At 39.9% G+C, this 288,358-nt stretch overlaps 3 protein-coding genes, 1 long non-coding RNA gene and 2 pseudogenes across 6 annotated transcripts; 3 read left to right on the forward strand and 3 right to left on the reverse strand.

The window, feature by feature from the left end:
* Positions 1 to 2,191: 2,191 nt before the first annotated feature.
* CAP2 (cyclase associated actin cytoskeleton regulatory protein 2) lies at positions 2,192 to 190,004 on the reverse strand. Of its 2 annotated transcripts, XM_053602229.1 has the most exons (13): positions 189,603 to 190,004; positions 163,668 to 163,789; positions 160,044 to 160,144; positions 131,575 to 131,652; positions 77,734 to 77,877; positions 77,318 to 77,403; positions 71,362 to 71,467; positions 18,742 to 18,931; positions 16,996 to 17,171; positions 15,797 to 15,920; positions 15,611 to 15,693; positions 6,484 to 6,624; positions 2,192 to 3,616 (listed from the first exon to the last, which is right to left on the reverse strand). In XM_053602229.1, the coding sequence occupies exons 2-13, from the start codon at positions 163,786 to 163,788 to the stop codon at positions 3,533 to 3,535; spliced, it is 1,434 nt and encodes a 477-aa protein (XP_053458204.1). In that variant the 5' UTR covers position 163,789; positions 189,603 to 190,004; the 3' UTR covers positions 2,192 to 3,532. The 2 variants fall into 2 exon arrangements, with proteins under 2 accessions (XP_053458204.1, XP_053458205.1); XM_053602230.1 differs by lacking the exon at positions 163,668 to 163,789 and having other exon boundaries at positions 189,603 to 189,779.
* LOC128593879 (uncharacterized) lies at positions 3,626 to 10,084 on the forward strand. The gene is made up of 3 exons (XR_008382420.1): positions 3,626 to 6,398; positions 7,519 to 7,587; positions 9,932 to 10,084. It is a non-coding gene; the product is annotated as an uncharacterized LOC128593879 (long non-coding RNA).
* On the reverse strand, positions 30,811 to 31,973 carry LOC128593876 (actin-related protein 2-like; annotated as a pseudogene). Its single transcript, XR_008382419.1, has one exon. The product of XR_008382419.1 is annotated as an actin-related protein 2-like (transcript).
* LOC128593877 (p53 apoptosis effector related to PMP-22-like) lies at positions 54,847 to 55,428 on the forward strand. Its single transcript, XM_053602231.1, has one exon. It carries the CDS (start codon positions 54,847 to 54,849, stop codon positions 55,426 to 55,428), a length of 582 nt encoding a protein of 193 aa, XP_053458206.1.
* On the forward strand, positions 117,575 to 117,769 carry LOC128593878 (NADH dehydrogenase [ubiquinone] 1 beta subcomplex subunit 1-like; annotated as a pseudogene).
* An 83,986-nt stretch (positions 190,005 to 273,990) lies between the features above and the next one.
* On the reverse strand, positions 273,991 to 285,931 carry RBM24 (RNA binding motif protein 24). Its single transcript, XM_053603324.1, has 4 exons — positions 285,733 to 285,931; positions 284,599 to 284,722; positions 283,149 to 283,203; positions 273,991 to 276,129 (listed from the first exon to the last, which is right to left on the reverse strand). Exons 1-4 carry the CDS (start codon positions 285,898 to 285,900, stop codon positions 275,766 to 275,768), a joined length of 711 nt encoding a protein of 236 aa, XP_053459299.1. The 5' UTR covers positions 285,901 to 285,931; the 3' UTR covers positions 273,991 to 275,765.
* Positions 285,932 to 288,358: the final 2,427 nt, after the last annotated feature.

Consider the following 288,358-nt stretch of genomic DNA (forward strand, 5'->3'; position numbering starts at 1 on the left):
AAACTGGAAAGGTGGATGAGGAAAATATGGATGTCTGAGAGATATGCATTAATTTTAGCCATGTTGAGTGAAAAGGGGGACAGGCAGGCAGAAATATGCTGTGAATACTTGGAGTTAAGATTCTAGGGAGATAGATCTGGGTTGGGATGTGGATTTGGGAGTCATCTACAGAGAGGTGATGCAATTAAGGAGGACAAAGAGCATTTGAGAGGGAAATCAGAAAAAGAGAGAAGGGAAAGGAACGGGAGAACTATACTGTGTATCACAAAATCAAAGGGAGTTCAGCAAGAAAAGAGCAGTGCCGGCTCGGTGCCTATAGCTCAGAGGCTAGGGCGCCAGCCACATACACCGGAGCTGGCGGGTCGGAACCCAGCCGGGGCCCGCCAAACAACTACAAAGAAAAATAGCCGGGCGTTGTGGCAGGTGCCTGTATTCGGGAGGCTGAGGCAAGAGAATCGCTTAAGCCCAAGAGTATGAGGTTGCTGTGAGCTGTGATCCCACGGCACTCTACCAAGGGTGACATAATGAGACTCTGTCTCAAAAGAAAAAAAACAGGCTAAGAATCTCAATAGATAAGGAGCAACACAAAGCCACTGGATCTGACAACCTTGAAGAGTTTCAGAAATATGTTGAGGCAGAAGCCAAGTTAGTGATAAAATGTGTGTATGTGTGTGTTGGTCCTGATTGCTAATGCCTGGAGTTCCCAGCTTTCTCATCTTTGAAATGAGAGGATGCCCTAGGTCAGGCGTCCTCAAACTTTTTAAACAGGGGGCCAATTCACTGTCCCTCAGACCGTTGGAGGGCCGGACTATAGTTTAAAAAAAAAACAACTATGAACAAATTCCTATGCACACTGCACATATCTTATTTTGAAGTAAAAACCAAAATGGGAACAAATACAATTCACACCGCTTCATGTCGCCCGCGGGCCACAGTTTGAGGATGCCTGCCCTAGGTAAACTCTCACCTGTAAGATTCTAAGAAGTTGAAGTAGACATTTTCAGTGAATGAAAGAATAAATTAATAAAACTATATATATTTCCCATCAGTTCCATAGATAAGGGTAAGTGGTTAGAATTGACTCCTTACTTTAAGATGTCCTTTTGGAAAAGGAATATGATCAGTACAGATTATCACAGGGGACAGTAACAAGAAAAGGACTTTCAAGATAACAAAGACATATCTCTTTTGAGTTATCATTTTTTTATCTTGTAATACTACAAAATAAAAAGATATAGGAGACTCTTGGCACTTAATTTTCTGATACTGATTTTCGTTTTGACTTTTTTGTGGATATATATAATATGTAATTCTGCTAAGTATGGATTGCTTTTTAAAATTTTTTTAAACTTCTTTCTTCTTTGACTTTTTTTAACTGTTAATCTCTTTAGTATGAGGTATAGATTTCTTAACCTTTGACAACATTATTTAGATCACAGCATTGGTAACCCTGGAATTCAAAAGGTGTAAGGAATAGCAAATTGGACATGCGGGCAGCATTGTTTTTGGCAATTGTTCATACATTGCGAGAGTTTTTTCAACAAATTCAACCTATTCTTAAGACATGTCAGTAGGTGACTTGAGGCATACAGGGCTGTGAAATAATTGTTTGAATCTCAAGTTCAGATTTTCAATATCTATCGTGAAGCATTTTGAAAGGTTGATGTCAATCAAGTCCAAGGCAAGCTGACAGATTCTAAGTACTTTGAATGGATTTATTTCTCAATATAAAATTACTGCTATACAATGGGCATGTAATATGTCCTTTTCAAAGTCTTTTCTTCCCAGTTAGTATTTTTTCTTTAGAAGTTTATTTATAAATTTATTATAAGTTATTTGTATTTCTGTCATGGCTTTATAATATATAGTGTATGTAATATATTATAAAATTAATTGTTTTCTGTGATGCTTACATTAACAAAAATCCATGAGATAGATTTTCTCAGTGAAGAGGGCTTGATTTATAAAACTGGATTCTAGAATTTACTGACAGTCATTCGGGCAAAAAAGGTTTCATGTGATAGGTATCTCAAAGAAGAAGCCATTCATCAGGAAAGCTAAGGGCATGCTGGATAAATTCTCTCATTCCACCAGAAGGATTCAAACTGTCTTTCTTAAATCTGACATATGAACCAGAAGCAAATCAAAATTGGGAAAAAAATAATTTTGACACACAGAATTCATCAGAGTATTTAAACAATTAAAATTTTACTTTACTTCAGAATAAGTTTACAGTTGAAAAATGATATTTACTAAAGCCACAACATCATTCATACCAGACAAAACTTTTATAGCAAAACCTTGGTACATGAGCATTAATTTGAATACTATATATGGATATAGAAGATATTTAAAAAACGGAAATGACGTATTCCAAAGGCTGTAATAGGCACAATATATATGCTTGTATTGGGTCCGCAAGCATTAGACTATCATTCATTAAGTGTGATCCAAGAAGTTGCAGATTTTTCAGCACTATGTACTGAAAAGATATAAAGGGATATCATCGTTATTCTGATGTTGAAAAAGCATGTACTATCAAGACTACAAAATAGGAGCAGCAAGCCAAACCAACAGACAATTCCTTAGATTTTAGAAGGAGTTACACGCCTATGGCTTTTTCATGTTCATTTTTGAGACTGGTTAGCAAGTCTGGTAGGTGGAAAAGAAGAAATTAATCTATAATAAAGCATTAAAGACATAATCTACAAGGCATCTGATATTTAACAGGTTTAAAGTTGGAAAAAAATTGAGTTTGATCTTAGAAGAAAATTGCAAGGTACCCATGTATTATATACCAAAAACCCCCTGCTTCTGCCCATCAACCTTTTGGTGCAAGAATCTCTTATGCAGAAAAGTAAGAGTTTTCAAATGACAAGATGGGAAAATATTTCAGATGAACAATTAGAATTCGTTTTTAGCAACTATAAAGAATATAGGTTTTCCAAGGACCAAGAAACTGAATTTGGTCCTGAATATGGAATTTTCTTATGTTTTTATAAAAGTGTGAGTTGAAATATGTATTCATGCTGACAGTGTATCCACACCAATGAAGGTGAACATGTGGTAAAAATAAGAAAAAATATTGTACATATTTCAGAGCACACTACTACTATATCATATTGAAATTATTCTAGAAGATAAAAATGTACATCTTAGATTCTCAAAGGTTTTATTTTTCAACTAGCAATTAAACATAAGTGTCGAAGCGAATCATGCAGTATTTTTAGCTATCAGTTACTGTGTTCATGATATGAGGGTAACAGGATTCTTTTTTTTCCCCTTTAAATCTGTAATACTCAAAAGCCATCATGTGGAACTAAAATCACACACAAAGGCAAATCAGGAAGACTCGTTAAATGCTTCAAATGCCCACGAAAGCATGCCAAAAACGAGGGCGTTCCTCTGGCACAGAATTGTTGGAGGCCAAAACTAAAGCAGTAGGTGCTACTGCGACTTTTAGCTCTTAAATGCTGCTTTTTTGTTTGTTTGATTGAAGGGATTCAGGTGAGGTGGTACGATCTCTCGGGAGTTAGCCCATAATTTCTGCAGGCTCAGTGACCAACTTGGATCCATCCCATGCTGTCTTGAACTGTTCAGGAACGGGAAATTCTCTCTGGAAAAAGGCAAGAACAAAGTTATTTAAACTAAGGCTTTCCTTTTGCTATCAGGTGGGAAGCTGATTTGTGCCACAGAGTGGGCAAAGAAATTCAGTTGAACTCAAAGTTGCATCAGGGAGAGGTCTTTGACACATGAACACTCAAATCTGTCATGTGTCAGCTCTATGACTGCGTTTCAGGGTCATCCATAAAGCTAGCATTCACTAAGAACCAGGCATTCTTCTAGTACAGGAGATAGATGAACTCAGCCAATCTCTCACAACAACCCGATGAGCTTGGTGTCGCCAACTATGGGAAACAGAGGCCTGACAGGTTAGGCAGCTGGCCCACTAGTAAACAGGGCAAGCCAGAATTCAAACCTTGGCAGTCCCTCTTACTCACTACTCTCCACCAAACGTTAACACGCACATGAATCACCCAGGGATCTTCCTACAATGCAGATTGGGTAGGTCTGAGGAAAGGAATGAGAATCTGCACTTCCTACATGCCCCCAGGTGATGCCAACTCCACCGGTCTCTGCAACTAGAAAGGCTTTACCCTAGAGTTACCTCTCTATTCTCTGACAAGTTATAAAAACATGCGCAGGGTGGAATGTACATTTGTTAACCCTTCACCATGTCACCATACTCTTCCCATGGGAAAATATACACATGCATGAAGAAAAACAGAATAAGTAACCAAAATAAAAGTGGTCCTAAATCTCTCCTTTCCCAGAGATTGGTTCTCCAGTTATTTCAGAAGAGGATCACAGGGGAGCCTTGGGCCGGGCTTCCGGAGCCTCCGTGGACGTGCTGGCCATGTGGTGCTTGCTGAGCCCCATGCCCAGACGACTGAGGATGTCTTTGCACAGGAGATGTCATATTTCAGTGCAACACACACACAGGAAGTATCTTCCTAGATGCAGGCTTCAACTGTTTATTTGGAAAGAAGCAATTTCTTCATTTTAAAGGGAAGGCTCTTGCTATAATGAGTGGCAAATTCTCTTTGAGTGAAATCTACAATGGAAAAATCTTCCAAGGAAGTAAGAAAGCCACAATTTCAGTAACCTGACGTGCATGTGTCCATGTAGCCAGTATCCCTTCTAGGGCTCTTCTTGATGAGTAAGTGAGGATTAGTGTTTGTTCTTAAGCAACAGGCCAAGTAGAGAGTGCTCCAGAGCTCAGGCACCTCTGCGACAGTAACTGCACAACGGCTGACCCAAATCTGCTCCTGGCAGAGAGGTCTGGCAGCAATGTGATGATGAGTCTTCTCTGGGAGGCTGATCTCTTTCAGTATGAAGCATCCCCACCATCCATTCCCACATTACAATGCCCATGGCCTCTGGGCTGTTCTCTGCCTCCTTCAACTGAAAACACAAGAAGAGGGCCGAGGACTGATACCTATAAAGGCGAGCCCTTACTTTTTCAGCATAAAAGCTCAGGTTTTGATCTATATTTTAGGCCAGTGGATCTCAATGTTGGCTGCACACTGGAATCACCCTGGGAGCTTTAGCCACTACAGATGCCTGGGTCCCTTGCCCAGGGTTCTAGCTTCATCAGTCCAGAGCACCCATCCAAGCCCTGTGCGCTCCTTAGTAGACCCAGTGCCACGCAGGGGAGCCTTCTGCTTCAACAGCTGCCACGGCCAGGCTCACTCCAGTTTCTGGCTCTCTCACTCTGAAGCTGTTCTGTTGGGCTGTAGCTCTTCAGTAGTTTTTTGTTTTTTTTTTCTCCGTGGAGAGCTCAAGAAAGGACTCTACTAAGCACAGGCATTCTTTTCCACTCAGGCCATCCAGACACCTAGTAGCGAAGCACAGCCTGAGGCTTGCGGAGTTTTGTTTTTTTAAACTGAAATGATGAATTCTAGGCTGCAATAGATGATATGTAAGCTGGGCAGAGCTGAGGAACTTACTGATGAGAAAGGGAGAACACGGCAGCAGTCCTGCTGTCTGCCTAAGGAGATCAACCTGCGTGTTCACCGCTGCGCAGCGCAGACGCCGATGATTGGCCCAGCTCACAGGTGAGCTGCCCTCTGTCAAATGTGTGCCTGCTAAGTTAACGTTTTCTCCAGTCCTTCGCTGGTTTACCGGCTCCCTGCACAGTAAGAATCCAAGGGAATTATTTAATTATTTTCCTCCTTCTCAGTAGCAACAATGAGAGGATCCGCCACGCTTTGTGATTCAGAAAATGTATTTATACCCCCTTTTTAATGTGTGAGTACGATATGTGCATGCTCCTTTTAGAAGCTGTTTTGTTGAGAGGAAATGAAGAAAATAAACAGCAGCAAAATCACTTAGGCTAGTGTTTCTCAGAGCGCTGTAGGATGGGCCGATGGCATCAGAATCATCTATGGTGCATGTTAAAAATCCACACTTTGGGGTCTCACACCAAGCCTCCCGAACCCAACCTGCAGGTGCAGGGTTTGGGAGCTGCCATTTTCATGAAGCTTCCCAGCCCATTCTTACACTGAGCCCGACAACCTCTGACTTACGTACACCTGCACAAATAAGTCTGTTTATTATCCTCTCTCCTCCCTCCCATTTTTTCCCTACAGCATTTCTCTCTCTGTCCTGTTTACCTCCACCAGAGCAAAGGAAAATATTTAGTCCTACACAGTAGGAACTCAGATGCATGCTATTTGCTAAAAGCTAGCCCACTAAGGCAATTATTCGTAGATTGCCTTGAGAATCTCAAATCCGAGAGTGAGCAGTCAAGAAGCTAAAAGGAGGCAAGAGACGTGGAAGGCAGCTCCCTGAATTCCTCTCCTGCCTGTGAATTACTCTACAAATAAAGCTCACAGGTTGGTAGTTGATTAATCAATCTCTAAGGATGTTAATAACGAAGGCTCAAGAAAAGTTGTTGACAGCCTTTTGAAAGGTACTTACATAATCACCATCCTGAGGGATAAGTATATTCATTTCAGATGACTTGGCACTCACAATTGCACAGTCTAATGCATCTTCACTGAGGTATATGTGGCATCCTTCTGTCTTATTAATGGAAATTGTTGGCACTCTCCCCATTACCTAAAATAGAAAAAAAAATCTGGGACCAAAGCTAAGGAAGAGAAATCACGATGCCCCCAAATGAGCACGATCTAGATTCCTTTTGGCATTAGCTCAGGCTTAACCAAGCCTTAGGATTCATTGGGTCAGAGCTGGGGAGGCTGGTTCATGGCAAAAGTCTCCAGGCTGAATAGGGGAGGCGTCATCTGGGGACAGAGTGAAAGGACCACACAGGGGATTCTCAAACCTCAGGGTCTCTTTCCTGAGAAAAAATGAAAGGATTAATTTGGAAACAGCTAGATGTTCAGAAAAAGCCTCACGACCCTGTCAGTGGATTTGAAACATATATTTGATTTCATGATAAAAGAAACAAGATGTATTTGCTTTCATTTGCTTAAAATTTTAGTTCTGACAAATCTCTACAAAACGTGGATTAAAACAAATACTAATATTGGCATGTATGAGTAAAATGATTCTTGAGTAAAAAATGAATAGATTTTTCCTGAACTTAACTAAGAAGTAAGAAACACTACTATTCTTTTTCTCAAAAGTTCTTTGCTGGATAAAAATCTCACTGGTTGAATTTGAGACTTAAATGAGATGCCTGGCCAGGTATTTTGAAATATATTCATTTCAGGAGCCAAAACTGGGGGCTTGGCTCAGGACATTCATTGTATAAAGAGGACCACGTACATGAGGAGGCAGTTCCTATGTATTGTTCATAAATATCTAAGTGCTAGAAAAATTCTGATCAGTTTTAAATTTCTCTTCTAGTCATTAGTTCTCAGACATCCTCCTTCCCCCAAGATCTCTATGAGGGCAGATCGTTCCCCCAAAGACCACATTAGAATTCTATAATTTCCCTTCTTGTAATGGTAATAAAGTGATAAGGACATCTCTTTTTTCACCCTGAAGAAAAGGCTGGATTGCAAACCAAAGAACAACTCCTGTTGATGGTGCAAATGATGTAAAGAATTCCTTGGGGTGAGTCTAGCCAGGTCCCCATGCTTCTCTGTTTTCTCCCCTCTCTCCATAGAAACTGGACACTGAGCTGGAATTGAGCTTCAATTTAAAAAAAAAAAAGGCAGAGGTAGTTCAAGGTCAGGTAAGCACAGAGCTCTGTCATAAATATAATAACACTGTACATATAGCTATATTTCAGAATGTGTCAGCAGTAACCTTTTAGTAATTTCTTTTTTTTTTTTTTCTAGAGATAGAGTCTCACTTTATCGCTCTTGGTAGAGTGCCGTGGTGTCACACAGCTTACTGCAATCTCCAACTCCTGGGCTTAGGTGATTCTTTTGCTTCAGCCTCCTGAGTAGCTGGGACTACAGGTGCCCACCACAACGCCTGGCTGTTTTTTTGTTGCAGTTTGGCAGGGGCTGGGTTTGAACCTGTCACCCTCGGTATATGGGGCTGGCATCCTACCCACTGAGCCACAAGTGCCGCCCTCTTTTTTTTTTTTTATTTAAAGGCTGGATAAGGGGATGTTTTGATAATGTCTATATTTGTTTTTTTATAATGATGAGGAGCATTTATATGCTGACAGAACCGCAGAAAGCCAACCTAGTGAAGGAGAGGGGTAAATTGTTAGTGAGTCTTAAGGAATTTGTCTAGGAGACAGAGTGGGAACATACGAGGCAAGCACGTTATGCTAGTATGTTTTGTTCATATTTATATATTGTTACATTAGGTTAAAAATGCTGAAATACCCTCTGTGTGTGAAAAGTCAACACAGGTTGAATATCTCTTAGCTGAAATGTTTGGGACCAGAAGTGTTTTAGGATTTAGGACTGTTTTTGGATTTTGGCATATTTACACATACATGATGAGGTATCTTGGGGATGGTATCCAAGTCTAAACATGACATTCATTTATGTGTGGTACATACTTCATGCACACAGCCTGAAGATAATTTTACATGACATTTTAAACAATTTTGTGCATGAAACAAAGTTTGTGTACATGAAGTCAGATGTGGAATTTTTCACTTGGGGTGTCATACTGATGCTCAAAAATTTTTAGATTTGGGAGCATTTTGGGTTTTTGGATTAGGGATGCTCTGTGAGTGCAGCAGGATTTTAAGAATAACTCTTGCGGGTTAAGCATTTTGGTCAGTACTGCATTAAAGTACGTAATAAACATGTCTTTCTTGGTAGTCTATGAACACCTTGAGAACAGAAATTGTTTCTTATCAGGAGAGCTGGGAATAGCTCCCCTGATGAATGACAGGTGATATGTGACCGTGCTCAGGCCAATACTCTTGCATTTTAGACATCTTTCTGTATTAATATTGTTTTTCTTGAATTTATTTCTCCATAAAATTAAAAAAATTTCCATTGTCTATATTACTCTTCTCTCCCCCATAATTTATACTATTTTCCTAGGATAGTTTTCCAAAAATAGGATTCTTAGGCCAAATCAGTAGGCCCCCTTTTTCCCCTTTCAATCTTTTAATAGCATTAGTGAGGTAAAATCTGCAAACATAAAAGTTACCCATTTTAAGTGGACAATCCAATGATATTGGATAAATTTACAGAATTGTGCAATCATTACTGCAACCCAGTTTTAGAACATTTCCATCAGCTCAAAAATATCCTTAATGCCCATTTATAGTCAGTCCCCGCTCCCCACCCCCAGGCATCCACTAATCTACTTTCTGTTCTTTTGTGTCCAGGCTGGCTGGCTTGCTTCCTTATTTATTTATTTATGAGATGAAGTCTTCCCGTTGTTGATCCTCATTGCAGTGGCAGCCTTTAATTCCTGTGTTCAAGCCATCCCACTGTTTTAGCCTCTCAAATAGCTAGGACTAACAGGCATGTGCCGCAATGCTCAACTAACTTTAAAATTTTTTGTAGAAACGGGGTCTCACTATATTGCCTAGGCTGGTCTCAAGCTCCTGGGCTCAAGCAATTCTCCTCGCTTGGCCTTCCAAAGTGCCAGTATTATAGGCTTATTAGCCACTGAACCCAGCCAGGTCCTTTTAAAACAAGACCTTTTAAAACAGGATCATTGCCTATGTAAAACACTTAATAAAGTGTTTGAACATTCACTTGGTTTGAACATCCAAAAGTTTGAAAAGCATTCAATAAAGTATCTCTTGTTTCTAAACAATACTGCCAAGTTTCTATCCTTCCTATCCAGGTAACCATGGTTTGTCCTAACAGAGAACATTTTTATAATGCATGTCTATATCCTTAAACATTTATATATTTTAAATATAGAAACATACACAAAATAATATAACAAAAACATAAATACGTCTATGTCCACCACCAGCTTTAAGAGAGTATTGCATTTTGGCTTATTTGCATTTTTTTTTTTTTAGGACTAAAATCTGACAGTATAGTGAAACTCCATCAATATCATCTACCAGCTTGTTCACTCAGTCACCTCCTGGCTTCACTGCCTGAATATAACTACTCCTCTGAATTTCGTGTTTATCATTCACTGGGACTGCCCATCACATGAGGTACCTAGGATGGCCACCTTGAACTCTCATGAGCATATTTAATATGTTTGTATTATTCTGCATATTTTTTAATCTTTACATTATACAGTTCTTGCCATTCTATAACTTGTCTTTATTGCTTAATGTTATTCTTAAGATTAAACTATTTTTATACATGTAACTGTAGTTCATTCATTTTAGCTACTGTACAGTATTCTGTTGGTTTATTTATTCATGTACCAATTGGTGGACATTATTGGTTTATTTATTCATGTACCAATTGGTGGACATTATTGGTTTATTTATTCATGTACCAATTGTTCTAATTGCCATTACTAATATTTCAATAAACAATTTTACATGTCTCCTTGGCATGTATTTGCACTTCTTCAGCATATATACCGAAGAGTAGAATTACTCAGTCACAGGCTATGGATGTGACTTTATTAGATGGTGCCAACATCCTCTGCAGTGACTGTAATCGGTTTACTCTCCCAACACTGATGTATCAGAGTTCTTTTTTTTTTTTTTCTTTTTTTTTTTAGAGACAGAGTCTCACTTTATGGCCCTCGGTAGAGTGCTGTGGCATCACACAGCTCACAGCAACCTCCAACTCCTGGGCTTAAGCGATTCTCTTGCCTCAGCCTCCCAAGTAGCTGGGACTACAGGCGCCCGCCACAACGCCCGGCTATTTTTTAGTTGCAGTTCAGCCGGGGCCGGGTTTGAACCCACCACCCTTGGTATGTGGGGCCAGAGCCTTACCGACTGGGCCACAGGCGCCGCCCTATCAGAGTTCTTACTGTTACACTTCCTCAATAATTCTGCAGCATCAGACTTTAACGTCCAGGCAGTCTTCAAACTGCAGTTCCCATATGCATAAAATTCAGTTAACATAGCTCCTTGCAAAGTAAAGACAGTCTGAATGCAAAGTGGATGAGTGTGAAAAGATACATCTAACTGTGGAAAAAAAAAAGAGATACATCTAACTGTGGTATTAACATATCTACTTCTACCAGTTAGGTAGGTTATGCATATTTTCATATATACTTTTCAGCCACTTCAGTTTTTCTTCTCAAAATTGCCTTAATATTCTTTACCCATTTTTTTATTAGATTGTTAATCTTTTTCTTATTAATTTGTGTTAAATTCTTCATATATTCTGGACACAAATCCTTTTTGCTTATCTGCATTGCAAGTGTCTTTCTTCAATCCATGGCTTATCTTTTAATTTTGTATCATGTTTTCTTTTAAAGACATGATTTTAATTTTAATGGGTTAGATTGACCAGTTCTTTTCTTTATAGTTTGTGTGTGTGTGTTATGTGTTTTTTTTTTTTAGAGACAGAGTCTTACTTTATCGCCCTTGGTAGAGTGCTGTGGTGTCACAGCTCACAGCAACCTCCAACTCTTGGGCTTAGGTGATTCTCTTGCCTCAGCCTTCTGAGAAGCTGGGACTACAGGCACCTGCCACAATGCCCAGCTATTTTTTTGTTGCAGTTTGGCTGGGGCCAGGTTTGAACCCGCCACCCTCAGTATATGGGGCCAGTGCCCTACTCACTGAGCCACAGGCACTGCCCTATAATTTGTGCTTTTGATTCTAATTTCTTTCCTACTGAGGCCATAAAGTTTTTCTTCTATATGTTATTCTCAAAGTTGAAAAGTATTTCTTTTTATAATTGTGACTTAACTTTTAGGCATAATGTGAAGTTGGAATTTAGCATATTTTTTTTTCCCTTGGGGATAATCAAGGAACTGTCCTAAGATCCATTTCCATGTATGCATCCATCTATTTCAGGGCTTGCTAGTCTGTTTCATTAGTCTATTTTTGTATACTTCCAACTGTATAACATTTTACAGTGACTCAGTATAAGGTATTTATGTCTCTTCATCTGGTTCATCTTTTCAAATTGTTTTAGCAAGCCATTAGCCATTTCTTCATCAGAAATCCTTTTGAGATTTTGAGCTGAATTTCATGTAACATTTAATTTCTTGTTAAATAAATGGAACAATTGATAGTGATGTCTTTCTGTCCATTTATTTACATCTCTTTTGAGTTCTTCATTAATATCTCCCACTTCTGTTGTTTAATTTTTTTCCTAGGTACATTACAGTTTTGTTGCTATTTTAATCTTATTTTCTATTACATTTTCTCAAGCTTATTTGTGGTGTAAAGAAATGTAATTCAAACATCTTGCTGAATGTTTCTTTAGCCTTATAGTTTGTCAAATCTCTTGGATTTTATATAAAGGCAATCATTTTGTTGGCAAATAAAGACATTTTTGTCTCTTCCTTTTTCAACTTAGTAGCTCTCAATTATTTCTCAATTATTTTTCCTATCTTATTGCACAAGTTAAAACCTTTAATGCATTATTGAACAGAAGCAATGACAGAAGGAATTCTCGTTTCTAATGTTAATGGTAACTCTTCTAAAGTTTCAAATAAAGTATGACTTTTGCTGTAGGATTTTGATAGATACCCTTAACTTAGTTATAGAAAGTAGTAATTTTCTCTAATTATTTTCTAAGATTATCAGATATAGATATATCTATGATCTACATGTATTTGTGTGTGCATTTAGAAAATGAATGTAATACTGTAGTATAAAACTGTTCTTTCCCTTTTTTTTTTAAAAGACAGTGGCGGTGGGGGTGTCACACTATGTTCCCTACACTAGTCTCAAACTCCCGGGCTCAAGTGATATTACTTCACTGTTATTTCTAGTCTTGTTTTTAATTTAAAAAAAATTAATGTGAAGTGGGAGAAAGCCTGGACCTTTTACATAGGAACTCCCACCATCCAAAATAGCCCTTGAGAAAGTATGGACTCATTAGTAGGTTTCCACACTCATCCTTGAAGAACTAGGCTTTTTCTGATGATGAGCGATTTCCTTACCATGTCCATGCATAATACTTTGGGACAGTAAACTGATGCATGTGATGATCAGAAATACTGCCTTGTGCAATAACGTTGTCAGGATATCAGCTTCATGTGGGCAAGGATTTTTGTCTCATTTGCTTACTGCTATTTTTAGTATGAAGAACACTGTCTGGCATGTCAGATATGTTCAACAAATGTATGAACCACCAGGCACAGTGGCTCACGCCTGGAATCCTAGCACTTTGGGAGGCCAAGGCAGGTGGACTGCCTGAGCTCATGAGTTCGAGACCAGCCTGAGCCAGAGTGAGACCCCCATCTCAAAAAACAGTTGGGCGTCCTGGTGGGTGCCTGCAGTCCCAGCTATTTGGGAGGCTGAGGCAAGAGAATCACTTAAGCCCAAAAGTTTGAGGTTGCTGTGAGCTGTGACACCACGACACTCTACCAAGGGTGACAAAGTGAGACTCTGTCTCAAAAGTAAAAACAAAATAACTCCCAAATGTATGAACAAATGAACGAATAAATAAGCATATGCTACATGCTTAGTGGGCTTAGGCAAAAACTCACATATTAGAATCTAAGGTGTGCCCTGATGATGGTCAAGTTTCCCCATTTACAGAATGAATAATAAAGTATATGTCTGTGGGAATTACTTGGTTGCTTTCTCTTAAATGGTCTTCTATCAAGGAGTGGAATTCATGAAAAGGTGGAGGCAGAAAGGGGATTTATACTAAGCACTGAAGAGAATACAGAGGGCGCCAAAAAATGCATAAACATTTTAAGAAAGGAATAAACTGCATTAAAATTTTTTTTTTGTTGAGACAGTCTCACTCTGTACCTTGAATAGAATATGATGGTGTCACAGCTCACAGCCTCCTCAAACTCGTGGGCTCAAGTGATCCTCTTGCCTCAGCCTCCCAAGTAGCTGGGACTATAGGCACCCACCATAGCGCCTGGCTAGTTTTTCTATTGTTAATACTCAAGTCACGTTTGACTTGCGCAATTATAAGAGATAAAAGATACAATATAGAAGATAACAAATGTTGTCAAAGTATATCAAGTATTACAATTTTAATAGTTTATTTCTTTTTTTTTTTTTTGTACAGACAGAGTTTCACTTTATGGCCCTCAGTAGAGTGCCATGGCTTCACACAGCTCACAGCAACCTCCAACTACTGGGCCTAGGCGATTCTCCTGCCTCAGCCTCCCGAGTAGCTGGGACTACAGGCGCCTGCCACAACACCCGGCTATTTTTTTGTTGCAGTTTGGCCGGGGCTGGGTTTGAACCCGCCACCCTCGGTATATGGGGCTGGCGCCCTACTCACTGAGCCACAGGCGCCGTATGCCTTCTTTTTGTACCCTCTGTATATGAAACTAAATTGAATATTCATGTGTAAGAAATAAATGTATCCATAGAGATTCTGTGGCAAGAGTGCTTAGAATATGGACTGGAGAGGACCTTAAAACCATCCAGCTAACCTGTGCTTAATGAATTGCCCAAGTGCACACAAAGGTGAAGGCTGGGGCTGATTCCAGTGTCCAGGCCTCATGAGGCCCAGTGAGGACTATTTCCATTGAACAGACCAAATAAACCAACTTCTTAAATGACAGCAAAATGTAAAGTGTATAATCAAATGTACTCTTGATTAAAAGTGTCAGTCATGTCTTGCCCCCATAAAGTGTGACATGCTTGCAAGAGGGACTTTACCTAACAAATGCAATCAGTGTAACCTGGCTTATTGTACCCTCAATGAATCCCCAACAATAAAAAAAAAAAATTGTCAGTCATGAAAAGCCCAGTAAAGCAAAAGAGAAAAAGCTATAAAACCAGACTCCAATTTTAACATGCATTATTTTAAAATATTAGGTAGTAAAGGCTAGCTAATAATATGAAAAAAAAGTAATCAAAGATAGAAGCAATAGTTGCCAAAGGTACAAAATCCTTTAGCTCTTAGTGTATTGTAAAATCCCATCTGGCTAAATCGAAATTACTTACGGAATACAGACTTTCTTATGTTTTGCAAATTCAATTCCAATCCTACTTCCCAGTTTTTTGTTTTTCCCGTCATTCTTTTACTGATGATTTTTCTTGCTTTCTTTTTTTTTTTTGCCGGGGCCAGGTTTGAACCCACCACCTCTGGTATATGGGGCCGGCATCCTACTCCTTGAGCCACAGGCGCCACCCTCACTGATGATTTTTTAGACAAACTTTTCTTCTTCTTTATCCAGGACCAGTTTTTTCTGGGGGGGGGGAGGTCCCCTTTGGGATGGTGCTATTATGCTAGGAGACTCTTTTAGTAGTTTCACTTATGCATTAATTGATTCATCCCAATCACGCACTCATCAAACACTTATTGGACACCAAGTATGTGCTGGTACTATGCAAGTTTCTGGGACTGTAAGATTAATTAGCCGTCCTTGCAATAGAGATGGTAATCCTGTAAGTAATCCAGGCACAAATGGGGTGTATTACAAGAGACTGAAAAAGAGGAAGTAACACTGTCTAAGAAATAAGATAGGGCTTCGCAGAGGAGGTGATAACACAGTTGTATCTGAGGGAATGAGAATAGGAACATTGTAGGGTGTTTTTTAGGTGAACATAGAGGGCCCCTCTTTGCAAGCAGAATGGGTGGTCTGTGAGAAGCCATGGCCAGGTCAGAGTATGGCTGAAAGTGCCACCTACCTGGATTTGAATGTCCCTGGAGTTGATCACTTCTACAATGCCTACCACATTGTCGAACACCAGGCCAAACTTCTTACAGTTATCTAAAATCAAACAAACCAAAAAACCAAACTCCACTAAATACACATATCATGTTTATACAAAACAATTCATCGTATCAATTGCAGAGCCATAGTTCTGCCCTACCAATGGTAATGGAGTTTACTTTCCCTTTTATCTGGAGAGTTGATTTGTCGCATTTGAAAATGTAAGCCACTTGTTTCAGCTCAGTTTCTGAAATCACGAGGTCATTCCTGTCCTCTTGGTACTCCTAAAATTAAATTGGATACAAATTTTAAATATAAGGATAAATAAACTGAATCTACTGCACACTGAAATGCTGTGGAGTACAGCATGAATTATATATTTGCAATATGTTTTTTCTTTCAGAACCATCTCCTTACACATGAAAACACAGGTTTCATCTGGTCGTTTTGTAATGATGGGAACAGATGGGCGGCTGTTTGGAAGTGAGTTCGTATCCCTTTGTAGACATCAGGTATCAGCCACCCTGGCTAGCAAGTGGGGCTGGAGCAAGGGTGTGAGAGCTTTTTGGTGAGACATTGATGCTAAGTCTTGGCTTGATGTTGTAGCAAAATCTGCTGTCAAATAGGAGTCGGGCAAACAGGATGGTTAAGGGTCACAACAATGGTGTAAGTCCCAATGTGCTTGCAGGCCATGACAGCCTTTCCAGGGACTTTGGTCCTTAATCCTTAGGGAAGCCCTCTGGTTTGGCGGGGACCCCAGTTTTCACTCTCATTCTTAGTGTCTATGTCCTGCTTACACATTTAGCCCTGGTGGTGGCAGGTGGCAGCAGCAAGGTGCAGTTACATCAGTGATGCCATCTGTGGGTCTGGACAAAACATCCCACAGTAGGTGAAGATGGGGCATAGACCCCCCATTCACATGAGAATGGTTTCTCTCAGTGCCTGGTTTAAAGCTTATGGAAAGAGTTGTCAAGTAAATAAGAGAAGGTAGATTGGCAATTTCTGGAGGCTAGAGGGGAAAGGAATATTGTTTAATGGTATGGGGTTTTGGTTCTACAAGATGAAAGGAGTTCTGTGGATGGGTGGTGGTAATGGCTGCAGAACAACGTGGAATGGACCTACTGCCACTGGACTGTGCACTGAAACGTGGTTAATTGTTTTTAACGTTGAAGAAAAGAATGAGAACTAGTGAAAACAAAGTTTATGGAAGGATTCAGAAAATGCCCTGGATTGCATTCCAGCAAGTTGTTTTTGCCTGTCACTTAAGACCTTGAATCTTCAAGACTTTGGTAAATGCTTTAGCTGTTGGCCTGTTGGATCAAGTGTGTAGGGAAATAAAGCTTAAAGGGCTTCACTCACCACTCTCCATTTCTTTCCTTCCAGCTCGAACACAGGAGCATGTTTCTGAGGAAGATGAGATTTGGGAGACGTGGGACTTGGAGTGTGGCTTTTGGTTGGAGATGGCGTTTGCCCTCCTTGAGCCCGCAGGTTGGGATTCTTGTGTGTCTTCTGGTCATCTGTCACATGCCGGAGCCCTAGGAGGGCAACACACATGGGCATAATTTTATATATATGCAGAATGAAGTGTCCTTAACTTCTACCTCAACATGATATACAGAGAAAAAACAACAACAACAAACTTTTGGTAATGCTATTTTCAAAAGAACCTAGAGTTTTCTTAAACATGATGTGCTGAGTCCTGTGTAAACTTAGAGTTGATTAAAGTGTTATAAGTTTTCTTTTCTTTTTCTTATTTATTTATTTTTTTGTGACAGAGTCTAACTTTGTTGCCCTTGGTGAAGTGCTAGGGCATCATAGCTCACAGCAACCTCAAACTCTTGGGCTCAAGTGACTCTCTTGCCTCAGCCTCCCGAGTAGCTGGGACTACAGGCACCTGCCACAACGCCTGGCTATTTTTTTAGAGATAAGGTCTCACTCTGGCTCAGGCTGATCTCAAACCGGTGAGCTCAGGCAATCCACCTGTCTCAGCCTCCCAAGTGCTAGGACTACAGGTGTGCCATCGCACCCGGCTGTCATAGTATTTTTTTAATCTGAGGAACTTCTCCCTTCAGGAGAGAAGATGATAGATAAAAATTATACAAAGAGCATATCATCTCACCAAAAATTCTTTTCTTATGGCTAAATCATTGGACAGACATAGCCTAAAAGTATAGGGCCTTCCAGTGGGTATATATCAGAATATGGAATCAACTTTAGGGTCAGAAGTCCATTTCTTAACTTTGCAAATTAATTTCAGAGGCGATAGTGAAGCCAATTGGAGCCAGAGAAAAATTTAGAATTTTGGGTTCTTAGCTCCTAGCCCAGTAGGGAGGAACATTCATACCCTAATTCCTTATTATCTGTGCAACGCAAAAATACATGTGCACAAAGATTTGTCAACTAGACTACATTCTTTAGAATGCATATGATCCTGATCCTCATGTATTTTTTTAAATTTTATTTTATGATAGAGTCTCACTATGTCACCCTCGATAGAGTGCTGTGACATCATAGCTCACAGCAATCTCAAACTCCTGGGCTCAGGCAATTCTCCTGCCTCAGCCTCCTGAGTAGCTGGGACTACAGGCACCTGGCCACAATGCCTGGCTATTTTTAGAGATGGGGGTCTTGCTCTGGTTTAGGCTGGTCTCAAACCCATGAGCTCAGGCAATGCACCTGTTTCAGCCTCCCTGATGTATTTTAAATGTGTGTGTGTTTTTTTAAATTAACCATTCACCATTGAACATTAGTTCAATGATAGAATTCTTGGACAAGCCTATGCATTGCTTCAGGACAGAGGTGATGCTGTTTGTTGTTTTTATTTCACTGGCTCTTGCCCCCTTGGTTGTAGAGAGGATGCTGCAGCCAGAGCTTCAGAGGGAGAAGCGATGATGCAGCACAGTGGTGGATTTAGAACCCAGAGTCTCTGGCCTGTGCAGTGGCCTCCCGAGCCCGTCTGCCTGGACATGAAGAACACTGCAGGCTCCTGCCTTCCTGGCAGCAGCCTCCTCCCCCTCCATGCGGGGACAGATGAAATGGGTGTCCCTCACTGGGGGCCTGGAGCCAGAGGGAAACAGAGGCACCTTCAAGGTCTTGTTTTCTTACCTTTTGTAATCGCTTCTCCCTGGTTAAGCTGGGCAAATAAAGCTGAGCGTGAAGGAGAGGACTCCTCTTTTCTGCTTTCATTCTCAAAAGGGGGAGGTGGCCCTGGAGGAGGCGGAGGAGGAGGGGGTGGAGAAAGGCCAGGCCCGGAGGAGAGGACTGGGAATGCTGATGCTGCGGATGCCACCGGACCCTGCGAAGATAGAAGACTGGGAGTGTTGTAGGGAGACCGCAGCCCTCGCTGCGATGACACCTGAGAGATTCAGAACCTACTGCCAGGGAAGGAGCAGGGTTCAAACCTCACCAAAAGCTCCCCCAGGGCGTGCCTGTGCGTCCCAGATCTGTGTGGGAGGACCTGAGCCAAGGTGATCCACCTTAGCACAGGGAGATGAGTTAGCTGTACCACCTTCTAACCCAGAGGCAAACAAAGCCATATTCACAAGTTCTAAGGATCAGATGAATGAAACTGGGCCTTGGCCAATTTAGAATCGTAAGAAAAAAGTGGTCCAATTAATAGAAGGATTAGCTCTTTCGAGACACTGGAATCTACAAACACCAATGAGAGAGAGAGAGAAAAAACAAAGAGAGGTGAAAATAGTCAATGGTTTTTAGAAGTTTTTGACCTTTTTTGAACAGCTTAAGAGAAAGATACAGAGGCTCTCTGGAACCCATTTTCCAAATATGCCTCAACCCGACCCTCCAACAAGGCCCATATGTGACCTGGATGTTTGTCACACCCGCAGGTAATGAGGGCCCAGGACCCGTCTGACAGTTCATCAAATGCTGGTTGTTAGTGGACCAACTGGAAATCAAATTCCTCCTGAACAAGATCCATGTTTATTCTTATTTTCTCTGCTATGTGAAGTACAACCTTTGTCTTCAATATGAAGGTCTAACAAATTCAAATGGCAGCAAAGGCAACGGACAAGAGAGGGATTAGTTATGGTGTTTTGAAAGGACCACATAGACCTTAACATTGGTAGGACAGAAACACACACGTAAGACAGACTTGGAATATTATACTATCTTACTTTTATTTATTTATTTTTTTATACCATTTTACTTTTAAACCTTCAAGTAGAACTGCATCCCTGTGAGGAATTACAAGCTAGTTCAGTAGTCAGGAAACTTACAAAATTGAGAGTGATGAAATTCTGGCTTAGGCACATAAGTTTTCAAAACCAAATTCAAAACATAAAGCATAACTTGAATAATAAATGTTAACAAGTACATCATATCCTTATTGTCATAAACAGCTCAGTGTTATGAAGTATCAAAATCAGAAAGCTTTAATCTATAGTTTTCATTTGACAAAAAAAAAGAAGCTATTTTCACAGTATTTCTATAATTCCTACTGAGGGTAGAATCACACTGAAAATAAAAGATGATTCTCTTATTCAGAAGGCACATTTATAGAAATTTAGCAGGCTGGAGAGCTCACCTCCTAAAGATATAATACGCAGTGGTTTTTGTTTCTAAGGAAGACTAGCCTGACTCCATCAAGATTCTCGGGTCAAGTAGAAAATGATTTCACAGTTCCTGAGACTAACCAATTTTTTCTCCAGTATCTTAAATGTTTTCTATTATGTTACTTGGGTGAAATCTGAGAATTTGCTGTGAATCATAAAGACCATATAATATAAGCTTTGTGCATCAAACAATATTCTAGTCTTCAGTTACAGACACTGAGAACCACGAAGTATTGTTTTTACTTATAAGTGCGCCAACTCACATAGTTGGTGAAAGGACAGACCCCTCTCTCCCAATGTCTCAAACACTGCCTTCTACAGTCCTATTTTGTGGAAATAGGAGACGATGCTCATTTCTAAATCTTAGAACAATTTAGATGGCTCTCAGAATTCAGAGCCTCTCTCCAAGAGCCATTAAAGGATGCTGAAACGAACAAGCCACTTTTTGGAACTTTGACCCATTCAGATGGCTGACCCACGAACACCAGACAAAGGAGTTACTGCTACAAATGTTGAAAATAAAAGCCAAAAAATAAGGAAAATCAGGACCAGTTGAAACTCTGCCTTGGACTGATCCTTTGTACGTCCTGGCTCATTCCTGGGTCAGCCCCAGTGAGAGCACAATTTGAGACTCCTGTTTCCAAGGTTACTTTTCAATTAGCATTCAGGGGCTCTACTGTACAGTGGATTCGAAAGCAAACCGATCTGACATTCCCTTAACTGGATCTCCATGGCTGCCCTGTGCCTTTCTCTCCTCTTGTCTCTCTGTTGGGTAGCACAGCATGTGGACCCAGGGCTTACTGCACTCCCCTGTGTGCCTGGCCGCGGGTGGCAGCCACATGGACGGGGACCTGATGCTCAGTCTTCAGGCATTCCACTAAAAAGCAGAGAGGAGATGAACGGGGGTGGCGGGTGCGGGAGGAAGTCAGGAACTACGGGAAGTCTACTATGTGCCAGGCTCTGATCATCTTCATTCACTCAACAGTCAACAGATATATTTAAACATTTTGCGTATTTGTTTGTTTGAGACAGGAGCTTGCTCTCTCACCCAGGCTGGAGCGCAGTGTCCTGATCATAGGTCACTGCAACCTCAAACTCCTGATCTCCAGCAAGCTCACCTCAGCCTCCTGAGAAGCTGGGACTACAGGCACGTGCCACCATGCCTGACTAATCAACAGATATTCAACGCTTAGTACAGGACAGGCTCTATGCCAGGAGTTCCCAAGCTTGTCTGAACATTAGAAGCATCTGGGTATCTGTTAAAAATCCCAAAGTCCAGGCCACTTAATAGAAATACTCTTTGGTGGGGAGTGGAGGGGGCGTACACAGGCATCTGTATTTTTTGAAGCTCTCTAGGTGATTCCAAACTGCTGACAAGTTCGGGAGCAGCCACCCTTTCCTATGTGCTGAGATTAATCTTAATCATTCACAACAATACTGCTAGGACTGTAGTAAACACCCTCTTTAACAGAAAGCAAGGTGGGAAGTCAGAAAGGCTGTTTAAATTCTCTATTCAATGGCCAGTCGGTTGCGAAGACAGGATCCAATCACATATCTGCCTGACTCTAAAGCCTTCTTCAGAGAAATCCTGAATATCTGGACTATTTTAAAAAAATAATCATTATTCAAGTTACAGAACCAGAGGTATGGGCTACTTTGACACATATTTAGTGTCGCTCTTGGGCCTGTGGCTAGAAGAGACACGACTAAAGTACTAGGAGATGGTGTGATACTTCGGCTCATTTTTAAAAATTTCCAAATATTAACGGGTAGAAGTATTTTGTTGCAAGAAGTGCTTTTATAATGCTTCAGTCAGGGATATTAGTGTGCTCAACAGTGTTCATTATTCATGTTAGGTTGGTTTGGTCCCTCCCCTCTTCTTTTTTTTTTTTTTTTTATTGTTGGGGATTCATTGAGGGTACAATAAGCCAGGTTACACTGATTGCAATTGTTAGGTAAAGTCCCTCTTGCAATCATGCCTTGCCCCCATAAAGTGTGACACACACCAAGGCCCCGCCCACCTCCCTCCTTCCCTCTTTCTGTTTCCCCCCCATAACCATAATTGTCATTAATTGTCCTCATATCAAAATTGAGTACATAGGATTCATGCTTCTCCATTCTTGTGATGCTTTACTAAGAATAATGTCTTCCACGTCCATCCAGTTAATACGAAGGATGTAAAGTCTCCATTTTTTTTAATGGCTGAATAGTATTCCATGGTATACATATACCACAGCTTGTTAATCCATTCCTGGGTTGGTGGGCATTTAGGCTGTTTCCACATTTTGGCGATTGTAAATTGAGCTGCAATAAACAGTCTAGTACAAGTGTCCTTATGATAAAAGGATTTTTTTCCTTCTGGGTAGATGCCCAGTAATGGGATTGCAGGATCAAATGGGAGGTCTAGCTTGAGTGCTTTGAGGTTTCTCCATACTTCCTTCCAGAAAGGTTGTACTAGTTTGCAGTCCACCAGCAGTGTAAAAGTGTTCCCTTCTCTCCACGTGCACGCCAGCACCTGCAGTTTTGAGATTTTGTGATGTGGGCCATTCTCACTGGGGTTAGATGATATCTCAGGGTTGTTTTGATTTGCATTTCTCTAATATATAGAGATGATGAACACTTTTTCATGTGTTTGTTAGCCATTCGTCTGTCATCTTTAGAGAAAGTTCTATTCATGTCTCTTGCCCATTGATATAAGGGATTGTTGGCTTTTTTCATGTGGATTAATTTGAGTTCTCTATAGATCCTAGTTATCAAGCTTTTGTCTGATTGAAAATATGCAAATATCCTTTCCCATTGTGTAGGTTGTCTCTTTGCTTTGGTTATTGTCTCCTTAGCTGTACAGAAGCTTTTCAGTTTAATGAAGTCCCATTTGTTTATTTTTGTTGTTGTTGCAATTGCCATGGCAGTCTTCTTCATGAAGTCTTTCCCCAGGCCAATATCTTCCAGTGTTTTTCCTATGCTTTCTTGGAGGATTTTTATTGTTTCATGCCTTAAGTTTAAGTCCTTTATCCATCTTGAATCAATTTTTGTGAGTGGGGAAAGGTGTGGGTCCAGTTTCAGTCTTTCACATGTAGACATCCAGTTCTCCCAACACCATTTATTGAATAGGGAGTCTTTCCCCCAAGGTTATGTTCTTGTTTGGTTTATCAAAGATTAGGTGGTTGTAAAATGTTAGTTTCATTTCTTGGTTTTCAATTCGATTCCAAGTGTCTATGTCTCTGTTTTTGTGCCAGTACCATGCTGTCTTGAGCACTATGGCTTTGTAGTACAGACTAAAATCTGGTATGCTGATGCCCCCAGCTTTATTTTTGTTACAGAGAACTGCCTTAGCTATACGGGGTTTTTTCCGGTTCCATACAAAACGCAGAATCATTTTTTCCAAATCTTGAAAGTACGATGTTGGTATTTTGATAGGAATGGCATTGAATAGGTAGATTGCTTTGGGAAGTATAGACATTTTAACAATGTTGATTCTTCCCATCCATGAGCATGGTATGTTCTTCCATTTGTTAATATCCTCTGCTATTTCCTTTCTGAGGATTTCATAGTTTTTTTATAGAAGTCCTTCACCTCCTTCGTTAGATATATTCCTAGGTATTTCATTTTTTTGAGACTATGGTGAAGGGAGTTGTGTCCTTAATTAGCTTCTCATCTTGACTGTTATTGGTGTACACAAAGGCTACTGACTTGTGGACATTGATTTTATATCCTGAAACATTACTGTATTTTTTGATGACTTCTAGGAGTCTTGGGGTTGAGTCTTTGGGGTTCTCTAAGTATAAGATCATGTCGTCAGCAAAGAGGGAGAGTTTGACCTCCTCTGCTCCCATTTGGATTCCCTTTATTTCCTTGTCTTGCCTAATTGTATTGGCTAGAACTTCCAGCACTACGTTGAATAGTAAAGGTGACAGAGGACAACCTTGTCTGGTTCCAGTTCTAAGAGGAAAAGCTTTGAGTTTTACTCAATTCAGTAAAATATTGGCTGTGAGTTTGTCATAGATAGCTTCAATCAGTTTTAGAAATGTGCCACCTATGCCTATACTCTTCAGTGTTCTAATTAGAAAAGGATGCTGGATTTTATCAAATGCTTTTTCTGCATCTATTGAGAGGATCATGTGATCTTTATTTTTGCCTCTGTTAATATGGTGGATAACATTTATAGACTTGAGTATGTTAAACCAGCCTTGCATCCCTGGGATGAAGCCTACTTGATCATGATGAATGACTTTTTTGATGATAAGCTGTAATCTATTGGCTAGGATTTTGTTGAGAATTTTTGCATCTATGTTCATGAGTGAGATTGGTCTGAAATTCTCCTTTTTGTTTGGGTCTTTTCCTGGTTTTGGTATCAGGGTGATGTTTGCTTCATAGAATGTGTTGTGGAAGATTCCTTCCTCCTCAATTTTTTGGAATAATTTCTGCAGTACAGGAATAAGCTCTTCCTTGAAGGTTTGATAGAATTCTGGAGTGAAGCCATCTGGACCAGGGCATTTTTTGGTTGGAAGATTTTTTTATTGTTTCTTTGATCTCAGTGCTTGAAATTGGTCTGTTCAGGAGCTCTATGTCTTCCTGGCAGAGTCTAGGGAGAGGGTGTGATTCCAAATATTGATCCATTTCCTTCACATTGTCAAATTTTTGGGCATAGAGTTTCTGGTAGTATTCAGAGATGATCTCTTGTATCTCTGTGGGATCAGTTGTTATTTCTCCTTTATCATTTCTGATTGAGGTTACTAGAGATTTTACTTTTCTATTCCTCGTTAGTCTGGCCAATGGTTTATCTATTTTATTTATTTTTTCAAAAAACCAACTCCTTGTTTCATTAATTTTCTGAATGATTCTTTTGTTTTCAATTTCATTGATCTCTGATTTGATTTTGGAAATTTCTTTTCTTCTACTGAGTTTAGGCTTAGATTGTTCTTCTTTTTCCAATTCCATAAGATCGCTTGTGAGACTGTTGATGTGCTCTCTTTCTGTTTTTTGAATGTAGGCATCTAAAGCGATGAATTTTCCTCTCAAAACTGCTTTTGCAGTATCCCACAGGTTTTGGTAGCTTGTGTCTTCATTGTTGTTGTGCTCAAGGAAGTTAATGATTTCCTGTTTTATTTCTTCCTTCACCCATCTGTTATTCAACAGAAGATTGTTTAGTTTCCATGCCTTTGGGTGGGGTCGAGCATTTTTGTTAGAGTTGAGTTCCACCTTTAGTGCCTTATGGTCTGAGAAGATACAAGGTAAAATTTCAATTCTTTTGATTCTGTTGATATTTGTTTTGTGTCCCAGGATATGATCAATTTTGGAGAATGTTCCATGGGGTGATGAGAAGAATGTACATTCTTTATCTTTGGGATGGAGTGTTCTATATGTGTCTATGAAGCACAGTTGTTCTAGGGTCTCATTGAAATCTCTTATATCTTTGTTTAATTTCTGTTTAGAGGATCTGTCCAGCTCTGTAAGAGGAGTGTTAAAGTCCCCTGTTATGATGGTATTATCAGATATCATATTGCTCAGACTGAGTAAGGTCTGTTTCAAGAATCTGGGAGCATTTAAATTGGGTGCATAAATATTTAGAATTGAAATGTCTTCTTGTTGTATTTTTCCCTTGACCAATATAAAGTGACCATCTTTGTCTTTTTTGACTTTAGTTGCTTTAAATCCACATGTATCTGAAAATAAGATTGCAACTCCTCTTTTCTTCTGAATTCCATTTGCCTGAAAAATTGTCTTCCAACCCTTGACTCGGAGCTTTAATTTGTCTTTTGAAGCCAGGTGTGTTTCTTGCAGACAGCAAATGGATGGCTTGTGTTTTTTAATCCAGTCAACCAATCTATGTCTCTTCAGTGGGGAATTCAAGCCATTAACATTTATTGAGATAATTGATAAGTGTGTTAGTATTCTATTTGTCTTATTTGGTGAGAGTCCATTGCTTAGTTTTCTCTTTTGCATCAGTGTGGAGGTTAGGTTCTGTCCTTTAATTTCTGAGTTCTTACTTTGCTGCTGATCCATTGTGGTGGTCAGTGTGCAGAACAGGTTGAAGTATTTCCTGTAGAGCTGGTCTTGTGGCGAATTTCCTCAATGTTTGTATATCCGTAAATGATTTGATTTCTCCGTCAATTTTGAAGCTTAGCTTGGCAGGGTACAGAATTTTGGGCTGGAAATTGTTCTGTTTAAGTAGATTAAAGGTAGATGACCATTGTCTTCTTGCTTGAAAAGTTTCATTAGAGAAGTCTGCGGTCAATCTGATGGATTTGCCCCTGTAGGTCAACTGGCGCTTACTCCTGGCAGCTTGCAGAATCTTCTCTTTTGTCTTGACTTTGGACAGGTTCATCACAATGTGTCTTGGAGAAGCTCGGTTAGAGTTGAGGCGACCTGGGGTCTGATAGCCCTCTGAAAGCAGTGTGTAAGAATCTTTGGTGATATTTAGGAAATTTTCTTTTATAATATTCTCTAGTATGGCTTCCATTCCTCTGGGGCATTCTTCTTTCCCTTCTCGAATTCCTATAACTCGTATGTTGGAACGCTTCATAAAGTCCCATAATTCTGACAGTGAACGTTCTGCTTTCTCTCTCTTCTTTTCTGCCTCTTTTACTATCTGAGTTATCTCAAGAACTTTGTCTTCTACCTCTGAAATTCTTTCTTCTGCATGGTCTAACCTGTTGCTGATACTTTCCATTGCATCTTTAAGTTCCCTGATTGACTGTTTCGTTTCCTTCATCTCTGCTATATCCTTTTTATATTCTTCATATCGTTCATCTCTTATTTGATTCTGTTTTTGGATTTCCTTTTGGTTATTTTCCACTTTATTAGCAGTTTCCTTCATTGTTTCCATCATTTCTTTCATTGTTTTCAACATGTGTATTCTAAATTCCCTTTCTGTCATTCCTAACATTTCTGTATAGGTGGAATCCTCTGCAGTAGCTACCTCATGGTCCCTTGGCAGGGTTGTTCTGGACTGGTTCTTCATATTGCCTGGAGTTTTCTGCTGATTCTTCCTCATGGGTGATTTCTTTTATCTGTTTCCTTGCCCTAATTTTCCTTTCACTTCCTCTTGCTCTTTAAGTTCTCGTGCCTTTGGACTAAGGGTTACAGGACCAGAAGGGTGAGAAGGTTTAAGAGCAAAAAAGGGATGAAAGAAAGGAGGACCTAGTGATAAGGAAAAAAAAAGAAAAATAGAGAAAGGAGAGGGGGTGGGTAAAAGGAATATTGACAAAAAGAAGATAGGCACAGAAAGAGGGAGACAGAGCAATATAGGTGTACAGTAGGGTACTTTGATACAACCTTAAAAAAAAACCCACCTTCTGGGGGTGCCCAGTTGGGTGGTTCCCTTGAGGTCAGCAGCTCTTTGCTAACCTGATCAGACACAGTACCCCACCTCCACCAAGTAGAGAGGAAAGACAAAAATGCTATAAATCAAACCAAAACAAGCAAACAGAAAACTTTACAGGATAAAATTGGCTGGAAAAACCAAATAATAGCGGTAGAAACACTAACGAAAATGAAGTTCTAATTATTGAAATAGGCAGCAATGGGAAATTATAATTAAACTAGAAAAATTGAGAAAGAAAAAGGATCTGTATGGAAAAGGTTGAACTTAAAAAACAAAACAACAATCCACAACATCAATATAAACAAAAAAAAACAACCAAACCAAAAGAAAAAAAAAAAAACCACAACCAAAAACAAAGCAGTATGTATATGTTATTGAATATTGTCTGGGCAACACATGGTCTTCTGGGGTATGAGATGTTAATCACAGTTCTGATACGACTGGATGCTGCTAGTTTCTCAAACCCCAGCAGGTAGACACCCTAAATCTGTCTTCAGCCCACTTAAAAGGCACTTTGAACTTGTTCACTTACTGAGCAGAAGCTTTCTCAGGGAAGTGCTTGTCGCTGGAATCACTGCTGAAGTGGCTATCCACTTACCCTGTGTGCCAAAACCGGTCTCACTCTGCCCCTGAGAGTTAGGGCTGCAAGGCGGCTCAGACCCCGCCCTTAGGCTACTTGGTCGCTGGGTTACCAGCTCCCATCCAATTCCAGCTCTGCGACCCTGAGGGCGGAGCTTGCTGGGGTTTGCAGTCTTGCTGCTACTGAACTTACAGTTGCGGGCGGGTTTAGACGGATTGAACACACACGACCACTTGCCGGTTTTCCACTGTTTTAGGTCCTCCTCTTGGGGTCCAGAAGTCTCTCGCTGACTCCCTGTATCCTCTCAGGGGTGATGATAGGCAGATCCCACCAGCCAGAGATGCCTGGAGTCCTATATCTCCAGACTCACGGTGCCCAGATGCAAGGAAGCTGTTACTCGGCTGCCATCTTGCTCCGCCCCCTCCCTCCCCTCTTCTTGATTTCCAATGACTTTTACTTTTCTCTGTGCCCATATGTGTCCATTGATTAGTTCCAAATTATTAGTGAGCACATGTGTTGTTTGTTTTTCCATTCTTGAGATATTTCACTTAAGATAATGGTCTCTAGTTCCATCCAAATTGCTGCAAAAGACAGTCATTCATTCCTTTTTTTTTTGAGATGGATTATCATTGTTGTCCTGGCCAGAGTGCAGTGGTGTCAACTTTGCTCACAGCACCCTCAAAACTCCTCAGCTGCAGCGATCCTCCTATCTCAGTCTCACAAGTGGCTGGGACAACAGGTGTCCACCACCCTGACTGGCTGAAGCACAGTGGAGTGATCATGGCTCACTGCAGCCTCGTGCTCCTGGGCTCAATCCATCCTCCTGCCTCAGTCTCTTGAGTGGTTAGCACTACAATCAAGTGTCACTGTGCCTGGCAAATTCTTAAATTTTTGGTAGAGATGGAGTCTCACTATGTTTCCCAGGATGGTCTCAAACTTCAGGCTTCAAGGGATGCTCCCACTTGGTCTTCCAAAGCGCTGGGATTACAGGCACGAGCCACCATGCCCAGACTCCAAATACTATCTTTCTACCTACTTGACATGACTTGCACCTGTCTATTCCTTTCCATCCCCATTACCATGCTGTAGTTTAAATGCTCATCATCTTAACCCTGAGATCTTGCAACAATCTCCCCTGGGTTCTTCTGCTGTCCTTATGTTGCTGTCACCTGTATTAGTCATAGGGTGGATGTCAAATAACAGACAGCCTATCACTGGCCTTGGTGCTGGTTTTGGTGTGACTCTGTGGCCTGTCTCTAGATACTGGCCTTTTGCCTTGTTGACTTTTCTTGGGTACCCATTGGTTCTAGTAAAGAGTTACTTATTCCTAGATCCTGACTGTCTATGTAGTTTTGGGATGGAGTCCTGTCCCCTCTCTTGGAGACAAGAGACTAATGCACACTGCTCTTCTATGATTTCCTTTCAAAGGACCTTGTATCCTGGTGGAGATAAAGCACTGGGTTGTCCAGACTGGATGAGAAGGAGTGGATGAGATGGGGGCCTGCAGTCTCAGTTTTCCAGAAAGCAATCCACTCCTTCTCATTCCCAGTGAGCAACTGTGGGACAGGAGGGCTCAGAACAGGGGGGCACAGGCAGAGGGCAGATTTTGCACCCCTCACAGTTTGAGTCAGGTCAGTCTAGAGATATAGAAGCACAATCCCCAGAGGGGCTAACCTGTCTGGGAGGTGCCTAGGAAGAGGGCTGGGAGGAGCCTCTGAACCAGCTAACCCCACAATTAGAATAACATACTACAGTAATTATTTATAAGTACCTGCTTGTTTTATTAAATAAACACTGTTCAGCTATATAAAAGAATAATCTATAAGAATGGTACTTGGCCCCCATTACCTTAATGATTCTGGAATAAACGGAAGCATTTAAAAAACACCAGTCTTAAGCACTTTTAAAATTGTAATTTGAGTTACCAAAAACATTTTTAAATGTTACTTTTCCATTGAGATTTTAGGGAATCTAGTCCCAGCCAATATATTTGATTTTTAAAATCCCAATGCCACACTGTAATGGAATACTACACTTGCCTTTTACACCATATGGAAACACTTCCAGGCAGACCAAAAGTAGAAGAAAACCTGCCAAATCAAAGTATTGTAAATAAAGTTTATCTTGGGTACCCAGAAGAGAAAATCTCAAAAATCAAAATCAAAAGACTACCCATTTCCCCTCCCCATGCAAAAACCCACCCTGAACACCTTAGTTCTGAACCTAACGTTTCCCTACGATGTTAACAGGAGAAGCTTTAAGGTACTTAAAGCTGCAGCAGTAACTGCTGAAAGCGCCCAAACTACAGAGGAAATGCCCTAAAGAGTCAGAGGCTGCCCACCCATCCCTAACCACCCCCACCCCAGAAATATGTAAAAGCTCCTGTTAAAGTTTTTTATGCTAATAAAGGCATACCATCTAGTGTGCTAAAGACTAAAACTAGCAGCATTAGAGCAGTCAAGTGAAAAGAGGAAGCCTACAGGAATGATCTAAATGATTACTTAGAAGAAACAAAGCAGAGGAGGGGCCCTTTGCCCTCTTGTTTTTATAGGAAAATGGTTGAATTAAACAGTCAGATTTACCCACATTAACAAAAATTTAACAAAGCTTCCCCAAGACACCAGAATAAAACTTGACCTTTCCAGGTAAAGGGCACAGAGAGGATGCTTCCATGTCCTGGGGTTGAATGAGTTCAAAGATTGGCAATAAAGGAAAAAAGAAAGTGTTAGGGGCAGGATGCGGACAAGCTTTGCAGTCTATCGAACAGTCACACCAAGCTTCTCCGGCACACGGACACCCTTCTCTTGGCACTCCTGCCGGGTCATCCAGAAGTTGTCTTTGTCCTTCATGATATCTGCCAGAACTGCACCACCCAGAAATACCATGTGCTTTCTGCGGGGTGGGTCTTCAATGCGGATCTTAAATTAAGAAAGTTTTTCCACATCTCCCTTTAAAACTCGTTCTAAGTAGAGCTGTTGTAGTTCTCGTTCCAACCTCAATGGCAGGCCAGGGTACATAGTAGACCCTCCAGAAAGCACAATGTGTTTATAAGAATTCAGATCTGGTATCAATGTCAGCTGCTTGGATTGTGTTAAAAAGCAATTCAGCAACACCAACTCCCTCAACATTGATCAAATGAGGCTGAAATAAAGCTTCTGGTGGGGGGGGCTTCAAATCGCTCTCCCCCAACTTTGATAATGCGTCCATCTGGGAGGGTGTAAGATTCAACTAATACTGTGGTTTCTAAGGCCAGTTTCTGCTCTTGCTCAATATTATATCCCACATAACACAATTTTTCTTTAATCATTCGAACTGTTTCAAAATCAGCAGAATGGTTGAAGGCATATCCTGTCAACAGAAGCAGCTTGATAAGATATCTGGTAATATCCCTCCCAGCAATATCCAGTCTCCTGGTAAGGTGAGGGAGAGAAAAGCAATCAGAGTCTACCACTACACCAGTCAATAAACCTTGAGTATACAAAGTCAGAACTGCCTGAAAGGCTACATACACACCTGAAAACTGATAAGTTTCAAACATGACCTCTACAATCTTCTCTCTGTTTTTGGTTGGGTTCATAGGGGGTTCTGTGAGTAAGATTTCATGTCATCCCAATTTCGTACTATGCCATTTTCCATAGGGTAGTTAACTTCTAACATTGAGCGTAATTCACTCACCTCATCACCAACCATAAGATCCTTGATTTCAATGTTTCCCACTTTGGTGGTTGATCTGATAATAGGTCTTCCAACCAAAGCCGGGAAGATGTGTTCTGGAGAGTTAAAGCCTGCATATCCACAATTTACAAACCCGGTGCTGTTGTCGCACACCACCACCTTCCTGCCCTGGCTGTCCATTGTCTGCACGGGGCCGACCGCCACCGCCAGGCCCTGTTCTCTTCCTCCTCCTCCCTCTGCACAGCCCCTCCTACCGCCCAAATTTCTTCCCCTAACCGGACAATTACTTTCATTTTATTTCTACAGTGTAGAATCATCCATCTAAAAGCTTAGGACATGTAATACCTCCTGATTTGTTTTTATTTCTGAGTAATGTATTGGCTATTTGAGGATTTTTCTGATTCCACATACATTGAAGTACTATTTTTTTCAAGCTCTTTAAAGTATGACAATGGTGCTTTAATAGAGATTGCATTAAATCCATAGATTGCTTTGGGAAGTATGGACATTTTAACAATGTTGATTCTTCCCAATCATGAGCATGGTATGTTTTTCCATTTGTTAGCATCTTCAGCTATTTTTTTTTTATTGTTAAATCATAGCTGTGTACATTAGTGCAATCAAAAGACAGGGCTGCACCATGCAAGCAGAGTGAGCTTCTTTTTTTTTTGCAGTTTTGGCCTGGGTTGGGTTTGAACCCACCACCTCCGGCATATGGGGCCAGCGTCCTACTCCTTTGAGCCACAGGTGCCCTTCAGCTATTTCTTTTCTCAGAGTTTCATAATTCCCTTTATAGAGATCTTTCATGTCCTTTGTTAGGTAAATTCCCAGATATTTCATCTTCTTTGGCACTACTGTAAAAGGAATAGAGTCCTTGGCCATATTTTCAGGTTGACATATATAAAAGATACTGATTTGTAAGTATTGATTTTGTATCCTGAGACACTGCTGTGATCCATGAATGGATTAATAAATTGTGGTGTAGTATACCATGGAATACTATGCAGCCATAAAAAGTTAGAGACTTCACATCTTTTATGTTTACCTGGATGGAGCTGGAACATATTTTTCTTAGTAAAGTATCTCAAGAATGGAAAAAAAGTGTGATGAAAATGTGTCAAACGGTCTATGAACCAAGTGTATGGTGCCCCATGATCATACTAATGTACACAGCTATGATTTAATAAAAAAAAAAAAAAAGAATGGAAAAAAGTATCCAATGTACTCAATACTACTATGAAACCAATATACAATCACCTACACATTCATACAAATGGTAAAACATAACTATAGTCCAGAAAGAAGGAGGGAACAGGGATTAGAAGGGGGGGAGGGAGAAGGTCCGGAGGAGGGAAGGTATTTGGTGGGACCTGACCTAATGTGCATAATGCAACGGTACATTTCAAAACTATTAAGAATAGAGTATAAATGTCTTACCACAGCAATTAAATAAGCAAGGAAGATGGTTATGTTAACCAGTTTGATGCAAGCATTCCACATCGTATATCAAATCAGCACATTGTACCTCATAAATGCATTAATGTACACAGTTATGATTTAATAAAGGAAAAAAACAAAAAAAACCCCAAATATTTAAAAGCTTAGTACATAAAAGATTATGATGTTATGTGACTTACACGAGGTCATAAAGACAGAAAAGTGAAATTGGGAACTGACTGGAACTTGAAAGGAGAAAGATTTGATATCAGTTAGGCAGCAGTGACCACAAAATAAATGCTTTTTTGTTCTTCGCACATACAGAGCATTCAAACAAACACACACCCACTTTGTTATGTTGATGAAATGAATCTCTTAAGTATCTAGAGCTCTAGACTAAAAACAATCGAAAAATATAGTTTATTAAAGTCCTACTGACAATGGCTTACAGTTTAAATAAAAGGTAAGAAACACATTTATGAGTTTAAATAACAATATGCAGGGTGCAAAAGTTCATTCATGTGGCAAGAATACAGCCCAAGTCCTAAAAAAGCTACTTTTAAGGTCTATTAAGATTAATTTTGAGAGCAGATGCTTGAATTACATACATTTTTTTTTTCCCTTGGCACAACGAGTTTTAAAAAGTTACTGTACTTCAAATCCTTTTTCTAAGTTAATTTGGATTGCCTTAGGAATAGATGCCTCTTCTGTTTTTAAGCATATGAACTGCAGCTATAAAATAATAAAACCATTGTATGCACCTTGTGAAAACACTGTAATTTTTTGGTTGCATATACTAGATATAATATATAACTATACTATATATAATACAGTTGTATACTAATGTGCATCAACATTTGCTTTCTTTCTTTCTCTCTCTCTTTTTTTTTTTTTTTTTGTAGAAATGGGTCTTGCTATGTTGTTCAGGCTGGTCTTAAACTCCTAGCCTCAAGTGAAACTCCCTCCCCGGCCTCCCAAAGTGCTAGGATTACAGATGTGAACCACTACCTTCTTGAAATAATTACTAGTCATTTTATAACTTTAGAATTTAGATTTTATTATGAACAAGAAATTCCTCCTAGTTCTTAAATGAAATCTCACATTGGTGGCAATTAACCGCCCACTTTTATCTCCTTCGCCCTACCACAAACACCATTGCCTTAATTAGCCAGATAATTCAGGCACAGTCTAAATTTAGACCTAAAGAATCTATAAGCTTTGCTCTATTATTTCTGAGTTTATAGAAAGTAGGACTAATTGGGGTACTTTCAGATAGAGGTTTTATGTCTTTGTGACAAAATTAAGCAAAAAGTGAAACATATCCACTTAAGTTTAAAAAATAAGCTATGATGAAAAGTTTAGTATTTAAAATTTTCTGTAATCCTCTCCTGGATAATTGAATTTTGGGGAAAATTTTCAACTTCTACATTTTAAATTCTAAGTGTTTCCTAACCCAACAATAAATGTGGCAGATGATTTGGTCTAAATAGGATCTTCTTCTTCTTATTATTATTATTTTGAGATAGAGACTCACTTGGTCACCCTGGATAGATTGCCATGGCATCATCATAGCTCACAACAACCTCAAACTCTTGGGCTTAAGAGCTCCTCTTGCCTCAGTCTCTGAAGTAGCTGGGGCTACTGGCACCTGACACTTTTTAGTTTTTCTATTTTTAGTAGAATGGGAGTTTTGCTTTTGCTCAGGCTGGTCTCAAATCCCTGAGCTTAAGCAATCCATCTGCCTCAGCCTCCCAGAGTGCTATGCTTACAGATGTGAGCCACCATGCCCAGCCTATAATGAAATTTAAGTGTGTCAAAAAACATAGGAAATATGTTGGGAAAAAGAGCAAAGACAAGCATGTATTATGAACTTATTAAGTGCCCGATAATTGTGCATGATTTCATTTGATGCTTACATTACTACTAGAAAGATAGGCAGTATCCATCATGCCCACTTCTTGGAGAAGCTAAACAACTTGCTCAAGCTCATAAACTAGTGAGGGACAAAACTAGAATTCAAACCCAGACACAACTCAAATTCCCATCTATTCTTCATTTCTGCACTGAGATCACTAAAATCATGCCAGAGTATAAACATACTATTTAAATTTTTTTTTTTTTTGAGACAGAGACTCACCCTGTCACCCTGGATAGAGTGCTGTGGCATCATAGCTCACAGCAACCTCAAACTCTTGGGCTTGAGCAATCCTCTTGCCTCAGCCTCCCAAGAAGCTGGGACTACAGGCGCCTGCCACAAGGCTCAGCTATTTTTAGAGATGGGGGTCTCGCTCTTGCTCAGGCTGCTCTGAAATTCCTGAGCTCAAGCAATCTACCTACCTTGGCCTCCCAGAGTGCTAGGATTATGAGCATGAGCTACTGCACCTGGCCTACAGTGTAATTCTTAATAGATGAATTGAAAATGAACTGAATGATGAGGACTCATCTGTCAGTCCATGCAATAATCATTTACTGAATGTTACCTTGCTGGGAATGGGGATCAGGATGAGGAAACACATGTTAAGTCTTGTTTTGTAAGGAGCTCATAATCTCATGGGGTGGGAAATGCACTAATAAGTAACTGCAGATGCGGTTTGGCAAGTGTCATATATCACAGCAATATGGGATGCTGGGGGCCCGAAGGAGGAGTGGGGTCTGTGGCTGGAGAAGGGGCTGCTGCAGCTCAGGCCTGGGTGATCTGTAGATGTATTAATCCTAAAAGGAAACGATAAATGGGTATAAACATGGGAGAAATGTATGGATATAGCATTGATCTCCAATGTTAAGGATGTACCAGGCAACCTATTAGTGGTTTTTTTTTTAAATGTCAAATTTATTTATTTATTTATTTTATTGTTAAATCATAGCTGTGTACATTAGTGCGATCAAGGGGTACAATGTGCTGGTTTAATATACAATCTGAAATATTCTCATCAAACTGTTCAACGTAGCCTTCAACCTATTAGTGTTTTTATCAATTTTTAAAAAGCAGAAACTAAGAAAACTAAAATATCACATGACAGTCTTTTGAAGCAGGTGGATTATGTTGCTCACAGCACAGCTTTTGGAAGATGTTTCCTCTATAAAACTAGCTTAGTGATAATAATAATATATATACATCTATATATCTATCTATCTATCTATTTGCAGTTTTTGGCCGGGGCTAGGTTTGAACCTGCCACCTCCAGCATATGAGGCTAGTGCCCTACTCGTTTGAGCCACAGGTGCTGCCCAGTGATAATAATATTTTGAGCCACCTAGCTTTACGTTTTGTGGAGGGCATAGAGAAAGTCATGAAACAAAGCAGCTGACACGCAATGGGGCCTGCTGGCAGGTTTTTACCTCTCTCTTGCCCTTCTTTGACTGATGCCTCCCCAAAACTGCCCTTCCTGGACATGCAAATATAGCTCCTTTCTGTTTCTTGGTCACTTCTCTTTAGCTGTCCATCTCTGAACCATCCTGACCCATTAATCACCTGCTTTACTGGTAATGACCCTAGGGAGCAGTGATAACTTACATGTGCCCAACTATACACTTTAAAAGCAATTTAAGTATCACAAATCCATTTAGATCATAAATACACTTACATCTTTGTGCTATAGTCCCAGAGACTAGCATTGCTTTGCAACCGAACATTTCATAAAATGCTATTTATCAATTTTTTCCAAAGACAAAGAATCCCAGATGGCCTTGTACAACATGACACACAAAATAGGAGAATGATAAACCTCTCATGTACCATAATAGGAGGGAGTGATGAAAAGAATAAATCGCCAGTTTCAGAATTAGACTAACCTTTTATATACATAAATCAGATGGCCTTCCTAGCAGCAATAAAACCTCACAAATTCATGATTTAGGGTTTGCTCATACTTTTGATGTTAAAGCTAATTTCTACTTTCTGCAAGATGTTATTTGATCAATAGCAGTGAAATTGATACATTTCCAAATCTGTCAATTTCTGTAAGACCCTGCAAATTTTACATTCATATTTATGAATCACACTTTCATTAGAAGGCAACTATAGGGGGTGGAGCAAGATGGCGGCTGAGTAACAGCTTCCCTGCAACTGGGCATGTGAGTCTGGGGAGATAAGACTCCAGGCATCTCTGGCTGGTGGGATATACCTATAATCAACCCTTCGAAGATACAGGGAGTCAGCAAGGGACTTCTGGATCCCAAGAGGAGGACAAAAAGAGGGGAAAACTGGCAAGTGGTTGCGTGTGTTTGATCGACCTAATCCTGCCGGCAACCGTAGGATTGAGATTGCAAACCGGAAAGGACTTACCTGTGAACTGTTTTGGTGTTTTTGGACTTGGCACTCAGTTGAACTGTCTTGGAGAGAGCTTGAGCAGGAGTGCAGAGAACTTTGGGCATTGTCTAGGGCCCCAGACTGAGCCGCTGAGCTGGGCCACAGAGAGCCATTGTGAGAGAACTGCCCCGGCAAGCTCTGCCCTCAGGGTCCCAGAGCAAGGATCGGGCGGGAGCTAGTAACCTAGTGACTGAGCAGCCTAAAGGTGGGTACTGAGCTGCCTGACAGCCTTAACCCTTAGGGGCACAGTGAGATTGGTTTTGGCACACTAGAACCTTGGGCTGTTGCCCTGGGTAGAGTGCCGTGGCATCACAACTCATAGCAACCTCAAACTCCTGGGCTTGGCGCCGCCTGGACCACCATAAGAGCTGCACCACAACCCCCGACCCGTGACCCACACCCACCGGGCCTCCACATGCCCTGACCAGGAACTGCGGGAGCCAAGCAACCCCACATCCTCCCTCCTGTATCCTCCCTGCCTCCACACTGGCCCGCTCATCTGGCCAGGGATACTGGTAGCCACATGCCCTCTGGAGCCCTCCCTCCCTCTGTGCAGAGCCCTTCTCCTGGCCAGAGACTGCTGGAGCCTTGGGCACTCTGTGCCAAAGTCACTGAGCGCCAGGCACTTCCAGAACCGTGTGCACCACCTCCCGCCCTGTTGCTGGATACAGGTGTCTCACACTCTGAAGTTGCTTCCACAACCAGAACTCCCTAGCTGGGTCCGCCCCAGACGAACTACACAGGGTCACTCCCTACAAAGATTCAGCAACAATAGAGTGATTCCGCTGGGGTCCAATCTTGGAAAGACACCTCTCCAACTCTGAGGATGGCCAGAGGCAACGGTGAAAAACAATCATGAGGTGAAATCAACAGAAAAACTCTGGCAATATGAATAATCAGAGTAGATCAACTCCCCCAAGGATCAATGGGGCAGACACAGCACAAGATCCCATGCACAAACAAATAGCCGAGATGTCAGAAATCAAATTCAGAATCTGGATCGCAAATAAGATTGAATTAGAATTCCAAGCAGTAAACCAAAAGATATCTCAAGAATTCAACGAATTCAAAGACCACATGACCAAAGATTTTGACACATGAGACAAGAAGTTGCAGCCCTCAAAGATCTGAGAAACACAGTAGAATCCCTCAATAACAGAATGAAGCAAGCAGAAGAAAGAATTTCTGACATTGAAGACAAAGCTTTCAAATGCTCCCAAACTCTCAAAGAGGAAGAGAAATGGAGGGCAAAAACAGAACACTCTCTCAGAGCTCTGGGATAATTCGAACAAAACCAATACTCGTCTTATAGGGATCACCGAAAGCGACGAAGTGGCTTCACAAGGCACAGAGTCTCTTCTCCATGAGATTATGAAGGAGAACTTTCCAGACATGCCAAGAGATTCTGAAATTCAGATAGCAGACCGTTTCAGAACTCCAGCACGACTCAACCCAAGTAAGACATCCCTCAGACACATCATAATCAATTTCACTAAAGTTAATATGAAGGAGAAAATTCTGAAAGCCGCCAAACGAAAGAAAACCATTACCTACAAGGGGAAGAATAGTAGAATAACTGCAGATGTCTCTGCTGAAACCTTTCAAGCTAGAAGAGGATGGTCATTAACTTTTAATCTCCTAAAACAAAATAACTTTCAACCCAGGATCCTGTACCCAGCTAAACTGAGTTTCATTTACGATGGAGAAATTAAATACTTCAATGACATTCACATGTTGAAGAAATTTGCCATAACTAAACCAGCTCTCCAGGATATTCTCAGACCTATCCTTTGATAAAGACCAGCATAATCCTCCACCCCAAAAGTAAACCCACCCAGAAAGTTTTGATCAAATTCCAACTTCCACAGTCGCAAAAGAATTAAAAATGTCCACTGGACTCTCGAAAGGCTTATCAATATTCTCAATTAATGTGAATGGTTTAAACTGTCCTCTAAAGAGGCACAGGTTGGCTGACTGGATACAAAAACTCAAGCCAGATATCTGCTGCATCCAAGAATCGTATCTTACATTAAAAGACAAATATAGATTCAAGGTGAAGGGATGGTCATCTATATTCCAGGCAAATGGAAAGCAGAGAAAAGCAGGCATTGCAATCCTGTTTGCAGACGCAATAGGCTTTAAACCAACCAAAATAAGGGAGGATAAGAATGGACACTTCATATTTGTTAAAGGTAATACTCAATATCATGAGATCTCAATTATTAATAATTATGCACCCAACCAGAACGCACCTCAATTTATAAGAGAAACTCTAACAGACATGAGCAACTTGATTTCCTCCAGTTCCATAGTAGTTGGAGATTTTAGCACCCCTTTATCAGTGGTGAATAGATCCTCCAAAAAGAAGTTAAGCAAAGAAATTTTAGATTTAAACTTAACGATTCAACATCTGGACATAACAGATATCTACAGAACATTTCATCCCAACAAAACTGAATACACATTCTTCTCATCAGCCCACGGAACATACTTCAAAATCGACCACATCCTAGGCCACAAATCTAACCTCAGAAAATTTAAAAAAATAGAAATTATTCCTTGCATCTTCTCAGACCATCATGGAATGAAAGTTGAACTCAATAACAACAGGAACCTGCATAGCCATACAAAAACATCGAAGCTAAACAACCTTATGCTGAAGGATAGATGGGTTATAGATGAGATTAAGAAGGAAATCACCAAATTTTGGGAACAAAACAACAATCAAGACATGAATTACCACAACCTCTGGGATACTGCAAAGGCAGTCCTATGAGGGAAATTTATAGCACTGCAAGCCTTCCTCAAGAAAATGGAAAGAGAGGAAGTTAATAACTTAATGGGACATCTCAAGCAACTGGAGGAGGAAGAACACTCCAACCGGAAACCCAGCAGAGAAAAGAAATAACCAAAATCAGAACAGAACTAAATGAAATTGAAAACAAAAGAATTATACAACTTATCAATAAATCCAAAAGTTGGTTTTTTGAAAAGATCACTAAAATAGATAAACCTTTGGCCAACCTAACCAGGAAAAAAAGAGTAAAATCTCTAATTTCATCAGTCAGAAATGGTAAATATGAAATAACAACAGACCCCTCAGAAATTCAAAAAATCCTTAATGAATACTACAAGAAACTCTACTCTAAGAAATATGAAAATCTGAAAGAAATTGACCAATACCTGGAAGTACGCCACCTACCAAGACTTAGCCAGAATGAAGTGGAAATGTTGAACAGGCCTATATCAAGTTCTGAGAGAGCTTCAACTTACAAAATCTCCCTAAAAAAGAAAAGCCCAGCACCAGATGACTTTATGTCAGAATTCTACCAAACCTTTAAAGAAGAACTAGTACCTATACTACTAAACCTCTTCCAAAATACAGAAAAAGAAGGAATATTACCCAACACATTCTATGAAGCAAACATCACCTTGATCCCCAAACCAGGGAAAGACCCAACAAGAAAAGAAAATTATAAACCAATATCACTAATGAATATTGATGCTAAAATACTCAATAAGATCCTAACAAACAGAATCCAACAACACATCAAAAAAAATTATACACCATACCAAGTAGGGTTTATCCCAGGGTCTCAGGGCTGGTTCAATATACATAAATCTATAAATGTAATTCAGCACACAAACTAAAAAATAAGGACCATATGATTCTTTCAATTGATGCAGAAAAAGCTTTTGATAATATCCAGCATCCCTTCATGATTAGAAGTGTTCAGAAAATTGGTATAGAAAACATTTCTTAAACTAATACAGGCCATCTACAGCAAACCCGCAGCCAATATTGTATGAATGGAGTTAAACTGAAATCATTTCCACTTAGATCAAGAATCAGGCAAGGTTGCCCATTGTCTCCATTGCCCTTTAACATTGTAATGGAAGTTTCAGCCATTGCAATTAGGGAAGAAAAGGCGATCAAGGGTACTGATCATACGGTCAGGAGAGATCAAACTTTCACTCTTCACAGATGATATGATCATATATCTGGAAAACACTAGGGATTCTACTACAAAACTTTTAGAAGTGATCAAGGAATACAGCAATGTCTCAGGGTACAAAATCAACACCCATAAATCTGTAGCCTTTAGATATTCCAACAATAACCAAGCTGAAAAAAACAGTCAAGGACTCTATTCCTTTCATAGTAGTGCCAAAGAAGATGAAATATTTGGGAGCATACCTAACAAAGGACGTGAAAGATCTCTACAAAGAGAACTATGAAACTTTAAGAAAAGAAATAGCTGAAGATGTAACAAATGGAAAAACATACCATGCTCATGGCTGGGAAGAATCAACATTGTTAAAATGTCCATACTACCCAAAGCAATATATAATTTTAATGCGATTCTCTTTAAAGCTCCATTGTCATATTTTAAAGATCTTGAAAAAATAATACTTTGTTTTATATGGAATCAGAAAAAACCTCCATTAGCCAAAACATTACTCAGTAATAAAAGCAAAGCTGGAGGAATCATGCTACCATACCTGATACTGTACTATAAATCGATAGTGATCAAAACACCATGCTACTGGCACAAAAACAGAGAAGTAGATGTCTGGAACAGAATAGAGAACCAAGAGATGAACCCAGCTACTTACCATTATCTGATCTTTGACAAGCCAATTAAAAACATTCAGTAGGGAATCCCTATTTAACAAATGGTGCTGGGTGAACTGGCTGGCAACCTGTAGAAGATTGAAACTGGAACCACACCTTTCACCAGTAACGAAGATAGACTCTCACTGGATAAAAGATTTAAACATAAGACATGAAACTATAAAAATACTTGAAGAAAGTGCATGGAAACCCTTTAAAGAATCGGCCTGGGGGGGTATTTTATGAGGAGGACTCCCCAGGCAATTGAAGCAGTATCAAAAATATACTACTGGGACCTGATCAAACTGAAAAGCTTCTGCACCGCCAAGAACATAATAAGTAAAGCAAGCAGACACCCCTCATAATGGGAGAAAGTATTTGCGGGTTATACCTCCAATAAAGATCTAATAACCAGAATCCATAGAGAAGTCAAACATATTAGCAAGAAAAAAACACGTGACCCTATCTCAGGGTGGGCAAGGGACTTGAAGAGAAACTTCTCTAAAGAAGACAGATGCATGATCTACAAACACATGAAAAAAAGCTCATCATCCTTATTCATCAGAGAAATGCAAATCAAAACTACTTTGAGATATCACCTAACCCCAGTAAGAGTAGCCCACATAACAAAATCCCCAAACCAGAGATGTTGGCATGGATGTGGAGAAAAGGGCACACTTCTACACTGCTGGTGGGGATGCACACTAACACATTCCTTCTGGAAGGATGTTTGGAGAATACTTAGAGACCTAAAAATAGACCTGCCATTTGATCCTATAATTCGTTTACTAGGTTTATACCCAGAAGACCAAAAATCACAATATGACAAAGACATCTGTACCAGAATGTTTATTGCAGCCCAATTCATATTTGCTAAGTCATGGAAGAAGCCCAAGAGCCCATCGACCCATGAATGGACTAGCAAATTGTGGTACATTGGAATATTATGCAGCCTTAAAGAAAGATGGAGACTTTACCTCTTTCATGTTTACACGGATGGAGCTGGAACATATTGTTCTTAGCAAAGTATCTCAGGAATGGAAGAAAACATATCCAATGTACTCAGCTCTACTATGAAGCTAAATTATAGCTTTCACATGAAGACTATAACCCAAGTATAGCACAAGCCTATGGGGAAAGGGTCAAGGAAGGGGAAGGGAGGGGGGAGGTTAGGGTGGTGTGAGGGTACTGGGTGGGGCCACACCTACCGTGCATCTTAGAATGGGTACAGGCGAAACTTACTAAATGCAGAATACAAATGTCTACATACAGTAACTAAGAAAATGCCATGAAGGCTACGTTGAACATTTTGATGAGAATATTTCAGATTGTATATGAAACCCGCACATTGTACCCCTTGATTGCACTAATGTACACAGCTATGATTTAACAATAAAAATAAATAAATTAATAAAAAAGGCAACTATGATCAAGAGAAAGGATGCAAGAAACGTCACAAAGTCATGATTTAGGGTTTGCTCATAGTTTTGATGTCAAAGCTAATTTCTATTTTCTGCAAAATGTTATTTGATCAATAACATTGAAATTGATACATTTCCAAATCTGTCAATTTCTGTAAGGTCTTGTGAATTTTACATTCATTTTTATAAATCAGACTTTCATTAGAAGACAACTATAATCAAGAGAAAGAATGCACATAAACTAACTGATGAACATCGCGTACAACGTGAAATGCAAGCCAAAATGAATTTATTACTTTTATCTCCATTCCTTCATTTTTATCACTTCTTAGAACTTTGAGATTTCTTATTCCAGTGAAAACAAAGTTTCTGGGGGCTTTTCCAAGAAAACAGAATTGTTAATAATACCACTATGAAGTGTGTGTAATGTTTTAAGCATGAGTTTATTAGTAAATTTAAAAAAAATCCACTTGGGGAACAGTTCCTATTTCATCCATGGAAATAGAACCATACTGGAATTTCACATTTTCATAAAAGTACTTTCCATAAAAGTACCAGTAGTTATATGCAGCCAAAATAAACAGATAGTCTCACAAGTAGGAAGGCAAATATGGAGCCCATTTTGATCAGTTTTCTTCAGAGGCACCCTATCCCAGAGATAGGAATACTTGGGAAAGGCCATTAAAACCCCAGAGCTCATGGTTTTGTCAATGACTTCTGATGTTTTCACTTTTTCTCATTCCTCTCACCCTCCTGTGGACTCTGTATGTTATTCCTTTGATGATCTGGAAAGATCTGAGCTTTGGGAGCAGATGAACAAAACAGAACAAAGTTGCTTTGGAGATATAATGCATAATAGCTTTAAACTGGCAAACAGCCTGGAAATAATCATAGTCTTTATTAATATGTGTAAACCAGTAACTTAGTGTTTTTATGTTTGTTATCCTCTTAATTCATACAGATGTTCCTCAATTTATGATGGGATTATGTCCTGATAAACCCATCATACTTTGAAAACATAGTTAAGTCAAAACATGCATTTGGTACACCTAACTTACTGAACATCACAGCTTAGCCTTGTCAACCTTAAATGCATCAGAAGACTTACATTAGCTGACATTTGTACAAAATCATTTAACACAAAGCCTATTTTATAATAAAGTGTTGAGTATTTCATGTACTTTATTGAATACTCTATTGAAAGTGATAAACAGAATGGTTGTGTGGGTACTTGAACCATCCATGTACATCAGAAACTGTTTGTATATCTAGATGTGGCCCCTCAAAAAAATGTAGGTGATGATTTCTGTTCTACATGCCCAAGGGAGAATTTTTTGAGAAAAGAACACCAAGCAGTCAGAGTTCAGAAGAATATACTGAACACAGTCTAATTTGTTCAAGTAATCCAGATAATTCTGCATAAATTGTCTTGATATGTAGGCTTTAATTATTAGTTTGGTCTTGCCTTGCTGCTGATATGTGGACCAGATCTGGAACTTCCAGATTGTCTTTTCTTCTGATCTGCCAGCACTGGCAGCTTGAAAATATAATTTCTCATAAAAAAAAAAAAAAAAGACAGAGGGAGAGTGAGAGAGAAAGAAAGATAAAATTAAATTTTCCATGGGAAAACTTTCCGGAGTTAAAGATAGCAGAGTATACCTATCAAAGACACAAACTCTAGAGAGCTGACAGTTACATAAAGACCAAGGGCCATGTGGCTTGAATTAGCTGAACAACTACTTCATTTGGTCAGAAGAGCCTAAGTCTGAATTACCAATGAATTCAAGTTATTCCTTCTCTTTCAGATTTTTAGGGTCATAAAGAAATCACCATACTTTCTCAAATTATCCATACCTAGTAAATAGTGGAGGTGAGGATTAAGGAAAAATAACAGCTGTTAGAAAGATTATTTATATTCGGCTCTGTATTATATGTGTATTTGGGAAAATTACTTGGGAAAAATATTTTTGATTTTCAAAAAGAAGCATTGTTTGAGGTCAGGAGTTCAAGACCAACCTGGGCAGCATACAAATACTTTGTCTCTACAAAGAATGAAAACATTAGCTGGTTGTGGTGGCACCTGCCTCTAGTCTCAGCTACTCAGGAGGCTGAAGCAGGAGGGTTGCTTGAGCCCAGAGTTCGAGGCTGATAGCTGATAGAGTGAAACTCCATCTCTAAAGACGACAACAACAACTAAAAACAAACCCCAGAAGCAGCAACATCTCCTGAGCTTTCTAGCCGAGGCACACATAGACAAAGTAACTATTGTCTCAATTTCGGTCCGCAAATCCACAGGAATTGTTACCTGGTATTTAGACTAAAGGAAGAGGCTGAGATCAGCTCAGATTGGTCAGGGCTCACCTGTGTATTCTATTTTAGGAAGACTTCATTTTACCTTTATATGATAATCTACTCCTTCCTCCCTTCTCCTTTAAGAAAACCGTTTCCCTAGTACAAGGACCCGTCGGGGCACTCGATGTGCAGTTCATGCTATATTGTAATCATCTGTTCGTGACTTTGGATTTGGTCATCTCCTGAGCCCAAGCTCTGAGGAGCCACTCATTGTTATTCATCTTAATGTCACCAGGAATGTGGCACAGCGCCTGAAACATGGCAGGTGCTTCATAAATATGAAGTGCTACAGTAAATAACTAATAAGGTAGAAAAGTGCTAAGTATCATAAAAATAGCAGAGATTTTAAGAAGCACTATGGAGCTTCTGAGAGAGACAAGGCTACCGTCCAGCGTGGGGTAGGCATGGTGACAAACTGAGATCAGGGAAGCGTCCTGACCAAAGACTGTTTCTATAGAACTCGGAGTATGGACAGGACTTGACACATGGAAACCAGAGGAAGAGGCTTCTAGGAGCTGGGGAGGTGAGTGTTGCTGTTAAAATACATAAATGAAATAGAATTGCTGACAGTCACATGGGAACCTGCAGATCCATATTAGTATGGTCTTTCAAGGCATAGACCTTCTGACCCTAGACATTTGTTTAGGAAACTACCACTGCTCAGAAAAACGTCTTTTAAGATTGCCTTCAGATCCATTTACAAAAACACACACCACATAATCACTCATGCCTTTGTACTCTGTTCCTTTCCAACTGAAAAGAGTGTTAGTTAAATCAATTTCTCTCCAAAGAAGGTCTCAATGGATTCTGGCCATTTGAAAAGATAAAATTGATATTTATTAGAGACACAGCCTATCACCCCGGGTACAGTGCCCTGGTGTAATAGCTCACAGCAACCTCAAACCCTTGGGCTTGGGCAATCCTCTTGCCTCAGCCTCCTGAGTAGATGGGTCTACAGGTGCCCACCACTACACCTGGCTTCTTTTTCTATTTTTAATAGTGATAAGGACTCAAACTCCTGAGCTCAAGCAATCCACCTGCCTCAGCCTCCCAGAATGCTAGGCAGGAACCACTGTGCCTGGCCATAAAATTGCCTTTTAAAGAAGGATGATTTGTCTCAGCACCTGTAGCACAGTGGTTACAGTGCCAGCCATACACACTGAGGGTTCAAACCTGGCCGAGGCCAGCTAGACAACAGTGACAGCTGCAAGAAAAAATAGCCGGGCATTGTGGTAGGCGCCTTAGTCCCAGCTACTTGGGAGGCTGAGGCAAGAGAATCGCTTAAGCCCAGGAATTTGAGGTTGCTGTGAGCTGTGACGTCACGACGCTCTATTGAGGGTGACAAAATAAAACTCTGTCTCAAAAAAACATAGAAATAAAGAAGGATGATTTGCTACTCCTTACTGTCCTCAAAAGGATGGGCCAGTGAGATGGGCAATTCACTCAGCTGTGGCAATGACCACTGAGAGGCTCTGTTTCAGGAAGCTGGAGGGACCAGCAATGAAGGCTGGAAGGCTGAACCCAGAGGTGTGGCACCTCAGTGACGAACGAGAACCCAGGGGTGTCACCTCCAGCCCAGGCACCCCAGTTCTGCTCTGGGAAGTTCTTCCTCCTGCTGCTTCCCGATGTTGCTGAGAGGGGCTGGTAGAGAAGAGGGGCAGCAGACATCTTCAGCTGCCCCATGGCCTTTGACACCAGATACATCAAGGAAACTTTTTTTTTTTTTTTTTGAGATGGAGTCTCACTATTTTGCCTTTGGTAGAGTGCCATGACATCACAGCTCACGGCAACCTCAAACTCTTGGGCTTAAGTGATTCTCTTGCCTCAGCCTCCCAAGTAGCTGGGACTACAGGCACCCGCCACAACCCCCAGCTATTTCTTTATTGCAGTTGTCATTGTTGTTTTAGGTGGACTGGTCTGGATTTGAACCTGCCAGCCTCGGTATATGTGGCTGGCACCATAACCACTGTGCTCTGGGTACTGAGCCTACATCAAGGAAGTTTTAAATGAACACATCTTCCCAGGGTGATGGTTTTAAAAAATCAGGAACGTGTATTAACTTGCTACTCTCAGGTTAAGAGAGCTTGAGTTCTTGGTGTATGTAAAAGTTCAAGTAAATAAAATAATCTTGACCATTAAAGTAGACGCTTTTAAAAGCTACTACTGTTTTGATTTACCGAGAGAGAGATTTATTGATAAGCTTATTTATACATGCTTATCAACTGATACTAAGACTCAAAGGTATTTATGAGATAACAGAAACAGTTCTAAATATAAAACACTTACTTACAGCTTCACAGTACACTAACTTTTAACGAATGTGTATGAAATTATAGGTATTTGATAGTTTTCAACCTAAACTTGCTCTACTGGGATATACCACAAATTAAAATAAAATCCACAAACAATCCCAAAACTTCAAAAGGCAGACATTGAAGCCAAAAATAATAATTCATCAAATTACACAACTGGTCCATAAATAATCAGGACATTGGAACAAGAAAACTTACTCCTTAATGCTATAAAATTGAATCTACCTCAGAGCCTCTGCTCTCTGAAGGTCACCAATCCCACAGCGACAGTGGCTGATTTCTCCAATTCTTTTTCTGTGTGTGTGTGTGTGTTTTTTTTTGGCCGGGGCTGGGTTTGAACCCGCCACCTCTGGCATATGGGACTGGCGCCCTACCCGCTGAGCCACAGGCGCCGCCCGATTTCTCCAATTTTTGTTCTCCTCCGGCTACCCCCACGGGTATCAGTGGCCAGTCTCTGAGCTCTGTTCTTCTAGTTTTCTTTCTCTCTGTTCCTTCTTTATCACCTTTTTAGATTTGCGCCAGTTTCTGAATAATGGAGTCCCCAAGGTTTTATCCTTGCTGTTACTCTCTTTTCACTGCCATCCCATCTATTTAACTGTCATCTCTAGGCACGTGACTCCCAACGGGTCCGCCTGGGTCTACCCCTTCAGTGAGCTCCAGCCCTGCACCCCTCCTTCCAACTCACTGCCCCATCTAGATGGACATCTCTCTTGCATCTCAAATATAGTACAGCCAAACCATTGTTATTTATTCATGTATCATAATTAAACCTGCTGCCTGACGGCTGAAACTGTTGCTTAAATATCATGCCTGGTGTGTGCTTGGTAACATGGCAGATACCCAACAAGTGGTTATTAAGTAAGCAAAATTCTAAATAAATAAACCAGTAAAAATGATTGATCTCCCTGTAACGACTCCTTTGGCCCACTTCAATACATTAGAGCAGTGCTTTTCAAACTTTAATGTATATATAAATCACCTGGGTAATCCTATTAAAATGCAGATTCTTATTCAGGACAGCTGTGGTGGGGCCTGAGCATCTGCATTTCTAAGCAAGTGCCCAGGTAGCTGTTGGCCCAAGAAGCCACTGCCCTACTGTCAGGGTCCCACTCTGAGAGCAGCGTCTGCTGAGACCTGTGGAAACTGGCAGTGATCAACTGAAGAAATATAGAGTTATAAGCAGCAGTAAAGAAAGACAAGAGGCACTGAGTAGAATAAAATGTGGGTGCCAGGGGTCCATTGCCCGTCGTGGGATTCCAGCAATGGCCCAGAGTGTTTGCTCCACTCTGATTTTATTGAAGTCTATTTTCCCAGAGGGTAAGATGAGGGAGGGATCAAAGATGTCAGCAGTTTCTTGGATTGATCATATCAGCTTCTATTGTTATTATAATTCACCTTAAGGGTAGCCTTCAGTCATCTGAGATCTGAGCCTTGCATTGGGATAGCCTCCTACTTGAGGTCACACACACAGATTTCTAGGGAGGTGTAAAGCTCCACTAGTTCTCTGTGGAGTAAAACTCCATCAGCATTAATCTCCTCTGAGGAATCGGTGGAAGGGAGGCATTTTCCTCCCATCACCACCATAAAGGACTTTCCTCTGCTGAAAGGGATATAAGCTCTTTTGCCTTTATCTCAGAGCTTGATGCAAATCTCCACAATGGGTATCTACTTTGCCTGTTTAATGGCAGGAAATGCCCAGAAGATTTATATTTTTCTAGGACTTATCATAGACTTTTCTATGGTTATTATTCTCCTCAGAGTGCTCACAGACCCAGCAGGGTGTTTGTAAGGCTAGAATTTCAGAAAAGGCAAGATGCTTGCTAGCAATTGCTAGGTTAAACGTAAACTAGCTAACTTTTCTTTGTTCTGATTCACTCAGCTTACTTTTCAGTTTTCCTCTTTTTCTGGGGCTGCTTTTCCTTTCCTCATGAATGGGGTCTTCAGTCCCCATTCTCCCAGCACCCTACACTTGGGCCATCCCTTCTATGTTCTTCTGGCCTATGTAAGTGTCCCGCTGTGTGCCGTTTTCTAGCACGCCACTCCCCTGTTCTATCGTGGCACACTGTTTATGCATTCTTCAGTTAGAACGTGAGTTTCCTTCCGTGGACACGAATTGTGACCACCATGTCCTATATCCATCTTTTCAGCACTTTGCCCAGAACTTGGTGCCGAGTAGGAGCTTAAGCAACATCAGTTTAATTATGTGGTCTCACCAAGGCTGCATGATCTCACAGCCATTTCTGATCCAACTTTATTATATGTGTGTTTGGGGCTCCTTTATTAGTTGACAGCAGTTCTAATCTGCACTGAGCAACGTAGATCTCTTCCATAAAAGAATGAACGTCCATGGCTATCAAAAGCCCCAAAAGGCAGCTAGAGATATACTGTAATCAGGTGAACAGTGAAGCTGAGGTCCTGCATACTGGCGAGCGCTGCTCTAGGGGAAGGTCTGTGGAGGAGATCAGGGAGCATCTGAGGCTCTGCCCGTTCTCTCTGACAGCCTTAATTAACCCAAGTTGTGCATTTGGTACAAGTTCTAACTGAAAATTGGAACAGTCTTCTCTTGTAAATAGCAAGAGGAAGCCAGACAGGCCAGGGAACTGAAAACTTACAAGGTATATGCCTGGACAAAGTCTCCATCAGTTATAAGAAAAGTCAGGATACCCTCTTGCTGAATTTTAATTTGATCTAAAGTAAACTGTTAAACTTTCACTTTGTTAATGGACGTTTGGCCTTTACATAGAGAAAAAGGAGGAAGAGAAATATGTGTATGTACGTGGAGGAAAAGAAATCATCCTAAAGTGTCTTGCTTTGAAGAATGAAACTCTACCTTGCGTATAATTTTAACCACCCTAAACTACTTGCATTTTCTTGGAGGTCCAGGGAAAGTTCAAATGAATAACAATTAGTGTTTAGGATGTACTTTTAAAACATTATTAACATTGGCTGCCCTATGACCAGCGATCAGCGCGTGCCGGACTTCCGGAAGAGCTGTGCCATGACCTGCGATTGACGCCAGCCGGACCTCCATAAGAGCTGTGCCGCGACACATGAATGGCACCCACTGGACCTCCGTAAGAGCTGCGCTGTAATCCAACACTGCTGTGACCCATGACCCACGATGGTCACCCACCGGACCCCGGTAAGAGCTGTGCTGCGACCCGTGCCCTCCGGGTCTCCGCATGTCCTGACCAGGAACTCTAAGAGCTGCACAACACAGCATCCTCTCCTCCCTCCTGTACCCTTCTTGCCTCCACACCAGCCTGCTTGTCAGCCAGGGACTCTGGTAGCCGTGTGCCCTCCAGAGCCCTCCCTGTCTCTGCATGGAGCCCTTCTCCTGGCCAGAGACTGCTGTGCCAAAGTCACTGGGCGCCAGGCACCAGTGTGCACCCAGAACCATGTGCACCACCCCCCGCCCTGTTGCTGGATCCGGGTGTGTCACACTCTGGAGCTGCTCCCACGACCAGAACTCCCTGGCTGGGGCAGCTCCAGAGGAGCTACATAGGGTCACTCCCTACAAAGATCCAGCAACAATAGAGTGATCCCGCTGGGGTCTAATCTTGGAGAGACACCTCCCCAACTCTGAGGACGGCCAGAGGCAACGGTGAAAAACAATCATGAGGCAAAATCAATGGAAATACTCTGGCAATATGAATAATCACAGTAGATCAACTCCTCCAAGGAACAATGGGGCAGACACAGCACAAGATCCCATGCACAAACAAATAGCTGAGATGTCAGAAATCGAATTCAGAATCTGGATAGCAAATAAGATCAAATTAGAATTCCAAGCACTAACTCAAAAGATGTCTCAAGAATTCAAAGACCAAATGACCAAAATATTTGGCAGATTGAGACAAGAAGTTGCATCCCTCAAAGATCTGAGAAACACAGTAGAATCTCTCAGTAACAGAATGGAGCAAGCAGAAGAACGGATTTCTGACATGGAAGACAAAGCTTTCGAACGCTCCCAAACTCTCAAAGAGGAAGAGAAATGGAGGGCAAAAGCAGATCACTCTCTCAGAGAGCTCTGGGATAATCTGCAGAAAACCTATATTCATCTTATAGGGATCCTCGAAAGTGACAAAGTGGCTTCACAAGGCACAGAGTCTCTTCTCCATGAGATTATGAAAGATAATTTTCCAGACATGCCAAGAGATTCTGAAATATAGATAGCAGACAGTTTCAGAACTCCAGCATGACTCAACCCAAATAAGACATCCCCCAGACACGTTATAATCAATTTCACTAAAGTTAATATGAAGGAGAACATTCTGAAAGCAGCCAGAAGAAAGAAAAACATTACCTACAAGGGGAAGAATATTAGAATAACTGCAGATCTCTCTGCTGAAAGCTTTCAAGCTAGAAGAGGGTGGTCATTGACTTTTAATCTCCTAAAAAAAAATATCTTTCAACCCAGGATCCTGTACCCAGCTAAACTGAGTTTCATTTATGATGGAGAAATTAAATACTTCAATGACATTCACATGTTGAAGAAATTTGCCATAACAAACCAGCTCTCCAGAAATTCTCAGACCTATCCTCCATAAAGACCAGCATAATCCTCCACCACAAAAGTAAACCCACCCAGAAAATTTTGATCAAATTCCAACTTCCACAATCGCAAAAGGATTAAAAATGTCCACCGGACTCTGGAGAGGCTTATCAATATTCTCAATTAATGTGAATGGTTTAAACTATCCTCTAAAGAGGAACACAGGTTGGATGACTGGATACAAAAACTCAAGCCAGATATCTGCTGCATACAAGAATCGCATCTTACATTAAAAGACAAATATAGACTCAAGGGGAAGGGATGGTCATCTATATTCTAGGCAAATGGAAAGCAGAAAAAAGCTGGCATTGCAATCTTGTTCGCAGACACAATAGTCTTTAAACCAACCAAAATCAGGAAGGATAAGGATGGACACTTCATATTTGTTAAAGGTAATACTTCATATGATGAGATCTCAATTATTAATATTTAGGAACCCAACCAGAACGCACCTCAATTTATAAGAGAAACTCTAACAGACGTGAGCAACTCAATTTCCTCCACTTTCATAGTAGTTGAAGATTTTAACACCCCTTTAGCAGTGCTGGATAGATCCTCCAAAAAGAAGCTAAGCAAAGAAATTTTAGATTTAAACTCAACCGTTCATCATCTGGACATAACAGACATCTACAGAACATTTCATCCCAACAAGACTGAATACACATTCCTCTCATCAGCCCACGGAACACACTCCAAAATCGACCACATCCTAGGCCATTCAAAAAATAGAAATTATTCCTTGCATCTTCTCAGACCATCATGGAATAAAAGTTGAACTCAACAACAGGAACCTGCATACTCATACAAAAACATTGAAGCTAAACAACCTTATGCTGAAGGATAGATGGGTTATAGACGAGATTAAGAAGGAAATCACCAAATTTGGGAACAAAACAACAATCAAGACACGAATTACCAGAACCTCTGGGATACTGCAAAGGCAGTCCTAAGAGGGAAATTTATAGCCTTGCAAGCCTTCTTCAAGAAAACGGAAAGAGAGGAAGTTAATAACTTAATGGGACATCTCAAGCAACTGGAGAAGGAAGAACACTCCAACCCCAAACCTAGCAGAAGAAAAGAAATAACCAAAATCAGAGCAGAACTAAGCAAAATTGAAAACAAAAGAATTATACAACAGATCGATAAATCCAAAAGTTAGTTTTTTGAAAAGATCAATAAAATAGATAAACCTTTGGCCAACCTAACCAGGAAAAAAAGAGTAAAATCTCTAATTTCATCAATCAGAAATGGTAAATATGAAATAACAACAGACCGCTCAGAAGTTCAAAAAATCCTTAATGAATATTACAAGAAACTTTACTCTCAGAAATAGGAAAATCTGAAAGAAATAGACCAATACCTGGAAGTACACCACCTACCAAGACTTAGCCAGAATGAAGTGGAAATGTTGAACAGGCCTATATCAAGTCCTGAAATAGCATCAACTATACAAAATCTCCCTAAAAAGAAAAACCCAGGACCAGATGCCTTTACGTCAGAATTCTACCAAACCTTTAAAGAAGAACTAGTACCTATATTACTAAACCTCTTCCAAAATATAGAAAAAGAAGGAATACTATCCAACACATTCTACGAAGCAAACATCACCTTGGTCCCTAAACCAGGGAAAGACCCAACAAGAAAAGAAAATTATAGACCAATATCACTAATGAATATTGATGCTAAAATACTCAATAAGATCCTAACAAACAGAATCCAACAACACATCAAAAAAATTATACGCCATGACCAAGTGGGATTTGTCCCAGGGTCTCAAGGGACAAATATACGTAAATATTTGGTTCAATATACGTAAATCTATAAATGTAATCAGCACACAAATAAACTAAAAAATAAAGACCATATAATTCTCTCAATTGATGCAGAAAAAGCTTTTGACAATATCCAGCATCCCTTCATGATCAGAACACTTAAGAAAATTGGTATAGAAGGGACCTTTCTTAAACTAATAGAGGCCATCTACAGCAAACCCACAGTCAAGACTCTCTGTTCCGCCTGTGCCCAGTGCGCTCTTGGGTTCCATGCTGCCACCCTTGACATGCTGCGCTGTGGCCTGGCCTGCGAGTGCTGCAGGTGGATCCTGCTGCTGCTCCTGCTCAGCGGGATCGCCTTACACATCATTGCGCTGTCCAGCCGGGGCTGGCTGCAATCCAGCGACCACATCCAGATATTCTCACTGTGGTGGAAATGCTTCCACGAGGGTAGCTACAGTGGGTCCTACGAAGATGGCTGCCAGAGCGTGATGGACTACACCTGGGGAAGAGCAGCCGCCACCATGCTCTTCTGTGTCTTTATCATCCTGGTGATCTTCTTCATCCTGTCCTTCTTTGCCCTCTGTGGACCCCAGATGCTTGTCTTCCTGAGAGTTATTGGAGGCCTCATGGCCCTGGCTGCTGTGTTCCAGACCATCTCACTGATAATTTACCCTGTGAAGTACACGCAGACCTTCAACCTTCATGCCAACCCCACGGTCACCTACATCTATAACTGGGCCTACGGCTTTGGGTGGGCAGCCACCATTATCCTGATCGGTTGCTCCTTCTTCTTTTGCTGCCTACGCAACTACCAAGACGACCTTCTGGGCAATGCAAAGCCCAGGTACTTCCACCCACCCGCCTAACATGGGAGCCAGAGTGGAAGAAAATCATTGCTGTCAAATGATTTCCAGGGAACCAAACTGTTTCCTCCAGCCTACTTTGTATCTATGTTTTGGCAGTGTTCATAATATTAAATAGTCAAAAATGCTAAAATAATTTAGGAGAAAATGTTAATTAGTGTTACAGTTTCATATTCACCTTTTATGTATGTGTACTCATGCCATGCTGATATTTCTTTATATCTCTCCATAACATTTATATTGCACTTGTAAGAGAATATGAACACGAAACTTATCATTTGATAAGGTGAAAATGGGAAGTGTTCCAAGATTTAATAATCTGATCAAGTTTTTGTTCATTTCCACACAGAATGGACTGGGTGTAGTAGGGTAAGAAGAAAACTGATATAATTGGTAAAAAGTGTCAGTGACCAAACATTCTAAAAGAACTGCAAAAAAAGTGCGTGTGTGTTTTTTTTAAGCCTTTCGCTATTTAAAGAAGCAAAATAGTTTCCTAAATGCATATCAATTGGTGATAATTATAGTTAATATTCTGAATAATTATGTTTTTGCTAAGCTTCATGTTGTGCTGAATATGTCATCTAGGAAAGTATTGTTTCATAGTCAAAGCCTGTTGCAATAGTAAGGCCTTTGTAATGGTGAAATGTTAAAATGAAATTCTCTCTTTTAAATTTCTTTATGGGGTTAAGGTGTGGGAAAATGCTGTTATTAATACATCTGTATCGTTTTGTGTCTATATGTTCAGAACCAGCATTGACTTGATTGAAAGATGGACGGGGTCTAATACATCATGACTGATAGCTCTGATTATATTGTATAGTAAAGCATTAGGACAGCCATTCCTATCACTGAAGTTCCATTAAAACCATCTGAAGAAGTGGCTTGATTTGTTTAAATATCAGGTTTAACTGGGCTCTCATCATGTAGACACAGCTTCTGATAGAAGGCAGCTATAAACAGAAACTACATGTAATTAAAAACCCGGTCTTCCAGTCCCAGCTACTTGGGAGACTGAAGCAAGAGAATTGCTTAAGCCCAAGAGTTAGAGGTTGCTGTGAGCTGTGATGCCATGGCCCTCTACTGAGGGTGACATGGTGAAACTCTGTCTCCAAAACAAACAAACCTCCCCACCCCCCAAAATAATGCCTGGTCTTCCTGGGTAAACACATATAAAATGTCTGATGTAAAACATCAATAGGAGAATTCAGGGATGTGAGTTTCTCTGAATGACATATGATTTGTGTAATTTTTTTAACATTTATACTTACATAATGAAAACCAACTCAGTTATCTATCAAATTACTATTTTGTAAGTTGCGGAATAAACAATTGAAGTTTTCCTTATGCATTTTTCCCAATAAACCAGGTATACCAAAACAAACAAACAAACAAACACACAGCCAATATCATATTGAATGGAGTTAAATTGAAATCATTTCCACTCAGATTGGGAACCTGGCAAGTTTGCCTATTGTCTCTATTGCTCTTTAACATTGTAATGGAAGTTCTAGCCATTGCAATTAGGGAAGAAAAGGTGATCAAGGGTATCCACATAGGGTCAGAAGAGATCAAACTTTCACTCTTCGCAGATGACATGATCGTATATCTGGAAAACACTACGGATTCTACTACAAAACTTTTAGAAGTGATCAAGGAATACAGCAATGTCTCAGGCTACAAAATCAACACCCATAAATCTGTAGCCTTTATATATACCAAGAAGAAGCCAAGAATAGCCAAGCTGAAAAAACAGTCAAGGACTCTATTCCTTTCACAGTAGTGCCAAAGAAGATGAAATATTTGGGAGTATACCTAAAAGGACGTGAAAGATCTCTACAAAGAGTACTATGAAACTTTAAGAAAAGAAATAGCTGAAGATGTTAACAAATGGAAAAACATACCATGCTCATGACTGGGAAGAATCAACATTGTTAAAATGTCTATACTACCCAAAGCAATATATAATTTTAATGCAATTCCTATTAAAGCTCCATTGTCGTATTTTGAAGATCTTGAAAAAATAATACTTCATTTTATATGGAATAAAAAAAAAACTTGAATAGCCAAAACATTACTCAGAAATAAAAACAAAGCAGGAGGAATCACGCTACCAGACTGAGACTGTACAATAAATCGATAGTGATTGAAACAGCATGGTACTGGCACACAAAAACAGAGAAGCAGATGTCTGGAACAGAATAGAGAACCAAGAGATGAATCCAGCTACTTACCGTTATTTGATCTTTGACAAGCCAATTAAAAACATTCAGTGGGGAAAAGATTCCTTATTTAACAAATGGTGCTGGGTGAACTGGCTGGCAACCTGTAGAAGACTGAAACTGGACCCACACTTTTCACCATTAACTAAGATAGACTCTCACTGGATAAAAGATTTAAACTTAAGACATGAAACTATAAAAATACTTGAAGAAAGTGCATGGTAAACTCTTGAAGGAATTGGCCTGGGTTAATATTTTATCAGCCCAGGCAATTGAAGCAGTATCAAAAATACATTACTGGGACGTGATCAAGCTAGCTTCTGTACAGCCAAGAACATAGTAAGTAAAGCAAGCAGACAGCCCTCAGAATGGGAGAAAATATTTGCAGGTTATACCTCCGATAAAGGTCTAATAACCAGAATCAACAGAGAAGTCAAACGTATTAGCAAGAAAAGAACACGTGACCCCATCTCAGGGTGGGCAAAGGACTTGAAGAGAAACTTCTCTGAAGAAGACAGATGCACGATCTATAAACACATGAAAAAAGTTTATCATCCTTAATCATCAGAGAAATGCAAATCAAAACTACTTTGAGATATCACCTAATTCCAGTAAGAGTAGCCCACATAACAAAATCCCCAAACCAGAGATGTTGGCATGGATGTGGAGAAAAGGGCACACTTCTACACTGCTGGTGGGGATGCACACTAACACATTCCTTCTGGAAGGATGTTTGGAGAATACTTAGAGACCTAAAAATAGACCTGCCATTTGATCCTATAATTCGTTTACTAGGTTTATACCCAGAAGACCAAAAATCACAATATGACAAAGACATCTGTACCAGAATGTTTATTGCAGCCCAATTCATAATTGCTAAGTCATGGAGAAGCCCAAGTGCCCATCGACCCAAAAATGGACTAGCAAATTGTGGTACATGTATACCATGGAATATTATGCAGCCTTAAAGAAAGATGGAGACTTTACCTCTTTCATGTTTACATGGATGGGGTTGGAACATATTCTTCTTAGCAATGTATCTCAAGAATGGAAGAAAAAGTATCCAATGTACTCAGCCCTACTATGAAGCTAATGTATAGCTTTCATATGAAGGCTATAACCCAACTATGGCACAAGAATATGGGCAAAGGGCCAAGGGAGGGGAGCGGAGGGAGGAGGTTAAGATGGAGGGAGGATAGTGGATGGGGCCACACCTACGGTGCATCTTAGAATGTGCACAAGCGAAACCTACTAAATGCAGAGTACAAATGTCTATATACAATAACTAAGAAAATGCCATGAAGACTACATTGAACAGTTTGATGAGAATATTTCAGATTGTATATGAAACCATCACATTGTACCCCTTGATTGCACTAATGTACACAGCTATGATTTCACAATTAAAAAAAACATTATTAATATCAACAACTCTATCACCATTACATAGGATGTTATGTACATTCATCATGGGTAGTTTTATTCTACTGTACAAATGCTTATACCCTATTTGTTCTCTAAAGTAATTCAGAAATACATGAAAGAACAGAACTCCATCAACAAATTTAACACCATGACGTTAATGAAATAATCATATTTATTCTATTCATGGAATCCCTTTCACAACCTTTTCCTGACCAGATCCACACAAAACAGAGTATTAGTAGTTTGCATGTTGATCTGGACAATTCTTAGAAAAAATAATCAATTATTTCAGTAATTATGAGTGTAGAGTCTACATCATAGTCTTAACTGATTTGAAGGAACTGCCAATGAAAATTACGGATCTGACCAACTGCAAGGGATGATAACTAATAGTGTCACTACAGGGTTTGTGCCCAAAAGTCAATTTATTCAACACTTACCACTGAGGGAAAGGCATAAATTAATGTGAAAATGAGTTCTCAGGAATGAAACTAATTAAAAACTCCAAGTAATTTCTGGTGTAGAGTCCTTCTAGTTCTCAGCTGCCTCCATGTCGAAGAAAAGCTCATAGAAATGACAAGATTGCATTTGCCAAGTAAATGTAACAAGAAATTCCAGAAAGATTACTGCACAGCTGCTTCGCTCCCCAAAGCACCCCACCCCAGCCAGCACAGTTGTATACACGCATGCGCACACACACACATACACACACTTTCCTAGACTCTCTTCCAATCACCATCCTGAAAAGTCATTGGCATCAAAAGTTTTACATTTCGCAGGGACAACTGGATGGGGCAGCAGTTGTCTGATACAGCTGTAATCTGGAGGCCAAGGGTAGGAGGTGGGAGCAGAGAAGTTCAGCTCCAACTGTTAACTCAGGAGAACGATGGTTTCTTAGAGCTACCAATGGAAACTGAGCATGCTATTGGTCAGTAAAAACCCCACAGAGTGCAAATCTTAAAATCTGATTTGAAAATAGAAGAGAACAACAATTACTCAAAATACTGGAGATGTTACGTTGTCATAAGCTTTTAGTGGTGCAGGCAGGAGTATTATTATACACTGTGTCCATTTAGATGGAATTCTTTTCCTTTGGAACCCTCTGAATACTATGGTATCTGCCAACAGCAACATCAGACCTTCCTGCATTCTATCCTGACCCTTAGCATTTTATAAATTCATAGTTTTCACATAGTTGTGATCAGTGGACAAATAAATGGGATAATATTGTCTATTTTTTCTTCCCAAAGGCCCATTTGATCAGATAATTCTAATAGCCCTTTTCTTTTTCTTTGCAAGAATGCCATGATTCTGGCTGTAATTGTTCTATGTTACGTTTTGCTAGTATGTGTGTATTTTGATGGACCACAGTCAGGAGAAATTAGTCTGAGTGACGCTATGGATTATGCTTTGGAATCTTTAGATAGTTTTTAATAACTTAAAAGAGAAATTTAATTTTTAAATTAAAGAATATGATTTTTATAATACACTTTTTAATAGTTGTCCCCCAACCCTTAGAAGGAGGGAACAAAAATGTCAGGAAATATATTTCTATGGGTATGTCTTAAGCTTGTCCAAAGATTTTGTACATATAATGCTATTTCTGTGTCAATATTTTCTTTTTTTTTGGCCGGAGCTAGGTTTGAACCTACCACCTCTGGCATATGGGACTGGCGCCCTACTCCTTGAGCCACAGGTGCCGCCCAATATTTTCTTATTATCATTTCTCACTTTTAATATCCGATCAAAATTTTATCATTTCACTCTTAGATTAAAGAAATGCAGGAGGTGCTCTCCTTTTGCCATTCTGAATAGAACTTTCCCATGGAGTATTAGGTGCTCCATAAGTAATAGCTGTCATTATCATGGCAACGTGGATCATTTATGTTTTGTTTCATGTAACACTTTTTTTTTTAATTTCTTTTTTTTTGTGGTTTTTTTTTTTTTTTTTTGGCTGGGGCTGGGTTTGAACCCGCCACCTCCGGCATATGGGACCAGCGCCCTACCAGCTGAGCCACAGGCACCGCCTTGCTCTGTCTCCCAGACCGGAGTGCAGTGTCACTGCAGCCTTGAACTCTTGGGCTCAAGTGATCCTCCTATCTCAGGCTTCTAGAGTGCTGGGATTACAGGCGTGAGTTACCATGCCTGGCCAGAACTTAAGTTTTATAGCATATTTTTCTAAATGTGAGATGTGATCCATTAGTGGGGTCATAAAATCAACTTAGTGAATCCCAGCCAATATTTTATATAAGATGATGTAAAATAAAAAAAAAAATCATAATGCATTGAACAGAGTAAGAAAAAAGTATTATTTTATGAAACTTGTTTTAGTATTACAAGTAGGGGGTGTGCATGAGTGTATGTAAAATGTATTTCTTTCTATTTTGTCTCTAAAAGCTTAACAGTCACTGTTACAAAACATGTATTTCTAATGAGCACAATGATGTAAGTATTCACTTCGGAACAAAGGAAAACAACTACTTATTTTTTTCTATAATTAATAATGAATTCCCTTTTATATTCATAAACACAATTACTCAAAAGTGTTCAAACCACTTAAAAGTAATTTTATATTCAATTTTCCATGGGTGCCATTAGAGAATTAATATGCTAGCATTTATTGACATTATTTTCCACAAGTGGATCCTCATTCTTCTTTCATTTATATACTGTGATGTAATAACAGATCCAAGGACTTTAATTTTCATTTTACTATTCTCTAATGATGAACTATCTCCATGGCAAAAGTGTGACATGACCCTTTATGGCACATTGATCTACAACACAACAGTATCTCACTGGAAATGGATGAAAAAGAATTACAGTGAGTCTACACTAATACCCACCCATATCCATACACACTCTTCATTTTTTTTTTTTTTGAGACAGAGTCTCACTTTGTTACCCTTGGTAGAGTGCAATGATTGCATAGCTAAAACTCCTGATTCTCAAACTCAAACTCCTGATTCTCTTGCCTCAGCCTCCCAAGTAGCTGGGACTATAAGCACCTGCCACAATACCTGGCTATTTTTAGAGACAAGGTCTCACTCTGGCTCAGGCTGGTTTCAAACCTGTGAGCTCAGGCAATCCACTCGCTTTGGCCTCCCAAGTGCTGGGATTACAGGCGTGAGCTACCATGCCCCGCCCTCACACTCTTCATCATTGAAACCCTTCACATGTTTATGAACAGTCTTCTCAAAAGTCATAGTGTGTAAAAAAAAAAATATTAAAAAAAAAAGTCATAGTGTGTGCAGATGAAAAAGATCAACTCAGTTGCATCTTAACATTGTGCATTTTAGTGCTATGAAAAAAACAGAAAAAGTGAAAAATAAAAAGAAACATTGGTCTTGAAAGGTCCATGTTAAGTGTTTGTACAGTGTTGGGGAATGGATAGAGATGTCTCACAACCCCTAGAAAACTCAAAAACTCTGCCTTATCATTAAAAACTGACATCAACATCTAGAAGAGAGGTTGGCTGAGGTGCTGGCTGGGTTATGGATATCAGGACAGCAAGAATTCTCCCTTTGAATGGCATTTATAAATACACTGCTTCATTAAAGGTAACATTAATTTCTGATGGAAAAGAGTTTTCATGGGAAGCAAATGCAGAAACCCAAAAGGGCAAAGGGGACTCTGAGAGTCCCCTCCCTCAGGATTTGGTTCAAACCATTTACTGACTATGCTAGGGGGCTGGAAACAGAGACCAGTCTCCAGTCAAGTGGGAGAGTCCAAAAAACACACACACAGAAATCACAATTCCATTCGCTAAGGGTTATAACTGAGGTGTACTCAAGATACAAGGGAGGCACAGAGGAGAAGCCCCCCAACCCAGATGGGAGCTGACAAAGATCAATGAAGTTTCTTAAAGAGGGGATGATGTTTGAGCAGAATTGTGGAGAAGAGGCAGGGATGCTCCCCCTGGGGAATTCTGATTGTACAGCATGATATATGTTTAAGACATTGCAATAAAGGTTAAACTATGTGAGTTCAGCAAATTTTAAACCAACATCAATTTCATTTGGTTCAATGTAAGCACTGCATGTGTTCAGACACCACAAGTAGCTAGGGACTGTGGGGACGCAGTGAGACATGGGAAAAGGATAGAAAGCTAAAGCAGCCATGCCCAGATCAACCCTTCATGTGGGAATTAAAGTGGAAAGAGACCCAGGTTGGGATTTTATCCTGCTAGTAAGATACCAATCAAAGTACTGCATTGCCTTGGTCTTCAAAAATACTATCCATAAACTTTGGACCATCAAAAGAGAAACTAAGAACATTTTAAACATGGATGGAGCTGGAACATATTCTTCTTAGTAAAGTATCTCAAGAATGGAAGAAAAAGGGAGTGAGAGCAAGATGGCGGCTGAGTAACAGCTTCCCTGCAACTGGGCACCAAGAGTCTGGGGAGATAAGACTCCAGGCATCCCTGGCTGGTGGGATCTGCTTATAATCATCCCTTTGAGCATACAGGGAGTCAGTGAGATACTTCTGGACCCCAAGAGGAGGACAAAAACAGTAAAAAACTGGCAAGTGGTTGCGTGTGTTCAATCGGTCTAATCCCGCAGGCAGCTGTCAGTACAGCAGCAGTGAGACTGCAAACCGGAAAGGCCTTACCTGTGAACTGTTTTGGCATTTTTGGACTTGGCACTCAGTTGAACTGCCTTGGGGAGAGCTTGACCAGGAATGCGGAGAACTTTGGGCGTTGTCTAGGGCCCCAGACTGAGCCTCTGAGCCGGATGGAGCTAATAGTTTTTAGCTGTGGACCGCAGGGAGCCATTGGGAGACAACTGCCAAAGCAAGCTCCACCCTCAGGGTCGCAGAGCAAGGATAGGGCGGGAGCTAGTAATCTAGTGACTGAGCAGCCTAAAGGCAGGGCCTGAGCTGCCTTACAGCCTTAACCCTCAGGGGCAGAGTGAGACTGGTTTTGGAACACTGGATAAGTGGATAGCCACTCCAGCAGTGATCCCAGCAACAAGCACTTTCCTGAAAGCTTCTGCTTAGCCAAGTTTAGAACTTTAAAGTGCCTTTTAAGAGGGTTGAAGAGAGATTTAGGGTCTCCACCCTGTGGGGTTGAGAAATCATCAGAGGCCTCCAGTCCTATCAGCATTGTGATTAACATCTCATACCCCAGAAGATGACCTGTTGCCCAGACAATATTCAACAAGATATATATGCTGCTTTGTTTTTGGTTTGTTTGTTGGTTGGTTTATTGTTTATTTTGTTGTTGTTGTTTTGTTTTTTAATTTCTTTTTTTTTTTTTGAGACAGAGCCTCAAGCTGTCTCCCTGGGTAGAGGGCCATGGCATTACACTTCACAGCAACCTCCAACTCCTGGGCTTAAGTGATTCCCTTGCCTCACTCTCCCTAGTAGCTGGGACTACAGGCATCCGCCACAATGCCCGGCTATTTTTTGGTTGCAGCCATCATTGTTTTTTGGCAGGGCCAGGCTGGATTCAAACGCGCCAGCTCAGGTGTAGGTGGATGGCACCTTAGCCGCTTGAGCCACAGGCACCAAGCCTCTTTTTTAATTTCAACCTTTTCCATACAGATTTTTTTCTTTTCTTTTTCTTCTTTCTTTTCTTTCTCCATTTTTCTAGTTTAAATACAATTTCCCATTGCTGCCTTTTTCAATAATTAGAACTTCAATTTTGCTAGTGTTTCTACCCCTATTATTTGGTTTTTCACCCAATTTTATCCCATGAATTTTTCTGTTTCCTTGTTTTGGTTTGATTTATAGCATTTTTGTCTTCCCTCTCTACTTGGTGGAGGTGGGGTACTGTGTCCAATCAGGTTAGCAAAGAACTGCTGACATCAAGGGAACCACCCAACTGGGCACCCCTAGAGGTTGAAGTTTTTTAAGGTTGTGTCAAAGTACCCTACTGTACACCTATACTGCTCTGTCTCCCTCTTTCTGTGCCTCTCTTCTTTTTGTCAATATTCTCTTTTACCCACCCTCTCTCCTTTATCTATTTTCTTTTCTTTCTTCTTCTTTTATTCCTCCTTGCTCTTCAACCTTCTCATCCATCTGGTCCTGAACCAAAAGGACTCATCGAAACCTTCATCCACAGGCACAGGAACTTAAAGAGCAAGAGGAAGTGAAAGGAAAATTAGGGCAAGGAAATAGATAAAATAAATCACTCATGAGGAAGAATCAGCAGAAAACTCCTGGCAACGTGAAGAACCAGTCCTCAGTAACACCTCCAAGGGACTGTGAGGTAGCTACTACTGCAGAAGATTCCACCTATAAAGAAATGTTACGAATGACAGAAAGGGAATTTAGAATACACATGATGAAAACAATGAAGGAAATGATAAAAACAATGAAGGAAACTGCTAATAAAGTGGAAAATAACCAAAAGGAAATCCAGAAACAGAATCAAATAAGAGATGAATGATATGAAGAATATAGAAAGGATATAGCGGAGCTGAAGGAACTGAAGCAGTCAATTAGGGAACTTAAAGATGCAATGGAAAGTATCAGCAACAGGTTAGACCATGCAGAAGAAAGAATTTCGGAGGTAGAGGACAAAGTTCTTGAGATAACTCAGATAGTTAAAGAGGAAGAAAAGAAGAGAGAGAAAACAGAACGTTCACTGTCAGAATTATGGGACTTTATGAAGCATTCCAACATACGAGTTATGGAATCCCAGAAGGGGAAGAAGAATGCCCCAGAGGAATGAAGCCATACTAGAGAGTATTCTAAATGAAAATTTCCCAAATATCACCAAACATTCTGACACACTGCTTTCAGAGGGATATCAGACACCAGGTCACCTCAACTCTAACCGAGCTTCTCCAAGACACATTGTGATGAACCTGTCCAAAGTCAAGACAAAAGAAAAGATTCTGCAAGCTGCCAGAAGTAAGCACCAGTTGACCTACAGGGGCAAATCCATCAGAGTGACCGCAGACTTCTCTAATGAAACTTTCCAAGCAAGAAGACAATGGTCATCTACCTTTAATCTACTTACACAGAACTATTTTGAGCCCAGAATTCTATACCCTGCTAAGCTAAGCTTAAAAATTGACGGAGAAATCAAATCATTTATGGATATACAAACATTGAGGAAATTCACCACAACAAGACCCACTCTACAGGCAATATTTCAACCTTTTATACACACTGACCATCAGAATGAATCAGCAGCAAAGTAAGAACTCAGAAATTAAAGGACAGAACCTAACTTCCGCATTGATGCAAAAGATAAAACTAAGCAATGGACTCTCACAAAATAAGATGAATAGAACACTACCACACTTATCAATTATCTCAATAAATGTTAATGGCTTGAATTCATCACTGAAGAGACATAGATTGGCTGACTGGATTAAAAAACACAAGCCATCCATTTGCTGTCTGCAAGAAACACACCTGGCTTCAAAAGACAAATTAAAACTCCAAGTCAAGGGTTGGAAGACAATTTTTCAGGCAAATGGAATTCAGAAGAAAAGAGGAGTTGCAATCTTATTTTCAGATCATGTGGATTTAAAGCAACTAAAGTCAAAAAAGACAAAGATGGTCACTTTATATTGGTCAAGGGAAAAATACACAAGAAGACGTTTCAATCCTTAATATTTATGCACCCAATTTAAATGCTCCCAGATTCTTGAAACAGACCTTACTCAGTCTGAGCAATATGATATCCTATAATACCATAATAACAGGGACTTTAACACTCCTCTTACAGAGCTGGACAGATCCTCTAAACAGAAATTAAACAAAGATATAAGAGATTTAAACGAGACCCTAGAACAACTGTGTTTGATAGACGCATATAGAACACTCCATCCCAAAGGTAAAGAATACACATTCTTCTCATCACCCCGTTGAACATTCTCCAAAATTGATCACATCTGGGACACAAAACGAATATCAACAGAATAAAAAGAATTGAAATTTTACCTTGTATCTTCTCAGACCATAAGGCACTAAAGGTGGAACTAAACTCTAAAAAAAAGTTCGACCCCACACAAAGGCATGGAAATTAAACAACCTTCTGTTGAATAACAGGTGGGTGCAGGAAGAAATAAAACAGGAAATCATTAACTTCCTTGAGCATAACAACAATGAAGACACAAGCTACCAAAACCTGTGGGATACTGCAAAAGCAGTTTTGAGAGGAAAATTTATCACTTTAGATGCCTACATTCGAAAAACAGAAAGAGAGCACATCAACACATCAAGAGAGCACATCAGCACATCAAGAGAGCACATCAACAAACTCACAAACCATCTTATGGTATTGGAAAAAGAAGAACAATCTAAGCCTAAACCCAGTAGAAGAAAAGAAATCTCCAAAATCAAATCAGAGATCAATGAAATTGAAAACAAAAGAATCATTCAGAAAATTAATGAAACAAGGAGTTGGTTTTTTGAAAAAATTAATAAAATAGATAAATGATTGGCCAGACTAATGAGAAATAGGAAAGTAAAATCTCTAGTAACCTCAATCAGAAATGATAAAGGGGAAATAACAACTGATCCCACAGAGATACAAGAGATCATCTCTGAATACTACCAGAAACTCTATGCCCAGAAATTTGACAATGTGAAGGAAATGGATCAATATTTGGAATCACACCCTCTCCCTAGACTTAGCCAGGAAGAAATAGAGGTCCTGAACAGACCAATTTCAAGCACTGAGATTAAAGAAATAATAAAAAGCTTCTAATAAAAAAATGCCCTGGTCCAGAAGGCTTCACACCAGAATTCTATCAAACCTTCAAGAAAGAGCTTATTCCTGTACTGCAGAAATTATTCCAAAAAATTGAGGAGGAAGGAATCTTCCCCAACACATTCTATGATTTAAACATCACCCTGATACCAAAACCAGGAAAAGACCCAACCAAAAAGGAGAATTTCAGACCGATTTCACTCATGAATATAAATGCAAAAATTCTCAACAAAATCCTAGCCAATAGATTACAGCTTATCATCAAAAAAGTCATACATCATGATCAAGTAGGTTTCATCCCAGGGATACAAGGCTGATTTAATATATGCAAGTCCATAAACGTTATCCACCGTATTAAGAGAGGCAAATATAAAGATTACTTGATCCTTTCAATAGATGCAGAAAAAGCATTCGATAAAATCCAGCATCCTTTTCTAATTAGAACACTGAAAAGTACAGGCATAGGTGGCACATTTCTAAAACTGATTGAAGCTGTCAATGACAAACCCACAGCTAATATTTTACTGAATGGAGTAAAACTGAAAGCTTTTCCTCTTAGAACTGTAACGAGACAAGGTTGTCCTCTGTCACTTTTACTATTCAACATAATGCTGGAAGTTCTAGCCAGTACAATTAGGCAAGACAAGGAAATAAAGGGAATCCAAATGGGAGCAGAGGAGGTCAAACTCTCCCTCTTTGCTGACGACATGATCTTATACTTAGAGAATCCCAAAGACTCAACCACAAGACTCCTAGAAGTCATCAAAAAATACAGTAATGTTTCAGGATATAAAATCAATGTCCACAAGTCAGTAGCCTTTGTATACGCCAGTAACAGTCAAGATGAGAAGCTAATTAAGGACACAACTCTCTTCACCCTTGTTTCAAAGAAAATGAAATACCTAGGAATATACCTAACGAAGGAGGTGAAGGACCTCTATAAAGAAAATTATGAAATCCTCAGAAAGGAAATAGCAGAGGATATTAACAAATGGAAGAACATACCATGCTCATGGATGGGAAGAATCAACATTGTTAAAATGTCTATACTTCCCAAAGCAATCTACCTATTCAATGCCATTCCTATCAAAATACCAACATCGTACTTTCAAGATTTGGATAAAATGATTCTGCGTTTTGTATGGAACCAGAAAAAAACCTGTATAGCTAAGGCAGTACTTAGTAATAAAAATAAAGCTGGGGGCATCAGCATACCAGATTTTAGGCTGTACTACAAAGCCATAATGGTCAAGACGGCATGGTACTGGCATAAAAATAGAGATATAGACACTTGAAATCCAATAGAAAACCAGGAAATGAAACTAACATCTTACAACCACCTAATCTTTGATAAACCAAACAAGAACATACCTTGGGGGAAAGACTCCCTATTCAATAAATGGTGTTGGGAGAACTGGATATCCACATGTAAAAGACTGAAAATGGACTCACACATTTCCCCACTTACAAAAAGTGATTCAAGACGGATCAGGACTTTAATTTAAGGCACGAAACAATAAAAATCCTCAAAGAAAGCATAGGAAAAACACTGGAAGATACTGGCCTGGGGAAAGACTTCATGAAGAGGACTGCCATGGCAATTGCAACAACAACAAAAATAAACAAATGGGACTTTATTAAACTGAAAAGCTTCTGTACAGCTAAGGAGACACAAGCAAAGCAAATAGACAACCTACATAATGGGAAAGGATATTTGCATATTTTGAAGTAGACAAAAGCTTGATAACTAGGATGTATAGAGAACTCAAATTAATCCATATGAAAAAAGCCAACAATACCATATATCAATGGGCAAGAGACATGAATAGAACCTTCTCTAAAGAAGACAGACGAATGGCTAACAAACGTGAATAAATGTTCATCATCCCTATCTATTAGAGAAATGCAAATCAAAACAACCCTGAGATATCATCTAACCCCAGTGAGAATGGCCCACATCACAAAATCTCAAAACTGCAGATGCTGGCGTGGATGTGGGGAGAAGGGAACACTTTTACACTGCTGGTGGGACTGCAAACTCGTACAGCCTTTTTGGAAGGAAGTATGGAGAAACCTCAAAGCACTCAAGCTAGACCTCCCATTTGATCCTGCAATCCCATTACTGGGCATCTACCCAGAAGGAAAAAAACCTTTTATCATAAGGACACTTGTACTAGACTGTTTATTGCAGCTCAATTTACAATCGCCAAAATGTGGAAACAGCCTAAATGTCCACCAACCCAGGAATGGATTAACAAGCTGTGGTATATGTACACCATGGAATACTATTCAGCCATTAAAAAAAATGGAGACTTTACATCCTTCGTATTAACCTGGATGGACGTGGAAGACATTATTCTTAGTAAAGCATCACAAGAATGGAGAAGCATGAATCCTATGTACTCAATTTTGATATGAGGACAATTAATCACAATTAAGGTCACGGTGGGGGTGGAGGAAGGGGAGAGTAGAGAGAGAAAGAAGGAGGGAGGGTGGGGAAAGGAAGAGCAGAAAGAGGGATGGAGGGAGTGGGGTGGGGCCTTGGTGTGTGCCACACCTTTTGGGGGCAAGACAGGATTGCAAGAGGGACTTTACCTAACAATTGCAATCAGTGAAACCTGGCTTATTATACCCTCAATGAATCCCCAACAATAAAAAAAAAAAAAGAATGGAAGAAAAAGTATCCAATGTACTCAGTACTATTACGAAACCAATATACAATCACCTACACTTTCATATGAAAGATAAAACACAACAATAGCTCAGGATGAAGGAGGGAAGAGAATGAGGGGAGGAGAGGGGGGAAGCTGGGTGGAGGGAGGGTAATCGGTGGGATCTCACCTATGGTGCATATTGTAAGGGTACATGTCAAATCTATTAAGAGTAGAATATAAATGTCTTACCACAATAATTAAGTAAGTGAGGTGAAGGCTATATTAATCAGTTTGATATAAGCATTCCAAATTGTATATAAAATCAGCACATTGTACCCCATAAGTGCATTAATGTACCCAGTTATTATTTAATAAAAAAATTGTTGAGAGGAAAAAAAAAACAATTGCCAAAACGTGGAAACAGCCTAAATACCCACCAACCCAGGAATGGATTAACACCCTTTGGTATATGATGGAGACTTTACACCTTTTGTATTAACCTGGATTGAGGTGGAAAGCATTCTTCTTAGTAAAGTTATCACAAGAATGGGGGGAAAAAATTAAAAGCCATTTTATTTATAATTCTGCCTCCTTAAAATTACACCTATTCTCAAGCCTTCCTGTTCCCTGTATTCCTAACACACCATTTCTTAACATATACACATATACACCATCTTGGTACTCATAAACTTTGGAGTCGAGCATCACTTGACATTATTTGGTCAACTGTTCTAACGGCTGTGGATTGAATTCACTGCATACTTACTATAGACACGCACTCTCTTTCTGTATGCCACATGGGCATTTTCCTATGACAAGCGACATTTCCATAAACAATTTCTACATGTACATTTTCCCTTTTGCTTTCCTTGAGGTAACTTCTAAGGCTTGAGATTACTAGGCCACATGGTATAAGTATTTTCATAGCCTTTTGTGACCCAGGTAGACAGGGCCTGGTACTTACTGTTTGGCTCCAAGTAAGGCCTGTGGTATGGTGTTCCTTGATGTATGCCTGAAGCTCACTCCAAATGTTCAAATAGGACTTCACCCAGTCCACGTGGCGTAAGTCACTTTGTTATAAAACAGAGTGGAAGAGAGAACAGTTAGGATCTAAAATGAAATTTAAAAGCGATTGGGGTAGGGGCCCGTGGTTAACTAATGACTAGGCCTCCAGATCAGCCTGGAGCAATTTTCTTTCTAGCCCAGTCGCTGTAAACAGATTCAGAATAGAACCCTGAAAGGAAGGTGGCCCAGCACTCTCCTGAGGGAGGTGGGCAGGTGGTGGAGTGCCCTGAGCTCTGGGTGTGGACAGAGAGACACCAATGGAACTGAGCTGACTCGGGCTTTGCGTGGTCTCTGCCATCCCTCCCAGGAGGCGACCGTACTGCTCTGACACAAAACGAGAAGCAATATGCTCTCAGGAATGATAATGGTAATAAAGAGGGGGGAAAAGTCATTTGGTTCATACTAAAATAATTTGTTTGAATTATTTGGTTAAAAGGGTAACCGAAGAGGAGAATTTTAGTCATTATGATTGATAACCAAGTTGGTCTTGTAAAAAAAGTTGATTTCTTACAAATGGGTAATGCCCCTTACTTCAAATGGGACATTCATTGAAATTCCCTTAATTTGATACTTGTAATGACAATGCAAGCTAGGCAAGGCATGGCCATTAATTTAATCTCCATTTTATTGAACCAAAAGCTAGTAAAATGCTTACCTTTTTTATAACAGAATTAGCACACAAGATTGAGAGAATCATTAGAAACATTAAACTCACAGATAAGCAAAAATTGTTGCATTTCCTTTTGATAAATTTTATCTACAATATTTTCCCCCACTTTGAATGAAGTAGTGGTAAGTGAGAAAATGATGACATTTGAGTTACCAAAAATTTAATTATGTTCCTGGGCCATTAACCTGAAGGTAATCACTGAAGGAAATCTCTATTATTAAAGCTCTTGCCAATAATGACTTATCTCTAGACTGGTTTTGTTTTGTTTTCCTTGGAAAGCTCCAAGTATCACCAGCATGCTAGAGTGCCATTGTACTAAGGCACGCCTTTTAGAAGAAGTGAAATGGGGAACTAAAGTCATAATTATTCACTCCTCCAACAGGAAAAACATGAATGTGATTTTGTTCTGTATTTTTAGGTTTACTGATTATATAAATCAAATCCATGAAAAATCTCATTGTCACTTGTCTCACGTTCACAGCCAAAACCCAAAAGATTAAGTGTTGCTCCATAGGTCTATCTTGTTAGTTACCTTGGCTTACAAGGGTCTTGGGAGGGTCTTAGCACAGTGCTTTGCACATAGGAAGCAATATATACCACAGCTATTATTATAATACAAAAATTACTTCAATAAAAATGTACATACGTATTTATACATACGGTCATTTAATACACACATATATATGGGGGTATACACGCAACACACATATGTCTGTAGATATTGTGGAAATGGTATGTTGCACACTCAAATATATATTCTATTAAAACATTTACTTCATGAAGGCTACGTTGAACAGTTTGATGAGAATATTTCAGATTGTATATGAAACCTGCACAATGCACCCCTTGATTGCACTAATGTACACAGCTATAATTTAAACAATAAAAATAAATAAATTAAAAAAAACATTTACCAATGGAATAAGTCCAACTCTTTAATAGGCAAATTCATTTTTTTTTTTTTAACCATTACAGTATTCTTTGGACTTGAAGAACATTCCAGCAGAATTTTTAGTAAAGAAAATAACCATATGCAGCCTTTTCACCTGCAGTGAGTCTTTAAGAGGTAACAAAGTGAGCAGAACCCAAATGGACATTTAGGGTCTGCAAGCCCATCCTTGGTTTTCCTTGACCCTGGGACAAGCTATAGTAGGGTAATGCGGATATTAATTATATTGACTCAGAGAGGCCACACCTCTGTAAAGGCAAAATAACCGATTTGTTCTATTCATATATTGAAGAAGAGTCAGCAAGCATTTGAGCCAGTGGTAAGGGTTGTGGAGACATGAGTGCACTGCTCCCAGTCCTTCTGTTTAAATCACAGGGAAGCCCGCCTTTCCACTCCTGCTCCACAGGCCTATCTGCAAAGCAGGCAGCAGTGAGTTGCAAATTACTACAACAGAGAAGGCCTGCAGGTTTGGGTCCACCCACACATGGGTGTGGTGTGTTCTGCTTTTGTCAGGTTACCTGCTTTAGCAGCTCAATGGTGACTGGGGACCAGTTTGACTACTCCTAGCCGCACATGAATGAATCTGCACCACCGGCTGCATTTCCCAGCTTCTCATATAGTCCTCTGGGGATCCACTGAACTTAACTGAGTTGTCTTTGGTGCTGCCAAAAGTACATTTTCTACTTAATAGCTGACATCAAGGGGCAAATTCTGGACTGTCTTTGCATGTGTACAAAAAGGTGGAAAAGCCCAACTCTCTTGGCTGCACTACCACCCAGGGAAAACCACTCACAACCATGGACCAAGTAGGGTCTGGGAGGACAGGTGCTGATGAACTAAGATACAAAGAAAAATGAGCTCCAAGGGTGATATGCAAAAAGGCAAAAACCTAGATGGTCCCTGAGCTGTTCCAAATTGGCACATACACGTATAGGGATATGTGTGTGTCTTCCCATGCAGAGAAAAATAAGTCACTACAGGTGTAGGCTCATGCCAACATAATATATCTGGGTTTTGTAAATTAAGCTTGCTCTTTCTGAAATATCACTGACATGAGAAGGGCAGATCATTCTGCATTTCTGATGCATTTTTCATGCATACGGCACAGTCCTACGGGCTCTACTACAAGGGGTGGCAACATGCTAAGTCTTATCATTGGGCACAATTTCCTCAATACAGTGTTCTGAGTGCAAAGAATATAACTGAACACAACTATTTTAACCAAAGTTCCCTGGGCATGGGAAGAGACCCTAGAAGGGAAAGAGACTCACTGAAGATCGTGGAATTCATAGGCCTGAAAAACCTGCTCTTCCTAACAGCAACAAGATCTGTTTTGCTAACATGGAACCACTAAACTCTGAGGCTGTTTGCTTTTGCTTTTTATTATTTATTTATTTAATTAGTGTTTTGAGACAGATTCTCACTTTGTTGCTCTGGGTAGAGTGCTATGCTGTCATAGCTCACAGCAACCTCAAACTCCTGGGCTCAAGTGATCCTCTCAGCTCAGCCTCCCCAGTAGCTGGGATTACAGGCAACAGCACCTGGCTAGTTTTTCTATTTTTAGTGGAGATGCAGTCTCATTCTTGCTCAGCTGGGCTTGAACTCCTGACTTCAGGTGATCCACCTGTTTCGGCCTCCCAGAGTGCTAGGATTACAGGTATGAGCCCCTGCACCCAGCCTTTTTTGCTTTTTAAATATAACACCTTTATTAAGATATAATTCACATTTCATAAATTCACTCGTTTAAAGTGTATGATTCAATAGTTTAGCTCAATGGAGTGGAGTAATCATCACCACAATTAATTTTAGAACACTTTCATTGTCCCCCAAAGAAGCCTCGCATCCGTTAGTGGTTACTCCCCATTTCCCCCAAGTTTTGTAGGCAGCTGCTAATCTACTTATTTGCCTTTTGTGGAATTCCACGTAGGTGGAATCACACAATACATGGTCTTTTGTGTCTTTCATTCAGTACAATGTTCCTAAGGTGCATCCATATTGCTGCCTGTATCAACACTGCACCCTTTTTATGGCCAAATGATATTTCACTGTGTCGATATAACATATTTTATTTATTTACTCATCAGTTGATCGGCATTTGGGTTGCTTCCATCTTTTGACTGTTATGAATAATGCTGCTGCTATGAGTATCGTGTACAAGCTTTCAGGTGAACATACGTTTTCATTTCTTTTGGTAATATAACCAGAAGTGGAATTGCTGGGGGTGTGGCTACATTTTATAGTAAGAATTGTTATATATTTCTTAATCTGAGTGGTGGACCTATGAGTATTCTTTGTATTATAATTCTTTATTTATTTTATTTATTTATTTTTTTGTAGAGACAGATTGTCACTTTATGGCCCTGGGTAGAGTGCCGTGGCCTCACACAGCTCACAGCAACCTCCAACTCCTGGGCTTAAGTGATTCTCTTGCCTCAGCCTCCCGAGTAGCTGGGACTACAGGCGCCCGCCACAACGCCCGGCTATTTTTTGGTTGCAGTTTGGCTGGGGCTGGGTTTGAACCCTCCACCCTTGGTATATGGGGCTGGCGCCTTACTGACTGAGCCACAGGCGCCACCCTGCATTATAATTCTTTACACCTTACATATATTTTGTAAATATTCTTTTGTATCCACTCAATATTTGTTAAAACCCAAAATTACCTAAAAAAAGTGATGCAAAGTTTGAATATCTAGTATTGGTCAATGACCTGGAACTACAGTAGATATTTATTGATATATTCCATGCAATTTTTTCCATATTCCATATAAAATTTCTTTTATATTGTTATAGATCCTTTTCTTCTGGTTCTTAGTTTAGGTCCCCATTAGTAAAACAATGAGATGAATCAAGGCAATAATCCATGTGATTTGCATCCTTAATTTTCCTTCTGTCTGAGCAGTCTTGGTCAATGGAATGAAACATCCCCAGGAGCCCCTACATTTGCTGACCCATTGTCCCTTCTTCTGTTGCTGTCACCTAAGTGCTCAAAGGGGCATCCACTCTTGATTCCAAGCCAAAAGGCGGTTGAATCTTGCTCCTATAGCAGGCACCTATCACATCACATCTAGCTAGCTGTAACAGGGCAAGGCATGACCTTACCAAAGGAGCAGGAATCTCAGAACACCCCTTACTTAGTTTAGAAGACATTTTTCTGGATATTTCCTCAGCTCCAGGATATTTCATTTGGCCTCTTTTTCCAATCTAACCTCAGTTTAAGTCTCTCTCGGATATTGACCTGCGTTGTAGAATGTAAGGTCCTTTCATGTCCATTCTCCAGGCAAAGTCTCTTAGTCTGGACTCTTCTGTACTTTCAACAGCCCCCTGAATGGCTCCTATTTTGTTTTGTTGTTGTTTGATTTTTGCAGACAGGGTCTCACTCTGTTGTCCTGTCTAGAGTGCAGTGGCATCATCACAGCTCACTGCTACCTCAAAACCCCAGGCTCAAGTGATGCTTCCACCTTGGCTTCCTAAGTAGCTAGGACGATAACAGTTTATTTATTTATTCTTTTCCTTTTTGTAGGGAAGGGGTCTTGCTGTGTTGGCCAGGCTGGTCTGAAATTCCTGGCCTCAAGCCATCTGTCCACCTCAGCTTCACAAAGTGCTAAGACTGCAGGTGAGAGCCACTGTGCTGGCCTTGGTGCTATTCTTTTTTTTTTTCAGTTTTTGGCTGGGGCTGGGTTTGAACCCACCACCTCCGGCATATGGGTCCGGCACCCTACCCGTTTGAGCCACAGGTGCTGCCCCTGGGTGCTATTCTTATCGGTGTCTCACTGCCCCATTGTATTTTATCTTCACTTACTCTCTGGTTTTCCCATCCGTGGCCTGGTTTATTTCTGCTTTGATTTATACTTCATTTCCCGATTCCCTCTTTCTTCCATCTGCTCACCCAACTCTATTTTGATCAATGTAAAAGTTCTGCAGCCATCGAGGGCTGGTCCATCACAAAGCTCTCCTATTACTGTGGAAATATATAATGGAATGGCACATGTTCTAATGGGGACAATTTATTCATTACATGAAAACTAGGGCAGATTTTCAAAAAAATTTATATTATCTGGATAATTCATTCCACTTTCTACTTGACTTTACCTGTAAAGATGGGATTTTACTTTAAGGTTTGCAGTTCATTAGTGAAGATCCTTGGAAAGGAATCAGTAATTAACTATATTCCGTTTTAAGGACAAACATCTGACAAGTGATCAATAGAGAACTTGTTCAGTAAAAGAGGGTACATACCTGTGTTTGTAGTCCTTTAAGACCCTGTTAGTGTAAAAGGTGGCAGCATCATTCATCTCCTTGACATAAGGACCGGGTTTAGGGGACTGAGAAAACAGGACCGTCACCCAAGCATAGAAGGGAAAAAAAAAAAACAGGATAAGAAAGAAAATGCCTTGAAGAAGAAGAAAAGCAATGGAATGTAGACTTGAAAGTTGGAGGCAAATTTTGCTCTGTAAAGGTTAGTAAAAACTTTCCAGAAATCAGAATAGACAGCATTGAACTTTCAATATGAAAAAGCTGACACATTCAGCCTAGAAGGAGCCTTCCTTCTGTGCATTGGACTGTGGGTGAAGGAGCGTGAAGGTAGCTTTGAGGTCTCCAAAATCCTACAAGAATGTGACAAGGTGACGAGGCAACATTCTATCTGGACTCACCACAGCTATCCAGCCGAGGGCAGGGATGCTTTCGCTCACGGCCGAAAGATGATTAAACATGTTACTCCCCCGGTTTCTCTCTCTGAAAGTTTGGATTTCCTGAATCTTTTCTGATATGGGTTTCAGAAGTGTGGCCACTTCATTCTGTAAGCAAACATTGAGGGCTGTTACCACTGGCAGAACAGAAACATAGCACCTTTATCTCCTAATTAGGAATCTTTAGAGAACCTACCATTTGTCAAGGTGTCTAAAAGAAACAAAACAATCATTTTTCAGGATAAAATGTTTGTTTCCTTTGTTATGGTAATGTTATACTTTTTATTTGTGGAAGTATGAAAACTGCAGATATTTAACGTTACTTTCTTAATTTAACATTATTAATGCCTTTTGAGACATGCAAAAACCCAGTAGTAGGCTACAGCCCCAATTTTGGAGACTCTTGCATGGATCAGAGTGAAATTGAGTGTGGATTAGTTATATCTACAAATGGAATACACAGATTACACACTGCAAAAACACAGGTGCAAAGTCACGTGTGTGTGCGAGGTTAGTAAAACGATGTCTTCCTATTCCTGTGGGAACACGATGTACAAGAGGGTCCTGGGTTTTACCAGTTTCCATAATCCATGTGAAAAAGTGGAAATCTTTCATCAAGGCTTTTTTTTTTTTTTTTTCATCAAGGCTTTGTTGTTTTTTTGAGACAGAGTCTCACTCTGTCACCCTTGGTAGAGTGCTGTGGTGTCACAGCTCACAGTAACCTCAAACTCCTGGGCTCAAGCCATCCTCTGTCTCAGCCTCTCAAGTAACTGACTGGGACTACAGGCACCTGCCGCGTGCCTGGTTGTCTTTCTTTCTCTCTCTCTCTTTCTTTTCTTTCTTTTTTTTTTTTTTCCTCTCTCTCTCTCTTTCTTTTCTTTCTTTTTCTTTCTTTCTCTCTCTCTCTCTCTTTCTTTCTTTCTTTTGTAGTAGAGATGGGGTCTGATTTTGCTCAGGCTGGTCTCCAACTGCCGAGCTCTGGTGATCCACCCACCTCGGCCTCCCAGAGTGCTGGGATTACATGCATGAGACGCCGCACCTGGCCATCAAGGCTCTTTTTACAAAAATGTGCTGATTATAACATTTATGGTGACCTCAGTCTGGTTTGGTGTTCTGTGTTGTCTCCTGTCCACTTGGCCTGTGACTACTGGTCACATCTGACTAATTCATCAACTCTGAATTGTAAGACTTCTCTAGTCAGATTAAAAAAAAATGACTATCAAAATTATGGGAGCCGAGTCATGAAGTATCACAGAGACAGGGACACTAGAATAGCACAGCTGCTTTAAACATCTCTTTAGCATTCTCTGATTTCTTTAGGTAAAGAGCAGATACAAAGTTGTTTATTTAATTTTTCTTTTGTGCTCCCAAGAAATAGCAAAGTCCTATACTTTGGCTTTGTGAAAGCTGTTGAGGAGCTTTAAGTAGTATTTTAATAAATACTTTCCCCAAAAGCATACATTGGGGAAAAGAATCCATGTTTTATAAATGGTGCTGGGAGAACTGTTTACTCACGTCCAAAAGACTGAAACTGGATGTCTCTCACACTTACAAAAATTAACTCACAATGGATAACAGACTTAAATCTAATACATGAAACTATAAAAACTCCAGAAGAAAGTGTGGGGAAAAACTCTGAATTTCCTGGGTAGGAAAAGAATTTATAAAGAGGGAGAGAGAAGGGGGAAGGGAATAGGGGTACTCCTGCTTAATAGGCACAATGTTAGGGTGTCTGGCACACCTCTTGGGGGTGGGCATAATTATAAGAGGGACTCTACCTAACAAATGCAAACATTGTAACCTATTTCTTTGTACCCTCAAATTAACCTGAAATAAAAATTAAAAATAAAAAAATAATAAAAAATAAATACTCCAGTAAAATAAAAAGAGAATTTATGAAGAAAATCCCATTGGTAACTGCCATCAACAACAAAATTAAATCAACGGGACCTATGAAGTTAAAAAGCTTCAGCACAGGTAAGGACACAATCAACAAAGCAAACGGGTAACCTTCAGAGTGGGAGAAGATATTTGCATGCTGTGAATCTGACAGAGGGCTAATCACCAGTCTACAAAGAACTCAAGCAAATCAACAAGAAAAGAACAAACCACCCCATTAATAACTGGGCAAGAGATATGAATAGAATCTTTTCTCATGAGGACATTCAAATGGCCAACAAACACATGAAAAAATGCTCATTGTACCTAATCATCAGAGAAATGCAAATCAAATCCACTTTGAGATATTACCTAACCCTAGTGGGAATGGCCCACATCACAAGGTCCCAAAGCAATAGATGCTGGCATGGGTGTGGAGAGAAGGGCACACTCATGCATTGTTGGTGGGATCACAAACTAGTAGAGCCTTTATGGAAAGAAGTGTGGAGTGGAGAATCCTCGAAGAACTAAAAGAGGACCTTCCATTTGATCCTGTAATCCCATTACTAGGTATCCACCCCAAAGAAAAAGTCATTTTACCATAAGGATATTGGCACTCAAATGTTTATAGCAGCTAAAGCAAAGATGTGGAAACAACCCAAGTGTTTGTCAACCCATGAATGGACTGATGAACTGTGGTATATGTATACCATACACCAAGTATTCATCGACACATGAATAGACTGATAAACTGTGGTATATGTATACCATGGAATACTTACTATTCAGCCATAAAAAGATGGAGACTTTGTATCTTTCATAACAACCTGGAAATATCTGGAGAACATTCTCCTCAGTAAAGTATCACAAGAATGCAAAATCAAGCATCCCATGCACTCAATACTAAGCTGAAAATAGAAGATTCACAATTACAGGCCCACATGAGAGAAAAACTCAATTAAATTCAAGAAGGAAGGAGGGGAGGAGGGGAGGACGTGAGAAGGGTCCCGCAGGTCAATGTATAGGCGTATGGAACACTTCTTGGATGAGGGACACAACTACAATGTGGACTTTACCTTACAAATGCACACAATACAACCTAATATATGTACCCCTGTATTAACCCAAAATAAAAAAATTGTTATATCACTAAAAGAAATCTTGTTTGCAGGAGGTAAAACAGAAAAGCTCCTTAGAGCTCCTTAATTTCTTCAACTGAGACTTCAGAGCAATGATTCCGGGCTTGGCTACATGTCAGGATTCTACCCCCATACCTCTAAAGATCTGATTTAACTGGTCTGGAGGTGACCAGGGTGGGAGTAGGGGATTAGAAAAACTCTCCTGGTGATTTTAATTACTACTACAGTGGTGGCTTCATACCTCAAAGGAGAGTTTTTTTTTCCAGGGACAAAAAACCATTAGAGAAGCAACCTCAAACTCCTGGGTTCATGCAACCCTCTTGCCTCCGCCTCCCAAGTAGCTGAGACTACAGGTCCCCACCATAACTTCCAGCTAGTTTTTCTATTTTTTTAGTAGAGACAGGGTCTTGTTCATGCTCAGGCTGGTCTCAAACTCCTGACCTGAAGTAATCCACTAACCTTGGCCTCCCAGAGTGCTAGGATCACAGGTGTAAGCCACCGTGCCAAAGAGCTCAGGTTTTGGAATGACATTTCTTGGGTTCAAGTTTTGCTCTACAGTGTACTACATAAGTTCTGAGACTGTACACAAATTACCAAACTTGTCCAAGATTCTATTATCTCCTCTGCAAAACAGGGCTGACAACAGAACCCACTCAACAGGAAAGTTTTGAGGAATTATGAGAGAGCATGTCTGTGCTTGGGAAAGGGTCAGGTTCACTGTGACTGCTCAAAAGATAGCTGGTGATCTCCAAGGGATCTGCCATTTAAAAAGTCTCTGACTAAATTTGTTGACCAGCTCTTTGCTACCACTTACATGTGACCACAAGGAGAGCAATTTCCTAACAGAGATATGCAGACCAACAAAGGCTAATTTTTGTTTGGGGGAAATGAAAAGAAATATAGGGGAAAAAAGCAAAATTTTCTCAAAGTTCTCAGTGGACATTTAAATAATTCCACATTGAAGGAGGAGAACAAAAGTTTGCTGCAGAAGCTAGCCAGGTCTTGTGGAAAACTCATGAATATTCTTCTGCCTTCTCTCTTTCCTTTCTGATCATTACAAAGCAAAGGCCTGGGGGGCAGAGACAAGATGGCTGACTGAAGCCAGCTTTCCACAGAGGCTCTCATCCAGAAGGAGAGTTAAAGGACAGAAATTTAGCAAGTATCCTGGTGGATTAGAGCTGCACCAAGAGAGAAGGTTGAAGAATGCACATTAACCCCACTGAGGTGAGCTGCAACCCCAAGGATATAAACAAAAGGTACAAAATCCATCACCAAGCGGACGGGAGTCCCCTCCCCCATTAGCATGGCTTGGAGTGCCCCACAAACAAACGAGCAGAGTTCAAAGGTCCTCCCACTACACTCCACGGGAGAGACCCTCTACAAACTGGACGTACTTCCCCTAGTAGGGTGCCATGGCATTCTCCTGCCAGGCATAAAACTGTATAAAACTATATATATTCTCTACCTGCAAATCTGAGCTCCCAGCACTCCCTTCCACTCTCACTCTGAGGTCTGGAGGCCTGTCCCTCAGGAGTCCAGATTCTTGGGTGATTTCTCGAGGGGTGTGGACAGGGCCTAAACTGCAGCTGGTCAGTGCTGTCTCTGGGGCATGGTAGTGAGGAGAGGATGGTTGGCCGAGAGGGAACCACGCTGGAGTGGCGGTACCCCGAAGCGCAGAGCAGCAGTCATCTTTTAGCAACAATAGGGCTCACTACCTGGTATTCTGAAGCCACACCGCCTGTCTCCCTGGGCAACCACAGAAGGCCAGGCATCTACTCAGGTGGCAACCACCACGGAACAGATCTGGAACGGAAATACAGGCCATGTGAGTAAAGGGTTTGCCTGAGGCGGTACCGGCCTGGATAGAGCACAGAAGTTCCCAGGGCGGGGATGACCCAGAGGACTGCTTTACTGAGCCTAAGCACCCGGCCCTCAGGGGATCGTCAGCCTATAGATAAAGAAAGACAGAAGGCTAGAACTGACAGGTAACAGAATACAAACCTGCAGGAGCAAAGACAGGGACTGAGGTGCAGGCTCTGGGAACTCAAAACAGCTTCTCTTCTGCAGGGGAATTTAGCAGGGACAGAAACAAATTCCTGCAAAGTTGTTCTGTTCTGTTCTGTCAGTAACATCAATCAGGGGCGGGGCTGGAACTGAGTGAACACACCCCAGCCTTGATCAAGCGCCTGAGGTTGTGAGGCCTCACCTCCCCCTGCTAGATAGAGGCAGAGCACAGCAGCCTGGCTAAGAAGAAACAGATTTCTTTGTGATTCAGGCAGGTGCAAACCCCTGGAGTATGTGTCCACTACAGGTAAGTGGGTCAAAGCCCTGCAGGACTACCAGTGACTGGGTGTGACAGAGGTGCAAGGCGGGGAAGGAGGCATCAACCTTCCCAGACTGATGTATTTGCTGGGTGGGTCCTCCTGATTCCATGGAGTGCTGGAGCAAGCCATATCAGAGTAGTCACCAGACCCCTGCGATCCAGTTGCCGGAGACCTTTTAAACTCTTCCACCCGAGACAGGTGCTCACTGAGACAACTGATTTGGACCTTTTGAATTGAGCCAATCGCCTGAGGACTATTCAGGTGGTGCCCTGGGTGTGTGGTTGTAGGAAGGCTTGATTTTCCTTTTCCAATTGTTGCCTCTGTGTGTGGGGGGGTGACTTAATTGCTGGTATTTCTCCACAGATGAGACTTCAACCCAGAGTAACTGTTTCACTAGGGTCGAACAGAGACCAGCTGAAAACAAGACAGAACCACTTAGCCCCACCACACCAAACAGGTCCCCAGTTTTTCAGGCCATAGCACTGTACGGGTCCTCAACAAAGCTCCAGGGGAAAAATCAAATGGTGTAAAACAATTATGGGGCGGAATCAGTGGAAAAACTCTGGTAACATGAATAACCAGAATAGATCAACACTCCCAAGGAAAGATATGCCAGATGTAACTGAAGATCCCATTCATAAACAGCTGGCCAAGATGTCAGAAATCGAATTCAGAATTTGGATTGCAAACAAGATTAATAAAATGGAGGAAAATTTGGAATTAAAAATTTGAGCAGCAACTCAAAAGTCAGAAGTAGATTTTTGAGGAGAAATTCAAAAGTTGTCTCAAGAATTTAACGAATTTAAAGACAAAACCACCAAAGATTTTGACGCACTGAAGCAAGAATTTGCAGCCCTCAAAGATCTCAAAAATACAGTAGAAGCCCTCAGTAACAGAATGGAGCAAGCAGAAGAAAGTATTTCTGACATTGAAGACAAAGCCTTTGAACGCTCCAAAACTCTCAAAGAGGAAGAGAAATGGAGAGCACAAACGGATCATTCTCTCAGAGAGCTCTGGGATAATTCAAAGAAGGCTAATATGCCTCATTGGAATCCCTGAAAGTGATGAAGTGGCCTCGCAAGGCACAGAGGCCCTTCTCCATAAAATTATGAAAGAGAATTTTCCAGACATGCCAAGAGATTCTGAAATTCAGATAGCAGACAGTTTCAGAACCCCAGCATGACTCAATCCCAATAAGACACCCCCCCAGGCATATCATAATTAACTTCACTAAAGTTGATATGAAGGAGAAAATTCTGAAAGCAGCCAGACGTAAGAAATCCATAACCTACAAAGGGAAGAATATTAGAATGACTGCAGATCTCTCTGCTGAAACTTTTCATGCCAGAAGAGGGTGGTCATCGACTTTTAATCTCCTAAAGCAAAATAACTTTCAACCCCAGATCCTGTATCCAACTAAACTGAGTTTCATTTATGATGGAGAAATTAAATACTTTAATGACATTCATATGTTGAAGAAATTTGCCATAACCAAACCAGTTCTTCAGGATATTCTCAGACCTATCCTCCATAATGATCAGCGAAATCCTCTACCACAAAAGTAAACTCACTCAGAAACTTTTGATCAAACTCCAACTTCCACAGTGGCGAAAGGATTAAAAATGTCCACTGAACTTTCGAAAAACTCTATACCCAAAATTTTATCAGACTTATCAATATTCTCCATTAATGTGAATGGCTTAAACTGTCCTCTAAAGAGGCACAGGTTGGCTGACCAGATACAAAAACTCAGGCCAGATATTTGTTGCATACAAGAGTCACATCTTACCTTAAAAGATAAATATAGACTCACGGTGAAAGGATGGTCATCCATATTTCAGGCAAATGGTAACCAGAAAAAAGCAGGTGTTGCAATTCCATTTGCAGCTACAATAGGCTTTAAACCAACAAAAATAAGGAAAGATAAGAATGGTCACTTCATATTTGTTAAGGGTAACACTCAATATGATGAGATTTCAATTATTAATATCTACGCACCCAACCAGAATGCATGTAAGAGAAACTCTAACAGACATGAGCAACTTGATTTCCTCCAGCTCCGTAATAGTTGGAGATTTCAACACTCCTTGATCAGTGTTGGATCAATCCTCCAATAAGAAGATGAGCAAAGGAATTTTAGATTTAAACCTAACCATCCAAAATTTGGATTTAGCAGACATCTACAGAACATTTCATCCCCCCAAAACTGAATACACATACTTCTCATCAGCCCATGGAACATACTCCAAAACCAATCACATCTTAGGTCACAAGTCTAACCTCAATAAATTTAAAGGAATAGAAATTATTCCTTCCATCTTCTCGGACCACCGTGGAATAAAAATTGAACTCAGTAACAACAGGAATCTGCATACTCATACAAAACCATGGAAGTTAAATAACCTTATGCTGAATGATAGCTGGGTTAGAGATGAGATTAAGAAGGAAATTGCCAAATTTTTGGAACAAAACGACAATGAAGACAATGAAGAATTATCAGAACCTCAGGGATACTGCAAAGGCAGTCCTAACAGGGAAATTTATAGCACGGCAAGCCTTCCTCAAAGAGAGGAAGTTAACAACTTAATGGAACATCTCACGCAACTGGAAAAGAAAGAATATTCCAACCCCAAACCCAGTAGAAGAAAAGAAATAACCAAAATTAGAGCAGAATTAAATGAAATTGAAAACAAAAGAAGTATACAACAGATCAATAAATCAAAATGTTGGTTTTTTGAAAAGGTCAATAAAATAGATAAACTTTTTGGTAACCTAACCAGGAAAAAAAGAGTAAAATCTCTAATCTCATCAATCAGAAACGACAAAGACGAAATAACAACAGACTCCTCAAAAATTCAAAAAATCCTTAATGACTATTACAAGAAACTTTATTCTCAGAAATAGGAAAATCTGAAGGAAATTGACCAATACTTGAAAGCACGGCACCTTCCAAGACTTAGCCAGAATCAAGTGGAAATGTTGAACAGGCCAATATCAAGTTCTGAAATAGCATCAACTATACAAAATCTCCCTAAAAAGAAAAGCCCAGGACCAGATGGCTTTATGTCAGAATTCTACCAAACCTTTAAAGAAGAACTAGTACCTATATTACTAAACCTCTTCCAAAATATAGAAAAAGAAGGAAGACTACCCAACAAGTTCTATGAAGCAAACATCATCCTGATCCCCAAACCAGGAAAAGACCCAACAAGAAAAGAAAATTATAGACCAATATCACTAATGAATATAGATGCAAAAATATTCAACAAGATCCTAATGAACAGAATCCAGCAACACGTCAAACAAATTATACATCATGACCAAGTCGGTTTTATCACAGGGTCTCAAGGCTGGTTCAATATACGTAAATCTGTAAGTATAATTCAGCACATAAACAAATTAAAAAACAAAGACCATATGATTCTCTCAATTGATACAGAAAAAGCTTTTGATAATATCCAGCATCCCTTCATGATCAGAACACTTAAGAAAATTGGCATAGAAGGGACATTTCTTAAACTGATAGAGGCCATCTACAGCAAACCCACAGCCAATATTGTATTGAATGGAGTTAAACTGAAATCATTTCCAGTCAGATCAGGAACCAGACAAGGCTGCCCACTGTCTCCACTGCTCTTTAACATTGTCATGGAAGTTTTAGCCACCGCAATTAGGGAAGAAAAGGCGATCAAGATTATCCATGTAGGGTCAGAAGAGATCAAACTTTTGCTCTTTGCAGATGATATGATTGTGTATCTGGAAAACACCAAGGATTCTACTACAAAACTCTTAGAAGTGATCAAGGAATACAGCAGTGTCTCAGGTTACAAAATCAACATTCATAAATCAGTAACCTTTATACATACCAACAATAGTCAAGCTGAAAAAATAGTTAAGGACTCTATTACACTCACAGTAGTGCCAAAGAAGATGACATATTTGGGAGTTTATCTAACAAAGGACCTGAAAGATCTCTACAAAGAGAACTATGAAACTCTAAGAAAAGAAATAGCTGAAGATGTTAACAAATGGAAAAACATAACATGCTCATGGCTGGGAAGAATCAACATTGTTAAAATGTCCATAATACCCAAAGCAATATACAATTTTAATGCAATCCCTATTAAAGTTCCACTGTCATACTTTAACGATCTTGAAAATAATACTTAGTTTTATATGGAATCAGAAAAAACCTCAAATAGCCAAGACATTATTCAGAAATAAAAACAAAGCAGGAGACCTGCTACCAGACCTCAGACTATACTATAAATCGATAGTGATCAAAACAGCATGGTACTGGCACAAAGACAGAGAAGTACATGTCTGGAACAGGATAGAGAACCAAGAGATGAATCCAGCTACTTACCGTTATTTGATCTTTGACAAGCCAATTAAAAACATTCAGTGGGGAAAAGATTCCCTATTTAACAAATGGTGCTGGGTGAACTGGCTGACAACCCGTAGAAGACTGAAACTGGACCCACACCTTTCACCATTAACTAAGATAGACTCTCACTAAAGATTTAAACTTAAGACATGAAACTATAAAAATACTAGAAGAGAGTGCAGGGAAAACCCTTGAAGAAATTGGTCTGGGTGAGTATTTTATGAGGAGGACCCCCTGGGCAATTGGAGCAGCTTCAAAAATACACTACTGGGACCTGATCAAACTGAAAAGCTTCTGCACAGCCAAGAACACAGTAAGTAAAGCAAGCAAAGAGCCCTCAGAATGGGAGAAGATATTTGAAGGTTATGTCTCCGACAAAGGTTTAATAACCAGAATCCACAGAGAACTCAAACGTATAAGCAAGTAAAGAACAAGTGATCCCATCGCAGGCTGGGCAAGGGACTTGAAGAGAAACTTCTCTGAAGAAGACAGGTGCACGGCCTACAGAAGTATGAAAAAATGCTCATCATCTTTAATCGTCAGAGAAATGCAAAGCAAAACTACTTTGAGATATCATCTAACTCCAGTAAGATTAGCCCATATCACAAACTCTCAAGACCAGAGATGTTGGCGTGGATGTGGAGAAAAGGGAACACTTCTACACTGCTGGTGGGAATGCAAATTAATACATTCCTTTTGGAAAGATGTTTGGAGAACACTTAGAGATCTAAAAATAGATCTGCCATTCGATCCTATAATTCCTTTACTAGGCATATACCCAGAAGACCAAAAATCACATCATAACAAAGATATTTGTACCAGAATGTTTATTGCAGACCAATTCATAATTGCTACATGTTGGAAAAAGCCCAAGTGCCTATCGATCCGTGAATGGATTAATAAATTGTGATATATGTACATCACGGAATATTATACAGTCTTAAAGAAAGATGGAGACTTTACATCTCATGTTTACATGGATGGAGCTAGAACATATTCTTCTTAGTTAAGTATCTCAAGAATGGAAAAAAAAGTATCCAATGTACTCAGCCCTAGTATGAAACTTATTTATGGCTTTCACATGAAAGCTATAACCCAGTTATAACTTAGGAATGGGGGGAGGGGGAAAGGCAGAGGAGGGAGGGGGGAGGGGGGCAGAAGGGGAGTAATAGGTGAGATTACACCTGAGGTGCATCTTACAAGGGTACATGTGAAACTTAGTAAATGTAGAATGTAAATGTCTTAACACAATAACTAAGAAAATGCCAGGAAGGTTATGTTAACCAGTGTGATGAAAATGTGTCAAACGCTTTATGGGGGCAAGACATGATTGCAAGAGGGACTTTACCTAACAATTGCAATCAGTGTAACCTGGCTTATTGTACCCTCAATGAATCCCCAACAATAAAAGAAAAAAAAGAAAATGTGTCAAACAGTCTATAAAACCAGTGTATGGTGCCCCATGATCACATTAATGTACACAGCTATGATTTAATAAACAAACAAACAAACAAAAAACAACAACAAAGCAAAGGCCTTACAGATTTGGTACGAAGAACCTGAGTCAGGGTTCTTACAGTCTATTTCTCCGCAAAAATTCATGTTGAAGGACTACCTCAAACTACAAGCATATTTGGAGATAGGATCTTTAAAGAGGTAATTAAATTAAAGTGATGTCACTTGGGTTGGCTTTCATCCAACGTGACTGGTCTCTTTAAACAAGAGCACATCTGGACACAGATATGCACAGAGGAAAGATGATATGAGGACACAGGGAGAAGATGGCCATTGACAAGCCAAGGAAAGAGGCCTCAGAAGAAACTAACCCTGCCAACACCTTGTTCTTAGACCTACGGCCTCCAGAAATGTGGGAAAATAAACTGCTGTTGTATAAGCCACCTAGTCGGTGGTGCTTTGTTATGGCAGCTCTATATAGGTCCTACACTAATTCAGGGAAAGCAAATGTCCTCATCTTCTTTGCCCACAAACCTTCAACAATAAAACAAACAAAAAATCCTTCTAAATACTCCTGGCTCTAGATACACTATTTCATGTTGGATCATTAATGGCTACCAACACGCAGTTTTCAATACCGTCCCTGAAATTTCACTGTTTACAAAGCAGACGTTTTCCTCTCCAAATGATGCTTTTCCGTCTAAACTCAATATCCAGTCAAAGGTGCGGTATTGGTTTCCTCAGAAGGCGGCTATCTTTTCATCACAGCAGACCTATTAAACAGCATCCTCATTTTTTTTTTTTTTTTCTCTCTTTTTTTTTTTATTGTTGGGGATTCATTGAGGGTACAATAAGCCAGTTACACTGATTGCAATTATCAGGTAAAGTCCCTCTTGCAATCATGTCTTGCCCCCATAAAGTGTGACACACACTAAGGCCCCACCCCCCTCCTTCCATCCCTCTTTCTGCTTCCCCCCCCATAACCTTAATTGTCATTAATTGTCCTCATATCAAGATTGAGTACATAGGATTCATGCTTCTCCATTCTTGTGATGCTTTACTAAGAATAATGTCTTCCACTTCCATCCAGGTTAATACGAAGGATGTAAAGTCTCCATTTTTTTAATGGCTGAATAGTATTCCATGGTATACATATACCACAGCTTGTTAATCCATTCCTGGGTTGGTGGGCATTTAGGCTGTTTCCACATTTTGGCGATTGTAAATTGAGCTGCAATAAACAGTCTAGTACAAGTGTCCTTATGATAAAAGGATTTTTTTCCTTCTGGGTAGATGCCCAGTAATGGGATTGCAGGATCGAATGGGAGGTCTAGGTTGAGTGCTTTGAGGTTTCTCCATACTTCCTTCCAGAAAGGTTGTACTAGTTTGCAGTCCCACCAGCAGTGTAAAAGTGTTCCCTTCTCTCCACATCCACGCCAGCATCTGCAGTTTTGAGATTTTGTGAGGTGGGCCATTCTCACTGGGGTTAGATGATATCTCAGGGATGTTTTGATTCGCATTTCTCTAATATATAGAGATGATGAACATTTTTTCATGTGTTTGTTAGCTATTCGTCTGTCGTCTTTAGAGAAAGTTCTATTCATGTCTCTTGCCCATTGATATATAGGATTGTTGGCTTTTTTCATGTGGATTAATTTGAGTTCTCTATAGATCCTGGTTATCAAGCTTTTGTCTGATTGAAAATATGCAAATATCCTTTCCCATTGTGTGGGTTGTCTCTTTGCTTTGGTTATTGTCTCCTTAGCTGTACAGAAGCTTTACAGTTTAATGAAGTCCCATTTGTTTATTTTTGTTGTTCTTGCAATTGCCATGGCAGTCTTCTTCATGAAGTCTTCCCCCAGGCCAATATCTTGCAGTGTTTTTCCTATGCTTTCTTTGAGGATTTTTATTGTTTCATGCCTTAAATTTAAGTCCTTTATCCATCTTGAATCAATTTTTGTGAGTGGAGAAAGGTGTGGGTCCAGTTTCAGTCGTTTACATGTAGACATCCAGTTCTCCCAACACCATTTATTGAATAGGGAGTCTTTCCCCCAAGGTAAGTTCTTGTTTGGTTTATCGAAGATTACGTGGTTGTAAAATGTTAGTTTCATTTCTTGGTGTTCAATTCGATTCCAAGTGTCTATGTCTCTGTTTTTGTGCCAGTACCATGCTGTCTTGAGCACTATGGCTTTGTAGTACAGACTAGAATCTGGTATGCTGATGCCCCCAGCTTTATTTTTGTTACTAAGAACTGCCTTAGCTATACGGGGTTTTTTTCCGGTTCCATACAAAACGCAGAATCATTTTTTCCAAATCTTGAAAGTACGATGTAGGTACTTTGATAGGAATGGCATTGAATAGGTAGATTGCTTTGGGAAGTATAGACATTTTAACAATGTTGATTCTTCCAATCCATGAGCATGGTATGTTCTTCCATTTGTTAATATCCTCTGCTATTTCCTTTCTGAGGAGTTCATAGTTTTCTTTATAGAGGTCCTTCACCTCCTTCGTTAGGAATATTCCTAGGTATTTCATTTTCTTTGAAACTATGGTGAAGGGAGTTGTGTCCTTAATTAGCTTCTCAAATTGACTGTTATTGGTGTATACAAAGGCTACTGACTTGTGGACATTGATTTTATATCCTGAAACATTACTGTATTTTTTGATGACTTCTAGGAGTCTTGTGGTTGAGTCTTTGGGGTTCTCTAAGTAAAAGATCATGTCGTCAGCAAAGAGGGAGAGTTTGACCTCCTCTGCTCCCATTTGGATTCCCTTTATTTCCTTGTCTTGCCTAATTGTATTGGCTAGAACTTCCAGCACTACGTTGAATAGTAAAGGTGACAGAGGACAACCTTGTCTGGTTCCAGTTCTAAGAGGAAAAGCTTTCAGTTTTACTCCATTCAGTAAAATATTGGCTGTGGGTTTGTCATAGATAGCTTCAATCAGTTTTAGAAATGTGCCACCTATGCCTATACTCTTCAGTGTTCTAATTAGAAAAGGATGCTGGATTTTATCAAATGCTTTTTCTGCATCTATTGAGAGGATCATGTGATCTTTATTTTTGCCTCTGTTAATATGGTGGATAACGTTTATGGACTTGAATATGTTAAACCAGCCTTGCATCCCTGGGATGAAGCCTACTTGATCATGATGAATGACTTTTTTGATGATAAGCTGTAATCTATTGGCTAGGATTTTGTTGAGAATTTTTCCGTCTATATTCATGAGTGAGATTGGTCTGAAATTCTCCTTTTTGTTTGGGTCTTTTCCTGGTTTTGGTATCAGGGTGATGTTTGCTTCATAGAATGTGTTGGGGAAGATTCCTTCTTCCTCAGTTTTTTGGAATAATTTCTGCAGTACAGGAATAAGCTCTTCCTTGATGGTTTGATAGAATTCTGGAGTGAAGCCATCTGGACTAGGGCATTTTTTAGTTGGAAGCTTTTTTATTGTTTCTTTGATCTCAGTGCTTGAAATTGGTCTGTTCAGGAGCTCTATTTCTTCCTGGCTAAGTCTGGGGAGAGGGTGTGATTCCAAATATTGATCCATTTCCTTCACATTGTCAAATTTCTGGGCATAGAGTTTCTGGTAGTATTCAGAGATGAACTCTTGTATCTCTGTGGGATCAGTTGTTATTTCCCCTTTATCGTTTCTGATTGAGGTTACTAGAGATTTTACTTTTCTATTTCTAGTTAGTCTGGCCAATGGTTTATCTATTTTATTTATTTTTTCAAAAAACCAACTCCTTGTTTCATTAATTTTCTGAATGATTCTTTTGTTTCCAATTTCATTGATCTCTGATTTGATTTTGGATATTTCTTTTCTTCTACTGAGTTTAGGCTTAGATTGTTCTTCTTTTTCCAATTCCATAAGATCGCTTGTGAGACTGTTGATGTGCTCTCTTTCTGTTTTTTGAATGTAGGCATCTAAAGCGATGAATTTTCCTCTCAAAACTGCTTTTGCAGTATCCCACAGGTTTTGGTAGCTTGTGTCTTCATTGTTGTTATGCTCAAGGAAGTTAATGATTTCCTGTTTTATTTCTTCCTGCACCCATCTGTTATTCAACAGAAGATTGTTTAATTTCCATGCCTTTGGGTGGGGTCGAGCATTTTTGTTAGAGTTGAGTTCCACCTTTAGTGCCTTATGGTCTGAGAAGATACAAGGTAAAATTTCATATCTTTTGATTCTGTTGATATTTGTTTTGTGTCCCAGGATATGATCAATTTTGGAGAATGTTCCATGGGGTGATGAGAAGAATGTATATTCTTTGTCTTTGGGATGGAGTGTTCTATATGCGTCTATCAAGCATAGTTGGTCTAAGGTCTCATTTAAATCTCTTATATCTTTGTTTAATTTCTGTTTAGAGGATCTGTCCAGCTCTGTAAGAGGTGTGTTAAAGTCCCCTGTTATGATGGTATTATCAGATATCATATTGCTCAGACTGAGTAAGGTCTGTTTCAAGAATCTGGGAGCATTTAAATTGGGTGCATAAATATTTAGAATTGAAATGTCTTCTTGTTGTAGTTTTCCCTTGACCAATATAAAGTGACCATCTTTGTCTTTTTTGACTTTAGTTGCTTTAAATCCACATGTATCTGAAAATAAGATTGCAACTCCTCTTTTCTTCTGAATTCCATTTGCCTGAAAAATTGTCTTCCAACCCTTGACTCGGAGTTTTAATTTGTCTTTTGAAGCCAGGTGTGTTTCTTGCAGACAGCAAACGGATGGCTTGTGTTTTTTAATCCAGTCAACCAATCTATGTCTCTTCAGTGGGGAATTCAAGCCATTAACATTTATTGAGATAATTGATAAGTGTGGTAGTATTCTATTCGTCTTATTTGGTGAGAGTCCATTGCTTAGTTTTATCTTTTGCATCAGTGTGGAGGTTAGGTTCTGTCCTTTGATTTCTGAGTTCTTACTTTGCTGCTGATCCATTGTGGTGGTCAGTGTGCAGGACAGGTTGAAGTATTTCCTGTAGAGCTGGTCTTGTTGTGGCGAATTTCCTCAATGTTTGTATATCCGTAAATGATTTGATTTCTCCGTCAATTTTGAAGCTTAGCTTAGCAGGGTACAGAATTCTGGGCTGAAAATTGTTCTGTTTAAGTAGATTAAAGGTAGATGACCATTGTCTTCTTGCTTGGAAAGTTTCATTAGAGAAGTCTGCAGTCACTCTGATGGATTTGCCCCTGTAGGTCAACTGGCGCTTACTCCTGGCAGCTTGCAGAATCTTTTCTTTTGTCTTGACTTTGGACAGGTTCATCACAATGTGTCTTGGAGAAGCTCGGTTAGAGTTGAGGCGACCTGGGGTCCGATATCCCTCTGAAAGCAGTGTGTCAGAATCTTTGGTGATGTTTGGGAAATTTTCATTTATAATATTCTCTAGTATGGCTTCCATTCCTCTGGGGCATTCTTCTTCCCCTTCTGGGATTCCTATAACTCGTATGTTGGAACGCTTCATAAAGTCCCATAATTCTGACAGGAACGTTCTGCTTTCTATCTCTTCTTTTCTGCCTCTTTTACTATCTGAGTTATCTCAAAAACTTTGTCTTCTACCTCTGAAATTCTTTCTTCTGCATGGTCTAACCTGTTGCTGATACTTTCCATTGCATCTTTAAGTACCCTGATTGACTGTTTCATTTCCTTCAGCTCTGCTATATCCTTTTTATATTCTTCATATCGTTCATCTCTGATTTGATTCTGTTTTTGGATTTCCTTTTGGTTATTTTCCACTTTATTAGCAATTTCCTTCATTGTTTCCATCATTTCTTTCATTGTTTTCAACATGTGTATTCTAAATTCCCTTTCTGTCATTCCTAACATTTCTGTATAGGTCGAATCCTCTGCAGTAGCTACCTCATGGTCCCTTGGCGGGGTTGTTCTGGACTGGTTCTTCATGTTGCCTGGAGTTTTCTGCTGATTCTTCCTCATGAGTGATTTCTTTTATCTGTTTCCTTGCCCTAATTTTCCTTTCACTTCCTCTTGCTCTTTAAGTTCTTGTGCCTGTGGAAGTTGTGGGCGGGTTTAGACAGATTGAACACACGCAACCACTTGCCGGTTTTCCACTGTTTTAGTCCTCCTCTTGGGGTCCAGAAGTCTCTCGCTGACCCCCTGTATCCTCATAGGAGTGATGATAGGCAGTTCCCACCAGCCAGAGATGCCTGGAATCCTATCTCCCCAGACTCATGGTGCCCAGATGCAAGGAAGCTGTTACTCGGCTGCCATCTTGCTCCGCCTCCAGCATCCTCATTTTCTTCAACTACATGCTCCACCAGAATATTCTTGATGCTATAGTATTTTTGAGAAAGGCCAGAATGTCTTAATTGCTGGCGATGCCTGGCCCATTGCCCCAAGGGGAAAAAGAACCAGAAACGGTGTAATTACAATGTTAGAGAGATTTATTGAGGCCATCTTTGTTTATCTCTAACTCGCCAAGAACAAACTCTGAAGTCTGAGGAGACAGCGTATCCTAGAAGATATTTTATGTTGGTTATCTGATGGAAGCATCGTAAAAATTGAGAAAGTTTTCTTTTGCTTTGGTTTGGCCATTGTATGAAGAGATGTCATCATTAAAAAAAAACAAAAAGTAGCAATGTTGAGAGAACCAAGCACAACGGCTATTTGCACAACTCTAATAAACAGTGCAGCTTTTATTCTGTGCCAACAGAGTTCTCCTGTACTTTAAAGTAATCTTATCATTGCCAGTTCATCCTGAACTTTCACAGCTGGAATAAAAAATAGAAGAGAACATTACAGTGACGGTGTGATTTCCATCAAGGCTTATTGTGTGGGATGTCAGACGAAAAGCCAGTGGGGGTGCTATTAGTTAGAGGTGCTTCCACCTGTTTAAGTATTAAGCACACATTAGGCATCATCAATACAGGCTGATGTGCACTGATGCAGTTACCATTACAAAAGGGCTTGCCACTAAAAGAGGAGAGGCACCCTGTTTTTTGTTTGTATTTTTTTTTCAATGGAGTGCTTTAGTGGTAGCGCTCCCCAAATGGGCTACTTTTAGGTAGGTGTCAATCGGAATTGTTTTTTTGAATATTTCACTCAGGTTTCTTTTATTCTGAAAAGTTTCTTTGATAGAAAATAATTTCTCAAGGTAGATGTGAAGATGAGTTGACACCTTCCCTGCCCTTTCCCAAATGTCTGTGGCTTTTATAGAAGGTGGAAATGGCCGGTGTGGAGGTGATGCCTGAGCCAACAGCAAGTGTTCAGCAAATACTTCTGAGGGCTCTCTCAGCTGGATGGGGCTGCACTTTGGAGAGTAGTTTAGGACTCCATGTCTTTATGACCCCAGTTTCTGCTTTAAAGTTGAAGAATTGAGTCCCATTATCAGCTTCATCTCAGTTGAGCTCCAGAAATAATTGAATTGTTTTGCAGAAAGTAAAATGAACGAGTTTTATCAGCAAGCTTTGTAGAAACTTTACCCAAAAAGGAAAACTAAATTCCTACTCATGCTGTTTTGTAAGAGACGGAACAAACTCTGGGAGTTTGGCCTCAAAGATGTGTTATTGAGTAAAACAAAATAGACCTGATATTTCTGGAATCCTCAGTTCTCATGTCATTTTGCATCAGGTAGAAAATGGTTCGATCACTGTTACTTCTTTTTAAATAATTGCTTTTTCTGATAATAAATTTAATATGTGCTCTTTGTGAAACACTGGAAAATACAAATGGGAAAAGGAAAGTAAACAATAAGCATTCTTAATTCCACCTCATGGAGAAAAGCACTGCTAAAAGTTGGTGTTCATTTTTTTTTCCTGGAGACATAATTATTGAAGATCTTTTCAAAAATAACAAGAATTACTTTTAAAATAATAGCTATTCAAGCCGTAAAGAATGATTCTAAGAGTTGAACTCAAGCAATTCAGTTAAAAGAAGCGAGCACACCAATAAAATTCCAATAAGAGACTCCTGGTAAGTCCTGTGAGAACTCTCACTTTAGAAAGAATGTTTTAAAAGTAAATATTACAAATGCATTACCATTACAATGCAAATGAAATTAACAACACCGAAATAGTATTTTTGATCTTTGGATCTCACCTATATTTAAAATTCTAAGAAAGCTCATCTCAAGCCATAATTCTTGGCAAACCGACTATCAATCATTACTTTGATTTATGTGTTTTGTGCAAAGTTTTACCAGCTGCTTTCATTTGGAGGCACACGTGTATGTACGGAAAGATATATATCAAAGTGTCAACATGTAATGTATATTTAATTTTATATTTGGCTTATCTATATATTTAAAATTTTCTACTATGTACATACGTTTCCTTTATAATTAAGGGAAAAGTTTTAGAACATATTAACCAGTTTTTTACCTTCAGAGGTAGGAAAAATTTCAGATAGGTGCCATGAAGTTTGCATGTATCAAAAAATATGAAGCCTCCTTCTTGCAATCAGGGATGTGGCTTCAGGGAAACACATTCAGAAACTGCCAGAATAAATTATTCAGATGAAGAAGAACAAAGTTTTCTCAAGCAAAGGTTATCCAAATCAGGGACAGTGTTTCCTTCTAAAAATGTATTATTTGGGCATATTCTAATAATTGAACTAATTGTTTTCAACATTTCAAGACAGAAGCAAATATTTTTAACAGAAATGTTACACTGACTTACCTTTTGCTTTGGTGTAGTTATAGGTATTTCCCTAGGCTAGTTCCCCTTTGTGTCCATACTCTAAAATTTTGAAGAGTATGCCTCATGGAAATACTTTTAAAAACCTGTACATTTAAGACAATTTAAAATTCCTGCAAAACCTTCAGAGAAGTCAAAGCAAATAACCAAATATACCTCATACCACAATAGCTGGCATTATATTGTGTGATAAATCCCTTGGAAAATATTTTTGTATCTTCATAAGACTTTATTGCTTACATATATACCTTATTTTAGGGTTGCTAGACTATCTTAAAATATATACTCAAGAATCTTTTCTACTTATGTTCCTTATATATTTGCTTATATTCCTTAAAAATCATTCTTTAGGAGTAAAACCTGGTGACTTGATTTTCCACAAGGAGAACGAACTGCTTTGGATAGTTGCATTGTCCTGATACCTCACAGAGGCACCTTTAACATGCAAAAACTCCTTATATTTTTAGTAGACATCTTTTGAAACCTCATCTGTATGGTTTTATTTTTTTTTAGTAATCGATTTTTTTTTCTTTAAACAAACTATTTCAAACATACAGAAAAGCATAGAAAATAATAATGTCAGGCTCCCATTATTACAAAACATAATTTAACATTGGATGGGGGCCCAGGATCATTACCATAATGCTGCTTGACTGACATTTGCAGAGAACAGCTGGAAATGCAAAGGTCTGGAGCACGGGACACAGAACTATTTGGATAAGACCTCCCGGGTGGCACTGAAGTTGGACATCACATTGTTTTATTTTTCACATAAAGGTGGAACAGTGCACTTGCAGTTGCAAATTGGGCATTCAGGCTACTCTGAAGTCATTTTCATACTCTTCAGATAGCAACCTACACTGTTGTTATCAATATATTTCAACTTAGGAGAATCATTCAAAGCTTAACCTAGAATTCTGGGGCCATTGATACAACGAACAGTGGACATTTCCTTGTCAGTTCCCACTGCATATTCTTTGTCTTTGCCACTGCTCACAGGTGTGAGCCCCGTCTCTCATCTCTTCTAGATCTCATGCTGCCATATTTGGGGACGTGCTCCCTCTACAGCAGTGGTTCTCAACCTTCCTAATGCCGCGACCCTTTAATACAGTTCCTCAGGTTGTGGTGACCCCTAACCATAAAATTATTTTCGTTGCTACTTCATAGCTGTAATTTTGCTACTGTTATGAATCGTAATGTAAATATCTGATATTCAGGAGCCCCCCAAAGGGGTTGCGACCCACAGGTTGAGAATCGCTGCTCTAAAGCCTACATCTTCATCAGAACAAGAACACAGCTCTGTCGCATGACACGTGGGTCCCAGTGTTGGCCACTGTTCAGAAGGGTAGGTACGTGATGTAAAATGTCAAGTTCAGTGGAAATCTAGACATTAAAGACAGTGGCCCATAATAGTTTGTGTCCTTGTCTCTACAATACCTCATATCCCGAGTCTAGTTGCAATAATGGGGGATTGGAAGATGATAAAAACAAAACAACAACATGAAAACCCCTTAATATTAACTGCTCCCTCAGGTTGAGATTTATAGTTTTCATTACAATTGTTCCGATATGTTCACTGGTAGTGCAAAAAGGCAACAGTCCAATCAGAGAAAACATATCTTGGCCATTCACACCCTATCGTGCAGGCTGGCAGATAAATATGGGATACACATGAAGCTCCAGTGTGTCTCTCCTGTATAATGGGACTTGGCAGAATGGGTTTCTGGAAAATGCTGGGTTCGTGGCAAGGGCATGGGATTGGTTGGATTACTTGCAATCCAGGAAGAAGTAGTGGATCAATAATGAGCACTGACAAACAAAGACATACAAAATCACTGCAGAGAGAGACCAGAAATATGGTGGGAAAATTAAGGTGAAAATCAAAGCTTAACCTAGTTATCTGCAATAAGAACAAGATATTAGATGAGGCTAAGAAGAATCTCATTTTGCTTTTCATTATTGTTTCAGCTTATTTTATTGGTTTAGCAGAGAAGATACCAGTTCTTACCTTATCTGGGAGGGACCACTTGTCTTCTGACAGTGGTGAATTTTATGATCACCTATAATTCTATTTTATGGAGATTCTGCACATTAAAGCTGAAGAGCAGATCTCACTGTGCTTTACTCAAACCAGAGGGACTTCGCTAACAATCCCTCGGGATGGGAACTGGAGAACTCCCCCCACCCCCACCAAAAAAAAAAAATCCATTCAAATTCTCTAGCTTTACAACATCTAAGACAACGTACAGTGATCAGAAATTAGTTCTTTGGAATAGCAAAAGAAAAACTTCTTCGGAACTGTCATTCATATTTTATTCAACAAACATTTGATGAACATTGATTATTTGCCAAAGACTATGCTGATTGTTTTTTACCTGTTGTGCCTCACTTCTAATGATAAATATCAAACTATCAAAGCCACCCTTTGAAAGATCCCAGGCTAGTCACTATCTGGGTCATTTACCGGGTTGCTGCCTTTCCCTTAAATAAGTGGCCCATAGCATGGATGGCCAGGTCTTTTCTCTGAGATTCATTTATGCCTTACATGGCTGAGGTGATGTAAATCTATAGTTTCAGTTTCAAACTCAGGAGATGTAAAGAATTTCAATAATTACTATGTTAAGTCTTAAGACTTTCCATAAAGCAGATGAACCATGGTTGTACCAAGCCACTGATAGCTAGCTCCAGTCATCCTTAATCAGAAGCTGCTTTCTTTCTTTTCTTTTTCATTTTCTTTTTCTTTTTTTTTTTTTTTTTATTGTTGGGGATTCATTGAGGGTACAATAAGCCAGTTACACTGATTACAATTGTTAGGTAAAGTCCCTCTTGCAATCATGTCTTGCCCCCATAAAGTGTGACACACACTAAGGCCCCACACTTTTTTTTTTTTTTTTTTTTGAGACAGAGTTTCACTTTGTCACCCTTGGTAGAGTGCCGTGGCGTCACAGCTCACAGCAACCTCAAACTCTTGGGCTCAAGTGATCCTCTTGCCTCAGCCTCCCCAGTAGCTGGGACTACAGGCACCCACCATAAGGCCTGGCTGCTTTTACAGACAGGGTCTCGCTCTTGCTAAGGCTGGTCTTGAACTCCTGAGCTCAGGCAATCCGCCCGCCTCGGCCTCCCAGAGTGCTGGGATTACAGGCATGAGCCACCACACCCGGCAGAACCTGCTTCCTTTTTTGAAGATTAGCATAATCTTTATGCTCCTATGATTGCACTGTTTGTTCTCCCCAAGAGCGGTGCACCCAGCCGGGCAGTGGCCACACTATTTAAGCACAGCTCAGCACACCAGCGCTTCCTGGGCAATAGCCTTTAGGGGGAGTTTTGCATATGGCACCCCTCAGGTACTCATAGTTCACCTCAGAATACTAAATGAGGTACTAAAGAAACCCATTTATTTACCTTTCCTTAACTACATGCCTCTCAAGCTTTTTGCCCAGGGAACTTTTAATTCCTCAGCAGTTTTCTGTGGCACAGACCCAGGGAAATGCTGTTAGCAGAGGCTCCAGGGGGGTTCCAGGGTTTCAGTGAGGCTGCCCGGCAGGGGCTTGTTTGTCCTCCTCCTCTCCACTTCCTCTCACTTATTACCATGGAGATGCTTTCAAGGGCATTTAATGGAGGCAAAACAGTCTCTCCTCTCTCATCTCCGACACACACACACCCACGCAGTGCGGCTGCTTTCAGGAGCTATGATGATCTCTGGATCATGGTGGCAGTGGCGGTGGCGGTGGCATTGACAGCCCACACTGGGATTCCCACCTGTGCTGTGGGCTTTTCTGCTGCCATCTCTTGGCCAGCTCTGCCCCCATTTCCAACCATTCCCACCAGTGGAGTCACAATCTCTTTCCTCTCCTTTCTCCGTATTTTCTTGGTTTTGAACTGGGATGCTTATTTTTATTTTTATTTGTTTTGAGACAGAGTCTTACTATGTTGCCCTCTGTAGAGAGCGATGGTGTCACAGCTCACAGCAACCTCTAACTCTTGGGCTTAAGTGATTCTCTTGCCTCAGCCTCCCAAGTAGCTGGGACTACAGGCGCCTGCCACAAGGCCTGGCTATGTTGTTGTTGCTATTGTTGTTGTTGTTGTTGCAGTTGCCATTGTTGTTTAGCTGGCCCAGGCCAGGTTTGAACCCGCCAGCCTCGGTGCATGTGGCTGGTGCTGTAACTTCTATGCTATGGGCTCTGAGCCTGGGATGCTTATTCATGGGGGATTTTTGGTTACTTCCAAGTCAACAGCAGCCCCATAGCCTTCCCTGACTTAAGGCTTCTTTCTGTATGCCGTCGAGCCTGTGGCCTCCAAGTCCTGTTAGTGCTTGTTCCCTGCTCAGCCTGGCTTTTGACATTGACTGCAAAGGGACAGTGTGGCTAAAAGCACATGTGATTCGAGTATAAAACATGGCGTACACCGAGAGCTACTGCCCACGAGGCGTGTGCAGGAAGACTATTCTTGATCGACTCAGTTATTAGACATTTATCCTGAATGAAATGGAGCTCACCTGGAGTTCTAGCAGAGGAATGACATGATGTGAGTTTGCTTCCTGAGACTTGCTCAGGCTGCTTGCAGTTTTGAGAATAGGTTGTTGGGAGTGGGGAGGGTGGGGTGGTAAGTGCAGAACGTCGGAGACCTTATCTGAAACTACTGCAATAATTTGGATGAGATATGGAGGTAGCTGGGGCTAGAGTGAATGCTGTGGAGATTATAAGAAGTAGATTCTAGACTGGATGCAGGGTATCAGAGCCAATGGGAAGTCAGGAATGACCCCTTGGTTTCTGATGTGAGCAACCCAGAAGGACAGAGTTACCATCAGCCGAGAAGGGGACACGGCAGAAGGAACAGGTTTCAGCAGAAAGCCCAGGAGCGCTGATTTGAACATGCTTAACCAGGCTTTCCCAGGGGCCACGATTCACAAGTATCTCCTGCCGTGCAGCTGTTGATCCTTGTTTTGTCTCCCCGTCAGCTCAGTCCCTGGTTGGTCTCAACTCTTTAGTTTGCCTTTGCTTGAAAGAATCTTCAACCCCGTGCACACAATGCATGGACACACTGTGTGCTCCTGCACTCGCTGCAACTCAGTTTCAGTCGGTACAGCACCACATGGAAGTGCTCGGCTCCGCACCTGCAGGGATGGTCATTCCGGCCCCCATCAGCCAGGGGTGAGACCTGTGTTGTTTCTCTTCTGGGATGGCTTGTGCTGAGTCATCCACTCGAGCCAGCAGCAAGAGTTTGTGAGACAGCCAGCCTGAATTATGGGTACAGTCTGTGGTTGGCAGTAAAATTATTTTTGTTAATTTCCCAGGTCCATTACTTTTTATATCCTGAAACTAGCTGGCCCATAGAGAAGGAAATTAAACCTTTAGACTTGGCTTCATTTGTACCATGTTTTATCTAATCAAGGTAATGGATAGAGGTGCAGTGTTTAAGACAGTTGATTTGGGTTAAACCCAATCACCTTATGTGAGAGGATGCTGGTGGTTTAGCTTGCATTTTTATCCTAAACAGTTTATCCCACAGTGCTTGTCATGTAGCAGGTGAATGAACAAATGAATAAATGAACACACAAACGAATGTTGACGTGATCAATGAAAACAAAGCTTCTGAGAACTCAGATGCAATCTGGTTAGCAGAAACAAAATCTACCTATCTAAAGACAGCGATAGTTTGTTTATCTTGTTTTGACAAGTGTACATTTTACAAAATGGTCTTGTATTTTATTTCTCCTCTTTCTTCCTTTGTAAATATTTTTTCCTGCCTGAGATCCACTAACCCTAACTCATTATCTTTCCTTGCTCCATTTATCTGTTCAAATATTTATTGAGTGCCTGCTATATGCCAGGCCTAGGCCTAGGACCTTGGAATACGTGCGTGAGAAAGAAAGGCCTCCCCTATGGGATTTACAAGCAGTAAACAGTGAACAAGAGCTGTATTAAATATGTCACACTATGAAAACAAGGAGTGGAGCAGGACAAAGGGGGGTCAAAGGTGCTGGGGAGATTTGTTTGTTAATGCAAAAGGACTCAGGTGAGAATATTTGGCCGACGAAAACAGCTGAACATTTGGTCGATACTATTTCATCCAGCCAGCCTGTCACAGGCCAGCAGCTGGTTAGAATGGAAAATGCAACATCAATGAGGAGAAATTGGGAAGTGGAAGGGGAAGCTTTTGTAAGCTGCGTTTCCCCCCAAATGGCTGCCCTGAATTCAGCACAGACAGCCAACCTGCGCACAGGCTGCAGTTCACTTTCTTTGTTTTTCTTTCGCATTTGACAATAGGTTTGTCTTTTATTTATTTATTTTTTATTACTAAATCATAGCTGTGTGCATTAATGGGATCATGGGGCACCATACACTGGTTTTATAGACCGTTTGACACATTTTCATTACACTGATTAACATAGCCTTCCTGGCATTTTCTTAGTTATTGTGGTAAGATATTTATATTCTACATTTACTAACTTTCACATGTACCCTTGTAAGATGCACTGCAGGTGTAATCCCACCAATCACCCTCCCTCCACCCATCCTCCCCCCTCCCTCCCCTCCCTTTCCCCCTTCCCCCTATTCTTAGGTTGTAACTGGGTTATAGCTTTCATGTGAAAACCCTAAATTAGTTTCATAGTAGGGCTGAGTACATTGGATACTTTTTCCTCCATTCTTGAGATACTTAACTAAGAAGAATATGTTCCAGCTCCATCCATGTAAACATGAAAGAGGTAAAGTCTCCATCTTTCTTTAAGGCTGCATAATATTCCATGGTGTACATATACCACAATTTATTAATCCATTCGTGGATTGACGGGCATTTGGGCTTTTTCCATGACTTAGCAATTATGAATTGGGCTGCGATAAACATTCTGGTACAAATATCTTTGTTATGATGTGATTTTTGGTCTTCTGGGTATACACCTAGTAGAGGAATTATAGGATTGAATGGCAGATCTATTTTTAGATCTCTAAGTGTTCTCCAAACATCTTTCCAAAAGGTATGTATTAATTTGCATTCCCACCAGCAGTGTAGAAGTGTTCCCTTTTCTCCACATCCATGCCAACATCTCTCGTCTTGGGATTTTGTGATATGCGCTAATCTTACTGGAGTTAGATGATATCTCAAAGTAGTTTTGATTTGCATTTCTCCGACGATTAAAGATGATGAGCATTTTTACATATGTCTGTAGGCCGTGCACCTGTCTTCTCCAGAGAAGCTTCTCTTCAAGTCCCTTGCCCAGCCTGCGATGGGATTACTTGTTCTTTTCTTGCTTATACGTTTGAGTTCTCTGTGGATTCTGGTTATTAAACCTTTGTCAGAGACATACCTGCAAATATCTTCTCCCATTCTGAGGGCTGTCTGCTTGCTTTACTTACTGTGTCCTTGGCTGTGCAGAAGCTTTTGAGTTCGACCAGGTCCCAGTAGTGTATTTATGAAGATGCTTCAATTGCTCAGGGGGTTCTTCTCATAAAATACTCACCCAGACCGATTTCTTCAAGGGTTTTCCCTGCACTCTCTTCTAGTATTTTTATAGTTTCATGTCTTAAGTTTAAATCTTTAATCCAGTGAAAGTCTATCTTATTTAATGGTGAAAGGTGTGGGTCCAGTTTCAGTCTTCTATAGGTTGCCAGCCAATTCACCCATCACCATTTGTTAAATAGGGAATCTTTTCCCCACTGAATGTTTTTAATTGACTTGTCAAAGATCAAATAACGGTAAGTAGCTAGATTCATCTCTGGGTTCTCTGTTCTGTTCCAGACATCTACTTCTCTGTTTTTGTGCCAGTACCATGCTGTTTTGATCACTATCAATTTATAGTATAGTCTAAGGTCCGGTAGTGTGATTCCTCCTGCTTTGTTTTTATTTCTGAGTAATGTCTTGTCTATTTGAGGTTTTTTGTGATTCCATATAAAGCGAAGTATTATATTTTCAAGATCTTTAAAGTATGACAGTGGAGCTTTAATAGGGATTGCATTAAAATTGTATATTGCTTTGGGTAGTATGGACATTTTAACAATGTTTATTATTTCCAGCCACGAGCATGGTATGTTTTTCCATTTGTTAACATCTTCAGCTATTTCTTTTCTTAGAGTTTCATAGTTCTCTTTATAGAGATCTTTCAGGTCCTTTGTTAGATAAACTCCCAAATACGTCATCTTCTTTGGCACTACTGTGAATGGAATAGAGTCCTTAACTGTTTTCTCAGCTTGACTTTTGTTGGTATATATAAAGGCTACTGATTTATGAATGTTGATTTTGTAACCTGAGACGCTGCTGTATTCCTTGATCACTTCTAAGAGTTTTGTAGTAGAATCTCTGGTGTTTTCCAGATATACAATCATATCATCTGTGAAGAGCAAAAGTTTGATCTCTTCTGACCCTATATGGATACCCTTGATTGTCTTTTCTTCCCTAATTGCGATGGCTTAAACTTCCATTACAATGTTAAAGAGCAGTGGAGACAATGGGCAGCCTTGTCTGGTTCCTGATCTGAGAGGAAATGATTGACCAATACTTTGAAGCACATCACCTTCCAAGACTTAGCCAGAATCAAGTGGAAATGTTGAACAGGCCAATATCAAGTTCTGAAACAGCATCAACCATACAAAATCTCCCTAAAAAGAAAAGTCCGGGACCAGATGGCTTCACGTCAGAATTCTACCAAACTTTTAAGGAGGAACTAGTACCTATATTACTCAACCTGTTCCAAAATGTAGAAAAAGAAGGAAGACTACCCAATACTTTCTATGAAGTAAATATCACCCTGATCCCCAAACCAGGAAAAGACCCAACAAGAAAAGAAAATTATAGAGCAATATCACTAATGAATATAGATGCAAAAATATTCAACAAGATCCTAACAAACAGAATCCAGCAACACATCCAACAAATTATACATCATGACCAAGTCGGTTTTATCCCTGGGTCTCAAGGCTGGTTCAATATACGTAAATCTATAAGTATAATTCAGCACATAAACAAATTAAAAAACTAAAAACAAATTTAAAAAAAATGATTCTCTCAATTGATGCAGAAAAAGCTTTTGATAATATCCAGCATCCCTTCATGATCAGAACACTTAAGAAAATTGGTATAGAAGGGACATTTCTTAAATTGATAGAGGCCACCTACAGCAAATCCATAGCCAATATCATATTGAATGCAGTTCACTTTCGATTCCAAACACCCTTGACTTCGGCTCACAGTCCAGGACAACATGCTTGCTGCTGAGTAGCAGCACAGAACACAATCTGCTGGCTGCTTGACCCTGCTGGTGTCCTACCAGTCTCGTTTTTCTTTTAGTTACCTTTCCTCAGCTCTGAGTCCCACTGACTTCCAGTCTGTGGAATTACTTTATTGACTATATTAAGTATCTTTGTCCTTTTTTTGGTGGCCCCAAAACACAAAATTAAAATGCCAATACATGTATGCTCCAACTGGTGAACATCACAAGAAGTTGGTAAATGTGTAGGGAGGAAAAGTATCCAGCCATTCCCCATCACTGTCTTTAGAAGACATTTCTGATGAATAAATGCACTTTTCCATCACATGACATATCAGTGTTGCAAACTACAAAATACAATTCCTGCAAAGGAAAGGCCAAGAAGGTCAAACCCTTTCCTTCCTTCTGGCACACTAAGTGCTCCTTCCAGAATAAACATAGGGACAGGTTGGGGCCAACGGCAGCTGAGCTGGGCCTCCCTTGGGATTTATTTGCTTCTCATCAGCAGACCATGCTAGGAAGCCCACCAAAACCTGCCAGAGTCTTTTAGGATGAGTATTATCTGAAGATATCTTTGGAGGGAGGAAATGAACATTTATCATAGCCTACTATAAATCAGGCACTCCACTTTGTATTCCATACATTATTTAAACACAAAACCTTGGAAAGGTTGGCATTATTATCTGTTTTATGAATGAAGGAATAAAGTTGAGAAGTCCTTAGTAATTTGCTCAAAATCATCTGGCTAGAATGGAGATTTGATCCAGATAGGTGTGACTCCCAAAGCTTATATTCTTAGGTGTAACAAACAAACAAAAAAAGCCCTGGATTTGGAATGGGAAACATCTGGGTTTGAACCATACCGTTCACACTAGTCTGAGCCCCAGTATTCTCCTATGAAATGGGTAATGCTCATCTATAAAGTTCGGGTGATGATTACATAAGATAGTATGTGTGTGACATCTGACACGTGATAACAACGGTAGCTGCTATTAGTACCGCAATTATTCAAGCCATTTTACTGATCAAAAAGTATGTCATTGATAGTTGGACAAAGAAAAATTGTTAAACACTGTAGTTGATAAAAGAGCTGGGAGTACAGTGCCCATGGTGTGCAGTCAGAAGTACGTGCTTACGACACAGGCCCTCTTGAATGGGAAGGAAACTTGGAGAATCTCAGGCAATTTACTTCTAAGCCCCTGGAATATACAGGACAAGGTGGAGACAGATGGGGCACCCTGACAGTAAGAAAGGACTGAGGGACAGTCCTTGGGAAAGGGAAAGGCTGTTCAAACTCATGCAAGCAGGAACCCCAGGGCCAGAAACTCACCTTCCTGGTATATAAAACTTAATGACACCGAGTTTCTAGCTCAGTTTTAGGAACCCCAGAGGCGGAAGGGGATCAAAGAAAAACACACTTCTTTCAGTAGAACTTGTCCTTCCATTGTCTGGGTAAAGCCAACATATCAGAGGTCATATAGTTGTGATAAGTGGGACTGTCTCTTTCAGAGAAATTGAAAAGCAGAGAAAGAAATTGTCACTGAGAGGACTCGAAAGGGGTTTTCAAGTTCTCCTGGAAATACCCAGTGGTGCTCTGGGCATAGCCTGGAGAGTTTACTGGTCTCGGAAACAGACATGTTGGTGGAATGGCTGGGCTCGTGGCTGACACTCAGGGCAGCAGGGCAGCTTTAAGGTGCTACAGTCGTCTATGGTGGTTGGTAAATGCCCACTTTCTAATCCCCCTGGAGACCTCTTGCTGTACTGGCTGCCTCAGTCCCTCTTCCAGAACCCCTGAAGGTCCTACAGTCCAGCAACACAAGGGTTACACCTGGTCTAGCAGGAGGCCTCCAGGATCCTGCCCCAGCACTATGATTCTGGTTGTTCAGATGGGGCCCATGGAAAAACCCAAGGTTTCAAACTGAAACTCATGGCAGACCCTCTACCCACAAAGGAAGCATGTCCGTATGTCTGTATATCAGGGGCATCTAGTCTCACTCTTGCTCAGGCTGGTCTCCAACTCCTGGCTTCAAGCAATACTCCCACCTCAGCCTCCAGACCAGTAGGATTACAGGTATAAGTCACTGTGCCCAGCCTCGAACTTTGTAATTTATACCCTATCAAACCCAATGTTCCATTTTAAAATCATTACTATTATATAATCCTCCCATTTCTAGCCTAAAAGAAATTCACAGATAATATAAGTTCTATAAACACACAATTATAAAATACATATGCCTAATTGTAAAATAGAGGAGAAATAAAAGGAAAGTAACTTCAGTATGTAAAATGCTTGGCCACAATTATACTAGGAAGACACGAAAGAGTTTCAAACTTGCAACTCCACGTAGAATCACGGGGAAAGAGGTAGCTACAGAGGTGGACTGAGGCAGGTGAGTGTGAAGCTGTCAAACACATTGGGACATATTTGCAGATGAGATTTTCTGAAATGGCAAACAACATATGGTAAAGTTCAGGACAAGACATTTTGCCATTTTCCCTTAATTGGCACTGCAGCTGCATTCCATGGAAACTCAGGATGTATTAAAAGTGTACAAAATCACTATGCATATTTATGTGGAATGAAATTAGGTTCTAAGCTCAGATGATGACAAACAGGATTTCTACCTAAGTGCATACCTGGCTGGACGTGGAAATTCAAGCAGGATGAGGGATAATGTACTGTATTGTGTGCTGTTGGGATTCTAGCACCAGTGAGCACTGCCTACCAAATGCCAGAAGCATCCTCCTGCACTGGACAACCAAAAACCACCCTCACAAATTTCCAAAACACCCCAGAGAGAACCCCAGATCTGGCTAGGTAAAGGGCAGCATTATCGTCATTGATCTGCTAGCTTGCAAACTCCAGGAGGACAGGTCTGTTTTGCTCACTACAGTTTTCCCAGTCTCCAGTCCCAGATCTGGCATATAGTGGAGTCTCGATTAATGTTTGTTAAGTGAGAGAAAGAATGTAAAATCCTAACCAGTAAAGGGCAAGGTGACCAATTTCATGGAGTTAATCCCAGCAGTCAAGCAGAGACATGTGTGGAAGACTGTAGTAAAAACGGAATTCTCCCAGTGATGGGAGGTGACAGCAGGTAATGCCAACTGTGGGACACTCAGTCATTCAGGCACCAGACGGGACCCTGAGGACTTAATGCTGTTGCCTGTGTTGCTGATTTTCTTTCAAGGGAATTTCTCTTGTGGTTCATTATGATCATCCATTTTGTGAATTGGGGGAAGAACATTAGTTTCTAGACTTTCTGGTGTTTCCTATGTTTGTGTTTGTAGGAGTCGGCCGAAGGCAAAAGGTGTGTGTCAACTGCTAGTGGTGGAACATCTGCAGGCTGCAGAGCCCTCTGGCATAGGGGGCAGCAGAGTGAAGTTTCCACACACCGTGGGCATCAGAGTCAGTCTTGGATTTTGGTCTTGATCCTGCCTTTTATTAACTGAGAGAATAATGTTCACCTTTACAGAATAGATGGGAAGCAGCAGGTGCTCCTTGTTCACGAATCCTTTATACTTCCAGCCCAGTGTTTTTCAACCTTTTTTTTTAATCTCACGTTACACGTGAACCTATAGTTAAACTTCCACAACACACTTAAATTATGCTGATCCAAAAAAAGTTGAAAAAAGAATACACTTACTGTGCTTTGAATTTCTTTGGAAAATAATTTAATTAATGATCTTTAAAATTTTTTGTAGCACACCTAAGATCCTTTCATGGCACATCGGTTGAAAAATCACTGTTCTAGAAAGACTATTTGAGACCAGGCGTGCCAGCTCGGCATGCAAACGCTGCTAACAGCGGGACCAACCCAAACTGGTACTAATGTAATGAGGTGCTATGATGGGATTGATAGATAGCTTCCGAATAGATGTGAATTCTCCTAATGACTCTAATTAAGTATTATCCCCATTTTTTAGCAGAGGAAACTAAGGTTCAATCCAATTTAACATTTTATCTCTAAGATCAATGTTGCCTTGTAATACGAATGGGTTTTTTGAAAAAATAAGGTATGAAATTCATTGAACAATTATAATGAATGACTACATTTACCATATTCCCAACCCTGAGCCCCTCAAAATGAGTGAGTGGGTCCCATGACCAAATGGTCACACTGGAGCTGTGAGAAGAGCTGCAGTGGGTATGGGCGACGTTTGTCTGATGTGGGTGGCATCAAATTGGACAGTCCAGAAGGCCAGTGTTTGCTCATTCATCAAGGATGAGAAGAAATCTGAAGGGAAAGGCCGAGATTTTGTATTTTGCCAGACAAAAATACAAAGGAAAAGAAAGCACAAAGTCGTGGAGTGCTCAGGAAATAACAGATTTGGGGCAGACAGGGACCTGCTCTTGGGAGTCCTGGGTGAGGCTGAGGAATGTGGTTTGGAGCAAGGAGCCCTGCCAGGATTGTAAGCAGGACAGAGGCCTAAGTGGAAGTCTGAATAACCAACCCAGCAGAGGGGTGGGGGAGTCCGAGGAAGTGGGGGAGGAGGACAGCCACAAGTCAGGGGGTGTTTATCAGGGGTTTGATAAGGGACTGAGGAAGGCAGTGGCAAGGGGGACTGTAGAAAGGGGCAGATCTGGGAAGCAAGGAAGAGGCAGAGATGCCTGTAAGCCTGAGGATGGCTTCTGTTTCTTTTCTGCTATATTTTAGCCCCTGGCACATAGTAGGCACTTGGGAATTAAGGGCTGAGTTAGTGAATGAAGTGAGTATGAAATGTGAAGGCAGGGTGGCGCCTGTGGCTCAAGGAATAGGGCGCCGGCCCCACATATCGAGGGTAGTGGGTTCAAACCTGGCCCTGGCCAAACTGCAAAAAAAAAAAAAAAATAGCCGGGTGTTGGGGTGGGTGCCTGTAGTCCCAGCTACTCGGGAGGCTGAGGCAAGAGAATCACCTAAGCCCAGGAGTTGAGGTTGCTGTGAGCTGTGACGCCATGGCACTCTACGGAGGGAGATAAAGTCAGACTCTGTCTCTAAAAAGAAATGTGAAGGCAGAAGGAGCGCAGAGGGGGAGTCCAAGGGTCCTTGTTTGGGGGTTGCTATTTAAGACTGCACCTGCCTTCTGTCAAAAAAGTCAAGGAAACCTGTGGGACCCCATGAGCAGCACAGACACGGCACAACCTGTCCATAGTGGCTCAACCAGGAAGCCAGGTGCACTGTGGGAAACACTGCACAAGGACTTCCAGAGAGCCTGGGGTGCCCACAGGACACGAAATGAAGACTCTGTCCATCTGACCTGGATCCTAAGGGGAAAGATGACTTCAGCTGCCTGATGCTCACAGCGTGTGTAAGAGAAAACATTTTTAGATCCCTAGCCTAATGTCTCTGAGCACCACCGCTTTTGCCTCTCAAATCTCACCGATGGTATTTTAAGGCTGATTTTTAAGGGATACTCTTAGTCTTTTTATAAGCATCCTGGCCATGCTTAAATATTGACAGTTAATTATCTAGAGTTTTTCCTTGAAAAAAATGTAAATTGAGCTTAAATTGTCAACAGTTCCTACTTCTTAGAAGGAGGATTCCTTCTGAATCCTACTATTTTGAAGGATTTTTCTTTGCTTCTCTCTTTTTTTAGCATTTTAGAGATGGGGTCTTGCTATCTTGCCCAGGCTGAACTAAAAAACTCAAAACCCTGGGCTTAAGTAATTCTCTTGCCTCAGGCTCCCAATAGCTGAGACTATAGGTGCACACCACTATGCCCAGCTTATTTTGTTGGTTTTTAGAATGCGTTTGCCTGCAAATGTGGGTGATTGTTGTATATGAGGGACTTTAGGCTTTCAGAACTTATAGGCAAATATCTGCTCTTTCATCCCTGAGACTGGGGACACTGTGGATTGTGGGGACAAAAATAAGTTGTCCTTCCTCCTTCCCTCCTCTTCCTTTTCTCTCCACTGAATGCCCCATCTTCACAAAACAAATACTGCCCTATGAGAGGGATTCCTGACAAGGAAGGCACAGGGAACAAAAGCAAGCCTGGGAAGACGTGGCTGACATTTAGATTTTCCTTTAAAAATGCATATACTTTTTAGAAAAGTGTGACCTTATTAATAATTACCAACATCTATAGTTATTATCAATTAACCTGTTTCCAGGGTCAGTAGAAATCAGCCCCAACTATAAAGGGGCTGACAAGAAGGGAGGATGAGTGGGTGGGAGATGGGAACTTGCACACAGGCAAGGGTGCCAAAATTTTGAGGCCCAAAGTCACCACTGTGCCCAGCTCTCCTCAGACCCGATTATCTGAACCATCTCTCTTGATACGTTGGGCCAGGGAGCCAGCAGTTATCAAGCCCGGCTGGGAAAAGGTGGGTGGTACTGGTAACCAGAGGCTGGGTTCTGGGCTAGGAAAGCCCAGCCGATCACTGCAGGGCCCTGGCAAGTCCTGTAATTGAACATCTGCGGGCTTTGATCCCTCCATCTGCACAAGAAGTATAATATCACTACCCCCATGCTCTAGCCTGACGCTGTGAAAATTAACTAACAGGTGAGAGGAGAATTTTGAGATCCTTGAATTAAAAGGTCCCTCATAAATATTCACATAAAAATGCCATCAGTACTTATACCGTTTATATTAGGATGAGGGAAAATGAAACCCTCAGGAGTGGGAATCTATTTATTCTACTATTCCTATTTGCCATTCTGCTTATCTCAAATTTTCTCCTTGCTGAATGCCCCTACTTCATAAAACGAATACTATCCCTGCTGTATCAGCTCTCTCACTGTGAGGAGGAAAACTGGACAATAGCGTTTGAGTCTTACATTTTGGATTCATTTCAGAGAATATTCATATTATACAAATAAAGAATGATTTTCAAAGACAGTTAAAGAAAAGCATCCCTTGGCTAAGAACAGTTTGTGGCCAGGGAAGCCACGGGACTTGGAGCCTGAGACAATGGTACAATGCATCCTTCATCTGTAATAGAAACAGCTCCAGGTGTCCAACGCAGCTGCTGACTGGTCTCAAAGCCATTTTCTTTACCGGCTTTTCTTACCCAAGACAAATGTGCTGCAGTGATATTTCCTGGTCAGTCACCTATGTGTTGCTTACCTGGCCCCAGTTCTACACAAACACTGCCCCAGACTTGACTAACACAGTACACTTGCTCAGCTCCATATATATCAAGCTCAATTTTTCAATTTGCAAACCACCCAGGAAACATGTTAAACAGAGACGAAAAGTAAGGTGTTTACAAACTAGCAATGAAATATGATATTTATCCTGTCAGCTGAAATGAGCCTGACAGATGTATTTTTTGTTAAAATTAAAATTGTGAGCTGTATCGCATTACCCCGGGCAATGCCGCCAGATGCACAGCGAGTGGCTGACAAAGAGGCACTCTCTGGTCATCTGAGCCGGGCTGTGGGTTCCAACAATTCATTACACCGGAGCTCATTACAAGAACTTGCCTGAGAGGGGGGCCCCACCCAAGCGTTGAATGCATAGGAGCAGACTTGTGAAACTGGTATACAAATTATGCTTTTCTATTTTTTTCTTGCCCACGAACATCCTAGCTATGGGAGAAGAGCTCTGGGAAGGTAACAGAGTCAGTCATCTTTGATTTTGGTCTGCAGAAAGGCTTCTCATCTCAGGCTGGCAGACCAAGGACACAAGCTTGGGAATGCATTAGCCTTGCACTGTGCTCTCCCGGATAGACTCACACAGCTCCAAGGAGGAGGGACCAGAGACAGAGAGCAGACCCCCCTGGAGAGAGCCTTCAGGGCTGCCTTCTAGGGCAAGCTCCTCTGGGCTTCTTCAGAGGGCTCCTGTGCTTGGTTTACAAACATGGCCCATTAAAAAAAACCACTGAACAATGAGCTGGTGGATCTTGGTGTGAAAACAAAACTGGGTATTGGTTGGCACTACCAGGGAGAGAAATCTCTATGGTGCTTTTAAGGCTAGACTTCCAGAGGATTTTATGGTTCCGTGGCAGGAGGTTAGCGTGTGAGAATGTCACATCCATGGATGCCCAGGGCTTCCATGAAGGTTTAAATTCCCATCCTTTCATACCTTTCCCTAGGGACTAGGATGTAGTTCTCTCTTACAGGAGCCTAAGCCCTACTTTATCCGGGTGCAATCATGAATCCCAGTCCAATTGTATACTTTGTCATCTCTTTATCAGTAGCTCTGCATCACCTGTAGAGCTAGTCTGGAGTGAGGTCCAGGACACACCAACAATGTCCTTCCTTCACATTTACGTGAGTGAGTGAGTACGTGATATCTCAGGAAGTCACCAAGATTTTAATAAGCTTATAAGAAAAACTGGAAAGGAAACGATGATGGGACAAAAAAAAAAAAAAGAATGAAGGAAAAGCATTCGATCCCATATCTTGAGAAGGAATGTTATAGATGGTATAGCTCTGTGTATTTATCTGTAAAGTTATGTGAAATAAACAGGAGACAAAAACACAATATGAAAAGCTTCATAAACAATACATAAGTTCAACAAATACAGTTCCACCCATTGACAGCTTAAGTCCCAAAAAACAGTTTTGCTATGAGAGATTGAGGAAATGAACCTGGAACAATGCACCTGAGCGAGACTGAATGAGCTAATCACAACAGCTTCCAAAGAGAGAAAGAAAACACAGTTATCGCAACAGAGGAGTATGTGGTGAAACGGGCTGTGCCATGCTGCTGTGTATTTGCGCTACACAGGTAACACTGTTAGAATAATACCCGATGTAGCTAGTGTTATGGATTGAATTGTGTGGCCCCCCCCAAAATTTATGGGTTGAAGTCCTAACCCCTACATTCCTTAGAAAGTGGCCTTAACTAATTATGATTAGTTAAGATGAGTTCACACTGCAATAGGGTGGGCCCCTAATCCTATATGACTAGTGCCCTCATGAGAAGTGGGAAGTGGAAATTTGGACCCAGAGACAGACATACCGGGAGATACCAGGTGAACACAAAGACAAATCAGCTTGCTGTGTTTATAAGCCAGGAAACAGCAGATTGGCAGCAAACCACCAGAAGCCAGGAGAGAGGCAGGGAAGACATCCTTGCCTAGCACCTTAAACAAGCATGGCCCAGCCCACACCTTGATCTTGGACTTCGAGGGACTTCGAACCTCCAGAACCGTGAGAGGGCATGGTTATGCTGTTCAAGCCACTCAGCGAGAGATACTCTATTGCAGCAGCCCTAGAAAACTAATATGCTTACCAAACAGAAAAAGGAGGTTTAGGAATACCAGGGAAGATGGCAATAGCTTGTGATGAGTGCAGAGTGAGGAACAGAAATAACAAAGTTTACTCAACTGAAACAGAATTTTGGCACGGACACAATGAGAACCCAGGGATAGCCACTGGACGTGGGTGACCTCCCATGTCCAATTTCCTACCACATGCTTGTCTATTGTCTTAAAAATATATAAAGACAAAGGCAAAGCTTTAAAACTATCACGAGTAAGGAAAATTGGTATTTAATGATGTGGTAATGATAATTTAATAAGATTTCTCTCCTTAGACTTTGAAGGAGAAAGGGCAGAGTAGAGAAGCCAGGATAAGGCCAAGAGGGAGTACTTGACTGGTCTTTAGAAGTGGAGGAAAATATTTTCAGACTTAGAGCAATTGGCTAATTAAAGTTGCAAACAATAGATTACAAAAATGCTTACCAATGTAAGCCATTGTAGGAAAACTATCAAAGCTAGACAAGAGATTTAAGGACATCTTTGAGAAACAAATTAATTAGAGTATTAAGTGAGGATTAATATCACATAACGAAAAAAGGTGGTAAATTAGCACGTAAATTCTTAGAACTATCAGGTATTAGAAGAACCTCCAAAGGATCTCAGATAATAACTACAGATAATGAATATAGTAGAAGAGGAATAGAAGACTTCTATTGTTTCCTAGGAGGGAATCAGTTTATTTTTTAATCTTTTAAAATGTTTTTTAAAAATACACTAACATTAAAATTTTAACATTAGATGGCTTAAAATTACCCTTTAACCTAGCTCAAAAAAGAAATGAATAGCTTGGGCGGCACCTGTGGCTCAGTGAACAGGGCACCGGTCCCATATGCCGGAGGTGGCAGGTTCAAACCTAGCCCCGGCCAAAAACCAAAAAAAAAAAAAGAAATGAATAGCTTAAAATCTACCACAGAAGCCACAGAAAAGAGAAAGCAAGAAATGACTATGATAGGCCTAGTGCAGTGGCTCACACCTGGAATTCTAACACTGACTCTAACACTCTGGGAGGCTGAGGTAGGAGGATTGCTTGAGCTCAGGAGTTCGAGACCAGCCTGAACAATAGCAAGAGACCCCGTCTCTACTAAAAATAGAAAAATAGTTGTAGCGGACAACTGTAGTCCCAGCTACTTGGGAGGCTGAGGCAGGATGATCATTTCAGCCCAGGAGTTTGGGGTTGCTCAAACTATGATGATGCCATTGCACTCTAGCCAGGGTGACAGAGCAAGACTATCTCTAAAAAGAAAAAAAAAGAAAGAAAGAAAATTAGCTGGACATGGTGGTGGACTCCTTTAGTCCCAGCTACTCAGGAGGCTGAGGCAGCAGGATCACTTGAACTTAGGAGTTTGAGGTTGCAGTGAGCTAGGCTTAGGCTGTGGCGCTCTACCCTGAGTGACAGAGCAAGACTCTATCTCTAAAAAGAAGGAAGGAAAGAAGGAAAGAAGAAATGATTACGATAAGGCGATTGACTACAAATGACTACTATTTGCGCTAATGGAAAATAATATATTAAAAAGTAAATGTGAACAGAGCTTTTGTTGGTGCTGGTGGCTGAGCTTGTTGCTGTCCTTGTCATGAGGTTTTGGTTGGCATCGAGGCTACAGCAATAATGGTGAATTTACTTCAAATTGGGCGCAACCACTAGATTCATACACCAGTCCCTATGAGATTTGTCATTGGATGTTATCTAGACAGAAAGAATGATGAAAATCTAACTGCCTTCTGAAACAAGAGCATGTTATTTAAAAGGAAATTGAGGTCCAATGAAGAAGTTACCTGGAAGTAAAAACCAGCTGACTAACAGAATGTTCACATTTTAAAAGTTAGGAGATAAATAAAAACGTATTTATTATTTAAGATGAAAAAACAAGTAAATGTGAACAGCCTAAACTTACTTATTTTTTTATAAAAAGCAAAAGAAGAAAATTCAACAATCTGTTATTTAAAAGGAATATATATGTAGCACCAAGTCATTTAGGTAGTTGGCGTGGGGAAGAATGGTCTGAGATTTAACCTACTTGTGTTAATACCAGAACAAAACTTCAGGCTCTTAGAATTGTCAGGCTCCCTTCCCCAGGCATGAATACTGCTTATCTTGCAAGCCCTGGTTCAAGTGTCCACTTCCTGTGACCTCCTTTGCCAACTCCTCCAACCTTTTTAGAGGTCCTCACCTGCTCAGCATTTATTACAAAACGCTTATTACAACGAACCACGTTTAGGTTTAGAGTCTACCTTTATTAGACTTTGAGCTTTTGGAGAAAGCAGTTCTCAGAATCTCCAAGCCCAGTTAATCAAACTATGTAAAATGATGTATCATTAAAATGAAAAATACATGGATTAGGAAGAGAGAGATGGACATTTCAGCCCATCGTTCCTTTGCATGAGCATACACACGTGGGCATAAAAGCACACATGTTCACAGAACCTGAGTTGTCTAATGTGATTTGGCTATTGGACTTGTAGGCAGAAAGGTTTTGGGGAGAGACCCAGATGCTAAAGCAAAAAAGGACCTTGAATGTCATCTGCTGCAGTCTGGAATCGACTGCACAGGCAATGGGGAATGGCAGCATTCCTGATTAGTTTTGTTTTCTGCTAGTTTGCTTTGTTGTGTCACAATAGCTGTGATGAGAGGAACGGGGGACACAATGGAGGTGAGGGAGCTCTAAGGCAGAGACTACTTATAAGAGGCCATACTAGAAGTTTCCAATGAATGGTGACATTTGTTTCCTGTTATGTCTTTTCTTTATTCATAGTTATTAAAAAAGCAAGCTTGTAATACCGTTATATTAAAGAATAAAAATGCAGGTGATATCTTTCTCTCTTTTTCTCTCTTTAGAGACAGGGTCTTGCTCTGTCATCCAGGCTGTCATCCAGTGCAGTGGTGTGATCATAGCTCACTGCAACCTTGAACTCCTGGGCTCAAGCACTCCTCCTGCCTCAGCCTCTTAGTAGCCGGAACTACAGGCACCTGCCACCACACTGGCCTTCTTTTTCTTTTCTCTTCTTCTCTCGTCTCTCCTTCCTTCTTTCTTCCCTCTCTCCTCCTTTCTTTCTTCCCTTCTTCAGTCTCTTCCTTCTTTCTTTTTAATTTCCTTCTTCCCCTCCTCCCTTTCTTTCTTCTTTTTGAAATTAGGGCAAGTAGGGATGGAAAAAAGATTTCAGGTCCCATAGATTCTCACAGTGAGGGCATTGCCAGGACTTGAAGATTGGCTGCATGTGAGTGGTGAAGGAAAAGGGGCAGTCAACACAGGCCATTTCTAGTTCAAGCGACAGGGTTGCTGGGGGTTCCATTGCTTGGGTGGGAAAAACAGTCAAGAGGAAGAAGAGCATTAGTTAAGGGGTCTGTGGTTCCAGACACATCGTGCCTGAAGACATCCAAGCCTGGGGTCAGTCTGCAGGTGTACAGCTGGTTCCATCAGCAGATGACGGATTGATAGCACCATGGAAATGGATGACACTGCCTGGGAGAGGCCAGGTATGCTACACCTTTGACAATAAAGAATGAAATGTTAAAGGAATATATACACTCAATGAGTAAGAGGGAGGAAGAGAAGTTGGAGAAAAAACCGAAACGAAATGGACAACTCAGAAAGAATTGCTTCATTATACAAGAGAAGGAAACCCTTGGAGGAGGGTGTTGGCCAGCAGTAACAATTCCTCCAGGAGGTTGAATAGAGTGAGGACAATTAGGAAGACAGCGGAGCTCCGGGAAAGCCTTTTTTGGTAAAATGATAAGGAGGGAAGATAGACAACATGAGATTAAAAAGTGACAGGGAAGTGAGGACCCAAGATCAGGGAGGACAGAGTGTTCCAAGAAACCCTGCAGGGAAGGGAGGAATAAAGATGGTTTAGAGGGTCAATGAAGTTTTTTCTTTTTCTTTTAAGGATAGAGAAACCTGATTTGGTTTGTAGACTAAACAGAAGGAGCCAGTAGGGAAAGAAAGAAGGGAATGATTGATTAGATAAGGTTCTGGGGAGGGTAGAGGGAGAACACATCAATACACTTACAATGTCAGCAGATTAAAAAATTCTCAATAAAAAGCAATCGCAGAATCTCTATAGGACTGCAATAGATACAACCTAAAAAGGGTAAATATTTATGTCCCAAGCAACATCAAATACATAGGTATTTGATGGGAAAAAAGGCAAAAAGGAGTAAAATTACTATTTACATAACTTAAAACTCTGTGTAGGACATACCTGAACAAATAAACAAACAATAAAGGCAAAGTCAAAAATTATAATAATTAAGGAAAAACTAACAAGATATATGAAACAACCTACATGACAGGATTAAGTTTTAATCACAGTTTTCTTTTAAGAAAAATAGATCTTTCCCTAAAAGTAAGCACAACAAAAATGTGTGCGTGTGTATGTGCATGTGGACAAATCAAGGAGAGACTGAGGTAATACATTCTTGGTCACCACTTCCAGAAATGGCAGACCTTAGCTTTCAATATTTTTGCTCTTGTTGAGTGATGCCAGAAAGTAACTTTCTGGGCTTCATTCCTTATCTACATGGGAATAATATTTTTTCGTAACCAACCCATAAGTCAGGAAATAATTATTCTAAGGCCTTTAATGATGACCATGTTGAGTATCAATCTTCTCTTTGTATCCCATAAGTATGGAAAGAAGAACTTTTTCCAGACTCCTGGAGATTCCCTTAGTAAAAGTGACTGAAGTTGGCTCGGCGCCCATAGCACAGTGGTTATGGCACCAGCCACATACACTAAGGCTGGCAGGTTTGAACCCTGCCCAGGCCTGCTAAACAACAATGACAACTGCAGTAAAAAAATTAGCTGGGCGTTGTGGCAGGCACCTGTAGTCCCAGCTACTTGGGAGGCTGAGGCAAGAGAATCACTTAAGCCCAAGAGTTGGAAGTTGCTGTGAGTTGTGATGCCATGGCACTCTACCAAAGGTGACATAGTGAGACTGTCTTAATTTAAAAAAAAAAAAAAGTGACTGAAGTTGACTTTTCATGTATTGTTTCTGCAAACAGAAAAATGAGGAGGTTTTTAGAGACTCATTTAATAAGTGATTTTTGGGAAAAGGTCTTAATAACCCTGAACAGCTGGTGTCTGGCTTAGGACTATTCATTTTGTCTTCTGGTTGAGCACTGATCATGAGCACCGGACATAGCCGGACATTCATCACTCACAAGTACTGAATAATCACATTCTCTTCTACGTGTATCAGTCCCTCCTGGTAGTCATGTAAATGATTACACACTACTTCAGCCAACAGTTCAACTGACTTGGAGCCAGGGACAACATAAGAGCATCAAGGATCAATGTAGGGGAAAAACTAAGTTTAGGGTAACCTGACTCAAAGGTTCAAACATAAGGAACTTAAAGTGGCCAGATGATGGACGTGGTTTAACAGTGCATGCAGCCCTGAAGCTCACAGTTCCACTCCTTTATTACTACACTTCGGTCTCCCTGCTTTGGAGACTGTAAAGGATGGACAAAGACTCAAAGAAGAAAATATGACCAAAGTGGATCAGAGACATAGTGTGCTAAAAAGCTCTGGGCACACAGCTGTCTGATCAACCCTTAATTCCCTCCCTCACTTCCACCTGAGAAATCGCCACCTTGTCTCCCACAGGGCTCCCATTTTTTCTCATCTCCTTTTCCTATTTGATGGAAGAACAAAGGCAAATTAACCGAGAAGACCTCACACACACACACCCAGTGCACTCCTGGGTACGACCCCTGAATGTTGTGATTCTTTGGTCACTTCTTTTGAAAAGGATAATTCAATCTTGAGCACAAATTAGTGAATTACAGAATGATTTTGAATGTCTCTGCCCAGGGAAATGCTGTCAAGAGAGGAAAAGAAAAGGAAAAGAGTTCTAACTTTTTCACAAAAAAGTATTTTAAAGATGTGGGTGTCTCGGCGCCCATAGCTCAGTGAGTAGGGCGCCAGCCACATACACCAAAGGTGGCGGGTTCAAGCCTGGCCCGGGCCTGCTAAGCAATGACAACTGCAACCAAAAAATAGCCAGGCATTGTAGTCCCAGCTACTTGGGAGGCTGAGGCAAGAGAATCGCTTAAGCCCAAGAGTTGGAGGTTGCTGTGAGCTGTGACGCTATAGCACTCTACTGAGGGTGACACAGTGAGACTCTGTCTCAAAAAAAAAAAGAAAAATATATGGGTTGTCCACTACTTTTCTACAGGAAGACCTTCCAGGTTCTAACAAGTCAAGCAAAATTATTATTGATAATTACTTATTATGCCATTATCAGTTTTTTATGAGCCATCATGATAGTTATAATTCATTAGAAACTCTTATAATCAAGGTGAACAGTATATTTATAAACCCTTTATGGAACTTGGAGCCACTTGTTCCCATTTTAAATAAGTATAAGGGTTTTAGTTGTGTCTTCATTTTTATGATATGTCATTTGCCCTGTCTGTGCTTAATTTGCTGTCAAGCTGGTGAAATATGAAGTTTCAAATTATAACCCTGTTCCTATGGGAAAATATAATCCAATTATGACTTTCCAAGAGGAATCCTGTACACATTCAACAATAAGATATTCAGTCAAAGAAAATGATGGGACTCTGTTGTTCAAGTCATTTAAATCCAATTTGTGTAATGTGTTGGCCATTATTCTATATAGAGAATCCATCTGCACAGAGATAGGATAAGCCTTGAAGTTCTTCTGCACTGCAGTTTCTGTAGTTCAAACTGTATAATTATCAGCTTCAGAGGATTGACGTTGGACATTCACAACAATTTCACTGCCTCAAGAAAGTACCATTTTTTCACAGTTTACATGAAAACTCTGCACAGGGAAGAATCCATCTAATTGGAACATTTTTCAGTAGCATTTAAATAACAGGCCAGCTGGATCTCCACAACCATGTGAATTTAATCAGCACATTCTTCCCAGAACATATATTCTATAATCATTGAAGGCTTGAGCTACATCTGTCACCCAAATCTGGTCGCTATCATTTCCCATTGTTAGCTCCCCACATCCTGAAGTGAACCATTCCGGGGTACACTCAAAGGCACTCATTTTAAGAAAGGAGGCATAAGAAAAATGAATCTTTAAAATGAAATGCCTTACTAACACCATATTCTTGTTCTTCCTCCAATCTTTCTTTTTCCCAGAAGGAATGCTCCTTCAAGGATAAATCTCGGTGGCTAATCCATGACTTAACATTTTACCAGTTACTCTGTTAATTGGTAACTCAGTCCTTATGAAATACACCTCCAAACACCCAGTGCTTTTCAGTAAAAGAGACCAGGATCCCAAATGCTCTGGTCCCTTCCTTATGCCCCTGTCATCCGTTAACTCTGCTTTTTCCCCTCAAATAAACCCAAGATGATCAGGAGCCCAAGTCTCTCTTCTTATCAAATACAACATCCAAAGAGCACATTACAGGCAGTCCCTGAGTTACAAACATCCAACACATACAGCTTCCACTTAGTAACAGAGGCTATTATAGTAAGTCCCCGAGTTACAAACACCCAACTGGTGTACAACTCACACTTATGAACAGAGGTTATCACAGGTGATAGGTAAATGTACCTGTTCCAACTTACATACAAAATCAACTTAAGAACACACCTACAGAACTATTTTGCTCATAACCCAGGGATTGCCTGTATGTCATAAAAGCAAAGATACATCAAACTCTAAAGATCCTCAAAGCTCTCAGTCTCATTGAGGGAATGGAAAATATGCAGAGAAAATAACAGTATTTCTAAAACAACACAGAAACAAGTTATTTGTAGTTTGATGGAGACTACTGCATAGGTACTGAGGAAGTTCAAAAAACATCACCCAGACTGTGTTTTCCTAAATTATGTTCTCATACAAATGCAATCATATAGATGTAGACATGCTAAGTGCTCTGACTACTATAGACTGGGCGTCTAATAAATGCTAGGTTACAAAGAAAAAAGCCTGAAGAACAAATTAATTTTTAATCTGTTAAGGCGTTAGGGAAATTAAAGAGGGCTGGAGTATGTAAGACGAACAAGGCCTAATAAAGATCTGAAACAACTACTTAACAGGCAAATTTATCTAATAAAGGATTCCAGACAAGAAAACACTAGTTCTCAGCAGCGAATCCACCAAAACTTGACAGGAACACTTTTTTTCCTATTAAGCTCATGAAAAGAAATAATCATCAAAGAAGAAATACATTCTCTAGGTAACTGCCAATAGAAACTTAAGTATTTAACTGCCCTAGAGGAGAAGGGATTTGGAGAAGAGAAGGGGAAAAAAAAACCCATGTGTGTGTTTTCTTTTCTTTCTTGGTTACTTTGGGAAATGTCTCTCCTCTTATATAAATGGATATCAACAAGTCAGGAGAAGGGCTGAAAAATGTAAAATGGTGAATTTTGTTTTTTATTATTCTGGCAAGGTTGACTTGTTCGTGTTTAAAATTCATGTTTTAAAATCTCTGGAAGGCACAGTGCATTTCAATTAGCTGCGTGTACAGCAGTTTGTCTTCTCCTAAGGATAATTATATAAAACTTATTTTGGATTATTTGTAATTTTAGTACTTAGGGAAGTGTCTGCATTTTCAATTAAGAGTTCACTACACAAGTTAAAAGTACTGCACAGAAAAGCTTAAACCAAGCCCTCACTAGTTGGTGCACATAAACACTAATATCAAATGATGGTTTTGTCATGTGATCCATCCCCAGCACATACAAATATAGAACATGACCATAAAAAGTAATGGACCATGCCCTCTGCTAAGTAATTTACGACAGCGGATTCAGACTGGAATGCCAGCTGGAATTATCTTCTCCTCGCCTGCAATTTTCACATATTCATCTTTGTACAGAGAACAGAAGCAATGCCCTACAGAGAGGACCTATGTTAAGGTCACTGAAATGCCTAGCAAGTAGCAATACAGAATAAAAGTTCAAAATATGTTTGGCTTTTGAATGACTCCATGATCTGTTTTTAAATTAGTTTTTTACTCTTATGGTATGAAAACTGTTAACTCTTGCAACTCTTTATATCAGATTTATGGTAACTAGCAAGCAACTTGTTAGCTTCACAGTGGAAAATGATATAGAGTTGATAATTATTAAAAATACAAAGTGATCCCAACATTTAACTAAATGGAAAAGGAAAAATCCCCTAGTCAAATAAATAACACAGTTTTATCACTTATGTAGCATCTGCCATCAAGGCAGTCTGGAATTCTAACAAACTTAGTATGAAATTGTTGATAAAACAAAGGTTATTATCCTTCTTTAGTAATCTTTACCCCTCGGATAATCTCCCGAATCCCCAGTGCGTGATAACCACCTCACTTCCTTTGGGCAGCCATTCATTATCTAATTCGTGTCTTACACAAAGAGAGATGAGCTAATGTGCCTTATCAGATTAAAAAAAAAAAAAAGGTCACCATGAGTGATGGTCCACCAGGACAGGATCCTAGCAAATCCTTTCTGCCTCCACAGTCCTGGGTTTCTAAATACCTATAAAGCTACCAACTCATAGTCATAGCTCACGGCTCATCCACAGCTTTATGTTGCTAAAGCAAACAGTCTGGGCAGAAGAATGACAGAATTACTCTCCTTTCTGACTCCCTCTCCTCTCTGCATCCTGATAAACTAATGATTAGCTTTCCTGGTGGGATTCAGCCCTGACTGGGTAGCTTCAGGCTGTCAACTCAAGCAGACCCTGATGATATCACACAAACGGCTGCCTCTCCTTCCTTCCCTGGTGTTTTATTCTGTATTCACCAGCATCTACAGCCAGCACAGACAGCTGACTTCACATGCTAGCCAGGGTGTAATTACCAAGGTAATTTTCTTGCCATGGGAAGGTTCACATGAAAAGTAAAGGCTTTCTTTTTGCCTCACTTCTCCACCTTCTCCTACACAGAGCTGCTGGTTATAAGAAAGCAGACCTGTAGGTAGCAGCAAGCGGTCTGTTTTTTCCTACACGATCTGGATTATATTTGACCTATGGAGAATCTGCATCTTCTGATTTCAAGATTCTCCTTTTTTGTGTGTGGGGGTGTGTGTGTGTGGTTTTTGGCCAGGGCTGGGTTTGAACCCGCCACCTCAGGCATATGGGACCGGCGCCCTACTCCTTGAGCCACAGGCGCCACCCAGATTCTCCTTTTTTTTTAAGCACCAAAGGAGGCAGCTTCATCTTTCTCTGCTGCATGCCTTTAAATAAAATGATTTGTTCTGTAGAATTTGGATTCAGTTAAAAGGCCGCACTCAAGGATTCAGAAGGACACATGTGGTGACCCCAAGGCCGCAAAGGCTGCCCCATTCCCTTCTCTGGAAATTAAAAGCATAGATTGCCTTTGGGTGCTTTTGAGTTGGGCGTGAAGAGAACCAACCCATTTAGCAATATCAATAAAAGCCAAAACATATACATATTTATGAAGTGAGAATATGAATTAATTAGGAAGAGACCATAAAGTGAGCCATTGGTGAGAGTCAAAGCGTTAATCCTTCCTGAGCCTGTCAATCCAGACCACTGGGAAATACACCATGAGGAAATGAAAACATCACTGAGCAGGATGTAAAGCATGAAAATTTTTCTCTCGTAGCCCTTTTCTATTTTCAAGATAAACACCGAAATTTTATACTTAAAAATCCATTAAAAATACTTGCTCTGCACATATAATTAACAGCAGTTACTTAACAGGATATTTTCTTTATGCCTTCGCATGAAGAAAAAACCCCTAACTTTATAGCAGTATTTCATAGCAGACATTTCCTTCTACATTAGGATAAGAATTACTTTATTGCATTATGTTATCTGTCATATGGTCCCTGACAATACAACTAAGCAGCACCTAATCATGGCCAAATCTTTCAAGAAGATTCAACAACCCTGATAGAGCAATGCCGTGACATTTTCTGGGCATGGACTTAAGAAACACTTGGGAGTTTGGCTTTGTTCATTTGTTTGCTTTTCCTTTATAATATCCAGACCTGCCACTAGCACCAAGTAATTTAGCCAAGGCATGCTCTGAGATCAAAGTCACATGACTACTTTGTTTGGCATTTTAAAATACTGGGCAATAATCTGACGCTTTACAGTTATGGTAAAACATTACATAGGCAAAAAGGATGAATTTACTCTAAAAGAAATTTTGAGATACCATAGACATATATCTATACACACATCTCTCTATTAAGTGCATTAAAAACATTCAGCCATCAGACTTTGAAAGTCTTATCTTTCTCTGGATGGCTAAAGACATGAAGTATTATCCTGCAAAAACCCATATGAGTTTTTGGGAAGACAATTCATTTTCACTGTGAGAGACCTTATTTTAGCCAAACCAATTGACCCACTTTGATAGACTGGGTAGGTACTCACTCCATCTGTGACTTCTTCCTTCCAGGAATACAGGTGGGTTAAATTTTCTAGCCTCCCTTGCAGCTAGGAATGACCAGGTGATTAAATGTAAGAGAGGTAGCCTAGGCCACTCTCAGGCCCAACTCAAAACCTTCTTGAAGTGATCCTGCAATTTTTTTCCCCCAGTTCAGTGGCTGAGGACCAGGAGGAGCTGGTCACTCCAAAATGAGGAAAATCTGGTCCCTGAATGACCATGTAGAAGACTATCAACCAAAAACACGAGAGCAGACATATGAAAGAAAAAAAAAGTCTCCTATGTTTAACCTTTGAGATTTGGAGACTTTCTGGTAAAGCAATTGGACACCACTAAGACTGAACTCTTCTACTTAATCACCTGGCCACCTGGCTCTTGCGTGCTTTTTCTCATCTAATCCTCACAATGACCCTCTGATGTAGGTATTATTATCCCTGTTTTAAAGATAAGAAAACACGGGTTTAGAAAGTTTACCTGCCTTCCTCTAAGTGGGCAACTTGACAGGTTGGTTTGGTTAGAGTGGCTCAGTGGGAAGTTATTGTGGACTTTTACCAAACTGATTCTCTAGTAGCCACCAGAAAAAACAGCAGATTCTCAACTGTCACAGGATCACAGATGAATCTGTTTTTCTTGCCTTTGGATTAGCAGAGCTACCGAGTAGAAGATCTGGGATTGAAATCCAGGTAGGCTCAGTCTGAAGTTTCTGCTCTTGACCACCCTCACAAATTAATACGTTTTATTAAAATCCCAAAGATATTTATGCCCATTAGTAATCTAGATCTCTCATGCTCCTAAATAATTAGCTGAAGTCCCAAGATTACTGGCACTAGGCTTTCTTGCTTAGTTTAAAATGAACAGATTATTAACAAATCTGATCACTGCACCCTGTCTTAGTGCTGAGCAGAGGATGGAGCTGGGGTGTACATGTTCACTCAGAGATGGAGAGATGGCCAGGAGGAGTCTCTAACCCTCTTTCTCCTTCTAATTTTTCAAACTGTATAATTTTTCAAACTGTATAAACAAGAAAAGGAAAGACTCAGCTTCAGATTCCTGCTCTATGTACAGGAAGGCACTATTTCCTTTTAAAGTGCAAGTTCAAATAAAGACAAGGAGAGAGAGGGTGGAAGAAACTCTTTCTCTCTCATTTCTGGAGGAATACACAACTCAGATTTCCCGGTCGTTTTGACATAAGAAATACAGACTTTTGGGCCCCACCCGAGACCTACTGAACCAGGCTCTCCGGTTTAACAAGATCTCCAGGTGATTCGAATGGAGACTGAAGTTGGAGAAGCAGTGGTCTTAGCGGTAGTCGGAAGTGAAATTCTGAAGCATCTGAAATAAATGTGAGTTCGAGGTGTAACAGAGAGTGACGCACATACCACAGGTTCTCAAAGCGTGCTCCCTGGATCAGTGGCAGCACCATCACTTGGAGACTTTGTGGAACTTCAGATTCTTGGGCTCTGGAACGAACTGAACACTCTGTAAGTGGGGCCCAGCAATCTTTTGACAACCCTCCAGGGGATTCTTATGCATGCTGAAGTTTGAGAATTGCTGCCATATGCTAATGAGAATTGAAATGACAGCAGTTGATGCTCTTCCTCCAAGGAAGAGAGGAAGACACGGTTACATCATGGCTCCCTTGAGAAAGTATGATCTGCGTTATGATCATTCTCTTTATGATGTACGTTCTAGAATTCTCGATGGGACAACCAAGCCTGGCCATGGGCTATTTTCACCACTGTGGCAGTGACCTTGCAAGTCTACTTTTCTATCAGGTGGAAATACTAGGATAGTGATCTGGGTACAGAGGAAAGGGAAGGTTAGGAAGGTAAAAGAGGCGGAGAGCATCATGAACCTAGTCTGCATTCTGCCTGCCCGGACCTGCTGGGCCTTATTGCCCTTGGGGCATTGTGGTAAGTGCCGATGGTGGCATTTCTAGAGCAGGTCTTCCTGAGAACCCATTTCTCCCCCCTTAATCAACAATGCAATAGAGTAAGAAAGGGAAACAGTAGGTATTATACCCAAGAGCCTGTACAGGTGCATGTTAAGGCACACAGTGTTCCCGACCACAGCTCATTCTGGGACGCCCCAGTGCCAATGCATTCATTCGTTTTTGCATTCATTCACATCTTCATCCAATATTTAATGAGTGGTTGTTTTTGGCAAGGCCTGAAAGGACAAAGGAGAAGCTTCTTGTTCTGGATTTAAGGAAGGAAGCAAAGGGAGCACCAGAGAGGACAGTCGTGGCTCTTCCTCTGCCTGAGACTGTCAGTTGAAACCGCCTCTCCTCCCACTTCCATCACAGAAAAGGCAGATTACAGCTGAACCCAGGATGCATCACACTGTGATTTCCTACTTTAACTTTTCTCTTTCGCAAAGCAGGGACTGAGAAGGCCAAGGAGAACAGGGAACCCACAGCAGAATATTTCCATCCCTACAGACGCTCCTCCCTAGGCTGCGAGGAACTCCTCGTTTCACACGGAAGGAAGGGATATATCCACTTTGGGTGGAGGTTGACAGCTCTGCTTAGGAATTAGAATCCCCTGTGGAGCCTGTAGATGTCTCAAAGCCAAGGCCATTCCTCAGAACAATTAAGCCAAAACCCCTAGGACTCAGGTACTGGTATTTTTTAAATTTTTCTAGATGATTCCACTGCTCAGGTAAGGCTGAGAATGACTATTCCAGGGAGGGTGCCCAGGGTCTCCGTTGAGGGTTAAAGTCCTGCATTCCAAGATTCTCTGCTCAATTTTTTTCAAATTCAGGAGTTCGCTTTACAATTCAAAGTCAACTATTAGGTTGAAGCTTTCGTGTTATAATGAATATTCATTTTTATTTGTATAATTTTACCACACTTCAGATGCAGAATACCTTTCAGTCAGAACAACTGTTTTTTCTTACCTAAGAAGGGATGCTAGTTGAACTACTTTGTAATGAAAATGTCATTCATTACACAACCAGCAGGGTCAAAAACGTTGTTATTATTATTCCCTTGGCAGAGGGAATGCAGTTATTTGCATGATACAATGTCAGTTGTTTGGGCAGGTGGTAGGGGGGGCTTGGTTAAGAGGATGAGAAATTTTATAAAGTCTTGGAAAATGAGAAGGAATCCCACCAACCATCACTCTGTTGTTAACATCTGCTCTTATCACTTTTATTCCTTTGTATGTAATATTTACTCTGGGGCTCACATATTGCAATAGATTAAAGTGGTTAAAATTATTGTGTTGGTAATGTTGCTGTAGTTAGCATCAAATCCTCTACAACTCTCAATGTTTTTAACCTGAGGAATGTTAACCCATATTCCTTATGGGGGCAGAGAAAGGAGAGAAGTGGAATATACCTAAGTAATTGGAAATTTATAAAAATTCTTTTAATTCTGGTGTTTTGAGAATGAGGACCAGCAGTAGAGGTATCACCTAGGGAGGAGCTTATTAAAGAGCAGAATATCAGGCTGTAGTCCAGGCCTGATGAATCAGAAACTGCAATGAAGCTCCTTATAATCCATAAACACAGGACATTTGAGAAGCACTGACTTAGCCTATCATGAAATGAGAGCTAATCAAATTCATGTACACAATTTAGAGATGACCACAGACGTGAACAGTCTTTGATAACAAAGCAGCTCACAAGTAGAATTAAAACTTAGTAGTAAACACTTCCTTGATTATAAAAAGGTTATGAGACTAGCATGTAGGTCACTACGGAAGTTTTGAGAGAGGCTGTGTTATGGTGCATTATTTCATTCACAAGAAACACAGTTGACAAAGTCCTTTCTGTCTCACCTGTCCAAGTGTCAACTTGCTTGGCCCATTAGCGTTGCTGGGAGGGCTTCATTTGTTTCCATCTACATGGATTGTATGTTTCTTGATTTTTGTGTATCTCAAAATTCTCCTAATGATCCACGTGTAAAGAACAGGACACAAATAACATAAACTGACCTTTCAAACTAGTGATGTCCATTGTTACAATACAAATTTGGCCATAATGATATAATGCTATATTAGTTGTAAAAAGGTACATATTGCTTTATGGGGGGGGCAAGTGGTATACATTTTTTTAAAAACCTGTCTATAAAATTATGAAGACAAAAGAAATGTTCTGTAACATGATGGGGATTAGTGATAGAACCTGTAAGTGCTCTCGGCCTCATTTTGGGGATGTCTCTGGCAGTAAATGATTCCACTGCTGCCTTGTTTTTTGTCCCACCCTGCCCATTCTCTAGGCAACCTTGTCTCTAGGACACTCTTACCTCTTGGGGCTGTTGGTACTGGGAGGCCATCAGAAGGAAAGCCCGCTGGGCCTGGAAAGCGCTGTGCACCATCTCTGCCTGGGAACAAAGAGGAAGACAGCAGTTTCAATGTTTGAGCTCCTAAAAATAGAGCTACCATAGGATCCAGCAATTCCACCCTTACATACGCACCCGAGAAAAATGCAAACATATATAAAAACTTGCAAATGAATGTTCATCCTGGCATTATTCATAATAGTCAAAATGTGGAAACAACCTGAATGTCCACCAAGTGGTGGATGGAGAAACAAAATGTGATCTATCCATCCAACAGCATATTATTCAGCATTAGGAAAGAATAAAGTACCGAATCATGCTACAACATAGGTGAACCTGGCCACATTATGCTGAGTGAATGAAGCCAGTCACAAAAGGGCATATTTGTGTGATCCCATTTATCTAAAATGTCCAGAATAAGCACATCTATGGACAGAAAGTAGATTAGTGGTTTCCAGGGGCTGGCAGGAGGGAGGAATAGAGAATAAATTGCTAATGGTATGGGGTTTCTTTTGGGAGTGATGAAAATGTTCTGGAATTAGAAAGTGGTGATGGTTTTACAACTTGGTGAATACACCAAAAACCACTGAGTCACACACTTTAAAAGAGTGGACATTACGAAACGAATCAGATCTCAATAAAGCTGTATTTGAGCCCCAAAGTGCAACTGTTTTCAAAGGGTGTCTCTCTCTCTTGCTCTCTTTCAGACTGGATGTGTACCCCGAATCTGCTCTACACCTTACAGTAGGAGGGCAATTTTCCCTTAAGACATCCCCATGAAAATATGTTCCCCGAAAGCCAGAGACTTCTCTAACTCCTCATCAAGACAGATCTGGAAGACTGGGACTAGGGTAGAGGGGGGGGCCTCACCTGGACTCAACCCCTCCAAAAAGATGTGTACGGTGGCAATGCCCTCAAACACATAATCTCTAATCCTCCCCTTCTATTCACTCTTAACTAGTTCTTTAATTTTTTTTAATTTAAAGAGTTACAGAAGTGTACCAAGAAGAAATTTCAAATATTCCAATGAACCAGAATTAACCATTTGGGGCACATTTTTTTTTAGTTTTTAAGAAAATTCATACAGTTGTTTTATAAGATAAAGCATGTTGACTTAGAATATTTTTTTTAATGTTTAAAGTTTTTTAAAAAATGCCTCACAACCTATAAATAATCATCATTAACATTAGATGACCATGATTGCAACCACCTTTTAAGAATATATGCACAGAGACATAAAATAGGACCATACCTAGACTATTTTTTAAAATAAAAAGCACACATTTTAATTAGGATTAAATGGTGGACATGAAAAAGAAAAAAAATTAAACTTTAATGAAATGTTTTTATACCGTAATAGTTACATGTCCTAAATGATCGTTCTATAGTAAAAGAAAAAAAGATTAGAAAACATTAATATATTGGAATAATCTGCATGTTTGCCTTGAAACATGTTATCATTCTAGACATTACTGATTTATGCTGGGAAAGATGAGAATATAAGTACTCAAGCTCTTGTCATCTCTAGTCCCTATCTTTCACATCTTTGAGTTGTTATGTTTATTTTGCCTGGCTGGTAGCATTCACATTCGATCTGTAACATTAGTGTCCATGGTTGCTTAGTTATTAGTTCTACATTTAAACAAGTGTATTGGTTCTCATCATGGCTTCTCCATTTCTCAATTATGCTGGTATTTTTTTAATTGGCTGGATGCCTGTCACAAGTATTTTCTTCAACAAGGCCTCAAAGTTGCTTTATTCCTTTCAGGTTTAAGCGTGTCTTCCTGCTGTCTTTATAGTACCTTAACAACATCTTGGCTGGATATATCCTTGGGTCACTTCCTTCCCCATTTCCGGAGAGCACAGGACTAGATGGACAATGGAGAAATCTCAGCCCAGGTTGGTTTTTATCCCTCTCCTGTACAAAACTGACTTATTCTGGTTTGAAATCTGAAGAATTACAGTAGAACCTCCAAAACTGACAACCTCCCTTCATTTACCATCTCCTTAAGTTGACGTAATTTTCATGGACCCAACATGCACCGCATGTACGTATCAGTACAGTAGGCCCAGTTCCTTATGTTGACCACCTCTGCATGTTGACCAATTTGTTACAGTCCTTCGGGTGGTCAACTTACAGAGGTTCTACTGTTTTTCTTTATCCTTGAGGTTCAATAGCTTTACTATGTTTGGCTTTTGAGCATGTATCGTATATTTCCTGGAATATATTTGATCCTTTCTTCATTTCTGTGAAATTTTCTTTCATTTTTCAATATATATTCTGTTCTTTTTGCTAAAGTCTCTATTTAGGGGCTCTAATTATAACATTACTCTCACATGGTATAATATTTTAATGTCATCACATCTGTTATATTCTGTCTTTAATCTCTTTGTCATCTGTATTCACTATGATTATAGGAATATACTTTTTTCTATTTTAGTAAACAGGTTTCAACACGTTGCATATATGTTAACATTTCCAATTTATATATTATTTCTGCATTAAGGTTTCTAGTTTTTGGTTTGTTAGATTTTAAATCTCTCTTTTCATTTTATTCTTGTTTTATCACTTTGACTTTAAGCTATTTAAAAAATACTTTTATGTTCTTGTTAAGTTCTGAGAGCCTAAGTTATACTCTTACTAAATCATTGTGAGGAACCTGTTTCTGTTCCTTACGTTTTATTTTCAAGGGTGAGCTGTGTCTTTGTACTTTGCAAGCCATGTTCCTTTCCGACAGACTATTCATAGTCATGCTGATTCTTTTCATTTTGCACGTGCTTGATCAGTTCTGTCCAGTAATTTTAAATTTTCTATAAAATGTGGGTGATTTCTTGCCATCATATTGTATATCTGTTTCTTTTCTCTTTCAAGCAATAGTCTGAGTGCTAAATGATTTGTACTCTACCTACTCTTCTAAGGCCCGATGGAACAGGGAATAGGGACAGGGAGAACTCAGTTGGCGTGATATCCAGTCTTTTACTGAGTCTCTGGGCGCTGCTTATTCTCCTGGGAATTTTCTAAATGACCCAAACCAGGATTCACACCACCTATGTGGAACATATGCCATTCTGATGGTGTGGTACCCTCAGAATTTAGATCATTTCTCCAATTCACAACTTAGACATGAAGGCTTTACATTTACAGACAGAGCAGTCCATGGTTTTCTTTTGTTGTTTCATAATTCTCCTTTTCTGATTTCATTTCCTGTAAGGTGTGTCTCTAAGGGGTGAAGGTTTGGGAGCAGGAACAGGAAGCCACTCAGCCATCATTCACTGAAATGTATTGCTTTAAGTTATGGCTGTTTTGTTTGGTTACTATTAGTGAGGAGGGATTTTTTTGTTTGTTTGTTTTTGCTTATTAGTGGGGAGGGAAAAATTCTGTGATTCAGTTTTATTTGGGTATGAGTTTATATTCTCTACACTTATCACTTTCATCTTTAATCTCCTCCTTGTTAGCTTTGCATCTGTTTAGGGGAAATTTCTCCCTCTCTACTATCTTGAGTATGACTTCCTATGACTTGGGGAACATGTGCATTTATTTGCCTGTAGGCACTTGTGTGTAAAATATATTAAGAACCAGCTTAATATATTTCAATATTAGATTCCTAGATTGCAATAAGAGGATTAGGTTAACTTTGTTCCAGTGTCCGTATCGGATAATTTTCTGGGATGGAAGGGTAAATGTGTTAACTGACTGGGGAATGACTCGTTTTTGTCATCCTACTTCATTATCACATTTCGGCATCTGACAAATTTTCCAGAATATAACTGAAATGAACACCTCAATCTTGTTTCTAACTTTCCTCATTACTGCTCATCCAAGCATTTTTTTTTCCACTGAGAAGAAAATGCTTGAAATCAAACCAAGATTCGTAGACCCGTTTACATTTAAAATCATAAATTCAATCACCATCCATGTACTAGCTTAAGTCTTGTAAATGTTTAGATGAGTGCCATTTGGATGTATGCCATCTTCTCTTTGTCTTGGTAGCCTGTATTGCTCAAAAATCTCAAATTTGGGGTATTCCTTAGGGAAGAATAAAGAGTGTTTGAGTTCACTGTCACAGAGGACACCGTGACCTTACGAATGTGAAGAACTGAGCTGTGTGGATATTTTTTCATTATCAAAACACACATTTTCAGTGATTTGGAAGGACTTTCGTCAGTTTCTAATGGTCACGCTTCCCAAGAGAAGACTATAAAATACAACTTTCCACAGGATGGATGTAAATTAAGTGCTCTTCTCCCAGCAATGATAACATAGAGGTATCGTCCTCATCTATGACAAACCTTGCCAAGTTTTCAACTGAATCATAGTTGCTGTGGGAACATAAAATTTGGGATGGCCTGACTTCTGTAGTTAAAATTGCAGTGTAAAGGTGACATTAACAGTATTTTTACAGTTCTCCTAAGATGAACACTGTCATCAGCCTTTTTTATTTTCCCTGGTAACAACATTTAGCCTTGTTGCTAACGGAGCAATTTTCTGGCAAGTCTGATTAACAAAGTTGGCCAATCTCATTAATTAGTCTCTTCTTCCAAATGGCCTTTCACTCAGCAATAAGGGTTGAGGTTGGGGTGGAGCATGGCTCAGTACCTAGATATCTGCTTTAATTCTTCCTTTAATTTTGCTTATGTAGATAAAACCTTTCTGAGAATTTGACTGCACTTCCTTCAGCTCTCTGGAACTCTGGGCATAATTAACAGACTCCAATCTACATTCCCTTTTAACCTTATCAGTCTACATGTCAAAGGATTTTCATTCCAACTTCTGATCCACTTGCTCCTTCCTTCTGGAAAGTTCCATGAGTCCCTTCAACCAGACAGCATCCTATTTAGGAGCAATTTTACTGAACCTGCTGAGTCTGATAACTTGAAAGGGAGAATTTGGCTCACTCAGGCAGTTCAAAACATTGTGAAAGAAAAAGCCCAACGTAGGGGTTTTCAGTAACGACAAATAACGAGGGGTTTTGCTGAGTTTGTCCGTCACATGTGTGTAGGGCTCAGAGAGCCTCAGGGACCTTTGTGGGGGAACATGTGCATTCATCTGCCTGTAGGCACGTGTGTACAACAGGAAAGAGACAGCTCTGGTCAAAGTCAAAGCTGAGCATTTTGTTTAAACTCTGTCAATTATCACTTTAGCAACTGGAGTTCTCAGATAGGCAGGTTGGTGGAACATGTATCTGAGAACCCCAGTTCACCGTAGGGTGAAGAGTGGGAGAATGAATTTCAGAAATCAGTTTACTGTAAGCCTTGAGAATAAGCAGACACCAGCTAAATACGACTTATTTCTGTCTAATCCCCTGGGGAGGGAGAGCTGGCTCTCTAGGGAAGCCCAGTTGATTTCTGAATACTCATCAAAGCCTTTGCATTGTTTTCCTGGACACAAGCTATAGGCTGCAAAGTCCCATGTGAATGGAAAAATGAACAGGAGTGACTGGGAGAGAGGGCACTTTGGAAGATGGGAAAAGCACTCAGTCTGGGTGCTTATGCTAAAGGTATTTCTAGATCCTCTGACTCCGCATCACCGCTCTTCTGGAGAACCACACAGCATAGGGAAGGGGCTCCTCTTGCTCTGACTGAGGACAGGGAATGGACATATGTTTTTTCAGTGTGATTGTGATAGCACTTGTCATTGCCAGTGCTATTCCCACGAACTTCCCCAACTAGATTCCCAATGCCCTGTATTCATAACTAGAGATACTATATATTCCCGGATTTAGTTTTTAGGGGTCTCTACTGTAAAAGCAAAGTCCCTTGAGGTTCAGCCAATGAAGAGGTAAAGCGATCTGATAGATGAAAACAAGACAAGAAAATGGGCCCTCCAAAAAGAGGTGATAGAAGGAACAGATGAATTTCACCCATTTCATGATTTTGCTTAAAACAAGATTGAACATGCCTTTTTTTTTTTTTTTTTAATTTTCAAGACTGAGTCTAGCTCTATTGCCCAGGTTAGAGCGTAATGGCATCATTGTAGCTCATGGCAACCTCAAACTCCTAGGCTCGAGTTATCCTTCTGCTTTAGTCTCCTAGAGTGCTAGGATTACAGGGGTGAGCCACTGTGCCCAGCCTGAGATGTCTCATTTTTAAAATACGAACATTAAGTACTGACCTAATATGTCAACATCTGAGCTGACGTTTTATGAACCTCACGGAAGGCAGTGGTTCTCAATCTTGAGTACGTAACAGAATCAACTTGAGGGTTTCTCAAAACAGATGACTGAGTCCCACCCACAGAGTTTCTGATTCAGTAAATTTGCATGGGATCAAGGATTTGCATTTCTCACAAGTTCTCAGGCGAGGCTTACGCTTTGAGTCCAGACACCACACTTTGAAAACCACTGGCCTAAATGCTGGCTCATAGAATTTTTTTCTTTAATTCCCTTCTTATTTTCATTAGTATCTGAATCAGAAAAACACTTCGGAGGGCATCCACTACAGACCCTCGCACTCACACCATCCAAAGAGGCTCATTTCATTCAACTCCTGCATTTTTTCAAGTGAAGGGATGAAGGCCTAGAAAAAAATGACGTTCTTTGCCCAAGGTCACATTGCCAGTTAGTGACAAAGGTGCAGAAAGAATTCCTAATTCCTGACTCCTTGCTAGGTCTCTTTCATTGTCAGGAGAAAGACTTGAAGCACAGAAAATGGGCAAGTTTGGCAAAAGTAAATGAGAACTATGCCGACCACGAGAGTGAGATATAATTGCCTCGAGCCAATGGTTTTTTGGAAATTATCAGCAAGACTGTCTTTACAGCTATGACTACTTGCCTAATGGAAGAAGACAAGAGGGTATGATCTAAGCCAGTCATGGGAGCTATCACCACACAAAAGAATTTATAAAGCAGCTGCAGAAGCACTAAACATCTGTGCTGAGTACAGGGCAGCCGTGGTAATGGGAGATTACAAAAGGAAGGCCCTGGGTAAAAAATGTGCTAATGGTGTTGGGAGCAGAGGCTGTAGGCCAGGGAAAGAATGCCTCCCACTCACAGAGCGTTGGGATGCTTAATTTCTTAAAGTGACTTCAGGGGTTTGGATAAAGTCCAGAATTTGGCCTGGCCTCCACAGCCCTGTAAAACTGGACCCTCATCTCCTGGCTTCACAGCCACGACCCCTCTGCAGGTACTCTGCTCCAGTCATGGTGCCTCCCCAGCAGCCAGGACTCTTCTCGAAAGAGCCCTGGGGCAAGCAATGTATTTATCTATCTAGAGCTGGCCTTACACAGCTCTCTGCCCCTTTGAAAAAGATACCTCAACCTGGAGAGGTTAGTAAATTTCCCATGATGGGTAGACAAGCATAGGGTTACTGACCTGAGCTGGGTTTACTGACCCGAGCCTACATCCTTCTCTCTAATCCTGTATTAGTTACCATGGTGGGTTAACTGCGCAAATAGCATCCTCACTGCTTCCTCTGTGACACTGTAAGTCCCTAGAGTCAAGACTTTTGGTTCCATTCTCTTGTATCCTCCATTGAGCCTAGCGTAGGGCTTTGTGTACAGGGGACAGCTGACATTTGTTTACTGTCTGACAACAATCCCCTCACCGTGGTCAAGACCTATAGAAAGTCAAGCCCTGGAGCTGACTTTAATGGTGACGGCTCAAAGAACAACAGAAGGGTACATGACCGTCCTCAGAAACAGAGGACAGAGACGGACTCCATAGTCTTTGTCTTCTCCTTGATGTTCAGTTTTGGGTGATACCAATCATACAATACATCAGTAATGGTACAATGGAAAGGCAGTCCCGTAGTCTACACCAGCTGGCCCTGAACAGAGAGGTCCTCCAGTCACAGATAGTGTTCAGCCCCCTACATGGCTCTGTCCTGGTCTGTTCCCTTTGCCATTCTCCCAAGACTCCACTTCAAGTTCCCTCCTCCCCTTTGAATGCCAGTTCCCATCTTGCCCATTGCCTGGTGTGTGTCAGGTGCTGATGAAGGGCTGAGCAGATGGATGGATGAATGAATGAAACAGCAAGATCAGGATCTGAATCAAGTGTAAATTATTAAACATTAAACTCAACAAATGTTGATATACAAGTAGTTAATGGGAAAGCTAAAAGAACTTTGTATCCTTCCAACTTCTGCTGTAGTTTTGTGAGTTAAAATACTGAGGGTGCAAAAATATGTATACACATTTTAAGAGATGTTACCTATGTATTACTTTTCTAAGTTAATTCAAATTATGGTAGCAACAATGATATGACATCTGCTCAAAAGATGGCATTAATCAAATGATTGTTGGCTACCAAGTAACAGGCAGGATAGTCAAAGAAAATGGCCAAAATATGGTTGTCGCTGGAGAAGCACAAGACTATTTTGAAGTGGTGTTTGATGTTCTCCTGACTTAATACCCCTTGACTTCTACCTATGGGGGCCCTTAAAGGATGTGGTATATCGTAGAAAACTGGTACACTGGTGGTACTTCAGGAAGAAATTGAAATAGCATGTGCAGTGATACAAGTGGACACTTGAGTCAGCGTTGCTCAAGCAGGAGTGTGCTGTCATCCAAAGCGTCTGGATGCTGATGGTAACCACTTTGAGTACCTCTTGGAATTGAGCAGTCAAGATGAAATAAGTTACTTTGTTTTTTGTTGTTTTTAAGACAGAGTGCCGGGGCCTCAGCCTAGCTCACAGCAAACTCAAACTCCTCCGTTCTAGGCAAGGAGTGGTGGCTCACACCTGTAATCCTAGCACTCTGGGAAGCCCAGGCAGGTGGATAAAGCCTGAGCTCACAAGTTTGAGACCAGCCTGAGCCAGAATGAGACCCCCTCTCTAAGAAAACAGTCAGACGCTGTGGTGGGTACCTATAATCCCAGCTACATGGGAGGCTGAGGTAAGAGAATCGCTTAAGCCCAAGAGTTTGAGGTTGCTGTGAGCTGTGACACCAGGGCACTCTACTGAGGATGACAATGTGAGACTCTGTCTCAAAAAAAGAAACAAAAAAAACCTCCTGAGTTCAAGAGATCCTCCTGCCTTAACCCTTAGTAGCTGAGACTATAGGTGCCTGCCACAATGCCTGGCTATTTTTTTCTATTTTTAGTAGAGACGGGGTCTCATTCTTGCTCAGGATGGTCTCTAATGCTTGAGCTCAAGGGATCCTCCTGCCTCAGCCTCCCAGTGTGCTAAGATCACAAGTATGACCCACCATGCCCGGCCAGACATGACTTGTATCCATCTTTTGTTACTGGTATATATCGAGTATTACAATTTTTTTTTTTTTTAGACAGTCTCACTTAGTCATCCTTGGTAGAGTACCTTGACATCACAGCTCACAGCAACCTCAAACTCTTGGGCTCAAGCAATTCTCTTGTCTCAGCCTCCCAAGTAGCTGGGACTACAGATGCCTGCCACAACACCCAGCTAATTTTAGAAAGGGGGTCTTGCTCTTGCTCAGGCTGGTCTCAAACTCTTGAGCTCAGGCAGTCCACTTGCCTTGGCCTCCCAGAGTGCTAGGATTACAGGCGTGAGCCACTGCACCTGACGAGCCTTACAATTTTAATGCAATTTTTTTCCTTTCTTAAAATATGTCTACCTTTTTTGGCACCCTCTGTATTTGGCTTCCTCTACATTTTGTTTTTTAAGTGAAAAAGACTTACTCAGTTTCAATGTTCAGGCTACGTTATGAAACTTTCACTCCAGCTTCATCTCCCCACTAACCGAGGTGTGCGTGGGGGATTGTGAAGAGATGTGGGAAGTGTCATGAACATCTACCCGGGAGGGGCTCTGGGGCAGTTACCTGGAGGAACGGACAGTGGGACTGTGATATGGTGGGTCACTAAGAGATTCTAGGATAAATACTGTTTTCACTTGAATTGTTTATGCTTATTAAAAAAAATAGCAAAGCTCTCTAAGGATCCTCTTATCCTCACTACATAAGATTTGATTCTCTGTGCTTGTATTTATGCGGGGACGCTAGCAGGTACTTACAGAGATCAGAGATGGAAGGGTGAGAAAAATACTCAAACTTATTAATGTTCAGTAAGATTAGAAGATGTTATTACACACACATGTAAAAAAAAAAAAGAGAAAAATACTCAAACTGCCCCCTTTATGCTGTCACAGCCAAGAATAAAACACAAAAGTATGGAATGTTTCTGCCTGCAACTTTGGTTCCCACAGACTTTTGTCTATTTTGCGTGATGTTTGGGAACCATTCTCTCCCCATGGGCCATTAGGAAAAGGCACAAAGAAGCCAGCCTGAATTGCCACGGATGAAGAGCCTTGCATGTCTTCTTGTGCTAAAATTTGTGCTGAAAGCACACTCTGTTTGTCAGTAACATAGTCTAAAGCTAAGTGTTAAGACATGAGAAATCAGACTGACAGATATTTGTAATGGAATCTGAAATTGCCAGTAGACAGGAGAAGGACCAAGCTTTTTGGGGACTACGTCTGGCCTCATCATTACAGCCAGCATCTTAGCATCTCAGCTGGACTACTTAGACCCTGCCAGTGCTTCCCAAGTGTCGCTTGCCCTAAACATATGGCCAGCACGGATTCCAGTGTGATTCTTATTTTATCAAGGAGAAAATAATATGGTTTCTTAGACTTTGAAGTGCTTTTTAGATGTTGAAAAGTGTTCTTATGAAATAAATATGCCATGATATCAGTAAAAGTTATCTCCTGAGCAGAGGGATTATGAGTGGTTTTTGTTCTCTTCTGACACATTGATTGTCAAATTTTCTTTTTTTTTTGAGACAGAGCCTCAAGCTGTTGCCCTGGATTGAGTGCCGTGGCATCACAGCTCCAATTCCTGGGCTCAAGCAATTCTCCTGCCTCTGCCTCCCAAGTAGCTGGGACTACAGGCGCTCGCCACAACGCCTGGCTATTTTTTTGGTTACAGCCGTCATTGTTGTTTGGTGGGCCTGGGCTGGATTCGAACCCGCCAGCTCAGGTGTGTGTGGCTGGCGCCTTAGCTGCTTGAGCCACAGGCACCAAGCCGATTGCCAAATTTTCTTACATCAAACATTTTATTTCATTATCAGGGAAAAAATTGTTGGAAAGATATAACCGAATAAAATAGAGGCTTAGTATTTATTTTCACAATGTATTTTCTGAGTGCCTACTATGTGCTGAGCTGCTAAATCAGGTATATATCAGGGAACACAACATGAATACAGAGAATAATTAGTGCTTGAAAGTACTAAGTGACAAGATGCTTATGGTGCAGGCAGATGACAAACATCCGATCTGGACAGGAAAGGATTGGTTGGTATCACTGATCCACGGGTTGAAAAGGTAAGTGTTCCCATTTGGTCAGCTGGCCAGAACACAAGATTTTCGTAAAAAAGGGAAGATGCAAAAGAAAACATATTCTTTTTGGATAAAAGATTTCCTTTTCTCTAGAACCCAAGTGCACACTGCTGGCTGCTCAGTCATTTCTAACCATCATCTCAGCAGGGCCCTCTGCCTCTTCAAGACAATAGGGATTTCATTAAACCCACACAGCTGCCTTTTTGAAGTATCCAGGCTGTGCACAATAAAATGGAGTCTAAATTTACAGTCTGACCAGGAGAAGGAAGCAGTAATGTCACATTCTACTTACTTAACAAATATATTGGCAATACTCCAATAAGTCATAAAAGACAAGTTAATTTAAAGACTCTGGCCTGCTCAAATACCAAACAAGTCACAGTCAATTTTGGGCTCTGCCTTAGCCAAAGCATATATCAAAAGGGCAATAATTTCATATTAGGCAATTGTTATAAATTAGTATTTTTATTGCCTTTACAGTTTACCGATTTCTTTTTCACTGATTCTATTCTCATTGGCAGGGAAAGGAGGCATACTTATTGAATAGGGCTAAATAGTTTTGCAGTTGGAAAAGGAAAGATGAGTAGGTAGATTGAGGATGTCGATGTTAGACTACTAGGTACATTTATTAAAAAAATAATCATTCAGGCACTGCTAATAAATGAGGTTTATTCTTCATTAATAGGACTGTTGCCTTGGCAACTTCCAGTTCACCAAAGTATTTACATCAGCCGAGGTGCACATTTCTGACACCAAGGAATGGCTCCAATGTGTCTTTTCTGCATCCATGCCCAGAATCTTCTATTATCTCAGTTGTGTTACTGGTCTCAGTTAAGGTGACCTCAACACCCCACCTACCCCACCCAAAACATGTCATATCCAACCCCCAAAAGGCAACTTAAAAAATTTTCTTACCTCAGCAAATATTAATAGAACAATGATAAAACTGACTTTTTCTTTTTGCAGAAAAGATTATATTTATTTTTCCACTTGTCCAGCAGAGGGCAAAGTATTTTTTTTTTTTTTTTTTGTGGAGACAGAGTCTCACTTTATGGCAAAGTATTTTTAAACCATCAAGGTCATGTACATGAATATGCACTCAAATCATGCAAACTAAAACTTTAATTTTCCTAGTTCCTAATTATCACCCATAGCCTAGAGCACTTTAGACACTATGATAGTATAAATTGGCACAATATATGTATAGGAGAACAATCTGCCAATTAGTATACAGGATCACTTGCCCTAAGCCCCGCACTTTTCAACTGCAGGAATTTTCCTTGAGAAAATAATTGTATAATTATAGAATAATGTTTGTACAAGGATACTCGCTGCACTTTAATTTATAATAGGGTAAAAACTAAAAACAAGTCAAACATCACTAATTTCTTATTTGATTATAAATAATAACTCGATGACTATCCTTGCAAAGACGGGACCAGGGTGGAACTAGCAGGACACTGGGGTGTGACATTTAAGAGGTGCTTTCTCTCAAGGTCACGTTGTGGGGGTTCACCTATACCTAGGTGAGACCTGTATTCTTGAATGTACATTATATCACCTACATACAACTGTGATTGTTTAAATCCACTGTGGTGTAACCACACAATGAAATATGCTGCAGTCGTTAAAGAATGATAACAGAGATGCCAACTTACTGACATGGAAAAAGAATCCCAGAACACATGGTCTAAGTTAAATAAGCAGGTAAAAAAACAGTTTGTGTAGAAAAGTCTGTAAAATCTACAACGTAAAACCAATCACTGTAACTTAGCAAGCCTGACACAGAACTCTTCTAAATAATTGATTATTGCAATTTATATAAGAAGAGATCAAAGACTTGAAAGGATTGAACACAGGGAATAGTTTTCAAGGCATGGGAATAGGAAAAGAAAGAAAAACATAATCCATTTGCTTGTCTGACAGGCATGAGTAACTGTTACAAGCCCATATTCTGAAAAAAACCATACTCTTAAGTTAACTTCGTTTTCAAACCCAATCATTGTGGAGCTAAGAAATACTTGACAGATTGGCCCCTCTCCTAATTCTCTAATTTGTTTTCTTCACACTAAAGACATCTAAAGCACCCATTTTATCAACATGTTTAAACAAATCTTTTGACTCAGGGAACCAGAAACTGCATCCTAGTTGATAAATCTTGAGTCTTTGCAAGAAAAGGATCCTTGGTTGCACTAAAGCTATTCAGAAAAATCAGAGACAACAGGTACAACTTCCACTAGACTCCACTGCGATTATCCTTTCATGTGGTGTTATTTCAGTCATATTTTCTAAGTTTTCTACCATATACAGATATTCCCTGGGTCCCTAAGTAGAAATGCCTTCCAGAGGACTAAGCCAGTGGGTGCCTACATAGAAGGGTCTTTATTACAATAAGAGCTCTGTAACTACTGCTCCTAGTTAGACATTATTCTAAAGAGGTGTGCTATAGCAAAGAAACCATAAACGAGATTCAGATAGTTCTGAGATCAAATTCAGCTCTACCCCTTTCTAGACACATGGCTGTTCCCCAGTTCCCCAGCCTTTCCGAGGCTGTTTCCTCATCTTGAGGAAGGATCAAGAATGATCTTGAATGATACTTACATTGAAGGTTCTCCTAATGATTTGAGGGAAACAATGCTTGGTACTGCGCACAGGGCCTGACACAAAGCAGGACCTCAACAAATGTTAGTTCTCTTTCCCTTCTTCATAATCACCTCTTTTACTAACATGGAAAACAAAGACGAGGCAGGGAAATAAAGTTGATTTTGAGTGACTATAAAATTTAGCTAAGAACTAGAACTTTTTCATTCACAACCATGTCCACATGACCCATCTGGATTGACATCTTACTATGTATTAGCACTTGACCACGAAGGGCGTTGCTGAACACTGGCTCCCTAAGGACGCCCAGGCAGCTAGGCCCACTGGCCATCAGGGTGCCCTGCAGCCAAGCTGTGCAGCATCATGGCATCACCTGTGCCCACATTATCTCTTTGCTTTGTCTTTTACTACTCAGTGAACCCCCTTTCAGGCAACACCTTGATTCCAAGATTTTTTCTTCTAGCATCAAATATTCCTTTCCCTCTCTTCTGATAATAATGGCAAAACATGCTTAGTGTAAAAAATTTAAAAGATACAGACATTCAAAAAATAAAAACTTTCCAGCCAGGCACAGTGGCTCACACCTGTAATCCCAGGATTTTGGAAGGCCAAGGCAGAAGGATCACCTCAGGCCAGAAGTTCAAGATCAGCCTGGACAACACAGTGAGACCCCATCTCTACAAAAATGAAAGAATTAGCAAGGTGTGGTGGTGCACACCTGTAGTCACAGCTGCTTAGGAAGCTAAGGTGGGAGGATTGCTTGAGCCCAGGAGTTTGAAGCTGCAGTGAACTATGATTATGCCTCTGCAATCTAGCCTGGGAAACAAAGTGAGACCCTATCTCAAAAAAAAATTAAAAAAAAAAACCAAAAAAACAGCTTTCAGTTATCCCACTTCCCAAAGATAACCACTGTCAGTAATTCCATGAATATCCTTACAGGCTATTTAAAACTAAGACACGTTTCTCAAACGGATGTCACCTCCCTACCCTCTCTTCTTTCAATTCCTGCTCAATTATTCTCAGAAAATCTCTTTTCCTGCCTTTTTTGTCCCACTTGTAAATTCCAAGGTTACCTTAATAAAGGTTGCTAAGCATCAAAAAAGTGAAAGTATACTCATATAAAGAAAAACAAAAGTCTTGTTTGGTAGCGAAAGAAAGGAATCTGGTTCAACGTCAGCTGAGAGAATGCAGAATTTGCATAGAAATCCAGATTTCTTTTTCTAATTAAATTCACATTTCCCCAGGTATCCGCATTCTTAACAAATGCCTATTTTTTCATTTTATGTTGTTTTCCTGCTTCATTTAAAAGCATGGTGGAAGAATTTTTCCCCTAGCATTTTGCATTAGATAAGTACTGCTCAGAAACCTGCTGCGAAGGTTTTTCTTTTTAATGAGTCACCTATCACAGACTGATACTTTTGTAAAATAAATAAAAATGCATTACTGGAAAAATGAAATGTTAAAAAGCAGACATACAAAGCACAGTACAAATCCCAGTTATTTCAATTAATAGACTTACCAGACTTAGTTCCTCTGTTGGACTAAGTTTTCAAAGTCTTACTTGCAATTTCTGTGCATATCCCATGGTTCAGACCGTTAACGAGTGGTTGGCCAGTAGCCATCTGTGGACAGCACATGGAGGCGTGTTCTTCCACGTCTTTGCATGGGAACCCAACCACCCATGGCTTACATTGGGTCCATGGGAAAATGTCTTCCAAGTTTCTAAGAACTAATTTAGAAATGAACTTGGGGGAGAGGTGGGTCTCACTGAAAAGTTTGTGACTGTCTGCATTTGTATGCATTGAGACAATCTACTGACTTTTCACTTTCCATCCAGATGTTTGCAATTATGTACAAAGACTCTTGAAACCGGGGAGATTTGATTATTGGAAATACACAGTGAAGTTCCAGCCAAAAGTTTAATTTCTCAACCTCTCCTTCCCATATTCCAAAGTTACTTCTTTTCTCTCCCTGTTTTCCTTTTTTTAATTTCAGAATATTACAGGGATATAAATGTTTTGGTTACATGAATTGTTTGTGTACAGTTTGAATGAAAGTTCTAAGTGTTCCCATCACCCGGTTAGTGCGTACTGTATGTACCTGGTAGGTGAGTTTACCCCTCCATGCCTGCCCCCTCCCACCTGCTTACTTTCCACTGAGTTTTACTACCAAATGTGCACATGGGTGTTGATGGATAAGTTCCAATTTAATAGTACATACAGTGTTTGTCCATTCTTGCTGGGGGCAGTGGCTTACACCTATAATCCTGGCACTTTGGGAAGCTGAGGCAGGAAGATTGCATGAGCTTGGGAGTTTAAGACTTGCCTGAGCAAGAGTGAGAACCCGTAAGCGTGATACCCCCTCTCCCAAGTTAAAAAAAATACATAAAAAATGTTTCCATTCTTGCAGTGCTTTACTTAGAAGAATGATCCCTGGTTCCATCTAGGTCAGTGGTTCTCAACCTGTGGGTTGCAACCCCTTTGTAGCAATGAAAATACATCCTGCCTATCAGATATTTACATTACAATCATAACAGTGGCAAAATTACAGTTATGAAGTAGCAACAAAAATAATTTTATGGTCAGGAGTCACCACAACATAAGGAACTGTATTAAAGGGTCGCGGCATTTGGAGGCATTAGGAAGGTTGAGAACCACTGATCTAGGTTGTTAGAAAAGGTATTAGTTCATCATGCTTTTTAGTGGTGAGTAGTACTTCATGGTCTATTCATACCACATTTTATTAATCCGCTCACGTATTGATGGGCACTGGACTTGTTCCACATTTTTGTGATTGGGAATTGTGCTATAATAAACATTTGAGTGCATGTGTCTTTTTGGATAAAATGACTTTTTTCCTTTGGGTAAATACCCAATAGTGGGATTGCTGGATCAAATGGTAGGCCTACTTTTAGTTCTTTTAAAACTCTTTCAGTTTAAAATGCTTACCCTAAGGTTCACATGAACATCTTGTCTCAGAGCTCACAAAAATTCCACTGGCAGTGACTACAAGTCAGTACATCAGTGGATTTTCTCATTACTTATGAGTTCTTATCTCTCAATAGCTCACTTTTCTCAACTACAAAAGAAGACTGAGAATGAAGAGAATGAGGGAAATCCTGGATTGTCAGGGCAGGTAAATTCAGGATGTGTGTGTGCGTGATAACAATAAATCCATAGGGACACAGCAATAATAGTCCGTGATTCTCAATATTTCATTTGCTAATTCATGACTTAAAACCTACACTTGCAGACTTGTTTTTCAAGTTGCTAGTATCTAGGTTTCGCCTGATCTAAAGTGTCAGCCATAGTAAATTCATCCAGCCACTGACTCAGTTACTCATTAATAATTTGACTAATTTGCTTAAATATTCATTTAGCAAACACTTATTAATTATTTATCATGTTCACAGTCCGAGATATCAAGAGGTCTGGAGGAAAACATCATAGTTCCATCATAGAAAACATCAAAGGGTATTTTTGAGGAGAAAACTGTTAGAGAGAAGTTGCCGGTTACCCTCAGGACCTTCTGACATGGACTATTTGTAGGTAGATGCTATGTTTTCCATAGAGTAGCACAAACCATGTGAGATAGAACGTTGTAATAAATCTCAACACCAGGTGGGCCCAAGGTTATAAATTATACTACCTTACCTGTATATTCATCTGTTCTAACTAAAGCTTTTGAAAATTAATTATCAGAGTCCAAGCATCTTATTACATGAAATATTTCTTTTTTAAAAAGGGTTTTCTGGGGCAGCGCCTGTGGCTCAGTGAGCAGAGTGCCGGCTCCATATACCGATAGTGGTGGATTCAAACCCAGCCCCAGCCAAACTGCAACAAAAAAAATAGCTGGGCGTTGTGGCAGGCGCCTGTAGTCCCAGCTACTGGGGAGGCTGAGGCAAGAGAATCGCCTAAACCCAGGAGATGGAGGTTGCTGTGAGCTGTGATGTCATGGCACTTTACCAAGGGTGATAAAGTGAGACTGCCTCTAAAAGAAAAAATAAATAAACAAACAAAAAATAGGGTTTCCGAAAGAGAAGGGATTTATACTGCAAACATGTTTGTAACAAATTTTTATTTTATTTATTTATTTATTTATTTTGAGATAGAGTCTCACTATGTCACCCTTGGTAGAGTGCTGTTCCGTCACAGCTCACAGCAACCTCGAACTCTTGGGCTTAAGCGATTCTTTTGCCTCAGCCTCCCAAGGAGCTGGGACTACAGGCGCCTGCCACAATGCTTGGCTATTCTTTTGTTGCAGTTGTTTAGCTGGCCCAGTCTGGGTTCGAATTCGCCACCCTTGGTGTATGGGGCTGGCGCCATAACTACTGTGCCATGGGTGCTGAGCCAGTAATAAATTTTTAGTTCATTGAATACCCTGTTCTCTTTTATATCATGGGAACATCTTATATTTGATATATCAAACAAGAGTTGGTGTGTAATGTGTTATAACACACATATACAGGGTAGCCATAAAGTTTGTGTGCAATTCAAAATAGACAACTATTTTATGGCCACCCTGTACATATACATATATACATACATATTTGTTGTGTTTTAAAACTAATAGTGTTAAACTACAATTTGAAGACAGCAGCCCCCACAGCTCAGTGGGTAGGGCGCCAGCCACATACAATGAGGCTGGTGGGTTCAAATTCATCCCCAGCCAGCTAAAACAACAGTGACAACTGGGTGTTGTGGCGGGCACCTGAAGTTCCAGCTACTTGGGAGGCTGAGACAAGAGAATCGCTTAAGCCCAAGAGCTGGAGGTTGCTGTGAGCTGTGATGCCACAGCACTCTACCGAAGTTGACAAAAAAATGAATAAAGATAAATGGAAAAGAAAAAATATACTAGGAAAACATATTTTGTACTTGGGCTTATGCACAGTAACAAATCTGGAAACTCATTTCCTAGAAGCAGAGTGATTCTTGGGCCACAGCAATTTGGCCAATTCTTTATTTTCTTATCTATAGCTAAAATAATATTTTAAGGAATTCTGTGACAAGTGGTGTGTATGTGTGTGTTTTGTGGGAATGGGTTTGTTAGTAGAAATAATAAAATAGTCTAAACAAAATCAGAATGTAAAAAGGTTATTAACTATGGAAAAAAAAATCAAGGGTGACGCAGTCTCTACACAAGCAACAAAGTTATCCTGAAGTCTAGGATACTGTGCTGATTACTGGCACAGTTTTAGAAAGAAGGAAAGCTGGGGGAAGAAAGAAAGAAAGGAATGAGGAAGGGAAAGGACATATATTCTGCAGTATTAGGTAGTAAAATTAATTTCTAAAATGAAAAGCAATCCTCTAAAAGGGTATTTTTGAGGAGAAAACTCTTACAGATAAGTTGCTGGTTACTCTCAGGACCTTCTGACACAGATTGTTTGTGGGTAGATGCTATGTTTTCCACAGAGTAGCACTATCCATGTGTGACTCAATAATCTAATTTTTCCAGGTGCAGGTGAAGCGGTACCAAAGGTAATGTGATTACTCCCAACCACAGCTAAGCCTGGGAGTGCTCAGAATTCCTCCCGGAATATCTTGGCTGTTCCATTGTGCTAATGCCAGTGATTACAGAACAGAATGGGAGAATCAGGACTAGTGCTCTGCAGGTTTCATGGTGAGAAGCATCGCCATGTGAGGATTCAAAGACCCAGAGAATCAAGAACCTCATCCAGAAATCACAGCAAGTTCACGGTCAGCTCTGAACTAAAACTTGGGTTTCCTTCACCTAGTGCAATGAATATTGTATCATGATGGCTAGGGAGTGCAGAAATCTCTTTAGATTCAGCAATTCTGGAGGATTCAGCTTTGTCTGACTTACTCAACCAAAGAATTCGATTGCCCCTAAAGAATTTGCTACTAAACACAGGCCAGGAAAGGCTAATTTCATTGTGGAGGTTCTTCCTCTTCCTGCTTAATTTGTTAATACAGGCAATAATGAGTTCTGCAAAGAAGCGAAAGAAACAAGGGTTCATTTCAGTTCTTACGTATTATTGTCAGGTTTTAAATATTTTTAAATATGAAAAAAGGAAGTTATGTGAATGATAGAAAAAAATTGTGCTTCAAAGTTAATCTGATTTTTTTCCTGTAGTTTTACCAACAAGCTATGGTAGAAAATTCTTTATTATTTGGACAAAGGATCCAAAATAAGAATATACTTATGCAAACAATGGTCCTAAGCATAAAAAGTGTTTAAAACGCTTTTGGCATTTAATAACATTGACAATAAATCCTATAAGTACATAAGGATTTTTCAAACACTGTATATTTTTCTTGAACAAATTAGCCCTTACATGATTCAGAAAATTTCATATGTGAAATCTGCCACATGTGAAATTCCTTAAGCATCTTGACAGAGACATGGGAGAAAGTTTTGAAGGGTCATAGCCTTCTGAAATGTAAGAATGGTTCAATATTAGAAGCTATATTAATGTATAATGATATCAAAAGATCTAAGAAGAAAAGTTACACAATCATCTCGAAGGATTTTTTTTTTTTATTAAATCATAGCTGTGTACATTAATGCGATCATGGGGCACCATACACTGGTTTTATAGACTGTTTGACGCATTTTCATCACACTGGTTAACATAGCCTTCCTGGCATTTTCTTAGTTATTGTGTTAAGACATTTATATTCTACATTTACTAAGTTTCACATGTACCCTATCTCCAAGGATTCTAAAAAAGACCCTCAAAAAAATTCAACAATTCTTATTTTTAAAAAGATACAGAATTGGACATTAAGTTTATTACACACACACACACACTGTTTTAGCCTCAAACAAGCATCATACTTAATGGGCTGGCATCCCTGCTAAAGGATAAGCCACCATCAATATTTGTCTTCAAACATTGGTAATAGAAAAGAGAAAGTCATTAAATGTAAAAAAAAAAAAAAGAAAGGAAGAGGTAAATCAATTATAATTAATATTTTCAAATAGTTATGTATCTAGGAAACCCTGGATAATCAACTGAAAAGCTATTATAAACAACAAAAAAAGTAAACAACTACAGAAAGGTAGCAAGATATAAAATGAACACAGAAAAAGCAGTAGCCTTCACAGGTACAATCAATTAAAAAATATATAGATGAAATCAGTACATTTTCTAACAATAACAACTATCTTTTTCTAAAAACAGCTCAAGAGCGTTGCAAAAATTCCTTAAGAAAAAACTTCATAGTACTCCTGGGGGTACAAAAGAGGACTTGAAACAGTGGAAAGACATATCCTTGTTCTGCCATAAGAAGACTCAACATCACACAGATGTATGTATTTTTGTTTTTGAGATAGAGTTTCACTCTGTCTCCCTGGTGGAGTGCTGTGGGATCATAGCTCACAGTAACCTCAAACTCTTCTCAAGCAATCCTCCTGCTTCAGCCTCCTGAGTAGCTGGGATAGGCATGTGCCACCATACCCAGCTAGTTTCTTCTACTTTTAGTAAAGACAGGGGTCTCACTCTTGCTCAGGCTGGTCTAGAACTCCTGAGCTCAAGCGATTCACCAGCCTCCCAGAGTGCTAGGATTACAGGTGTGAGCCATCACACTCGGCCAAATGTAAATTTTTTAATACTAATTCATACATTCAATTTGATTCCAATAAAAATTCCAACTTTTTTTTCTGGAAACAGATATGCAGCTTATAAATAAGAAGGCAAAGGATCAAATATCTCTAGAACAACTCTGGATAGGAAAAGCCATGAGGGAGAATTAACACATGAAACATACACAGCTATGATTTAACAATAAAAAAAAAAAAAACACGGGCGGCGCCTGTGGCTCAGTGAGTAGGGCGCCGGCCCCATATGCCGAGGGTGGCGGGTTCGGACCCAGCCCCGGCCAAACTGCAACAGAAAAATAGCCGGGCGTTGTGGTGGGAGCCTGTAGTCCCAGCTGCTCAGGAGGCTGAGGCAAGAGAATCGCATAAGCCCAAGAGTTAGAGGTTGCTGTGAGCCGTGTGACGCCACGGCACTCTACCCGAGGGCGGTACAGTGAGACTCTGTCTCTACAAAAAAAAAAAAAAAAAAAACACACATGAAACATACTCTAAATCCTCAGTGATTAAAATAGTGTGGTACTGGCCCAGCACCTGTAGCTTAGTGGTCAGAGTGTTGGCCACACACACGAGGGCTGGCAGTTGGAACCTGGCCTGGGACTGCTAAACAACAATGACAACCACAACAACAACAAAAAATAGCCAGGCGTTGTGGTGGGTGCCTGTAGTCCCAGCTACAGAAAGATGAATGGAAGGAAGGGAAGGAGGGGGGAAGGAAAAGAAGATGAAATGAAGGAAAAAGAAGAAAGACGGAAGAAAGGAAGAAAAGGAAAGAAAAAGAAAAGATGGGAGGGCCGGGTGCAGTGGCTCGCGTCTGTAATGCTAGTATTCTGGGAGGCCGAGGTGGGTGGATTACCTGAGCTCAGGAGTTTGAGACCATCCTGAGCAAGAGCAAGACCCTGTCTCCAAAAAAAAAAAAAAAACAGCCATTGTGGTGGGTGCTTGTAGTTCCAACTACTCAGGAGGCTGAGGCAAGAGAATCACTTGAGCCCAAGAGTTTGAGGTTGCCATGAGTTATGATGCCATGGTACTCAAACCCAGGGTGACTGAGTGAGACTCTGTCTCAAAAAAAAAAAAAAAAAAACAACAAAAGATGGGAAGGAAGGAAGAAAGAAAAAAAGAGAGAAAGAAAGCAGGCAAGAAAGAAAGGAGGTGTGAACTTGGCATGGATGACTTCTAAGAGCTTTTTTCTCTAAAACTTCTGGCTGCCATAAATGGTTAAGGCACTAAGATAGGAGAAGTCAGATTTAAAGCCTGTGTGAAATCCAGAGGCAGAATTCTTTATGCAGGTCAGTTTTTGAATCTCTGCCATTCGGACAAACAAGACATACAGGTCTTTGGGCTTGTGATTGCCAAAATAATCCATGTCTAGTTAAAACAAAAATAAAAGTACACGTGAAAACAATTAGCAGGAAACTGGAAGTTAGTGGAAGGATGAACTTGGCTGAAGATACAGTAGGAAAGTGAAGAGATCGGTGTAGAAAGGGCTGGCTTGCTGAGTCAACGCCAAACTGGTACTTCTGATAATTTGGCGGTAGGAAGGGCCTCTATATGGACCCAGATTTTAAGGCACCAAAAATGCAAATGATCAACTTTTCAGTGAGTATAAATTACCCACAAGTATCTTCTAAAATCAAAAGAATTGGAAGAATAAGATATGATTAGTAAAATAAATTAACACACAGATATTGTTGTATTATTTATTCCTGATACAAGGTTCTTATTGGTTCCAGAGACAAGGTCCCTTTAAAAGAAGAAGTGACAACCAAGGAAGCACAGACGTATGGAGGCTTAGGTGTCTTTTTAAATGAAAGAGTTAGATGTTCCTGAGTGATTTTCAACTGGTGTGGCATGGCACACTGCGGTCCCGTGGAAAGATCGTAGGCGTGCTACATTTTTTAAGATCATTCACTAAATTATTTTCAAAAGACGCTCAAAGCACAGTAAGTATATTCTTTTTTTAACTCATTTTTTGGATCAACATAATTTAAGTGTACCGCAGAAGTATAACTATAGGTTCAAGTGTGCCATGAGATTAAAAAAAAAAGGTTGAAAAACACTTCTCCAGACCATAGTAAAGTGAGAAGTAATTTAACTTTAGTGTTCTGTGTATCCTTTTTCTCAAAGGGTTCCTTCCACTTGCTTCTCATAGTTTTTCCTTGGCCTGGCTCAAGATGCTTTTTATAATGGTGCTAATGCCACTAGATTGCAAACTCTTCATTTGGAAACCAAATAGTCCCTCATGTTTTAAGGCTGTGATAACCTGTGTGTCATTGTCACAGGCCGTGAGAGCCAGCAGGCGCTTGGAGATCACGTCGTGCTGCCTCCTCAAGGAGCAGGTTAAAGGACTAGCTCAAGGTCCTGCTCTCCAAAGTAGAGGCAGCTCTAAGATACAAACTGCTAGTGCTGGTCAGAGCAAGAGAGACATCTCACTTTGCAACTCTGAACTCATTACCTGACCAGCAGGTAATGCACAAAAGGAACAAAGCATTTAGTAGGTTATTTAAATAATTGGTAAAGACTCGGAACATCTAGTCTAGTGGTCATGACCCATCAAAAGTGAGGCTGTAATAATTATCTAATATTGTTCATCCTTTATAAAGTCAGAGAACTCAAGGAGATAATACTGTGTGGCATGTGATTTAATCATGTTTCGCTTTATGAGTGTTATGCTTGGTTGAATCTTACTGCCCTTTTGTTCAAATTGTGGCCTTCTCATTTTAATCAACAATTAAAGTTTAAAAAATCCATTTTAATTAAGAATAGGAAAAAATATTTCAGACTGCCAGAAATATTTAAAATGTAAATTCTATAAATCTCTATAAAGGATCTGGGTTAGGAAGAGCTATGACTTGCAGTGGCTTCATATTTGTCAAATCACTTAGAAACAGTCCTCAGATTAGTTCCATATACCATGAATAACAACAGGACAGCTTTGTTAAAAAAAAAATCAAAAAAATCATATTAGTCCATTTATGAATAAATAATGTCCAACCAAAGACTTGGTATGATGTAGGTTTCCAGAGAATCCTTTCCTTTGACATTGATGATTATTTACCCATCCCATTATATGGGATTATTAACCCATATAATGTTCATTATAAAATGATGCCTTGTTTATTCTTTTTGTTATAGAAGGAGGGTGCAAGCTGTGTCAGTGTTCTTGGGTTGAGGATTTAAATAAGCCCTTTGGTTTATGTTGCATACAAGAAGGCTTTACAAGATCTAATCTTTTCTAAACCTGTTATGTTCTTTGGTTCAGCAGAGCTTCCTAATTGTAGCTATTAGTTCCTCCTTTTTTGTGGTCTGTCAATAGGCTATTGAGTGTTCAGCAAATTAAGCCCAACCAACAGCCAACACATTGAGACAGACGTTAAATCATAGCATGGCTGCCCTTATTCATTATTAGTATCTGTGAAATAGCTTTTAAATACAGGCACAGGATTGAACATGATGCACATTTGTGTCATTCTCAAATTTCCATCCTGTGCAATCAGGTATGTGAGGGTTTTTTTTCTAGGCAACAGGTGTGTTCTTGGAATAAAGTTCAACCCCCACTTCTGGCTTATGTGAAAGCCAGCAGCTGCAAGTTTAATGCCAGTGACACATGGTTCTATAAGAGAGAGAGAGAAAAAAATAAACTACTTGTTCAAAGTATTAAAGTAATGGGCAGATGGACTATCGCCACCTGTACTTTTGTGTTGTAGAGCCAGAGTCTAAACTTTCCTACGACAAATGTTTCTTTCTCGCTTTTTCTCTTTCTTTCTTGCTTGTTTATCTTTCTTCCTTCCTTCTTTTATCCTTTTTTTTCCTTCCTTTCTTAAGTCTTATAAAAACGAGTGGAAAACATGAATTTCCTTGCACATTACACATTCATTATTGAGAATATTCCTTCATCTGAGTCATCCTGTTTACAGGGTGCTGAGTGGAGAGAAGAAAAAACTTAATATAAATCAAGCTACACTTTGTTCTAAAAAATATTTAAAGGGACTGTTTACTAAGCAATTTGAAGATGATATGCAAATCCTACATTTTAAAAAATGCAAATTTAAATATATTTATTTATAGGCCTCATATTCTCTTGTAAAAAGCTTCTAGCTAGAATTTGTGATACATTTCTAATGAATTATAATGTAGTGTGTACCTTAGAAGTCTAATGTCAACATTAATTAATAGGAACAATAATGCTAAGATAATAGCTGGGCATCCTGGTGGGTACCTGTAGTCCCAGCTACTTGGGAGGCTCAGACAAGAGGATCACTTGAGCCCAGAGTTTGAGGTTGCTGTGAGCTGTGACACCATGACACTCTACCAAGGGTGACAAAGTGAGACTCTGTCTTAAAAAACAACAACAACAACAAACCAAATGCTAAAATAATTATTATGCTAGTTTTCAAAAGGATCACCAATCGCTCAAGCATCTCTTTTAGTGATTGGGGATGATATTCCTTTGTATATACCTTTGTATATTCCATGGTATCAGGAATTATCATGCCTATGAAAATAAGACACTCAGCCACTATTTTGTTGCATACGAGATTTCTTGTTATCAAAAACACTGAGGAAAAGACCAGAGTAATGATAGAGCGGTGTGATACATGTGAAGTGGACCCATCATAGTGCACAGACTTTCTGGAACTCATACACATCAAAACTCCTCCTCCTTTGCCAATGGGTATTTATTTCAACAGAAATATTTAATAAAAATGGAGGTTGTAGGAAGAGTCTTTGTTTTCCTGAGACGTGACAAACAGATCTATTGATGTATCTCAGTAGAGCTACTGATCAGATCTATTGATGAGATTATTGATGAGCTCTACTGTGATGAGATACACACCTACTTAATTATACTCCTGGAATTTCTTCTATAACCTGAGTCACGGGATCCCCTGAAGACGGGGGTTGGGTGTTGTGTACGATGCCTAATAAGGGAGGAGGAGGGAACTCCTTTTTACTTTTTTTTTTTTAACCCCAAACCACAACTTGATTCAAGAATCAGATTTTCTGTGGATCTATACCGAAAATGGTTTTGCCGGGATTGTCCTGTTGCTGAGAAATCTATAGGCAGACGGATTTGGAATTCAATCCTCTGTGAGAAACAATGGCCAAAGAAAAAGAAGAACCCAGGTTTCCTTTTATGCTTTTTAATTGGTTTGGGTATTATATTAGGTTTCCATTCAATGCATGGAAAACCATGACTAACCTCAGGAATGATACTAATATTTTTAAAAGTATGAAAAGTGTCTACCCCTGGGAGGCTGGCTTACATATCTTTAAAGGTCTCTTCCAATCCATAGATTCACAAATTCTAAGACTTCATTTTTCCTTAGTTTGTACTTTGAAAAAACATTGTGGTAAGATACATATAACATGCCGTCTTAACTATTTTTAAGAGTTCATCTCTAGTGTTCAGTATATTCACACTGTACAACCTCCAGAGCTTTTTTATCTTGCTTGACTAAAACTCTGTACCCACTGCACAACTTCCTAGTCCTTCTCCCTGCAGACTCCCACTGTCTCTATGAATCTGACTACCCCAGGGACCTCATGTGAGTGGGTCATACAGTATTTGTCTTTTTATGTCTGGCTTATTTCACTGAGCGTCATGTTCTCAGGGCCATCCATATTGTAGCATATAGGGGGACATCCTTCCTTCTCAAGGCTGGATAATACTCTATTGTAGGTACAAACTGCATTTAGTTTATCTGTCAGTGTACACTTAGGTTGCTTCCACCTCTGTCTATGATGAATAATGCTGCTATGAACGTGGGTGTCTCTTTGATACCCTGCTTTCAGTTTGGGGAGACATATATTCAGAAGTGAAATTGCTAGATCTTATGATGTTTCCATTTTTAATTTTTTGAGGAGCCACCACACTGTCTTCCACAGTGGCTGCACCATTTTACATTCCTACCAACAGTGCACAAGGGCTCCAATTTCCCCACATCTTCACCAACACTTGCTACATTCTGGCTTTTTTGGACAGTAGTCATCTTAATTCAGGTGAGAGCCTCAGGCTTGTACTTTCAGGAAGGAAGAAGTGGGTGGCTGGTGACTGAGTCAGCTCAGCCAGAGGATCTTTTTTTTTTTTTTTTGTAGAGACAGAGTCTCACTGTACCGCGTGGCGTCACACGGCTCACAGCAACCTCTAACTCTTGGGCTTACGCGATTCTCTTGCCTCAGCCTCCCGAGTAGCTGGGACTACAGGCGCCCGCCACAACGCCCGGCTATTTTTTTGTTGTTGTTGTTGTTGCAGTTTGGCCGGGGCCGGGTTTGAACCCGCCACCCTCGGCATATGGGGCCGGCGCCCTACTCACTGAGCCACAGGCGCCGCCCCAGAGGATCTTTTTAAAGCACACATCAAATCGCCCTTAGTTCCCATCACACAGGGGTAAGAGCCAAACCCCCTCACTGTGACTGAGAAGGCCGCTTGTACTCGGGGCCCTTGCTGTCTCTCTCTCACCCACTGCCTTCCTGACACTCTGCTCTGCTGAGGACACGCCAAGTTGGTTCCATCCTCCAGACCTTTCTGCCTGGAGCCCTTTTCCCCACATCACTCCACAGCTCGCTCCCTCTCTCCACTCAGATCACCGTTCCACAGTCATCTCCTGGGATAGGACTTCTAATCTCAGACAATATCCCTGCTCCTAGCACTTTCTGAGAGTATCAGAGTATTATCACTCTGCTTTTGTATTCTTTTGTCATACTTAACACTACCTGAATTGTTTATATGTAGGTATGTATCATCTGTTCCCCAAGCTAAAGTGAAAGTTCTATGAGGGCAGGACTTGGCCTATCCTATACGTTCATCCCTATACTCCCAGCTTCTACAATGGTGCTGGGCAATGCTCAATCAGTAGATGTTGCAGGAATGATTAAATGAATAAATACCTAAAGGAATGTGTTGGCCATTCCCTGCCTAGCCAGGGTGAAAAAATAATAAAGATCTCATCACGCCAATAGAGTTGTAAGAGGCTGAGCCGGTCATTTTGGACTCTCCACAGAGAACAAGGGAGAAAAGTACTCACATGAGTCTCCACATCACCAGCAAGGATCCTACTGTTCTTTAAAAACTCGGCCACCATACCATTCATCAGCTTATCAAAGGCTTCCACGGAGGGTGCCACACCTTTGGAAGAGGAGCATTTTGTTATTCCCTAGTAGTTAAATGAAAAGCTGGGACTGACTTGTCATAGGTAATATGGAATTTTAATATCACCAATGTCCTTCTTACTAATTCATTCACTAAGCCATCCCCTCGCTCAATCAGTATTGATTAAACACTCCTCAATGGCTCGGGAAAACATTATTTTCCTATTTTTCATCCTCCTAGGTAAGGATTTCCTTCCTTCCAAATCCGGGGAAGTTAGTAGCACCAGCACAGTGTTACAGATGAGAAGATGGACATGTAAACAGAGCCCATGACTGGACCACAGGTTCAGACCAAATAAAAACCAGACCCCAAACCTGAACTTCGCCCACTCCCCAAAGCCAGGGCACTTACTTCTATAACCACCTGCCCAGGTGCTACACAACCTTACGAAACAGTTACCAAGATTACCCAGGACAATTAAAAGGTAATAATGACCCCTAGGCAGGGAGGAAAAGAAATTTCCCTCATTTTGTTCCTTCTTCACTCCCCAGAGGAGAGGGGAGGGCCATGGCGAAGTGAAAAGGACCATGGAGCCAACACCTCTTGGTGAAAGTTGAAGTGACAACAGCCCAACATGTGCACTCCGCATTTTTTCCCTACCTTTTAACTGACAGAAAAAAATCTAAGTCCCTGATGTCATGTCCCTAATTCTGAGATACATAATATTGACAAACTGAGCATAATAGGCTATGAAAACCCAAACAAAAGCCTAGCACCCCCTTTTTCATATTATACAAACATATCCACCATATTCACAAAACCCCAGGATAAGGTCTCCTTCCTTCTCCCTCCCCCAGGCCCAGAGGGAAGTGGAAAAAGGTATTTCCTCCTCTCTGCACCTGCAGCCTTACTTGCAAGCAGGCTGCTGAAGCTGAGTTACCCTACAGTCCAAACACAGCACACATCACCTTCTGGAACACGAAAAGGCCCAACTCTAAAGGTTCCTTATAGATCCATTTGGAAACAGATAAATGTGTTGGTTGCTATGGAAGAGGCCTGAGGGGTCTCTGCTGAGTAGTTAAAGTAGGAGAAAGTTTCAGAAATGTGACGCTCCCCCTACATAGCAGAAGGTACAATGATAAAAGGGAATATTTTCCAATTTCCTTTCATCACTCAGCTCTGCTCACACCTCCTGCGGGCAGACCTGTCTTTCTCTCCAGACTGCATCCTTTGAGCATTCCCTAATCAAAGCATTTGTGGTCCTGAATAGTAATGCAGCGAGACCAAAGACTGGAGGATTAGGACTGTACATAATTCATCTTAAATTTCCTTGCACCTAGCCCAGTGCTTGTCACTTGGCAGAAATGCAAATATATTTCTTTAACTGTTCAGCTGAATTTACGTGATTGTCAGAAAGAAAAACTCCACGTAATAAAACACATCCTCATACCAGTATTATAACAGGGTGACCTTTGATGTTTACACATTGCATATTTGTAATAAATTATGTTCCTTCCAACAAAAGCAAAAAAAAAATTTTATTTTGCTTTTGTTATCACAGTATCATAAAAATGATTGTATTTGAAGTGAAAGGTTATTCTTAAAGATTTGTTAGATAAAGAATTTATAAAATTACTCCAACTTACTAATTAAGAAGAAATGGAAATGACTTTATTTAGAATTAGTAAAATGTTTTAGGGATAGTTATCATTCAGGTATCTTACTAATTACGCTACTCCAAGTAAGATAATAAATTTCCAACTAAATTGTTTTAGCAGACCCTTGCTTTAATAATTGGTTTGGAATGATCTGTTATATGAAAAAATATGAGAAAATACATTAGTAAACAATTTCATTAAATGCCCTCCAATTCTACTTAACCTCTTCATATCCCCCCCATTCTTCTTTCTTCGTAAAGCAAATACAAAGTTCAGTCTAGTACTTCTTTGAATAAGCGAAGTTCAAATTATTGAAGTTTTTTTGTGTCTTTACTCAATGCTATACAATCTCCTGGAAAAATGGATTTTAACGTCATTTTGTATATTTCCAGGCTTTATATTTGTGATAGGCAATTGAGAGAAATGTCTTTGATTACCTAATGCCAACAGCATAATGAAACAAAGTTAGTGTAGAGAACGTGAAAATATTTTCTTACAAATTCGGTTTACTGAAATCTCATGTACCAACTTCATAGTTAACAAAAAGAGGCTTACAATGAAATCATAGATGTGTCTCCGTTGGCATGGAAAAAACTTACAGGCTCCTGGCAGCCTTCCTTTAAACAACACCCCCTTTCAATTCATTCAAAGCATTTTAATTTTCATTATGTTCAGGGGGGAAATAAACCAGCCAGCACATTTGTGCTCGCACAGTCATTTTTGTCCCATGGCATGTAATACAAGGCACAGCTCCAAATACGCCTGAAATTCTAGAAGTGCCAATGTAGGGCTGTCCTGGGGAAAGCTTTTTCTGAAGGCTCCTCTTCCCCAAGGCTTTTCTCAGTCCCCAGAGCACTGACAGGATTTAAAAGGGGTCAGATAAGGAGGAAAACACACGTGACAAGAACAGAGTGGCCATATGAAATACAGAGCTCCTGGTTAAATTTAAATTTCGGATAAGACAACGCATACAGGTTTAATGTAAGTGGGTATCCCACAGTACAGCCCATGGGGTATTTGGGACAGACTTAAGCCCCCAAAACAAAACAAAAAAAAATGTGTTCTTTACCTAAAATTCAAATTTCACTGGGTATCCTATATTTTTATTTGCTAAACTACCCTTAGATTAGAAGGAACTGGAAAATTTACTGTAGATAACTTGGAGAGTTCACCACACATATGGTACCCTTTTTAAGAGAACAGCTGTTTATTTTTTGATAGTATAATTTTTTTTTTTTTTGTAGAGACAGAGTCTCACTGTACCGCCCTCGGTAGAGTGCCGTGGCGTGACATGGCTCACAGCAACCTCTAACTCTTGGGTTTACGCGATTCTCTTGCCTCAATTTTTAAAAATCTTTTTTTTTAGAGTGTGATGTTAGCACACCATTTTAAAAGCGTAGCTGGTTAGGAACAGGCAAAGGTACGACAATGTGACAGGGCCATGTTATAGCAACGCCCTATTTGGCTTCACCCCAGACCAACCTCCTCTGAACCGCAGTTCCTAAATTTAATGACTTGTTCTCTCTAAAGTTAAACTCCATGGAGTGGTAATTCCTTCCAATTTACATTCTAAATGAGAAGATCAGTTTCTTTTTTTATAATTATGTCGATAATATATTTAGTTGCTGAATATAGAATAGCAGCATAACCACTGAGAATAATGGCATTTGGCACATGGACTTGTGCTCTTCAGAGGCACAGAGATTGCTAATTTTTGTGAATTGTGGGTTGCAAGGTTTTCTTCTTTTTTCTTTTTCAGAGATTGTTTGTCTCTGGTTAATGTCATGGTTACAAAATAAAGGAAGGAGTAGGGAAGTTGAAGGAAGCAGAGAGAACATTTCTTGAGAACTGAATAGTGACAACAAAATTCAGCCCAGGATGACAGCAGCCTGTGGCCCTACCTCCATTGACACCGTTGACTTCCCCGCAGTCCCCAGGAGGCCTGTGGGACTCTGCAGACAGCACCTCCAGGCGGCTGACAGCCCGCTCCAGTCTCTGCAGCAGCTCCTGCACGTCTGCCATTCTAGGAAAGCACAGGCACAAACACAGCCTGCATGAGCACCACGGCCAAGTAGCAAACTCACACCACCAAACTCAACGACAGCAAGGAGGAAAATGAAAATCACTCAGAGTGGCTTTCATTACCCATGGGGTATCTCTACACATCAGGAAAACACGTGAAATTCAAAAGAACATAAAACTTGGAACAAAAAACCCAGCAAATGACATTGAGCTTATTTTCTATTTGATTCATTGATTTTTTTTTTTTTACAAGCCTAGTATGCAATACACAAATATTCTCTCCCTTTACCCTGCTCCCAAGGGCCTGCTTGGATGCTTCCTTGTTATGTGATACAATCTATGAACAGCACTTTCTTAAAACCTGAGAATGTGTATCTCAGAATTAATACATGTATCAACAACTCTCATTCTGCTAAATGGTGGGAACATGTTTTAACTGTTTTCAATAATTCTTTCTGTTAAAGTATAATTCTCCAAGGGGACACTAAACTTACCAGTAATCCTTCTTTACACAACTACATGAAACCAAACAGCCCAGCACAGGAGAACTATGCATTTATGAAACTGCTCATTATTTAGCAGGCAAAGAGGCCATCACCTCCAGGAGCTAATTGTTTTCCACTTATTATGAGTGTGTTTTGGGGTTTCTGTTGTCAAATTATTTAAAATTTTCATTATTCTGAATGGTGGGATTTTAACATATCATATGTTAAAAAATGTCTTTCTTTTTTTCATAACGTTGCTGGTCATCTTTCGGCAAAATTTAGCCTTAGGTGGGTGATTTTTAGAGCAGGCGTTCAGTGATCCAATATTCTTAGCTGGGCTAAATAGAGCTCGAAACCAACTAAAGGACTGGGGATAAAAATGAGGCAGAGCATTCACCCTTCCTGTTTCCAAACAGATAATTCAATGAATGTGTGCAGGGAAAGTACCTTACAATTATTGAGCTTTGAATTCACATGTCATTAAGGCAACCTCTGAGGAATGGAACCCAATCTAATTTGGCCAGGTTCATGAGCTCCAGCTTAAAGTCATCACAACCCTGGCCATGCCAACGTGACTGCTTTTGGCAAAATCAGGCTGCTATCCCAAAGAGACTAGAAGGTGCCATCTTTATTAGTGACTGTAGTTCTCACTTTTAAGAACTTTCCAAGCATCATTTGGAGCAAAAGAGGACCAGCAGTCTTCTACATGAAAGACACCAGCACCCCAGAATATGGGTAAAATATCTCTGCTCTCAGATTTTATATTTCTGCTGAGCACCAGAAAATGCATTTCTCTTTTGTATTTTGTATTCCACTAGTTTCGAGTTTGAATACAATGATGATGTGCTGTTTTAAAAAACAAGGTTATATTCATCAAAACATGTGTATAGCTCTGCAATTCTGTGTCAAAATGTCAGATAGCCATCAGCTATGGACGGTGGAGTTTGCTGTCTATTTTGGAAAGTCATCTCTCCTGAAACTGGCAGCAGTTACGCTTTCAAAATATGGGGCAGTGTTCTCTGCACAGCTGAAATCAGCATCTAATCCTATGGGGGTTCAAAATTAGAAGTTTCTCATCTATTCTTTTCCTCTTCACGTCAGAGCTTTTGCTTCCATTGCAATTGAAGGAAAAAAAAAAAAGGAAGAAGAAATTTAATTGAATCCTTTACGTAATCCTCTTGCAAGGGAACCGGGCATGCTGTAGGTGGGTGAAGGCCATCTGAGAAATGATGAAAGCCCCTCCAATCTTATAATAGTTGCCCATCTGTTCACAGTTATCTATGCTCCCTGTTACTCAACTTGCCAAATGTTACCACCATAGACCTAGCCCATGAGAAGAAAAAAATGTGTTTGCTTTGTTAGCAAGCTCCCTACCCCCTAACAGAAGCGAACCAGCCACCTCCAGCAGCTCACAGATCAAGCTATTTCGGGAAGGTCTGTTACATTTCACACTTAGGACTTCTGTCTCTGATTGTGGCTTAATCAGACTCCCCCGACAGGACCCAAACTAACACTATCTAATAGTGCTCCGTATGTTGAAAGACAACAGGAGTTAGCCCATAAACTGCAGGGCTGGGATGACAGATATGGAATGCAGTCGAAAAGTGACTCAGATGTCACTCCATGTAAAATCACCACGAGCAAGACAGAGGTCTTGCCTTCACCTCTAAAGAGGTCAAAAAAAGCTCATGCAAGGAAGCTGGAGAGATGTCTCTGGCTCAAAAATTTTAGAGCAGCTTCTAAGAGACAATGAAGAATAAATAAAAGAGCATAGCAGGACACATGTCAGCATTTCTAGGGAGCATGACTGGGTCCAAGATGACTGGGTTCTTTTTTCCCAAAACTCTAACTCTCTCTTTCTCCCCTCTGCTCCACCCCACCCCCAACCTCTGACATACGCCCTCAGCTGTTACCTTGGCTCTCAAGAATGAGGAAAGAACAGAGCGGCAGATTCTCCAAATTCTTCCCAACCCATCCACCATGGTGTTTCAAAGTGGATTTAGCCAAGTTCTGACAAGAGGGTGGAAGTCAGGTATTATGAGTTAGGCTGAGGAAACACATAGGGTAGCCAAAGCAAATATGGATAGCAAGGTTAGGGTAAGGAATGAGTCAGAGCCCGGGGGACAGGTCACAGACAGAAGTCACTTCCTTCTGAAGCACGAAGCCAGCAGAGTAGGGAGATAGCGCAAGATGTTTGAAAATAACATATTCTAAGAATCCAATGAGGGGCAAAGAGAATTCTCCAGAATCATGGCTGGAGAATTAAGAGAGTGGGTTTGATGATACAGTGCAAAAATGGTTGTCCAGATTTTCTAGTCATCCTATCTAAGGAAAAGTCAAGTGCAAGGAGAGGTCAGAGGGTGCACACAAACATTTGACCATAGTCTGAGGGTATGTGGAAAGGAAAAGAGGGAGGAACATTGTATTTCATAACTTTCTCCTTTTAAAGATTTTAGGAAACTACACTGAGGTTGATCTTAACTCCTTGTTTTGTATTAATTTTTGACTATTGACTATTCTCTTTTGAGTTTCACTATAATGAGAAATACACCACCCTTGTCTTATTTGGATTTTCCCCTCATTTTTCCTTTTTTAAAGCTTAGTTCTAATTTTTCAAAGTTAGACAGTCACAGAATTTAAACAGTCAGTAGTTCTCTTGTAAGGATTCTTATAAAATCACAAAAGTGCCCTGCCTACCATCTTTTATTCTTTATCTCAAGAATCAACCATTTTCAATTATTTTAGCTGTTTCTTTTGATAATTGCCTCCTTATCTCTAAATAACACACTTCTATATGTCTTGTTTGTTTTTCTTTAGTGTTAGGCATTATCCACTAGGTTGCCATCAAAAATAGGAAGATTTACCTTTTTCTTGCCTAATCCCCATCACCTCATACATGCATACTTCCTTTTGTTTCATCCTCCAATTAGTGTTATATTATAATTTTTGTTAGATAAAAATCCAGTGCCTCTAAGTCATGAGGTGTACTAAGATTATTTTCCATTCTTTGCACTACCTGTTTTCCCAAAGTCATTATTATCCTCTTCTCAGTTTTCCATTATATAAGCTCAAAAATCCATAAGGTCAAACATATCTGGAATTCTTTTTTTTTTTTTTTTTTGTGGTTTTTGGCCGGGGCTGTGTTTGAACCCGCTACCTCCAGCATATGGGACTGGCACCCTACTCCTTGAGCCACAGGCGCCACCCACATATCTGGAATTCTATTGGTTCTTTCTTCTCAGTGGTGTCTCTTCCAAAAATTTACTCCAATCTGCATGATTGCTTTGTAGGCCTATTGCACATCTGTCATCTGACATCTGCTGTCATCTTCACTCTAGAGGTTTCCTCCCTTTTAGGTTGTAACACCTGTTTCCTAGATTCTATGTCTTCCTCTTTCTTTTTTTTTTTATTTTGGGGGATTCATTGAGGGTACAATAAGCCAGGTTACACTGATTGCAATTGCTAGGTAAAGTCCCTCTTGCAATCATGTCTTGCCCCCATAAAGTGTGACACACACCAAGGCCCCACCCCTCTCCCTCCATCCCTCTTTCTGCTTTTCCTCCCCATAACCTTAAGTGTCATTAATTGTCCTCATATCAAAATTGAGTACATAGGATTCATGCTTCTCCATTCTTGTGATGCTTTACTAAGAATAATGTCTTCTACTTCCATCCAGGTTAATACGAAGGATGTAAAGTCTCCATTTTTTTTAATAGCTGAATAGTATTCCACAGTATACATATACCACAGCTTGTTAATCCATTCCTGGGTTGGTGGGCATTTAGGCTGTTTCCACATTTTGGCAATTGTAAATTGAGCTGTGATAAACAGTCTAGTACAAGTGTCCTTATGATAAAAGGATTTTTTTCCTTCTGGGTAGATGCCCAGTAATGGGATTGCAGGATCAAATGGGAGGTCTAGCTTGAGTGCTTTGAGGTTTCTCCATACTTCCTTCCAGAAAGGTTGTACTAGTTTGCAGTCCCACCAGCAGTGTAAAAGTGTTCCCTTCTCTCCACATCCACGCCAGCATCTGCAGTTTTGAGATTTTGTGATGTGGGCCATTCTCACTGGGGTTAGATGATATCTCAGGGTTGTTTTGATTTGCATTTCTCTAATATATAGAGAGATGATGAACATTTTTTCATGTGTTTATTAGCCATTTGTCTGTCATCTTTAGAGAAGGTTCTATTCATGTCTTTTGCCCATTGATACATGGGATTGTTGGCTTTTTTCATGTGGATTAATTTGAGTTCTGTATAGATCCTAGCTATCAAGCTTTTGTCTGATTGAAAATATGCAAATATCCTTTCCCATTGTGTAGGTTGTCTCTTTGCTTTGGTTATTGTCTCCTTAGCTGTACAGAAGCTTTTCAGTTTAATGAAATCCCATTTGTTTATTTTTGTTGTTGTTGCAATTGCCATGGCAGTCTTCTTCATGAAGTCTTTCCCCAGGCCAATATCTTCCAGTGTTTTTCCTATGCTTTCTTGGAGGATTTTTATGGTTTCATGCCTTAAATTTAAGTCCTTTATCCATCTTGAATCAATTTTTGTGAGTGGGGAAAGGTGTGGGTCCAGTTTCAGTCTTTTACATGTAGACATCCAGTTCTCCCAACACCATTTATTGAATAGGGAGTCTTTCCCCCAAGGTATGTTCTTGTTTGGTTTATCAAAGATTAGGTGGTTGTAAGATGTTAGTTTCATTTCTTGGTTTTCAATTTGATTCCAAGTGTCTATGTCTCTGTTTTTGTGCCAGTACCATGCTGTCTTGACCACTATGGCTTTGTAGTACAGACTAGAATCTGGTATGCTGATGCCCCCAGCTTTATTTTTATTACTAAGAACTGCCTTAGCTATACGGGGTTTTTTCTGGTTCCATACAAAACGCAGAATCATTTTTTCCAAATCTTGAAAGTACGATGTTGGTATTTTGATAGGAATGGCATTGAATAGGTAGATTGCTTTGGGAAGTATAGACATTTTAACAATGATTCTTCCCATCCATGAGCCTGGTATGTTCTTCTATTTGTTAATGTCCTCTGCTATTTCCTTTCTGAGGATTTCATAATTTTCTTTATAGAGGTCCTTCACTTCCTTCGTTAGGTGTATTCCTAGGTATTTCATTTTCTTTGAAACTATGGTGAAGGGAGTTGTGTCCTTAATTAGCTTCTCATCTTATATGTCTTCCTTTTTCTTAGTATACTTCCTTAATTGAGAAGAGAATCTTGTACTAAAAAATAAGGTACATGAAAGGTCAATATTTTGAGACTTTGCAAGTGTGAAAATATTTTTGTTTTGCCCTCACACTTGATCGCTAGTTTAGCTGAGTATAGAATTACGGGCTAGAAATCTTCCTCAGAATTTGAAACTTATTGATCCACTGTCTTCTAGCTTCCTAGTTTGCTGTTGAGAAGTCCAAAGCCATGCTGATTTTAGATTCTTTGGATATAACCTGTGTTTTCTTCTCTGGAGGAAGTTTTTGGAATCTTCTTTGTCCTAGTGTTTTGAACATTCATGATATGCTTTTTTTGTCCATGTTTTTTAAATAAATGATATTCAAAAGAGGTGGAAAAGATAGATGAGGTTAAAAATCAAGTTTTTTTCCCCAAATAAATAAGTTTGTATAAATGTACAAACAATTCAAACTTTTTCCACATTACATTTCTCCCAATATTTGCAAATACTACCTACACATTAGTAAGAATATAGCCAGTCAGTATCATATTCTGTCTTGAAATAATAAGTACTCTGAATCAAGAAATATTTTCCTCCCATAAAAAGTACAACTATTATGTATTCATAGTAATTAAAAAGAAAAAAATTTTTTAATTTTTTAATTTTAATTTTTTTTTTTTGTGGTTTTTGGCCAGGGCTGGGTTTGAACCCGCTACCTCCGGCATATGGGACCAGTGCCCTACTCACTGAGCCACAGGCGCCGCCCGAAAAAAATTTTTTAAAAAGAAAAAAAAATTTTAAGAATTTTTTAAAAGAAAAAAAATTTTTTTCCTCAGAGAAAAGATGGCTATAATTTATTTTATTTTATTTTGTTGAGACAAGAATCTTACTCAGTTGTTCTGTGTATAGTGCCATGGCGTCTCAGCTCACAGCAACCTCAAACTCTTGGACTCAAGCAATCCTCTTGACTCAGCTCCTGACTAGCTAGGACTGTAGATGCCCGCCATAATGCCAGCTAGTTCTTAGAGACAGGGGTCTACTACTAAAAAGGCTGGTCTTGAACTCCTGAACTCAGGACCACGCATCTCAGCCTCCCACAGTGCTAGGATTACAGGCATGAGCCACCGTGCCAGCCTGCTATCATTATTTTAAAAGTTTTTACTTCTTTTGTCATCTTATAAAACCTACCCTCAAGTACTATCCAAGTTTAGGTCCAATTCCAATGTTATGCCCATAGTACAATGCCTATCATCAAAGTACTAAGACAGACCTAACAATTTCCAGAAAGGGAAAGTTCCATACACTTCCAAATATTTTATAAGGTCTCAATTGTTCCACTCATCTTTACCCAGGATAGTACAGAGGGGTCCGGGCCTTAGAATCATTCCCAGATATGGACTGTGGCTCCCACTAGCTGGGAGACTGAGAAAAGAGCTTAGTTTTGCTTTGCTTCAGTTACTACCTATAGAGGGGTGCTATGATGTATAAAGGTGTATAAAGTCTGGAACATGTTCAGTGAACACGTTAGTGATCGCTGTTAAACAATCCATCTCATTTTGCTCTGGGTGGGAATAGTTACCATATTTTCATGTTAAGTAGCCATTTAGAAGATCTAACTAATAAAAATGACTACCTGAAAACTTTGGGTCACTTTACCCTTATTTTTTTTTCAGCACTTCATTTTCCACTGTCCATATACTTATTCCCCCAACATTTCTAAAAGAAGTTTTTCTCAAGTCTATGCTTGCATGTGGTTACTATAAAATAAAAATTTTGGTAAGTAATTAGTGTTTTAATTGCAAATTTTCCCTCTAAACATTTTTACAATGACTTGTTTGCTTTTAAATAGTCCTCTGCAAACAATATAAGCACAATCTCTGTAGAACCATTTCTGGAAAATAGCACTCCTCGATCCCTCATATTTTCCTTCACCCAAACCATCGTATGCTCAGAGGTAAAGGGTTTGCTAAGCCCTTTACTAACTTAATCTAACCAGTTACAAAAGCAGTTTTCATAGTTGCTTTGAACATTGACCCCCATGGCATGATGTAAATGGTGATAAACCCAGAATAATAGCCTATTTGTCTGGATTATATATTTAGTATCTGTGAGACATATTTCCCAATTAAAATACTGTCTTATGCTTTCTTTTCTGTTAGCACATGTACACTTTGCCCCCCTAAGAGACTGGCTGCAAGCTTTTCATGGGCTGAGATTGTATCTTCCTGCTTCTTTCCATCTCCCACTGAATCCAGCATGGTACCATATACCTAGAGAATTCTATAAATAATTTCTGATTGAATAATTAACTAGCTACCATTCACTGCCTGCCCACTCACTGGCACCATCCCAGATGAGGCAGAAAGCCAGATTTTCACAGGACAAAATTTCATTTAAAAGAAGATGCCAGATTTGTTTTTCTCACTTGGAATCGCAGTGGCATCCTCCCATGATTTAAAAGAACAGACTTGCTCTCTCTAATGTTAACCTTCGGGTCATCTGCTACTCCTTTTTTTTTTTTTTTTTTTGTGGTTTTTGGCCGGGGCTGGGTTTGAACCCACCACCTCCGGCATATGGGACCAGCGCCCTACTCCTTGAGCCACAGGTGCTGCCCATCTGCTACTCCTTCTTCTTTAGAAATTGAAATCCTAAACTCCACATTGCCCAAGGGGGGTTGTAAGCCTCTCACAGCAAGTTCATAAAACAAGTAAGTGAGAATGCAACTTTGATAATATTTTCATGGTAATAAAAGAGCTGGGTCTTTCAGGTTTCCTGATTGCTAGTTCAGAGTTCTCACTAGCCAAAGACAGAGAAATAACTGTGGTCAGAGTTTCTCTTCAGATTATTTAAGAGAGACTCAGATCCAAGGGGTTCTGAAGACCATAAGCCTAACATTAAATAGGATATAGACATGAAGTGACAGACAATTGGAGACTTTCAAAACTTTTCTCATGGTAAGACAGGCAACTGGCTCATATGTGATCTCTCTGCAAAAAAATAAATTTACAATGGACTAATTTCTCTATAAGTGCACTAAAATTAAAAAAATTTATTAAACTGGGCGGTGCCTGTGGCTCAAGGGGTAGGGCGCCGGTCCCATGTGCCGGAGGTGGTGGGTTCAAACCCAGCCCCAGCCAAAAACAAAAAACAAAATTTATTAAACTACCATCAAACCAGATTGTCCTAGATTGTTGAATTTTCTTTACTCAATGACTTTCTTTCCTTTCCCAAGAAACTACCAATCACTGTGAAAAGTGATTTTGTAATTCACTATTCCTAATTAGGTAACAGTATATATAGGAGAAACACAGGGTCATAGTATTCATTCATTCATTCATTCATTCATTGACTGGCTCATTGAACACGTTTGTTTCATTTATGCATTTATTCAGTTCCCACTGTCTGCTAGGCACAATGCTCATATCTAGAAAAGCGAGGCTGACTAAGAAATATTTCCTGCCCAGCTGGAGTGTGAGGGGGCTGGAAGCAAATCCTGCTCAGCCAAGCCAGGGAGTCGTTTCAGCATGAGATATATTCATGTTGCCAAGGTGTTCACTGCCTTCGTATCTTTTGCTTACTTTTCTACAGAGTGTTTCTGGAGCCAGCTTCTCACCTAACAGAGAACAAAAGGCACCATTTTCTTTTTACTGCAAAGACATTTCAAGAGTTTCTGATTCTGGAGACAGAGTAATCAGAATAGAAGAGATCAGAGAGTTTCTCAACTATTCAGGAAACTGGAGAAAACATATATGTGACCCTGGTTAGCTCAATGATTCCCCTACAGCCTTTAATTAAGGCCCTACTGCAGAGGAAAAAAGCAAACTCTTCACTTTGACTTTCAAAGCCTCTCACCCTAGCTCTCTAGTTGTAATTCCCTGGGCTCCTGAGACAACCCCAATGTCACAGTGACTACTCACCATATCCCAATCATGCCCTACCCCAGGCCTCTCCTACGTGGTGATCCTGCTGTTGCTACTGCCACAAGGGTCCATCTTGGCATCTCTGCTTTTTCATTCTCCACATCCTAGCTCCTCCAAGAAGTCTTCCAGCATCTCACAAATCAGAGGAAATGCTTCCTGAGGTATTTACTCCCCATCATCTCCACCAAATCCAGAGTGGCATGTGGGAAGGGCAATGTAAACCACCCATACAGAAATTATCTCACCATCCCATTTGCCCTCTGGTGGTGCCACTCCTCGGAACCCTCCCTGGCCAGCTTTGTAATATAACTATTCCTTCTCCAAATTGAACCTCTGAAGATAAGAGGCTAGGACTCGTGACTTGATATAGTGGAAAAAGCATTTTGGCAGATCAGAGAACCTTAATTTAACACTCAACCCCTTCACTGAACCCACATGAGTCTGGGCTGATTCCTATCTGAGTGTCAGTTTTCCTATTTCCAATACATGAACTTATTCCTTTTTCTTCATTAAGTAAGTTAAGAAGCATGTATGAGAACATGTTTGAGCTTCAGTCTGTGCTATCTGTTGGGGCTACACAGATGGAGGTGACACAGACTGTTCTCAAGGTACCATTATCTTCTTGAGCAGAGGGACAATCCCTCCCTTCAGGACATGGAGCCACAGGGAACAGACCACTGCAGCAGAAGGGAGCTTGGGGAAACAGAAGCCATGGGGGGAAGCCCACACACAAGGTTGGACAATTAGGTTCACCAACTCATCCTAGAAGAATTTCTAGACATCTTATTGCTGAATATCACTATGGTCACCTTTGAAGTATTCCCCTTGGGAAGCTATGAACTGACACCAGTGCCTAGTCCACCCTTCAAAGCAATTTTGGAACTCTTTTTCAGAGCTGATATAGCCACCTGAGCTCTCATCATACAAAGTCTGAAAATTAAGTTTGCAAACTCATCCTAAAATAATGCTACATACCTTATTGCTAAATAACAACATGGTCACCTTCAAAGTATTCCCCTTGGCCATCTGGTGACCATAGTGATATTCAGCAATGAGGTATATAGCACTTTTCTAGGGTAAGTTTAGGAACTTAATTTTCAGACTTTGTATATGTTGAAGGCTGGCTTCATGCCCAGACTTGGAATGGTGGGGCTGAGTAAGGGTGAAATCATAAAATCATTGACTCTTGAATGTGAGAGGGACCAGGAAAAACCCCTGTTCTATTACCTCATCATGAAGTGGGAACTCCCTTAGCCACATGTAAGAATCCTTCACTGAAAAGCAACTGCTGCCTCTCTCTCCTCCATGGCTATTCCCAAGTGCCCACACTATTAGGAAGCTCTTCCTATCCCTGAATGTCCCCGCATTGCCCTTCTGCGTTGTTTAGGCCACGGAAGAGGCTGCGATCAAAGAATTGTTCCCAGGAGTCCCCCAAAAGCCATACCTTGGCACTGACAGAAGAGCCAGATTAAATCTTGGACTCTGCTCTCCAGGCTGCTCCAACCTGGGCAGGGGTACCTTGGACCTTTTTTCCCTCTATCAAGTAGATGCATTGCTCCCCTTATATCCAGAATATACAAATAACCTTTACCACTCAATAACAAGACAAATATACCCATCTAAAAATGGGCAAAATATCTAAATAGACATTTTTCCAGAGAGGAAAGACAAACAGTAAATAGCACACAGAAAGATACTCAGCATCACTTGGTGTTAGGGGAATGCAAATCAAAATTCCAGTGATATAGTACTTCACATATACAAGGATAGCTACAACCAAAAATATAGAGGATAAAAAGTACTTTTGAGAATGTGGAGAAACTGGAACCCTCATAAGTTGTGAAGGGAAAATGATATAGTTGCTTAAAACTGGAAGTTTCTTCAAAAGTTAAGCATGTATTTGCCTTATGAACCAGACATTCCAATCCTATTTCTAAGAGAAATGAAAACATGTGTTCACAAAAGGAATTGTATAAAATGTCATAGCAGCATTCAAATAGGCAAAACATGAAAACAACCCAGATATCCATCAACTGATGAATATAAAAGCAAAACGTGACAGATGTGCCCAATGGTATGTTATGCAGCTATAAAAAGGAATGAAATACTGATACATGCTGCAAAACAGATGAACCTCAAAAAACATTATGGGAGGTAAAAGACAATGGAAGACCATTCATTGTGTGATTCCATTTACATGAAATATTCAGAAAAAAATGAATCTATAGAGATAGGAGTAGACTGGGGGTTGCGTAGGGCTGTTAAGGCAGGCCAATTTTATGGTATGTAAGATTGTACCTCAAAAAAGCTTTAAAAACAAACAAATGAAAAAGTATCATAGCTCTTTACAAAAACAGGAGTTAAAAACCAGTTAAGTCTGAGCAACTCTGCTGCTCTCATCTGCCACCCAATCATAGGTGGTAGTCAAACTTAACCAGAGCTTGCTCTGAGTGTCCACACCCCTCATTCCTAGAACTGGAACTAGTTGTAGTGGCTGAGGCAGGTGAGAGAATAGAGCAGTGATCCTTACTACTCTGTCTCCTGCGCACCTGAATCACTCAGGCAGAAGTGAGGCTTCCTAAATGCAGATTCCTGGGCCCCACGTCCAGCAATATTGACTCAATCTTTCTGGGTATTCCCAGGAATCTATATTTTAAACAAAATACTCTTTACAGTACAAGGACTCACACATGGAGAATTACTAGAACAGAGTGTGACAGAATGCTCTGGAAGCGTGTGGGAATGAAGCCTCAAGAAGGATGGAGACTCAATTACTAAAATTAATTTAGGAACTAAACTTCGGAGGATGAGGAAGTGTTGTTCAGAAGAAGAAAAATAAGTAAAAGCATTCCAGAAGCTGTGCCTCTCGTGTGCAAAGACAGGGAGGCATAGTGGCCAGGAATCAGGAGCTGTCTAGCACAGCATGAGGAACAAGTCACTGATAGGTAGTTAGAAAGGGTGGTAGAGCTGAGAGGAAACTTAGGAATTTACTAAGAAGGTGACAGTGGACTGAAGATCCAAGAGAAATTTGAGAAAATAATGCATAGGTAGCTGAGGCAAGAGAATTGCCTAGGCCCAGGAGTTGGAGCTGTGATGCCATAGCACTCTACCAAGGGCAATAAAGTGAGACTCTGTCTCTAAAAACAAAACAAAACAAAAAATAGACTGGGCAGTGGGGGTCCCTGAGGAAGAGGAGGAGTTCAGGATCAGAGGATCCCAGTGTGAATGAATGCAGTGAAGTTTAATTGATACTGCAAGGAGGAACCTATAACTGAGGGGACACTTGGAAAGGAGTTATATGCACTATCTATCAATCATAGTGGCTGCTTAGAATTCTTAGGACAATGAAAGGAGACAATGAAGTGAACTTTGGGAACTATAAAGTAATGTCTAAGTATCATTATTGTAATTTCCTTCTAAATGCTCCCTCCATAGTACTCATCATTACAATCTGTACCCAGTGAGTTCTCAATCCATGGATTATTAGGACAAGGGACACCACCCTTTTCCAACTTCCAAACACATTGACCATAACTTCATACACATGATACTCGTACAACTATGCCTCAACAAGCTGCAAAAATACTATTGACTGAAAGCACAAAAGGGGAAAACTTGAGCAAGTTGTTGATACTTTCCATGTCTCTTTAGAATAACAAGTGCTATGGTTTGGTTTGTTTGACCTCTCCAAACCTAATGTTCCCCAGTGTTAGAGGTGGGATTCAGTGGGAGGTGTTTTGGTCCCCCACAAACGGCTTGCTACCATCCTCAAGATAACAACTGAATTCTCACTCTGTCAGTTCCCACAAGAGTTGGTTGTGGACAAGAGCCTGACATCTCCCCTTCCCCTTGTTTCCTCTCCCACCATGTGATCTCTGCACACAGTGGCTCCCCTTCACCTCTTGCTGTGAGTGAAAGCAGTCTCAAGCCCTCACCACAAGCAGATGTCAGCACTGTGCTTCTTGACAGACTGCAGAGCCATGAGCCAAATAAACATCTTCTTCGTTTTTCTTTTTTGCAGTTGTTGGCCAGGACTGGGCCTGAACTTGCCACCCTGAGCATATGGGGCTGGCGCCCTACTCCTTTGAGCCACTGGTGCCGCCCCAAATAAACTTCTTTTCTTAATAAATTTCCCAGTCTCCTATGTTCCTCTATAGCAACATAAACACAGTAAGACAGTGAGTAATAATTAAGTTTGCTGAAATTCCTTCTAATCTCAAAATGCACTGGCATTCATTGCTAAGATTTATTATTATCTTTTTCTGTGTAAAGTGTGCACCTGTGTATAAGGCACACACATATTTTTGACCCAAACTTTCAGGAAAATGCCTCTTGAAAACGTAGCCTGCTCTCAGCTGGGAGAGACACATCTGGGGAGAGCAATGCTCCCTTCGTAAACATGCAGATCACACCACCCTCCTACAGCTGCCCACTCTGTGAAGGATGCCCATTCCCTCACTCCTGGGACCTTTTCACTACCTTCCATGATGGGGGTGACAGCCCAGATAGTCACATGTGTGACTGGAGAGGCGGGAGCTTCTGAGGCTGTTTGGGGCCAGGAGCCTGTGCATGGCTCCATTCCCCTCCATGCGGCCCAGGCTTTCACCAGCTCCACCACTGCCCCCTCCCCTGTCTGTGGCTCACTCCCACTAGATCCAGGATCCTCCTGGACTAGAACCCCATGAGCCCAGTGGGTCCAGGCAGGAGGGAGCAGTAGCCCCCAAGAGGCACTCTGGGCCCCAGTCCCGAGCCATACTACCCATGTATAACGTGCATTTTTTCCCCAAAATTTTGAGGGAAAATAAGGATGCACATTATACACAGCAAAATACAGTACATACAACTAAATAACCGCTCCAGTAGCTGTCTTAAAAAGAAAAGGATAAAAGGAAAACCCTAAAGATCAGTTTTCTTTCTTTCTTTCTTTTTTTTTTTTTGAGACAGAGTGCCATGGTGTTAGCCTACTTCACAGCAACCTCAAATTCCTGTGTTCAAGCAATCCTCCTGCCTCAGCCTCCTGAGTAGCTGGGACTACAGGCACTTATCATGATACCCAGCTAATTTTTTTATTTTTAGTAGAGATGGAGTCTCACTTTGCACAGGCTGGTCTTGAACTCCTGAGCTCAAGTGATCTTCCCACGTTGGCTTCCCTGAGTGTTAGGATTACAGGTGTGAGCCACAGTGCTTGGCTGTAAGGATCAGTGCTTAAGTGCTGGGCCAGTTTTATGCATGGAACATAAACAACCACAAGCGTGATCATTAGATGTAAAACAGGTGATCAATTTGGACCAAGAATTCTCCACCAACCCTTCTTGCATCTTTATGTGTCTCTAGCCTATCGGGTCTACTTTCATACTTGATTTCAATTTATTGCTTCAATACAATCTCAAGTTTTCAATTTTTTCTTTAAATCATTACAGGACTATCGATTCTTCTTTTTTTGCTCTTTGGACCTGGGACCCCAAAGTCAAAGGGAAAATAGGGTAAAGAGGATAAAGCAGAAAGAAGAAAATAGTAGACATGAGAGAAACAGGGAGGAAAAAAGGGAACGAGAGAAAGCTTCAGAGAGCAGGGAGGCTACCAGTCATGGTCAAGAAGAAGCCCACTTCAATCCATCTCTAAACCGTGCTTAAAACACAAAATCAACTACCTGACCTCAAAAGGTAAGATAGCAGGTGAACTGAGGGGAAGAATCAAAACTTGAAAACTTGAGTAAGATTCTGGATTTTATTCCTCTTTTTTTCTCCCATGTTGGCTGATCTGACGTCAGAATTATGCAGGAAAGCAGGCAGCAAACACTCCAAGGAAACCCCCTCTTATTGGCCAGAGGACCTAGAAAAGGGGCCCCTACAAAGAGGAAAGTGTAGGAAACGGGCCAGGGTTTGTGTTTTGCTTGCAGTTTTCTCCCCAAGGGTGGCCACAGGCACAGAACTGTGTGGCAGAACAGTGAGCAGCAGCACAGGGGGCCTAAAGTTTCCCCAAGAGAAACCTGGTCTTATCGATATAGAAAAGGAAAGGAACGGGGGCAGTAGCATAAGGGGCTAAAACTGCAAGGGAAATGCAATCTCTCTGGCCGAAAGAACACCACACAGGGCAGGGAAGTTTGGGGAGAATCCCAGAGAGGAGAGAGCCGATGAAGGGGCACCCTGATTCTGTGTCTGACCCAGCACAAATCCCTAAGCTGTGTATGTGTGGGACAGTTCCAAAGGCTTTGAGAACTGAACTATGATATAAGCCACCACTTAAGTCCCAGACTAACCCCTAAATAGAACACGCCTGGGACTCAACGCAGCACAGCAAAGGCTTTGAAAAAAATTGAGCTAATATTAGAACCTCTGCCCACAGCATACAAAACAGAACTGTACTAATGGCCTGGTAAAATAAAAACAGTCAGCACTTTCCAAAGGACCCAGAGTCTAACAATGTAATGCTCAAAGTGTCCAGAATTCAGTTCAAAAACATTCAACGTGCAAGGGCCAGAAAATGTGATCAACTCTCAAGAGAAAAGGCAATGAACAAATGCCAAACCCAGACAGATTTAAAGGAGTCATTTTAACTATGCTCCATGACATAAAGGTAAACACCCTTGATGTGTTTACCTTTGAATGGATAATGACTGGAAAGACAGAAGTTCACTGTGGAGAGTTATAGAAACTATAAGAAAGAAACAAGTAAGAATTCTAGAACTCAAAAATAATAACAGAATCAAAAGTGCACTGGATAGGCACAACAGAGGACTAGAAATGACAAGAGAGAAGTATCTATTAATTTGATGATAGAGGTATCCAATCTGAAAAACAGAGAGAAAACAATGTTGAAAAAAGTGAACAGAGCCGGAAAGTCCTATCAGACAATACCAATAGGTCTAATGTACCACTGGAGTCAAAGGAAATGACAAAGAGATTGAGGTAAAAAATATCTGAAGAAATTATGAACCAAAATTTCCAAACTTGGTGAAAGTCATACATTTACATATCCAAACACATTAGTTCCCCCTTATCCTGGTTTCACCTTCCACAGTTTCAGTTACCTATGGTTAGCCATGGTCCAAATATAGATGAGTACAGAACAATAAGGTATTTTCAGAGAGAGGGAGGACAGAGAGCGCGAGCGAGCGAGCACATTCACTTAACATTTACTATAGCAGTATTGTTATAGTGTTCTAGTTTATTACATTCTTAACTATTGTCGTTAATCTCTTACTGTGCCTAACTTAGACTTTATCAGGGGTATGTACGCACAGGACAAAACACAGTATATATTTAGGGTTTAGTACTGTGTGTGGTTTCAGGCATCTGAGTGAGTCTTGGACCATACCCCTTATGAATAAGGGGGGACTACTGTGGTGCTCCCTCTCTGGTTATTATCCACACACATGCACACACCCCTAGAATAACAAACACCTTTCAGTGAGTGCCTCTACTCACTGTGGAAAGACAAAGATGAATAGGGTGAAGCTATTAAACCGCCTAAAAAAATAAAATGTGATGGGCTATCATCCTTTATGAGAGGTGTCAAAGTGCCAAGACCTATTCATTCTTAAATTTCTTCCCTAAATCCATTACAACAAAGAGTCACTAGAACTGTGTCAATCAATCAATTGGTTTATTTACCAACACTAAACTAGAAAGAGTTTGCCACATTACTGACTCTTGATTTTTGGTCAGAAAACAAGAGCAGGGTGAGCTATGACAGGAGTTTCATGTTTTTTTCTTGTATATAGTCTAAAAGAATTTTGTGAAGCCTTTTGTATACTTTAGACTAACATATATAAATAAGCTTTCACCAAAGTGTGTATAATTGCACAGAATGCAACTTCCAACACCTGGTAAAATGTTTTTTGTTTTTTTTTTGAGACAGGTTTCACTTTGTTGCCAGGCTACAGTGCATGGCCTCAGCCTAGCTCACAGCAAACCTCAAACTCATGGGTTGAAGAGATCTTTCTGCCTCAGCCTCCTAAGTACCTGGAACTATAGGTGCCCACAATACCTGGCTAATGTTTTCTATTTTTAGTAGAGACGGGGTCTCATTCTGGCTCAGGCTGGTCTTGAACTCCTAAAGCTGAAGGAATCCTCCTGCCTTGGCCTCCCAGAGCATTAGGATTATACATGTGAGGCACCAAAGATTTAGAAAATACATGATTTGCAAAAGGGTCTGTGTCCGGGCATGAGAATCATTTACTTCCTCAGCTCCCAAAATAAACTGATTTCTGAAATGTCCCTCTTTTATGCCCTTCCTATACTCCAGATTTTTATATCCTAAGGCAAAACAATTTAATCAAATGGGTTAGAGACAGACCTTTTAGTAAAATGGATTAGTTAAATGGATGAGACATAGGCTTTTCATATGGAAAGTTATTACAGAGAAGCAGGTGTCAAACAGAACCTGTGTCTCCATTACAGGCCACTCTGGAAGATCAGTCTTAGAAAAAAGTCCATATGGAAGATGAAGATTTGGACATTTATTTTCTCAAAACACCTGTGCACGTGGCCTTTTGGTAATTCTTTGTAAAAAGTAAAAATGTACACAGTTTGAAGACTTCTGAAACCGATAAAATAAGAAGCATAAAAATGAGTTCCACCCCTAACTCAACACTATCTAGAGACTCACTGTGTTAACGAGCTTCTGTTTTAAAGTTTTCAGTTACTGAAGAACATTAATTAGATCAATCATCCACCCCAGTCAGAAGAGATATTGAGGAAATTGGAGTTCTAGTGGAGAGAGAGGCCATTCTGATGCAGGACAGAAGAAAGGGGGATGGGAGGTTGTCCACAGCAGGAACCTTGAACAGCCAGAGGGTACCACCAGAGTACTAAGAAAACAGGAGAAATGGAAATGAAGGAGGAATCAAAAATTAAAATTGCTTAAATACGTGTAGACCTGCATTTTACCCCCCAAAATCTCCAGCCAGTTTCTAGCATGACTTCCAAGAGAAAGACTACCTGCACTTAGTTTACCTGATGTCAAGCAACCGATCAGATGGACTTTATATCAATCTAATTCATCAGGCCAGAAATTTGGTCTTCCTGCCACTGAAGAGGGAGTGTAAGTATCAGTATTCATTAGATGGAAGACCCACTCTTTTTTTTTTTTTATTGTTGGGGATTCATTGAGGGTACAATAAGCCAGGTTACACTGATGGAAGACCCACTCTTACACCACACTGATCACTCACCCATGCACTCTGGGTAACACAGAGGCTACTTACTGTTTTAGTCTGTTTAGGCTGCCATAACAAAAGGCTACACACTGGGTGACTTACAAACAACAGAAATTTATTTCTCACAGTTTGGGGCACTGGGAAGTCCACCGTTACATGTCTGGTGAAGGCCTACTTTCTGGCTCATAGATGGCACCTTCTTTTTTTGAGACAGAGTCTCACTATGTCACCCTCAGTAGAGTGCCATGGTGTCACAGGTCACAGCAACCTCACACTATTAGGCTTAAGCAATTTTCTTGCCTCAGCCACCCAAGTAGCTGGGACTATAGGCACCCGCCACAACGCCTGGCTATTTTTTGGTTATAGTTGTCATTGTTGTTTGGCAGGCCTGGTCTGGGTTCGAACCTGCCAGCTCCAGTGTACGTGGCCTGTGCCCTAGCCGCTTGAGCTACAGGCGCCAAGCCAGTTGGCACCTTCTTGCCATGTTATCCCTTCAGGAAAGGGGCAAAGAGTTTGTCTTGGTCCTTTTTTTAGAAGGGCACTAATCTCTTCATGAGAGTGCCACCTTATGTCCTGATTTATCTCCAAAACCCTACCTCCTAATACCACCACCTTGGAGTCAAGGATTTAAACTTATGAATTTTGGGAGGACATAAACATTTAGATCATAGTAGCTTCCAGTGATTTTTCTCTAAATAAAACTAAACAAAAACAAAAGTTGGAAATAATAATGACAATCACCAGACTAGATCCCTTGAGACTTATGTTTACAGTGAAGGATCGTCTTCTGTTCATTGTATCTTTCTTCACTGATACTCATTTTTTAGTCCTTGGTGATAGATACTGGGCATATAGCAGTCCCTTAACATGGGGGTAATGAATAAATAATCAAGGAGGTCCCAGAATTTTTCTGGATTTCCATGTGGACTGATGTGAAGTAACAAAGGTTATTTTCTCATTAAACCATGCCCAAGTATAGACATAAGACAATACTATGGGTCTGTCTATGGCGTTTCAGTATCTAACTTCTCCAGGGACCATCCTCTTCACAACTGCCACTTGGATCACTTCATTTCTATTGGCAGTCTCCTACAGCCTTCCAGCTCTTTCCTACCCTTCCCTATCAAAACAAAAACAATTTTAGATCAGGCTGCTGAAGCAGAAAGGCCTTTAAATTCTGAGACATTGGAAGCTAACCAGCTCAATGTTCCCTAATTTATCCTTTCATCACACAGGTATAAAATTTTAAGAATTAAGAACTGTTGCATATTCTCCACTCGGCTAAGTGGCCAATGAGAAGCCAGGATAATTAGATGTCTAATTAACTAGACAGGGCGGTTAAAGACCACATTCACAGCAGTCAAAAGGTTTTTTGGTGTTAGATACCTTCCTATCCCCCTTTCAGACAGGGCTATGTATTGAAAGGGAAACAATCCATAGGTAAATTCTCAGTAAGAGAACCCATGTTTTTCCTGAAGTGAGAAAAACAAAACAAGGTGGAATCCCCTGGATATGAAAGTCCATGTAATAAAAGGACAAATATTGTATGATTCCACTTGTATAAGGGACCTTCACAGAGACTGAAAGTAGAATGTTGGTTACCCTGGGCTAAAAGAGAGAAGAATTGTGAGTTATTGTTAATGGGTACAGAATTTAATTTAGGATGATGAAAAAGTTCTGGAGATAAACAATAGTGAGGGTTGTATAACAATGTGAATGTATTCAATGCCCCTAAATTGTAAATTTAAAAATGTTAAAAGATTAAAATGTTATGTTACATATATCTTACCATAAGAAAAACAATTTTAAAAAATTTTATTATGGTCTGTTCCTCCTCCTTTCCTATGTACCACTAGGAATATTATACATGAACTGCAGAAGCGTACAACCTAAATCAGGGGCAGACCTAGACACTGCCCAAGGCTAAACTCTCAGATTTCTGATCAGCAATTTGTTACCAGAATAACTAGATCATGTTAGAAATCCTGGACTACCCAGAAGGATACACAATACAAGGCAAATTTTAGTGAGGTTTAGTAATCACTCATCCACCTTGATTAAAGGAATGTTCTTTTGATTTAATAGCTCAAGTTGTCATCTGCCCCATCCCAATCCAGGTGATATAAGGGGATGAGGATGCTGGTGAGTGACTGGGTTAAGAGGTCATGTTGTGAAATTCAGATGTAAAGTTTCAGAATAGTGTTTTTCCACCCTTCTTAAGACATGGGAAAATAGACATTACAAGTAGAATTTACATAGGATATGAAGTCAGAATCCCAGATATAGTCACTCTATCTTGGTGTGGGAGAATGAATAAGTTGGATATACAGCATCAACGTATAAGTCAAAGGAGAATCAGCTATTTTCCTTTGCCATTAAAATACATGGCACATTTATATCCACGTAGAAGAACTCTTGCATATGTGTGCCAAGACACATGGAAAAAAGTCTTCAAAAAAGCACTCTGTAATAGCAAAACATGGGAACCAGCCCAAATGCCTGTCAACAAAAGAATGGCTAAATAAATAATGAAATATTTGCCAAAAAGTATTACATAGCTACATGCAACGTTATGGATCATTCTTAAAAACTTAATATTGAGTTTCAAGAAAGCGGGATTACATTTATCTTTTTAATAAATCAAAAATCAAGCAAACCTAAACAATGTATTATTTAGGATTTCATACAGATGTCACAAAACTGTTTTACAATAAAACCAGAGAATGATTAACGTAAAACTCAGGGTTGGAAGAAACATGGGGAATGGCCCTGGGGAAGTGCACAAAGAAAGTTGCAACAGCATAGGCAACAAACTAGTTCTACTCCCAGCCTTCTGTTTATTTCCTCTAATAGCTTTATTGAGATATAATTCACATGCCATACAATTTCCCCAATGGCTTTTAATGTGCTCGTAAATATGTGCAACCATCGCCATGATCAATTTTAGAACATTTTCACATTTTCAGCTCAAAAAGAAACCACATACCCTTTATCTATCATTCCATTACCTAATCCTACCCCAGCCTCTCCACCCTAAGGAACAGCAAATCTAGTTTCTGTCTCTTTAGTGTTCCTTATTCTGAACATTTTCTGGTGAATGTAATAATACAATATTTGGTCTTTTGTGATTGTCTTCTTTCACTTCGTAAAATGTTTTCAAGGTTCGCATGTTACACCATGTATGGATTAATATTTCCTTTTTATGGCAGAATAAAAATATTCCAATCTATAGATATACCACATTTTATTCATTCATCAGCTGATGGGCATTAGGGTGGTTCCCAAATAGTGCTACTATAAACTTCTATATACAGGTTTTTATGTGGACATATATTTTAATTTCTCTTGGATATACAATAGAAACTCTGCAAGTTGACCACCCAAGGGACTGTAAAAAACTGGACAACATGCTGAACTCAAAATAAGGACCCAGGCCTTCTGTACTGATACCTACATGTATTGCATGTCTGTTCTATGAAAAATAGGTCAACTTAAGGAGGTGGTCAAGGTAGGAACGTGGTTAACTGTGGAGGTGCTACTTTATATTTATAATGGAATTGCTACATCATATGGTAATTATGTTTACCTTGAAGAAGTACCAAACTATTTTCCAAAGTGGAGGCACCATTTTGTTATTTGCCCTAGCAATGTATGAGGGTTCCAATTTCTCCACATCCTTGTCAACACTTGTTATTATCTGATTTTTTTTTTTTATCAAAGCCATGCTAGTGAATATAAAGTGGTATCTCATTTGGGGTTTAATTTGCATTTCCCTGATGAATAACAATGCTGAGCATCTTTTCATAGGCTTATTGGCCATGTGTGTATCTTCTGGAGAAATATCTATTCAGATCTTTTGTCCATTTTTAAATTGGGTTATTTAATAAAAAATTTTTATTACTGAGTTGTTAAGAATTTTTTATATATTATAGATACAAGTCCCTTATCGGATCCAAGATTTCTGAATATTTTCTCCCATTTTGTGAGTTATCTTTTCACAACTATCTATTTCTTCAGCCTAGTTTCTAAACCTAGTGATGAATTCACAAGTTTTCAACTAAATATGATGCTCGTAATTTAAATAGACTTAGCATATTATTGTGAAGTATAAAATATTACATCATTAATGAATTAAAAACAAAACCTCATGCATAAAGATGTCTGTTAGGAAATATTCAAGACAGAACACCATAATGCCCCAAATAAATCAATGCTATTCTTGAGGATATTCAAATCAATCTCACACAGAGAATCTGACCCACTAATCCTTTCAAAAGATGCCTCTCCAAACTCTAGCATAGGGCCAGTGATGGTAGCAAACAACTGCCAGTGAGACTGATCCAATCCTCTTTCCTATCCTATTTTTGTGTTCCCCTGTTCTCTTCCAGGCTAAGAAGGGTTTTTACTTTTTTTTTTTTTTTTGTAGAGACAGAGTCTCATTTTATGGTCCTCGGTAGAGTGCCGTGGCATCACACAGCTCACAGCAACCTCCAACTCCTGGGCCCAAGCAATTCCCTTGCCTCAGCCTCCCGAGTGGCTGGGACTACAGGCGCCCGCCACAACGCCCAGCTATTTTTTGGTTGCAGTTTGGCCGGGACTGGGTTTGAACCCACCACCCTCGGTATATGGGGCCAGCACCCTACCGACTGAGCCACAGGTTTTTACATTTTTTATTTTTATTTTGTTTTATTTTTTTGAGACAGAGTCTCACTATGTTGCCTTGGGTGGAGTGCCGTGGTAACCTCAAACTCTTGGGCTTAAGCGATTCTCTTGCTTCAGCCTCCCAAGTAGCTGGGACTACAGGCACCCGCTACAACACCCGGCTATTTTGTTGTTGTTGCTGTTGCAGTTGTCATTGTTGTTTTAGCTGGCACGTGCCGGGTTCGAACCCACAGCCTCTGTCTATGTGCCTGGAACCCTACCCACTGAGCTATGTGTGCTGCCCTGTTTTTACATTTTTTTAATTTGGAGGGAGGAAGAAGGATGTTTTGAGTACTGGTGAAAAGTATATGAACTTCAAATTTCAATAGCCATAAATAAAGTGAAACACAGCCACAATATTCCTTTAAGTATTGTTGTTAGCACCTTTCAAGCCATACAGCAGAATTAAATAGTTGCTAAAGAGAGCATATGGCCTACAAAACCTAAGTATTTGCTATGTAACTCTTTACTCAAAAAGTAAGGGTACATGTCAAATCTAGTAAGTATAGAACATAAATGTCTTAACAATAATTAAGTAAATGAGGTGAAGGCTATATTAACTAGTTTGATGTAAGCATTCCTAATTGTATATAAAATCAGCACATTATACCCCATAAAGGCATCAATGTATAGATGATCTATGTGTTTATGACTTAACAACAACAAAAAAAAGTTTACCAGGTTCAGTGCCCCTTAGCTCCGTGGTTAGGGTTCTTGCCACACACACCAGGGCTGGTGGGTTTGAACAGCCCAGCCCTGCTAAACAACAATAACAACTACAACTACTACAACAACAACAACAATAAATAGCCAGGCATTGTGGCAGGCACCTGTAGTCCCAGCTACTTGGGAGGCTGAGGCAGGAGAATCGCTTAACCACAAGAGTTGCTGTGAACTGTGACAACACGGTACTCTGTGGGCAACCTAGTGAGACTCAGTCTCAAAAAAAAAAAAAGTTTACCAAACCCTGTAGTATTAACAAGTGAAATTACTTTGCACTTCAACTGTGAGCAGCAAAAACCTACTTCCTATTAGCAAAGACTGCCTTGATAAATAAACATCTTCATGATTTCCCATAGTCAACTTTTTTTCTCTCTATCCTTAATAAATACTTCTATGACACTTTGACTCTAAGTCTGTTGAGGATTTTTAGATTTGGAAATTTATGGAGTAGTTTTTTCCTTGCAAAATACACAGTATCTTCAAGAAGTCATGCTCCAGCCACACTCAAAATATTGAATTAGCTGTTTTCACAAACTTGTATTACGTCTATTCTTCACAAGCTGTGAGTCAAAATACTGTTTGGTGCCCCCAGGAACACCAAACACACCCACTCTTGCTCTCAAGAGGCTTACAGTCTAATTAGACTCTGGTAACTATAAAACCAATTCCCCCAACGTTCACTCTACTGTTGTAATTTTACATTAAGTGGGCTTAGATATTTTACCAAGAATTCTAAGGCACATTCCTTAAAAGAAATACATAAGCACTAAATCGTACTCTGCAATCAATTCTGGTGAACTATGGTGCCCAAATCCCAGAGGCTTCTGCATTCCCATGACTATAAAACCAAAAGTCATAGATGTTTTTGCCAAATGTTCTTCTTAACTCTATTTGGACCTAATCCTAGTTCAATACCCTAAATGCAGTCACCCCTATTTACTCATTTTACAGAATGCATTAATTCAAGTATTGCTAAAACTTGCAGCATATTTGTGGTAGCAAACACCACTCTGGTAAGAATAAAGACAAGGCCATCTGTAGGTCTGATTACTGGCCCTAAAAGTGATGATACCGCGCTACTTCCAAAACAGCCCTCGGCCCACAGCAGTCAGCCAGGGAGCTGTAGGGTGCCCTTTTTCGGAGCCATTCCTCAAAGCCTCAGTTGCCTTTGCATATTTTAGAGGTGACTCATCGCCTCAAGTCAGGTGATGCAGAAGAGAAGCACTTTCTGATCACGGTGGCTCTGGTCATAGCCGGTGCAATGACAGTCCCCAGCCCCCACACGCACCCCAGTGAGCAGCGCAGCCGACAGGGCGAGACCCCCAAAGTTGGACCAGCCGGCGCGCGGCGGCTCTCGGGTGGGGAGGCCGCGGCTGCGCGCCCTCCGAGCGCCGGGAGAGGCGCGGGGGCAGGGCGCGCTGCCTGGTTGACCCAGATGAGGGGCGCCCGCGCCTCCGCGCTCGGGTCTCCGCCGGGCCCCGGAGCCCGGGCCGCCTTTATTCCCCACGCGCTGCACCCGCAGCCGCCGCGTCCCACCCTCCTCCCCACCCTCCCCTTTGGGCGCAACTTGGCAGCTCCCGCCGCCGGCGCCCCCCGCACCTGCACCCCCGGCTCCTTCCCCACCCTCGGCGGGCGCAGGCCGCTGCGGGATTACCTGCTTCGCTGCTCTGGGGTCCTGTCCTCGTCGATGCAAATCCGTGATCGGCCACTCGCACCCTCCTCCCGCGCGTCCTCCCCTTCTCTTTCCCTCCCTCCTCCCCCCGAATGGGAGTCTGTGTCAGTCACGCTGCTCCAGGGGAGAGTCGCCGGCAGCTTCCGGAAGCTCCAAATACAGACACGCCGAGGGGGAGAGGGAAAGCAACGCCACGCGGGTGGGGAGTAGAAATAAAGGGGAGCAGAGAGGACAGGGGGTGGAGGAAAGGAGGGGCACAGATGGGCCGTGGGAGACAAGACTGGAGCTGGGGAAGGCAGAGGCAAGGAAAGCGAGTCTGCCTGCCCAGCTCCAAGCTAGAAAACAAATGAATTCAGTGCTTCGGACAGTTTTGCTAAGGAGCCTGGAGAGATCTGGAGGCACAGATAGATTGTGTCCCCAAAGACTTGTGCATTGAAATGAATAATGGGTCCTTAGGAAATGAGAGACAGGCTTGTGTGTCCCACACCCCCAACGTGAGGATAAAGACTGTCAGGGGAGGGGGCTGGACATCTAACTCTAGCATCAAGATAGGATGCACTCATATTCAGTAACAACATTTTTAAAAAGCATTTTATGTACAGCAAATTTTAAAAAATCGCCCGATTATTTAAAAATGAATGTAACCAACCAAATCTACTTCGTAAAATATGCAATATATTTGTGACCATTTATTCTTATATATTGATTATAATTAGAAAATTAGAGGCTTTTTCCTATTACTCTGTTATTAGAAGGAAAGCATTGATTTTCAATTTTCATCAAACTTTACTTGAATCAGAAAAAATGATTTGAAGTTCGTTATGGAATGCATGCCAGGAAAATAATTGCAGACAAGAGAGGAAAAAGGGGAAATATAATTGGTGTCTTGTTAAAGCAAAATCTTCAAACAACAAGCATAAAGATGGATCTCTAAAAAGCCAATATTCTCTGGCAATGTTAAAAATGAATCCAATTTGGTCCTATGCATTACAAGGCTTATTCTGGCTCCATGGGTCACAACTTAAACGAAGGTCGTTCTAATTACACATTGCTCTTGGTGGACAGTGGTGATGTGCAATACCTCTTTGCTTCCCTTTGTCTGGAAAAAAAAAGGGAAAGAAAAATGACATTAACATTTATCCATGATTATCCCTATCCTGCACATGCAGGTAGGTATTCAGTATGTTTATTCTGAACAATGAATGAATGAAATGGAATAGATGGATGGGTGAAGCATGTATGTATTTACAACATTTACATTCCAGGAATGCAGAAAAACATATCCATAATAATTAATTTGTGCAGGATCACAGTAAACTTCCAAGCATTCATTCTTTTTTTTTTTTCACAGTGTCACCCTGGGTAGAGTACCATGGTGTCATCCCAGCTCACAGAAACCTCAAATTCTTAGACTCAAGTGATCCTCTTGCCTCAGCCTCCTGAGTAGCTGGGACTCTAAGTAAGTGTGTGTCACTACACCCCTCTAGTTTTTCTATTTTTAGTAAAGATGGAGTCTTGCTCTTGTTCAGGCTGGTCTTAAACTCCTGAGCTCAAGCACTTCTTGACCTCCCAGAGTGCTAGGATTGCAGCTGTGGGCCACGGTACCCAGAAAAAGCATCCATTCTAATAGGACTTTTTTTAGCATTAACTTCAACAAACATTAACAAAGAATTTCCTTTAGCTAAATAGATTTTGTATTGGAGTATAAGATATTATGGAGTATAACAATGAACAAGGCACAAATCCTGTCTTTAGATTGATAATGTAATATGAAAATGTGGAGGACATGCAAACGACAAGAGTACAATGAATACTCTAAAAAATATCCTAAGATAAACATGAACAAATTTCCATTTACATACCAAAGAGAGAAGTTGCTCCTAGCACCAGGGATCAGAGAATGCTTCCTGGTGGAAGTAAGAGTTGAGTTCTTGCAGAAATGAGACAGGAAGACTGGATAGTGGAGGAAGAACACTCAAGATGAAGGGAACAGCAGGGACAAAAGTGGAAAGATGATAAAGGATGAGACACGCATGAAGGGACAGTCTGAATTTAACTGGAATGGAGAGTTGTGGTGCCAGGTATGCAAGGAAGGTCAGGATTGGTTAGTGGTGGAGGCCTTCAATCAGTCTAAGATGTTTGAACCCTTGGTAGTAGGCATTGAGGGCCTATTGACAGTTTTGGAGACGAATCATGATAACATTGGTTAGCCTGGTGGTGTTGCATAGGGCTGGAAAGAGATAGAAGGCAGGGAAATTTGCTGAGAAATATTGTAATTAGCTATTCTGGAGAGGAAAGTTATAAGTCTTAACATGAAGTTTGAATTCTCCCTTTAACTACTCCCACCTAACCTGTTTCTCCGAAAATAAGACATCCTCCGAAAATAAGACCTACTTACAGGAACGATAAGATGTCCCCTGAAAATAAGACCTAGCGCGTCTTTGGGAGCACACCTTAAAATAAGACGCTGTCTTATTTTCGGGGAAACAGGGTAGCATAACATCCATCTCCTATGTGATGTCTCCCCACAAAGGCTAACTCCCAGTGAACTTATCTTCCTTATACCTCTTCACACTTACTGTCTGTATTTCCCAGCTAGACATGTGAATTCTGAGAAGCTAGGGATTCTATCTGTTTGGTTCACAGCTATTTTATTTTCTCAGGGCTAACACATAAAGATCATTGAGAATATATTTGTTGATAAAATTGTCTTGTAAGGGTTAGTTCTGAAGGTAGTAGAGTTGGAAAGAAGAAGAAAACTCCTGGGTTTACAAATCTTCACAGTCCTCCTTGAGATTCCAACCCAAACCTGCCTTTCACCTTAGCAGATGATCTTATTATCTTTCATAAAAAGAGCTGTATTAACTTCTGCTCTTAACTTTTCTCTTCTCCAAATTTCTCTTGTCTTCTCCTTTATCCAAAATAATTCTTTTGACTTGATGTCCCTTTCCTTGTCAGCACTAACAATATTCTTATCTTAGTCCAACTTGGGCCCTTTTTCTTGCATCCTGAGCCGCCGCCTCTTGATTGAGTTTGTCCTTACCGGTTACATCATTACAACCAGCCAGGGCTGGAATCAAGAGCACGTGGTAGACTTGTGGGGAAGAGGAGGAACCTATTGTTGGAATGATTCTATTGTTCTTTTGCCTTTGTTTACATAGGATAAAGGAACTATTTTATAAGGGGCTTTGCTAGAATCTCAACAGAGTAGGTAAGCCAGGATGTCAAAATTCGTATTCTGTAAAGCTTAATACAAGTACCATAGCTCCCCTTTATTCCTGGGGGATACGTTCTAAGACCTCCAGTGACCTTATTAGTAACCAAACCTCCTTGTACTATGTTTTTTTCTATGCACACATACCTATGACAAGTTTAACTTATAAATTAGGTACAGTAAGTGATTAACAACTAATAATAAAACCATTATAGCAATATAATACAAAGTGTCCCAAAAGTTGCCCCTAAAGTCACCATGCATAGGGAAAATGGGGAATTGTACATAAAAGTACCTTTGATTACATAATATCATTACGAAATTTTACAAAGAGGTGGCCACCTTGTAGAGAATATTTTGTAAAATGTAATAATGAATATTGTATATATAATAAAGACATAGAAGGAGGGAGGAGTGAGGGAAAGAAGAAAAAGAAAAGAAAATAGTGACTAATTCTCACAGAAATTGGATTTAATTTTGATCAAAGTACATTATTTGAACATTAATATTTAATTCAACTTGTTAATATATTGTTTAGGATATTGCATCCTCATTTATAAGTGAAATATGTTTGTAATTTCCTTTTATAATAATGTAGTTTTTCCAATTTTAATATCAGGTATATGCAGATGAAGTAGAATGATTTTGAAGTATTCCTTCCTTTTCTATTGTCTGTAAGATTTGGCATGATCTGTTTTTTGAAATTATCTTCTATTTTTATTTGTAAAAAGAAATATTCTCTATTTTTCGAGTCTTTAGGAAAAAAAAAGTTAACTGATGACTCCATACTGAACCTCAGAGTCAAAACATTCTATGATAGACATACTTTTATCTGACAATGTGAATGTTACTTTTTTTGCATTATTGTTATTATTGCTCAATATTTCGTTGCAGCAATCATCTGATTTCTGTTTGTATTTATCTTTGATGGTTCTTTACAAGGTTTTTGCTTCTAGTCCTTATCTTAAACATTGTTATAGTTGTTAAATTTTAAGCCTCTTTAATTTTGTGAAGGCAAAAAGAGGAAACCAAATAAACACATGTACATGTATAGAAAAAATTTAATAAAATATTATGTATATAATAAAAGTATCTTGAGCTATAATCTCCCATTTTCCCTATGTATGGCAACTTTACATAGGGAAAATGGGAGGCCATTTTTGGGACACCTAGTATAGTAAAAGTTATGTGTATGTGTTCTCTCTCACTGAAAATGTCTTGTGCTATATTCACCCTTCTTTTATGTTTTTTATTTGAGACAGAGTCTCACTATGTTGTCCTTGGTAGAGTGCTGTAGCATCACAGTTCACAGCAACATGCAACTCTTGGGCTTAAGCGATTCTCTTGCCTCAGGCTCCCAAGTAGCTGGGAATACAAGGCAACACCTGGCTATTTTTTGTTGTCATTGTTGCTTAGCTGGCCTGCGCTGGGTTCAAACCTGCCACACTCGGTGTATGTGGCTGATGTTAGAACCTGCCACCCTCGGTGCATGTGGCTGGTGCCGTAACCACTGTGCTATGGGCACCGATCCTATTCACCCTTCTTTTGATGATGATATGAGGTGACAAAATGCCTAGGTGATGGAATGAAGTGAAGTGAATGAGGTAGGCATTGTTATATAATATTAGGCTAGTACTGATCCTCTGATAATTATGTCAGAAAGATCGTCAGCTTTGGGTGATACCAAACCATCAAGCCACTGAGATATCCATAGTTGGATGTCAGCGGTAGATAAGGTCCATGCCTAACAGAGGGTAGTGTATACAGCACAGAGTCACTGACAAAGCAATGACTCATGTACCAGGTAGGATGGAGCAGTGAGATTTTACTACCCTACTCAGAATGAAGTGCAATTTAAAGCTTCTGAGTTATTTATTTCTAGAATTTTCCATTTAATATTTTCAGACTGTAGGTGACCTCGGGTAACTGAAACTGAGAAAAGCTAAACTGCAGATATTATGGCTCAGAGCCTATGCGCAATGGTTAGGGCCCCTGCCACAATGCAACAGGGCTTGTGAGTTCCAACCTGGCCTGGGCCTGCTAATACATAAAAGGAATAAAGGGCTATTATATCAGGTGGAATCCAGGGTTCTATGGTCCCTTTTCAGAATCTGCTCTTGAAGTCTTGCCTTAGCCCATATGTGCTAAGCATGAACAGCTTCCTTCCTCAGAATAATCTGGGTAGATCATGTTTGGTATGTTGAACCTTTTGAGAAAGATTTCTCTTTTTTAAAAGGACATCTTGTGGTGGCCATACCTTTACTCACGGGATAACTCACTATTCCAGCCACTGATTCTAGGGAATGAGGTAAGGTTCAGAGGCATTTTAGAAGAGGAAGGCGTTAGCGAACACCACTCAAACACAGTGTATGTCTCTAATCACCCACTTTATGCATAAGATTGCTCCTGCATAAACATTTTGTGTAACTAAAAATAGATAAGGTCCTGACAAATCTCAAGATCTTTTTGAAATTTCTTGACTTGCTGGAGCTCTACTTAAATACTCTAGTCCACCTTCATCTCTTCCTTTTTTTTTTTTTAGACAGGGTCTCACTCTGTTGCCCAGGCTAGAGTGCCATGACATCACCTAGTTTCACAGCAATCTCATACTCCTGTGTATAAGCAATTCTTCTGCGTTGGCCTCCCAAGTAGCCAAGACTACAGGCACCTGCCACAACACCCAGCTATATTTTCTATTTTCAGTAGAGATAGAGTCTAGCTCTTGCTCAGTCTGGTCTTGAACTTCTGGTCTCAAGTAATCCTCCTGCCTTGGCCTTCCAGAGTGCTAGGATTACAGGTGTGAGCCACCATGCCCAGCCCTTGTCTCCCTTTTTTAAATACGTTTGAACTGTACAGTTTGTTAAATTAGAAAGAAACTGTCTTAATTTTTTTCTGTTTTCTGTTTTTCAAGTCTCTCCTCTCTATATGTAAGTTCCTAAAAGCAGAACTATACATATCTCAAATGTATTTTTCATCATTACACCATGCTAAGGACAAGGCTGCTACCAGCCCAGATGGCATCTTCTTCCTCTTGTCACATGTTAGCAAATAGCCTCTATTCACCCGCCAGCCAGATGCCCTTGTTCAGGGACACCTGCACAGCTGTACACAATGGTCCTGAACAAGGACAGCTCATGACATGGAATCACTGGTCAGTAAACAGTTTCATTGGTTTGCTTAATGAAACAAATCCAGATTAAAGTCAGGACTTAGAAAAATAGACAAATTTTTCACCAAATGACATAGGAAATAAAACTATTGCCAAAAGCATTTAAGACTTTTTTTTAAAAATTCCAATTATTGAGAAGAAATAGGTAATGGTTTTGAAAACAGCATTAATAAGAGAAAAGACACACTCAAAAGTTTAGAGACACACTAAGGAAAAGAAATTATTGAAAGGAATTTAAGAGACATATAGGCCAATTTGAACCCAGAGTAAGTATTGTAAAAGCAACTAAGCTAATGATCTTTAACTCTAGTACTCTGAGTGTGAAGGCTTCAGGGGGTGAAATTGCCTGAGGCCAGGGATTAGACAAGCGTTTATTAGTAAGAAAGCAAGCTTGTTTATTTTTCATTTTAATGTATTATCTTCAAATTAATGAAACTGTAGAACTGAGAAAAAATAATCACATCATCCTAACACAACATTTGAGTTTTTTGTATTCTTTTGTTTTTCTTCATATATCTTCTATGTGATATATTTTTGGGGTGTAAGTTAAAAGCGAAGCCATAATTGAAAATTATGTGCAATCAAGAATTAGATTTCAGTTTTTAAAATAATATTATGTTTGAGTGGAATCTTCCTGCTTTTTTCATCTAATCATGGTGGAAGTACATGTTTATACTACTGTTATCCAAGGGGAAGCTAACAATGAGGAACAGAAAAACTGAAGGGTGTGGAGAAGCCTACCTAGAACTTGACCAAAATTAACAACCTCTTTTTAAGGGAAACATATTTCAAGGTACCAACCACCTGGTACATAGAAGCTTCTTAATAGATATTGGTTGAACGCAATACTATGACACATGGCACTTGGTTAGGGAACAACATGGAAAAGGAGATTGTCTAGAAGAAACTTTAATTGTACAAAAATTCAGTGGTCTCTTATGAATTTAATAGTATACATACTTTATGTGCCATGAATATGTACATAGCGTGCATTAAGTAGAGAGTATGTTCAATGCATTTTAAGAGTCGGTGAACCTGTACTTTCATGAATGCTTTAGGGCAGCAAGTGGAAAATTTCAAAACAATGACTCTCCCTCCAATCACGTACATTCCTATTCCTACTCAGGGCACCTACCAACTTTTTACAAAGAACAACACTAGATATCCAAGTTTTGCCTGTTTTAGTTCTATAGTCATCAATGAAACAGAAAGGATTAACTTCAAATAATTTTCCTGGCCAGAACTCATACTTGAAAAATAGTACTCTATTGAGTTTTATGGATTCCTCAGTTTTTAGAAATGACACAATCCGGATTAAGTATTTTGTAATGATTCTTAAAAATAATAACACCTAAAACCCGATCCTTCTTTGTGACACCTGAAGAATTTTGTCCATCGGATCCAGAACGTAAGGGATAGGAGGGTCATTCAGGCTTGTGGTCTCTGCGAAGGAAGCGCGAGGAGCCTCCTTACCCAGTTCTGGTGGGAGCAGCCAGTGTTCCTCTCCTCTTCTCCCCCACACTTCCTGTCCAAGATTATCTCCATCATCTTGTGACTAAAGGAGAAAATAACTCGCCAGCTGTCAGTGGCTTTCTCAGCTGCCAGCATGAGAACTTGATCACACAGGGGAAATTCCTGAATGAAGGAAACAGAGTCAGCACACACCCTTTAGCTTTCACCATGTGGGCTTCTGCAGTGTGGTGTGCAGCCCGCCCTTGCCCGTGTTGCCGGAAGGACGTCTGAAGCCCCAGCAAAGTCTCAGCTTATAAGATCTAAAACAGTTGACCTTAGAGAAGCAGCGAGTAGAAAGGTGTGTTAAAAGAGAAACCTCGCGCAAATTAAATTTAACTGAGTTTAACGGAGCAAAGAATTAAAATAACCAAATAGCTTCAGAGAGACTGAGCACTGCCTTGTAGTAGAAAAGAATTTATAGACAGAAAAAGGAAAGTGATGTGCAGAATGGGGAAGTGAGGAACAGAAACAGCTAAGTTGGTCACAGCTCAGAATTTGCCAAAGAAGAACAGGGTTTGAACTCTTGGTCACCGTGACTGGCACAAGAGTAGGTGATCGTCTGTTTACACATCAAGTTGGGTCATAGTAGTCGTCTGTGCAGGGAGAAATCTTTAGGCTGAATTTAAAATATGAAAGGACGTAACTTTAGGCTGCTCTTAATTTAACAGGTGATTCTCAGGGGCTTGTAGGAGGCAGGTAGGGCAGGGTGGAGAGAGGTTGGTCAAAGGTACAAAGTTGTGTACAGGAGGAGTAAGTTCTGGAGATCTACAGGAGTCCCCAAAATACATACGTAGGGAAGAAGGGGAATTGTACCTAAATGTACCTTTACTTACAAAATATTATAATATTTTATCAAATACTTTACAAAATATTCTCTATGTATATGTATTGGCCACCTCTCTGTAAAATTTTATAATGAGTATTTTGTAAATAAAAATGCATTTAGCTGTAGTTCCCTGTATGGCAACTTTGGGGACACCTGTATTGTACATCATGGTGACAATAGTTTAAAATAATCTATTATTATATACCTGAAAATTGCTAAGAGATTTATGTCCTCATAATGAAAAATGGTAAGTGAGGTGGAGGTGATGGATGTGCTAATTAGGTTGATCTGATATTAAATGTCACATTGTACACTGCAAATACATAGATGGTCCTGACTTGCCACCGTTCAACTTTACAATGGGTTTACCTTGGCACTAAATGCATTTTTGGTTCTTGGTACTTTTTACTTAATCGGTTTATTGGGACCCAGCCCCCTTGTAAGTCAAGGAGTATCTGTATACAATTTTTATTTATCAATTCTACCTTAATAAAAAAAGAGACTTGGCTTTTTTCGTTACTGTTAGCTCCTGCTGCTTCTGTTCTTTTGAATGAGATTTCTTGTTGGGTAGACCATCAGCAGCTAGATTTTCTAAACTATAGAGAGAACATTTTGTGTTCACTTTATACCATTTCAGAAGTTCTGCGGGTCCTAACCAGTCTACTAATAGTGGAACAGTGGTGGTGTGAAGAAGAGAGAAGGCTTTGCTGACAGAGCTGGGGCCCTGCTTAGTGCTGGCTGTCTCCCCAGGCTTCTCCTTCCCAGGGACCCTTAAGAGCTGGAGGCTGGATGGATGAATGACTGAGGCCAGAGAGGTGAGGATACCCCTTGATCCATCTGGCAGTATGTGACTGAAGGAGGACCCAGGAGGAGCCAGCAGGAAAGGTATGGTGTGCTGTGTGTGAGCCAGAGAAGACAGGCAGAGCCAGGATACCCTGTGGGGTCTGGGCAACGAGTTCGGCCGGCCAGGCCATGGGTGTCGCCAGGTAGTAGAACAAGGACCTGGCTAGAACCAAAACTTTCAAGTCCACAGTTCATGACCACATGGAGAGTCTTATTGAAAGGAACCCTGAATCAAAATGGAAAGAGCCTAGATGATTTAATGATTTTAAGAATAATAAAAAAAATAAAAATAATAAAAAAGATGGGTGATATTGTCTGCATTTTTGAAATTTTAATAGCCATCTATTTGTTGATTTCTCCCGGTAGTGATGAAGTAAAAGTGGATAACATAAAATCCATGGACCCTCTGCCAAATGCCTGTGGGAGGAGGTGATAAGCACGAAAGAGAATTCTGCAATCCAGAACAATATAAAGTGGATATTTCTAGTTTCTGACCAGATAAAGAATCCTGGAGGTTTAAATCTAAGCCGACTCTTAAAAAAAGTGACTAATTTCAGGCAGCGCCTGTGGCTCAGTGAGTAGGGTGCCGGCCCCATATGCCGAGGGTGGCAGGTTCAAACCCAATCCCGGCCAAACTGCAACAAAAAAATAGCCGGGCGTTGTGGCGGGCGCCTGTAGTCCCAGCTACTCGGGAGGCTGAGGCAGGAGAATTGCCTAAGCCCAGGAGTTGGAGGTTGCTGTGAGCTGTGTGACGCCATGGCACTCTACCCAGGGCTATAAAGTGAGACTCTGTCTCTACAAAAAAAAAAAAAAAAAAAAAAAAAGTGACTAATTTCTTCTCACATATGTAGTAGTGAGAATTCATTTTTTATGCAACAACTCTTGTCTTCAGACAAATCCTGAATGATTTTCTACAACCTCATAAGATGTGTCAAAGTGATCTGTAAAGTAAGACCAGTCTGCTCCACATTTTAAACAAGCAACTACAGAAAAGTTTGAATAACGGTGTGGGGCCATTCAAACATGTTTGATAGATGATAAGCCTTATAAAACCACAAATTCAGTAGAAACTTTGTAGTTGACCATTTTCATACATTGACCACTTCCTTAAGTTGACCTTAATTTCCATAGACCAGACCTTTACCATATGGACATATCAGTACAGTAGGCCTAGTTCCTTACGCTGACCACTTCTGTATGTTGACCAGTTTGTTACAGTCCCTTGGGTGGTCAATTTACAGAAGTTCTACTATATACACTTGAATTTGTGTTGTTTGTATTATGTACATTTATTTGGAAGGTGATTTTACTATAAGTGAGGCTTTTTTAGTGTCATAAAAACCCATATTTTAAAATTAGTAATTGCATTTTTCTCTATCTAATTTCTATAATTCAGAAAAGATTCCATGTCTGATGTTTTCCAAGTTTAGGTATTTTGCATGAAATCTGATGTGGTCCTTCATAGAGATTGCAATGAAAAATAACTGTGATTATAAGCCTTTTATAACCTAAAAACAAATGGTGTCAGGAAGTAACTGTCTTGCTAAAATATTTCCTCATCATATCCTTGATCATATCTCACCAGAACCTAAGTGCAGCTTCTTAAGATAGCAGCATCATAAGACTTTTATTTATTTTGATTTGATTTCAAATATCCATTGAGAGATTTTTGCCCCCACTCACTCACAGACAGAAAAATGGCTGCAAATGGGAGCAAATGTTGACATAGATTTGCATTTTCCAGCTTTCTTCAAAACACAAGTAAGAGCTCCATGGCCTCCCACAGAGTGGCCAAAAATAGACAATTTTCCATGGTCCACTGGAAAATTGGCGTCTATCAGTGGGGGAAGCTTATCTATTATGTAAGAGTGCATTCTGTAGACAGTTTTTCAACTCTACAAAAAGTCCAGCCCTGGTCCTACATCCCAGATCTGGTCTTTCCCTGGTATCTGGAGCAATGATGAATAGTCTGTGTTCTAGAGCCAGCTGGATCATGGCTGATTCATTGTAGCATTTGCTCAGTATATTTTAAGACAGGCAGTCAGTACAGTTTAATCCCTCTTCCAGTTCCTGGCTTTGGAAGTAAGCAGATAGCAAATTTTGTTTTGTACATTACTTTAAATCTTTCATTTTCAAACCACCTTTGGTAACACTTTAGAGATCAGAACTGTCCAAAAGAACTTTCTGTGATGATGGGAGAACTCATCTCTAAGTTGATTTGAAAAGTCCCAGTGTGCTTCTGTCCCCCTCCACCCAGTCCCTGAGGATTGAAAATAAAATAGCAATTGGACAAGGAAAGAATGACAATGAAACATATTTCTAGCAGTAAATGTTCTAGAGTTGTTCTGTCCAACATGGCAACCAATAGACATGTGGTTATGATAATTAAAACTTTAACTAAAAGAAAATAAAATTAACAATTTAACTCCTTACTAGCTTTATTTCAAGTGCTTAGTAGACACACGTGACTAGTGGCTACTGTTTTGGACACTAGCGCATAGGGCTGTCCAATAGATTGCAGGGGAAAGAGTTGACAGGAGAAAGGGTTCTGCCACTCAATCCATCTCCAGCACTGCCTCATCCTCGTCACTGCTATCATCTCATGCTTCCAAGTTTCAAAAACCACAAGCCTATCCCTTAAACTCTTCAGCATGGCTTCTTGCTTATATGTTTATGTAAAGAATTCAATATTGTTAGGGTTCAACATTTTTTGCAGGTCTTTATTGAAATATAATTGTCATAAAACAGATTGTACATATTAAATTAGGTAACTTGAGAAATGTTGACATCTGTATGCACCTATGAAACTATCACCAGCCTCATGATAATGAATATATCCACTATCCCCAAAGTTTCCTTGTGCTTCTTTGTAATCCTACTCTCTTGTGCCTACCTCCCATTCCCATGGACCTGCTTTCTTTCATTATATGTAGGAGATTGATTTCCATTTTTTTAAATTTTATATCAGTAGAACATATAGTTCGCATTCTTTTTTTGGTCTAGCTTCTCTCACTCAATGTAACTACCCCGTTTCCCCGAAAATAAGACAGTGTCTTATTTTAAGGTGTGCTCCCAAGGATGCGCTAGGTCTTATTTTCAGGGGATGTCTTATCTTTCCTGTAAGTAGGTCTTATTTTCGGAGGATGTCTTATTTTCAGGGAAACAGGGTATTTTGTAATTTATCCATGTTCTATTTTTTAGCAATTGCTGAGTAGTATCACATTTTATGGGCAGATCTCATTTTGGTTATATATCTACATGTTGATAGACAATTGTTTCCAGTCTGGGGATACTACAAATAAAGCTGCCATCACTATTCATGTACAGGTCTTTGTAAGAACATCTGTTGTGTACTGGCACGAGAGAGGGACCTCTAGCCACACAGCATGAGTCAGAAGAGTTGACCTGAGTGGAAAGGTGGGAAATGAAGAAATACAAAGCCATGAAAGACAGGGAGAGGTGAAGAAAGACGGGAGATGCAAGAGAGGATGGCGTTGGGAGGGCCGACGCAGCTGATGGCTGCAGAGAGCCCCTGACCTGTGGAAACAGCTTCATTTATACAGCATCTTAACAAGATTGCATAAGTCTTAACACATGAGGTAGAGATCAACCTTAAAGAGGAAAACCTGTGTGCTGGCCCATAACAAGGAACGTATGCCTGGGCTCCTTGACTTTTGGCAGGTGAAGATAATGTCGTTAAGGGAGGAGAAGTGGTCGGGAGTTGCTCCCTGAGCATTTCTCAGGCTGTGGGGGCCCTGCCAACCACAGCCCGCGCCCCACAGACACCAGCTTTTTTTTCTCTCAAGTAAATACCTAGGAGTGGAATAACTGGGTCACGTGGTAAGAATATTTTGAAACTTCATAAGAAACTGCCAGAAAGCTTTTCAAATTGGTTATACCATTTTACATTCCCAACAGACTTATATGAGAATTTCAACGGTTCAACATTTGGTATGTTCAATCTTTCCAATTTTAGATATTCTAGTGAATGTGGTATGGTATCTTATTGTGGTTGAGATTTAATTTTGAAATTAACATTTCATATTGCCTTCTAGCTTTATTTCTTCATTTGACAAATATATTTTGAGCAGATGACATTGATATCTGGGTGTTTTTCTTGTTAAGGTCATCAAAGTGATGAATTACAGATTTTTGAAATACATAAAATAAATAATATCAATTGTTTATTGATTTAGACCTGATGAGGTCTAAACTGAGGGAATTAAAAAGAAGAGATGGGGAGAGAACATTTTATAGATCTAGACATAGTCCCCTTTGTATCCTAGATTACTCTGTAGTTATCTGAGTCATCTACCATCCTTATATTTTGCATAGGAAGTCCTAGTAGAGGATTAGTAAAGCACAAAGATAATTTATCTACAGGAGAGCAATTTCTTTCTTTCTTTTTTTTTTTTTTGAGATGGAGTCTCACTTTATCACCCTCGGTAGAGTGCTGTAGCGTCACAGCTCACAGCAAACTCCAATTCCTGGGCTTATACGATTCTCTTGCCTTGGCCTCCCAAATAGCTGGGACTACAGGCACCTGCCACATGCCTGGCTATTTTTTGTTGCAGTTTGGCCAGGGCTGAGTTCGAACCCACCACCCTTGGTAGATGAGGCTGGCGCCCCACCCACTGAGCCACAGGCACCGCCCAGGAGACCAATTTTTTAAAACTAACTTTTTAAATAAAATTAACAATTAGGATGCTTTGTACAAAATTTAAATAGTATATAAAGAAGAATAGAAGGTGAAATGTAAAAGTCTTTTATCCCCAGCTACTGCAAATTCTTCCCATGGTGATAGTGTACATAATTATGATTGTCTCATAAAATAAGCCCAAGATACTCAACATCCATCATTAGAAAATGTAAATTAAATCCACAATGAGATAGTACCATTTAGAATGGCTAAAATAATAAAAAGAAAAAAACTGGCAATATCCTACCAAAAATGCCTGTGCGTGTATGAATATGTGGGTATATGTGCATCTTTTCTTTGTTTTATAAAATGAAATTATAGTATGAATTTAATATTGTCCCTTGTTTTCTTCCATGTAACAGAATATCTTAGATATTTTAACATATTGGTACATACAGAGACAGTCACCTATTTGTAGATATTTAGTTTGTTTCCAAATTTTTCCTATTTCAACCATGTTGAGACTAAGATACCTATATGTGTCTTTTCTCATTTATGCAAGGAAAGCTGTATGATCAATTCTTTTAAATACAATCATTGAGTTTAAAAAGTATGCTAAAATTTCTAATAGATACTGTTAATCCCACCAAAAAGATGAAGAAATACGCTTTGAAAGAAGAATTGATAAAACTAAAACACTGTGAGCTGGAACATACTCTTCTTAGCAAAGTATCTCAGGAATGGAAGAAAAAGTATCCAATGTACTCAACCCTACTATGAAGCTAAATTATAGCTTTCACATGAAGACTATAACCCAACTATAGCACAAGACTATGGGGAAAGGGCCAAGGAAGGGGAAGGGAGTCGGGAGGTTTTGGTGGAGGGAGGGTAATGGGTGGGGCCACATCTATGGTGCATCTTAGAATGGGTACAGGCGATTGCACTAATGTACACAGCTATGATTTAACAATAAAAAAAATAAATAAAAATTAAAAAAAACTAAAACACTGTGTATTGAGGCAAATAGCTAGAGAGATTGAAAAAAATTATTTTTTCCTAGTTCTAAAATCTGAAGGACTAGGAAAATTATAACATGATTTTAACTGATGAGTTGAATTTGAGGTGAGTGGAGAACAGCCAAGTGCACCCACTTCGGTCTAATAGCCATAGAAGTATAAATCTGAGCTCAGGAGAGTGTTCTGGACAGAAATGGAGGTCCTTTAAGAAATTGCTGCAGAGGGCGGCACCTGTGGCTCAAAGGAGTAGGGCGCCGGCCCCATATACTGAGGGTGGCTGGTTCAAACCTGGCCCCGGCCAAACTGTAACCAAAAAATATCCAGGCTTTGTGGCAGGTGCCTGTAGTCCCAGCTACTTGGGAGAGGCAAGAGAATCACCTAAGCCCAAGAGCTGGAGGTTGCTGTGAGCTGTGACACCGTGGCACTGTACTGAGGTGATAAAGTGAAACCAAAAAAGAAAAAAGAGAGAGAGAGAAATTGCTGCAGGAATAATTACTGGTATGACATCTTCTAAAATCTCTGAAGTCTCAATCAGTCACCTCTTCAAGCATAAAGGCAGGCAAGTTAAATAGCTAAGAGCTAGGCCTTAGGGGGAAGTCCTTCATCCAACTTTGGAAGGTCAAAGAAAAAATGGAAAAGGAAACACAAAGTTACAACAAAAAAGAACCAAAAGGGAGCAACATTATAAGAATCAAGAAAACAGAAAATTTCAAGAGAAAAAGAATGATCCCTAGCACCTTAGGTAGAGTAAGCCTCAGAATGAGGGAGGTACAGATACTTTCCTACAACTAAACCAGTCCATTGAAGGATGAACAGGTACATTGCTTCATAAGGGAATAGGTTTACTGAGAAGTCAGAGAGAATGAGGGCTGAGTGAAAAAAATGCCTGCAATTTGTTAATTAATAATTATGAAATGTTAAAGGAGAAAAGAAGGGGTGGTGAAATGCAGCCTATAGGAGATTATGGAAATTGAATTGTTAGCAAATTTAAAAAATGGTTGATGCTTGGTAAAAAGAACTCTGAAAGGAGGCAAAGAGAATAAGCACTTGAGAGGTAAAAGATGGTGATATCTTAGCTCAGAATCAGGAGTCCTCCCCAGGACAACTGTCATTCCCACTGTGAGTCAGTTCAGAACCTTGGTTCATTAATGTTTTCTTCAGAGAAAAGACTGGATCAATAAAGCCACAGAGGTGAAGGCTCAAACTTAGACTACTGAGATCAAACAAATGGAGTAAAAATAGGTATCTAAATCAAGTGCACATGAATGCTAACATGCAGGAAAATTTAAATTCTATTGTACATCTCTGCTTTATTCTGTTGCCAATAAACACCACCTGGATTGCTGATTTATAACCTCCAATTGATGGGAATGTTAGATTCAGTTCCATTCCTCTATTTTTATTTAAAAAAAAAAAGAATACTGTAACTATAATGCAGTGATTTGAATATCATATAATGAAAGGTGACAATAATATTAATTTATATTTTCATAATTCTTTATAGTTTAAACGTATTTTAAAATACACCTTTAAATGAAAAGTAACAAAGCTAGGGACCTGTGGCTCAGTGCGTAGGGCGCCGACCCCATATAATTAGGGTGGCAGGTTCAAACCCGGCCCTGGCCAAACTGCAACAACAACAAAAAATAGCCGGGCGTTGTGGCGGTGTCTGTAGTCCCAGCTCCTCAGGAGGCTGAGGCAAGAGAGTTGGAGGTTGCTGTGAGCAGTGTGATGCAACGGCTCTCTACTGGGGGTGATAAAGTAAGACTGTCTCTACAAAAAAAAAAAAAAAATAGAGAAGTAACAAAGCTAACATCTTTAGTGATGAGTTATAAAACTTTAAAATTAAAGATCTAGAAAGAAATTCCCAGTTGAGTAAACCTCCATAGCTAGGGAACATCTATCTGTCATCTTAGTTCTGAGGAAGGTTGTATAGTATTTAGCAACTTGGGGACTGAATTTAGAGCAAAACAGCTGAAATATGAGTTTCTAGTTGAAACACTTGATTGATTAACTAGGTTTACAGTACAGTTAAAAAGGAATTGAGTGTCAGTTGCAAAGGCAGAGTAAGTGTGGAGTGCAGACTATGAGGCAGTAGAAACCATAGCAGGTGCATTCAAGGAGAGACCCCCCCAACTGATTCTCCTCTTTTTTTGCAGTTTTTGGCTGGGGCTGGGTTAGAACCCACCACATCCAGCCTATGGGGCTGGCACCCTACTCCTTGAGACACAGGCGCTGCCCTCTCCTCCTTTCTTTCTTTCCTTTTTCTTTCTTTCTTTTTTTTTTTTTTTTTGCAGTTTTTGGCTGGGGCTGGGTTTGAACCCACCACCTCCAGCATATGGGACCGGTGCCCTACTCCTTTGAGCCACAGTCTTTTCTCCTTTTTCGCTCTGCCAGAAGTCACATAGCTTCTGTATACTTTTCTATCTTTTGCCTAAAAGCACATTGTCTTCTCTCCCTAAAGTTAATCTTAAAATGAAAACATCTCCACTTGCTTTCCTTGCTGATTTGCAGCATTGTTAGCATAAGCAACCTTGTTTAGATACTGTATAAATAAAGCTGTTCACCCAGTTGGGTGCTGGCTGAGGTCATCAGCTGTATCAGACCTTCCTATCCCAACCCTTTATCTTTTATGCAATCTGTGTCTCTTGTGTGATTTATTTTCTCAATTCCCTGCCATTGCCCCTCTGGTTCATTTACTCTTTGTGCAGGTTCTTGAAAGGTGGCACTCTGAACAAGGATCAGAGTACAGCATAGTAGGTGCACACAGGGGAGGGAATCCCCCGTGAGAAGAAATTGTGCAGTTGGTGAATAATTATTTGGGGCAGGGGGGCAATTATCAGGAGTAATAAATTATGGGACAGTCAGGCTCCAAGGAGCGAGAACTCTTTATTCTAATACTTAAGTCTATGTTAAAAACCCGCGGCTGTCATATTCATGTCACCCAATTAGAGGAGTTTCTTCACTTTATTCAAGAAGTTTGTCCTTGGTTCCCTGAGGGAGGTGATGTTAACACCCCTACCTGGAACACAGTAGGGGAGAAACTGTGTTCTTATTATACATCCAACGGACAGAGAAACTGTGTTCTCATATATCCAATGGACCTTCTAATGTTCCTACTGATGCTTTCTCTCTTTAAGGACTAGTTAGGGACTGTTTAGATCCTAATCATGACAGATGAGTTTCCCCTTTCAGATGATAAATGTTTCTCCTTCTGCTCTGGCAGAAAGACCTAAGTATGATAAACCCCTTCCCCTTGAATCTCAACAAGCCTTACAAAATGAGGAATGAAAGTATGATGAGGAACGTTCCTCTTCTGTTTCAGATGAAGACCCTGATCCCTCTGGGCTTTTGGCTATGTCTGGACTTCATGTCTCCCCTTTGGGCCTGTGCTATTTTGCCACGAACCTAGCCCCCCTTCCCCTCTAAATTTCTTATTATCTCACCTTTGCAACTGACCCTGAAACAAACTTTCAAATCACCTCTGCAAGTGACCTTGGAACAAGCTGGTACAAAAGGAGATTCTTTAGATGGCTTTTCTTGTTTTCCAGTTATTGAAACTGTTGATCAACAAGTCAATCAAGCTTGCCAGTGTCAGCCTCTTTCTTTTAAAACACTCAGAGCTGAAACAGGCTTGTGCACAATATGGTCCAACTGCTCCATTTACTCTTGCCTTAGTGGATACTTTGTTTAATGATGCTCTCTCTCCTAATGATTGGAAGTCTCTTGCAAAGGCATGTCTTTCTGGTGGTGATTACTTATTGTGGAAAGAACAGGCAGAACGTAATCAGCAACAAAATATCCCTTTCACTGCAGATGTTCTGGGAGAAGGACCTCAAGCCTCTATGGCAGCTCAATTGAACCATCCTCCTGTAGCTTGCCAAAAAATTACTCAATTGGCAGGGCAATAGATTCCCTTTAAGTCTCCCTTGCCCCCCAGGACTCTATCTCTTCACTGGATGGGCCCTTAAACTTTTCTTTACAGCACCCCCACAGCTGTTTGCCTAGTGGACCCCCAAGTCTGGATTCACCAGTCCCAAATAAAATTGTACCCTACAGAAAGAACTCCAACACTGGAGGACTCTACCTGGAAATCACAAGTACTATCCCCCCCCACCTTAACACTCACCAGGATCCCTAGCACCCAACTTTCCCATGAATGTGTAACATTCCTCCCTGAGTTTTCTCTTTCCTCAGGATACCTGGTTATTCTCACATGTTCAAAACTGGGATGACTTCTTAAAGCCTTTAGAGATCTGTGGCTACAAGGCACCTTCCAAAACTTTCTCCCTGAAGAAACCCAATTTTTCCTCTTCCTATTTGTTTTCCTTCTGGCTACATCTTCTGTCAATTCTGACCTTTCTTCCCTCATCAACCTTGACTGATGCTAGGGCCGCTAATCATAATCTACTCCCCTCTCATCTTCCTTATAGGCAGTCCACACCACCCCTCATTGCAAGAAGCAGCCAAAGAGACATCACATCCATCACCCCAACTCCCTGTAATAGATTAAAAACAAATTGGAATGATAGAATCAATGTACTGACCCGCCCAGGAAGGATCAAGTGCATGTGCCAAAATTTCCTACTGCTTATATTATTCATTATATGGATGATATTTTGCTCACCAACCCAGATTCTTTCATGCTGACCATTATTCTCACCCAATTATAGGACTCTCTCACTGCCTTTGGGTTATGTATAGCCCCAGAAAAGATACAAAATGTTCCCCCCTTTTCCTTGCTGGAAGATATTAATTGACTTTGTCCTTCATTAAAACTTACTACAAGAGGGGCGATGCCTGTGGCTCAGTGAGCAGGGTGCCAGCCCCATATACCAATGATGGTGGGTTCAAACCCAGCCCCGGCCAAACTGCAACAAATAAAATAGCTGGGCATTGTGGCGGGCACCTGTAATTCCAGCTACTGGGGAGGCTGAGGCAAGAGAATCACCTAAAAAAAACAGGAGTTGGAGGTTGCTGTGAGCTGTCATGTCATGGCACTCTACCAAGGGTGATAAAGTGAGACTCTGTCTCTAAAAAAAAAAAAAACTTACTACAAGAGACTTAAAACCTGCTTTTGACATTCTTAAAGTACCAACTAATCCTACCTCCTCTTGTTCTTTAACACCTGCCACAATATAAGCTCTAACCAAAGTCAACTGCACTTCTGGGGGAGAGCAAGATGGCAGCCGAGTAACAGCTTCCTTGCATCTGGGCACTGTGAGTCTGGGGAGATAAGACTCCAGGCATCTCTGGCTGGTGGGATCTGCCTATAATCATCCCTTTGAGGATACAGGGAGTCAGCAAGAGACTTCTGGACCCCAAGAGGAGGACAAAAACAGTGGAAAACCGGCAAGTAATCGCGTGTGTTCGATCGGTCTAATCCCGCTGACAGCTCTAAGTGCAGTAGCAGTGAGACTGCAAACCGGAAAGGCCTTAGCTGTGAACTGTTTTGGTGTTTTTGGACTTCGCACTCACTTGAACTGCCTTGGGGAGAGCTTGAGCGGGAGTGTGGAGAACTTTGGGCGTTGTCTGGGACACCAGACTGAGCCACTGAGCCGGACAGACAGAGATAATAGTGTTTGGCTGTGGGCCGCAGGGAGCCATTGTGAGAGAACTGCCCCAACAAGGTCTGCCCTAGGGGTTGCAGAGCAAGGATTGGGCGGGACCTAGTAACCTAGTGACTGAGCAGCCTAAAGGTGGGGTCTGAGCCACCTTACAGCCCTAACCCTCAGGGACAGAGTGAGACCGGTTTTGGCACACTGGGTAAGTAGATAGCCACTTCACCAGTGATTCCAGCGACAAGCACTTTCCTGGGAAAGCTTCTGCTTAGAAAGTTTAGAAGCTTAAAGTGCCTTTTAAGAGGGCTGAAGAGAGACTTAGAGTGTCTACCCTGTGGGGTTTGAGAAATCAGCGGAGGCCTCCAGTCATATCAGCATTGTAATTAACATCTCATACCCCAGAAGACCGCCTGTTGCCCAGATAATTTTCAACAAGATATATATACTGCTTTGTTTTTGTTTTTTTGTTTGTTTGTTTTTTGTTTATTTTGAGGTTGTTGTTGTTGTTTTGTTTTTTAATTTCAACCTTTTCCATACAGATTTTTTCTTTTCTTTCTCCAGTTTTCTAGTATAAATACAATTTCCCATTGCTGCCTTTTTCAATAACTAGAACTTCATTTTTGCTAGTGTTTCTACCCCTATTATTTGTTTTTTCACCCAATTTTATCCTGTAAAGTTTTCTGTTTGCTTGTTTTGGTTTGATTTATACCATTTTTGTCTTTCCTCTCTACTTGGTGGAGGTGGGGTACTGTGTCTGATCAGGTTAGCAAAGAGTTACTGACCTCAAGGAAACCACCCAACTGGGCACCCCCAGAGGTTGGGGTTTATTAAGGTTGTGTCAAAGTACCCTACTGTACACCTATATTGCTCTCTCTCCCTCTTTCTGTGCCTCTCTTTTTTTTTGTCAATATTCCTTTTACCCACTCCCCCTCCTTTCTCTATTTTGTTTTGTTCTTTCTTTCTTTCATCCCTTCTTTCTTTTCAACCTTCTCATCCTTCTGGTCCTATACCAAAAGGACTCATCAAAACCTTAGTCCACAGGCACAGGAACTTAAAGAGCAAGAGGAAGTGAAAGGAAAATTAGGGCAAAGAAACAGATACAAAAAATCACTCATGAGGAAGAATCAGCAGAAAACTCCAGGCAACATGAAGAACCAGTCCAGAACAACCCCTCCAAGGGACCATGAGGTAGCTACTGCAGAGTATTCCACCAATAAAGAAATGTTAGGAATGAAAGAAAGGGAATTTAGAATACACATGATGAAAACAATGAAGGAAATGATGGAAACAATGAAGGAAACTGCTAATAAAGTGGAAAATAACCAAAAGGATATCCAAAAACAGAATCAAATAAGAGATGAACGATATGAAGAATATACAAAGGATATAGCGGAGCTGAAGGAACTGAAGCAGTCAATTAGGGAACTTAAAGATGCAATGGAAAGTATCAGCAACAGGTTAGACCATGCAGAAGAAAGAATTTCAGAGGTAGAAGACAAAGTTCTTGAGATAACTCAGATAGTAAAAGAGGCAGAAAAGAAGAGAGAGAAAGCAGAACCTCACTGTCAGACTTATGGGACTTTATGAAGCACTCCAACATACGAGTTATAGGAATCCCAGAAGGGGAAGAAGAATGGCCCAGAGGAATGGAAGCCATACTATAGAATATTATAAATGAAAATTTCCCAAATATCACCAAAGATTCTGACACACTGCTTTCAGAGGGATATCGGACGCCAGGTCACCTCAACTCTAACCAAGCTTCTCCAAGACACATTGTGATGAACATGTCCAAAGTCAAGACAAAAGAAAAGATTCTGCAAGCTGCCAGGAGTAAGTGCCAGTTGACCTACAGGGGCAAATCCATCACAGTGACTGAAGACTTCTCTAATGAAACTTTCCAAGCAAGAAGACAATGGTCATCTACCTTTAATCTACTTAAACAGAACAATTTCCAGCCCAGAATTTTGTACCCTGCTAAGCTAAGCTTTAAAACTGACGGAGAAATAAAATCATTTATGGATATACAAACATTGAGGAAATTCGCCACAACAAGACCAGCTCTACAAGAAATACTTCAACCTATTCTACACACTGACCATCACAATGGATCAGCAGCAAAGTAAGAACTCAGAAATTAAAGGACAGAACCTAACCTCCACACTGATGCAAAAGATAAAACTAAGCAATGGACTCTCACAAAATAAGATGAATAGAATACTACCACACTTATCAATTATCTCAATAAATGTTAATGGCTTGAATTCCCCACTGAAGAGACATAGATTGGCTGACTGAATTAAAAAACACAAGCCATCCATTTGCTGTCTGCAAGAAACACACCTGGTTTCAAAAGACAAATTAAAGCTCCGAGTCAAGGGTTGGAAGACAATTTTTCAGGCAAATGGAATTCAGAAGAAAAGAGGAGTTGCAATCTTATTTTCAGATACATGTGGATTTAAAGCAACTAAAGTCAAAAAACACAAAGATGGTCACTTTATATTGGTCAAGGGAAAAATACAACAAGAAGACGTTTCAATTCTAAATATTTATGCACCCAATTTAAATGCTCCCAGATTCTTGAAACAGACCTTACTCAGTCTGAGCAATATGATATCTGATAATACCATCATAACAGGGGACTTTAACACTCCTCTTACAGAGCTGGACAGATCCTCTAAACAGAAATTAAACAAAGATATAAGAGATTTCAATGAGACCCTAGAACAACTGTGCTTGATAGACGCATATAGAACACTCCATCCCAAAGATAAAGAATACATATTCTTCTCATCACCCCATGGAACATTCTCCAAAATTGATCATTTCCTGGGACACAAAACAAATATCAACAGAATCAAAAGAATTGAAATTTTACCTTGTATCTTCTCAGACCATAAGGCACCAAAGGTGGAACACAACTCTAACAGAAACGTTCGACCCCACACAAAGACATGGAAATAAAACAATCTTCTGTTGAATAACAGATGGGTGCAGGAAGAAATAAAACAGGAAATCATTAACTTCCTTGAACATAACAACAATGAAGACACAAGCTACCAAAACCTGTGGGATACTGCAAAAGCAGTTTTGAGAGGAAAATTTATCGCTTTAGATGCCTACATTCAAAAAACAGAAAGAGAGCGCATCAACAAACTCACAAGCCATCTTATGGAGTTGGAAAAAGAAGAACATTCTAAGCCTAAAGTCAGTAGAAGAAAAGAAATCTCCAAAATCCAATCAGAGATCAATGAAATTGAAAACAAAAGAACCATTCAGAAAATTAATGAAACAAGGAGTTGGTTTTTTTAAAAAATAAATAAAATAGATAAACCATTGGCCAGAGTAACGAGAAATAGAAAAGTAAAATCTCTAGTAACCTCAATCAGAAATGATAAAGGGGAAATAACAACTGATCCCACAGAGATACAAGAGATCATCTCTGAATACTACCAGAAACTCTATGCCCAGAAATTTCACAATGTGAAGGAAATGGATAAATGTTTGGAATCACACCCTCTCCCTAGACTCAGCCAGGAAGAAATAGAGCTCCTGAACAGACCAATTTCAAGCACTGAGATTAAAGAAACAATAAAAAATGTTTCAACCAAAAAATGCCCTGCTCCAGAAGGCTTCACACCAGAATTCTATCAAACATTCAAGGAAGAGCTTATTCCTGTACTGCAGAAATCATTCCAAAAAATTGAGGAAGAAGGAATCCTCCCAAACACATTCTATGAAGCAAACATCAACCTGATACCAAAACCAGGAAAAGACCCAAACAAAAAGGAGAATTTCAGACCAATCTCACTCATGAATATAGAAGCAAAAATTCTCAACAAAATCCTAGCCATAGATTATAGCTTATCATCAAAAAAGTCATACATCATGATCAAGTAGGTTTCATCCCAGGCATGCAAGGCTGGTTTAACATACTCAAGTCCATAAATGTTATGCACCATAGTAACAGCGGCAAAAATAAAGATCATATGATCCTCTCAATAGATGCAGAAAAAGCATTCGATAAAATCCATCATCCTTTTCTAATTATAACACTGAAGAGTATAGGCATAGGTGGCACATTTCTAAAACTGATTGAAGCTATCTATGACAAACCCACAGCCAATATTTTACTGAATGGAGTAAAACTCAAACCTTTTCCTCTTAAAACTGGAACCAGACAAGGTTGTCCTCTGTCACCTTTACTATTCAACATAGTGCTGAAAGTTCTAGCCAATACGATTAGGCAAGACAAGGAAATAAAGGGAATCCAAATGGGAGCAGAGGAGGTTAAACTCCCCCTCTTTGCTGATGACATGATCTTATACTTAGAGAACCCCAAAGACTCAACCGCAAGACTCCTAGAACTCATCAAAAAATACAGTAATGTTTCAGGATATAAAATCAATGTCCACAAGTCAGTAGCTTTTGTATACGCCAATAACAGTCAAGATGAGAAGCTAATTAAGGACACAAGTCCCTACACCATAGTTTCAAAGAAAATGAAATACCTAGGAATATACCTAACGAAGGAGGTGAAGGACCTCTATAAAGAAAATTATGAAATCCTCAGAAAGGAAATAGCAGAGAATTTTAACAAATGGAAGAACACACCATGCTCATGGATGGGCAGAATTAACATTGTTAAAATGTCTATACTTCCCAAAGCAATCTACCTATTCAATGCCATTCCTATCAAAATACCTACATCGTACTTTCAAGATTTGGAAAAAATGATTCTGCGTTTCGTATGGAACCAGAAAAAAACCCGTATAGCTAAGGCAGTTCTTAGTAATGAAAACAAATTGGGGGCATCAGCATACCAGATTTTAGGCTGTACTACAAAGCCATAGTGCTCAAGACAGCATGGTACTGGCACAAAAACAGAGACATAGACACTTGGAATCGAATAGAAAACCAAGAAATGAAACTAACATCTTACACCCACCTAATCTTCAATAAACCAAACAAGAACATACAAAGGGGGAGAGACTCCCTATTCAATAAATGGTGTTGGGAGAACTGGATTTCCCCATGTAAAAGACTGAAACTGGACCCACACCTTTCCCCACTCACAAAAATTGATTCAAGATGGATAAAGGACTTAAATTTAAGGCATGAAACAATAAAAATCCTCCAAGAAAGCATAGAAAAAACACTGGAAGATATTGGCCTGGGAAAGACTTCATGAAGAAGACTGCCATGGCAATTGCAACAACAACAAAAATAATAAACAAATGGCACTTCATTAAACTGAAAAGCTTCTGTACAGCCAAGGAGACAACAGCCAAAGCAAAGAGACAACCTACACAATGGGAAAGGATATTTGCATATTTTCAATCAGACAAAAGCTTGATAACTAGGATCTATAGGGAACTCAAATTAATCCACATGAAATAAGCCAACAATCCCATATATCAATGGGCAAGAGACATGAATAGAACCTTCTCTAAAGAAGACAGACGAATGGCTAACAAACATATGAAAAAATGTTCACATCCCTATCTATTAGAGAAATGCAAATCAAAACCACCGTGAGATACCATCTAACCCCAGTGAGAATGGCCCACATCACAAAATCTCAAAACTGCAGATGCTGGCGTGGATGAGGAGAGAAGGGAACACTTTATACTGCTGGTGGGACTGCAAACTAGTACAACCTTTCTGGAAGGAAGTATGGAGAAACCTCAAAGCACTCAAGCTAGACCTCCCATTTGATCCTGCAATCCCATTACTGGGCATCTACCCAGAAGGAAAAAAATCCTTTTATCATAAGGACACTTGTACTAGACTGTTTATTGCAGCTCAATTTACAATCGCCAGAATGTGGAAAGAGCCTAAATGCCCACCAACCCAGGAATGGATTAACAAGCTGTGGTATATGTATACCATGGAATACTATTCAGCTATTACAAAAAATGGAGACTTTACATCCTTCGTATTAACCTGGATGGAAGTGGAAGACATTATTCTTATTAAAGCATCACAAGAATGGAGAAGCATGAATCCTATGTACTCAATTTTGATATGAGGACAATTAATGACAATTAAGGTCATGGCTGGGGGAAGGAAAAGCAGAGAGAGGGTAGGAGGGAGGGGTTGGGGCCTTGGTGTGTGCCACACCTTCTGTGGGCAAGACATGATTGCAAGAGGGACTTTACCTAAGAATTGCAATCAGTGTAACCTGGCTTATTGTACCCTCAATGAATCCCCAAACAATGGGTCCCCAACAATAAAAAAAAAAAAAGTCAACTGCACTTTGCAAAGGGCACGGCTTACTTGCATTGACCCTGATTTTCCTGTCTTTCTACTGATTTTTTTCTACTTCTCATACACCTACTGCTTTGTTATGGCGACCTCTTGGTCCTTTGGAATGGGTGCATTTGAGCACAACACCAAAAAGGGCTTTATCTCCCTATTATAAAATAGTTGCTGCCTTGGTTCAAAAAGGAAGGAAATGTCTTTGGCAGCTCCTGGACATTGATCCTGTGTTTTTGGCAAACTTCCCCATGGTGGCAAACTGCATTTGCTAATTTTACTGAGTATTGCTGCTATAGTTGTTAAGGATAAAATATTTACTGAAAGAGTATCTTATACCTCATCTCACAGAGTAGAGTTACATGCTGTCATGATGGCTTTTATTCATTTTTCTCAAACTTCATATGGACAAATTAAAGACAGGGGAGCTAGACCCCAATACACCACGCAATCTTCTCTCTCATGCTTCATTTACTTAAAAATTTTAAAACTCTGATGTTCAGGATCACACAGTCACAGAATGTTTTTGGAATGCACCAAACTCTAAGCATCCTGAGGTCTTGCGGAAAGACCCCCCCTTATGGATACCTGGCAAAGACCTGACCCCATTTTAATATGGGGAAGAGGACATGTTTGTATTTTTCCTAGAACAGTTGATGCCCCTCATCAGTTCCATGAATGGTTGGTTAGACATTGACCCAGAGGAACTTCTTGAATCACCAATAAAGAAGCTGAGACTGCCACCCTGAGTGATCTACTACCAAATCTACTGCCAAGCCGGGACATCCCAGAAAGTGAAGACCCCAACCTAGGGTCAACTGACTCAAGAGGAAACTAACCTGGTGCAATGTTGTGGCGGGTCAATTACCCAAGAAAGGGACAATGATGGCCGTTTTCTCTTGCCAGGTAAGTGCTATATCAGCCAATACTTACTGGGCTTATTTCCCTGATCCACCTTTATCACACCCAGTCCAATGGAGTGACCCCAGTATAAAAGTTTTTTCTAATGCCTCTACATTATTAGGAGGCACTAGTAGTAATTACTTTACTTCTCAATGGCCTGATTTTAATTACACCAGAAGAACCACTACTGTACCTATTTGCTTTAGTCTGACCCCCAGACCTGACTGCATAACTTTCCACAAAGAATTGAAAATTGCCTTTAGTCTGTCATTTCCTCCTCAGCCAACACCAAATAAGGATTTGCTCAAATTGGAGAAACATCACCTATTCCAGCCCCCACTGGAATATCTCCTTGTAATTCCCCTTCTATTTACCTTGATTCAGTTCCCTGGATAGAGTGCTGTTATAATTCTTCAGTTTCTATTCCTATTGAAGGAGTAGGAGAAAAATTGTGGGGTTGGTCTAGAAGATCACCACTCTCTCATAACATTAATGATCAAGTAACTGCTGGAGGATGGGTCACTAACATTTTAACTTCAGAATCAGGAAACATTCATAAAGATTTTTGGCACCTTCAAGATTTCAAAGATTTGTGACTGCCCTTCAACCAGTAAAAGTCCTAAAGCCTACAAATGAAGTAACGCAACATAGTTCCAGCGCTGTACATTATAATATGGCCTGTATCCCACCTCCAAGACTCTTGCTAATTGGTAACATCTCTATAACAAAAATTAATCATGGTTTTATTATAAATTGTATAAATTGTAACTTATCCAATTGTGTTAGTCACATTAATCCTTTCATGCTGTTACTATAGTTGAGCACCCTTTTTTGTTTTGTTGCTTATAAATTTAACTCAAACATGGTATGATGATTCAGGTTTACAAACTTTAATTGACCTTAATAAGTATTTACATCATGGTATTATTTGTAAAAAAGAGTTATAGATATAAGGATAGTAGGTACTGCGTAAAGAGTTGATTATTGGCATGATTATAGCAGGTATTGCAGCATTAGCTGACATCATAGCTAGTGCCATTGCATCAGCTCTGGCACTCATGCAATCCACACACACAACCCAATATGTACATACATTGTCTCAATACACTTCTTTGGCATTATCAATGCAAGAAAAAGTAGACCAGAAATTAGAAGCCAAACATAATGCTTTAGAATAAGTACTAACTTTTGGGCGGCGCCTGTGGCTCAGTCGGTGAGGCGCCGGCCCCATGTACCGAGGGTGGCGGGTTCAAGCCCGGCCCCGGCCAAACTGCAACCAAAAAATAGCCGGGCGTTGTGGCAGGCACCTATGGTCCCAGCTGCTCTGGAGGCTGAGGCAGGAGAGTCGCTTAGGCCCGGGAGTTGGAGGTTGCTGTGAGCTGTGTGATGCCACGGCACTCTACCGAGGGCCATAGAGTGAGACTCTGTCTCTACAAAAAAAAAAAAAAAGAATAAGTACTAACTTTTATAGGGGACGAAGTTCAAAGTTTAAAAGCACACTTACCATTGTGTTGTCATGCCCAATTCCAATGGGTCTGTATTACCCCCAAACCCTAAAATGAATCACAATAAAATTAGGATAAAGTAAAATCATCTCCTAGGAATATAGTCTTGATGGGGTAAAACTTCACCAAGAAATTCAAACCATGTGTGAGTGTCATTTGGATATTTATAGTCCTGCTCAATTAGCTAAAGACATTTTTGATAAATTAAAATCGTTCAGTCCTTTAAATAATATTAAAAATTTAATAATAGCATTATGTCTATTAAAATTATTAATACTAATTTTATTTTGTATTCTCCCAGTCTTTTGCAAAACTAGAGTCAAGCAACTTCTCCACCTAAAATCATCTATCCATGAATTAAAATTAAGAAATAAAAAGGGAGGAGATGTGGAATGCAGACTGTGAGGCAATAGAAACCCCACACCAGCGTGTTCAAGGAACCACCCCCAACCGCTGCTCTTCCCTTCCTAAAACATCAATTGTCCTTTCTCCTCGCTCCTTCTGCCAGAAGTCACGTAGTTTCTATATACTTTACTATCTTTTGCCCAAAAGCACATAGCTTTCTCTCCTTAAAATTAATCCTTACCCCATGTACTATTACTTCCCCTCAACCTTGTAAGATGAAAATATTCCACTTGCTTTCCTTGCTGATTTGCAACATTATTCGTATCAGCAGCATTGTTTAGATACTATATAAATAAAGCGGTTGGGTGCTGGCTGCAGTCATCAGCTGTGCCAGACTTCACTATCCCATCTCTTTTATCGTTTATGCAATCTTTGTCTTTCCCAATTTATTTTCTCAATTCCCCACCATTCCCTCTCTGGTTCATTTACTCTTTGCCCTGATTCATTTACTCTTTGCGCTGGTTCATGGAAAGTAAGTACTTACAGTAAGTAATTAGAACACCAGAAAAAAAATTCAGAATCAACTTTTCCAGAACTCTGTAAATTAACTTCGAAGGTGTAAACAATGGTGCCCAGAGATAAGGCTGCAGTGGAAATGTTCAGGTCAGGTTTATTGAAAGGGGAGGGTGACCTGAGGCAGTTCAAAGATGGCATCTACATCCAGGGCAATTAGAGACCCCCTTTTTATGGATAGTTTGAGGGGGATAATCCACAGTTTGCTTGGGAAGTTAGGATCTTTTGGGTGAACTTCTCAGGGGGTGGGCTAGCTAGATCCTTTGCGTCCTTGTCTTAGGAGGAGAGGAAGAGGAGGAGGGGGCAAGGGAGAGGGTTTGTGTGTGGCTATGTTAGGACTCCCAGCATAACTGAAGCCTTACAGTGATCTGAGAAGAGTTTATTCAAGAAAACTGACCAAATGTGGTAAGAATTTAATCTCTGTGGAGATTTAGTTTTCCCTATCTATGCCCATTCCCTTCACCTCAGCTCTGTGGTGATCTTAAAATCCAACAGTCCAAGCTCACAGTGAAAAACAGTGGCTTGGCAAGCACTGGAAGGGTAAAATAAGGTTGGAGCTTCATTCCCAGAGAGTTGTCATTATTTGACCTGTCTGGTGATTCTCTGAAGATCCCACTCACAAATCTTGTCTTTATTTGACCTGATTTGGATCTTTCCCTGTGAAAATACCGTTTTTATTAGAGGTATCTGCCAAAAACAATCAGCAGCAATTGTTTAACATAGTAGCTGCCTGAGGAGGTAGATAACTATTGGTGTGAACAATAAGCCAAACAAAAGTTTAAGTGGAAAAACGGGGGAATGAGATGTCCATGGATACTTTGAAAAGCTCTAATACATTCTTGGGAATCTAAAAGGCTATATGCCCACAAAGGAAAGACTATGCACCAGATGAGAGCTGTGTGTGCTAAAGAAGGATGTGCCATGGTCAGATGGCTCTCCTTCATGACTGAATATGCAGTGTTGTGCAAGCAGGAATTAAAGAAAGTATGCCATTACATGCACACAGAGAGCCTCTCACAGCAAAGACTGAAAGATTTGTTGGTCCCAGGCATTTAGCACATCAATGTAAAATCATCAGCTGTTAGGCTGACCAAGAACAAACTTCAGTGGTCACACATGACAAAGAATACAGATTTTACACAATTCTGAAAAGTCACTAAACAAAAACCAGATAATCAAACAAACAAAAGCCCCATAACTAGCAACAACAAAAAGCCTGGAAAAGGGAGAGAATCAGATGTCTAGAGTTGTCTTATGTTATTTTAAATGTCCACTTTTCAACAAAACATTACAAGTCTTGCAAAGAAACAAAAAAATGTAGCCCATACACAGGAAAAAAGTACTCAAAAGAAATTTCACTGAGGAATCCAAAATTTGGACTTACTAAACACTTTCAATTACTATTTTAAATATATTCAAAGAACTAAGGGAAATCATATCTAAGGTACTAAAGTATGAGAATGATGCCTTATAGGAGAATATCAATAAAGAGACAGAGATTATCAAAATGAGCCTGACTGGGCTCAGTGCCCGTAGCACAGTGGTTACAGCGCCAGCCACATAACGGAGGGTGGCAGGTTTGAACCAGGCCTGGGCCAGCTAAACAATTGCAACAACAAAAAATAGCCAGACGTTGTAGTGGGCGCCTGTCGTCCCAGCTACTTGGGAGGCTGAGGCAAGAGAATTGCTTAAGCCCAAGAGTTGGAGGTTGCTGTGAGCTGTGATGCTGTAGCAGTCTATCAAGGGTGACATAGTGAGACTCTGTCTCAAAAAAATAAAAAAGAACCTGACTGATGATGTTGCTGTCACATCCTATCTCCCCATGAAGCTCTCACTCTCCACTGTGCCCCCAGCAACCCCCCACCTCCAGTCCTAAAGTCGGTACAGCCCCACTCCCTGCAGCACAATTCTTGGTGAGGGTGAGAAAAAAATAAAAAACAAATAGAAATTTCAGAGTTGAACAGTATAATAACTAAAATAAAAAATTCACTAAAGGGGTTCGGCAGTAGATTTGAGTAAGCAGAAGAAAGAGCAGCAAATTTGGAAATAGGTCAAATGAGATTATTCAGTGAAGACCAGAAAGAAAATAAGAATGAATAAAAATGAAGACTCTTAGTGAATTGCTATGCGTGTAATGTGAGTTCCAGAGGAGATGAGGAGGAAAGACAGGAACAGAGAGAATATTTGAGAAAATAATGACTAAAACCACCCAAACTTAATTAGAAACGTTATCTATACATTCATGAAGTTTCAAGCAGGTAGACTCAAAGAGATCCAAACCTAGACACATTATAATTAAACCATATCAAGCAAAATATAAAGAATTTTGAAAGCAGCAGGAGAGAAGTGACTCATCACATGCAAGGATCCCCAGCAAGACCAACAAGGGACTAACAAAATTCACCACTAACCAGAAGTAGTAAATGGTGGTCTCTAACAGAGTGTTACATGATTTTCAGCCATGTTCGGTGTTCCATGTACACAGAAATCACATGACTCTTGCCATACTATACTGATAAAAAATGTTATCCTCTTCATATTATGATCCCTTCCACTTTTCTAATCAGCTCTTTGACTGAAATGGTTTTCTAAGTTGGTTGACCTTAGGAAAGAAGCAATCGTTAATATTATCAGTGTTTAGAATACATTTTTGATACATAATGTTTGAAATCAATACTTCACTGTTACCTAAAAGCATACGGATTTGAGAGAATTTATAATGAAAGATACTAGAATCTAAAAAACCCAGAAGATTTTCCCATGTAAGTTTTTAAAATGTTGGTAAAATATAAAAAATATAAAGTTTACCACATTAACCATTTTAAGCATACAATTAAGTATACATTGATGTGCAATGACCACCACCATTCATCTCTAGAACTTTTTAATCTTCTCCAACAGGGACTTTGTTATCTATTCAATACTAACTTCTGGTCCTTGCCTCTCTATAGCCTATGGCAACATCCATTCTACTTTGTCTCCATACATTTTACTACTCCAGGTACCTCCTAGAAGTGGTATCATGCAGTATTTGTTGTTTTGTGACTAACTTATTTAATTTTGCATAATGTCTTCAAGCTTCATCCATGTTGTAGCAGGTGTCAGAATTTCTTTCCTTGTTAAGACTGAATAATATTCCATAGTGTGTATATGCCACATTTTATTTATTTATCCATCAATAGACACCTGGGTTGCGTTCACCTTTTGGGTATTGTGGATATTGCTGCTATAAACATGGTGAGATATAGCTATATATTCCTCACTTCCATTTCTTTTGGCTATAGATGCAGAAGTGGAATTGCTGGATCACATGGTAATTCTATATTTAATTTGTTTTTAGGGATTCATCATATTATTTTCCACAGCAGCTGCACCATTTCACATTCCTAATACCAGTGCACAAATGTTCCACTTTCTCCACAGCATCACCAACATTTGTTATTTCCTTCCTTTCTTTTGGCCATTTGAATGTGTGTGAGGTGATATCTCACTGTGGTTTTGATTTGAATGTTGACTGGTGATGTTAAGCATCTTTTCATATGCTTATTCCATTAGCATATCTCCTTTGGAGAAATGACCTTTGTCTATTTTTTAACTGGGCTGTTTTTTGTTGTTGTTAAGCAGCGGAGATTTTTATGTAGCCCAGCTATTAATCCCTTGCAAAAAATTTTGATTTGCAAATATTTTTTTTCCCATTCTGTGGGCTTCCTTTAACTCTGTTGATTATGTCCTTTCATGAATAACATTTTGAAGTTTGTTAAAGTCCAACTTACCTATTTTTTCATTTGTTGGCTGTGCTTGTGTTGTTATCCAAGAAATTATTATCAAATCCAACGTCATGAAGCTTTTCCCCATACTTTCTTCTAAGAGTTTTATAGTTTTAGCTTCTATTTTTTAGAATTTTGATCTATTTTGAGTTAACATTTGTATATGGTATACTATATATATTTTTTCTTATGGCTATCTTGTTTTCCCAGCATCACTTGTTGAAAAAAAATTCTCTGCCTATTAAATGACACTCACACCCTGTCAAAAATCATTTGACCATATATGCAAGAGTTTATTTCTGGGCTCTATTTTATTACATTGGTCTATGTCTGTCATTATGGCATTACCACATGTTTTTATTACTATAGATTTGTAGTAAGTTTCGAAATCAAGAAATATGAAACTTTTAGCTTCATGTTTTTCAGGATTGTTTTGGTTATACTGAGTCTCTTGAAATTCCATATGAATTATAGGGTAGATTTTTTTTATTTCTGGAAAAATGTTGCTAAGATTTTGATAGAGCTCACATTGAATCTATAGATCACTTCAGGTAGTATCGATACCTTAATGATGTTAGGTTCTTTCAATCCATGAGCAAGGGTTGTCTTTCTGTTTATTGGGATTGTCTTTAATTTCTTTTAGCAACATTTTGTGGTTTTCAGTGTACAAATTTTTCATCTCTACAGCTAAGTTTGTTCCTGAGTACTTTATTCTTTTCAAAGCTGTATAAATGGAATTGTCTTCTTAATTTTCTTTTCAGATTGTTCATTGTTAGTATATAGAAATGCAAATAATTTTTGAGTGTTGAATTTATACCCTGCAACTTTATTGAATTCATTTATTAGTTCTAACAGTTTTTTTGTGAATTTTTTAGGGTTTTATACATAAAAGATCATGTTGTCTGTGCACAGAGATAATTTTACTTTTTCCTCTATTATCTGGATGCCCATTCTTTCTTTTTCTTACCTACTGGCTTTGGCTAGAAGCCAAATTAATAGAAGTGGCAAAAGTGAGCATCCTTGTTTTTTTCCTGATCTTAGAAGGGATCCTTTTAGTCTTTCACCATTGAGTTTGCTGCTGGCTCTTGGTTGTTTTTTTTATATATGGACTTTATAATTTTGAGGTATTTCCTTCTATTTCTAGTTTGTTGAGTTTTTATTATCATGAAAACATGCTAAATTTTGTCAAATACTTTTTCTGCATCAATTGAGATCATCATGTAGTTTTTTTTCTTTGTTGTGTTACATTATTGTGGTTAATTTTCATGTGTTAAAGTACCCCTTATAAGTTTTTGATCTGTAGACTGACATTGAATGCTAAGCAGTATAATATTTACCGTAAAAAATAATTTTGACTACTTAAAAATCTTCCAGATTTTGTGTTTGTCTTTTTCTTGCTTATAACTTTTTTCCTTATAAGATTATTTTTAAAGATTATGGAAGTTCATCATTTTCATTTTATACAATTTAAGGTGTTTTAAAGAGGCATAAAACAAGTTGGTAATAAAAAAAGCCGGAATGAACTATTTGGAGAAACTACTTATTACTTTAAAGAGGATTCTTGAGATGATTTCAAACTTGTGAAACAATGTAATTATATAACACTTTAATAGATCTATTCAATTGTAGTGATAGATATGTAATTTTCTCATTCTGGGAGGTTTTTTAGCTCTTGGTATTTTGGAATTTAACTTCCTCTTGAAGAGCAATAAACCTGGCATAGGTGTGTCAGGTGATATTCTCAGCACTCCTATAAGCTGAAAAGCAGAGTGAATGTGCTGTAATAGCAGCACTGTCCAGTAGAAATGTGATATGAACCACACGTGTACATTTAATTTCTGTAGCAACCATATTTTAAATATAACTTGTTAAAGAGTGAATTAATTTTAGTATGCTTTATTTAACCTGAAATAGTATATTCTAAATATCATTCCAATATGTAATTAACTTTGTGAAATTAATTTTTGAGATTATATTTTGTACTGAATCTTTGAAATACAGTAGATACTTTACACTTACAGCACATCTAAATGTGTACTAGCCATATTTCAAGTGTTCACTCAGTAGAGAAATGTGGCTAGGACTGTCATGTAACAAGAATTCTACAATTCTTGCTTTTTTTTTTTTTTTTGAGACAGTCTCACTATGTCACCCTCAGTAGAGTGCTGTGGCATCACAGCTCACAGCAACCTCAAACTCCTGGGCCCAACAGATTCTCTTGCCTCATCCTCCCAAGTAGCTGGGACTACAGGTGCCGGCCACAATACTCAGCTATTTTTTTGTTGCAGTTGTCCTTGTTGTTTAGTAGGCCCCGGCTGGGCTCAAACCCACCAGCCTCAGTGCATGTGGCTGGTGCCCTAGCCGCTGAGCTACAGGTGCTGAGCCCAGTTCTTGCATTTTTAATAGCAGAATTGGGGGGCCCATAAAATTGCATTATGTAATTTTTGGATATATTTCAGCGTAATACCTATGAAGGCCCTCTACGGGGGATGGGGGGCAGAGATGATAAATGTGATGTAAATGGAATGGGTTATCTCACTATGTGCTCAATATTTGAGTTCTTAAATTGTTTTATTCACAGTGGCCGTCAGCTCCTGATTTTTTTTTCTTTTTTCTTTTCTTATCCCTCTTTATCAGGAAGTTAGGTTTCTAGTAGTGTTTGCTTAGTACTGACTGTAGCTGCCCCTCATCTCCAATTCATAATATTTGGTCTCCATTGAGACATTTTAATTTAACAGGTCAAGCAAACGTCAAAATGATAAATAACGTATAATAGAAAGTTTACCCTTGTCTTCTATCTCTTCAGTTTCCTCATCTCTGGGGCATAATTATTTATTTGTTTCTCCTTTGTCCTTTTAGGTAATGAAGCTAAGGGTTTAACATACTCCATTTGCCTAGGTCCCTTCCACAGCCCTGGCTAATTTCCCAAGCAATTGTTTTACACAAAATATATTTTTGTAAACTTTGCAAAAATAACATATTTTCAATAGCAACAGGTTAAGACCATTGTCCCTTTCCACTTCAACTTACTCTCCATTACCATGACCTTCATTTGGATACTGCTAAAGTGTTTGCATCCAATTGTGGGTTTTAACTGGGGGAAGATGACTTAAGGATACATTTAATTTAGGTTTAGAAAGATATATTTATGCAGTTTATAGTCACTTTCATGTATCAGTAAATTATTGTTAGCTATTCTCATAAAGAAATGCCTTCTAGGAATATTCACACCATTCATTGTATTGAATCTCCCTTCTTCATGACATAAAGGTGCAGGGCCAACTACAATCTCTGAAGTTTCGTATGAGTATTTGGTAATACTCAATACTTCAGGCAAGAATACATTTAAGAGAAACAGTGAAAAGATGGAAAATTTCATCAGATGATTGCCATATACCAGAAAGTTTACCAAACTTTGTAGTGTCTAAACTATTTAGACACTATAATGTCATAGTGTAGACAGCACTGGAAGAAAATCTATAGTGTAGAGACGATGTTTGAAGTACAGAGAGTCAAAAACAGTTTGTGGAAAATTATTCTAAACACCAAAATTATAAATGAAAGATTTGGTTGTCATTGACATCTGATCAAAACTAAAGTTCTTTCCTGCCATGAATATACTCAGTAATACAGTTCACATAATTATAAATGTACTGTAATTTTTTTTTCTGATTGGGATTGCATAAAATATCATCAAGAATTTCTGTGTTTGCAGAACACAAAATAGTAGTAGTACCATAAAGAATGATTATGTCTAGGTAAGAAGTCACAAAATTTTATGTATCCTTACGTATTGGATTACATTTTAGCATAATTTACAGTTTTCCCTGATAATGTCTGGTGCTTTCTGAGAAAATGGCATCCAAAATCGCTACTAATGCAGGAAATGATCAAATATGTTAAGGGAAATACTGAAAAATTTGTTGTCTTAATATAAAATAATATTGTAAGTAATATTATGTAAAGGGGCAATAAAAGGGTAAGTAGCCAAAAGTTAGAAAAAAGCATTATGATGATGTGCCACAAACTACTAACAAAGGTATAATCCTTTTTTTCCCCTAGATTTTGTGAAGTTTGGGAATTTTTCTGGTATATGCCAATCATCTCATGAAATTTTCCGTCTTTTCACTGTTTTTCCTAAATGTATTTTTGCCTGAATAAAATTTCTGCCTCATCACTCCAATATATAGAACACATACAGCTCTGTTTCTGTTGTCTATTTTTTGTCTTGAGTTTTAGTCATTTGGTTCTGTTGCTAGGAATTCCTAGAAACTTTTCTTTGAATGCCAGATATTCTAGAGGCACTATAGATGTTATCCTTTTCCAGAAAGGGAAGATCTTTAATTTGCTAGGCAGATATTATCTTAGACTGGTGCTACTAGTTAGACTGGTGAACTATTTTTGGCAGGGGACAGATAGTAAATATTTTACTTTTTGGAGGCCAAAAGGAGGCAATCAAGGATATTATGTATATTTATGTAACATGAAAAAATAAATTTTTTGTGAATTTTTATTGATGAAATGTAAATATTATCATAATAGTTGACAATGTTTTTATGATACAGATTTAATAGTAAGAATGAAATTATTTTTCTGGGAAAATATTATTTATTATTAATTAAATATTATTAATAATTAGTAATTAAATATTAAATATTATTAATAATTGGGTATTCAAATTTAATGTTCTTATCATTAAAGTCAATGGCAGATGTTCATCTGTTAATGCTGATCTACAATGAGATTTTATATATTTCATCTTTAAAATGTCTTTTTAAATAGGTATTGCCAAATACTCGCATGAAAGTACAAACATAGAGCATATTCATTGCTTTTGAAAGGCATTTACAAAATTCTATCAGATTCTTATCTGATTGTTTAAGATCAGAAGTTTTATCTACCGAAAATCTGCAAGTTAATATAGATCTCCCTTTTTTTTAACTTCTGCCAGCACAGAAGGTATAGAAAGCATTTGATATTATTTGTAATTTAAACAACATTAATTGTCAAAATTACTTAAATGCAGCATAAGAACTTATATATAAGTTCTGTTTTACCTGATAATTTTAAACTGAATTCATTAAGAAGCATCGTTGAATGTGTAGTAAAGCTAGTTCAGAAAAGCTTGACCATAGATCTCAAATCTATAAACTAAACTTCCAACTTAAAAATCTGGAAAAATAGGAGAAAACTAAGCTTAGAGCAAGCAAAAGAAGGACATAATAAAATGAAAATGAAAATCATTGACAACCCCCCCAACAGAGAAAATAGATAAAATCAAAAGTACAATAAAACTAAAAAACCTTTAGCAAGATTGACCAAGAAAACAAAGAAATGACATAAATTATTTTACCAAAATCAGGAACAAAAGAGGAAATATCATTACTGACTTTACAAAATTTAAAAGAATATAAAGAAAATGATAAATATTATTATGCTAACAAATTAGACAAACTTTGGTGAACTGGGAAAAAAATTCCAGAAAATAATTTCAAAAATTGATTCAGGAAGAAATAGAAAATCTGAATATATCAAAACAAGAAGAGAAATTAGAAATAATGTACTTATACAAAGGAAAAATTCACATTGAGAATTCATATCAGCGTTATTTGTAATGCTAAAATGAAATCCTAAACGAAAAAAACCCAATTATTAATTGATAGACAAATGGATAAACAAATTGAGGTATAGCTCCACAAATGAAATAGTATTTAGCATTAAAAAGAGAAGAACAACTGTGCATGCTACAATATAGGTAAACCTCAAAAGCACTATTGTAAATAAAAGAAGCCAGATAAAAGAACTACATACTGCATAATTCTACTTTTTTGGACTGTCCAGAAAAGTCAAGTTTATGGAGATGGAAACCTGAATCTGCATTTGCTTAAGGCTGGCCAGTGGTGGGAATGGGGACTGAATGAAAATGAGCTTGAAGGAAAAAGTGAATGGTGATGGTTGTGGAACTCTATACAGTCATAAGACTCATTGGGTTGTAAACTTAATGATAGATAAATTTTATAGTATATAAATAAAATTTTAATGAAGCTATTAATAAAGGAATGTTTTCTTGCAAAGGAAGACGTCTGGATGTAGGCATCCTGGGTCTGGTCCATGATTTGACAGTGTTGTCAGGATTCAACCAATCTCTTTTTCTTTCCAATCTGCCCTCCTTATGGTGCTTGATTTCATCCTCCTGGTCTAGGCTGACACTAATCTAGGCATTATCCTCACTCTCGACTCAGAATAAAGGAGACAGGGTAGAGACAGGATTCTGACAGTTGTGTTTGTTCCTTTCTGCTGGGAAATCAAGCTTTCTTATAAGCCCCAAGAAGGCTTTAACTTATGTCTTATTGGACAGATCTGTTAAACACGGAATTTGGGAAAGTGATCAATTCGTTTTCTAGCTGCTCTTTAGGAAGGTAAGGAAGAAGGGGCTGGGAATGGAATTTTGAACCAAGACTTCCTGCCAGTCCTTTCTTTTCCACCGAAGAATTACCAGTTGCTATTATTTTAAATGAGATCAAAGTATGTGCATAAATAATTTATGTAGGAAGAGGTAATACTGGTATTTGAATCATTCTAAAGATATAAAATTATGTTTCTTCTTACAACCACATAGCTTTAACTGTTAATGCATGTATCAAAGTTTTTTCTGATATATGTATAAAAATGCAGATTAAACTTCACAATGATGGGAAGAGCCTCAGGATAAATATTAGAATAGCTGCAATTCTCATTCTTAAAATACTTTTTAGAAAGAAAACAAGCAAATTTAGATAGCTGATCAAAATAGTTGGCAAAAGGACGGGAAAAAGAAACAAATAGTGCTTTATTTTAACGTACCAGGCCCAAACAAGCCTTAAATATTTCTGTAAAATCTTTTACAAAATATGATTCACTCCCAGGTATCAAATGTTATAGATACTTTTTTTAAAAATTACAAATATCCACCAAAATTCATTCCCCCACTTCCAGTTGGGGACTTGTTTGACTCATTGGAACCCATTAGTTTTTCCCAACCCCAAGTTCAATGATACCTATATTGGTAGCCATTAGACCACTGTGAAAGAATTTATGCCATAGAAATTGGCAAATGATGCCAATTAGTTATTTTTCCCCCTGGAGAATAGTTAAATAGCTACTAACATACCTCTGCCCACTTGCATCAATTTTTAAAGTTGACTGCACTACACACCCAGAAATAAATTCCTCTCCCTTCACACTCAACATGAACTCTCCTAATGGATCTACTTGCTTTTTCCTTTGAAGTTCAGTTTTTCCTAACCCCAACACCGTCACCATCAACAAAATCAAAAGAATAGCAATTTCATGGCTTAAAAAAACATTAAGCCATGAAAATACCGGGATCAGTAATTTGATGGAGGGTTTAAGAATAAATTCATGGCACAGTAGTTTTGTGGCAGGGCTACGTGGACATCTTTTGACAGGAAAGCTCCCGCTGGCATTAGTGAAGCTGGTTGGCATAGGTCAAAGTAGAGCCCTCCACTGGAGGTGAGGTTCAGGGCAAAAACATGTTTCTACAGTTCTGGTCCTAATTGCCTAGGGGGTGAGGGGTTTTGTTTCCCGAGTATCAGCAAAATTACTATGAGGGTATAAAAGTAATGTAGAGGAATTGCTACACCACTATCACCAATATCCCAAATGGCAAGGGTAGAAATGTGAAAGAGTGCCCAGGAGTTCTAGTCACCCCCACTAGGATGAGAGTGAGGCTAGGCACAAGGATTCAATCTGCTTCAGGCATGCAATTGCATTTTATCTGTAACCAGATTAAATTCATCACTAGAAATTCATCATCTTTTCAGGCTCAGAATTTGGGGAGATAACTTTTAAGAAGATGCATGTGCCATGTTCAGAGGCAAAAAACCTTTAGGCCACCTATTACACCTCTTACACTACCAAAAGGTGGTATTGTTCTAGGTAGAAAAAATAAATAAAATTATTTGTTTAAGCTGGAAATGCATTAAGATTGTAAAAAAGTTCGCTTTTTTTTTTTTTATAGTATTGACATTGTTATTACATTGTGAATTTTATAAATGTATTTGTGGTTACAAACAAAAATAAAACCAAGCTTTGCCTTCAAAAAAAGAATATTAGTTTAAAAGATAATATCGTAACTGGTTTTTAAACATCAAAAATCAGATATAGATTATGAATTCATGTCATGAAAATGTAGGTATTTAGAATTCCAGCACCGGCCTTAAACACCATCTATTTGATTCTCCTCCACTTCATCTACATCAGGGGATGTAGAGACCAAGCTACCTCTTCCTAATTGGGGACTTAAGATGTAACTATTAAAATCTATTTTATTAAGTTTTTCCTTATACAGGGTGTCCATAAAGTTTGGGTGCAATTTAAAATTGAAAATTTAAAAATATTAAATTTTATGGACTTTAAAGATACCATGTATTGATGTGAAATTTGTCTTCATGCAACTTTAACTCTTCGATGTTAATCTGGTTTTTGAGGACTCTTTTTTCTTTCTTTCTTTTTTTTTTTTTGTAGAGACAGAGTCTCACTTTATGGCCCTCGGTAGAGTGCCGTGGCATCACACAGCTCACAGCAACCTCCAACTCCTGGGCTTAAGCGATTCTCTTGCCTCAGCCTCCTGAGTAGCTGGGACTACAGGCGCCTCCCACAACGCCCAGCTAATTTTTTGGTTTGCAGTTCAGCCGGGGCCGGGTTTGAACCCGCCACCCTCCGTATATGGGGCCGGCGCCCTACCGACTGAGCCACAGGCACCGCCCTGAGGACTCTTTTTTCAACTGGCATCCTACTTCTCCCCCAAAATTTTCTCCTACAACCCAATAATTCGAAATTTCTTCCATAATGTATCTCATGATATTGTTTTTAAAGTCCTTACCATATTTGGGTTGCACTTCTTTGAATGTTCTGTATTTGTCAATGTATTCTTAAATTATTCAGTACAGAGTGTAACAGAACACAACATGGGCTGTGCTATGAGCAGGAATTAATCCTGTGGTTGGCATCATGGAGAGTCTGCAATCAAATGTCTAGGGCAGTCCCATTTTATTCCTACCTCATTCGGAGTGTCAGTCAGCTGAAATCTCTGTTTTACTGTGATGTTTTATTAAATCATCTTTCTCCCATTTTCTGTTTGTATAGCTGGATTTTTAAACTTAAAGGTAGGACCTTACATATATGCCAAATGATTTTCGTTCTTTTAGATCTGTTTCTGGTCAAGATATTTCTGAATGCACAGTTTTGTCACCCAAACAATTAGCGATCATCTGAAAATTTAATAAAATGCCTTTTTTTTTCTTATAAAAGTCATAGGTAACTATTTTAAAAAAAGACCAAGATTGATATCCCAAGTACCCAGATTTGGCCCTTACAACTTATCTGTATGTATTAAATTATCACATGTACCCTGAAATTATATATGCCTACTTCGCATAATAAAAATTATCTTTAAAAAAAATAAAAATAAAATAAAATAAAAATAAGACCAAGGACAGAGACCTACGGCATATGACAAGAAACCCGCCTTCAGATCTCAATTCAGTTGCTTCTAACAATTATAAATTCATCTCCTTAACCTTGGATTTAATCCACCTGTAAAGACATCATACATAAATGTGTTTTTAATGAACCCATGGTAACTCCTATTGGTCACCTCTTGCCTTTATATTAAAAATGATCACATAGGGTGGTGCCTGTGGCTCAGTGAGTAGGGTGCTGGTCCCATATACTGAGGGTGGCAGGTTCAAACCCGGCCCCAGCCAAACTACAACAACAACAACAAAAAATAGCCGGGCGTTGTGGCGGGTGCCTGTAGTCCCAGCTACTTGGGCGGCTGAGGCAAGAGAATCGCCTAAGCCCAAAAGCTGGAGGTTGCTGTGAGCTGTGATGCCATGGCACTCTACCGAGGGCAACAAAGTGAGACTCTTATCTCTAAAAAAAAAAATGATCACATAAGTAGAAAACAAATTCTCACTGTTAAAGTCTATGAAACATAAAAATGAAAAATTTAATGTTCCCTCTTTACTTCCCTAACTAAATGCTATACTTTACTAGGGGAAACCACTAAAGAAGTGATGTTTATCATTTTGAATACTTCCTTATGAAAATGTAAATAGATGAGTGCTCCATATTATCTCATTTAATAAAATGTCAGAGGATTGTCCATAACGGTATGCGTTTTTAAAACAGTGACCTATGACTTTTTTTTTTTTTACCTATGACTTTTATAAGGAAAAAAGGCATTTTATTAAATTTTCAGATGTTATGAAGCTAGAAAAAAATAGCTAATTGTTTGGATGACAAAACTGTGCATTCAGAAATACTTGACTAGAAACATCATAGATCTGATTGAATCAGATATAAAAGAATGAAAATCATTTGGCATATACGTAAAGTCCTACCCTTAAGTTTAAAAATCCAGCTATCCACTAACAAATGTAATCAGTGTAACCTGGTTTTTTATACCCTCAATGAATCCCCAACAATAAAAAAATAAATAAATAAAAATCCAGCTATATAAATAGAAAATGGGAGAAATATGGTTTAATAAAACATCATGGTAAGACAGGGAATTCAGCTGACTGACACTACAAATGAGGTAGGAATAAAATGGGACGGCCATAGACATTTGATTGCAGACTCTTCACGCCAACCACAGGATTAGTTCCTGGTCATAACATAGCCCATGTGGTGTTTTGTTGCACATTGTACTGAATAATTGTTTTCTTAGCTGTGCAGAAGCTTTTTAATTTAACCAAGTCCCGTTTATTTATTTTTGTTGTTGCTGCAATGCTATTGGGGTCTTCTTCATAAATTCTTGGCCTAGGCCAATATCTAAAAGAGTTTTCCCAGCATTTTTTTCTAGAATTCTTATGGTTTCATGCCTTACATTGAATTCTTTTATCCATCTTGAATTAATTTTTCTGAGTGGTGAGAGATAGAACTCTGTTTCATTCTTCTGCTTGTGGCTATCCAATTCTCTCAGCACCATTTATTGAATACAACTTCTTTTCCTCAGTGTATATTGTTGTCTGCTTTGTCAAAGATCTGCTGGCTGTATGTGGATGCTTTTATATCTAAGTTCTGTGTTCTGTTCCATTGGTCTATGTCTATTTTTGTGCCAGTACCATGCTGCTTTAGTTACTATAGCCTTGTAGTATAGTTTGAAGTTAGGTAATGTAATGCCTCTAGATTTGTCCTTTTTGCGCTTTGGCTGTTGGGCTTCAGTTCTGGTTCCAAATGAAACACAGAATTATATTTTCTGTATCTGTGAAATATGACATTGGTATTTTGATGGAGAATGTTTTGCATATGTAACTTCATGTACTATGGACATTTTAAAATTTACCCAAAGGAAAAGTAGTCATTTTATCAGAAGGACAACTATACTCAAATATTTATTGCAGCAGAATTCACAATTGCAAAGATGTGGAATCAACTCAAGTGCCCATCAATTCATGTGTAGATCAGCAAAATATGGTATATTTTTTACTACAGAATACTACTTAGCCATGAAGAAGGATGACTTAATCCCTTTGGCAACAATTTGGGTGGAACTGGAGACCATTATCCTAAGTGAAGTGTTTAAAGAATGGACAAATAAACGCCACATGTACTTGCTATTAAATTGGAGCTAACCAATGAGCACACATGTACAGAGGGAAGTAAAACTCATTGGAAATCAAGCAGAGGGAAGCAGGGAAGAGGAGAGGGGTGAAAAGCTATCTGGATGATGAGCACTCTTATAACCATGATTCAAGCATAACAAAATTGATACATGTAACCAAAACATTTGTACCACCATAATATTTTTTTGTTTTTAAGACAGAGTTTCTCTCTGCTGCCCTCAGTAGAGTGCAGTGCTGTCACAGCTCACAGCAACCTGAAACTCTTGGGCTTAAGCGATTCTCCTGCCTCAGCCTCCCAAGTAGCTGGGACTACAGGCGCCTGCCACAATGCCCAGCTATTTTTTGTTGTAGTTGTCATTGTTGGTTAGCTGGCCCAGGCTGGGTTCAAACCTGCCAACTTTGGTGTATGTGGCTGGCGCCATAACCACTGTGCTACGGGCACTGAGCCATCCACCATAATATTTTGAAAGGTGTTAAAAGTGGGGAAAAAGAATGCATTTTAACAATGTTGATTCTATTCATCTCTGAGTATGGACATGTCTATTTGTTTGTGTTGTCTGTCGTTTCTTTTCATTGTTTTGGAATTCTTTTTGTAGAGCTCTTTCATCTCCTTGGTTAAGTATATTTCTAGATATTTTATTTTCTTTGTAGCTACTTTAGATGGTATTGAGTCTTTGATTTGACTCTTAGGTTTGACTATTATTGGTGTATAAGGATGCTACTAATTTGTGTGTATTGATTTTAACCAGAGACTTTGCTGAATTTATTTATTAATTCTAGAGGTCTGTTGGTGAGTCTTCAGGGTTTTCTAGATTTAATATTATATTATTAGCCACATTATCTTTAATGACTTCAAAAATAGTCTTCAAATTACTACAACTTACTTTACTATTCCCCTACTGATGGACATGTAGGCAGTTGCCATAATTTTGCTATTAAAAACTGTGCTGTTGAGGCTGGGCTTGGTGGCTCACGCCTGTAATCCTAGCGTGTTGGGAAATCGAGGCAGGTGGATTGCTTGAGCTCAAGAGTTTGAGACCAACCTGAGCAAGAGCAAGACCTCGTCTCTACTAAAAATAGAAAAATTAGCCAGACGTTGTGGTTGGCACTTGTAGTCCCAGCTACTTGGGAGGCTGAGGCAAGAGAAATGCTCAAGCCCAAGAATTTGAGGTTGCTGTGAGCTATGACATCACGGCACTCTGTGATGTCATAGCTTACCATATGAGCTATGAGACAGTAAAACTCTGTCTCGAAATAAAATAAAATAATAAAAAATAATTAAAAACTATCCTGCTATAAGCATCCTTTTACATATGTGAATCATTGTGAAAGTTTTGAGACAGATGATGTTATGATCCATTATTTCACTTCCAAGAAACACAGCCAGCAGTGTTCTTTCTTTTCTACCCATGCAAGTTTTAACTTGCTCAGCTTATCAGTGTTGTGGGGAGGGCTTCATTTGTTTCCATCCATGTGGATTTTACATTTCTTGATTTTTGTGTATCTCAAAACTTTCAAAATGCCCATGTATATACATCCTTAGGCAAGTGAAAAATAATTCACGTAGAATAGCTAGACATTGAATTATTCTACAGAGTGGACACAAAGTTCGTGTGCAATTTGAAACAGTTTAACAGTAAATTGCACATGAATTTTACATCCACCCTGTATAAAAAGACATGCACATTTCAAAATTCTAATAAAATTTTTCTTAATTTGTATTTCTTTCAAGAGTATATGATAGTATTCTATGGCCTAGCTATGCAAAGTGTGGTCCTATGACAAGTAGAGTTGGCATCACTTGGGAGCTTTTTCCATATGTAGATTCTCAGGCTCTACCAGGTCCACTGAGTCAGAATCTGTAATTTAGTGAAATTCCCAGATGACCCATACACTTGTTAAAGTTTGATAATCACTTCTATTTTCCCTACTAAAATAAGATATTATTAGTCTTTTATATTTTTGTCCATTCCCCTTTCCAAGTACTTTAAAACTATTTATTTAATAATATTTTCTATAATTTTGTTCTGGGATCTCTGCCAAATTCACGGGTTGATAATTCCCTGTTTATGAAGATAATATTTTTCCTTCTCAAATGTTTTGTTCTTAAGAGTCCTTAAAAGATGATCGAGAATTATTTGACAAATTCATCTGCGAGTTCCCTCTGTTTTCTGGGACACAATTTGTTCTTTTTGGGAAACCTAAACTTTACATAGAGCAGTGAAGTGCTGTCTGGGATTCATCTCATTGGCTTAAACCTACGGACAAGTCCACAGACTTTCCAAAGGATATTTAAAGGGTCACTGGAAATATATGTGTCGTCTCTGAGAACGGGGATCTTCAAATGGTCATGGAGCTTGTGGTTTAGTTTCATTCGTTTTTTTGGGTGGGCTGTCACCTCTGTCTCCATACCATGTCTCAAGGCAAAAGCTCCTTTCTCATTCCCGAAGTAAGGCAGGGTATGTTGTTGGAGTGGATTGTTCCCAGATTATTTCATATGTGACCCTGCACAGGCTGGCTTTTGAGCCAATCTTTGATGTTTGGGCTCTTAATAAATGTTTATTGAGTGCTTAATGACCCCTAATACTGTGCTGTATATGCAATACTTTAAATCCTTAAAGCAGTCCTCTAAAATTGAAACCCTTATCAGTCATTTTTCAGAATGGGAATTGAATAAGTGGTAATAAATGGTAGACTTTAACCTGACTTTTAAATGTTATCCTCAGCCTCCCACAGGTGACCAGTGGAACCAAGAGGATCAGAAAAGGACTCAGTATGACTTAGGACTTTTCATACAGAGGGTCTTTTTTTTCTTTTTCTTTTTTTTTTGAGACAGAGTTTCACTATGTCGCCCTCAGTAGAGTGCCATGGCATCATAGCTCACAGCAAACTCAAACTCTTGGGCTTAAGCGATTCTCTTGCTTCAGCCTCCTGAGTAGCAGGACCTGGGACTACAGGACTACAGGACCTGGGACTACAGGTGCCTGCTACAATGCATGGCTATTTTTTTTTTTTTGGTTGCAGTTTTCATTGTTGTTTTAGCAGGCCTGGGCTGGGCTCAAACCCACCAGCTTTGGTGTATGTGGCTGGCGCCCTACTGACTGAGCCACAGGTGCCAAGACCAAAGGGTCATTAATCAAGTAAGAGTATTAAAGAAAAACAAATTTTCTTTGTCTATAAACATAAATAATATTCTTGGGTCTATTTGTTCATATGAATACTGTTTACTTCATTGGGGGACTGGGGGAACTTAAAGATCAGAAGTGACCCAAATTTCTATCCCAAGATTTCCTGAAAGAACAAGACAGAGAAATAATAAACCCATGATTCTCAACCCTTGGAATTAGATTGCTGTGGATGCAAGGGGTGCTGTGTGTTGCCACCATGTTTAACAAACATTCAATGTCTTGCAGGCTCTCCCTTCTATGTCCCTTTAGCTACAGGTTATGCAAGAACAGTTCAAGTTCTTAATAAAATTCTGTCTTCTCTCAATACTCAAATATTAGGAGTATGACACAAATGTTCTCACTTCTTTCAAGAATATACTGACTGCAATTATAAAGAAGTCTGAAATATAAACAACTTCGGTGAAAAATGTATAATTCATGGACGGTGCCTGTGGCTCAAAGGAGTAGGGTGCCAACCCCATATACTGGAGGTGGTGGGTTCAAAACCTAGCCCCAGCCAAAAACTGTAAAATAAAAGAAAGAAAAGAAAAATGCATAATTCATTTTCAGTACTTTTGGGGTGATACCATGTGTGTAGGTGGTTAACACAATATGAAAACACTTAGTAATCATTGATAAAGGAACTGTTATGTTCATTATTAAAAGATTTTCTGGAAACCAGAGTGTTTATTTTTTCAAATATCTAATATACTTCCAGCATTAATGTATGCACTGGGAAAATCTGAACAAATTATGCAAGGCTTATAAAAAACACAGTTTTGCCAAGTAGAAAATTGCATTTTAGTTCTATTATTTATTTTTCTTTTTTAGAGACAAGGTCTTGCTCTGTAGCCCAGACCAGAGTACAGTGCTGTCATCACAGCTCACTGCAGCCTTGAACTCCTGGGCCCAAACAATCTTCCTGCCTCAGCCTCCTAAGTAGCTAGCATTGTAGGCACATACTACCATGCATGGATAAATTCTAAAAATTTTGTAGAGATGGGGGTCTCATTATGTTTCCCAGGCTCCTCTCAAACTCCTGGGCTGAAGTGAACCTCCTGCGTTGGCCTCCCAAAGTGCTGGGGTTTTAGGCATGAGCCATTGCACCCAGCATAGGCTTCTATTTCTTAAAAGTCTTCTTGGAGGCATTTCTTCAGTTTGGGCCCTTTTACAAGTGTATTGTCAACGGGTATGACAATTCATCTTTTATTTGCAGGAGCAGAAGAATAAGATGGCCATTGAGAGCTCAAATCCCCTCTTGAAGAGTGCAGCTCATGGGGAATAATGAGATCACACCACCTAGGAGGAGACTAAGGGAGCTTCAGATGGAAGTGGAGGATAGCAGGCTTTGTCTGAACTCTCTGTGGGTCTGACAACTGGGGTTGTCAAGTGAAGGATCAAGACACATTTCAAAGATTTTTAATTAATCTTTTCTGGACATTTATTTATGAATTCTTCTAAATCTAGGAAGATTTTTTTTTCTTGTATCAGATCAAACTAATTTGTATCTCACGGATGTGCTGTTAATTTTCTGATATTTTTCTCTTTTGACTGCCTGATCTAAGAGTTGCATATACTGCACATACCCCCTCATCATTTATCCTGTATAATTTTTTTCATATTGAAGTTCAAATTCACTTTCTGCTACCAATAATATCAACAGTAAAGAATTGTTCAAATGTAGCTCTCATGCTCTGATTAAAGCTATTGCCCTCAAGGTGATTCATATCCTTAGACTTTCAAAAATGTGCAAACATTTATGTTGTTCCTAACACACCAGCAAATCTTCAGCTGTGCTAAAGGCCAGAAATAAAATTAGAGCCATGAACTAATTAGCATTGTATGTACTAAAAGGAACTGGCAGTTACTATTATTATTATTTTTTATTTACCACTTAGGAATGAGAGGGTGGGGTTTGTTGAGTTTAAAGCCCAAAATATTGACAAGGCTTTTCTTAAGATTTTGGAGATTCAAATAGCATTACCACTGGGCATCACACAGCGTCATCCTTAAAAAAACATAAAAAGCCACACTTGAAAACCAATTGCTTTGCATCTGGGAAAAAGAATCGAATGCATTATGGCTTTTGAGTTGTTCAGAGCAACAAAACTGTTTCTCTTCTGACTGAGAATCTCTACAATCGTAGCTCTGATAAAAAGATTCCTTGAGACAAATTCTTCTTTTAAAAGGCCTTGATTAGATCGTGTTTACCCTTAACTTAAAATTGCGTACCCCGATGAAGCTTTGTACAAAATTGCATTAGCATCTGCACAGTCTTTCTGCAGGATTTAAAAGCCAAAGCTCTTCGAGCTGCCACCTCCACTCCCTTGATGTGTCTGATTGAAGTGACTTCACATTTGCAGGGAAATTTATCACGTTTGCAGGAGAATTTTGTCTAGCTGTAAAAATCTCTGTGGAGGTTGTCAGATGGGATTAGTAGAGTGGAATGGGAGTGGCTCTCTTGATCTGTTTTGTCATTTGTTTTTTTCTCGTTTTTTTCCCCCATGCTAATAATGGTGGCTACTAAAAGCACTTTTCATTCCTTACGCCTAGCAGCTGATCTACCTCAGCAATATACAATTGTATCTCAGCATTGCAGAAGAATGACCGCCAATCAGTGGGTGGCATAGAGTCTTGAGCCAGAGCAGCCTGGGTTTGAATTCCAGCTCTGCCTCTTACTCGCTGTATGAGCTGTGACAAGTTATTTCTTCCCTCCATTTCCTCACCTGTAAAACAGGGATAATAATATTAATATCCATCTCAATGGGTTATTCTAGAGACTAAATGAACTCACTTCTGTAAAGTGCTTAGAACACAGCTTGGCATTTAGTATGTATCATATAAGTATACTTTGAATTGATTCATTAATTAAAATAATTGCTTTTCATCGTAAAAACTGGAACAAAAATATCCATTAGTAAGTAGGAGGCTGGTTAAATCAAATGTAGTACCTTTATACAAGAGTATATAATGCAGGTGTTAAAAAGAATGTGACAGGTTGCCCTGTTTAATATGGAAAGATCTCCAAGAAAAAAAATATACATACATGTATTTGTATGCATAGAAAATGAAGTCTGGAAGAACATGTAGGTAACTGTTATCTACAATTGTTTCTGAGAAGCACAAAGAGAGACTTGGAGTTTGGGAGGCTTCCTTTTTATTGTATACCCTCTTGTTCTACAGAACAGTTTAATTTCAATTACTACTTTTTCAATACAAATCCAGTTCATTGGGGGGAAAAGGATAATTGAGAAAGACGAAGGATATAGATTCAATTTTGTCACCTCAAAGAATAAAGACAAATGTAAGAGATTCTGAAGGGCTTTGCTGGTGTCTTTTGCCTTCAACATGACTTCATTGTTTTCTTTGGGAACCAAAAGTTAGCTCTGGAAATTCTCAACCTTCATCCTCTTCTCTGAGGCGTGATTTGGGATATGACACCGACACTAGCTCCCTATAACTGAGGCACATTTTATTACCTATAGGTATGTGATTAAGTATGGTTCACTTTAATTTCTCCCCTTCAGGAGGTTGTGTTTAGTTTGAGGGGAGTGGATCTGTGGTAAAGGGTAACAGGAGAATCAGAGAGAGCGCTTGTCAAGGGAAGCACAGAAGGCTAGTGATTCCTCATCAGCTGAGAGCCTGGCTGCCCCAGATATTTTTTCTACCAATTTATTGTGGTGCATATTATTACCATCATTATTCACTTCCTAGGGATAAGATATAGACTTTATGGACAGAGATTCTAATGAAGAGGAAACCATTATGTATAGAAGGCAAAAATTAGAATTGAAATGGTCGAGGATTAGGTAGCCACAGTAGGTGTAGATTTCAGAGATGAGATCCAGTGGTGAAAAAGACATTTACATGGTCAAAGTGAGGTTTGGATCCCAGCTCTGACACTATTAATAGTATATATTCAACTTGGGGGTTAGTTCACATCTTTGAGTCTCATTTTCCTACTCTGCAAAAGAAGGAATAAAACTTGCATGTATGATAAGACAAAAAGCCCATTGTTTTGCGGTATATATCCAGAGCTTAGACTAGCATTTGCCATACGATTGGTGCTCAATAAATCCGTGTTTAAAAAAGACAAGTAAATTACGTAAGGTAATATAAAGACACTCGAATAGGCAGTATATTTTAGATTTCTTCTTCTGATTCCTGCAAGGTATTTGATAAGGTTCCTCATTGTATGTCCTTCATGAGGATAGAGGATTATGGACTAGCGGCAAAGATTAGCAACAGCTTCAATGACTATGGAGTCAAGGGGTGAATTAATGAATCACTGCAGTCTGGCTATGGGTTACAAGACTTACCACAAGGCTCTTTCCTTGTTATTTACTACACATTTTTATCATCTAATTGGATAACAGAGTAGATGGTGTGGCTCATCATCTATCTGCATAACACCAAGCTGAAAGAAAGAATGTGTTTTGGGAAAGAATCAGGAAATTTTGACCGATGAACATGAGGGACAGAATTAAATAAGATGAAATTTGGCGGGATACATTTAAAGTCTCCCATTTGTGTTTTAAAAAATCCTAAAGCATATTAACATGACAGAGGAGACTTTAACTTACAGAGGTTTTTGTCTTTAATAAACTCAATAGGTATCAACTTCAAAGATTGTGTCAAATAGGTCATGCAAGCCTAAATTGCAGTTCATGGAAGCATGGTATCAATTCAAGTTAGGGCACGGTCCCAATTTACTCTGCCATTTCTGGAAGACTGTATTCTAGTCTCAGTGCCCCAGTTCAAAACTAATTTGAGTTTAGAGATGACTGATCAGGATCATGAAAGGAGTTGACACTATGTGTGAGGTTTCATTGAAGGAACTGGGAAAATTTAGCCTGAAGGAAAAACTTAGATGAGGATAAGATGTTGCCAGGCTGTCACACAAAAAAGGCATTTGATTTGCTCTGTAAGCCACCAACAAGTAGACTATGGTCACCTGGGAGAATGAATAGCTAGAAATATTTTTAACTCATTGTAAGGAAGAATTTGTATGGGTAAAAAGTGTCCAATGATGGGATAAACATAGTGTTTTTTTCCATTGGAAATAGAATGCATGTCCTTTCATATAATCAACAAATGTAATCAATATTCCTTTCAGAAAACAAACCAAAAAAGTTGAAATATTATATGTTTAAGCATTTGTTAAAACTCAAGCATGCTATTGCATTGTGGAAAAAAGTTTTGAGCTTAATAGGTCACTAAAGTTGGCAGATGTTCATGTAGACATTGGTCTGTAATTCCACAGTGAAGTTACCGATAGCATGGCACTTAGATTGAATCACATTGACAGCCTCTTTTAAATCTGAGAGCCTATTACTTTCTAGATGCAAGAAGCATTGATTCTATTGAGATCGTAGCTAACTTGCTGACCATGGTTCTAAGCCTTCTGTGAATATGAGTGTTAGCGTGATCCTTGGACTCTCTCAGGCTCCATTCACAGCTGGTTAACTAGAATGGAAAGCTGATGTGGTTGCCAAGCAACTCCAATTTGGATAAAGATGGCTCCCTTTTCTAATGTACCACATAAGCAGATAAACAAACATTCTTTTGGCTATGACTCAGTCTTCCTTGTGGATACATTTATAAAATGAATGAAAGAACCAGGGCATTATTTAGGTAATATGGGGGCAAATTTTTCTATGGATAAATAATGTAATCATTTGAAAGCCCCAAATGGCTTGATCCATGTGAATAATTTCCTCAATACCACATCTTAATGAGTATGCCAGAGTCTCAGCAGCACTACGTTTATCCTTGAGAAAGCAATTGATAGTACAGTGCTAGAGATAGAAAAAGACAATAGAGCAACTATAGTTCATCTATAATTTGATCAGCTCCACCATGGAGTTGATTAGGAGCTGGATGTATTTTATTAGAATCTTGGACCCCAGTCAGTAGTTGCTGGCAGGACACTGAAGTCAGTTTTTGGCAGCAATGAAGTAGTTGCTTCCTCAACTAGACTGTGAACCTTTTGAGGGCATTTATTTTTGTATTTCGCAATGTCCAAAAAATATACAGTATTAGATATTAATTTATTATGATTACAGATCAAAGACATCCTACGTTTCATACAAAATAATATATGTATCTAATCAAGATACCTGAAAAAATGCAAATGTATCCTCTGACTACAGTTATTATTATTGTTATGACACTTACAAGCTTAAGCCAAGAAAAGTTTTTTCATGAAGCAATGGTGATGAAATACTGATATTCCTTGATCCAATATTAGCAAACTATCTAAGTCGAAGCTTTCTTCAACTACTCACTGGCCTGCTTGCATTTAAAAAATGGCAAAGTTTCAAAATAGTATTTGTATTTATATGTCAGCATTTTTCTTTTCCTGGTTAAAAAGTAAAATGTATTCTTGTTATAAGGAAAATCATCAGTATTTGTAACAATAAAAAAGAACTCTGAAGCACCCAGTTATTCCCAGTGGAGGGCATGGCATGTACTTAAACAATATGAAAGTAGCCCTTGTTGATGTCCAAGTGGTGGAGGATGAGAAGTGAAGATGAGTGGAACCCTGAATACTGGGATGAAGGCTCCCTCTTCGTCATCTGCTCTAGAGTTGGCCTGCCAAAGAGCCTGCAGTGGAAGCTGCTATAACTTTCCTTGATTTCTAATATGTTTGCAGTCAACAAATCTTACAGCCACCAGATCTAAAAGGTACAAGAGGAAGTGTGGTGAGGGAAATTCCTCTTAGCCTTAAAGGGCAAATTGTTTGAGGGAGAAAAACTAGGCTAGATAAATAGAAGAGGAAAATCAGAGTCCTGGAAGGTTACCTGGTGAATAGTAAGTTCTCCTCCTCCTGAAATGCATGTGTGGGAGGCTCTATATTACTAAACAGGTATGCATTGTCCTAATTCTAGGTGCTAGGTATTATTATCATTTTTATTTACAGATAAAGAAATTGAGATGCAAAGAGGTAAATGGCTGAGCCAAGATTTGTTTTCTCGGTCTTCTAAACACAAAGCCATCACTTCACCTTTTAAGACAGAGTGTTTAGAGGAGACAGAATCAGCCAAAGAAGAGGCTTTCATTTAATTAAAAACCATCATCCCCTACCTTTCTCTTTTATGTGGTCAGAGATGACATGTACCTAAATCAGGGCCTTCCACCTTTTCATTCCTTTCGTGGATTCCTAAGATCTTAAGATTTTTAGGGCAAAATTGTATCTCAGTCCCTTTTTAATCCTAGCATATAGTTTGTGACATTCAGCAGAGGTATGGAAAGACGTCTAAGGGGAGAAGCCCATTGCCATATTATCGCCATTAAAAGATATGCAGAAATTTCTATTTATTAGTTTGTTATCTTGGGAAAATGAGCTAATCTGTGTTCTGTTTGTGTGAATAACGTAAGTGGGTTATGATATGTGCTCTTTACGATGCCTTCTGCTCTTAACCTTCTATGTCTATAGGAAAGCTTATATTTCCATAGACAGCAGAAACATTCTACTTGAATACTTGGTTCATATCTTCAGTAGCACTTGCCGCCTGTTACATAGTTCAAATTTGAGATGCATAATTTGCCATTTTAGAGGAACCTCATTTGCCCATAAGGAGTTAAGGGAAGCACACAGAAGGCAAGACCAAGCCGGGTGTGGTGGCTTACACCTGTAATCCGAGTACTCGGGGAGGCCAAGGCAGGCAGATTGCTTGAGCTCATGTTCAAGACCAGCCTGAGCAAGAGTGAGACCCCATCTCTAAAAAAAAAATAGCTGGGTGTTGTGGCAGGCACCTGCAGTCCCAGCTACTCGGGAGGTTGAGGCAAAGGACTGCTTGAGCCCAAGAGTCTGAGGTTGCTGTGCACTATGATGCCATGGCACTCTACCAAGGGCATCAAAAGTGAGACTCTGTCTCAAAAAAAAAAGAAAGAAAGAAAAACAGAAAGAAAGAAAACAAGCCCAGGCATTGTTGGCAAGGAATCACAGGAACTCAGGAATCAACTTTTAGATAGAAGCATCTGTTTATTAAAATTTGGTGGAAGCCAGCCTGAAGACCTCCTAATAAGCTTATAACATGGCTCTGTAATATGTAATCAGTAACTTTCCCTTAGGAAGGAGATCTTTTATCATGTTGAAAGGCTTTTATTTACTTGTAGGGATGCAAAAATGTTAATGTTAATTTTAAGGATCTAAAGAATATATAGGCTTCTCTTAGGAGGAAGTTATGCCAAGGCAGAATTTAGAAGCACAATACCTATATGTTTGTATGTGCACTCAGGAGAATTTTTTTTAAATCCAGTTAATTCTTAGTTTAATACGTTGTCTTAGTAACTACTATTTCAAGATGCTCGGTGCTTACAACATAACTCATAGCTTTACCAAGGCAGGAGAAAAATAGAAAGAGACAGAACCTTAAAATACCTTTGCCAATTAAATTCTGAATTATTTTTGACTCTGAGAATAGTTCGTCATCTTATTTCAGTTGTTAAGGATGATAAAGAACACATTGACTCTTCATGCTTCCACTTACATTTTCATTATTTCACAATCTTCAATGTGTTTGGGGGTTTCATCCAATCTCCTTTGCCTCCAAACCCAAGGTGTTAAAAATAGATATAAAGACCAGCTTAATACTGGATCTTTGCCTTGAAGGCTAATGCCAAAATAATGGAGTTCATGACCCGAGTCACCAAATTCCCATAATCCTAGGGCAATCTCAAGAAATCTATAAAATGTGAAAAGCAAGTAATGAGATGGAGCTGCAGACTGCACACCCAAACCAGTTAATGCTTTCTTGTTGACTCTTTGTAGTGAAAAGTTCATTGTTGAAGGTCAAGATGTGGATAGATTCACAGCAAACTTCATAGGTTTATTTAAAATTCCCAAAACTATGCTTTAATAAGTCTCTTATATGGTAGGTTCTTGTGGCAGGCCTTGTGCATTGGTTGCTAAAAAGCTATTCCCAACTCCCTTCCTTTCCCACAGAGGCTTAAAAGCCAAATATTTTGCTTTCTGTAGCTTTTTATGTAGCTAGGGAAAATGATAGGATGGCACTGGGCCCATGAGGCATAAGCAGAATTCTTCTGGGACATTTCTAGGTGAACTCACTGTCCCTGAAATGAGAAATAGATGTGCCTAGTAGAGACTTTCTTCATTTCCCTATATCCAGCCTTGAATGAAGATATGGGATCTGGAACTTAATAGTTACTTGGCTGCCATGAAGCCACAAACATAAAGGAATGATCAAGAGACTGTTGTTAGAGGTAGGGCATGGTGGCTCACAACTATAATCCTAGCACTCTGGGAGGCCAAGGCAGGTAGATTGCCTGAGCTCAGGATTTTAAGACCAATCTGAGCAAGAGTGAGACCCTGTCTCCAAAAATAGCTGGGCTTTGTGGTGGGTACTTGTAGTCCCAGCTACTTGGGAGGCTAAGACAACAGAATTGTTTGAGCCCCAGTGTTTGAGGTTGCTGTAAGCTATGACACCATGGCACTCTACTGAGGGTGACAAAGTGAGACTCTGTCTCAAAAAAAAAAGAAGCTTTTGTTGACATTTGTCACTGGACTAATGCCAGCAGCCACCTACCTCCACGATTTTAAAAGGACAAAAAAAAAAAACAACACACCTTTATTTAAGATACTATCAGTTGGGTTTTATGCTGCTTGCACCCCTTGCTGATGGGGGTTTTACATACATCATTTATAATTCCCACAATGCCCTCCTAAGTAGCCAATATTATTCTTATTTTGTAAGTGAGGAAACTGAGGCACAGAGTCCAAGTTACTTGTCCAAGTCTGCACACTGGTCTCAACCACTTCACTAGTATCCCCCAGTTTTTAAATAGAGTTTCATTTACTAGCTAAACATTAATTCTACATAAATGTATTGTACGTTTTACTCTATCTACGTATGTGGGCACATATGTGTGCATCTGTGTGTTGTAGCTATCCTACCAGGGAATTTAAGTTCTAGTCTAGCGCTACTAAAACTTGACCTTAAGGTGTCTCCTCCACTCAGTTTCCTCTTCTATACAATAGTAGACTGGATTAAAGCTCAGAGTTCTCTTCCAGGTCTAAAATTCTGTGATGCCATCATCTCCACACAAGATTCATAACACTAGAGATTGTGAGGATTTTTTTTTTTTAAGCTTAGATTGCTCTGCCCACCAACAGATATGCAGTACTTCTATTAAGCATGTGCTGTGGCTTGAATATTTTCCCCCAAAATCATGTATTGAAAATTTAATCTGCAACGCAAGCAACAGTGTTGGGAGGTGGGATCTAATGGGAGATGATTAGACCATGAGAGTAAAGTGAATGGATTAATCCCAGAAGTGGGATTGATATTTCTGGAGTAGATTCTCTTGTATAAAGGAATCTACAAGAGTCAGATTATTCTGATTGTTGCTTTGCCTCTGCTGTCCATTACGTTAACTATGCCCAGCTTTGATGGTTGCATGCCAGAACTTGGCCCCTGCCACTCTGGAATCCAATTATTCCCATTGCACTGAAGTTTTTCAACTGAGTGACTATAGGTCCCACTGTAAGATCAGACCTACAGAAAAGAGCAATCATGGATCTCTTCAGGGATGCTACAGTTCCCCTCAAATGTATCTCTCCAGGCGTTTGTGAAGTGTATGTCTTCTGGACCCTCCCAGTGCAGTTGAATAGGTTTTACATAGGAAATTTACTCTAGCTTTCCAGTTTCCCTGAGCCCTTGAATCTCTTCCTCTATGGTAAACCAAAGATGCTCTTGGTGGGCCATCTTTTGATCCATGTTTCAGCCAATCAGTTAGCACCTTTCCTAACTCTCTAGCTATAACAGTCAATGGAGAATCTTTGCTTAGTGAGCCCTTTTCAATAAATTCAGCCTGATCCAACTTGATGTTCTGTCCTCCTTTATCCCACACCCTTAATTTCCATTACCACACATGTTCTCCACATTTCTCCTTATATAAATCAGAAAACTCAAGTGGTTCTTTTGGGATGTAGCTCAACTCTTCATGGGCCATACTTTATATTTCATCGTTAGAGGCCTTCTGGGATTTGAGTCTAATTATAGGTCTAGCAGCAAAGCAGGGTGCTGGGGATGGCCCTGAGAAGCATTAGCTTTGTCTTGCTTGGCATCTGTCCCAGGGAAACCACTACCAGTTCCTCAGGCAATGCAGATCTAATGCCTTCAGACAGAAGTGGAAAGGCTGATGCCACTGGGGGCTGAGCCTGGGGACAGGGAGGTCACTTCTGGGAAACAAGATTTAACAGAATTTAGGAACTCAATGTCTTCAGGTTCATCAGGGTCCTCCCAAGTGTCCTCATCTCAATGTGGGGCCCCATACTCTCCCAACCAAGGCCCTCACTTTAACAGGAGACATCCTGCAAAGCTGAGGGTTCCACTTTGTAATCTAGCCAATTGCATGATGCGGGTTTGTGTTTGATTTGGGGCAATTTTAGCCCTTGGGCTACAGAAGAGAATATTCTGACTTAGGGCATATACAGAAACTCTCAGGTTGCTTCTGTGGAGCTGAACCCAAGCAATTGAATCCATTAGCGTACCCATTTATTTCATCACTCTGTTCACAGATGCTAATAGCAACCAACCAATGTCACTATATTCCTTGTTTTTCCTCAAATATATGAGAATATCATGTACAGGGTGATGATTCTTTGCCTCTTATAAGTGGTGAATTAGGAGTATCAAATGAATTTATTTTATGTATCCCTATAAACAGTTATGCCATAGACTAGCAGTGCTCTCTGTACTAGTAGTACTCCCTGCTCTAAAGGTAGAGTCCCTAGCATTTTAAGCCTAATAAGATTAGAGAGCCAGTACCCAAACCCCCAAACCAATGAAGGAAACTCATTCTTAAAATTCTTCTCTTCTAGAATCAGCCCTGGTACAAAAATTGGTATTAGCTAAGATTTTGCAGAGAGACAAAACCAGTAGAGCCAATAGATAGATATATAGATAGACAGAATCATAGACGAAAGGAGATATATTAGGAGAATTAACTTACGTGGTTATGGAAGCTGAGATGTCCCAGGACAGGCTGTCCTGTATTTGATATCCACATTATGACTAATCTTTAGATAGCATATGAATAACAGCAACATAAAGGCATAGAAGGGCCCAGAGAAGAATGTTGCAAGGTCCCAGGGATAAGAAGATGAGCATCTAAACGACAACATGGTAAGGGGGATGGAAAGGAATAGACAGTTGCAAGTGATGTCAAGCAGGCAGGGAGACAGTATTTCTTGACTGATTAAATGATAGTGGAGGGAGATGGTGAGGAAGAGCATAATACTTGGCAACCAAGAACATGGAGGAGGTTTTGTGCAGCCAAATGAGTTTTGCTTGGGGCATATTAAACTTAGAATGCCATGTGGTATCTGAGGGTGAGATGTCCAGTAGAATGTTGGACAAATATGTTGGTCCTTAGGGGACATAGAATCATCAGCACTGACTAAAGCCCCTGTGATTCATAGATAATATACAGGCAGGCCTTGTTCTATTGGACTTCACTTTATTATGCTTTGCAGATACTGGATATTTTACCAATTGAAGGTTTGTGGCAACCCTGCCTCTAGCAGCACCATTTCCCAACAGCGTGCACTTACTTCATGTCTCTGGGCCATCAATTTTTAGCAATAAAGTATTTTTTAATTAAGGCATGTATTTTTTTAGACATAACATTATTCCACACTTAATAGACTACAGAATAGTATAAACATAACTCTCATATGCACTGGGAAGTAAAAAAATTTGACTCACTTTATCATGGTATTTTCTTTATTGCAATGATTTGGACCTGAGCCAGCAACATCTCCAAGGTATGCCTACACAAATACAAACTTTTAAGAATTTGAATAACACCATGCAAAAGAGATATAAAAATAAAGCGGTGTTTTCTAAATAAACATTTAATATTTATGTATTTAAGTATGATTACACTTACAGTGCCCATCTATAAATAAAGGCTCGGGAAGTCCCTGCAGAATTCATGCATTCATTCTTTCATTTAACAACTGTTCATTGAGCATCTTCTAAGTTACAAGTACAGTTTTAGGCACTGGGGAAACAGCATGAAATAAAAGAGATGCAATCTCTAGAATTTACATCCATGGACAAATTGGAATTCAAATTGGAATTTAAATTCCAATCTCTTGTGGAATTTACATTCTCTTGGAGGGCAAGACAAACAACAAGCGAATAGGTAAATAATAACATGATTTGTTGAGGTCGTAAGAACTATGAGAAAATAACGTGGACTGTTGGAATAAAGAGTAAGTGGTTGGGGGAGAATTACTTTAAATGGCAAAGTCAGGGACAGTCTTTCTGAATCACTAAAGATGAGAAAGAGAGGCGGCTCTGCAGAGGAGGGACGGCTCCGAGATGGAGAAAAGCTGGGTGTGTTTCAGGACCAGACAATGCAGCAGGAGTGTAATGTTTTAAGATGAAATCCCAGAAGTAAGCACGTGTCACATCATAAAGGTCAAAATAGGAAGTTGAGGTTTTGTTTTAAGTATCACATGAAACCACTGGAAACCTTTAATCAGAGGTGTGATGTGATCTGATTTACATTGTAAAGGTATATTCTGGAAACTTTCCATGATGATAGCATGGCAGACTAGATTTCCTAAATGACTCTCCCACTGAAAACAAGTAAAAATTCTGGATAGTTTTATTATAGTTTTAACATTTTAAAGATCTTGCAAACAAGTAGGGAATTTGCAGATGCCAAGAGGAAATAAAAACGGGAATCCTAGCAGGTATATTGCTGAAATGGGCTTTTATCCTAAGGTTATTTTCTCAGCTCTGATAAATTGTAGTTTCTGTTTGATTGACATTGAGGGCACTCAGGGCATGGAAGGAAATGAGATTGCAGGCCCTGCCAAAATGAGAGTAATGTAGAAATCCCCACAAAAAGCTCAGATCCTGAAGGGATGGATTTTAACCAGAGATGAGAAATAAGACTACAGTGCAGAAAGAGGAAGCAGACATTCCCATACAATGTTGATGGGAGTATAAATTAGTATAACCACTTTGAAAGGTTGTCTGGCAGTCTCTTATAAAACTAAACAGTCCTACTCTGTGACCCAGTGATTCCACTCCTGAGGTCTTTACCCAAGAAAAATGAAAACATATATCCAAAACATGACTTGTATGGAAATGTTCATAGAAGCTTTATTTATAATAATCCTCAACTGGAAACAACCCAAGTGTTCATCAACACAGGAATGGATAAACATATTGTGGTACATGTATACAATAGAATACTAGCTAGTAATAAAAAGGAATGAAATACTGATGCCTGCAGCAACATGGATAAACCTCACACACAAAAATTATGCTGGGTGACAGAACCCTCACAGGCAAGAGCACAAACTCTCTGATTGTATTTATGCAAAATTCTAGAATAAGCTAAACTAATCTCAGAAGAAAATCATCAGAATCATTGGTACTTCAAGAGTTGGGGCAGTGACTGGCTCTGGGGAGGGGCATGAGAAAATTTTCTGGGGTTATGTTAATTCTCTATATCTTGAAGGGATTAAAACACAAATGGTAAATTTAAGATTTGTGCATTTCATTGCATTTCAATGTTATCTTCCCAAAAGGAAGAACTGTAAGCAAATGCTGACTTAAGAACTGTAAGCAAATGAATGACATGTATGCCAAAGGACTTGGGGTGATATGCACTTTAAATGCATTAAAAAACATGAAGTGATGGATGTATAGAGGGATGAATGCATGTCAGAGAAAAAGAAATATATTAAAATAAAAGTTTCATGGTATATTAATGCAAGAAGAAAATAAAGTATAAAAATGTGCCAGTCTTGACTCTGACAGTTGGAGGAAGGCAAAAAATAGTTCATCCTATGCCAAAAGAAGAACTTAATTTGAATGGCTCTAGCTTGTTAGTGCCCATAAAACAATTGGAAGAAACAAATATAAGAAAGATGATAGTTCAGCTGAGGACTCAAAGGAGAATGAACTTATAAACAAAAATCTCTCAGGATGGGAGAAAGTGGAAACAACAGATTGTAGCAACAGAACATAAGACCCCAGGCATAAGACCAGAGTATGTTTGATGTGTTGAGAGAAATATAAGAGGCTTATAATTGTGAGCAAGAAACAAGAGACTGTGACATCTTACGAAGTAGATTAGGTGAGAAGACATCTAGAAATAAATAGTATAATAATAGAAGTTTAAAGTTTAGTTCAGATGAGGACCTGAAGACAGTAATGGTTAACTAGCAGTTGTATAAACCGTAGCTCAGAGAGGCTAAGAGATAGATAATATACCAAGAGATTAATAGTCATGAAAGATAGAAAGGGAATGTCCAACATGCATTAAATCAGAGTTTTAGAAGAGAGAAAAAATGGAAGGAGGGAAAATTTTAAGAAATAAATGCTGAAGGCTGGGCGTGGTGGCTCATGCCTACGATCTGAGTACACTGGGAGGCCAAGGAGGGCAGGTTGCCTGAGCTCAAGAGTTTGAGACCAGAGTGAGACCTTGCCTCTAAAAATGGCCGGGTGTTGTGACGGCTGCCTGTAGTCCCAGCTGCTTGGGAGGCTGAGGCAAGAGAATCCCTTAAGCCCAAGAGTTTGAGATTGCAGGCGGCGCCTGTGGCTCAGTGAGTAGGGCGCCGGCCCCATATGCCGAGGGTGGCGGGTTCAAACCCAGCCCCGGCCAAACTGCAACAAAAAAATAGCCGGGCGTTGTGGCGGGTGCCTGTAGTCCCAGCTACTCGGGAGGCTGAGGCAGGAGAATTGCGGAAGCCCAAGAGTTAGAGGTTGCTGTGAGCCGTGTGATGCCACGGCACTCTACCCGAGGGTGGTACAGTGAGACTCTGTCTCTACAAAAAAAAAAAAAAAAGAGTTTGAGATTGCTGTGAGCTGTGATGCCACAGCACTCTACCAAGGGCTACAAAGTAAGACTTTGTCTTAAAAAAAAAAATAGAAGAAAAAGAAAAGAAAAATAAATGCTGAAAACAAAACAGAATTACTATGTATTAAGAGATACCAACCCTTAGACTCAGGAGTCCCACCACATTTCAAGCACGCTAAATATAAAAGAAATCCACACCCCAGCGCATAGCAACATAAAATTGCAGTAAAGAAGAGAGAGAGAAAGAGAGAGAGAGGATATTTTAAAAGCAGTCGGAGAGAAAAAAATGAATTGCCACAAGAAAAAAATGAATTGCCACAAAAAAAAGAAATGGCAATTAGATTTGTTCTGTGACTTCTTCACAGCAGCATTAGAAGCCAGGAGACAACAGAAAAATATCTTAAATATTTTGGAAAAAATCAATTGGAAACTTAGAATAAACCTGCATTTTAGGAGTGAGTGTAATACAATAACATTTTCATAGGTGTCTCTCCTGCTCGCACTTCACTGCCCAAATCAACTCAATGATAAGGCCTAATACCAAGTTTGTAGGTGTCCAGAAGGAGAGGAGAGCCAGAAATCTTCCTGAGCATCAGTTAGGCTACTATTGTAGGGAAATTACATAGGTGGCAAACAGAGTCAAAAACAAGGAAATTAGAAGCAAGAAATTTTTGCAGGTGGCTACCCTCGTGGGGGAGAGAAGTACATGTTCAAGGAGGGCAGAAAAGGGGCTTCAAAATTACTTTTTGGTAACAGTCTTTTTCCTGAGCTGGATGATGAGTGCATATGGTGTTTTTTTTTTAGTATTCCTACCATAGAATTTAAACATTGTATACACTTGTGTATGAGCGGTAAGGAAACAACAACAGATCCTGTTGGTTCCTTTGTGGGAATGGGTCAAGAACAGAAGCAGAGGAACAAACCAGCCAGGAGGTGATTGCTGCAGACCAGTGAAGCCTGAGAAGAGCTTAGCCTAGAGGGAGAGTACTGGTGACCAAAGAAAGTGGGTGAATTTAGGATATACTGTGCAGCCACTGGGAAATTGGGTATGCAGGTCAGGAAAAGATAGGCAATAAGAATAACTGCTAATATTTTGGTCTGTATTACTGGGAGGATGGAGGTGCCATTACTTGAGAAAAAGGAAATTAGGAAAGGAAAAGTTTGATGGGGACAGACAAGGATTCTCTTTTGCACAAGTTAAGTTGTTGATGTCTATTAGATATTAAAAGTGAACATACTAAGCAAGTAAGACTTATAAGAATCTGGGGGAGAAGTCAGGACTGCAGACATTAATTAGGGAGTCCTGAGCGCATAGGCCATGTATTTCATCATTTGATATTTTTAAAAGGTAAGAAATGTTTAAATGGATACAAATAACCACCTAGTCAAATAAATTATGGTGTTTATAATGGAGTATCATGCAGCAATTAAATACAGGTGTAGATTCATATGGAGTAATGTTAAAGGTGCTTAGGATAGATTGTTAAATTAAAAATCAAATGGCATAACCATATACAGTATATGACTTGTGTAAAAAATAATTGTATATATTATATATGCTTATGCATGGATGGAAAATTCCTATAAACTCTGTCAGCAGGTGACAATAGTGGTTACTTATTCGGAGGTGGGATAGAGGCAAGATACGGGGACCATGGCTTTTGCTAATGTTTTTTTTAATTAAAAATTTTACTTTGAACATATATAAGTAAGGGAATAAATACGTAAGTGGTGATTATGTTGTTGCTGTTCCAAAAGAGGCTTTAAGCCATGATAGCCCAACTAGGAAACTGGAGACCTGGTTTCTTCACTGACCCTGTGTGTGTTATGTCAGAACAGCCATCTCGTCTATCTAGGCTTTAATTTTCTCATCAGTAAAGCATCATCACTGAATAAACAGATCTCATCTAGTCTAATTTTGCCCTATGCTATATTCTCTCCAGGCTTTTTATTTATAGCACTCACCAACACATGAATTCAGATACACTGTTTTGCACCAGGCCAGTCCACCTAATCCTATCCAATTTATCCAATCCTAATCAATCTACCAAATCCTGTTTGATTCAACAGTGCATCTACTATGTCCTAGGTATTGTGTAAGTGACAAAACAATAAAAGGCAGATCTCATCTTCACAAAGAGTCCCTGGTCTAGTTTGGGAGGTAGTTACATAAACAATTATAATATCCTCTGTTATCATGGAGACAGAGGTGTACAGAAGTTCTTAGAGGTGCAACAGAGGAAGCAGTGATGATCTCTTTTTGGGAAGACCAGGGGAGTTTTCTTTGACAGGCTGCATTACTGTTTACCCAGTATCTACCGTCCTCCCTGAGAGAAGATTCTGCTGGTCCAATCCATTGAAGTCAGGCTTGGCATGAGACTTGCTTTTGCCAACATGAGAAGTGATGTGTATCACATCCACGCAAAAGTTCAAGAGCAGCTTATGTTTCATTGCATTCTTTTTCTTCTGACCAGGCACATTTCAGAAAGTTCCTGTATATTTATCCCGGGTTCCTAAGTGAAGATGATGTGAAACAGAATGGCAGCAAACCATGACAGACTTACAGCATGAGTGAGGGTCATGCTGTTATCATAAGCCACAGAGGGCTCGGCGCCTGTGGCTCAAGTGGCTAAGGCGCCAGTAACATACATGTGAGCTGGCGAGTTCGACTCCAGCCCAGGCCCGCCAAACAACAATGACAGCTGCAACCAAAAAAAAAAAAATAGTTGGTGTTGTGGCAGGCACCTGTAGTCCCAGCTACTTGGGAGGCGGAGGCAGGAGAATTGCTTGAGCCCAGGAGTTGGAGGTTGCTGTGAGTTGTGATGCCACTGCACTCTACCCAGGGCGACAGCTTGAGGCTCTGTCTAAAAAAAAAAAAAAAAAAAAAAAAGCCACAGAGATTTGGGGATCTGTTCACATTGTATATCTTTTAGGTTTGATCAATGACTTTATGGTGAGTCTTCCGTAAAAAGAAATGCAAGGCAATAATTTAATAAAATATTGAGGCTCGGCATCTGTGGCTCAAGCGGCTAAGGCGCCAGCCACATACACCTGAGCTGGCGGATTCGAATCCAGCCTGGACCTGCCAAACAACAATGACGGCTGCCCCCAAAAGAAAAATAAATAAAATAAAATATTGAGAGGTTGGGAGTACCAAAGCCATATCATATGTGGGCAAGGAAACTCAAAATAGGTCCTAGGAAGAAGAGAACATGACCTTATGTTGTTCCTCTTTGTTCTGGAGAATACATTTTCTCTCTCAGCAAGTGAAACAATTTCTGTCTTATTACTCTTTTAGGTCAGTTTTCACTATTGAAAAACTACACTTATGCATAAATAAGACATCTTATTAACAAAGATTATTCCTGTCTTCAAAGTGGTTCCACCCTAAGTGGGGCAAATTAAACACTTAATTTTACATAAACCCAAAAGCCTATATCGGTACTGGCAGCTTTTTTTTTTTTTTCCTGGTCATTAAAGCTTTTTGTAGTGAGAGTAGGAAAGCCTGTTCCATGGTCCTGGCTGCTCCTTTGAATTTACTAATAAGAAAACACCAGTGTCCTAGAGGAAGCTGAATCATATGAGTGTGCAAAAAGGTATCTTGGGACCAAAGAAAGTAGCTGAGATGTCAGGCTTTCGCCTCTTAGAGCACATTCTGCAACTCCATTCGGGTGACAACCCAAAGCATTTCATTAAACATCTCACAGCTTTGTCTTTTTTTTCTTACATCTTCTGTTTGTTCATTAAGCTGATTTTTCTTCCAGGTCGGAAAAACCCTCAATTTAAAATATTATCCTATTAAAAAAATATAGAGTGCTTTAAATTCATGACCTTGGTAGTGCCTGGAGAGTTTCCTGGTAGTTTTACTCCATTTCTCTTAACTTCCTCAAACTCCTAGACTCTTATTTTTAGATCTTGTCCTCCCTCCTCAAAACATAAAGTTGTACTCATGAAGCTAAAATTCTAGGGACATGGAAGATTGAAATTAAATAAGCAAATAAATCTACTTTTGTGCTAGGTGATAAAGGTAACGACCAAGAATAAAGCAGAAAGAAGATAGAGAGTGATAGAGGTGGAGAGGAGAGGGTAGAATTTTGATTAGCTGGACTGAGAAGTTTCTCTGAGGAGATGACACTTGAATGGGAACAAGAGGATGTAAGAGAGTTAGCCATGTGGACATTCAAGAGAAGACTCTCCCAGGCACAGGACAATATGCAAAGTTCCTGAAGCAGGATTGTGGGCTGTGTGTTCAACAAAGCACAATGAAGAAAATGTGGCTTGAGTGGAGAAAGTAACGGGGAGAATGATAGGAGATGAGGTCAGGGAGGTGACAGGCAGCAGCCAAAGTCTGTAGAACATTAGAGGCTATCATTACCTTCACATCCTCACTCTCAGCTAATGACTCTACCTCTTATTTCATTAAAAAAAATTGAACCAATCAAAAAAGAACTTGTTTCTAGCCATCGAGACTATAAAGAAACAAAATTTTGTACAAGAGAGAGAACTTATGCCTCCCAACCACACTTAGCACCCTATTGTCATCGGCACCCTGATGGTGTGTCTCCTCTCCTTTCCCTGTGGATGACGGCCCACTTCCAGCCTCTCGTGTGGACCCCAGGTCATCCCCTCGGCCGTTGTCATACCTCTCAATGGCATTGCTTCAGCCTTTGTCTGCTTTCTTGCATCATTAGTATTTTCCACCCTACTGGCTAATTCTTTTTATTATCAAAGCACACTGTCATCTTCTGGTCTATATTACCCTCCTTTGACCCCCTCCATTCCCTGCTTCCCCTAATAGAAAGTTCACTTCCCTTTGTCTGTCTTGTCTATATTTGCCATCTCTGTTCCTTTTATCACATTCCTTCATGAACTCAACACAAGCAGGCTTTTGTTTCCACCCATTCACAAGATCTCTCTTGTCAAGGTCCAGTAATGTCTATGTGTACCGAGTGCAATGTCTACTTCCCACTTCTCTTTCTTAGCCTATCATAGCACTTGACGTGGTTGATTACTTTCTCCCTCCTGAGGCATCGTCTTTACCTCTCATGGGTCTGTTGCTGCTGCTCCTCCTTGGTCCTCTGTCTGAGCCCATTTGACAAATACCATGAATGCAGTGGTTTATAAAAAACAGAACTTTATTTCCCACTGGAGGCTGGGAGGCCCAAGATCCAGACACCGGCAGACTTGGTGTGTGGTGAGAGCTGGCTTTCTGGTGGGTGGCGGCGCCTTCTTGCTGTGTCTGCACATGGTGGAAGGGGTGAGGCAGCCTTCTGGGGCCCCCTGTATAAGGGCACTGGTCCCATTCATGAGGGCTCCATCCTCATGAGCTAATTACCTCCCAAAGGCCCACCTCCTAATACCATCACATTGGGGATTAGATTTTCAGCATATGAATTTGGGAGGGACATGAACATTCATCGCATGGCAATTACCTTGCCTGGAACTTCTTTCTCTTCTTATCCTTTAAGCGTTGGGAACTCAAGTGCTCAGGACTCAGCCCCATTTCATTGTCATTAACATTCACGCTGAATGTGATCTCATCCAGGTCTGTGGATTTAAATACATTCTTAATCTTTCTGACTCCTACGTGATTGTTGGAATAGGCTAGATTTTTCTGCAAACTGCTCTCAAATCTCAATGATGGAGAATGACAAAAATTTGTTTCTCTTTCACTCTCAAATGTCCTTCCTGAATCATCAGGACTATCACTCCGGGATCCAGTGACACACATGCCACATCACCTCAGCAGGGGAATGGGACATGGGAATTAAGCTCTTAAAGCAGAAAGCTTCTGCCTGAAGTGACAATGATCACTTCTTCTCATTTTATGGGCCATACTCAAACGGCTATGCCTGACTATAAGGGGGCCAGAAGCACAGTCTTACCCTGCTGGAACGGGAGAATAGCGCTAATGAGCAACACTTCTCCCAGTTTTGTCTCAGACCCTGACTTCTCTGCTGAGATGTCCAGTGGATCAAACCGCCTACTTGGCACCTTCTCTTACATAGTTCATCCACAATGTAAACTTGGCACATTCAAACCAAAATTGTCGATTTCTTCCCCATATTGCCGAAGCTTCTTCCCCACTGCCTCTTTTCATCATCTGGATGCTGCTCAGCCCAAAATCTTGGAGTCATCTTTGACTCCTTTCTGTTTCTCAGACGCCACCTATTATCTATTTGCAAATACGCTGGCTCTTTAATTAAATTACACACTGGCTGTGATCTCTTCTCACCCTTTTATTATGACCATTCCAGTCCAAACCACTGTCATCTCGCCATTTCCCTGCTTGCCTTCCTATAGTCTATACCTCACACAGCAGATACTTTAATCCTCCTGAGACAATTTCATATCATGATCCTCTTAGGCTCAAAACCTATCAGTGGCTCCTTATATAATCTGCAGTAAAATCCAAAGCCCTCACCGCAATCCACAAGGTTCTATGTGTTTTGAACACTCTCTCTCTGATCTCATCTCGTACAACTTTCCCCCTTACTTTCTCCGTTCTAGCCACATTTTCTTCCTTGCACTTTCTTGAATACATCAAACATAATTCTGCCTCAGGACCTTTGCACGTGCAGTTTCCCCTGTGCTCAGAACTATTTTCCCTTACATACCCACATGGTTTACTCCCTTACCTTTTTTTGTTCCTTGTTTAAATGTCACCTTATCAGAGAAACTGAGAAGATGCTAGCACACCCTTTCCACCTTTAACACCCTTTATCTCTTTTTCTACTTTACTCTTTGTCATTACTTTTTAACTATTTTGGAAAGTATTTACTTGCTTACTTTTTTTTTTTTTTTGAGACAGAGTCTCATTTTGTTGCCCTCTGTAGAGTGCTATGTTGTCATAGCTCATAGCAACCTCTAACTCTTGAGCTTAAGTGATCTTCTTGCCTGAACCTCCCAAGTAGGTGGGACCACAGGTGCCTGCCATAATGCCAGGTAATTTTACATATGGGTTATCACTCTTGCTCAGGCTGGTCTCGAGCCTGTGACCTCAGACAATCCACCTGCTGACTCAGCCTCCCAGAGTGCTGGGATTACAGGCGTGAGCCACCACACCCAGCTTGCTCACTTATTTTTGGTCTCTCCTGCTTCCAGAATGTAAGGTCTTTGAGAACTGAAGCTGTATGTTTTACTACTCTGTCCCCAAAGCCTAGCACATATTAAACACTCAATAAATACTTGTTGGATGAATAATGAAGAAAAACAACAACAGTTAAACACACCTAACCTTTATTGAGTGCTTACTACTTATCTTGATTTATACTTTACATTATTGGGCTTTATGAGATGTCATTCCCCTCCTACAGAGAAGAAATGGATACTTATTGAGGTTTTGTAACTTGCCTCAGGTCATACACCTGGCAAGTTGTGGAGCTGAGACATTGTCCCAGGTCAGTCTGTGTCCAAGTCCATGTTCCTGCCTATCATACACTGATGACTTTGTCCTGCCATGATTTTGGCAAACTCCCTAGAGAGCAATCTATTAATGCAGTCTTAAATTAGATTCTAAGAGAAAGGGAGGATTAATAATTAAATGTTACCATAAAGAAGAACTAGACAGACCTAGAAAATTGTGAGCTTTAAATGGAGTGGAAAATATATTTTGGAATTCTGTGAATTTTCAGTCTTCCATATTGGATCAAAATCCAGCCAGATAAACATTTTTCTACTTAAACAATAACCTGATGGAAAGCCTAGTGGGCCAAAATAACTCCGTGCCCTTGACTAGTCTTAAAGACAAACAAACAAGTGAACTTCTGGTCAAGTGTGTTTCTGACCGGACTTTGACCTCAACTAAGAAGACAGGCCAAAAGGGCATTAGTGTGTTAAATGCATCTTCTAAAATTGCTCCTGATCTAAGCTATCTGGTGACGTAACTGGAAAGTTCAGAGAGTGCTGTGTCACTCTGAGCATATTCTGTTTCCCTGGAACGAGGGCATCATTGGCTGTCTTTTCTAAACAGCAACATGTCTTATTAATAGGGTTCTTTCTCCACAGGGCCATAGATTATTGATGAAGTTCACTATCAGGCAAGGCCTCCTGTCACCCTAGACAAATACAACACAGCTTTCCAGCCCCACCTCAGTGGGCCCAGATGTCTCCCCGTAGCTGTCCACGTGTGTACCCGCCCAAGGCAATGTGAGGGTGGCTGTCGTTTGAGCCGCTTCTCAAAGGCAGAGCACCTTTTCTCTGGCTGAGTGAATAGCAGAGGTATCAAGTGAGCTTGAAAGAGGAGGGGAGGGACACTGGCAACTATTGTCATTGCCCTAGACAGACGTCATTACTAGATGTCTCTCAGGTTGGCCAGGAAACTCTCTCTGGACCCCAAATCTGGATTGTAACCTGTTTGCACCAAAATACCTTCTCTTCAAGCTCTTTCCCTTGCCTTTCTGCATTTAGACTATTACATGCAAAAAAAGGCACTGCAATGCACAAAGTGCTAGAAGAGTTATTGTGAGATATAGCAGGTTACCAAAGGAATGCTTGTTTAATTAATTTTTCCTGTCTTGTTTTCATACATACTTTAAGAGCTACTCTATTAAGAGTATAGTAGAAAAGACTTGAACTAAAACTATAGTATTATTGTAACTGGAAGGAAGGCATTCATGAGATTACCTAGCCCCAACTCTTTATAGATGAGGAAAATGAAAACAAAGAAATAAAGGGACTTGTTTTAGCACATAATGCTGATTATTGGGACAGGGGTTGAGCTTGGAGACTCTGCCTTCCTAGTCCAATGTTCCTCTAACTGTATAGCTTGCTGGCTTCCTCTGGACATGGGATCCTGCTCTCCATTGCCATGATTCTCTCTGTGCTCCTTTGATCTGGCTATTTTTCTTCTGGTATATATCCCAACTCTAGGAATTTGGACACCCGTCCTAATATCTGGCATGTTGGTTATCAGGTTTAGAAAAAGTGTTAGTCTCCTAAAAAGCTCAGTGATAAGTTACATCTAATGTCAATTTAACATATCTTACTGACATTCAAATTTCTATTTTATTATTAAACCTAATCAGTAATATGTCAGAAGTAACCACTTGTGCAGATATATCCAGGGATTCTGCCACTCATAACTCAACACACCAATTTCTGTCACTCAAAAATGAGCAAATGCAGCCACAGAAAGAGGAAGAGGATGCATTTTTTACAAATAGATATTGGGATAAAAAAGACATTGGATATAAATGAACTCAGACGTTCATTGGAAAAAAAATTGGGTAACGTGGCAGTTTAAAGGTGGCACAAATTCCTCCCATCAAAATGTAGAGAGTAAATCCCCTACCACCAAGCCTGGGTCAGCCTCAGTGACTCACATGGAAAGGATAGAAGGTGGCAGAAGTCATGCTGCATAATTTCTCAGGCCAAGCTGGGTGAAGACATGCAGCTTCCATTTTGTTTGTAGGAAACATTTGCTCAGGGAGCTCTGAGTTGTGCTGGGCGGAGTCATCTGACAGCCCCTAAACCGGCATGCTGAGAGGCCATCTTGAAAGTGACTTTGCAGCTGCAGCTATTTGGGCCACCAGGTATTCAAGTCCCCTCACCTATTCTAATAATCTCTCTGAGAGGAGCTGTACCCACTGCTCCTGAATTTCTGACCCACAGGCAGGGTGCACAAGAAAAGTGTTTTTTTTTGTTTTGATACCACCAAGTGTGGGAGTGATTTATTATGCAGCAATAGATACCTGGAACAGTTCAAAAGTTCAATGCTTCTCCTTGGTCAAGTTTGCAGTTCTTCACGCCATGTTGCATATTGTTTTTGCCATTCCTAGAGAATAATTTGCCTCACTCTTGGAAGCCCTTGCATGTTCTCCTGGTCTTTCTACAGTTTTTATGTGTGGTTTCATTTCTGCATTAACTCACATCATACCAGGTATATCTAACTTAACCTAACTGAAATTATTAAATAATTAAAATTTCACAATTATCATTGTAAATAATTATTCTAGAATGACATAAGAAAGATAACTGACGTATAAAACAGTGATTTTTTTTTTTTGTTTGTTTGTTCTGAGACAGGGTTTTGCTCTGTTGCCTGGGTGTGAGAGCAGTGGTATGCTCATAGCTCAGAGCAGCCTCAAACTCCAGAGTTCAAGTGATCCTCCTGCCTCAGTCTCCCAAGAAGCTGGAACTACAGGTGTGTGTCTCCATACCCAGCTGATTTTTCTACTTTATTTGTTTGAGACAAGGTCTCACAAGGTTGCTCAGGGTGGTCTCAAAAAATAGTGAAAATTTTAATTTTAAGAAACTACCTCCTAGTGTTTTAATTACTTCTACTCTATTCTATCAGAATTTGAAAAAGTCAGTTATTCAAAGATCTGGCAAAAAATAATAATGTCAAGGGCATGTTAGCTTCCATAAAAGCAAAATCCCGGAAACATGTAGTATACTTAACCTGCTTTATACACAGGAAATGCCCAGCAATATCCAATAAAGCTTAGAGTTTAGTATTAAAATCATGTCATTATAACAGGAAGATGGAATACTATTGTGACAAAAAGACAAAGTGACTTGCAATGAAACATTATGACAACTTTAATTTTGAAATTTCAATCTGTAAATTCTACCGGCTACATCATTTGTCTGCCCCGGGGCTCTGAAGGTCTGAGCCAACTCAGATTACAAACTTCTAGTATTACAAGATCTCAACTATGACACCAACTCATCTTTTATAGTTATAGAACTTCTACCTTTAATACAAACTATTTCCAGTACAAACCATCAGTATTCAAACTGTTACCTAATTAACAATACCTAGAAAGAATTTGCCATTTGTCACTTGCATGTGTGTGCATGCGTGTGTGTATCAAATCAGCTATTCTTTCAGGCAGACTATAATCAATGCAGATTTCTTCAGAAAATGTTCAGATGCAGCAACTGATTCTGATTGAGAAGGGAACTTGCCTGTTGATTTTCCCTTCACCCAAGAACTTGGCCTTAATTAAGTACATAAAAAGTTCCCATTTACCTTATATCGTGGTGGATCTGTTTCTGTACAGTCAGATTCACCTTTAATTTTTTTTTTTTTATGAGACAGACTCTCACTTTGTCGCCCTGGGTAGAGTGCCATGGCATCATAGCTCACAGCAACCTCAGACTCTGGAGCTCAAATAATTCTCTTGTCTCAGCCTCCCGAGTTGCTGAGACTACAGGCGCCTGCCACAATGCCCAGCTATTTTTAGAGACTGGGTCTAGCTCTGGCCCCGGGCTGGTCTCAAACCTGTGAGTTTAGACAATCCACCTGCCTTGGTATCCTAGAGTGCTAGGATTATAGGTGTGAACCACCTCGCCCGGCCACCTTTAATATCGATTGATGTCATTCTTTGGGAGAATGATTTATTGTAATAGCATACTGGCAACACAAAGATACTTCAACAAGTTTGTTCAAATTTCCTGGGTTAGTATAGAAAAGAGCAAAATTGACCAACTCCATAGGCAACTGAGAGATTACCCAAGACACCTAACACCTTTTGAGCATTTTGTTGAATGGGAATTGAGAAGGGACAATTTTCAAAAACTGTTAACGGTGCCAAGAAGTGTGTCATTCTGAGAGTTGTCCCTCTCTGCTTTACAGAGCTCCTCAACTCCTTATCTCATAGTTGTCAGAAACCCATAAATAATAATACTATATACTATTTATCTTAACCACTTAGAACTCATTGCATTAAGTCTCAAAAAAAAAATCTGGTAACCCCATAAAACCAACAAAATTCTCTTGTAAGAATGACCCCAAGGCACAGCAGTTATGTGGAGTACAGAAGCTTAGAACAAGAGCCATATTGCCAGTAGGCAAGTGAAGCCAAATAGTTTGCAATATGAAATGAAATTTCTCTCCAGCTTCTAGCATTTACAATTCTGTGCACAGTGGGGATGCTGGTTAGCACTTTATCCAACTGAGAGAGTGTTACATAAACTCTGTAAGGCTACAGACTCAGAGAATTTGCATTTCTAGGGAGAGAGATCTCTTATTTTGGACAATTAAGTGCCCTGTGGTTCTGTCTTGCATTTCTTTGTGCAAGCCTCTGGGGTGTCCCATCCCTTCAGAAATGCACGGCTTGATTCATGAACAGGTTGTATGAAGGCTGAGGTGAAATTGTTTTTTTCTTGTTAAATTTCAGGGCTAATTTTGAAAATGCATTGTTATAATGGTTACATCCCTTCCCCACCTCATCACGCTGCAATGTCTCATTCTGGGAGAACTGAGAGACAATCACTGTGCCAAAAGTGGCAGCTGGGAAAGATTAAAAAAAAAAAAAGATAAAGGAAGCAAGGGCTGAGAGGTAAGAAAGACAGCTGGGAGCTTTAAAGGACGTGGCCCCTAAGCAGCTGAAAGAGACAGCGGTCCAAGCAGAGACTGTTTGCGAGATAAGATGCTTTGTGTAATGCTGAAGAAGTATGCCAGAGATGATAAGAAATGCAGCTGTTATGAATGCACGAATGGTTGAGATTCTTGGTACGCTTAGGACATAAAGTCGTTCAACGTGTGCCCTTAAAGGACAAGCACATCACCGCCACTTGCAGGCAGTGTCACTCCTCAAACTCCCTCCAAGTCAGGACACTGTGCCTTCCCCCTCAGTTGTGTCCCAGCTGCTGTGGCTCCTGCTTCTGGCATTTCTTCCCCAAGTCACAGTTTTAAAAAAATATTTTATTGATATATACATGTAATAATTATGCACATTATAGGGTACATGCAATATTTTGATACCTACATCCAATGTGTATGATCAGTTCAAGATATTTAGGATGTCTGTGGCCTCAATCATGTATTTCTTTGTGTGGGGGACATTTGAAATCTTCTCTTCTAGCTATCTTGAAATATGAGGTATAATGTTGCTAGCTAGAGTCACCCTATGGTGTGCTATTGAAGACTACGACTTACTCCTTCTAACAATATGTATGTGCCCATCAACCAACCAACTTTTCTTTGTCTCACTCCCCCACACATACAGACACACCTTTCCCAGCCTCTGGTAACCATCATTCTATTCTCTACCCCAATGAGATCAAGTTTCTATGCCTACATATGTGTGAAAACGTGTGATATTTGTCTTTCTGCGCATAGCTTATTTCACTTAACATAATGATTTCTAGTTCCATCCATGTTGCTGCAAAGGACAGGATTTCAGTTTTTGTTGTTGTTGAGACAGGGTCTCACTCTGTTTCCCAGGCTAGAGTGCAATGGTGTCATCATAGCTCAATGCAACCTCATACTCGTAGGCTGAAGCGATCCTCCTACCTCTGTCTCCCAAGTAGTTCAACAAAATTAGCCCAACTATTTTTTTTTTTTTACATTTTGTAGAGATGGGGTATCACCGTGTAGCTCAGGCTTATCTCAAACTCCTGCCCTCAAGTGATCCTCCCATCCTCCCTGTCCCAAAGAGCTAGGATTACAGGGGTAAGCCACCATCCCGGGTTCATTCTTTGTTTTATGACTGGATGGTGTCACATTCTGTTTGTGTACCATATTTTATTTTCTTTTCCATTTTAACTGAGACAATAAAGCCATTAATGGTAGATGACTCGAACCCTATATATTAAGTAATATATTAATTATTATTAATTATTAATTAAGTATATATTAATTATTCTACATTTAAATCCAAAGTTATTATTAAAATTGGCAATATTCATTAAAAGCATATAATTATTTGGTATTCTTTGACATAAACTGAGATGTACTCTCATTCAGCTTGATAGTTTGTAATAGTAAATCACAGCATTAGTATACTATTTATTTTCTCTGCAAAATCACAATTGGATTGAAGCCAAGATGACTAGTCGTTATAATCCTTCATACTATCACTAAACAAATCCTGCCAACGGAAATTAAATAAAGAAAATGAGCATGGAGACTTTTACATTATGTGATCTTTATTAAAGGTTTTGATCATGTACATAACTGGCCTGGAGGTGCTCAGATTTGGATTTGACCCTAACTAAAGGCATGTTTACTAAGCTTTCTTTACAATTTCTGGGACAATTTCCTAGTGACATAAAAAACAATTGCTAAAATAATCCAGGGCAGTTAGCTTTTGCAACGGACAGATCTGGGTTCCAGCTCACAGTTCTACCACCTTGAGTTGTGACTTTGGGCAAATTACATTAAAAGGAAGACGATGGTGCCAAGTCTGCTGTGAGATTGTGAGGATTTCAAATAACGTATTCGGTGTCTGGCACAAATGGATGGTCCGGAAATGGTGGCCAAAAATCTGGATATTTAAAGGAAAGGAGTGAAAAGTGGTAATAAAGAGAAGCGTATTCCCTTTGATGTTGATTATAACCAATGCTTCTTCTCGAATACTGCTCTGTGATGTGTGCAGAAGGGCTCTAAGAATGAAAGCAAAAGTTGGAGAGCAGAAAAACCCCCAAGGCAAAGGGTCTGTCTCCCAGGCAAGGTTTTATACCTACAACCACCCTCCGAGCGCTCCTTACTTCAGATACTTCCTTGCATTTCACATTTGCCCAGTTTCGATCTCCCCATCAATCTTTCCATTGATGAGAAGCACCTTGCTGACATGGTTGATGACAGAGCATCTGGGGTGTTTTAGAAAACATGACTGATGAAGTAGACATCATGTGGAAATTTGCATTAGAATTTCTAAAATATAGCCTTCCAGGGGTAAGGAGGCATCCAATGTACCGTTAGAAGTCAGGCTAGAGCTCTAAAGAACAGATTCAGCTGTGACTGGGAATAAATCAGATTTGTTCAAGGTAACACTGAAGATTCCTTCAGCCCTCCTGGAAAGTCATGTCTCCATCCTCCCCAGTAATGCAAACCTACAGGCAGGCATATCCCCTCCACTAAGTCTGTGGGTGTCTGCTTATGTGTAACAGGAGACTGAAGACAAGGAACCAGGGGCTCTGTCTAAGGCACTGCAGGGGAGGTTCACAGGGTTAACTAGAATAAGGAGAGTCAGACAGCAGGGCAGCGAGGTGGTGTGCACACAGGATTTGGTTTCAGGACACCCCATCTTGAAATCTGGGTTCTCCACTGTACTGATACTGTGAAGTTGGGGAGACTCCTTTATTTGCCTGAAAACTGGGGATTAACATTTTTCACTGTTATGGGAATTAAATACAAATATCTAGCACAGGGTAGGTGCTTAGTGGTGCAGACCCGTTCCCTCACATCAATCACAAACTTCCCATGATTTCTCTCAAAATCCACCTACAGGAGTAGTCCACTGTCAAGACAGAGGTAGCATAGTATGTGCAAATACATTAGTAGCTTGAGTTTCCCAGCCACAAGTGATCTTTTAATATGTTCGACTAAAGTATATTAGATAGCAAGGTGCATATTTTCTTTAATCTTCCCCCTTTCTTTCAACTTGCTTGTCTTCTTACAATGAGAAGTGATGATAGATAAAAGAACGCCAATGTTCCCTATCCCTGGAGGCCCAAGCTCTGTGACCAAGCTCTGTCTAAACCTATTAGAGGTGCCATGATTGTTTCTAAAAGTTTTCAGTTACAAAGAATATACTCCAGTTTTAAAAATGTCTATTAAGAACTCAGCTGTTAACTAAAAGTAGAATTACCATATGATCTAGCAATCTCACTGCTGGATACATAGCTAAAGAATTTAAAATCAGGACCTGGAACAGTTATCTGCACTCTCATGTTCATTGCAGGATTTTCCACGATAGCCAAGACAGGAAACAACCTAATAGGCCATCAGTGAATGAATGGATAAAATAAAGTAGTGTATACAAACACAGGAATACTACTCAGCCTTTGAATCTAGATGAATCTAGAGGGCATGGTGCTAAGTGAAATAAGCCAGCCACAGAGAGACAAATACTACATGATCTCACTTACCTATAGATCTTGAAGAAGTCAAGGGTAGAATGATGGTTCCCAAAGGCTGGGGAGTGGAGGAGACGGGGTAGATAGGGAAAGGGGAAATGTTGGGCAAAAGGGACAGAGTTTTGTTAAATGAGGAGAATAAATTCTGATGCTCTGTAGCACAACAAGGTGACTATACTTAATAATAATGTATATTTTTAAATGGCTAACATGAATTTTAAATGATCTCATCATGAAGAAATAAGAATGTGAGGCGATGTCTATGCCCAATAGCCTGATGTGATCATTCCACAACGTATACGGGTATCAAAACATCACATTGCACCCCATAAATATGTACAATTATTAATCATTGGTTAAAAATAAAATTCGACAGGATTGAGCTGTTATCCTAAATGTATTTTATTTCATTAGACAGCAGAAGGAAAGCAGGTATCTAATTACCCTTCTTTAAATGACTCTCCACTCCCAATAACCAGATGATGTCTCTTTCAACTCAGTAAATGGCCACCGTTCTCTCTCCTACCTGGCTCCCTCGTTGGCAACCCAGGCCTCATGACTCTCACTCCATCTCATCTTCTTTTGTCTATTTTGGGGAGATGCTTTTGACTTTAGCTTCCTATTCTCCCCATTATTTTCCTCTAGGTTCTCTTCACACTCCCTTTTTCTCAAATTTCAAAATGTACATAAGCAAATGCCCAATGCAAAATGCATGCCCCAAGCCTCTCCAAACAGCATCCCTTGTGTCTCTTCTGCCTCACCTGAGGCATCTGCAGGGCAGGTGGCAGAGGCAGGAGTATTGAAACAGTAAACAAGTTCACACATGGTTGGGACTGTCAGATAAACACTGTTTAAAAATAGAGCTAAAATGCAATTTTCTATTTGGCATAACTATGTTTTTGCATTTAAAACACATTTTGGGTGTCAGTTTGGTATTTGGCCTTTTACGAACACATTATCTGAACTACTAAATGAAAAGAAATAACGATTTGTCCTCAATCCATGCTATAATGTAATTGGAATTGCCTTCAACAGTGGCAGAGTGGAAAACAATGTGAACCCTCCAACTCACTTAAAATATATTAATAGCTTAGTGGTAGCATCTCAGATATAAAAAAGGCAAGGCATTTGTCTTCTAGTGGACAAGTGACAAGAAGGCATTTGATAGACTTTCCTCTCTGAAGAAGTTGGTCAAGATAGACAAAATACTGTGCAGTAAGACAGAGCTAATTGCTATCTATCAAGGCTACAAATGCCTATCATTTCTCTTATCTCAAAATCCTGAAGGGCTTTGTACATGCATTGTTTCATTTCTTAAGTTTGATTCACAATTGAGATCTCAAATCTTGAAATGTGAATGACTTAGCTAAAATCATGATTGAGCTTCTAAAATTCAACACTGAACAAATATTCAAAATGAAACCTCTTCTGTATGAAGTGCTTAAGCAAAACAAAGTTAGAATTTCCATGGAAACAGCCTGGAGCTCTGGAAGGAGAAGGGAGGACAAAAGTAAGCATGAAAACGCATTTATTTATTTTTTGGTTCCTCTTCACCTCTGGCCCTCCAAACCTCAGGTTGTCATCTTAATGAACGCATTCAAACCTCAGACAGAATTAAGAATACTTGACAGGAGTGAGGAAAGAACTAAATATAGTTCCCTTGTGAGAGAAATGTATTCCCTAATCTTGTCTGCCTCTCCTTCCCCTATCTGGGTAATCTCCCCATTTTTTAAAGTTATTTTTGTGCTGCTCTTGGGTTGTACAGCAACTATTGCTGTTACTTGCTTGGAATAGAATGAAGATAATATCCTGAGATACAATTTTGTCCTCTTTGGAAGGGCCATTTAGTAAACATTGAGTTGTCACTAAATTAATATTGTCCATATTTCCTAGTGTAATAATTTCCATTTGCCCAATGCTCTAGTTTCTAAACCGCTGTCCTAACAATCAGTACAACCTGAGAAGTAGACGAAGCAACTATCAACTCATATTTTACCAGCTTAGGGGAATTTAGGATTGCCCTCCTGGTAAGTAATGAAGCCAAGACTCACCTAGCACTTCGGGGTGGTTTTTTTGGTTTGTTTGTTTTTCTTTTTCTGAGAGAGTCTCACTTGTTGCCCAGGCTAAAGTGCGATGGGGTCAGCCTACCTCACAGCAGCCTCAAAGTCCTGGGTTCAGGAGATCCTTCTGCCTCAGTGTCCCAAGTAGTTGGCACTACAGGTTCCTGCCACAATGCCAGGCTTATATTTCTATTTTCTTTCTGAGGCTGATCTCGAACTCCTGAGCTCAAGAAATCCTCCCGCCTCAAGCCTCACAGAATGCTGAGATTACAGCATTCTGGCCACCGCACCACCTGGCCATCACGCAGCGCTTTGATCTCAGACCCATTTCAAATTCTACAAATGTAAACTCTGCCTGACCAATGTAGACTTTATGTCATGGCTACTCTCTACTATGTATTAGTAAGAACTTTTATTTAATTCCTTTTAGAAATTTATGCTTTAGCATTATAAAGTAAAATCCTGTCCTTTCTCTACAACTGATAATACTGCTATTTCTACAGATCAGGATATATTCCAAGATTCAGCCAGGGATAGGTGGAGTTTTTGCTTTCCTGAGTATGGCTATTTTAGACAAGCTTTTCCCAGAAATGTCTGACCTGTTTTTGATCAATAAATCAAAGACTGCTTCATTTTGAAGTTCAGTGAGAGCTCATTGAGGACAAATGATGACCTTTTAGAAATCTGGAAATTTAAAAGTAAAATATGTCTTTTGGAATAAAATAATCACTGATGCACTGACTGAATTAAATAGCTTAGAAATTAGTTTAGTGGTTCTAGTTTATACCTTGGGATACAATAATCACTCTTCCTGGAGATAAGCTGGCAACTATTTTTCCCTGGAAAATTAAAGACAATTTTATAATTGTGTTAGCTCTAAATAAGATGATAGTTATAAAGTAAAAAGTATGACATAGAATCTATTATCACAGCTTTCTGTTTTTTATGATTATTGAAAACTGATGAAGTTTAAGAAAGGTTCTCATGGATTTGGGAAATATCAGAACCAAGCGATCAACACACAATCCATTCCATAATTAATGTAACATATACCCTTTAAGACAATCAATGTGACACTCGTTTGAACTTCTAACACACAGCTTACTTGACGTTACCATAACATTGTGGACAGAAATTAAAAAATAAAAGCATCCCAAGAGATGAGTTCCTTTTTGGTTAGCTACCACTGTAAGTAATTACAATAACGATTGCTACTGCATCCTTACTATTTATTTGGCTCTGTGGCAAGTAGATGGTATGCTTTATTTAATATTTAAATAACCATGCAAGAAAAACGAGAAAAAACAAAACAAAACACAAAAACCTTACCAAAAAAGTAGATTGCAATTTGCTCCACTCACATTGCTGAGAAGTGGTAGACTCTAGCTCAAACCTCAGTGTAACTGACCCCAGCACCATTGCGCTGGTCCTGCTTCTGATTGAATAGTTCTCTCTACAAACCACTACTTTCAGGCAATCTCCAGCTAGCCATTTTTTAGTCCCTGGGGTTCCCTATGGGGGGATGACCTATATCATTTGCCAAGTATAAGGCAGATACTGAATCAGTAAAATTTACTTTAAAGGCACAAAAACAGGGCATCTGGGAGAGTTTTATGCTTACTGAAAATGTTACCTGTGAATCATTCATTAATTCTAGTTATAAAAGAGAAATCATTCACCTTCACTACAGAATTAGAAACAATCAATGCAACAGAAATTTTTAAAAATTATATTTAATACAAGTGAATAGATTAGAAGATCTGAAATGTTATAAAGCAATATACACAATGAATAAATAATTTGCACAGGAGAGTCATGTCTACATTACATAACACTGTCTAGTATGGGAATACTTAAAGTAAATCCAGTGATAATGGAGAAAGTCCATAAAAATGCTAACCTGTCTTCCCTTGTATGAAATTGTTCAAGTATAAAAATCCAATACAGTGTAAAATAGTATTCAATTTAGTTTAAGAATAAAAATGGCAAGTATTGCAGTTTCAGAAGAAAAATGGAAAGCAGCATTTAAAAACTACATAAACTACATGAGAATAGTGGTAAACTAATGAATTACCGGTAAATGAGATCTACACGAGCAAAATCAAGAGAAGTAAGCATGAAACAAGCAATATATCTTGTTTAAAACAAAAAAAATCTAAAAACTAAACTAAAAATGTGTTCATGTAAGAGTACTCTCTCATACAGTGCACATATGAGTTTAAATAAATCCAAGTCAACATCTTAGTTGAATAGGTTAATATTTAATATGCTACATCTAGACCTACTAAATAATTTATGCCATGAGATGAATACATAATTTTACAGTGTCACATCTAAAGTTCCTTTCTTTAGAGTGCAGCATAGTAAAACTTAAAAATAAATATCTTAAATAGCATTACTATTAAGGCACAGTATAAACCACATTATCATTAACCTTTGAAGAATTGTAATCTCAGTAACCTCGTTGTCTCATGTACTGTTTTCACTAATAAATAGTCTTAAATATGACTCTGAAATAGATACTAAAAAGTGTAAAATTATTTAAAAAGGGGGGGGAAAAATAAATGTCCTTAAGACAGTTCTGCAAACTTTGCCTGCCTTTATTCATAAGCCACGAGTCGACACAATAAATAGAAAGTGAAGGCTGTTGTAGTAAAAGACTGATCCTATTTCAGAATCAGAATTGCTGACACCAGCAGATACAAGTTTCCCAAAATTGAAACAGGATGGGGAGAGGGATTAGAATGTGACAAGCTCATCAAACAAGCACAAGTGATGTGTTCTTTCCAGAACTGTGTGTGTTATTGATTGTCTGTACAGCTGTTGCACCCATTAATTCCACATCACTTGTTCCACAGTCCCACTCATCCACAGGACAGATGAGAAAATAGCTTTGGTGCCTGTCCACCATTTTACCCACTGCCACGTTCCCAGATTGATTGTTCGATGCCCGTTTTTGAGATAGTAAGAACATTACCTTCTTACTTGAGGAAAGTTCCATAGGCCATAGTGACTGCTAAAACGACAATCAGTGCTTTCACCATTTTGTTTGTAAAAAATCTGCTTTTAAATGTAATTCAAGCTACATATTGCTCGCTCTGTATTCCCTGGTTCAACTAGATTCAAATAGCATTTTCTAACTTGTAAAAGGCAGTTTGCTTCCCTGATACTATAAAAAGAGCAAAAATAAAAATCCCGTTACAAAAGTGAAGTTCCATTGTTACTCCTGGCATCGTTTCAAGCGGCCTTTCATGTACTCAGGCTCTTTGGGATCGATTTTCACAACTGTGCCCATTCCCCTCATTCTCAACTCTTTCTCAACACTACCTGGAGTATAAAAAAAATAATGATTCTGCTTCACAATAGCATCACTTTTTTTTTTGTTTGTTTTTTTAAAGCTGTTAAGTCAATGTTAACTCTCTTAATAGCTACTAAAAATTGGAAAACTGGGAGGGAAAGAGAAAACAATTCAACTTTGATCAGATGGCTGGTCTATTGCATTCGGTCTGTTTGCAGCTGCTGAGGCTGATACTGGCCAAATGCTGCAGCTGCAGCAGCTGCTGCAGCGGCGGCAGCAGCTGTCCCAGGTGCTGCTGCGGTGATTGGCTGCTGGACCGCGTAACCGTAGCCCCCAGTGGTCACATATCCCGCAGCGGCTGGAGAGGCCGCGTAGGGGTACTGGTCATAGGCGGCGGCGGCGGCGGCAGCGGCAGCTGCAGCGGAGTACTGTGCGTACGCAGCTCCAGTGTAATCGATGTAAGGGGTGGTGGAGGCCGCAGCTGCTGTCGGCTGGACATGTGGAATGACCACTCCAGGCTGCACAAAAGCCTGCGGATAGACATAGTGGGCAGGTATCCTGTTGAGAAATGGAAAACAAAGTCAGGCAGTAGTCACCTCCTATCTGCAGCGTTTGTTGTTCAGAGATAAGACAAACTCAAATTTAGTGGTTATTATGAGCATAGGGTTGCCACGATATCTGCTTTCTAGCGATCTGTCCAAAGTACTCGGGCAGGAGCCAAAGTCATGGAGTGTGCTGTGCCCCCGAAAGAATTTGGCAAAAGTTTGATGACACCTTCCCTGCTGGCACTGTCACTTATGATTGTTTGAGGCCATTAAATATCATTTATTAAAAGGTTAGGAAATAAATCAAGGTTCATGGGGGCTATGCACATAACATGCTTAATTAAGACTTTAGAAAATCTTGTAATACGTTCGTAAGAGGAAGATGCTTAGCAACTAGAAAAATTCTTAGCCATTACAGGACTCAAAATGGAATCTGTAATCATTCAGTTCTGTGGGGTGATGGCCGGTTTGTCAAAATTAAAAGAAAGTTTAACAAAATCCATATATTGATTATCATGGCAACCCTACTTGAAATTGCTATGCAGACTCAACACACATTAATCTCTCTGCAACCTCAGTCACCCTTATTAAAAATAATAATTAAAAAAAAGGAAGCAGGCGACAAAATAAAAAAAAGGAGTTTAAAAGTTCACAAGTGTGGTAAACACAGCAGAATCACACTTCTCAAACGAACTGAGTGCAGCTCACTCTGTCACAAGAGGCTGTTGTGGGAAGCTACAAAAATGCTATTAACATTCATGGCAGTGATTCCCAAAGAGATGTGCAGCACACTTTCTTTCTTTCTTTCTTTTTTCCCAGACAATTCATAAGGACACAACAGTCAACCAAACCTGTTTGACTATCAGGCAACTGAGGGTCAGCCAGCTTGTTTATCTCTATGCAAGACAGACAGAAGGGGTTTTGGGGAAATGATGAGGTTGAAGGAAAAGGTACGGAGGGGAAATACAACTAAGTATTTCTAGACTTAATAGAAATTTAAAAGGCTTACATAATAAGGAAACTTTTTTTACACATCGACTAACTCTTGTTTTATCCTTCAAATGAACAAACAGCTTTATCAGCATATGTTTAAAATCTGCCCTGTTAATATTTTGTACAGATCAATTGTATGATTATGCATTATCCTGCAAAGATTCAAGAAAGTGAAAACAAAATCAAGTATCTTTTAAAACTATACATTCACAGATCACATACAAGACAGATTCCAGTGACCTCACTAAAAGGGTGATTAGGTTAAAAAAATCACAAGAGGAACTTAAATAAAATCCCACACATCTCAACGCTCACTCTTGCGATTCATTAATGACCACTTTAAACACTACCATGAATATCTGATTTATTTTCATCAAAAACAATCTCCATCAAAACCCCCTATAATTTCCAAAAATACGACCCTAGAATGCTATCCAGTTGTCTGTGGACAAAGTTAATGTAGAAGAAGTATAAGCCTAAGTAACAATCTTCTGATATTAAAGAACTTAAAACACAAAACTGCACATTTATATTTTTTGAAAACAGATTTTGCTTTGCCTGTTCAGAGTTTTACTGAAAGCACTCATTAACGAACATCCATGGAAAAGATGAATTTATCACAAAGGGTAGTGAACTTTGACCCCAATGATAAAAATACACTCAACTTTACCAGACCTGTAGATCTTTCCCAGTGCCAGGAGAAACGACGTCATGGAGTGTTTCTGAGGACACTTAAAGATGTTCTTAACTGTTTGTCAGAAACCAGGCGCGTGGTCATGCATACACTCAGAGCTTTGCTGTAGGTCAGGTGACTGCTTCACTCACAGCGACAGGTGTGGCTTTATGAAACACTGTCCCCGGAGGCCACCGCGTCCGCAATGTGCAGACATGGCTAAGAGAGCCTACTCTCATGCCAGTTTACATGTGGTGATAGACAGCAGGGGCTGCAGCCGGGCTATTTTTGATCCTGTCATGCGACAAGGGTTTCCAGTGGGTAAAATGTCTTTATAAGGCCAAAGTAAAACATCTATCAGCGGTGAAGGCCAGCCAGTATGAATCTCACTGATACCGAAACATTAACCCCGTGTACTCCCAAGTTCCTGGGACACCATGGTAAATGCTAGGTTCCTACCTTTGAATTCATGCATTATCCTACAAAAGGCAGGGCTGCTTAGGGAACTCTATCTCTGTATTTCCTCTACATTAACAAATAGTGATGATTTGATAATTCCCAGCAACGAAAGTATAAATAAAGTTCATTGGACTATCTGACTCCTACATGAAATTTGGCAAGGGTTAGGAAGACATCTGGACTGCAAATCAAATCTAGAGCCCTTTTAAGCTTAGGAAAAGGAGAACCCAGAAGACCATGGACAGCTTAAAATATCTCCATTCAGCAAGGAAGGGAGATTTGGACTAAAGGTTAAGGTGGCCCTTTGGAAGCAATTCCTGCTTTATGGGTTCTTTTTAACAGTCTGAGGACCCCGTTAAGGCAATTTGGGAATCTCTCTCCTACTAAATGTTTTCCAACATCCTTTCCTTCAATTAACCATGGAAGGTGCATTCCTAGCAGTTACAAAAACACCAAGCAAAGCAGATACTTTCAGTAATTCTCAAAGAAAATTTATCACATTTTCTTTTTCTTCCCATCTCTTCAAGCCCCACTAACTTCCCTTTGTGACTTTTAAAGCAACACCCTAACTGGTTTCCTCTTTCAAATTATCACACAAATTGCTTACCAAGTTCTCTTCTCATTCACTTGTTCAAGGTAGTTCAAGGGAGTTCAAGGTAGTTCTTGGCTCCTAACATCTATAACAAACTCAGTGAAAATTTCTTAAACCTTGGCATTCTAGGCCAAAATGTCTAGAATGCTTCTGACTCCAAAATATCTTCCTAGTATTTCTTTTTACCTCTTTTTTTTTTTTTTAAAGTTTTCTGCCTTTATTTATTTATTTATTTATTTGGCCGGGGCTGGGTTTGAACCCGCCACCTCCGGCATGTGGGACCGGCGCCCTACTCCTTGAGCCACAGGCGCCGCCCTCTTTTTACCTCTTTAAAACCCAAATCGGCTGGGTTCCTTAATGTTTACTGAACATGCTCCACATTCCTAAATCCTTATTTTTTCTCATGCCAACCAATTTTCACTGAGATGATAATCCTCATTTCTACCTGTTGAAACCCCAATCCCACTCACTCTACCTTAAACACTATGTTTAGGGCTTTTAGAAATTTGTTTTATGTTTAGTCTCACATTTTTCATATGTACAATGGACTAGTAGTTTCAACCTGAGTTGCTGTGCATTAAATAAAACTGTCTATGAAAAGCACCTACAAAGACAAATACAGTAGGTACTCAATAAAAAAGTTCTCTATCTTCCACCATCCTTTAAAATCTAGGTCAACTACTTCCTCCATGATGACTTCCTGAATCCCACTGACCGATGTCTCTCTCCCCTTATCTGAAGCCACAGGGACAGCCCTTCCTGATGCCTATCAGTTTTATTTGTAGGTTAGGAGAGAGAATGGAGTGATGTCTTTTTTGGCTACAGCTGGACAAAGAAAAAAGAGCCCAACTTTTGGGGTCAGGCAGACATGATTCTGAAACTGCAATCAGTCCTGATTAACTCCCTGGGGGGAGTTAATTAACCTCCCTGAGTCTCAGATTTTTTTCACCCATGGAAAGGATATTAACATTGCCTTTCATCAAATACTTATTGTGACAATTAAATCGAATAATTTTTTTGTTTTTTGGCCGAGGCCGGGTTTGAACCCACCACCTCCATATATGGGGCCAATGCCCTACTCCTTGAGCCACAGGCGCCACCCTAAATCGAATAATTTTTATAAATCCCTCACCATTACCATGTAGCAAATGTTTGGTTAATGTTAGTTATAATACTTCCTGCTACCCTCAGTAGACAGTATAAATATACCAAGCACAGTGTTACTACACCTAGCATAAAACTCAGCTTAAAGGTGTACCGAGTAAAAGTTTATGCTCACCCTGATCTAAACTAGCCCCGAAATTTCTACTCACAGATCTATAGGCTCTCCTTTCCAAGGTTTCAATAAAAAAACTTCTTTCAAACATAAATTATAAGGTATTGCTCAGAAAATTCACAAGTTTCTCAGTATAAGCCCACAGTGCTACATTAGAAATCCCTTCAGGCCAAGCTTTTGTCTTTAAAGGCCCAGAGTAATCTGAAGGACAGTTAAAGACCACAATGAAAACAAAAACAAAACAAAAAAACCTAGTTCAATTACTAGAATTTCAAACAAATCAAGTAAAATAAAAAATGCTCAAGCTTTTTTTCAGGCCTAAAATAAGAACATGTAGCATTCAAACAGAATTTCGGATGACCAGGTGTGATTAAATACAGATGCTAAGAATTAGAACAGTGTTGAAAATTCAGTAAAAAGGAAGAGAAAGTATGTTTAGTTCACTTGAAATGCTGTCTATTTCTAGTAAGAATCTCAAGTTCAAACAATTTGTGAGCACAGTAATAATCACCATCCTTGATAAAAACAGTTAATATTAGAAGAGATGAAAAACAAAAGGTTACTATCAAAACATACTTGATTGAAGATTTCCACAAGACACGTTTTACTCTGGTGATTCTTATTTTCTTTGTGTCACCTTCTTTCTTAAGGATATGTAAGGACTACCACAACCAGTCCAAATGCCTGTGCCTCAGCTCTCAAGACCCTCCATAGACAGTTTTCTCCATGCACTGAGCCTTTCCTTCCCTTTGCCTCTGCTTACGCTCACTCCATCCTAGACCCTTCAGACATATCCAGTCTTTGTTTTTCACCTCTCTCAGACATACCCATTGGTACGAGTCTAGTTCAAGTCCACCCTTCCTCCACAGCCTCGTCCGATTCCTCCACCCCCTCTATTTCTTTGCTCCTCTGAATGCCTTTTGTACTTGAAACAGTACAAGTCATTTAGCAATTAGTAATTCTTGATTGGTTTATGTTATTTTTGATTCCCAAACTAATGCTCAATTTCTCATTTTGCATCACCCATTGGCATAGTGAAAAAATAAACACATGCAACTACCTGTTGACCGATCTAGTTTTATCACTATTTCAAGATTGTTTGTGAGCTCATGACTAAGCTCATCATTGCATATTCTGAAGTACATTCTCCTCCCCAATCCCATCTTAAACAGACAGTCTAGACCAGTGACAGAAATAGGTGGACCCATCAACCAAACCACCATCTGTTATCAAGGTTGGCTTGAACGGGGCTTTGATAAATAACTATGGACATATGAAGGCCCTTTCTAATCATATTGAAGAGAAGACTCTTCCACAGCTAAAAGAAAAAAGAGCTGCCAATAAGAGTGAGGTACTGATATGTTAAAGAGAAAGTTGTAAGAAGGTGGTCATGGAAAATATAACTTGATTCTTCCAAGTCAAATTATTATTACTTTTTTGGGGTATATTTTTGGAGACACATATGGTAGACATCTGTCTATATCAGTGATTTTGAACTGGTGTGTTACGGCAAACTGGTATGCTGTGAGAAATCTTAAATGTGCTGCAAAAATTTTTAAAGATCATTAATGCAATTATTTTTGAAAGAAGTTCAGAGCACAGTAAGTATATTTGTTTTTTTCACTCTTTTTTTTTTATCAACATAATTTAAGTGTGCGCAGAAGTTTAACTATAGGTTCAAGTGTGCCTTGGGATCAAAAAGGTTGAAAAACACTGATCTACATAGACAGATCCAGCCTTCCAGGTTACCCAGGTAGATGCTTAAGTTCCTAAGCTAGACAAGAAACTATTGCTGAGAGTAAAATGCTCCTTGAACAACTAGAATGTTTAAAAAGAAAGTTTAAATCTGTGACACTAGAGTTACAGGAAAGTTGATAAGGTAGAACACAGCCAAAACAGATTCTAGTGTCTGGGATAAATTATGGTGGAAGGTGATCTCCTACCCATATATCATGTCTGAAGAGAAGGGAAATGGGGATCTCAGAGAGGAAAAGCTGGTAATTGCAGAACCCAGAGATAACATAAATATGAGCAGGTATTCATCTGAGTTAGGTCTGAAGGGTGAAAGCACTATACTACTCAAAAAAAAAACTAGCTAGTGTTAATGAAATCTGGTGAGAATTGTTGAACCTTTAAATTAGATGGCCTAAAAGTGTATAAACATTGCAAAAGAAAAGAACCCATTCCCAGAAAACTCCCCATAAAACAGAAACTTAAAACATGCAAGCAATGAAATCTGTATTCTTACAGAAAGAAACCACACAATTTAGCACTCACTACAAAAATATGGTTAAATGGAAGTCACAGGCTACAGCTTAAAAGCAAGAAAAAAAAGACCCTTTGCTTCCCATGGCAAAGTCAAAAGTCAACACCCCTCAACACCACCACCAAAACCAAAACACAAAGAGCCCCTTCCCCAAGGAAAAGAAAACACTTTCACTACAGCTCTTTTCAATTAAGTAAAAAGCACACAGTTTAGCTATCAACACCACTTCATTACTGTAATAAATAAAATAAAGCACACGAAGGGCTATTGACTATTGTGAAAAATAAAAACAACACCAACATCCATGCATCGTTAATCACCATCTGAGCTTGTGTGTCTGAGTCTACTGGTTACAGAGTTTAATTCCAAACAGAACTATTCCACCTCTTATCATCGTATCCTTCTGATCAGTTAGCTTAACTGTATACGAGCCCTGTCAGGTTAGAAAGAGATAAATAAAATTGAGTCAAGTTGAACAGTAATAATGGTGATGGGACACAATTGTCTTGTACACAAGTCATACCTGGTATTTTTTTGTTTTGTTTTGTTTTGTTAATCATAAGCTCAAAATTTGTCTGCTTTGGAGGCTGCATACTTGGTCAGATAACTTGACTCATCTAAAAATATTTATAGTATCAGCATTAAAAATATACAAACATATATAAATATATATAACCAGGAACATTCTGTGACATGATGATCTTATCTGTACATAACAAAGAGGCAGGTTAACAAATGATAGCCACTTAGGAAGGCCTAATTAATTGACTTACCCAAAAGGTCTCTGTATAAGGGCCGGATGTAGTTGTTGAACTCCAAAGGCAAAACCTAACAACAGAACATACCACATTTTCTATTTGTGCATGCTTAGGTATTTATCACTCCTACATGTAAAATGCAATTACAACTTTCACTTAGAAAAGATAACTATTCTTTTGATACTTTAGGACAGATATCGTATATATGTATTTTAAAAATCCAGTTTTATAAATGCTAAAATAATGATCCAAAATAATGGTTTTATTGATCCAAAATAATGGTTTTAATCAGCTAAAAGTGGAAACTTAAAAAAAAATCTGCAAAGTTTAGTTGACACAGAAAATGAGACCAGGAAAAAATACTCATGACATAAAACCAAGGACTTGATGATAAAATTACATGTCACGAATATTTCTGCAATTCTGCACCACAATCTATAAAAAGTCTTTGGAATATTCTTGGATGCTTTGTACAATGCTTTGGAAGATTATGGGTTTTACAGTATTAAAAATTCACAACAACAAACTCCTTTTCTGGATAATACATATACACAATTTGTATCAGGCAAATGCTTATCTTTTTAAAGCCTCTGTATATTTGTACAGAAACTGACCTTCCTGACAACCTAGTTTCCTTTTAAATCTGTTTGGATAGACGTGTCAACCTGTTTCCAAAATTTTAGAGGAAAAGACTTAAGAGTGAAGAGCACATGATTTGATCAAAGAAGTAAAGTTGCTTGCCCAAGGAAAAGACTATAGTTGTTCAATAATCAACTCTCAATTATTCGTGCTAATGCAAAGGGCAGTGTTGTAAATAACCCCAAAGGTCATGTTTTCCCATAGACAAAATGCTGCTCCGCTTTGGCAACTAAGGGCTTTGAGTAAACTATTTCTCATCTCTAAGCATCAGTTTCTTGATCTGTACCACAGAGTCACCGTGTGGGTGAAATCTATTTTCTTTGATTGCTAATACTGTGATTTTACGTGAAAGCTTCACCATTCAGATACCACCCGCACCCCATGCTTCTCTCAGGTCAGCATTCAAGTCAGATTGCCTGAACACAGTGCAACTGGTGGTAACACCAGACAACACTGGGATGGAAGTGCATTAGCTGGAGTTGGCAACTTTGACTCATATAATCCACATATGAGTTACCTACAAGTGGCTAAAAATTGGAAAATCAAGAGACTACAAAATGTAAATCATAAAGAACACAGATGAGTTGAGACGACTGCGGACGTCCGAATGACACTCTCCAGATCTATTTTTGCACACAGGTAGATCTTAAGTCCTGAAAGGAATATTTATGACTCTCACTTATCTTTAATGCTTTGGTAGCATAACTAGCCATGGTTCAATTTTACTGAACACAGGAATGGATCAGAGAGCCAATGTCTTCTGAATTAGGGAATCTTTTTGCAAGCAGGGGGTCCTGGGAGGAAGAGAGAGAGAGACCTTTCTCACCTGGTTGCATGATCCTTGGTTTTGCTCCTAAGTATGCCAGATTCACGTTGGCCTTTCTGCCATCAATGATGGGGTTGGGATCCTTGCAGGCCCTTTCAGCAGCAGCCCGGTCAGCCATGGTGACCTTAGCAACATACACACATAGACACAAATACATAACCTCTAAATTAACCCCTAAAGGAAACCAAGAATCACACTGGAGAAGCCATTCATGATAAAACTGAGATCAAACTTCCTTTCTTTTTCTTTCTCCTTGAGCCCTTGTTTTAAAAAATAAAAAATGAAAAAGGAGAAGAAATTAAAAAGAAAGAAAGCCTCCACCCCCACCCTGAAGTATTAAGGGTGCCAGCAGGGCCTAGCAGAGATTTGGAAGCCTAAATTCTTAGAACTCCTCCAGAGCCTCCTTCCTCCCAACTCTCCCTACCACTACCACCACCACCACCCCCTCAGGTCACCACTCAGCCTCAGAGGCACTGTTTGCTTTCAGGAAAGTCCAGCCTCACATCCGCCCAGTGCTCCCAACCACCCGCAAACACTCCCCAACCACAATAGCTATTGTCTACTCTGGGGCTCACTGCTCTCCGGCAGCTGAATTTTCACGTTTAAATCTCTAGGAAGCTTAACATGCTGTTTCAGTTCGGCAAAGAGCCACAGGAATCATCTATTTAAAGAATCTACCTTTGCAATTAAAAAGGGGAAAGGGGTGCCGTGAGGGAAAGAGCCCTAGACCTCATGGGGTATCCCCTCCCTGCCCCAGCCAGAACGCCAGAAGACGCATTTTTACAAAGCAACAGCGCGCGTGAACAACCGGCCTCCAGCCCGGGAATGCAATTGTGCGGGGCTGCGCCCCCTCCCTCCCATCCCCCGGCACCCCAAACCCAACGATCATTACAGTTCTCTACTTCCACCCCTGCCTTGCCCAGCCCTCACTGGGAACCGAGCGAAGCGGGCGCCGGCCCTGTCCCTCAGCTCCGCCGCGCTCAAAGTTTCAGTTCAGCCCGGAGCGAAGGGGCAGCGCCGCTCACGCCGGCGGGGCCCCTCACAGGCACTCGAGCCCCTCACTCCAAGCTCTGATCCCCGGGGTCAAGCGCCGCTCAGTCTCTCCCTCCACCCCCCACCATCGGTGCGACTTACAAATCCATAGCCCCGGGACTTGCCCGTCTGCCGGTCGGTAATGACCACCGCCTCCTCGATCTCCCCGAAGACCTCGAAGTACTTGCGCAGGCTGGCGTCGGTGGTGTGGTAGGGCAGCCCCCCGACGAAGATCTTGGTGTACGTCGTGTCCTTCTGGGTAGTGTGCATCTTCGCGCCCGCCCCGCCGCTCGGGCTCCGGCTGCGGCTGCGGCTGCGGCTCGGGCAGCGGCTGCGTCTCCTCCGGCTTCGCGTCTCCCGCACCCTTGGGCGGCCGCCGGGGGCCGAGGGAGAGCCCGGGGGCGAGGGCGGCGGCGCGGCGGGGGCGAGCAGCCGGGGGCGGCCGAGGGCGCTAGGAGCGCGGCTTCCGAAGTCGCCAGCAGCCCTGGAGATGTGACTTCTCGCTCTCCTCCCGCCCCCCCTGCCGGTCACCGTACAAATTCTCTGTATCGTCTGGGCTAGAATCCGGTTCTATAGAATGTGCAAGCGGTTTCCACTCACCCGGCGGGGAGGTCAAAAATGGAAAGAGCGGGTGGTCCTCCGGCGAAGATGGGGGGCGCGTTTAGAGGTAGATTTTTCCTTCTTAGAAATTAGGTGTGTTGGGTGGGGCGTGGGTAGGGTCGGCGGTGAGAGCGTCCGAGCGCGGAGGCGGGCGCGGGGCGCGGCGGCGGGGCCCGGGGTGAGGGACTCCGCGCGGCTTCGGTTCGGGTCGGTCCCTCCCGCCGCGGGAGCTGGTAGACGACTGCTGAGCGCAGTTCTCCGCCGCTCTGCTCCCTTCCCCCGCGGGTCGGGGGTCGGCGCCCGGCTGGGGAGGGGGGCGGGCCGGACGCCTGCGATTGGCCGCGGCAGCATCTGGGGCGGCCGCCGCCGCCGCCCCCCAGCTGTTGCGAACAGCTGCTTCTCTTGCGGCGCGGCGCTGGGTCGCGGGCTCGAGCTTGGTAGTCAGCGCCGGGGTAGGGCTGGAGGCCGCCTTGCTCTCCGCGTTGCCTGCTCTAACTGGTCAAAGTCCTAGGGACCTGGGCGCAGCCCCAGCCCGGACCTGGGGCACGGGGACTGCGTTCGAGGAGGGAGCTGCGTTGTTTTCCAAAGCGGACGACGCGAGCTCTTCGCGCTAGGCCTCGGTGACCGGGCCCGCGACCTGGACTGGAGAGCTGGGGAACCCGAGGCCTGGGGCGATTCACTGAGAGGCTAGTCCCCTCCCAGGCGCGGGGCCCGGAGGACCTCGGCCACCGATATCGAGGGTCTGGAGAGTTAGAAAGAGGGCCCCTAACTTTCCTTGGCCCCAGAGAGCCAGTGCTGAGGAGAACCAGAGAGGTAGAGCCTGAAGGGAAAAGAAGACCTAGCGCTGGGGGTGCAATTAAACCATTAGCTTTTAATTGCTCACAGCTCAGCCAAACGAAGTAAGTGTAGATAGATACCTTTGTCCACTAGGCACCGTCTTCTATTTCAGAGCATCATAAATTAGTACTTTAGCCCCCACAGTCACCAAATTCGTCTTTCCTCCCTTAGCTATTCGTGAAGATTGGTACAGATGTCTCATGATAAGTCCTCCTTTCCCCCCCGCTAAGCAAAAAATTAATCTATTTCCTTCTATTTGAATTACAAGACTATTTAGTGACTCGACCTTATCTGTTTTATCGGGATGTAATTGTAGAAGGTATAATTTTTGAAATCAACTTGTTATATAACCACTGATTTTTACCAGCAGACCTGAAAGTATTTGTAGAATACAGTCCACCCCACAGATATTTATGACTACATAAGATTTTTGCAACGTCTTTTAATCAAGAGTAAATTGAATTAGGACTTAAAATCATTTAGTCATATTTGAGGTTTGGATGAAATATTTAATGTGAGCATAACATTTCAGCCACCACGGTCGGTGCACAATTTCCTGTTAAGTCCTTTTCGCCAGAAGTCCACCCTAAAGTCCCTGCATTAATTGTCCCTGAGTGGCACCATTTATTCCCATTAAAGCAGTTCAGTGTGTTAACCTGTTTGAGAGGCACATACTCAGTTCTTCCCAGGGCACCTTTGCAGTTAACCCAAGAGGTTAAGAACCGTTGCATTTGTAAAAGCTAATGGGAATGCAAATATTCTTTGTGCAAAATGTTAAATCCCATTTTTCATTCTGCTGACATTGGCATGAGGCTAACTTTTTGAGATCATTGGTTCCTTAAGTTTGAACCCCCAATAGAAGATAGGGAGAAATAAGAAATTTATCTAAAGTTAAAACAATTTTTTGATCCAATTAAAAAAATAAAGTATTTTACAGACAGATGAGAGCCCGAAAGTAAAATTGTAAACAATGCCCTTTCCTCATTGCTTGAGTAGAGGACAGGTTCAAAGGGACTCTATCATGAAAGGTAATTTTTAAAAATTAGAAAAACAAAGCAGGCTGTGAAAGAGAAGAGACACATTTTTTAATATGCAACATCCATCTTGCGGTGTCATTTAAAGAATTACTGTTCGTAGACGAGGCTCGGGCAAAACTCTTGTATAAAGGGAAGATACTTACCGAGAAGCTCTAGAAGGTTATCTTTGGCTGTCTGGCCTCTTTGCCTACCTGGACTGGGAGCCCACCCTGGAGAGGACTGTGATAGTTATCAGGGAAGGAGGGTGCCTGGGA

Source organism: Nycticebus coucang, chromosome 9 (assembly GCF_027406575.1).
Source record: "Nycticebus coucang isolate mNycCou1 chromosome 9, mNycCou1.pri, whole genome shotgun sequence".
Lineage (NCBI taxonomy): Eukaryota > Metazoa > Chordata > Mammalia > Primates > Lorisidae > Nycticebus > Nycticebus coucang.

Bases quoted from the DNA above. Each gene is read 5' to 3' on its own strand.
- RBM24 (XM_053603324.1), bottom strand. From the start codon at position 285,900: ATGCACACTACCCAGAAGGACACGACGTACACCAAGATCTTCGTCGGG. The intron at 284,723-285,732 runs GTAAGTCGCACC...TATGTTGCTAAG, and splicing joins AGTCCCGGGGCTATGGATTT to GTCACCATGGCTGACCGGGC. The intron at 276,130-283,148 runs GTAAGTCAATTA...ATTTCTCAACAG, and splicing joins CTTATACAGAGACCTTTTGG to GATACCTGCCCACTATGTCT.
- CAP2 (XM_053602229.1), bottom strand. From the start codon at position 163,788: ATGGCAGACGTGCAGGAGCTGCTGCAGAGACTGGAGCGGGCTGTCAGC. The intron at 160,145-163,667 runs GTAGGGCCACAG...CCTCTTCCAAAG, and splicing joins AGTCAACGGTGTCAATGGAG to GTGTGGCACCCTCCGTGGAA. The intron at 131,653-160,043 runs GTGAGTACTTTT...CTTTGTTCCCAG, and splicing joins CTGGTGATGTGGAGACTCAT to GCAGAGATGGTGCACAGCGC.
- LOC128593877 (XM_053602231.1), top strand. From the start codon at position 54,847: ATGCTGCGCTGTGGCCTGGCCTGCGAGTGCTGCAGGTGGATCCTGCTG.